The 243,793-nt window shown below is 38.1% G+C and overlaps 1 long non-coding RNA gene across 1 annotated transcript; it reads right to left on the bottom strand.

Moving 5' to 3' along the window:
* Positions 1-2,319: 2,319 nt before the first annotated feature.
* Positions 2,320-146,342, bottom strand: LOC138842611 (uncharacterized). Its single transcript, XR_011377308.1, has 4 exons — positions 146,000-146,342; positions 138,771-138,874; positions 29,250-29,331; positions 2,320-2,505 (listed from the first exon to the last, which is right to left on the bottom strand). It is a non-coding gene; the product is annotated as an uncharacterized lncRNA (long non-coding RNA).
* Between the last annotated feature and the right edge of the window lie 97,451 nt (positions 146,343-243,793).

Raw genomic sequence — 243,793 nt, 5'->3', positions numbered from 1 at the left:
TGTGCTTGCTGGACTTGACTGACTATTTCCTTTCCCATATTAGGGAAGTTTTCAACTATAATCTTTTCAAATATTTTCTCAATTCCTTTCTTTTTCTCTTCTTCTCCTGGGACCCCTATAATTTGAATGTTGGTGCATTTAATGATTTTCCAGAGGTCTCTAAGACTGTCCTCAATAGTGTTCATTTTTTTTTCTTTATTCTGCTCTGCAGTAGTTATTTCCACTATTTTATCTTCCAGGTCACTTTGTTCTTCTGCCTCAGTTATTCTGCTATTGATCCCTTCTAGAGAATTTTAATTTCATTTATTGTGTTGTTCATCATTGTTTGTTTGCTCTTTAGTTCTTCTAGGTCTTTGTTAAAAGTTTCTTGTATTTTCTCCATTCTATTTCCAAGATTTTGGATCATCTTTACTATTATTACTCTGAATTCTTTTTCAGGTAGACTGCCTATTTCCTCTTGATTTGTTTGGTGTGGTGGATTTTTATCTTGCTCCTTCATCTGCTGCATATTTCTCTGTCGTCTCATATTGCTTAACTTAATGTGTTTGGTGTCTCCTTTTTGTAGGCTGCAGGTTCATAGTTCCCATTGTTTTTGGTGTCTGCCCCCAGTGGGTAAGGTTGGTTCAGTGGGTTGTGTAGGCTTCTTGGTGGAAGGGGCTGGTGCCTGTGTTCTGGTGCATGAGGCTGAATCTTGTCTCTCTCGTGGGCAGGACTGTGTCCTGTGGTGTGTTTTGGGGTGTCTGTGAACTTATTATGATTTCAGGAAGCCTCTCTGCTAATGGGTTTGGTTGTGTTCCTGTCTTGCTAAGTTGTTGGGCATGGGGTGTCCAATACTGGAGCTTGCTTGTTATAGAATGAATTGGGTCTTAGCATTGAGGCAGAGATCTCTGGGAGACCTCTCACTAATTGATATTTCATGGGGCCAGGAGGTCTCTGGTGGTCCAATGTCCTAAACTCGGCTCGGCTCTCTCACTTCAGAGGCTCAGGTCTGACACTAGGCCAGAGCACCAAGACCCTGTCAGCCACATAGCTCAGAAGGAAAGGGAGGAAAAATAAATAAAATAAAATAAAGTTATTAAAGTAAAAATTTTTTAAATATATTAAAAAATATAAAAGAGTAAAAATAAGAAGAGAGCAATCAAACCAATAAAAAAAATCCACCAATGATAACAAGTGCTAAAAACTAAACTAAGATAAACCTATAAATCAGAAACTAGATAGTAGTATACAGCAAACTCAAGTTTACAGTTGCTCCCAACGTCCACCACCGCAATTTGGGGATGATTCTTTGTCTATTCAGGTATTCCACAGATGCAGGGTACATCAAGTTGATTGTGGAGATTTAACCCGCTGCTCCTGAGGCTTCAGGGAGAGATTTCCCTTTCTCTTCTTTGTTCACACAGCTCCTGGCTTTCAGCTTTGGATTTGTCCCTGCCTATGCATGTAGGTGGCCTGAGGGTGTCTGTTCCCGTCCAGATAGGATGGGGTTAAAGGAGCAGCTGATTCGGGGGCTCTGGCTCACTCAGGCCTGGGGGGAGGGAGGGGTACGGATGCGGGGCGAGGCTGCAGCAGCAGAGGCCAGAGTGACATTGCACCAGCCTGAGGCGCACCACGTGTTCTCCCAGGGACTTTGTCCCTGGATCACAGGACCCTGGCAGTGGCAGGCTGCACAGGCTCCCAGGAGGGGAGGTGTGGATAATGACCTGTGCTCGCACACAGGCTTCTTGGTGGCTGCAGCAGCAGCCCTAGCATCTCATGCCCATCTCTGGGGTCCGTGCTGATAGCCGCACCGCGCGCCCGTCTCTGGAGTTCGTTTAGGTGGTGCTCTGAATCTCCTCTCCTCGCGCACCCTGAAACAATGGTCTCTCGACTCTTAGGCAGTTGCAGAGTTTTGCCTGGACTCCCTCCTGGCTAGCCATGGTGCAGTAACCCCTCCAAGCTGTGTTCACGCCACCAACCCCAGTCCTCTCCCTGCGCTGCTCCGACCAAAGCCCGAGCCTCAGCTCCCAGCCCCCGCCCGCCCCGGCGGTTGAGCAGACAAGCCTCTTGGGCTGGTGAGTGCCAGTCGGCACCGATCCTCTGTGCGGGAATCACGCCGCCTTGCCCCCAGCACCCCTGTTGCTGTGCTCTCCTCCGCGGCCCCGAAGCTTTCCCCTCCGCCACCCGCAGTCTCCACCCGCGAAGGGGCTTCCTAGTGTGTGGAAACCTTTCCTCCACAGCTCCCTCCCAGTGGTGCAGGTTCCGTCCCTATCATTTTGTCTCTGTTTATTCTTTTCTCTTTTGCCCTACCCAGGTACGTGGGGAGTTTCTTGCCTTTTGGAAGGTCTGAGGTCTTCTGCCAGCGTTCAGTAGGCATTCTATAGGAGTTGTTCCACGTGTAGATGTATTTCTGACGTATTTGTGGGGAGGAAGGTGATCTCCACATCTTACTCCTCTGCCATCTTGAAGGTCCTCTCTGTAGATTTTTGTAGATTTTCTTTATCAAGTTGAGGTTTCCCTCTTTTCCTAGTTTAATGAGAAATTTATTATGAGTGCATGTTGTATTTTGTCAATGATTTATCTGAATCTATTGATACCATCTCAATGATTTTACTTAAAAAAATTTGGAGTGAAGCTCAGAAATTTATCTTTTACATTAGAACCTCAGATCATTCTGATTCCTCTGAGATACCCTGTCCTTGGGAGTTTATACATCATACTGGTTTTAGGGATACTTTGAGATCCACCAAACTAAGTTTTCCCGAAATGTTTATAACTGAGTCTAATCAGTTGGGCATCCTGTCACTGATTACAGAGTCATGTGCTAATAGTCAATTATTTCCTATATTAGCCCAAACCAAATACCATATCTAAGTGTAGTCTCCTTTCTGAGATCAAAACTGAGGAAATAAGTTCCTTTCTGTTTTTCATTTCTTTCTCACATTATTGAAATTTCAAACTATTTTCTTTTCTTGGTATAGTAATGGCAGGCTGAGGAGAGAAAGGGGAAGTTACTGGCTGAAAAAATGAGTCACTAAATCAAGAATGTTTGAAAATCATAGCCAGAGAGGAGAATCCCAGTTGAAGTAATAAATTCATCAGACCAAACTTAACATTATTTTCAAAATAACTGAGTTCTATTTTAGAACTAAAAAGAACCAAATGCTACATTTGCCCCTGAGCATAGTTTGGCTAGCAGGCCAGTGAATAAAAATGCTTCCAAGTCTAGATGGTAGAGCCCTAAAACTTTATTTCTTAGTCTAATTCTAGGTATTAAAAACTGCTGAAAAATTTTGGCTAAGACAAATGTTGCAGGGCAAATTTACATCCCTTTTCTAACTTAGAGGGGCAAGAAGAGCTTCTAAAATTGCTTACAGAGCTAGTTTTCAAACATGTGAAGGCCATGGGTAAATTTCAGTTTGTATTGAGAAAATAGTCCTTACTTGCCATCTTTCTCTTCTCAGAGGCAGGCAGTCCAGGAACTAATCGACTGCAGAAACACTGGTGGAAGTTTTGATGTGTAGAGAGAGTGGCTCAAGGAGGGAATGTAAAGGGAGGTCTGACTTGTAACATAGTTTTGTGGCTTGGGTTCTAATCTGATTTGTTGATTTAAACATAATGACTACACTTGACTATTTTTCAAAGCCTGGATACAGCACGATCCCTTCCCATCTTAGACTCTTAGTCCATAATCATGCTGAAAGTGTTTTGTGTTACAGAGCGTAAGGAATATGTTTCACAATGAAGAAAGAAAAGTAACCCTCCTTTGCTATTCTTTATCTAGCTACCAGTTTCTTTCTTCCAACTGAATATAAAGTACATTTTCCACTTTAAAAATCACCCTTTAGAAATTTCGTTCTTATTCCCTGTGGCAAAGAAGATAAAAAGTGATTATAGCTTCTATCCTGAGCCTCAGATCCTGGTTACAGCTGACAAGTCCATACTCTAGTAGGAATAAAACCTTAAGTGATTGCTATCTTGCTGGCTTCCTATACAATACAAACTGTGACCCCAGTTCTTTTGAAAAACTGAAACATTTCATTAAGTCTATCCAAGTTATACTGTCGGCAAAGCAAAGTTGTTCTGTCCCCGAACCAGAACATTTCTTAAGCCCTGGGTTATATGGTGGCAATAAGTAAACCCTTCCTCTGATCTTGATTCCAAATGAAAAATATGAGCAATAATGTCTGGTATTATTCATTTGGAACTGATGATACCATCTGTTTCTTGTTACCAAAACCACGTGGCTGTAGCCTAAAGGTTAATTGTTGATGACTTTACTGGATTACTCCTTTTGATTAACTTTGAGGTTGCTTTTAATTTTTCCTGATAAAGTTTTTTGTGTGTTTGTTTTTAAGGTGTTAGAGGACTGAAAGGCACTCAAGTGGAGCTTCCTCTTGTCCAAATGACAACTGCTGATTTTGGTGCCATTAGTCCATTTTCATTATTACTTCTTTGAAAGCAAGCATCTGACCCATATGGGGAGCTATGGACCCCCAAAGGAACAGAGCAGTGAGCACAGGAAGAACCTGCCCAAGTTGTGGTGAATCCTCCATCTCTTCTTCAAGCACTGTTGCTACTAGTATTGGCCCTTACCTCTGACAACTTCCTCCTCCTTTTAGTCAAGTTCTAAAATCTGACAATCTCATTTGAGGCTCTGAAATGCCCATGCATTTTTTGACTCTCTGCCTAATAGCAAGAGTGTAATAATCTTTCTGGCTGGAACAGAACTTAGCTTCATCACCAGGTGTTCATTATTTCTACTTTTTAAAAATTATCTAAGGCAAGGATGCACAAACTACAGCCCACAGGCTAAATTCAGGCCACCATCTTTTTTTTGTAAACAGTTTTACTGGAACACAACCATGTTCATTCTTTACACATTTTCCTATGGCTGTTTTCTTGCTACAATGGCAAAGTTGAATAATTGCAACAGAAACCATACAGCAAACAAAACTTAAAATATTTACTATCCTTTTACAAGAAATGTTTGCACACCTCTGGTCTAGGGTCCTGATACAATTTATTTAGGATTTTCTCTTACTTCTGTGTGACCATTCTACAGCTCAGTTTTCTCATCTGTAAACTGAGGATAGAAGTCGACCTCTCTCATAGGGTTCTTGTGAGGATGAAACTAGATAATGCATGGGAAGCACTCAGCACAGGGTCTGCAGAAGCACTCAATAAATGTTAGTATTGTTTGACTTGATGTCTTGTTTGAAGCTATCAATTTGAACTATTTCTTGTGAAGCAGTTAGTACAGAGAACAAGACCTTCAAATCTGGGTTCAATCCCTATAGTACAGGTTATTACTTATACCACTTTAAGCAAGTTATTTTACCTTTATCATTTTATCTATCTCATGGAAATAATGAAAGCTACCATGGAGGGTAGTTGTACACATGACAGATTAAATGCATATCTCCTTCCAATGTTTCCCAATGTCTAATTAAAAAGACAGAAAAGAAGTAAAAAGCCCCAACTCTACAAAATCAAAGAGTACTGGTAAAAAGATGAAGCAGGTAAGAAATTCCAACAAATATTTACAAGCCAGAAAGCAGAACATTAAGAAGGAACTGGTGGGCTTCCCTGGTGGCACAGTGGTTGGGAGTCCGCCTGCTGATGCAGGGGACACAGGTTCATGCCCCGGTCTGGGAGGATCCCACATGCCACCGAGTGGCTGGGCCCATGAGTGATGGCCGGTGGGCCTGCGTCCGGAGCCTGTGCTCCGCAATGGGAGAGGCCACAGTGGTGAGAGGCCCGTGTACCGCAAAGGGGAGGGGAAAAAAAAAAAAAGAAGGAACTGGTTAGAGAAAGCTGCAAGCTAAATGTGGACAATGGGGGAAGACAAAAAGCAAGCCAAGCCACACAAGTCTAGACGAAAGGACTGAGAAAAGGGAGGAACAAAGAATCTCAGGAGGTGGATGGGTGTTTGTTTAAGAAGCAGTTAGGGCACTACTTCACCTCTCCTGTTCTGTCGTAAGACTGGAAGACTGAAACCAGAGGGACTCTGAATTCAGCATAAAGCAGTGATGTTCACAAGTAGATGTTGTCATGCTGAAAGCAGGGAGATTAAGTGGAAGTATACATGTATACGGTGAGATTCCCACCCTCCTTTCCTACTTGCCTCTGAGAAGCCTGGCAGTCTTAATTCCCTAGCGGGAGAGCAAAGGATTTCTCTGTAGAGAAATTTCCTGAGTCATGAAACAGCTCTTGAATATTGGGACCATAGGAGGGTGTTATTACACATCCACATGCCACTGTGTGGCTCAGCAATCGACAAACCTTCCAGTGACCTTCCTAGTACCTCATGCTTAAACAAGAACAAACATCAAAGGCCTAAAGACATTGAAATAAAGCACCTCATACCAATGACACCAAGACAGACAAACATTAAAAACATGGTAGAAACAAAATTTCAAAGCAACTTAAATGTCCATTGACAGAGGAATGGATAAAGAAGATGTGGTACATATATACAGTGGAATATTACTCAGCCATAAAAAAGAATGAAATAATGCCATTTGCAGCAACATGGATGGACCTAGAGATTATCATACTGAGGGAAGTCAGACAAAAAAGAGAAATATTGTATGATATCCCTTATAGGTAGAATCGAAAAAGAAATGATACAAATGAAATTATTTACAAAACAGAAACAGACTCACAGACTTAGAGAATGAATTTATGGTTACTGGGGGAAGCATGGGGGGAAGGGATAGTTAGGGAGTTTGGGATCAACATGTACACATGGCTATATTTAAAATGGATAACCAACAAGGACCTACTGTATAGCACCAGGAACTCTACTCAATGTTATGTTGCAGCCTGGATGAGAGGGGAGTTTGGGGGAGAACGGATACATGTATATGTATGGCTGAGTCCCTTTGCTGCGCACCTGAAACTATCACAACATTGTTAATCGGCTATACTCCAATATAAAATAAAAAGTTTTAAAAAAAAGAAAATAAAAACAACCCAAAGCTACCAGAGAAGACTTCAAAAATACTCAATTAATATCCTTGGCAAGAAAAGAAATATACTTACATTTATCAAAGATCCAGAGATAGCAAAATTCAAGCCACCAAAACAATGAATAGTATTTAAAGAGCTTATTGTGCATATAAGAACAGTTCATGAACTCGGAGCTTTCAGATTAAAAATTGAGGGCTTCCCTGGTGTCACAGTGGTTGAGAGTCCACCTGCCGATGCAGGGGACACGGGTTCGTGCCCCGGTCTGGGAAGGTCCCACATGCCGCGGAGTGGCTAGGCCTGTGAGCCATGGCCACTGAGCCTGCACATCCGGAGCCTGTGCTCCGCAACAGCAGCGAGAGGCCCGTGTACCGCAAAAATACACACAAAAAAATAACAAACAAAAGAAACCTGATATGAAGCTCAGGGGGATGCTGTCACGGGATGACTTATAAAGTGAAAAAGAGGACATTGTTTAATGTTTTTAATGATTGGTTATTACAATGGGTATCTCTAGACAGCAGAGAATTGGTTAAAAGTGATAATCCCACCCCAATTTTAGGAAGATGACTTAAGTTTCTTTTATGACTATCAGAGGCATTTACAAGAAGTAACCTAAGTTTCACTTAAGTTCGTGAAATTAGCTAGATTTAGTTTTGCTTACTTTGCCACTTTAGTGGCTTAAATGGTTTTATCCAGTCAGGGAATACTCAAGTCCCATCTCCATTTTGTATTTAATTTTAATATACCCATTAAGCTAAAATGGTATGCTATAAGAAAAAGGACATAGGAATGAAAAATAGTTCTTAGAAATTAAATATATGATGGGAGGACAACAAAAATATCAAAAGAATATCAACTATACTTTAATAAAAAATAATTTCTTTAAAAAATCAAAAGAAATATTAGAAGATAAGGTAATGTTTTATAGAACAGAAAAAACACAAGAGTTATGAAAAATAAGGGAAAAATCAGAATTAGAAGATGAATCTAGAAGAGACACCACCTGACTAGGTATCTGAGGAAGAAATAAGAGAGATTATTGAAAGGAGAAAAATTTGAAGGAAATAATATGAGGACATTTCCCAGAATGAAATGGAGGACCTATCAAGTCCCCAGTACGATGAAAGAAGAAAATATTATGCTGAGATAACACAGTGAAATTTCAGAACACCAGAGATAAATAGAAATCCTTAAAATTCTCAGAGAACAGCAAGACCCTCAGTAATAGCGAGACAGGTGACCTATGATGGATGGAAGACCTTAACGACAACGGACTTAACAACAATGTTGGGGGGCTAAGAGGAAATGAAGACATGCTTTCAACATCTTGAAGGAAATGGACTTTTAACCAGAATTCTCTCCTTAGGCAAACTGTCATCTAAATGCATGGATAAAATAAGGATATTTCAGGAATTCAAATTTAAAAACACAAAACCAAAACCAAACCAAACTTCCCCTAAGCTCCTTCTCGGCAATTTACTGGAGGATATGCCACAGAAGAAAAAAAAGAAGTTAAAAAAAGAGGGAGATGTGGTTTCTGGAGCACTCTGGGAAGAAGGTGAGGCTTGCAGTGCAGATTTTAAATCTCCCTGAATTACCCCCAAAGAAAAAGCCAGTAGAATAAATTAAACAAAAACTAATGGGATAGACAACACCTACAACAAACCCCTACAATGCCTCTTCCAACATCATGAAATATGAGTGAGTGGGGAAGGACCACTGAAGTAGTAAGACCTGAATTTTATCAACAGTAGTGTGGGATGAAACATATTGGAAAGTTGGGGTTGGGGGGTAGGTGGGAGAGATAAAGGAATTTCTAATGGCCTTGAGAGCTGGAGGAACCAAACACTCAAATTTTCTATTGGTTTCCTAGTCTAAAATTAGTTAATAACCTCTGCTTCCTCTGCATCTAATTTAAAGGAATACCCTTTTACTCTCAGCAACACTTCAAAGGCAATTATTAGGCTTATGCTACTTTTTGTAAACGTACCCACTTTTCCCCCTACCATTAATATGTTATATTATATCTGCATTGTTAGAGAATATAGCCTTTACACAATCAACTATGCTCCCATAACTTGAGGACATTCATATGATCTACGAAATCAGAAAAGTTTTGGGAGTGAAGGGGGTCACTACAGATTAGACCAAGACAAGAGGTAAAAATTGGACTGTATTGGCAAACTAGACATATGATCATCCTATTTGTAACAACCATTTAGTCTTACTACTACAGGTAAATATATACTTAATACTTATTACATGTTCCTACACTGATATCTCTCCAGTCATTTTGGTCTCCTGAAGGCCACTGTCTAGTAAATTCTGCAGGAAGAGCTCATGATAGCAATATGCCTTGAGTCTGCATGTTCATAGGAGTCCTATTCAGCCTTTACACTTAAAGTTCAGGTAGACTGAAGATGAAATGTGATTCATGTTTCCTTTCTGTTAGTAAATTTTTATGACAGATTTATTGAGATATAATTCACATATAATACAATTTATCCACTTAAAGTTTACAATTCATTGGTTTTTAGTATATTCTCAAGGTTGTTCAACCAGTACCACAATCAATTTTAGAACCTTTTTAATCACTACAAAAAGGAACCTTTCACCATTATCAGTCACCACTCATTTCCCTGCAACTCCAGCCCTAGGCAACCACTATCTTCTGTCTGTACAGATTTGCATGTTATGGGCATTTCATAGAAATGGAATAATGCACTATATAGTCTTCTGTAACTGGTTTCTTTCATTTAGCACAATGTTTTTGAGGTTAAGCAATGTTATAGCAGGTATCAGTACTTCATTTCCTTTTATGGCTGAATAATATTCCACTGTATATGTAGAATCAAGTAAGTAGAATTAACATTTGAATGGAAATAAGAGTTGACAAAAATTTTTAAGAAATGGTTTGACTGAGTTTTTTTCTCTTATCAGCATTATACTTGACGTGGTTATCACATTAAGTATGATGTTTAATATATACTTAACAAGTAGAGAATATATTTAACAAGAAAATATATTTAATACTGTAAGAGTAGGAAGTATTTCATACTTTAATATAATTAAATACCTTATTTTAATACTTATTTTAATAAAACTCCAATACTTAATTGAAGTAAAATGTTGAGTACTTCATGAAACCGACCACAAATATGGGTATCAGTAAGGAGAAGTAATGAGCCCTGTTAGAGGTCCAGGTAGATACACAAGGGGGAAGGAAAGAAAGAAGTTTCATGGATCTTTTTCTGTCTACAGAGGAAATAACATTCTGAGTAAAGTTATCTTTTAGTGGACCAATCACTATACCACCTTAAACATTACAGTTTTTTCAGAGCAAAGGACCCTAGCATTCAGTGAACAAAGCACTGAGTGGTTACTTTTCTTAGTGAGAACTGGTTAAAATTTCTGAGGTCAAGTATATACTTGAGAAATAGTGCACATATTAATTCTAGTAATCAAGGCACAAACTATTCACCTCCCTGTGCTTCTCACTATCACTAGTAACTACACTTTTGTTTGACGGGTATTTGGAACCTTCTATAGAGTTTAAATTTTAAAATTACTGTAGCATTATACTTATTTTTTTACTTTGGTTAAATGAAGAGTAAAATTCACTCAAGTCAGATATAGTAATAAGAGTATGGATGTGAAGAAAAACATTATACCATGATTATTACTGGATGGAGATGTGCTCTGCATAGTGTTGAATGGATCTGTTTCAGCACACAAAGATGCCTGCCCTTGCAGCGGTTTTAGGCTAAGGACCAATTTGTAAGCCTGGCTGTTCATGGGACTCACCCAGGGAACTTTTAAAAAGTACTGATACATAAGTTTCACTCTCAGAGACTCCGACTTCATTGGCCAGAGGTGGAGCCTGAGCATCAGTTTTATAAAAGGATGCCAGGTCATTCTCAAGTGCAGCTAGGGTTGAGATCTACTGTTCTAGAAAGATGGATGGGTTGATCAATACACTTCACAGCTATGTACTAGATCTGGCCTTGGACATCGTCCTCATGCATTTAAACAGGAGTGAAAGAAGTCAGCATAAGATGGATGAAAAAGGATGGAATTTAAGGGAATTATCACTTCATGGCTTTTATCCTCTCCAGGAAGTTAAAGATAAAATCTTCTACTGAGAGTGAGGCCAGAAGGAGATTTAAGAAAGGGACAAGAGTCTAGATTATTTACCCCAACAACTGGGAGACACAGTTGACACAGAGGTATTTTCTGGAAGATCTGAGGACCCAGATGAAGTAAGAAACCTTGAATTTGTAGCAGCACTGATTTGTATCTATGTTTGATTTTCTGTCATAGATGGAGAGAAGTGTGTATGTCTTATTATACCAACAAAATGTGAATTATTCTCATTTCTGTTTGAATCTCTGAGCCTATGATGTGATGTTGGTAATGCTAATCTGTACAGAGTCAGTAAGTGGCATAAAAAGGCCTAGAATCCAGTGCTAGTCCCAGCTCACTACCTAAATTCCCACTGTGGAATTTAGCTCTGACATGCATTGCCTCTTTTGGGCTTCATACATCTTTAAATCACTTGTGACTGAGATGGGGCTTTTAGTTAAACAACTGAATTTGCTATCACTTTGATTCCTTGTGATAAGACATCCCCATCCTAACACACCTTTCACCATGTAAATGTCAGGGCTGGGCAACTGGTGTGTCGAGTATCACTGGAGAGATGAAAATCATTTAGGAAAAGAGTCTAATGTTTTCTTTCCTAAACTGTCCTCAAGAGGTAAACATAAGCAGATTTAATGTTCCTGAAAGTCATCCTGAGACAGACACAGTGTGCTAGGATTGTTCCTATTTGCCTTTCTTTCAAGGACAAGGAAAAACTCCTACAGTGATTTTAAGAAGGGTTGGGGGGTGGGGAGGGCCGACAAGATCTAAATTAAAAGGCTTAAGATGCTGAAAATCAAGCAACAAACATCAACTGAGAATTTACAGATCTTTCTGCAAAGACAACACAATACAATAGGTATGGGTATAGAAAGTTGGCCAACAATTCATGGTCATAGAAAATACATGTGCAATGACCAGAATCATGGAATTACATCAATAATACACTATTTTCAATTCTTCCTTCCACACGTGAGGAGACTGAGTCCTAGGAAAGGAAGACCTTGTCCAAGGTAGTTTATTCATCAACAAAAAATACACTGGGTACCAATTTTATCTACTGACACCATGAGGTGGTGAGAAAGTGAATGACATGAGGGTCTATATAAGTTCAGAGAGCAGTTATTATGAGAGGCCTCTGCACAGTTCAGTGTTCTTTCTGCTACAGTGCAAAGCGGGGACTAGTCACAAGAAAGCGAGGCACAAAGACACTTACCTCAGCTCCCATCAAGAACAGCTATGGAGATAGGATCCATTGTAGATGTTCACTAAATACATGGTGAGTAAAGAAAAAAGTCTACAAAAGGAAAGGAGTGTGGTAAATACACACTAAGATGGATCTGGGTGGGCACGGGTGTGAAATTCTAAGCGAGGAATAAGGACAAAATGACTCAGAATCAGAAAGAGGAACGATGATTTTGCTGGCTAGACAACAGATTGGCTCAGCTGGAGTAGAGAGACTTTGGGTTAAGAAATGACACAAAGTGAGAGGGAAAAACAGAATGTGGCCAGACCTACGTAAATCCTTGAGGCTGTGATCTTTTCAGTCTACTCCACAAGCAAAAGAAATGCATGAGGGTGTTACACAGGTGAAAGCCACGATGAAAGAAGGACTTGAGGAGGGCTGCTATGGTCATGTGGAGGACAGATTGGGTTCAGGACAGGGAGGTGAGGGACCAGCAAGGGAGCCCCTGAGCCAGTGCTGGTGAGCTGAGGAGAGTCTGCAAGGGCTGAGGAGGGTGAGAGAAAGAAGGAGCTACTTGAGAGAAATTCACAAGGAAGAAGATGTGGTGCTTAAAAAAAGAGGGGGAGGGGGAGGGAGGAAGTAAAGGAAAGAAAGGTAGAAAGGTCTTTTGGAAACTCCAGGCCTGGGGCAGTGAAGAAAGATGGTGTTGCTGACAGAAATGATACTACGGGAGGAAAAAATCTGAAGTTGGTTTTAGACACATTGAATTTAGGTGTATCCTAAGATCCAAATGGAAGTACTCAGAGAGGGGATAGAGATTAGAACTAATCCTAGAAAATGGGGGAAAGTCTTAAGGGCTCTAGATGTGGGAGTTCATATATTTGGAGCTGATAGCTGAAGTCACAGAAACAAGTATCTTGATTAGGCCAGTTAGCAAATACATCAAGTGTTTTCTTGTTTTAGATTGAATTTAAGTAGTCTTTTAGAGTTGCCTACTTTGTAAAAATAAAAACAAGGCAAACAAACAAAAACTACAGTCAAAGAAGGAGGAAACAAACCCAACTAATCAGCAATTTTTATGAACTTCGGGCTTGAGGTCTTTCCTTGAATGAACTAAAGAACACTCACAGTGGGAAATTACTATTTAGCACTATCTAGCACATTAACAATCTTACTTTTGAAAAATAACAAAATAAATCTGTCTTTTTCATACCCTCTCCTATCTAATTATAGTAGGAAGCATATGCCTTTGGAATGGAATGACTTAGGTAATTTTTTTTAAAGCCTGTAAGTATCATCACTTATGTTTTCTAATATACTGCTGAGAGCAGTTAGGATCTGGACATTTTAAATTGAGTGAAATATTGAGAAAGAAATACTGTTTGTAAAATAGAGACTATCCTTAAGTGAGTTATATTTATTCTTCATTTCATTAAGATTTAAATAAGTCATGATTAGTGTGTTTTGGGGGGTTTCTTTCCCCAAAAAATCTTCTGAAAGATCTTTAGTCTAGTGCTATGTTCTGCTTAATATTCCATTTACATTTGTGATGGTTCTACTGTTTTGCTCTCCTATCCCACCTACAGTGACCAAGTCTCATTCCTTTTAATTCTCAGTTCTACTCATTTTTTATAGATTATTTAATACTGCGTAATAAGGCAATTAGGCCACAAACCAGCACACTCTAAACAGCACGGGAATGATCCAAAAAATACGAAATGAAGTTAATGCAACATAAAAATGACTGTGCAGCATACAAAGAAATCAGATTACTGGTAAATACTTTAGTGTCATGAGAAGTCACTGCAAAGTCATTCAGCAAACTTAATATCCTCAGTGTCTCCCACACTGCATGATTTTAACCAGACTATTCTCAAATATGTTTAAAAATATTTTTTTAAAAAGAAAGAACCTCAAGTTTAAGTGCATGTCCTATGAGCTCTTTGTGTTTCACAACAACTAAACCTTAGTCAATTTTACCTATACACCAGCATGGACAGTGTTTCACCAAAATATAGGAATTCTGAATTAGAAGAATTAGAAGAAAAACCTGAAGAATCCTCCCATGCTTTTGCCTTCATTTCGGCTTACTTCTTCCTGCTATGCCTCAGTTGGCCGTTCTGATGCTGTGTCCTTCCCAGTTCTCATTTTCAAAGACCTCAGCACACTGTTTTCAAACGGAGTCTTTTATGCAACAGTGGCATGAAGTGATCTCCTACTAATTTTTGGAACTTGTACTAATAAGGATATAGCAGGTTATGCTATGGTAACAAATTGACCCCCAAATCTCAGAGGATTAATACAACAAAATGTATATCTTTCTCATTCTTTATGTCTAGAATTGGTAAGCCCAGCGTCTGCTCCACGAAATCACTCAGGGTTTTGGAGGCTACCCTATAAGGTGACACTGCCATTTCAAAAAAACTTGGCTCCAGCATACGCTGTGGAAAGGAAGATAGAACATGAAGAACTCTCACCCTCATTTTCACTTCTACTCACCTGGGAAAGTTGTCTAGGAAACCCAGGAGGAGAAAAAGACATGCTGAACTCTAAGAACTGTCTTTACATCCTGAGAAGTTACCTCTCCTTGAGGCAGCACGGTGAGCTCAGAGGATCACTAGACTTGGCGGCAAGAAACTGTCTAATTTTGGACAAGACACTTGGCTTTCCTGGGCCTTAAGCTGCAAAATGAGGCATTTAGATGAGATTGTGGGAAGAGGAACATTAGGATGTTAGAAACTTGTCCTGTCACACAAGGCTCAAGGCTTTAGATGGTGAGTTTTGCCATGTTGTAAGAATTTTCTTACAATAATAAACAAAAGGGGTCTAAAACTAAAATAGAATTACACATTAACTCCAAAAGGGCCAAAAAACTTAAAACTCTCCTCCCTCCCTCCTTCACTGTCAGGAGCAACTTCCACTCAGCAAAATTGCCTTGAATGGTGGGACAAACATATAACAGCTTTCCTTTCCTGTTAAGTTGGAATTCCTCTGTTAAACAAGGATACTTCCAGAGTTTGGACCCAGTTGGAGTCCTCAGAAATTTTTTTTAAAAAGGTAAATAATGTCTTTTCCTCATTCTATATATTATATACTACCCGATATTTATGATTTTTAATCATAAATTTTAACATTAAACAAGATATCTAATAAAACCAGGATTCTTTAATGTTTTGGGATGGAAATAGAGTATCATAAAATACCAGGAACTCACAACAAGATGATTTTCTAGAACTCTCAGAATAACAAGAAAGGGACTCCATTATACTATTTCCCTTGGTAAGGTTTCTACTCTCCCCACTATGTCTGCTGCCATTATACAGATATGAGTAAAGTATTGTATTAGAAAATTATTGGAATTGATAGGAAAGACCTAGAAAATTATTTTAATTTGGGGTTTTATAAAATATTTGAGAATACATCTTTCTCTGAGGCATAATTAGCTAGGTCTGTGCTTGATTCTCATATGGGGAAAGCCTTGTATCCAATGAAATCAATTTTGTCATGCAAATGATTTCTGCCTTAATTTGAATTATACCAGGACCACAGGAGCCATGGCTACTAGGGGGAAATATAATTGGTAAGCTATTAAAATTATAAAGATGTACACTATGTCTGGATTGGGGGTAATACCGTAGCTCCAATCTTAAATCCACGTAAGAATCAGAGACCAATTTCAGGTTTGGCCTGAAATTTAATGCCATGTAACAAGACTTTGCACAAGCAAACTGAAGGATGTGATGATTTGCCTGGATAAAGTTCTAAGATTCGGTCCCCACAGTGCTCCATGAAGAAGCTCACTGACTGTAGTACATCTGTGTTTTATAGGAAACAGAACAGATTCAATGTTATATTATCTATGATTTCTATCAGACTCAAACTCGTAAATCTCAATAAAGCCATCTGTGTTCATGAATTAGCTAAGAAATGGCAGATACAGATCCCACAGAGAAGAAACTATTTATTGAATAAACCTTCTAAAATTTCATTTCATGTTATTAATACTGAAATAATCTCCTTACAAAATAATTAATAAAATAAACCAAAAGTGGGGGAGAAAATATAAGGAAGGAAAAAATCATTATATTTCAGAATCTTCAAAAAGAGGGGAGTGAACTTTGGGAATGAAGGAGTAAGGACCAGGGCAGACTCTTTCCCAAGAAAAACAACAATTTAACAGGATCAAATTATTTTTTTAAAAATCATTAATCATTCATATTCTCTGAAAATTTCCCTAAATGCATATAACAAATGGAGAAACATTCATTCAAGAAAATACACTAAATCTCAGTAAGAAGACTGAGAGTTTGGCATTTGATCCGTAACCCAGTCCATTACATCCGTTCCCCAGCTCCCAGAAAACTATCCCAGGCTTGTGCAGCCAAGAAGACAAGAGCTCCCTCTCCCTACAGCTCCCAGTTTGAAATCACAACTTCACAACAGGAAAAGTAGGCTTCTGCATTGCTCATCTCGCTCTCCTGCAAGCCCCACATTGCAGGTGAGACCAAAAGGACTAGGTCTGTATTTCCCCACCCAGCTACAACTTGTAGTGTAGAAGCCTTATCCCCAGTGCTATAGGCTGAGTATACTGGGCCCTGATCACCTCCGTCCCCACTCACTCTCATAGGATGGAAGTTCCGCACTGAGAGAGGCAATGTGAAAAGAGGCAAAATTGACAGAATTGTAGGGAAAAATAGGCAATTCGACAATAATAGTTGAAGACTTTAATAGCTCAATAATGGGTAGAACAACCTGGTAGAAGATCAACAGGAAGTAAAAGACTTAGATAATTCTATAAACCAACCAGAACTAACAAATCTCTCTAGAAAACTCCACTAAACAATAGAATACACATTTTTCTTAAGCACATACAACATTCTTCAGAGTAGACAAAGTACTAAGCCATAAAACAAACCTTTAGATTGATTAATCTAAAATAATTGAAATAATAGAATATACGTTTTCAGACCACATGGGAATTAAATCAGAAATCAATAACTGAAAGAAATTTGAGAAGTTGACAAATATCTAGAAGTTAAACATACTAACAGCCAATTGGCAAAAAAAGAAATCATAAGGGATATTAGAAAATATGAATGAATAAATGAAAATGAAACAAAACAAAACTTATGGGACGCAACTAAATCAATGCTCAGAGTTAAACTTATACCGGTAAATGCCTACATTAACAAAGAAGAAAGATCTCAATGAATCCTAAGAAACTAGAAAAATAAGAATAAACCAAATACAAACCAAGCAGAAGGAAAGAAATAATGACTAGAGCAGAAATAAATGAAATAGAGAATAAAAATACATTGTACTAGAGGTGCTAGTCATAGTAGTTAGCCAGCAGAAAGAAATAAAAGACATCTAGATCGAAAAGGAAGAGATGAAACTATCTCTATTCATATATGACATGATCTTGTACATAGAAAATACTCAGGACACAACTGAAATATTATTAGAATAAACAAGTTCAGCAAAGTTCTGAGGTAAATGATAAATTACAAAAATCTGGTGAATTTTTATACACCAGCAATAAAAAATCCAAAAATAAGATTAAGAAACCAATTTCTTTTATAATGGCATCAAAGAGAAAAAATAATCTTAGATATGCATTCTACAAATGAAGGGCAAAACATACCTCAAAACTATAAAACATCATTAAAAGAAATTGAAGAAATTCTAAATAAATGAAAAGACAGCTCATGTTCATGGATCAGAAAACAAAATACGGCTGTCGATACTTCTCAAATTGATTTAAAGTTTCAATGCAATCATGTTAAAATTCCAGCTGGCTTTTTTTTTTTTTTTTTTGCAGAAATTGATAGACTGATCTTAAAATTCATATGTAAATACAAGAGACCCAAAAGAGCTAAAACAATCTTGGAAAAATAAGAACACAGTTGAAGCACTCACACTTTTTTATTTCAAAACTTAACTAGAGTTCCAGTATTAACACAAACGTGTCACTCCCAGAAAGATAGACATATAGATCAATGAAGCAGAACTGAGAGTACAAAAATAAACCCTTACATTATGCTCAAATGATTTTGCACAAGGATACCAAGATAACTGAATGGAGAAAGAATAGTCTTCTCAATAAGTGGTGCTGGAAGAACAGGATAACCACATGCAAAAGAATGTAATTGGGCTCCTTCCTCACATTATATACCAAAGTTAACTAAAAATGGATCACAGATCTAAATGTAAGACCTAAAATTATAAATTCTTAGAAGAAAACAAGGAATTACTACTTTGGGCTAGGTAATGTATTCTTAGATATGACATTGAAAACACAAGTGACAAAAAGAAAAAAAAAAGACAGATTATATCAAAATTTAAAACTTTTAAGCTGCAAATAATAACAAGAAAGTGCAATGAGAATCTAATGAATAGGAGAAAACATTCACAAAGACTATATCTGATAAAAAATGTATATTCAGAATATATAAAATGCAATTTAATACTAAAAAGACAATTCAATTTAAAAATGGGGGGCTTCCCTGGTGGCACGGTGGTTGAGAGTCCGCCTGCCGATGCAGGGGACACGGGTTCGTGCCCCGGTCCGGGAAGGTCCCACATGCCGTGGAGCGGCTGGGCCTGTGAGCCATGGCCACTGAGCCTGCGCGTCTGGAGCCTGTGCTCCGCAACGGGAGAGGCCACAACAGTGAGAGGCCCGCGTACCGCAAAAAAAAAAAAAAAATGGGGAAAGGATCTGAATGGACATTTCGCTAAAAAAGCTATACAAATAGCCAATAAACTTACGAAAAAATGTTCAACATCAGTCACCATCAGAGAAATGTAAATCAAAACCACAATGAGATACCACTTCACTTTACTAGGATGGCTATAATAAAAAAGAAAGACAATGTTAAGCATTGGTAAATATGTAGAGAAATTGGCAACCTCATATGTTGGTAGGAATGTAAAATGATGCAGTCACATTGGTAAACAATTCAGCAGTTCTTTAAATGGTTAAACACAGAATTACCATTCCACTCCCAGGTATCAACACAAGACAAATGAAAACATATGGCATATGTTCCTACAAAAACTTGTACGTGAATGTTCATAGCAGTATCACTCACAACAAACCAAAAAGTGTCCATCAACAAAGGAATGGATAAAAATGAGTTACATTCATACAATGGAGTATTATTCAGCCATAAAAGAAGATAAAATAACTGACACATGCTACAACATAAATGAAACTTGAAAACACGTTAAGGGAAAGAAGCCAGTTACAGAAGGCCTCATATTGTATGATTCCATTTATATGAAATATCCAGAATAGACAAATCTATAGAGACTGAAACTAAATTAGTGGTTGCCTAGAGTAGGGGAAGTGGGAAAAGGGGAGAAATGGGGAGTGATTGGTAATGGATAAGGGTTCCTTTTGGGGGGATGAAAGTGTTCTAAAATCTAAAATCATATTGTGTGATGGATGCATAACCCTGTGGATATACTAAAAAACACTGAATTTTACACTTTAAATGGATGAATGGTATAGCATGTGAATTATATCTCAATAAAGCTGTTTAAAATTTTTTAAGTATAAAATCACACACATTTACAGGCTGCACTCATTCTGAAAACAAATATCTTTTCTCATTTCTGTGTTTCCAGAGCTTGAATCCTGGGACAGGGACAGTCCTGAAGCAGAGAGACTGGTTGCAAAAGAGGATATTATTCAACATTTAGGAACTGATTCACAACATTTAGGAACTGATTCACAAAACTTCAAAGGAATAAGTTATTTTTACCATCACTGTGGACAAAAGAAACAACCCCCCCCCACACACACACACAAACCAACAGAGCAAAACACATATTTTTGAATAAATTTCCCTGGTTATAGTTTTATCGTGGAAGAATCTCAGTCTATTTTATATAGCTTTTTTTCATCAGCCAAGGAGATATCAAGAGTGGGATCTGAACAGCACTAACTCAAAGGATTGCCCTGTTGTGCTGGAACACAATTACCTGATGAAGGCTTGGATTCTCCCTACGGCGAGTGGGATGAGTTGAAGAATTTGGGGCAAGAGAAAACGGATAAGGAGTGTCAGTACTAAGTAAGTGTCTCAGTACTCGTGATGTATTCTTAGCATAACCTGTTTCAATTTGCCCAGAGACAATTCTCTCGCAATGTGAGAGTAGAATACGAGGACATAGTTGAGCAAAACAAATCCAGCTTCTTCTGAGGACTCAAAGGCCCAGAGACTGAGCTGAGCTCAGTGTAGAATCTCAGAAAATGTAGTTGGTCATGGAGTTGAGGCATTTGAGGAGCTGGATGACAGGGGAAGGATCTGAAGTAGGGTTGCCAGATTAAAAAAAAAAACAAAAACAGGACACCCAGTTAAATCTGAATTTCAGATAAACAACAAACATTCTTTTTTAGTTTAAGGATGCCCCAGATTTTGCATAGACATATTTTTATTTGCTAATTTGGTATCTTTATTTGTATTTATGTTTGCTAAATATGGCAACTCTAATCCAAGGGACCAAGTTGATTAGTGAAATATCTGGACAATCAGTTGGCAATTGCAAAGGCTGGGAAGAGAGGGAGAAGCTCCAAGAGATGAAGATTGGGATAGTAGGCGAGGAAGGCTTGGGGCAAATGTTGGAAGAGCCTACAACAGCAGGTTTTTTTTTTTTTTTGTGGTATGCGGGCCTCTCACTGTTGTGGCCTCTCCCGTTGCGGAGCACAGGCTCCGGATGTGCAGGCTCAGCGGCCATGGCTCACGGGTCCAGCCAATCCATGGCATGTGGGATCTTCCCAGACCGGGACACGAACCCGTGTCCCCTGCATTGGCAGGCGGACTCTCAACCACTGCGCCACCAGGGAAGCCCAACAGCAGCAGGTTTTTTTAGAGGACTCAATTTTGTAGCCTCGAGTAAAGAAATCATTACAAATACATAGTCACTGTGGGCATAATATAGGGTGATTTGAGTTCTTTATATTTCATTTCTCACGATGTAAACATTTAAGAACTTCCCTGAGCCATGTGATTATTCCCAGGCTAACATATGACCCTGAGTAATGGCTTCAAGAACCTGTTCCCTTCAGGGACTCCCAAATGATGACACTTTCTGACTGGACCTCTCAAAAACATAAGGTCGTAGATTCTCACCCCTGATGACCCTGAGACATCTCTAATAGAGCCACCCTGTGAAATCTTCCTCAAAGAAATAGAAGAGAAATGGTACTTCCATGACAACTGAAGTTCTCAGAAACACAGGGGAATGAGAAAAGGCAAAGCTAATGTCCACACATACATGGAAAGCAAGTAGTCCCCGAAAACTCAGAAATAAGGGTGGGTGTCCTCAGAGTTAAACTAGCAAAACCTACCCTAAAGAGCGTGATTTGTCACTTGGGGGGTAAACCAAGTGATGACTTATAATGTGTAACTAAAGCATTAGACAGCAACCAAAAAATTCAATCAACATGATGTGCGGGTGACCTCAAGGAGGTAGACATGGAATGTGAGGGTGATTTAGTTGTGTGACTATAACAGAATTCATCAAATGTGGAAGCCTGGGTAAATAAATTCAGAAGGAAAAGCTGATAGTGTCTGTCAAAGCAATGTCCTAAAAGTGCAGATCTTGGCTAAGCAGGACAGAAGCATTACCATTTATTTGGCTAGTAAACTCTCCATGAACCTTTCCAATAAGGTGAAAATGTGCTGGTCAGGCCAACCTGAGCACTCAGGTCACTGTAAATCAATAGCCCTACATTCTGGCTTGTGTACCTTAGTCTCTGTGAGTTTAGTTAAAGGTGAGTCCACCCCTGAGAGGCAGATCCACTCTCATCACATTAATAAGCCAATCAGGTTTCACAGTCTAAAACACTGAAGACCAGCTTCTGAGCTGCGGTGAATGGCCCAAGGAAAGCCTTTGGTGACCTGTCCAGACAGCCAGGCTTCCCGGGCAATGCCTCAGAGTTCATTGCTTACCTCCTTCAAACAGAAATGCACAGTGTTCCTAGGTTAAAAGAAATCCTTTAAACTCACATAATATGGTCTTCCCATCACATTGCTTAATTCTCCTCCATTCCTGGCCAGCAACCAGGTAATGTACATGGTAGATTACCTTGTAGTTCTGAATCTATTAATAGAGTTAACATTCCTGTGCTCTGACTACTGTATTAGCCCAGCTGAAACAGACATTATCAATTATCCATAGCCTCATCTCTGTTTCATTTGTAAATGCTCAGGACCCAAACTGTAATTTTTTGGATTCAGTGAACCACTTCTTCCCACATACCTTACACTACATAAAAGTTTCTGTTAGGTTGAGGCAGATCTCTTAACTATGAATGGCTCTTGTCAGAAACTATAGAATTGCAACAGCAGGGCAATGGGGAGCAGTTAGAGAAGTATCTTTGATTTTAGAGGCTTAAGTTCCTTAGTTATTGCAGGCAGACACTGAGCCATAAAAAAGGTATGGGGATGCTTTAGGTGAAAGAACAAATTCCTATTAAGTAATAGATTGTTGCTGGCAGCGAGGTAACACATCTCTAACAGTCATTTCTAAACTCTTCTAACTCTTGATCTTCACACTTGGCCCAACCTCCTAAGACTTATAGAGGCTTTATACCTTACGTACACACTGAAAAATAAAGTTCAAGTTTACCAATAACTCAAGTCACATAGTAGTAGTAATAATAATAATTAGTAACATTTACTAAACATTTATAATGTGGCAGATACTCTGCTAAGTTCTTTACATCTATGTCCTGACATGTTCATACCTAAAATAATCAAGGATTGCCACCATGGATCTGTTTGGAACTCTTCAGCTCCAATCTGTAATCTCTGTCAGAACTGTTTTTTTAGCTTTATAATTTCATCCTAAAATAGTCTGATCATCTACTCTGAGAGCCAATAACCTTAGGCTCCATGGATGTAGAAGGGGAGTATGAAGGATGACAGCTTTCTCCTTCTTTTAACCTATCATCCTTCTAGTCAATATCTAATCAAAATCACTGCAAGCATATAAAAATAGCATGACTACTCCACTCCGTCTCTTTGGTAAAATGTTTTATCTCTTATTTGATTTCAATTAGTATTACATATTTCAAAACTATAAATAAGTAAAGATGGTAATATTTTTAAAATCTATATACTCATCACCCAGAATTAATAAACGTTAACATTTGATATTCTCATTTTTTTAAAAAATATTAAAGATACAGTAGAAGCTCACTATATATTGTTTAAATTTTCTTTACGTATTTCTATACTTTAAAAAATTTACATATTACCAAATAATATGCAAAATAGTGTTTGTTTATAAAAGTAGATAATGATATTATACCTATGTACGGCTCCACAACTTTTCTTTCCACTCAACATTATTTTGTGGGCTGTATCTATGCTGAGTTATATAAAGTTCATTAATCTGAAAATGTTCAATTATATGAATATGCCACTATCATATATCTATTTGTCAGTTTGATTGCTGATGGTATATTGAGGTTGCTTTCAATTTTGGGTGATTACAAGCAGAACAGCGGTGAAGATATGCAAGAATTTCTCTAATGTATCTTCCTACAAGCAGAATTGCTAGGTCATTGGTATGTATGTCTTCAGCTAGTTTTGTGAAGCTTAACTGAGTTAATATATTAAAGTGATTAGCAATGCTTGGCAGGGGAGAAGCAACTGTTAAACATTTAGGGTATAGTGGCTATAGATGTTTTATATTTTGATGCAAACTAACAATTTTTTTTTAGCATCTTGTTTCAGAGAATTCCTTCCCTACTATGTTGTAAAGATATTTTTCCACATTTTTTGTTAAGTCTTTGAACTTTTCTTTTCACTTTGAGATTTTTTAATTCATATGGAATTTGTTGTATGTGTGCTGTGACCCCAAATAGTAAATTTTCATTAAGGATAAGCAATCGTCTCAACACCATCTTATCCCCAACTGATTGGCAGTGCTACCTTCAACTTACTCCAAGATTCCACATACCTGTGAGTGTCTTTCTGAGCTGTCTATCCTATACCACTAGAATAAATGTTTAGGTTTTTAATCACAGTGAGCCTCAGTTTCATTAATAAAATGGAGATAAAATTGTACCTATTTCATAGATGGCTGTGAGAATTAAATTAAATTAACATACCCAGAGTGCTTAGAATAGTGTCTGGTATATAGTAAGTAAAATATACAGCTAGCTATTGTAATGGTTAATTTTATGTATCAATTTGACTAAGCCATGCAGGGCATGCAGACAACTGGTCAAACATTGTTGTAGACGTATATATGAGAGTGTTTTCACACAAGATTAACATATAAACTGGTAAATTGGGTTAAGCGTATTGCCCTTCCTAACGTGGGTGGCCCTCACCCAATCAACTGAAGACCTGAATAGGCTGAAAAGGCTGCATAAAAAGGAACTTCTTCTGCCTGACTGCATGAGCTGGGTATCCATCTTTTCCTGTGCCGAGACTGGAACTTACACCATCAGCTCTCTTGTCTCTCAGGCCTTTGGATGCTGAATGGAACTACACCACTGACTCTCCTAGGTTTCCAGCTTGCTAACTGCAAATCTTGGGACTTCTCAGCCTCCATAATTGCGTGAGCCAATTCACTGTCATGATTCACTGTAATGAATTCACTGTAATGCAATTCACTGTAATGAATTCACTGTAATGCAATTCACTGTAATGATCCTCTTCTCTTTCTTCTTTTTCTTCTTCCTGCTCCCAACCCTAAGTTTAGTTTATTTACTTTTTGATTTTTGATAGAAGAAATTTTCTATCTTGTTCAAAATTTTCCTCACTTCCTTAGACCTTCACTTTTTCATATGACTTTTGGAATCAGCTTTTCAAATTCCTCAGAAGGTCCCTGAGGATTTGAATTAGAAATGCAGTGAGTTCACAGAATTGGGAGAATTGAGATCTCACAAGACTGAGTCTGACCTTCATGAGCCTTTTATATCTGTCCCCCCTCTTTTTTTGTCTTCTTTTTTCCAATTAAATATTTTAATTTTCCACACGATGAACTTAGATAGTTTTCATAAGGTTAATTCCTAGTTACTATTTTTTTTTTAGTATAACAATTTTATTGTACAAATTCAGTTTCAATCTGTTACAGCATTGGGATTCTGTCAAGTTTTATACATGGATCTTGCATTCAAACGTGCTCTATTTTTTATTAGTATTAATAATTTCTTTGTATGGTACCTTGAATGTTCTGTGTACACACTGTTCAGACTGCAATCTATAACCAGGATTGTCTTTTTTTAATCCTTGTATATTTTTATTATTCTTATCTTTTGTATTGTTTAAGACTTACAGTAAAACTTTTATACTGGCTTATTATTAATGTCCTAGTGTTCTGAGACACAGGAATATATAATGGTATCAGGATAACGTTTGCCTTCACTGTCTGTAGGAACATGCTATAAGAAATACGTCTGTGGCCATTTACCTAGTTAATTGCTCTGATCTAAAAGAATCAAGAGGGCCAAATGCTTATAGGCTGGTCTAGGTCCCTAAGGTGCCAGGAAGACTGAAGCCCTACTTCCCTAAGTATTTACATTTCAAATAATATAAATGCCAGACCTTGAACACATCTCCAGGTCTTAAAAGCCAGAGACACCAGCCATTTAACAGGCCCTTAGAAAAATACATTTACATTTCAAAAGGTTAGACTGAGAACCCAGGATCATTTTTATCCCCTCTCAAATAAGTAAAAACACATGTGTTTCTTCTCTTTCACGAGGCAAGGAGGTGGCTGTCTCTTTCCTCTATATAAAAAAGATTAAATTCTTTGTTCTCCAACCCTCGCCTATGGAGCGTCAGGCTACTCATGTAGGTTTGTCCACCTGGCTTTCATTGTGTTAAAACGAGGGTAAGGCCTGGAATGAAGGGGGTAGGAGAAGTGATGTGCCTATTATTTACTAAAGACAACTAATAATAAATCTATCTCTCATTCAGAATGCCTCATAGGCCATTCAGTATAAAATTAATGAACATGAATATTAAAAACTCACCACATTAGATTTTTCTAATGTTAAACATTTCTGCCTTCCTGAGACAAATCCTAATTAATGATAATATATCTAATTTTAAACATTTTTAATGATGGATGTACCAACATTATATTTTGAACTTCTGCATCAATGTTCATATGGAGACTCTTGTGATTTTATTACCTTTTTCTATCAAGTTTGGTATTATATGAGCTTAATAACTGGGTCAGTAGTTCTAGCTTCTTTCTCTGTGACAGCTTGCACAAAATAAAAGTCATCTGTCCCCATCTTCAATAAATGGTGCTGGGAAAACTGGACAGCTACATGTAAAAGTATGAGATTAGATCACTCCCTAACACCATACACAAAAAAAAACTCAAAGTGGATTAAAGACCTAAATGTAAGGCCAGAAACTATCAAACTCTTAGAGGAAAACATAGGCAGAACACTCTATGACATAAATCACAGCAAGATCCTTTTTGACCCACCTCTAGAGAAATGGAAATAAAAACAAAAATAAACAAATGGGACCTAATGAAACTTCAAAGCTTTTGCACAGCAAAGGAAACCGTAAACAAGACGAAAAGACAACCCTCAGAATGGGAGAAAATATTTGCAAATGAAGCAACTGACAAAGGATTCATCTCCAAAATTTACAAGCAGCTCGTGCAGCTCAATAACAAAAAAACAAACAACCCAATCCAAAAATGGGCAGAAGACCTAAATAGACACTTCTCTAAAGAAGATATACAGACTGTCAACAAACACATGAAAGAATGCTCAACATCATTAATCATTAGAGAAATGCAAATCAAAACTACAATGAGATATCATCTCACACCAGTCAGAATGGCCATCATCAAAAAATCTAGAAACAATAAATGATGGAGAGGGTGTGGAGAAAAGGGAACACTCTTGCACTGCCGGTGGGAATGTGAATTGGTACAGCCACTATGGAGAACAGTATGGAGGTTCCTTAAAAAACTACAAATAGAACTACCATATGACCCAGCAATCCCACTACTGGGCATATACCTTGAGAAAACCATAATTCAAAAAGAGTCATGTACCAAAATGTTCATTGCAGTTCTATTTACCGTAGCCCGGAGATGGAAACAACCTAAGTGCCCATCTTCAGATGAATGGATAAAGAAGATATGGCACATATATACAATGGAATATTACTCAGCCATAAAAAGAAACGAAATTGAGCTACTTGTAATGAGGTGGATAGACCTAGAGTCTGTCATACAGAGTGAAGTAAGTCAGAAAGAGAAAGACAAATACCGTATGCTAACACATATATATGGAATTTAAGAAAAAAAATGTCATGAAGAACCTGGGGTAAGACAGGAATAAAGACACAGACCTACTAGAGAATGGACTTGAGGATATGGGGAAGGGGAAGGGTGAGCTGTGACAAAGCGAGAGAGAGGCATGGACATATATACACTACCAAACGTAAGGTAGATAGCTAGTGGGAAGCAGCCGCATAGCACAGGGAGATCAGCTTGGTGCTGTGTGACCGCCTGGAGGGGTGGGATACAGAGCGTGGGAGGGAGGGAGACGCAAGAGGGAAGAGACATGGGAACATATGTATATGTATAACTGATTCACTTTATTATAAAGCAGAAACTAGCACACCATTGTAAAGCAATTATACCCCAATAAAGACGTTAAAAAAAAAAGTCATCTGTCCCTTGAAGGATTATTTAATATATTCTGTGTCTTGATGCGGGAGGGGAAAGGGCAACTGGTTCAAAATCTTTAGTGCTTTATAGTTTATTTCTTCTCAAGTCAATTTTTATCATTTATAATTTCCAAATGAATTGTATCCTTCATTTATGCTTTGAAAATTAAGTTATATAGTAGGTCCTAACACTGATATTAATTATCCTTTGTAGACTTTCAACTTTGGTACACAAGCATCTTCCTGGCTTTGCATTAAGTTTTGTATCTGGGGCCTTCCCCTTTTTGCTTTTAAGCTCAGACTTACTGATTGATTGATTATATTTTATCCAGTATGAATGATATTTCTTATATTAGCTTACTCTTTCATATTGGCCAGAAAACTGCACTTCATTTTTCTCTCTCAGTGACTGTTTTTACCCTTTTCTAAGCTCTTTATTCCAATTTTTGATGCATTAATGTGAGGATATACTTTTGTAAGTACTATCAAATACAATCCAGCACTTTTTCATCTGTATTTTACAGGTTGTCATATTGTAGCCAAATTATCAGGACTATCTGATGACATCAAATTGTGAGGCAGAAAACGTTTATAAACATGTATTTATTTAGTGTATTTTGTCATAAAACTAGACTGTAATTTTCCACTAACAGATGGCGTCTAAGATTGCAGACATTCCACAATTCCTTAGTCAAAGGAAAGAGGAAGGAAACTGACATTTACATTTGCTAGAAATTAAATAATTAATCAGCCACATGAAAAATACAGAGAAATGAACAATATGCATCAGGCTGCTCTCATTCTGCTCTAAAAACTTAGGTCTCAGCTACAGAGTTCATCTGAACTTTTAGTATACAAAGCAGAATTCAAAATTTCCAATTGTCTCCTTAAGGCAGTCACCATTATATTTCAGCCTGCTCCCAACACGACAGTCTTCAACCAAGTCAAACAAAATGTTTTACCCAGACCAGCTGATGAGCACATTTTAACATGGTCCTTCTGCTTTGGCCCCTCCTTGCCAGTAGTCAAATTCCTTGAATTTTGAGCAATCATCCAAATTTTGTTGATAGATAAAATGCGAGTCTCATTTCGCTACTGAATTAATTACTATCTTATTTTTCAAGACTACCATATGGTCTATAATAATATTCACATATAAGGATGAATAGAATCTTACATCTAATAATTACTCAACATTTTTTCGGAAGAGGATATTTAGGCCAAGAAAGGCTAAATAACTTGCCCTAGGAAACATACATGTAGATAATGTTAGACCAGGCCTTGAGCTTAATTCTACTTACTCCTAGTCCTGTGTTTTTTCCACTGTTTCATGTTTTCTCTTCTTTCCTTTTTCCCTTTTTTAACTTCAGCATCCTGAATCACCTAGAAAATAGTACAAGATGCTCATGAGAATTAAGAGCCATACTTATTTGTCATAAGCCACCAATCTTTCTAAAAAACTGAAATAGGGCTTCCCTGGTGGCACAGTGGTTGAGAGTCCGCCCGCTGATGCAGGGGACACGGGTTCGTGCCCCGGTCCGCGAGGATCCCACATGCCGCGGAGCGGCTGGGCCCGTGAGCCGTGGCCGCTGAGTCTGCGCGTCCGGAGCCTGTGCTCAACAACGGGAGAGGCCACAACAGTGAGAGGCCCGCGTAATGCAAAAAAAAAAAAAAAAAAAAAAAACTGAAATAAAGGCTTATATTGCAGCTTTCAACTAAAGTAGTGCAAACGGCCTGGCTAGACTAGTAGATTTATGGTTCCTTATAATTTTCTGTTATAAACGAGTTAAAATGATTGCTGCTAAATAATGCACAGACATGTTACAAAAACAAAAACCCCTTAAATTCAATACAATTACACCTATTACAAAATCAATTCCAAAAGGAGTCATTTTAAGGATAATCTGAAATCTCAGAAATTATGGTTAGTATGGTAAGGAGAAGGGGGTCAGATACCTAACATTATTTTAGTGCCTATGTTGAATGGTAATAGAGATGGAGATAGGAGAATGGTAAGCATTGTCCATCATTTATCTTAATGAACCTTTAAACAAAAGGGAATTGCTAGAACTTCACTAGCTAGTTACTTTGACTTAATTTTTAAAACATCAGCACATATTCTTAAATATAAGCAAGCATTCTTAACCTTGTAGCCAAGGCAAATTTGATAAAAATGTCACAGCATAGGGCCATACTATAAGATTCTAAAGAATAACTCATACTGGGCATTACAAACTTTTCTCAATAATTCTGAAAAAAATGGCATATAGTTTGTTCGTGATTGTAGAATTTGAAATTTAAAAAATCTTTCAGTTCCACTTTTGTTTCTATAGATATTTTTATGATATTTTGATCTGGCGCAGTTGCTTTATTTGCACTTGAAGAATTTATCAACATTGTTACCGATCTGGTAACATTTGGGGGTTTTGCCAGTTATGTCATCACTTCTGAATTCCTCACCAATCAAAGCATTTCCAAAGGCTCTGGGGCAGTGCTGATCATTTACAGCATTTATTTATCAGCTAGGCATTGTTTTTAGAAAACTAGGCTACTCTGAGTCTTTTGTAGTAAACATGAGCTCTGCACCTTTCACAATCCACCGGAACAAACTGAAACATCGAAGTAACTTAGAATGCTATAGATATGAGAACAGAGAAGAGGAACTGAGCAATGTGATCTGGTGGAAGAACACTGGGCTGAAATCTATTAGACCATGTCTAAGACCTAACTATCATTGAAAACCAAATGAAATAGAGATTAAAAAAAAATAGAAAAGATCAATGAAACTAAAAGCCAGTTTTGAAAAGATAAATAAAATTGATAAACCTTTAGCCAGACTCAACAAGAAAAAAAGAGAGAGGGCCCAAATCAGTAAAATCAGAAATGAAAACAGAGAAGTTACAACCAACACAACAGAAATACAAAGGATTGTAAGAGACTACTATGAGCAACTATATGCCAACAAAATGGACAACCTAGAGGAAATGGACAAATTCTTATAAAAGACTGTGGCTTCTGTCTTGGATACGGTCTTTTTTCCTCCTCCCTCTCGCTCATATCACTTTGGAAAAAGTAAGTTCCCGGGTTGTGATCAACCCTGTGGAGACGCACACATGAAACCAAAGCCTCCAGCCAACAGCCAGCAAGGAAGTGAGGCATGCCAATATCCACTGCAGTGATCATGCACACAGACTCACCAGCTCCAGTTGAGTGATGAGAACCACAGCCCCAGTCAACAGCTTCCCTAAAACTTTGTGAGAGAATCTGAGCCAGAACCATCTGGTTCAGCCATGGCCAGATTTCTGCCCCTCAAAAACTGTGAGATAATAAATGTTTATTGTTTTAAATTGCTAAATTTGGGGGTCAATTTGTTGCACAGCAATGGATAACTAAAACAGTTCCTTAAGTCTTTGTTCTTTCAGATGAATTGTCTCGGAGGAATCTCAACAAACCTATAGATGCTACTTTTTTTTTTTTTCTTTCAGTTTTTGCTTTCAGTCTCCAAGGGCCAAACCACTTCCATACTCCCTCTTAAACTACTACCAGAATTAGAGAAGATGGAAGGTCATAGAAAAAAAGAAAGCAGGAAAGATAATTCGTTTGCCAAGTAATTCTGGTCCTAACTCAGAAAATACATCAACCCAGAACATCAAAGTACAACCAAAGTTTAATACAACCACATGATGTGACCTTCTTAACAAAATGACAAATGAAACCCTAACTCCATGACTAACCTAAATTTTAGAGTGAGATAAAATGCAATGGCAAATTAACTGCTGTACTCTTGGAACTGTTAAAAGCCCTTAAATTTTTCAAAAGAATAGTGTTCCATAAAACCAACAGGACCCTCCTAAAACACTAAATGAATTGAAGTGAAAAGGTTAGACATTTAAGAGGTTCTTATTGCATGGAAATAAACCGAGATCAGGCTTTGGAGAGGGAAAAGGTGATTGTATCTGGAATTTTTCATGTATAGTTTCTGATAATCTTCTAAAAGCTTTGAAAGTTATTGTGCTTCCATAGAAACTATCTTCAACGTGTTTGACTACATATATTTCAGGAGAAACTGTAACATGATTATATAGCGGTGCTATATGTTAATTCATCTGTCTTCAGTTGGACACATTCTACCATCAAATGAAGCAAATCAGACCAAAGTGGAAGGCAATTGTTAGCACATAGTTTATGGAACTATCATTTGACCACCTTCCACCTATATTACAATTTTTAAGTTATGGAAAAATATGAGCCTCTGTAGAAGTCATAAGACACACACATCAAAAAGTCTGTGTATTTCTTATTTAAAGGCTGACAAAAATGTAAAGAACATTTTACTGATTTATTTTAGCATGATTATTATCTTCATTTTCTTTCTTGGTGGTGGGGGATGGGTAGTGAATAGGAAGGATGCAAAAGGAGTGACATTTAAGGTAAGGTTTATTGTATTTCAGGGCTGAATGAGAAACAATGTCACACATTAAAAGTGCAAAGGCGGGCTTCCCTGGTGGCGCAGTGGTTGAGAGTCTGCCTGCCGATGCAGGGGACACGGATTCATGCCCCGGTCTGGGAAGATCCCACATGCCGCGGAGCAGCCGGGCCCGTGAGCCATGGCCGCTGAGCCTGCGCGTCTAGAGCCTGTGCAACTGCAAAGGCATCTAAGTTTAAGACAGGCTTATATAAAATGGGGAGGATTCTGAAGATGGGTCATAACATATGCTGCTTTACAAAGACCTCAGGTCTATTTTTCAAAGGCCTTTATTTTGGAGGAAGAAGAAAGAAAATGGAGAAGATTGCCCATGGGGGAGAGAGAGATTCTGGACCTGGAGGGATTTACCTTGAAAAAGGGTAAATATCTCTGTGTATGAATAGGAGCTGTTTAAACAGTATTAAGAATATTGATTAAAGGTCCACACCTTAGTGAAGTTCTGTGTTAACTTGTAGACTTTTATCTTGTAAAGATACATATCATTTCTGTTTGATGGAAAAGAAATCCCCAAAAGTTATTCTTTACTACCCTCAGACAACATTAACCAGTTCTGTGTCTAAGATGCATTTATTAAATTGCCTATGAATACCTGCGTCTCAAATGCTCTTTGGACCAGTTTAACATCTTACTGATTCCCTTATTAATTAATGTGTTAAATGAAAGAAATGTTTAACATGTGTTAATTTTGTATTTAAATGAAAGTCATGACTAATGGCTAATAGCTTCTAGTAATAATAATAATACCACTGCCTTATTATAAATGTATCATCACAAGCAATTCCTTTCTTCTCAGTCATTCACATGATGCTTTCTTCATATTTAGAATGTAAAGTATTTGAGGAGCTCTGCCCATGAGTAAAATGTTTTGTAAACTAAACTTACATGTTCAACCTTACAAAGCTTTTCAAGCCCTGGGAAAAGTAGGCTCACTGTTCATAATTTATTTTGACATGAATAAATGACAAATTGTTTCCAAGTGAACCAGTAGTTAAGGGACCAAAAAATTAGACATGGTCTATTGCTTGGTCTGCAGCAAGGGGCAATCTGACTCTCCAGGGGATATTTGGCATCACCTGATGACATGTTTGGTTCCCAAAACTAGGGGGAAGGTGCTACTGGCATCTTGTGATCAGAGGCCAGGGATGCTGCTGAAGAGCCTACATTGCACGAGACAGGTCCAACAACAAAGAACTAGCCAGCTCAAAATATTAGTAGTACTAAGCTTAAGAAACACGGTCTACAGTAGAAAAATTAGTTGAGGAATTATCAGGCGAAAACAAAGGGGAAGACAATGACAGAAGAAATGTAATTTTCTCCAATAAAAAATATGTATAAGAATATATTAGCTTAAGAAATAACAGTATAGAAATTACCTTTGAAACTCACTTTGTTTCAGGTAATATAACTTGTGATTCATTTCAGAATAAGTGTAGAACATTAAGAATAGCAAATTCTTTTCACTTCTCACAATAACTTTGGCCAAATGGTGAATTATACAGCAATTCAACTAAAGTAAAATTGCTCTTAGGTTTATGGGCTACGTTAACTCTCAAAAGAAATGAAATATTTCATAGATTTAATTTCATCTTTGGTCATTAACCACAAGAATTTTGGGACAAAGTGTCTATTTTTCCCCTGGAAAGTATGTGTCCATGAGTATACCTGTACACTGTACATTATATTTCCTTTCAACATTCACTACTGGAATTGAGTAATTATTTCATTTACAGAATTATTTTTTTTTAACCAGGGTTTTCACTGTAAAAAGAATCCTACTAGGCTCTTCTCTTTGGACAAACCAACAAAATCCTCACCCTTTCAAAAGCTATGCAGATCCCACCATATCCAACTGTAAATCTTACTCACCTTTGATACATACACCTGACTTTATAGGAATATGTTCAGAGATTCATGAGCATGTCATTTTTAAGAAAGGAAACAAAAATCTCTACGCCTAGTACAACTTAATGGGACAGAGACTCAAAATCTGTAGAAGTACAATTATAGGCAGAAACAGACCTTCAATCCTTAGGGGGAAACTTTGTGATACATATAAGTGGCAGGATATATTTTCCTTATGTGTCAGAAGAATATTAAAAAAGAATTCCCCATAATTCCCCATAATTCTAGCCTAAAGGGAGAAGAGTTGTTAACATGATAAAATTAATCATTCTAGCCTTTTGAGAAACATACTACTAAAACCACAGCTTATAAGCTATCTCTCGAGAGAGCTTCAAGATGGCGGAGGGGTAAGATGTGGAGATCACCTTCCTCCCCACAAATACATCAAAAATACATCTACATGTGGAACAACTCCTACAGAACACCAACTGAACACTGGCAGAAGACCTCAGACTTCTCAAAAGGCAAGAACTCCCCCCAAGTACCTGGGTAGGGCAAAAGAAAAAACAGACAAAAGATTAGGGACAGGGCCTGCACCTCTGGGAGGGAGCTGTGAAGGATGAAATGTTTCCACACACTAGGAAGCACCTTCACTGCTGGGGACAGTGGTGGGGGAAGCTTCTGAGTCATGGAGGAGAATGCAGCAACAGGGGTGCAGAGGGCAAAGAGGAGAGATTCCCACACGGAGGATTGGTGCCGACCAGCACTCACCAGCCCGAGAGGCTTGTCTGCTCACCTGCCGAAACAGGCGGGGGCTGGGAGCTGAGGCTCAGGCTTCGGAGGTCAGATCCCACGGAGAGGACTGGGGTTGGCTGCGTGAACACAGCCTGAAGGGGGCTAGTGCGCCACAGCTAGCTGGCAGGGAGTCCAGGAAAAAGTCTGAGCCTGCCTAAGAGGCAAGAGACCATTGTTTAGGGGTGCGTGAGGAGAGGAGATTCAGAGCACCGCCTATACGAGATGGGCGCAGGCTGGCTATCAGCGCGGACACCAGAGATGGGCATGAAATGCTAACGCTGCTGCTGCTGCAGCCACAAAGAAGCCTGTGTGCAAGCACAGGTCACTATCCACACCTCCCCTCCCGGGGGGCCTGTGCACCCCACCACTGCCAAAGTCCCGTGATCCAAGGACAACTTCCCCAGGAGAACACACTGCGCACACCAGGCTGTGGCAATGTCACACTGGCCTCTGCTGCCGTAGGCTCCCCCCGCCTGAGTGAGCCAGAGCCCCTAATCAGCTGTTCCTTTAACCCCTTCCTGTCTGGGTGAAGAACATATGCCAGAGGGTGACCTACAGGCAGAGGCGGGGCTAAATCCAAAGCTGAGCCCCAGGAGCTGTGCGAACAAAGAAGAGAAAGGGAAATTTCTCTGTGCAGCCTCAGGAGCTGTGGATTAAATCTCCACTATCAACTTGATGTATCTTGCATCTGTGGAATACCTGAAGAGACAACAAATCATGCCCGAATTGAGACGGTGGACTTTGGGAGCAATTCTAGACTTGGGGTTTGCTGTATGTAACTGACAAGTTTCTGATTTTTATATTTATCTTATTATAGTTTTCAGTGCTTTTGTTTGGTGGATTTGTTTATTCATTTGGTTGCTCCATTTTTTTAAATTACTTTTAAATTTTTTTTAATTTTAATAACATTTTTTAATTTTAATAACTTTTATTTTATTTCTTTACTGTTTTCTTTCTTTCTTTTTCTTTTCTCCCTTTTCTTCTGAGCTGTGTGGTTGAAAGGGTCTTGGTGCTCTGGCCAGGTGTCAGGTCTGAGCCTCTGCATTGCGAGAGCCAAGTTCAGGACACTTGATCACCAGAGACTGCCCAGCACCATGTAATATCAATCAGTGAGAACTCTCCCAAAGATTTCCATCTCAACACTAAGACCCAGTTCCACTCAATGACCAGCAATCTCCAGTGCTGTACACCCCGTGAAAAACTACTAGCAAATAGGAACACAACACCCCCATTAGCAGAGAGGCTGCATAAAATCATAATAAGTTCACAGACACCCTAACACACATCACCAGACGCAGTCATGACCACCAGAAAGACAAGATCCAGCCTCATCCACCAGAATACATGCACCAAGTCCCCTCCACCAGGAAGCCTACACAACCCACTGAACCAAACAACGCACTAGGGGTAAACACCAAAAACAATGGGAACTACGAACCTGCAGCCTATGAAAAGGAGACCCCAAACACAGTAAGTTAAACAAAATGAGAAGATAAAGAAATACACAGGAGAAGAAGGAGCAAAGTAAAAACACACCAGACCAAACAAATGAAGAGATAGGCAATCTACGTGGAAAAGAATTCAGAGTAATGATAGTAAAGATGATAGAAAATCTTGGAAATAGAATGGAGAAAAAACAAGGAATCTTTAACAAGGACCTAGAAGAACTAAGAGCAAAAAACAATGATGAACAACACAATAAATGAATTTAAAAATTCCCTAGAAGGAATCAATAGCACAGTAATGCAGGCAGAAGAACAGAGAAGTGACCTGGAAGATAAAATAGTGGAAATAACTACTGCAGAGCAGAATAAGAAAAAAGAATGAAAAGAATTAAGGACAGTCTCAGACACTTCTGGGACAATATTAAATGCACCAACATCCGAATTATAGGGGTCCCAGAAGAAGAAGAGAAAAAGAAAAGGACTAAGAAAATATTTGAAGAGATTATAGTTGAAAAGTTCCCTAATATGGGAAAGGAAACAGTTAATCAAGTCCAGGAAGCACAGAGAGTCCCATACAGGATAAATCCAAGGAGAAACATGCCAAGACACATATGAAACAAACTATCAAAAATTAAATACAAAGAAAAAATATTAAAAGCAGCAAAGGAAAAACAACAAATAACACACAAGGGAATCCCCATAAGGTTAACAGCTGATCTTTCAGCAGAAACTCTGCAAACCAGAAGGGAGTGGCAGGACATATTTAAAGTTATGAAGGAGAAACACAACCAGGATTACTTTACCCAGCAAGGATCTCATTCAGATTTGACAGAGAAATGAAAACCTTTACAGAAAAAGCAAAAGCTAAGAGAATTCAGCACCACCAAACCAGCTTTACAACAAATGCTAAAGGAACTTCTCTAGGCACAAAACACAAGAGAAGGAAAAGACCTACAATAACAAACCCAAAACAATTAAGAAAATGGGAATAGGAACATACATATTGATACTTACCTTAAATGTAAATGGATTAAATGCTCCAACCAAAAGACATACACTGGCTGAATGGACACAAAAATAAGACTCATATATATGCAGTATACAAGACACCCACTCAGACCTAGGAACACATACAGCCTAAAAGTGAGGGGATGGAAAAAGATATTCCATGCAAATGGAAATCAAAAGAAACCTGGAGTGGCAATTCTCATATCAGATAAAATGGACTTTAAAATAAAGACTATTACAAGAGCTAAAGGAGGACACAACATAATGATCAAGGGATCAATCCAAGAAGAAGATATTACAACTGTAAATATTTATGCATCCAACATAGGAGCACGTCAAAACATAAGGCAAATGCTAACAGCCATAAAAGGGGAAATCGACAGTAACACAATCATAGTAGGGGACTTTAACACCCAACTTTCACCAATGGACAGATCATCCAAAGTGATTATAAATAAGGCAAGACAAGCTTTAAATGACACATAAACAAGATGGACTTAATTGATATTTAAAGGATATTCCATCCAAACACAACAGAATACACATTCTTCTCAAGTGTTCATGGAATATTCTCCAGGATAGATCATATCTTGGGTCACAAACCAAGGCTTGGTAAATTAAAGAACATTGAAATCGTATCAAGTATCATTTCCGACCACAATGCTATGAGTCTAGATATCAATTACAGGAAAAAAACAGTAAAAAAACCAAATACACGGAGGCTAAACAATACACTACTAAATAACCAAGAGATCACTGAAGAAATTAAAGAGGAAATCAAAAAATACCTAGAAACAAATGACAATGAAAACACGATGACCCAAAGCCTATGGGATGCAGCAAAAGCAGTTCTAAGAGGGAATTTTATAGGAATACGATCCTACCTCAAGAAACAAGAAAAATCTCAAGTAAACAACCTAACCCTACACCTAAAGCAAATAGAGAAAGAACAAAAACCCCAACGTTAGCAAAGGAAAGGAATCATAAAAATCAGATCAGAAATAAATGAAAAAGAAATGAAGGAAACAAGAGCAAAGATCAACAAAACTAAAACCTGGTTCTCTAAGAAGATCAACAAAATTGATAAACCATTAGCCAGACTCATCAAGATAAAAAGGGAGACGACTCAAATCAACAGAATTAGAAATGAAAAAGAAGTAACAGCTGACACTGCAGAATTACAAAGGATCATAAGAGATTACTACATGTAACTATATGCCAATAAAATGGACAACCTGGAAGAAATGGGCAAATACTTAGAAAAGCACAACCTTATGAGACTGAAACAGGAAGAAATAGAAAATATGAACAGACCAATCACAAGCACTGAAATTGAAACTGTGATTAAAAATCTTCCAACAAACAAAAGCCCAGGACCAGATGGCTTCACAGGTGAATTCAATCAAACATTTAGAGAAGAGCTAACACCTATCCTTCTCAAATTCTTCCATAGTATAGCAGAGGAAGGAATACTCCAACACTCATTCTACGAGGCCACCATCACCCTGATACCAAAACCAGAAAAAGATGTCACAAAAAAAGAAAACTACAGGCCAATATCACTGATGAACATAGATGCAAAAATCCTCAACAAAATACTAGCAAACAGAATCCAACAGCACATTAAAAGGATCATACAACATGATCAAGTGGAGTTTATCCCAGGAATGCAAGGATTCTTCAATAAATGCAAATCAATCAATGTGATACACTATATTAACAAACTGAAAGATAAAAACCTATGATCATCTCAATAGATGCAGAAAAAGCTTTTGAAAAAATTCAATGCCCATTTATGATAAAAACCCTGCATAAATTAGGCATAGAAGGAACTTACCTCAACATAATAAAGGCCATATATGACAAACCCACAGCCAACATCGTTCTCAATGGTGAAAAACTGAAAGCATTTCCACTAAGATCAGGAACAAGACAAGGTTGACCACTCTCATCACTATTGCTTAACGTAGTTTCGGAAGTTTTAGCCACAGCAATCAGAGATGAAAAAGAAATAAAAGAAATCCAGATCGGAAAAGAAGAAGTAAAGCTGTCACTGTTTGCAGATGACATGATACTATACCTAGAGAATCCTAAAGATACTACCAGAAAACTACTAGAGCTAATCAATGAATTTGGTAAAGTAGTAGGATACAAAATTAATATACAGAAATCTCTTGCATTCCTATACACTAATGATGAAACAAATGAAAGAAAAATTAAGGAAACACTACCATTTACCATTGCAGCAAAAGAATAAATACCTAGGAATAAACCTACCTAAGGAGACAAAAGACCTGTATGCAGAAAACTATAAGACACTGATGAAAGAAATTAAAGATGATGCAAACAGATGGAGAGATATACCATGTTCTTGATTTGGAATAATCAACATTGTGAAAATGACTATACTATGCAAAGCAATCTACAGATTCAGTGCCGTTCCTATCAAACTACCAATGGCATTTTTCACAGAACTAGAGCAAAAAACTTCACAATTTGTATGGAAAAACAAAAGACCCCAAATAGCCAAAGCAATCTTGAGAAAGAAAAACGGAGCTGGGGGAATCAGGTTTCCTGACTTCAGACTATACTACAAAGCTACAGTAATAAAGACAGTATGGTACTGGCACAAAAACAGAAAGATAGATCAATGGAACAGGATTACAAAGCCCACAGAAAAACCCACACATATATGGTCACCTTAACTTTGATAAAGGAAGCAAGAATAAACAATAGAGAAAGGACAGCCTCTTCAATAAGTGGTGCTGGGAAAACTGGACAGCTACATATAAAAGAATGAAGTTAGAACACTCCCTAAAACCATACACAAAAATCAACTCAAAATGGATTAAAGCCCTAAATGTAAGGCCAGATACTATAAAACTCTTAGAGGAAAACAGAGGCAGGACACTCTATGACATAAATCACAGCAAGATCCTTTTTGACCTACCTCCTAGAGAAAGGGAAATAAAAACAAAAATAAACAAATGGGACCTAATGAAACTTACAAGCTTTTGCACAGCAAAGGAAACCATAAACAAGACCAAAAGACAACCCTCAGAATGGGAGAAAATATTTGCAAATGAAGCAACTGACAAAGGATTCATCTCCAAAATTTACAAGCAGCTCATGCACCTCCATATCAGAAAAACAAACAACCCAATCCAAATATGGGCAGAAGACCTAAATAGACATTTCTCCAAAGAAGATATGCAGATTGCCAACAAACACATGAAAGGATGCTCAACGTCACTAATCATTGGAGAAATACAAATCAAAACTACAATGAGGTATCACCTCACACCAGTCGGAATGGCCATCATCAAAAAATCTACAAATAAATGCTGGAGAGGGTGTGAAGAAAAGGAAACCCTCTTGGCACTGTTGGTGGGAATGTAAATTGATACAGCCACTACAGAAAACAGAATGGAGGTTCCTTAAAAAACTAAAAATAGAACTATTATATGACCCAGCAATCCCAGTACTGGGCATATACCCTGAGAAAACCATAATTCAAAACCATTCATGTACCACATATTCATTGCAGCACTATTTACAACAGCCAGGACATGGAAGCAACCTAAGTGTCCATCAACAGGTGAATGGATAAAGAAGATGTGCACAATATACAATATTTCTCAGACATATAAGGAAACGAAATTGAGTTATTTGTAGTGAGGTGGATGTACCTAGACTGTCATACAGAGTGAAGTTAAGAAGAGAAATACAAATACCATATTCTAACACATATATATGGAACCTAAAAAATAAATAAACGTTCTGACAAACTTCGGGGCAGGACAGGAATAAAGACGCAGACATACAGAATGGACTTGAGGACACGGGGAGGGGGAAGGGTAAGCTGGGACGAAGTGAAAGAGTGGCATGGACATATATACACTACCAAATGTAAAATAGATAGCTAGTGGGAAGCAGCTGCATTGTACAGGGAGATCAGCTCTGTGCTTTGTGACCACCTAGAGGGGTGGGATAGGGAGCGTGGGAAGGAGACGCAAGAGGGAGTGGATATGGGGATATATGTATACGTATAGGTGATTCAGTTTGTTGTACAGCAGAAACTAACACAACATTGTAAAGCAATTATACTCCAATAAAGGTGCTAAAAAAAATAAAACTACCTCTCTCCAAACGTGCTGAAGTTGATATTACATGCTGAGAAAAAAAGGAAAAGTCCCCAGCAATAAATAGTATTAGATGTTACAAGTTCAACAGTATTAGAGGAACCTGAGGAGTTTCACTATCTCCTGAAGGGAGGATACAGCAAGACTCACACAACCCATTGAGGAGGCTTTGATTTCATATACTGAAGACTCAAAAGACAACTTCCTGTCCCCTGCTTTGTCCTAGACACAGAACCCAGTTCATTTAATTGATGTTTGGCACTTTTTAGGGTTTCCAAAATTATCCTAGGCATGGAATATTTTAAATTATTCTGTGACCGGTGGAAGTATGCCTTTTGGAACTAATCAGGAATTAAATTCCATGAAATGCTGTTTCATTGAGAAGGGAAATAGACAAATTCATCTGCAAGGGCATGCCAGACACAGAGGCTTTCCACTGCATCTGGGCAAACGCAGCATGTCTGACTGTAGCAGAAATCTTTGAAATATACATCAAAGCACATGCAATACAGAATAAATTCTTCCAGCCTTATGGGATAGATCTTCCATTTTAGGTGAGACGTATGCAATACTAGAAAACTTATGCTTTACAAAGTTAAAATGAGATTTTGCACAGGTCAATTCCTGCAATCTACTCTAAGTGCTCCTGCCTAGACAATTCTAAACTCTACAGGGAAGCCTTTACACATCTTTCTTTTTTTTTTTTTTTTTTTTTTTTGCGGTACGCGGGCCTCTCACTGTTGTGGCCTCTCTCGTTGCGGAGCACAGGCTCCGGACGCGCAGGCTCAGCGGCCACGGCTCACGGGCCCAGCCGCTCCGCCGCATGTGGGACCTTCCGGGACCGGGGCACGAACCCGTGTTCCCTGCATCGGCAGGCGGACTCTCAACCACTGCGCCACCAGGGAAGCCCTACACATCTTTGATGGGTCTCTTTGTGTCACTGCTTGGCTAGAAAGCAAACTTATCACAGGAAACAATTCTTTGGAAACATTTTCTGTGTTGTGTTTTAAGACAGCACATAGTCTCCCACAGGGTTCCTATACCCTGTGAAGCCGAGACAACCACCAATAGGTTATACTGGGGCATAAAATTTGCCAGCTGACCTTGGATTTTCTAAATTCATTTTCTCTTCAACACTTCTATTTCAACTGTCCTTAATTTAAGCCACTTGAAGAGACTAAGAATCATACTGGCATTGTAAGAAACATTTGACTAAAAAGGCAATTTTGGGAAAATGTACCCGTTTAGAACTTGTTTGTGAAACCTAGATATAAATGCTCCTTCCTTACTCCATTAATGGATGTATCATAGTTTGTTTCTTCGTTCACCTATTGATGAACATCTTGGTTGCCTCTACTTATTGGAAATTATGAATAAAGCTTCTATAAAAAAATGCTCCTTCCTCATGATACTCTGTCATGGAGACATTTCAGAAGATTTTTTAAAAAGACCTTATTTCATAACTACATTCTTACTAAATTCGCCATTTTATTGCCAGTAACATTGATGATTTTCTTAGACATTTTTTGATTTGGTACTTTAGGCATGATGGAAAATGAAGAATAATTCAATAAAAATATTCTATACATTTTGAGCACTCATCAATCCATATGAGGTGAACTGTTAATATCTGAAGATAATGCAAAGAAAATAAATTAAAAATCTCTCTTCTCGAAAGGAGACAGTGTTTCCATTGGAATTCTTCAAAGTCCTTCTTTTGAATTTGTGGCATGTTAAATACCAATCTCTAAAAATCAGTGTGCTACAGTTTCAGAGAAAAGTCAGTGCAAAATTTGAAGAACTTCATACAAAATAGAGTATGTAGAGGTAGGACTTGAATCTTCTGATTCTACCTATAGGTCCTAGAGTTGTTCTTGCATATGTTCACCAAGAGCATGTATAACTTGTTAACTGCAGTAGTGTTGACAATAGGAAAAGCTGGCAATGATTTAAATGATAATTAATAAGAGAATATTTAAATAGGCGATATCATAAACAGGAACAGTCATTGAAACAGCCATGTAAAGCAAAGTTGCACGTGCTAACAGAGAAAAATTTTAATATATACTGAAGTGAAATAACTAAATGGAATTTTTCTTTTTTGTAACTCACACACACACCATATGTAACGTGTAATGTATATTGGAACTGTATATCAGTCACCTCTATTTTTCCCAGTTGAAAGTTTTCATGATGAAGTGTAACTTTCCCACTCACTATATTTCTTCTAATCCCCAGAAGGCCAGGGTCATTCTCTAGTTGTTAAAAACCTGTGACTATCCCAGTGATAGATAAAAAAGAGGTGAAGGAGTTCAAGCCTATTCTTTCTGTTCTATAAAAATTTGTTCAACTTATGGATTTTGACGCATAAATATTGGTTACCGGGAGAATTCAGAGTTAAAATATGTTGGTGGTTGATAAGAAGGCTGGAATGATTGAAGACTTTGGCTTAATAGGTAAAATTATAAACCTTAGAATTTTTTAAAAACGATAAGCCACTTGGAAATGGAAACATCTTTTCTACCTCATGTGTTAATATTTATTAAGTGCTTTGTATGATGCCTTGCCCTTAAGAGGCATTAAATAAATATTTGTGGAATTAATGAACAGTGCTGGTACTTCACTTTAAGGTGTGAATTGTTACGTTAGGATGAAAGGGAGTGTTTTACAGAGTTGAGAACTGACTGCAGAAGCCATTATGATCATCTCCAAGGGCTTATCCATGAGTCTTTATAAAGAGTTCCCTTTCCTTGGTCAAGTCTGGAATGGGATGGCATCATAAGATTAATAAAATTTCCTAAGTTCCCAAAACCCAGACCCGATTCCATGTGTTTTATTTTTACTGCTTTACCACAACTACAGGTCCCAATGCTATAAACCCTAAAAATTGGGGTGATTATACTGATAAGTTTTTTTCCCTTATGATCTTCTATAGGCTAAAGATCGCATTTATAATCACCATGCAAAATCATTAGTGAACAGTCCCAACAACAATCAAGGTGTTGATTCATAATTAGAGTCAGGCATCAGGGGGAAAATACGAAGAGAAAGAGGGTATGAGTCCCAAAAGAAGCGTTACAGAAGAGCCAGGCTCTGGAATTCCAGAATCTTGAGAGGGAATCCTAAAGAAGTAATAATGTATCTCTATACATTCAATGAGGAAATTAGTAAAGACCTGAATGTGGGGGGTTTGTGCTGTGCCTCCAAGGAACAGGAGAGGTGAAAGGGAAACTGTGTGGTGCTTTTGAAAATATTAATTTAATAATTTGTAAACGTAACTAAACTTCTCCATTGAATTTCCAAAATCTCTTAGTCAAAGGAACAAAAACTGATAGTTTGCAAGGTCATGAGAAACAAATTGAAGTGTCAAGTATTTGAGTATTTCCGCCCCTACTCAGAGGGCATTTCTCAGTGGGGTATATGTCCCAGATAAAGGAACTGTGAAGAGGTTTTTTGTTGTTGCTGATGTTTTAACATCTGATGTGATGTGCCCTCCTAGCTGAAGGCAAAGCTACTGGAGTGCCTACTTCCTTCCCCAAAATGGTTTTTGCTTTGCTACATAAATGTGGTCATTGATGAATAAAACAGAAGAATAGAAAAGGAAAAAATGAAAAATTAGGGACCAGTGGAGTATCAGAATGAAAAAGTAAATTTAGGATTAATACTTGAAAGCCAGACCACAAAGTCTCCAATTGTTAAAGCTGGGTGAAAATATGACTTTGAGCATCCTAGTTGGCCAAAGCAAAAAGTGAAATACACTCACAGTACCCCTATGATAAAAACAAATTAATTCTCAGCAAAAGCATGGCTTGAGGTCATGGAGAAATTTGCATGTGTGTGTATTTTCATAAAGGAGACACTTGATATAGTCCAAGTAAGCTGGTTTCTAAAGGTCTGATGGAATTTAAGAATATGATTTAGGATGTCAAAAGAAATGTATATAATTAGGGTTTTGGAAAAAAATTGGAGACAAATTTTGAGTTTGTATTCTCTGATATGACTCTAGATACAGATATTTTATGTTATTGACAGAAGAGTCATAAGTTTCAACTTTCAGCACAAGGAGAGTTGGGTATGACTGGCATCTTCTTTTGAAAATGTGTCCAGACACGGGTGTAAAAATGTAGCCACCCCAACTTCTTAAGGAGATGTGACACATAGGCATCTATAGATAGGCTAAATATGTGCTTGAAAAAGTTCTGGTCTTTCCAGTATACATATGAAGGAGGCTCAGTACTCCACCCCAGAGAGCACGGCCAAAATGATTTGACCATGGAAAAATTTCAATATGGTTTTTAACATTATCCCACTATTGACTTAATATATTTTCAATAAAACCCATATAAGATCTCATTTTACACAAAGTAGTTTCTTAGGGAATCCTTCAAGATCGATTACTTATAAAATGTACTGCCAGGTAACTGAATGACTTGACTTGCTCTGTTAGTGTTGCATGGAAATTAATTAAGTGATAAAGAGTAACTGCCAAGGGCTTCCCTGGTGGCGCAGTGGTTGAGAATCTGCCTGCTAATGCAGGGGACACGGGTTCGAGCCCTGGTCTGGGAGGATCCCACATGCCGCGGAGCAACTAGGCCCGTGAGCCACGACTACTGAGCCTGCGCGTCTGGAGCCTGTGCTCCGCAACAAGAGAGGCCACGATAGTGAGAGGCCCATGCAATGCAATGAAGACTGGCTCCCCTTGCCACAACTAGAGAAAGTCCTCACACAGAAACAAGGACCCAACACAGCAAAAATAAATAAATAAATTACTAAACTCCTACCCCCAACATCTTCTTTAAAAAAAAAAAGAATAACTGCCAAAAAATAATGCTTTTGGATTAGGATAGTTGATCTCAAGCCAGAGTTTTTTTGACAATTATTAAATGACATAGTCAAGTTTCTATTTAGGTTCTTCCTAGTAAGTGACAACGTAACATATTAAGTGGGGAAGAAGAAGAATCATCTTTCTATTTACAACAGCAGAACATGTGCATGTAACTAGTCTAGAAATAGTTCAGGTTATTAAGGTGGGCCTAATATGAAGGGGGCCTAAACTATATTCCTGTTTCACATTGAACAAAACTATTCTCTTATCTGAAACGATTTCATCAGTCCTATCCTCTTTGACATATTAAGTAGTGGGTTCTATTAGAACATTAGTAACTTGGGATCCATATTAACCTCTTATAACTTAGCCCAAGTGTCCCCAGAAGAGAGGAAAGGAGAACATCTACGTCCTTGTTCAACATCTCTTTCCATCTCACTTCTCACCAGGAGGGGTAAACATGAAACTGGTTGGTCAGATTCCAAGACCCTTACTGGGCCATATGGCAAGCAGGAGAGGTCAAAGTGCACTAGGAGATGAAGCATGGGATAACAGCTCTCTGGCATTCTTCCTATCTTGTTCTCAAGCTGCAGAGGAGATAAGAGATCCAGGATCTAATCTCCAGAGCGAGTCCACTCATTCCTCCCATTTGTCTCTGCTTTCATCCTTTGTAGTCAGAAGTCTTTTCCCATGAGGAATTCAGCATTCTTTTTCATATACCTTGTACTATTATACTTTCATACTCTGACTCTTACCTTTCCTTGTGAGCTTGGCATTTTGTTTGAGAGAGGTCAAGAGTCCCCACACAAAGCCTTTGAATTATTTTGTCAAGCGACGTGGGTCCCCAATGAGAAAGTTCCCATTTGACTTTGTATGTACGTATGTATATACATATAATTTACATATCCCTTGGGAATCTTATGGGGAGTGAGGAGAGGGGGCAGGTGTATAAGACCAGAATTCTTGGGTCTACTGGCCATTATCAATGCTATTAAAACCTTACTCTAATTATTAACATTTGATATAATTTTAGCAAGTCTGAGAACAGTGACTAGTTTGGTGGTTTTTTTTTTTTTTTCGGTTTTTTTGATTTTTTGCTTTTAGGTTAGAATTTATATAAGATAAGAATTAAAATATGCATTGACTCTGGAGTTAAATTGCTTGGCTTTGAATCACAGCTCTACAACACATTAGAAATATAACATTGTTGATTTACTTAACCTTTCATGCTTCCATTTTCCTTTCTGTGAAATCAGAATATTAGCACTTCTTTTACCCAGTTGTGGTGAATACTAAAATATCTATTCTGTGTGAAGCACATAGAACAATACCTGGTATATAACTATTATTATAAAAGCAAAGACTTAAAAATAAGCCGGATGATGAACAATTTCTGCTGTTCTCATCTTTTTTATTTTTTTAATATCTTTTTTGGAGTAAAATTGCTTTACAATGGTGTGTTAGTTTCTGCTTTATAACAAAGTGAATCAGCTATACATATACATATAATCCCATATCCACTCCCTCTTGCGTCTCCCTCCCACCCTCCCCATCCCACCCCTGTCGGTGGTCACAAAGCACCGAGCTGATCTCCCTGTGCCATGTGGTTGCTTCCCACTAGCTATCTATTTTACATTTGGTAGTGTATATATGTCCATGCCACTCTCTCACTTCGTCCCAGCTTATCTTTGCCCCTCCCCGTGTCCTCAAGTCCATTCTCTACATCTGTGTCTTTATCCCTGTCCTGCCCCTAGGTTCTTCAGAACCTTTTTTTTTTTTTTTTAGATTCCATATATATGTGTTAGCATATGGTATCTGTTTTTCTCTTTCTGACTTACTTCACTCTATGACAGACTCTAGGTCCAGCTACCTCCCTACAAATAACTCAATTTCATTTCTTTTTATGGCTGAGTAATATTCCATTGTATACATGTGCCACATCTTCTTTATCCATTCATCTGTCAATACAGTGACTGTTTTTAGTTACACACTGCGATAGAATGACATCACATCATTGTGCCATCCACTGAAGCTCAGAACAGAGAGCTTAGCCAATAAAATGTTCCTATCCACAGAATAAAACACAAAGAAAATATAAATTAAAAAATATACATATATACACTACCAAACGTAAGGTAGATAGCTAGTGGGAAGCAGCCGCATAGCACAGGGAGATCAGCTTGGTGCTTTGTGACCACCTAGAGGGGTGGGATAGGGAGAGTGGGAGGGAGGGAGATGCAAATGGGAAGAGATATGGGGATATATGGATATGTATAGCTGATTCACTTTGTTATAAAGCAGAAACTAACACACCATTATAAAGCAATTATACTCCAATAAAGATGTTAAAATAAATAAATAAATAAACATTTTGGGTTGCTCTTAACAAAGTTTACAGTAGCAAGCTGGCATAACCAATACCAATTCCTCATGAAGAATATTGCCTGAGAAACAGACTTGACTTGTCCAGGATGGTGCTGACTTAGTGACTAGAAGAAATGCTCAAATCAACTAGAAGTTTACATTTTGAGAGACTAAAGAAATGTATTTTAGATAAAAATAGTCTACACCTTTTTGAAGTAGATGATTAAGGACAGAGGACTTGTCCTCTTGTAAGGCTCTATTAAAGTAAAATTTGGTGTTGGCACAAAGGAAGAGAAATAGGCCATTGAAACTGAATGGAGAAATTATAATCAGACATATATATTTGGAAACTGTGTGTGTACAGCATTTACTATACTACTGAGGTTAGATAGCGATACAGATGCCAAAACTAGAAACCTGAAACTCCATCAACACGGGAAAAGAAGCCAGGAAATAGCTATACAATGGCATAATATTCAGCCATAAAAAATTATGAATAACTGATATTTGCAACAACAGAAATGAATCTCAAAAATCACTGTGCTAAACAAAAAGAAACAGGAGAAAGAGTACTTAAATACATGTATTCATTTGTACCAATTCCATTTATATAAAATTCTGTAACATGCCAACTAATCCAGTGATATAAGGAAGGTCACTGGTTGCTTGGGAATTGGGGTGGAGCATGGATGGACTGCAATGAGCATGAGGAAATGTTTGGGGTTAAATGTCCATTGTCTTGCTTGTGGTGGTGGTTTCTCGGGTAAACACGTAAGTTAAAACTAGTCAACTTGTACAGTTTCAGTATGTGAAGTTTATCACACTCCAATTATACCTCAATATATTTTTAAAAAATGAGTTGGGTCCAGTTCAAAGACAAGGGATTCAAAATGTAACAGAAGAGGAGGAGCTTCAAGATGGCTGAAGAGTAAGATGCAGAGATCACCTTCCTCCCCACAAATACATTAGAAATATGTCTACATGTGGAACAACTCCTACAGAACACCTACTGAACGCTGGCAGAAGACCTCAGACCTTCCAAAAGGCAAGAAACTCCCCACGTACCTAGGTAGGGCAAAAGAAAAAAGAATAAACAGAGACAAAAGGATAGGGACGGGACCTGCACCAGTGGGAGGGAGCTGTGAAGGAGGAAAGGTTTCCACACACTAGGAAGCCCCTTTGCGGATGGAGACTGCGGGTGGCGGAGGGAGAAAGCTTTGGAGCCGCGGAGGAGAGCACAGCAACAGGGGTGCGGGGGGCAAAGCGGAGAGATTCCCGCGCAGAGGATCAGTGCTGACAAGCACTCACCAGCCAGGGCAGGCGGGGCTGGGAGCTGAGGCTCGGGCTTCGGTCAGAGCGCAGGGAGAGGACTGGGGTTGGCTGCGTGAACACAGCCTGAAGGGGGCTAGTGCACCACAGCTAGCGAGGAGGGAGTCCGGGAAAATGTCTGGATGTGCCGAAGAGGCAAAAGACATTTCCTTGGCTCTTTCCTGGTGCGCGAGGAGAGGGGATTCAGAGTACCGCTTAAAGGAGCTCCACAGATGGGCGTGAGCGGCGGCTATCAGCGCGGACCACAGAGACGGGCATGAGACGCTAAGGCTGCTTCTGCCGCCACCAAGAAGCCTGTGTGCAAGCACAGGTCAATATCCACACCTCCCCTCCCAGGAGCCTGTGCAGCCCACCACTGACAGGGTTCCACGATCAAGGGACAACTTCCCTGGGAGAAACGCATGGCGCGCCTCAGGCTGGTGCAATGTCATGCTGGCCCCTGCCACCGCAGGCTCGCCCCGCATCCGTACCCCTCCCTCCCCCCGGGCCTGAGTGAGCCAGAGCCCCCTAATCAGCTGCTCCTTTAACCCCGTCCTGTCTGAGAAAAGAACAGATGCCCTCAGGCGACCTACTCGCAGAGGCAGGGCCAAATCCAAAGCTGAACCCCAGGAGCTGTGCGAACAAAGAAGATAAAGGGAAATCTCTCCCAGCAGCCTCAGGAGCAGCAGATTAAATCTCCACAGTCAACTTCATGTACCCTGCATCTGTGGAATACCTGAAAAGACAACGAATCATCCCAAATTGAGGAGGTGGACTTTGGCAGCAATGATATAAATATATTTTCCCCCCCTTTTTCTCCTTTTGTGAGTGTGTATGTGTATGCTTCTGTGTGTGATTTTGTCTGTATAGCTTTGCTTTTACCATTTGTCCTAGGGGTCTGTCTGTCCGATTTTTTTTCTTTTTTTCTTTTTTAGTATACTTTTTAGCATTTGTTATCATTGGTGGATTTGTTTTTTGGTTTGGATGCTCTCTTCTTTCTTTCTTTTTTTTATTACTTAAAATTTTTTTTTAATAATTATTTTTTATCTTAATAACTTTATTTTATTTTATTTTACTTTATTTTATTTTATCTTCTTCTTTCTTTCTTTTTCTTCTCCCTTATATTCTGAGCCGTGTGGATGACAGGCTCTTGGTGCTCCAGCCAGGTGTCAGGGCTGTGCCTCTGAGGTGGGAGAGCCAAGTTCAGGACACTGGTCCACAAGAGACCTCCCAGCTCCACGTAATATCAAATGGCAAAATATGCCAGAGATCTCCATCTCAATACCAAGACCCAGCTCCACTCAATGACCAGCAATCTCCAGTGCTGGACACCCTATGCCAAAAAACCAGCAAGACAGGAACACAACCACATCCATTAGCACAGAGGCTGCCTAAAATCATAATAAGTTCACAGACACCCCAAAACACACCACCAGATGCAGTCCTGCCCACCAGAAAGACAAGATCCAGCCTCATCCAACAGAACACAGTCACTAGTCCCCTCCACCAGGAAGCCTACACAACCCACTGAACCAACCTTTGCCACTGGACCAAGTACCAAAAATAACAGAACTGCGCACCTGCAGCCTGTGAAAAGTAGACCCCAAAACCGGTAAGTTAAGCGAAATGAAAAGACAGAGAAATATGCAGCAGATGAAGTAGCAAGGCAAAAACCCACCATACCAAACTAATGAAGAGGAAAAAGGCAGTCTACCTGAAAAAGAATTCAGATAATGATGGTAAAGATGATCCAAAATCTTGGAAGTAGGATGGAGAAAATACAAGAAAAGTTTAACACGGACCACATAGAACTAAAGAGCAAACAAACAGTGATGAACAACACAATAAATGAAATTAAAAATTCTCTAGAAGGGATCAATAGCAGAATAACAGAGGCAGAAGACCAGAGAAGTGACCTGGAAGATAAAATAGTGGAAATAACTACTGCAGAGCAGAATAAAGAAAAAAGAATAAAAAGAATTGAGGACAGTCTCAGAGACCTCTGGGACAACATTAAACACACCAACATTCAAATTTTAGGGGTCCCAGAAGAAGAAGAGAAAAAGAAAGGGACTGAGAAAATATTTGAAGAGATTATAGTGGAAAACTTCCATAATATGGGAAAGGAAAGAGTTAATTGAGTCCAGGAAGCACAGAGAGTCCCATACAGGATAAATCTAAGGAGAAACATGCCAAGATACATATGAATCAAACTATCTAAAATTAAATACAAGGAAAAAATATTAAAAGCAGCAAGGGAAAAACAACAAATAACACACAAGGGAATACCCATAAGGTTAACAGCTGATCTTTCAGCAGAAACTCTGCAAGCCAGAAGGGAGTGGCAGGACATATTTAAAGTGATGAAGAAGAAAAAGCTACAACCAAGATTACTCTACCCAGCAAGGATATCATTCAGATTCCACAGAGAAATAAAAACCTTTACAGACAAGCAAAAGCTAAGAGAATTCAGCACCACAAATCCAGCTTTACAACAAATGGTAAAGGAACTTCTCTAGGAAGGAAACCCAAGAGAAGGAAAAGACCTACAATAAAAAACCCAAAACAATTAAGAAAATGATAATAGAAACATACATATCGATAATTACCTTAAATGTAAATGGATTAAATGCTCCAACCAAAAGACATACACTGGCTGAATGGATACAAAAACAAGACCTGTGTATATGTTGCCTACAAGAGACCACTTCTGACCTAGGGAAACATACAGACTGAAAGTGAGGTGATGGAAAAAGATATTCCATGCAAATGGAAATCAAAAGAAAGCTGGAGCAGCAATTCTCATAGCAGACAAAAGAGACTTTAAAACAAAGACTATTACAAGAGACAAAGAAGGACATTACATAATGACCAAGGGATCAATCCACAAAGAAGATACAACAATTGAAAATATTTATGCACCCAACATAGGAGCACCTCAATACATAAGGCAAATACTAACAGCCATAAAAAGGGAAATTGACAGTACCACAATCATAGTAGGGGACATTAACACCCCACTTTCACCAATGGACAGATCATCCAAAATGAAAATAAATAAGGACACACAAGCTTTAAATGTTACATTAAACAAGATGGACTTCATTGATATTTATAGGACATTCCATCCAAAAATAACAGAATACACATTCTTCTCAAGTGCTCATGGAACATTCTCCAGGATACATCATATCTTGGGTCACTAATCAAGTCTTGGTAAATTTAAGAACATGAAATCGTATCAAGTATCTTTTCCGACCACAAGGCTATGAGACTAGATATCAATTGCAGAAAAAAACCTGTAAAAAAATACAAACACATGGAGGCTGAGCTATACACTACTTAATAACCAAGAGAACACTGAATAAATCAAAGAGGAAATCAAAAAATACCTAGAAACAAATGACAATGAAGACACGGTGACCCAAACCTATGGGATGCATCAGAAGCATTTCTAAGAGGGAAGTTTATAGCAATACAATCCTACCTTAAGAAACAAGAAACATCTCAAATAAACAACATAACCCTACAACTAAAGCAATTACAGAAAGAACAAAAAAAAAACCCAGTTAGCAAAAGGAAAGAAATCATAAAGATCATACCAGAAATAAAGGAAAATGAAATGAAGAAAATGACAGCAAAGATCAATAAAACTAAAAGCTGGTTCTTTGAGAAGATAAACAAAATTGATAAAACATTAGCCAGACTCATCAAGAAAATAAGGGAGAAGACTCAAATCAACAGAATTAGAAATGAAAAAGGAGAAGTAACAACTGACACTGCAGAAATACAAAGGATCATGAGAGATTACTGAAAGCAACTATATGCCAATAAAATGGACAACCTGGAAGAAATGGACAAATTCTTAGAAATGCACAATCTTCCGAGACTGAACCAGGAAGAAGTAGAAAATATGAACAAACTAATCACAAGCACTGAAATTGAAACTGTGATTAAAAATCTTCTAACAAACAAAAACCCAGGACCAGATGGCTTCACAGGCGAATTCTATCAAATATTTAGAGAAGAGCTAACACCTATCCTTCTCAAACTCTTCCAAAATATAGCAGAGGGAGGAACACTCCCAAACTCATTCTATGAGGTCACCATCACCCTGATACCAAAACCAGACAAAGATGTCACAAAGAAAGGAAACTACAGGCCAATATCACTGATGAACATAGATGCAAAAATCCTCCACAAAATACTAGCAAACAGAATCCAACAGCACATTAAAAGGATCATACACCATTATTAAGTGGGGTTTATCCCAGGAATGCAAGTATTCTTCAATATATGCAAGTAAATCAATGTGATACACCATATTAACAAATTGAAGGAGAAAAATCATATAATCATCTCAATAGATGTAGAGAAAGCTTTCGACAAAATTCAACACCCATTTATGATGAAACCCTCCAGAAAGTAGTCATAAATGGATTTTCCTCAACATAATAAAGGCCACATATGACAAGCCCACAGCCAACATTGTCTTCAATGGTGAAAAACTGAAACCATTTCCACTAAGATCAGGAACAAGATAAGGTTGCCCACTCTCACCACTCTTATTCAACATAGTTTTGCAAGTTTTAGCCACAGCAATCAGAGAAGAAAAAGAAATAAAAGGAATCCAAATAGGAAAAGAAGAAGTAAAGCTGTCACTGTTTGCAGATGCCATAATACTATACATAGAGAATCCTAAAGATGCTACCAGAAAACTACTAGAGTTAATCAATGAATTTGGCAAACTAGCAGGATACAAAATTAATGCACAGAAATCTCTTGCATTCCTATACACTAATGATGAAATATCTGAACATGAAATTAACAGTGTCATTTACCATTGCAACAAAAAGAATAAAGTATCTAGGAATAAACCTACCTAAGGAGACAAAAGACCTATATGCAGAAAATTATAGGACACTGATGAAAGAACTTAAAGATGATACAAATAGATGGAGAGATACACCATCTTCTTGGATGGAAGAATCAACATTGTGAAAATGACTCTACTACCCAAAGCAATCTACAGATTCAATGCAATCCCTATCAAACTACCACTGGCATTTTTCACAGAACTAGAACAAAAAAATTCACAATTTGTATGGAAACACAAAAAACGCCAAATAGCCAAAGCAATCTTGAGAAAAAAAAAGGAGCTAGAGGAATCAGGCTCCCTGACTTCAGACTATACTACAAAGCTATGGTAATCAAGACAGTATGGTACTGGCACAAAAACAGAAAGATAGCTCAATGGAACTGGATAGAGAGCCCAGAGATAAACCCATGCACATATGGTCACCTTATCTTTGATAAAGGAGGCAAGAAGATACAGTGGAGAAAAGACAGCCTCTTCAATAAGTGGTGCTGTGAAAACTGGACAGCTACATGTAAAAGAATGAAATTAGAACACTCCCTAACACAACACACAAAAATAAACTCAAAATGGATTAAAGACCTAAATGTAAGAGCAGACACTATCAAACTCTCAGAGGAAAACATAGGCAGAACACTCTATGACATAAATCACAGCAAGATCCTTTTGACCCACCTCCTAGAGAAATGGAAATAAAAACAAAAATAAATGGGACCTAATGAAACTTAAAATCTTTTTCACAGCAAAGGAAACCATAAACAAGATGAAAAGACAACCCTCAGAATGGGAGAAAATATTTTCAGATGAAGCAACTGACAAAGGATTAATCTCCAAATTTACAAGTAGCTCATGCACCTCCATATCAGAAAAATAAACAACCCAATCCAAAAATGGGCAGAAGACCTAAATAGACATTTCTCCAAAGAAGATATACAGATTGCCAACAAACACATGAAAGAATGGTCAACATCATTAATCATTATAGAAATGCATATCAGAACTACAATGATGTATCACCTCACTCATCTCACTCATTCTCACAGAATGGCCATCATCAAAAAATCTACAAACAATAAATCCTGGAGAGGGTGTTGGCAAAAGGGAACCCTCTTGCACTGTTGGTGGGAATGTAAACTGTAAAAGCCACTTTGGAGAATAGTATGGAGGTTTCTTAAAAAACTAAAACTAGAACTACCATATGACCCAGAAAGCCCAGTACTGGGCATATACCCTGAGAAAACCATAATTCAAAAAGAGTCATGTACCAAAATGTTCATTGCAGCTCTATTTACAGTAGTCAGGACTTGGACACAAGCTATGTGTCCATCTACAGATGGATGGATAAAGAAGATGTGCCACATATATACAGTGAAATATTACTCAGCCATAAAAAGAAATGAAATTGAGTTATTTGTAGTCAGGTGGATGGACTTAGAGTCTGTCCAACAGAGTGAAGTAAGTCAGAAACAGAAAAACAAATACTATATGCTAACACACATATATGGAATAATAATAAAAAAAAGTTCTGAGGAACCTAGGGGCAAGATTGGAATAAAGAAACAGACCTACTAGAGAATGGACTTCAGGATACGGGGAGGGGGAAGGGTAAGCTGTGACAAAGTGAGAGAGTAGCATGGACATATATACACTACCAAACGTAAAATAGTTCGCTAGTGGGAAGCAGCCGCGTAGCATAGGGAGATCAGCTCTGTGCTTTCTGACCACCTAGAAGGGATGGGATAGGGAGGGTGGGAGGGAGGGAGACGTAAGAGGGAAGAGATATGGGGACATATGTATATGTATAGCTGATTCACTTTGTTATAAAGCAGAAACTAACACCCCATCGTAAAGCAATTATACTCCAATAAAGATGTTTAATATATATATATAAGTGATAATACTTATCATTAATTTACTGGCAAGTGGGAATGGTGTACAGAGGTTTAAAAAAGCCATGGAGAGAGTTAATTGCTCAGAGAAATACTGCCGTGCAGCAATGTAAGACCCACCCAAAGTTGGTGATGTGTAGTATATAGTAGAACTACCTGTTCTATTCTCTCCAGTAGTTTCCACGGCTGTCTCATTTTGTTAATTCTCCCAATATTTCAAACCTGTTATGGTGGTTTGTGATCAGTGATCTTTGATGTTACTACTATGATTCACTGAAGGTTCTCAGATGATGGGTAGTACTTTTTAGCAATAAAGTATTTTTAATTAAGTTATATATGTTGTTTTTTATATTTAATGTTATTGCACACTTAATAGACTACAGTCTATTTTACATGCCCTGGGAAGCCAAAACATTCATGTGACTGCCTTTATTGCATTGTTTGCTTTACTGGGGTGGCCTGGAGCCTAACCCATAATATCTTCAAGGTTTGCCTGTAGTTGGGCTCATCAGAGGTGAAGGTTTGTCAGGTGCAAAAACACAGGGAAAAGAGAATTTGGGGCATTGGCAAGAGTGTGTGAATCATAGAATTAAGTTGGGTAAGAAGGAATTTTTTAAAATTAAGTTGAATATTAAGGAATTTTTTAAATTGAGCAATAATAGATAGTGAGACAACACACAGACTGATACTTATCAAGTGGAAAAATAATAAGGAAAAAAAATACATTGGCAAGAACCAGAGCAAGTATAGAACACTGAGTAAAAGCACAAAGCCAGACAATGTCGGTTTGACTTTTACCACTTACTTGCTTTGTAACTCTAAGCATGGTAAACTTTCTATGCCTCAGTTTTCTCATCTATATAATGAGATAATAGGCCATTCCTCATGGGATCATTTAGAACATTAAGTTGATTAGTATATATAAAGCACTTAACACAGTTCCTGGCATATAATAAGCACTAAGTAAGTGCTAACTATTATCCATGTTAGAAAAGGCCAAAATAATTCTTGGTATATAATGGCTTCATCAGATGTCTTACTTAATTACAGTTTTAAACTTGGCTATATAAATTTGTGCTTCATAAAAGACTTAGAGGCTACATTATTCTACCGTTTATAGGATCCTTGTATTATTAAATTTAAATATGTATATCTCTAACATGTACCCACAATTTCAGGAACTCAATTCCAGTCACAGAATTTCAGTTTTAATGGACACATTCTGGCCCTTCCCAATGATTTGTTGTGCCTGATTTTACTTAGAAGCAATAATATTATCTTTGGATAACTTGAATTCGACAAATATCCAAGGTTGCTACTTCCTAATTCCATTCCATTCACATGTCATCTCAACAGACTACCCAAAATAAGTTTAGTTTCCAATGGTCCTGACCATACATACCAGCATCCATGTGGAAAGGATGTAGTCAGTTTAGTTTATCAATAATTTCTTGATGGGAATGACTGTAGCACATAGTTTTAATGTTAAAATGGAAAGATAAATCTAAACTGTTTATGACTAAGGTAAAAATAAATTCTTATTCAAGTTAAAGGATGCATTAGTTCTTAATGCCTCATGGTACAAGGACTCTTTACCTTAATTTTTGGTTTATCCTGGTCCTAATGACACTCATTAAAAAAACAGACTTCCTGACCTAGTGCTGATTCTTGGGCCACTAATTTGTTCTAAATATGTTTTATTTACAAATTGGATTGATTATGCTATATTTCTCAGGAGAGTAATGCCCAGGTATTTTTCTGAATACTTTTGTAATCTTTCCTATAAGACATAGTACAATTCACTGGAAATTAGTAATTCACTCACTGTGAAAATGGGGAAATTACCAAATAAATACTTTCAAGAATAGTGTGAAATGTAGATAAAATAAATAACTTTTAAATATTTTACTGAATTGAAAATTTGTTATCCAAATATTTTTCCTGACCTTATTAACACTTTTTGAATCCAAAAATATCACTTTAAAAAATAGGTGACATTTCCCCCATAGCAATTTGAATCTAAATTAATGTAGCAGAAGCAAAATGGTGGTTAGAACTATAACTGAAACATTTAAATTCCTATTCCAAAGCATTTATTCTCATACATAACTTCTGAGCTTTGACTTTCTGGTTTTAATGCCTTTTTTTAATATGTAAAAGGAAATGCATAAACTGAAAAATAAGGATTACCTCCACATGAGTAAAAACAATATACTTTATCTGTCACTATCTTATCGCTCTGACAACAAGAACAGTTTAATTTCCTCATTTTTACCTATGAAGGTACAGCATTAACACCGTATGAACACAAACATTAGGACTTTCATTTCCTATTTTAATTAAGAAATGTGATAAAGAGAAAGTATATTCCCTGTAGTACCAGACAGAGATTTTATTTTTCTAGACAGTCCCACCAATTCTAAAGCTAAACACCTGGATAAGGCATTGGAAATACATCTTTCCTTCTTATTTCAAACTCTGTGATCTGTGTCAGCAGCTGACACAGCGACTCTAGGACAACTCTGCTACCAGTTGAGAAATTTTAAAATGCCATTAAGCATTTTATCTCAATGTTCATATATCATTATATGTTCAGTTTGATTGGGCTGTTCATTGAACTGACTTTTTTTGTCCTTGGCATCTCTCTCTTTTACATATTCTTTGTTGCAGCTGAAACTGCTATGGGTAACAAGAGCAGATAAGCAAGTCCAAACCTACAACTGATTTTCCTAACACTTCTCATTACATGGCGGAAGAGGAACTAAAGTGACACAATGGTATAATGAAAACACATTAGATTAAGGTAGGGTTGTGGATGGTACCTGAGTTTTGTCCCTTACTCGTTGCCATTTCATCTTCCTTTAACTCAGTTTCCAAACTTTAAAAAATGACTGGCAGGATTAATTCTAAGGTCCCTTAAGCTTTGTGATTTCTATTGCCAAAAAGAGACAAAAAAGTAATCATTTTTTTCTCAGCTCAAGCAGAACTTATATTTTACACCTGAAAGTTTCTCATTATTTGGTTTTAAAAAATAATGAGGATGACAATAACTTTTTGCAACAGATGAATATGTAGAAATCAATAAAAACATTTTTGGTTTTATTTCTTAATAGCCATTGATAAGTACACATACAAAAAATTAAACAAATTCTAAATCTAAAATGCTCATAAGCCAATATCAATTTATGGAATTCGAGTTAACTGTGTAATTTTGCTCTTACTTGAGTCACTTTGCTTGTTATCAAATTACAAAGTTACATTGTTATCAAAGTAGAAATTTCTATCTAAAATTTAGATGATAAAATGCTAACTAAATGTATATAGATGGTGCCAAATATTTGAATCTCATAGCACCTTTTAGGAGTTAATCATTCCATCTCTAGACACTACTTTTATACTGAAGCCTCTCTGAGGCAAACAGCTCAGAAAGCACACGTGGATATGGGGTGAGAAAGCAATGCACCAAAGCCCCTCACTCAGTAAGATCCACATGGGTGTAAGGCAAGCACATACATCACTTAGCTAGCCACTAGGAGGTGGTCGTGTAGGCACAGGAATTCCAGGTCTAGCTCCAACCAAAGGGTTTAGTTGAGTGGCTGCAGTTTGGCTTCTTGAAAATAAATCTCTCCTATATGCCAACAAATCTACAAATTTTAGTCTCAGAATCTCTTTGCAATTTAAAAATTTTTTGAGGGTCTCTAGAAAGCCTTTGTCTATATGGGTTATATCTACCATTAATACTGTGTAGGAAATTAATACCAAGAAATCTTTTAAATATGCATTTATTAATTTTAAAATAATAATGAGAAAACTATTTTATGTGAAGACAAATAACATTTATATGAAAAATAATTGCTTTGTAAACACAAAAAAAGTTAGCAAGGAGACTGGCATTGTTTTACATGTTTTGCAAATCTCAATGTCTGACTTGAGAAAAAACAACTGGTTTTCCTGTATGTTTCTGCATTCAGTCTATTGAAATACATTGTTTTGATTGAAGCATGTGAAAAAAAAAATCTGGTCTCATCTAAATATATAGTTGTAAGGCAGGATTATTTTCATTTAATTGTGGATATTCTACATGAACAGCTAAATGAACTGATCTAAAACAAAGTAAATAACATTACTAGATTCAAAAAGCAACTAGTTGATCAAAACGTAGAAAGACTTATGATTTAAAAAAAATAAATGTACAAATATATATATATATATATATAATGTGTAGATATGGCTGTATAAGCATAGGGAAAGTTCATGAAAAGTAAATACCATATTATTTAACTTCTATAATATGTATCATATATTATTATATAGTATATATAAAAAGGATTTACGTTATTGCTATAATATCTATTTAACCTCTACAATAAGCTCTGGAGGTGTGTGGTCCCCCCAAAATGACACATGAAATGTGGGTGTGTTTCACTTTCTCGTGGTGTGTGCATGTGTGTGCGTTCCTTTGTGTTTCAAATTTTAAAAGAGTTGGGGTTGGAGAGGAAGCCAGGCACATTTCAGACTTCCTTACAACATACAATGCCATAAGACATTGGAAAATTTACAGAGTCCTCAGTAAAAATAGTTTTACCAGAAATTTCCTATCAAATCATTTATTAATACATGAAAACAACATAAAATTCTCACATAAGCAAAGGATGAAGAAACATTGCAAACATGTCCTCTTGAAAAGTAAGATATATTCCAGCCAAGTAAGAGAGAAAATTCCAGGTTAGGAGGTGAAGAATAAGGAGACTGGCACGTAAAAGGTTTATTTATTAAATACACTGTGTCTGCCCTAGGATAGTGTACGTTTCAAGTAATAATATAGCAGCCCAACTACTTGAGTTAAGCATATAAAATAGATACAAGGGCAGGCAGAACTTATGATGTAGAATCTACAGTATTTATTTCCTTTGCTTTGGGAACTCTCCTTTACCAGTGGTAAAACTGTAATAAAGTGTGTCCAGAAATCAAATAAAAACCCTTCAATAAATTAAAGTTCATAGAGGAAAATGTAGAAACAAAACTGAAAATTGGTAGTTTCTGATCTGTGTTTCTCCTCCTGCTTCTGCTTTGGCTTCATCAATGGTACTCCGCTCCTCCCTCTCTTCCTTCCCCTCCCTTACAGATGCTTGGCTCCCATGCCCAGAGAATTTGTTCACCAGTTATAGAGAGGAACCCAGACATTGTATTTCTTAAAGTTTCTCATTCAGGGTTGAGAGAACCACTGCTCTACATGGAGGTAGAATGGAGGAATAGATCAAGTTAATAACAGCATTACTGGCTATTCATCTAAAAAATATAGATCCCAACTTTTAATTCCAAGGGGAAACAAAAATTTGGATTCCACATTTGGTTACTAAACCTATGACCTCCACCCAATTAGAAGAGAAGCATATACAACCTTAAGAAAACTTTATTTTCTGACTCGATAAAAATGAACAGATGGAATGTCCATTACAGACATATATATATTCATTTACTCAAAATATTTATTGAATACTTTGAGGTACCAAGAACTGTGCTAGATACTGGAGATATAATGGTAAATAAAATAGATACATGTCCTGCCCTCCTACTACTCAGATTCTTTGTCATAATTTGTCATAGATAAGACAAGTGACTAAAGACAACAAATATACTTAATAAAATATTCTCTTGAGATACAGAGTAGATTAACGACTTTATTTTAGAGAAAAAAACCAACAGAATGTCTGCTGGATTCAAAGTCAATCTGTTTTCTAATAATAAGCTGCAAAGTTTAAATAACTGGTCTGAAATTTTTTCCATGTGTCTGAAAAACATTAAATATTTTGAAATAAATTTAGCCAAACATTAACATGGTAAAAAAAATTAACTAAAGTAAACTGGAGGGGTTATTGCCAATTTTGACCATCTATAGTAAAAAACCAAGATGGAAGCAATAAGTTGGTTTATTTTCCTAGAATTCTGTTCTCTGGAAGATTATATTTAATATAGTTCCATTTAAAATATTATTTAATATTTCCACATACACTTTATAGCAATTGATTTAAAAACAGCAAACTTAAATGTATTGTCATTATAATTACTCATCCTGTTTCTCCCCAATTATTTTCTAGTATTCTCATTTTCCAGATATGCAATATTATTACATTTCTTCATCACTATTCATCCAAGTTTTTCTTGTTTAATTATCTTAATCTTTTCTCATAAGTCATTTGGTCAACTCCTTATCATTCTTGTCCTTTTTTCTAGATTTCTAGAGTTAATGAGATGAGAACTTAATAGTACTTAGCATGCTGCATTTCTCCAAGAATTAGTGAAGAATTATTACCACCCTGTCTTATGTCATATTATTTCTATACATAAAACTATCATATTTTATTTAGGCTTCATGATGCTATGCAAAGGATTATTTAATCTACTCTTAGGTCCTTCTTGACAACTTTCTCATCCAGGATAATATCTATGCAATTGGTTTATTTCAAGTCAACACACAGTATCTACTCTATGTTCCCCTCTGTGGTGTGTGTATGAAGGACTCTCGTGTGCCCAGGAAAGAAACTGGGGAATAAGGGCACGAACACTATGGAACCCTTCCTGAAGAAGAATTGCCAAAGAATTAAAAAAAAAAAATTTCTGACATATATTAACAAGCTTGGGATGGGTTGACTATTATTTATTTTTTAAAATAAAGTGTATTGTAGTATACTTTGAAGACATTTTTATCTCTATTATGTAAATTAGAATGGGTTATCATCACGGTCTAATAACATTAATTCAAATATTAAGTGTCTATTATGAATCTGGCACTGTTTGGAATAAAGATAACAGAAGTAGTTTCTACCTACAAGGAAAAGTAGGAAAGAGAAGGCAGTGTGGTAGCAAAATGCGGGCTCAGAGCTCAGACTCTCTCAGGCAAATGTGGCTGTTATGTTTTTTAGCTGTGCGACTGGAAAAGTTATTGAATCTTGGTAACCCTAAGTTTCCTCCACAGAGGCTTAGAGGCTTATATAAATAGAAGTTTAATGCCTGCCATTTACTAAAGCTTACTTATGACTAGCACTTACTATAATTAACGCTTTACATAAATTATCTCATTTAGTCATGACTTTCCTTGTTGAAGAAAGGGGGGGCTCAGAGAGATTAAGTCACACAGTAAAAAAAAGAGACTTGTGATTGGAAAATAATTTTAGTTCTAATCCCATGCTGTTTCTTTCTGTTTCTAATCAAGTTTGTTTTAATCAATGATAGATACAGTTTTAAGTATTGATATTACATTGTTCTAAAGGGCTTATTATGAAAATCATTAGTCTACTCTCCACCGTTTCCAGCTGCCCATAGTTAACTGCTTATAAGTCTTTGAGCTGTTTCTTTTGGTATTTACCTCCACAACACTAAATACTCCTGTTTACAGTGTACCACTTGATTGCGGAAGGCAGGAGGGGCAGGCGAGGGGATAGATTGACGGCTGGCTTTCCACAATGAAAGATGAGAATCAACCACTCTTTTACTATTTCTGTATGTCCACCACTTCCATACTGCCCTCCTCTTCCATCCTTTTCAAATAGTAATATACTGTATTCAGGGTTGACATTATTATGTCTATTTAATATTTGTAGCTAAGTAGGAATTTGATTTCTTGCACAACTTTTCTTCAGATTTAATAACTTGTAGTGCCCCATGTGCTTAACGTTAACGTGTTTATAAACTCTTCTCCTATTCTCTAAATCTTTCAATGTATTTAAATACGTCAGGCATTTTTTTTTTAATATTTCCTTTATTGGAGACATTTCTCCCAAAGCTCTCCAACCTGTTTCACTCTGAGATGCTCGCCCTCTATGCTGGACACAGTCCTCATCCTATGCATTCTTTTCAAAATCAACTTGAATATTCTCTTCCTTGAGTTGAATTCCTTATTCCCTGAATCCCATTAATTCCTCTTTCTTCATGTATTCCCTTATTTTAGTGAAGAAACTCCTCTTGCAACTTCCCAAGGAAGAGTTTTTAGGAGTTAAGTTTTTGAGGCTTTGCTTGTCCAAAGATATTTTAGACTTCCTTCATACATAACTGATGGTTCTGCTGAGTATACAACTTTAGGTTGAACTTTGTTTATCCTCAAAATTTGGAAGTCTTCACTCTACTGTCTTCCTACTTTCAGTGCTGCTATGAGGAACTCCAAGGATGCTCTGATTTCTGGTCTTTTATATGTTACAATCACCACCCCACCACTCTTGATACTTCTAGGATCTCCTGTTTCTCTCCAGAGCTCTGTTTCATGATGCTATGCCTTAGTCTGGGTCTATTATTATCTATTGTTTTGGGAACTCTATCAGCCCTTTCAATCTGGAAACTCATTTCTTCAACTTCAGGGATTTTTCTGGAATTAATTCGCTAATATTTTCCTTCCTTCCACTTTCTTTGTTCTCTCTTTCTGGAAGTTTTATTATTCAGATACTGAATCTTCACTATTGAATTTCTAAACTTTTTTTTTCAATTTTCCATATGTATATATTAATTTCCAAGAGTTTTTCTCTGAATATTCCTTTAAAAATGGATCTTGTTCTTGTTTCACAGATACAATAGTTTTTCTGAGAAGATTAATGATTAATTTTTTGAAGCTTTCATTTTCATGATAAGTCTCTGTTTTGTTTGCTTTAATCTCTTCCATGTTAGACACTTCATCGAATATGTGTTCATTGCTACCTATCCACTTATATCTAAAACACTGACTGAAAATTCTGTGGGGCACTCGACCATGGCCTTTTCATACAGGAATCTGGCTAGCCTTTTTCATTTAAGAAACCCTGTTCTCAGTATCTTTTTTTTTAATTTGTTTTTTATTGAAGAATAGTTGAATTACAATGTTGTGTTAATTACTGCTGTACAACAAAGTGACTCAGTTGTACATATACATTCTTTTTCATATTGTTTTCCATTATGGTGTATCACAGGATATTGAATATAGTTCTCTGTGCTATACAGTAGGACCTTGTTGTTTACAATTCTATATGTAATAGTTTGCATTTGCTAATCCCAGACTCCCACTCCATCCCTCCCACTTGGCAAACACAAGTCTATTCTCTATGTCCCTGATTTTGTTTCTGTTTCATAGATAGGTTCATTTGTGTCATATTTTAGATTCCACATATAAGTGATATCATATGGTATTTGTCTTTCTCTTTCTGACTTACTTCACTTAGTATTATAATCTCTAGTTGCATTCATGCTGCTGCAAGTAGCATTATTTCATTCTTTTTTATGGCTGAGTGGCTGTATCTTTAAATATTTTCTCTTAGGCTTGTTGGAAGTCCCAGAAAATAGTCTTCTAATTACTCGAGTTTTGGAAGCACAGTGGGAAAAGAGGACAGGGGTGGGGAGGTCTTAATATTCAGGTGTAACCTTTCATTTAATACCCCTGTTTCAGTTTGGTTCTCTTTTCTTATATGTACCCAGTTCAGCAACACCTGGCTTATTATCTACTGAGAAAAATATGCTTTATTACCTACAGAGAAAAATCTCCAGTTTTCTGTTGGGGTGGAGTAGGGGCAGTGTTGGATGAAAGGAGGAAACTGCTTCTTTAAGGATCTTTCAGCCAACCTTCTTGATTTAGCCCCACCTTCATCCTCACTTGCTGAGGTATCTGGGGCTACCAGTTCTTTAGCATATTCGGGCTTTGCTGTGCAAATCAAGGTACATTAAGTGTTTCTCTATGATGGCTTAAGAGTCAGCTCTCTCAGATCTGCAAAATCTTTTTATTACTTCTAGTGGGATCTTCCCAGACCGGGGCACGAACCCGTGTCCCCTGCATCTGCAGGTGGACTCTCAACCACTGCGCCACCAGGGAAGCCCCATGGCCTATCTTTAACCAGAAATCTTTAAATTCCATGCTTTTCCCACTATTCCAGGGTAGGGAAACATTGAATAGTGTACTTTACTTTTTCACATTTTCTTGCTTTTGGCTTTCCCTCTATTCAGCAAGAGACACTCACTGCTTTCAGGAAGATTAGGATTACCGTGGCTGGAGTGCAAAGGAAAACTATTGCAAAATAGGGTCTTGGAGCCCATTTCAGAAAAAACAGCTGAAAAGTCAAGCTTTCAATGACAAGAACCATATACTTAAGAGAGAAAAAAAGTTCTCTAGACTAAAAAATTTCCTCATAAATATTAAGAAACAAAGCTAAGAGGACTGAGAATATGGTTTTACTGTAAACCCATAGGATATAAAATTTCTGCTGTATAAGATGGTAAGAAAAATTCCATCCCAGGGTAGGGTAACTAGCCTGGAGGAGCAAAGAGGAGGGCTCAGCCCTGAGCCTCTTCCAGCACTGGGTGGGAAGAGAGGCTGGTAAAAGAGTATCTCAAGAGGAATTTAGCAATCTGTGAGCAGCATACATATGGCTCCCTTGCCATATGGAAATATGAGCAAAGACCTCCTTATGGATTACATCCAGCCAGTATGGGACAGGGGCAATAAAGTTGTATAATTAGGCAGTTATAATCCTCAAATGGAGTCAAAATGAGCAGATTAGAGAAACTGCTTCTGTGTAATGACAAACTGGAAATATATTGGCTACCTCCTTGTGCAATGATAAAAACAAAATAGAATCAACATGCATTTTTAACCATCAATAAGATACCAATAGACTCCGCACAGGGTAAAGATGCATATAATGAGGGTAGGTGTTGATAACCTGAAGAAATAACCTGAAGAAATAAACATTGGTTTTTTCCTATAACTGGTAAGATCTTCACTTATTTACAATCTAATTCCCCATATAAAGATCTGAGTTTCATTTAGCTAATCCTGTGGCAGATTTCAGAGATCACAAAGGGACACCAGAGAGGTCACCAAGAGGATGAAAACTCTAACAGCCCCTGTGGAAGCTGTGGGACTCGTGTCTCAATAACCAAGGTTCACAGAGAAGTGAGCAGTGTAGCACTTGCTTTCCTGGATTTCTCTGTGGTACAGGGGTTGTTAACAGTCCAGACAACATGTGGAGTTGAGTGCCCCCAACCTTTATTCTACAAACAAGTAATTACAGGGAACGTCAATAATTACAACCAAAATAGCAAATCAAATCTAGTCAGTGCCTGCGCAAAGTAAAATGCCTATTCCTATTACAATCATAATATTCAAGAAGGTATTTGAAAAGTAAAATGGCAGATAAATCACATGGTACAAAAAGAATCATAAAAATAAAATACCTTGGGCTGTATTAATCTACTGTCAAGGTTACATTATACCTCTAGTGGCTCTAAAATAATGATAGAGGAATCTATCCCAGAAATTTAAAAAAGTCTAATTGGAATCAATTATAAATAAAAGACTGAGATAATTATCAGACTCCAAATAATGCACAAATGAGATAGAGGTTCATCAAATATTATTCTTAAATTTAGGTAAACGTAGTCAAACCACGAAGTGTTTTTTTTTTTTTAGTTTTTCTGGCTTTGAAATATCCTAATCAGTACCAGGCATCAAGGGAATATGAATAAAAGAATCTTACTTTCCCACTTAGATCAGGGTGTGTAAAACGTCCCTTTTTCAATAGATCATCAGTGTTTATGCATCTTTTAGAACTGTCTGATCATAATGAGCTAAGTATGACCTTCTACAATTATGGTCAATTCTTAGACTTTTTGTGATGCAAAATATGCCAGCTTGTGTGAATTTCTTTAGCAAGCCATTTCTCCTGTGTAATAAACTATAAATGAAGATATTAAACAAGAACTTATTGAAGACTAATTTTTATGGCACTGAATGTGATGCTTTGCTGTTTATCATTATGCTTTATTGATGGTCTTTTAGCCATTTCAATCTATGTTGCCAGGATCCATCAAGACAATTCCAAATAATAATGAAACATTAGAGTCTATGCTTCTCTAAAAATTAATATACTAGACATTAAGAATTCTGCATGTATTAGCCATACCTAGTTCACTAATTTTGTAAAGAGAAAAGTAAAGTACATTGGACAGGATTTAAATATGTCATGGTAAGAATCCTGCTTGGGAAACCATGTGGGTTTTTCCATTTATTTCCAGATGTTCACAGTTTTATTTTTGACCCAGAAAATTAAAGTCACTCACTTGCCATAGTCTGAAGCTTATCCCAGCCTGAGGCCAAACTCACTGACCTATTCAAGGCAACTAGAGTAGTCAGATCAAAGCACTGAGATTTTTGTTGTTGTTGTTGCTTTCTAAAATAAATTTAAAAAATTTTTTTAAACATCTTTATTGGAGTATAATTGCTTTACAATGGTGTGTTAGTTGCTGCTTTATAACAAAGTGAATCAGCTATACATATACCTATATCCCCATATCTCCTCCCTCTTGTGTCTCCCTCCCACCCTCCCTATCCCACCCCTCTAGGTGGTCACAAAGCACCGAGCTGATCTCCCTGAAAGCACTGAGCTTTTTTGAATGACTGTTCTACATAGACTTATATGAAAACCTGTGTGTGTGTGTGTGTGTGTGTGTGTAGGTATATATATATACCTACACACACACACACACACACACACACGGCATTTGTCTCTCACATGCGGAGAATTGAGGTTCTCTGCATTTATACTTGGTTATAAACGTATAACCAAGTATACATTGGTTAATATACCTGCATGGACTGTGTTAGTTCTGGACTGTGAAAGGCAAATGCTGCAAAGTATATAGCTTTCTTATGTAGTGGGTAGAGATGAAGAGAAGCAAAGCTAGATAAGGGGATCCAGGTGGACCGTAGGCCCAGAAACAGACTAAATCTACATCCACCTCTGCAAGTCAGAAGTGACAGTAAATCTACAAAGCTGAGATGGCAAGACGGTGTGGTATACAGTCAAAGAAACAGAATTACAGGATGCTAATCCACTGGAACTGATCAGGAGACTCAAATTTTGGTAAACAAAAAAGAGAAAGCTGGGTCCTATTTGAGTAGCTCCAACAGGCAGATATAAAGCCTCTATTTCCTCCCATGGTCCTCAATTTCCCGAATGAATTAAATAATTGCATGAGCCCACATTTTCTCATCCTGCTTAAGTTCCACTAGCACCTAAGTAACCAGGAAAGAAAGCTAAGGAAAATACACCACTCTATTCTTAAAGAGACTATAGATCTGAGTAAATCTACACCAATCAAGGAAGAATAAACAGAAAAAAATTAGAGCTATTTACATAAATGTAAAAGAAAAGAAAAACATATGTATAGCATGTAAAACAAATTTAAAGAACATATTTATTAAATTTGATATCAGAATAATAACAAAATTGTAAGCAGCAACAACCTTGCATTCTTAAATGATGGCAGGAGCTGGTATACTCAACAGCAAGGTCAGGGGGATGTCCCACATGATTTACGATGTATATGCCGTAAATCAACAGCTGATATTTAGTGCTGTCTCCCCTCCAACTCCTGCCAGAATGAATGGGGGCTAGGAACAAGAGTGGAGGTGAGGGCTTCCCTGGTGGCGCAGTGGTTGAGAGTCTGCCTGCCGATACAGGGGACACGGGTTCGTGCCCCGGTCCGGGAAGATCCCACATGCCGCGGAGCGGCTGGGCCTGTGAGCCATGGCTGCTGAGCCTGCACGTCCGGAGCCTGTGCTCCACAACAGGAGAGGCCACAGCAGTGAGAGGCCCGCGTACTGCCAAAAAAAAGAGAAAAGAGTGGAGGTGAGAATGACTACTCTCACAATCATATCTATTAACCTTCTTGAAAAACTTTGGGCTTGATACATTTGGAGGTCCTAGGGTCCACAGAAGCAATGATTCTACCTGGGAACCAAGTTATGGAAAACAAAGTGGAAACAGAATGCCCCCCAAATCATTTTGGGTCCCTCATGCCACCAAGCCAACAGTCTGAGAAGCAGGTCTCCACACTGGTCATGATGATTGGGTTACTACCATACAGTGGAGGACTACGTGTAAAACCCAGGGAATTCACTGGGTTATCTCTGAGTTTCTCCTTGTCCAATAGTAGTGGTTAGTGAGAAACCACTGTGATCTAACATAAATAAGACCACTGAAAACTCAGATCCTACAGGAATAAAGAACTGGGTCACCAACTAGATAAAGAACATCATCCAGCTGAGTTTGCAGCAGAGGTAAGAGGAACATGAAATGGATGGTAGAAAAAGACAGCTATGATTAGTAAGGAAGAACTCTGTGTAACCAGCTACCAAATCAGGGAGTTTAGCAGCTATGTTTTACATCACTAAATTGTATCCCTAGCCCTCTTTCCCTTTTTCTTCTTGCTATCTTATATGAAGAGCATCAGTGGCATCTAATGTTTAGGTAAGAGAATGACCATTGCCATCATCCCTAATTAAGGTAGTTGAGGGAATTTCTTGCAACACCTTTGTTAGGTTTCAACCAGAGGAAGGAGAAAGAGTGGATACTTGAGAGGCAGAAGGGTTTAGCTGTGCTAGACATCTTCTAATGCACTCATATCTGCTCTCCATCTTTCTCCAACCTCTGTGCTGACCTGACATGTATGGACTAGATCATAGGGCTCTCTTTTACTCTGGACTCCAGTTGGGTTTGGCTAATGGAGAGCCACAGCAGAGGTTAGGAAAGAACCTAAGAGATACCTGTTTTCCTTGCTCCCTCCCAGGTCTCACAATCAAAGGTTATTGCTACTCTTTCCATTCACTGCTCATCTCCTTCCCTTGGATCTAGTGGTGGTAACTGATCTGCTATTGTTAGCCCAGGACACCAAACCCACGGCATTGTAGATTATCCTCTATTAAATCCTCCTTGAATTATCTCACTTTGAATGTGCCAGCTGTTTTCAGCTAGGAGCCTGCCTAATACGTGTAGCATAGCACAATCAAAGACACTTTTTAACTAGAAAACTTTATTGAGGGAGGGAAATTAAGTATTACTCTGTATCTGGAATAGACTTGGGGGAAATCAATGAACTTAAGAAAGTTCCAATAAAATTTAGATTTACTAGAATTGTCTTTGAGATTTTTTTCATTTAATTTTCTATTTTTAAGTATTAGACAGAAAATAACCTTAGTAAGGAATCCAGATAGATATAATGTTGAGCATCCCTTTGAGGGAAAGCAGGCACACTCTAAACAAAGCACCAAGGCCTAAACTTAACATGAGTCCCAAATGGAACATGAATCAATAGAATCACTGTTATGGGTTAAATTGTGTCTCTTAGAAAGAAATGTTGAAATTGTAACCCCCAGTGCCACAGGATGTGACCTTATTTGGAAATAGGATCTTTACACAAGTTAAAATAAGTAATTAGAATAGACCCTAATCCAATATGACTGCTATCCTTTTAAGATTTGGGGAAATTTGTATACAGAGACAGACACACACAGGGGAGAACGATGTGATGAGATCCAGAGGGAAAGGCCAGAGGAAGATAGAGGACAGAAGTGATGCAGGTATAAGACAAGGAATTCTTGGGGCCACTAGAAGCTTGGAGAGACAAGGAAGGATTCTGCTACAGGTTTCAGAGAAAGTATGGCCCTGCCAGTACCTTGATCTTAGACCCCAAAACAGTGAGACAATAAACTGTTGTTTTAAGCCACTCAGTTTGTGATATCAATACTTTGTTATGGCAGCGTTAGGAAACTGATACAATCAATTTTCATTTGCTATAGTGGGAACTCTATATTTTAAAAGTCCTGAATTTTAATTAGTAAGTCACCAAAAACTATATCTGGATTACTCAGTCCACATATCAAACAAACATTTCTAACTAGGTTTAAACACACTTGAATTGTTACTTTTAGCCCACCTCTCAAATCTCTCACTAACAGATGTGGCCCTGATGTTCTGGGAAGTTATAAATATCTCCTCACGTCCACAAGCATAGATAGATGCAGAAGTAGGATTTGAACCAGATACTGTGGCTCATAATATGGCACCTTTTCCATTGCAGTTTGGAATCTGCCCTGGCTCTGCTTAATGGATCTGTGACTTGAACAAGTGATTTAAACTCTCTGAACCTCAGAATCCTGTTTGATAGTATTTCGTAACTCACAGGATTCACGTATGACTTACTAGTCATTATGCATAAAGGGCTTAAAACCAGAGCCAGCACAAGGTAATTGTTCACCAAAGGCAACTGCTATTAAGATGAGCCAAGCAGACTCTGGGTTGACTTCAAGACTCTTCAGCTGATTATGAGTTAAATTCAGAGAAACAGAGAAACCAAGAAACATGTGAGGCCTTCCCTTTCCAGGAAGCTATAGTAGAAGGCATAGGGAACAGAAACAAACATCTTTCCTATTTATTTCAAAATATATTTGGAAAGCAATAGTGTCTACAATTTTATTTTCACTGCTTCATTCAGTTTACAGCTAGTAATGTTCATTAGAATGAATTTTAAAATACATTAATCCTAATGTAACAGGATGTAAAAATGGAAATATCTACCTCGATTGCAGCTGAGGTCCTGAGACAACATAATGGAAAGGGGTCCCATTCTCCCGAGAAAGGTGCCAGATCACTTAGCATGACTTTTAAAGAAGTAGCTAACAGCTGTTTGTTGTTCGTTTGCCTAATATCTATGATGAGGGTATAAAACGTTGATTTGGGGTTTTTTTAAAATAACAAATCCCTGAGGTTAACATATTCTATTAAGACACTAGTTCTCCAGTATAAATAGGTTACAGCAAAATTCTAGGTAACCAATTGCCCCTTTTAGTTGAAATCTCATTTATTCATTCAACAAATATCTATTGAGGGCCCATTACGTCCCACGGACTATTCTAGTGCTGGGGATACAGCAGTAATCAAAACAGAAAAAGAAAATCTTCATCGTCCAAAGCTTACAGCTCATGAAGCGGAAAGGTAAATAACTAGATAGATGAAATATTTATGATAATAGATGTGATAATGCTGAGGAGAAAAATGAAGCAGAGAAAACAAATAGATATTGTGTGTGTGTTGGAGGTGTGTGCCATTTTTGGGAAGAAATGCCACCAGGGAAGAAAAGCCACATTGCACTGGAGAGACTGAAAGGAAGTAAGGAGTCCAGCTATGCAGGCTTCTGGGAGAAGGATATCCAGAATATGGGAAACAGTGATTGCAGCTTCCCTAAGCAAGAGTGTTTGCTAAGGATCAGGGAGGAGGCCACTGTGACTGGGGCAGAGAGAGCAAGGTGGAGGATAATAGGAGATGAGGTCCCACAGGTAACTGTGGGTGGGACAGGGGAGTTATTTGAGGTTATAGTTTCTCCTTGTAATAATCTATTGGGTTGGCCAAAAAGTTCGTTTGGGTTTTTCCATAACATCTTATGAAAAACCCAAATGAACTTTTTGGCTAATCCAAGATATTCTCCAATGGCAACCACAATGTCCCTTACTTCACTGTCCACAGTAAATTTCAGGGGGTAGAGGATCATGTGTGTTTTTTTTTTTTAATTGACTTATAGTTGATTTACAATGTTATATTAGTTTTAGATATACAACACAGTGATTCAACATTTTTATAGGTTATACTCAATTTAAAGTTATTACAAAATATTGGCTGTGTTCCTGTGCTGTACATTACATCCTTGTGTCTTTTTATTTTATACCAGTAGTTTGTACCTCTTAATCCCCTTCCCCTAACTTGCCCCTCCCCCAACCCCTCTCTCCACTGGTAACCACTAGTTTGCTTTCTATATCTGAATCTGTGTCTGTTATATTCACTCATTTCATTTTTTAGATTCCACATACAAGTGAAAATATACATTATTTGTCATTCTCTGACTTATGTCACTAAGGATAATACCCATCAGTTCCATCCATGTTGTCACAAATGGCAAAATTTCATTCTTTTCTTTATGGCTGAGTACTATTCCTGTGCGTGTGTGTGTGTGTGTGTGTGTGTGTGTGTGTGTTTCTTCTTTATCCATTCATCGGCTGATGGGCACTTACATTGCTTCCATATTTTGGTTATTGTAAATAATGCTGTGGTGAACATTGGATTGTGTGTATCTTTTTGAATTAATGTTTTCATTTTCTTCAGACATAAACCCAGAATTGGAATTGCTGGATCACATGGTAGTTTTATTTTTAGTTTTTTAAGGAACCTCCATACTGTTCTCCATAGTGGCTACACCAATTTACATTCCCACCAACAGTGCAAGAGTGTTCCCTTTTCTCCACACCCTCTCCAGCATTTATTGTTTATCTCTTTGATGACAGCCATTCTGACAGGTGTGAGGTGATGTATCATTGTGGTTTTGATTTGCATTTCCCTGATGATTAGTGCTATTCAGCATCATTTCATGTGCCTGGTTTTTGATCTGTATATCTTCTTTGGAAAAATGTCAATTTTTCAGTTGAGTTGGTTTTTGTGATATTGAGTTGTATGCACGCTTTATATATTTTGGATATTAAGTCCTTGTCAGACATATCATTTGCAAATGTGTTCCTCATTCAGTAGGTTGTCTTTTCATTTTGTTGATGGTTTCCTTTGCTGTGCAAAAGCTTTTAAGTTTAATTAGGTCTCATTTGTTTATTTTTGTTTTTGTTATCCTTGCCTGAGGATACAGATCCAAAAAACATTGATAAGACTTATGTCAAACACTATACTGCCTACATTTACTTCTACGGGTTTTATGGTTTCTGGTCTTACATTAAGGTCTTGAATCCACTTTGAGTTTATTTTTGTATATGGTGTGAGAAAATGTTCTAATTTCATCCTTTTACATGTAGCTGGCCAGTTTTCCCAACACCACTTATTAAGGTGACTGTCTTTTCCTCCTCATATATTTTGCCACCTTTGTCATAGATTAAATGACTATATGTCTGTGGGTTTATTTCTGGGTTCTCTATCCTGTTTCATTAATCTACGTGTCCATTTTCATGCCAGTACCATGATGTTTTGATGACTGTAGCTTTGTAGTATAGTCTGAAGTGAGGTATCATGATACCTCCAGCTTTGCTCTTTTTTCTCAGGATTAGTTTGGCAATTTGGGGTCTTTGTGGTTTCACACAAATTTTAGGTATATTTATTCTAGTTCTGTTAAAAAAACCCAAAAAATCCATGGGCATTTTAATAGGTTGCACTAAATCTGTAGATTGCTTTGGGTAGTATGGACATTTTAACAATAATTCTTCCAATCCAGGAACATAGGGTATCTTTCCATTTCTTTGAATCACCTTCAATTTCCTGCATCAGTGTATTACAGTTTTCAGAGTATAGGTCTTTCATCTCCTTGATTAAGATTATTCCTAGGTATTTTATTCTTTTTGATGCAATTTTAAACAGGATTATTTTCTTGCTTTCTCTTTCTGATAGTTCATGATTAGTGTATAGAAAAACAACAGATTTCTATATATTAATCTTATAGCCTGCAACTTTACTGAATTCTTTTATTACTTCTAGTTTATTGGTAGAGACTTTAGGATTTTATATATATAGTCTCATGATACCTGCAAATAGTGAGCTTTACTTCTTTCCTTCCAATTTGGATGCCTTTTCTTTCTTTTTATTGTCTGATTGCTGTGGCTAGGACGTCCAATACTATGTAAAATAGAAGTGGCGAGAGTGGGCATCCTTGTCTTGTTCCTGATCTTAGAGGAAAAGTTTTCAGTTTTCACCATTCAGTTTGATGTTAGCTGTGAGTCTTTCATATGGCCTTTATTATGTTGCAATATGTACCCTCTATATCCACTTTGTTCAGAGTTTTTTATCATGAATGGATTTTGAATTTTGTCAAATGCTTTTTTCTGCATATATTGAGATGATTGTGTGTTTTTACTTCCTTTTGTTAATTTAGTGTATCACATTGATTGATTTGCAGATATTGAACCATCCTTGCATTCCTGGAATAAATCCCACTTGATCCTGGTGTATGATCCTTTTTATATATTGTTAAGTTCAGTTTGCTAATATTTTATTGAGGATTTTTGCATCCATATTCATCAGAGATATTGGCCTTTTGTAGTGTCTTTACCTGGTTTTGTGATCAGGGTAATGGTGGCCTTATAGAATGAATTTGGGAGTGTTCCCTCCTCTTCAACTTTTAGGAATAGTTTGAGAAAAATAGGTATTAGCTCTTCTTTACATGTTTGGTAGTATTCCCCAGTGAAGCCTTCCAGTACTCAACTTTTATTTGTTGAGAGTTTTCTGATTACTGATTCAATACTACTAATTGGTCTATTCAGATTATTTGCTTCCTCCTGGTTCAGTCTTGGAAGCTTGGGTATTTCTAGGAATTTATCCATTTCTTCTAGGTTGTCCAGTTTGTTGGCATATAACTGTTCGTTGTATTCTTTTATTAGTGTATTTCTGTGATATCAGTTTTAATTTCTCCTTTCATTTCTTATTTATTAGGGTCCTCTCTCTTTTTTTCTTAATTAGTCTGGCTATAGTCTTATCAATTTTATCTTTTCAAAAAAACAGCTCTTGGTTTCACTGATATTTTCTACAATTTTTAGATCTCTATTTTATTTATCTCTGTTCTGATCTGAATTATTTCCTTCCTTCTGCTGACTTTGGGCTTTGTTGTTCTTTTTATAATTCTGTCAGATGGTAGGTTAGGTTGTTTATTTGATTTTTATTGTTGTTTCTTGAGGTAGGCCTGTATCACTTAAAATTTCCCTCTTAGAACTGCTTTTCCTGTGTCTCATAAACTTCGGAGAGTTATGTTTTTATTTTCACTTATCTCAAGGTATGTTGCAATTTCATCTTTGGTATCTTCATTGACCCATTGATTTTTTTCAGTACTATGTTGTTCAGTCTCCATGTTTTCGATTTTCCCATTTTTCTTCCTATAATTAACTTCTAGTTTCATACCATTATGGTTGGAAAAAATGCTTGACAGGATTTCAATTTTCTTAAATTTATTGAGACATGTTTTGCAGCCTAACCTGTGATCTATCCTGGAATGTATACTCTGCTGCTTTTGGAAGGAATGTCCTGTAAATTAATATAAAGCCCAACTGGTTTAATGTGTCATTTAAGGGCACTGTTTCCTTATTGATTTTCCATCTGGATGATCTGTCCATTGATGTAAATGAGGGGTTAAAGACCTCCACTATTAATGTATTATTGTCAATTTCTCCCTATATGTCTATTAATATTTGTTTTATATATTTAGCACTCCCATATTAGGTACATATGTTTATAAATGTTGTATCCTCTTCTTGTATTGGTGCCTTTACCATTATATAATGCCCTTCTTTATCTTTTATTATAGGCTTTGTTTTAAAGTCTACTTGGTCTCATATGAGTACTGCTACCCCAGCTTTCTTTTCATTTCTGTTTGCATGAAATATCTTTTTCCATCCTCTCACTTTCATTTTGTGTGTTTCTTTAGCCCCTAAGTGAGTCTCTTGTAGGTAGCATATAGATGGGTCTTGCTTTTGTTATACAATCAGCCAGGCTATGTCTTTTTTGTTTGTTTTGTTTTGTTTTTTGTTTTTGTTTCTTGCAGTACGCGGGCCTCAACCATCGTGGCCTACTCCCGTTGCAGAGCACAGGCTCCGGATGCGCAGGCTCAGCGGTCATGGCTCACAGGCCCAGCCACTCCGTGGCACGTGGGATCCTCCCGGACCGGGGCACGAACCCGTGTCCCCCGCATCGGCAGGCAGACTCCCAACCGCTGCGCCACCAGGGAAGCCCTAGGCTATGTCTTCTAATTGGAGCATTTAATCTATTGACATTTAAAGTGATTATTGATAGTTATGTGCTTGCTGTCATTTTGTTATTTATTTTCTGGTTGCTTGTATAGTTCTTCTTTTAGTCTCTTCTCTTGTGATTTGATAACTTTCCTTAGTGTTATGTTTGTGTTCCTTTCTCTCTAGTTTTTGTGTATCTATTGTAGGTTTTGAATTGTGATTATGATGGAGTTTATATATGTTGACCTATAACTGTACCTACTTGTTTTAAACTGATAGTCATTTAAGTTTGTTCTGTGATTTTTCTTTTCTGGGTTTCTGTAAAAAAGTTACCAGTATTCAAGAATTATTTGTGATCTTGGGGGAAAACTCCTTTTATGAAGAGTCATTTGAAGGTCATTATCTTTTATTTTTATTTGAATGTCCAAAAACTTTATGAAGTTATCCCTTTGGTAATTTCAATCTACTTGTCTTTTTTTATGGCAAGCATCTTAGCTGATCAAACTAATAGGAAATGAGGGAATTCAATGAAATATATACCTACAGTATGTATTTTACAAACTACAATATGCATGTGGTGTTTGTGACACCTTGATTACAAACATACAGACTTTTCAACACATCTACTGCAAAAACTTGGGAAGGAAAGAATGCAGTTAAGGATCAGACAATTTGAACAAGCAGCTTTGTTACTGACAAGACCTGGTAGCCAAAATTCTAATTAGTAAGAACACGTAAAAAATATCAAGAAACCAGTGTGGCTTCACAGGGAATCCCTGAGGGGGCAAAATTTTACAGGTATTTATTAAAGGAAGTAGGAGCACATAGACTAGGAGAAACATAGCAGAGTGGTGTGAATCTATAAGTGTCTAGAAACCAAAGACAAAAAAGAAAAAGGCCTAAAACAACATGAGGGAACCTTTAATTTGAATTGACAAAAAGCAATAAGACAGTGTAACTCTAAGTATTGGAACTCATCTTATTATAGATGAGGCTATGCTAAGAATGCCATCTGCTTTCTTTGAATATATGCAGACCTCCAAGCGTAGAGGAACAATGAACAAAATAACAAGAGCTTGAAAATGTGATTAAAGAATCTGTCAACAATTATTTGGAAAATTACAGTGAATTAGAGATATAACAGATCTCTGGACAAAGAAAACATGGCCTCAATTAATAAGAGTGCTGCCTAGTTCACTTATAATCTGAATTTATCTTTGTGTTGCATTGTCCATTTTAAGCAATCCTTAACCACATCTCTCAGTTGTTCTCTGTCACATAAGCCTGCCCTGCAATGAATGGACATGTCCTCAAAAGTTCTTAATTACTTGTTGCAGAAAATGGAGAAAATGCTCTCTCCAAATACATATGTATTTTAAAATACAGGAACTTCATCTTCCATTTAAAAGAGTTTACTTTCCTCCAACATTCTTAATATCTGTTGCCAGCAACTTCTCACCCCAGGGGCAATTTCTCTTTCTATGTCTGCAGCCCAATAGTCTATTCTTCCATGTCCCCCACTTTTCTCACTTTTTACTTCCTCTCCCTGTCAAGAGGTACGGTGCTTCTTCTTTCTCTCCTTTTTATTGGGGAGGGTGAATTCCAGCTTTGAGTGTAAGCTCAACACATATCCTCCAATGGGCAGTGCAGAGGGCTTGTTTCCTGTGTACCACCAATAAATACCCTTCCCAAGGGGCCATCCCTAGAGTGTGAGGGGCCCTTGGGAAAAAAATTTTTGGTACCCTTCTCTAACAATAGAAATTTTATTTTTAAGATGTAAAACAGAATTATGGGCTCAGCTAAGGTATAATGATTTTTTGATGAAGAGATAGAATAATGAGTAGAGATACATATTGGTTTATTTTCCTATCAATTCATGTGAAGTTTCTTAGTGTCCAGGTACCAGCGTTTCTTGTTTGGGTCCAGGAATCATCAATTCATGTTCTTTATTGCCATATGCATCATTCTTGGCTAATATCATATCACCCACAGTGATAAAAAAGGTAGCAATGCTATTATTACTCACTGTGTCATGACTCTTCAGAACCTGTTTATATTGAAAAAATGTAGGTCTTCTTGCCTCTGCAGTTCCCTACTTTCACTTATTTAATGCTGGATACATCATTACTCCTGACACTACATCATCCACCGTGCTGCCCATGAATACTGGCTTTTGAGGACTCTTACAATAATTTTTATTGTGCTTCACTCACAATATCCACAAATGCAAGTCTTACATAAAAGACACAGGGAAATGAAATGACAATTTGTTTTCTGGTCATGTTAAATTTACTGTACAGAATTGTAAGACATAAATAAAGAACAAAACATCCTCCAATCCTGTTTCTTCTCTGAACTCTTTAAGACATAATCACAGCATTCCTAGAATGTGATTCTTCTCAGTGTTGACCTCACCCTGTCTTTCATACACTGCCACAAGTGGCAAAGATAAAAGGAGCATCCACACTAGGGAAAGGAAGGCCTCTCCCTTGTCCAGCAACCTGGGAGAGCATGACACCACCATACTGATCAAAGGCAAGAGAGGACATCATATGGAAGGCTTCATTGGCACTACAGAGCAACAATCTCAAAATACCTGAGAGGATATAGGTACAGTTGCCCACCAGTGGCAACCCAATATGTGGTATAGAGCCTACGAAGGGGATGGGGCAACTTCACGGGTGCCAGCAGGAGGGGATAAGGGGTAAAGAATACCTGCCTCCAAACCTGCTGTACTCATGTGTAGGAGAATGGAGGTGACCCTTCAGCCATCACACGGACAAGCAAGAGCCAATCCATGGGTCCCTATACATAGCTCAAACCGAAGAGATACTGGTGGACTACAGGTATCCCAGGGCCCTAAACTTGTCCTATGTTCAACATGTGTGAAAGTTACTCAAAATGATGATGTGAGCTTCATTCTGACAGTCTAATCTTGCGTGAGCTCACAAAAAAATTCTGCACTGGCTAGGAGGAATGATCAGCTCACCAGGCTATGCTTCTGGAACTAGGGCCCACCTATATGAGCCCAGCCAGGGAGCCCTGGTATGATACCATAAGTGCAAGTTCCACAGTGCCTCAGGATAGCTGGTCAACCCATCATATGAGGTGGAGGGCTACAGATACTCCACATGGGAGAAAATGAGACTGGGGCTCACTCATGTCCCAATCCAGGCTCCGGGTATTCTGGCTAGATAGCACTAAAAGCTCCCAGGACAGTACCAGGTATCTGACGGGAATTTAGAACATTTCAAGGAAAGTACAGTCAAGGCACAGGGCACCTAAGGCATGGATCCTGAGGCGGGGCTTCACTTGCCCAAGTCTAAGGGTAGCACTGCTCCTAGACACAGCAACTCATACTTTTAAATATGCCATGTCCTGAATCATGTAATGTACACACACATATAACTTATATCTCCTAGTTTATGTTAAACTAAATTTAATTAATATGTCTGTATTTCTTGACACTCCACAAAATGGCAAGATGTCTCACAATCTGAATATGGAAAATAATTATCATTTAGTCTAATTTACTATTTACTTCATTTTTGATGAGACCAAAGCCAAGTGAGGTATCATTCACTTGCTATTGCACCTCCACCTCTGCACCCTAGCACTCACTTTCTACCACTAACTGGGTTCCCAAAGTATAAAGTGTCCTCCCTCAACTGCATCCAGTGCAGTGGCCTGATTTCCTTGGCACCATGTAAGATATCGCTCACCACCAGTGCTCAGTGAATACTTTCCAAATAAATGACCCAAATTCACATAACATGAATGACTCAGAGTTCACTTAGCTCGGTTCAACATTCCATGGGGGTGATGATACAGCAAGAGGTGTATCATCTTGTGATACAAACTAGGTCTTGTGACAAACTAGGTCTCAAAACCAAGAGAATCCTGAAATAAGAGACTTGGCACTGACCTCAGTGATGGGATAAACAAATAGGCAGCTGTGATCACTCCAATGTAATCCTATTAATCACAACGGCCCCAGAATAAAAGAGGAAGAAACCAAGATGACTGCAGCAGCAATAAATTAACTTCCTCCACCATTGTCACACAGGAGGAAACAATTCTTCATATTGAAGCCTGAAGCTTATTTTCCACATGAAAAATGAACTTAAGTTAATGAAACCTCAGAAAACAGGTCCATTTCTATAATGTTTGGGGATTTCTTTTAAAAATCTAGAATTCCCTGGCTAATGAATGGTGAAAGACTGCAGTACTACCCTAAATGAAGTCCATTTTAGAAGAGGTACTTTTGACCTTCCCTGCCATGGATTCCTTATACACTCTTTACTGAGTAAATAAACAATTTTGCCTGTGTGTGTGTGTGCACGTGCGCTCTTGGTGACTTTCCATCTCCTGATGGCATATGGTGATTATCTCCAGCAGCTCAACTGTCCTCAAACCCTATACCAGACATGAGGAGACAGTAAACCTGCCCCCCTCTCTCCCTTAGCGTGACCATCTAAATAGGGCATTTGGGCTACAATCTCTTTGCTTCAGGTTGAAGCCTTTTGGGAGTTCTACAGACTTCAAAGACAATTTCTGCTCTTCTCAAAAACTGGAAAAAAAAAGTATTGTATGTCATTCAAAAGGACTGGAGAGGGCAAGGGAGATATCAGTGTGGACTAGAGGTCCACACTGAGAGCTTTTGAGAACATGCAGATCTTCAGTTGAGCCTGGAAAAAAGGGAGATGTGACCAGGCATAGAGGAGGAGGAAGGGTGTTCCAAGAGGGGAGATTAGAATGCTCAAGGCATAGAGGCAGAAAACAGAAGGGCCCTGAGAGATGCACAGCCAGATGTTCCCAAGTGTGGGAAAGTGAGAAGGATGCCATCATCCAGAGCCTGGAAAACGTGGTTTGGATTTTGCTTTACAGACCAAGGTTATACAGTAGATATATATGGACAACTTTGCTTCACATATCAATGTTTCCAGCATAAGAAGTGTGTATGTGTACATTTGAGTGCTACTCTTGGTGTGCTGATGTGCTGTGATTGTTTGGGGAAGGTGGTGGGGAATGAATTCCAACTAATTCACCAGAGCACTAGGGCTCCTGGAAATCATGAGTCAATGACTTTCCTTTTCACCTGAGTGGGGAAACTCTACAGAGTAAGCCCTTCTTTTTTAGCAGCTCTCTAGTTCCACAGCTGTACAGTTGTGCCAGCTAAAGCCTATGAGTGCAGGCCAGCTATATATGATACAATGCAGGACCGGCCTCTCATCCTCTTTGCACCACTTACTACCTTTGTGACTTCAGGCAGGCCAGTTCGCCTCCCTGAGCTTCTTTCCTCTCTGAGCTTCCTTCCTTCTTTCCTTATAACAGTACCTATCTGTGGAGATGAAATGATGGAACACATGACAAACATGTGGCACAGTGCCTTGTACGATATGAGGGCTCAGGGAATATTAATAATGTTGCTATTCCCAGTTATGGTTCATGTGGTTCTTCCCACCCAGAAAGCTTCCCCTCCTCTTCACAGTAACTTCTCTCAATGTTCCCACTCCTTTCAGGACAGGTGAAGTCTAATTTCATCTAGGCCCCCAAGTTTGTCTCTTTTCTGGATGCCTGGGTCCACACATACTCACAAACAGCCTCACGGGCTTAAGTGCGTCCCTGCTGTCCAGTCATCTCACAGGCAGGTTGTTGTCCCCCAAGAGCATTTTGCTGTTATAGAAGAAATAGTATCCGAGGCACTGGTGCTTGTTACTCCCAAGTGTTAGGGACTAAGCTGTCAACCCTCACCATGTTTACTATAAGAAGAAAGGCTGAGGTATTCAGAGGATTGCCAGAGCAGTCAGAGTGGGTTAGGTAGGAGAATGGATAAGATGCAGGATGCCCTGCTCAGGCCTTGTTCAAATGACTCCTGAGGTTGTCAGAGTAGTCACAGCCAGTGTAGGTATAAAAGTGACCAGGTTAGAAAGCCTCCAGTTGAGTCCTAGGTGTGCAGCTCTGAGGCTACTTTTAAGCAAGCCTCCCCAATATGCTTAGTCATGTCCTGATCTCTCCTATACAAATCAAGAGAAATTAAATTCCTCTCTTGGCTCTATGTGCTCATTTTTTCTATTCCCCTTGTTCTCAGGCTGAATGTCTACCATTGTAAAGGTCACAGAACCCTCCTAGCCTTCTTACAAGCAGAGAAGGCAACAAGAGACAATTATCAAACGAGTTGTCTGCCCCTCTCCTTATAGGACCTCTCATACTCATGGAAGCAGACAGCAATTTTATGATGAATCAAACCAACCATTTCCTGGTGAGTAATTGTCCAGGAAAGCAAAAGATGAGGACATGTCCTTATCTCTAAAATCCAAGAATAATTCTTGAAGCAGTACAGATAAACTGACAGTTGTTCAAACCAAAGTTGCCTGCTAAATCTGGGCAGGACACTTTTTCTTGTTTCCAGAATAAAAAAACAAACAAACAACAACAAAAAAAATGGCTTCAGTCTCCTAGGCCTTCCCCAAGTTCCAAAGAACAGACTCAAGCAGTTAATGATCAGGACAACAGAGTCACAGGACTCCTAGTTCCTCCTGAAGGGATATACATAACAATCTGATACATACCTTTGAGTTGTTCTGCAGAAATTAAGACCCCCACCGGGGTGGGGGATGGTGACTACATACTGACTACAATCACGTAGACCCCAGACTGGTTGGAACCAAAAAGTCGAGAGTCCAGAAACATCACACACCTTACGACCCTCCCTCCTAACACAATCTTTAAAAACCCTTACCTGAAAGCCATGAGGGACTTAGGGTCTTTCAAGCACAAGCTGCCCATTCTCCTTGCTTGGCCCTTACAATAAACCTTTCTCTGATCCAAACTCCAATGTTTCGGTTTGTTTGGCCTCACTGTGCATCAGGCACATGAACTCAGGAAAGACCTAAGAGACTAAAGCCTTTTTTTTTTTTCTACAAACAAGAAATGGGGGACATGGGGGGTGGGCTTTTGTACCCAGGAGGGCCCTGTAAGGTTTCAAACCCCCCTTTTCCTTGATTCTCCTCAATCTTGAGGGGAACAGGTGCCAGACAAAACAAAGGAAGAATGTTTGGACAGAGAGGTTAATCATAACTTGGCAGAGGAACTTTGTTTTACGAGGACTCAGTTTCACTAAAACTTTCCAGAGAATAAAAAGATGGATGAAGCCCAAGTAGAAATTTACCAAATTCAATTAACTGAGGTGATGCCACCTGTAAGTCTGAATTACTAAATGGTGTTTTAAGTTTCAGAGTGGGCCATAAAAGTACATTTATAATCATTAGCTATATTTTCATAAAGTAATAGATATCATTAAACTGTCTCCTAAAGTATTTGTGCAAGTAGGTAAATAGCAACATTCTTCTGATACTATTTCTCAGTGGACCGTTTCTTCATAAATGAGCCAAATTTCAACCTAACCCTGGTCAAATGATCATGAAATCAACACTAATGGAGTTAAAGAAAATAATGATTTACCTATCCTTAACATTTAAAAAATGCTTTTAAAATCCAAATTTTACAATGACTCCTCTTGTAATTGTGGGTCACTTTCATCAGATCATGAGAAAACTTCCATTGTTGAAAAACTTTCCCTTTGCCTCTCTGACTACAGAGAAAATCCTTCATTTTCTTTCCCTAATATTGATTCTCCCTTCCTCTGGCAATGACCCCACTGGTTTCCTGACTTGGGGAAAGATTGACTTTCTATCTTGGCTCTTAGTGATCATTTCACAGCCACTTCCCCTGGAAGGAAATGGAACGAATAAGACTGTCCCTTATCTCTTATATGCTCGGTTCTCTGCCTTCTGCTTCATTCCTCTCAATCTCCACAGATCTGCATTCTCCATTCCTTCATTCACATGGCAGAATATGGTACCCCATAGCTCCTAAGTTTTGTTGTTACAGTCCTATTCTCATGCAAACACTTACCCAGTTCCTAAAGACCAAGAAAAAGATTCCAACAAGTACATATTTTTCTACCACTGGATCAAGCAGCTATTGCCATGAGTGTAGGGGCTTAGATTAATATAAATTTGGGTGGCCCAGTCCTCAAAAAAATAGGATCAAAGACCAAAAAAGAGGGTGGGCTCATCAGTTGGGTGACACCCCACCAAAAAGGTTGTCTACTATAATCTTCTTCACTTTTAGTTACACCTTTTTTTTTTTTCTCCTCAATGTACCAACATTTCCCAAATCACCCAGAATGGCCGTTTCTCAAGTGATAGCTTACCATGATTCAAACAAGGCAGCAAAACTTTGGAAGTCTGGTTACCAACACCAGTTAAAAGAGAATCTAACATTTCCATAGTAACATCAGCATCAGTGTCATCTTCCATAAGGGATGATGAAAGTTATCCAGGTGATTAGGTATGTTTTTCACAAGGGCTTTATCATCAGCCTTATATATTCAGATGCCTTCATGCAAAGTTCCCAGTAACTAACCCACAGCAAGAAAATGTTAATTTGTTGTCTTTATAATTTGCCCGATGCCAGCCATGGCCTGAGGAATAGTAAAAGCATTTTACTATTGACAAATGGTTAGTTTGTTTAAAAGGAAAGTTAACAAAGAAAAGGATTATTTGCATAAATTAGAAAAGTTTGAGGTGTTCTGGAACATCTAGATTATTGTCCACATTTTGCTGCTTGGAAGCATACATTTAATAAGCTTAACCATATGGAATAATCATTAGGTTCAGTGAATTTAATGAAAGCCTGACATGTTACTAAATTGATTCAGAGCAAAGAGATTCCCACAACGAAGGAGAATTAGAACTTCACATCATGTTACCACAGAGATTCTATTAGTTGACAGGAATGCAGGCAGACATCAAATTATTTTTACATTATACATTGTGAAGGGAAAAAATACTTTATGACATAATTTAGCAAATACCTCCTCAGAATCCTAGTCACCCATTCCGCTGTTAATCCTGTGTTGTCTTGCAAAATCTCTTGGTTGCCTTAGGTTGTCATGTAACGATCTGTGTTTTGGCTTCTTCATCTCAGCTAAATTACAAGCTCCATGAGAGCCCAACGCCTAGCATGGGTGGACACTCAATGAATGTTGTTTGAGTGATTGATTATAAAACCAACAATAGTGATGGCTAACTGAAGATGAGATTAGCAAGGAATAATCCAGTTTACAATTTCTAGAATCACCCCTACAATCATTCCATTTTATTCATGGTCCATGACGGAAAGCACATTTCAATTGTGTTTTACTTTCTCAGCTGTATCTTTAGAACCTTTAACAGTGCCTGGCATAGACTAGGGGCTGGATAAGCATCTGTTAAACAAGCAAATGAATTCCACCAATGTAGTCCAGGACAACAGGAAGGGTCTGCATCATTTTAACTTTTCATACACAGAACTGTTCTTCTGCATATCTATTTCTAATCCAAAAAATTAATAGAAAACCAGAAGACAAAACATATATACTAAAGGCTTGGAAAAGGGACTTCTTTTAAGGAAAGGGTTGCATGGCTGGAGTTGTTTCACCCTGTGAGTTTCAGTATTGCTTGTCTAGGTATCTATTATTTTTTCTCCCCCACATGAAGTATGTAATTGCATACTGTTCCTTTGAGTGGTGATTTTAACTCAGATGATGAGGCTAAGAGCTGACTTCATTAATCTCCTTACTTATATGAAGAATTATTAACTGAAAGATTCTAGGCAACTGCTGGTCATTCTGTGTAAGAAGAAATGCCTTTAAGGGAAGCAAGAAAGATTTGGGCTAGACATGAAAAGGAACTTCAGACTGATTAGATATTGAGAATCTCCCAAATAAGCATAATAAAATGGTCCTATTTAGAGACCTTTAAAGCAGAGAAACCAAAACTCCTTTCAACTTTTACGAAATTCCCCAAGGAGACTGTCTTCAATGGTTTCATAAGGTTCCTGTCTGCTTGCTGAGTCCTTGCTGAGTTCTGATTCTCTCTCCCTCCTTAGTAAGTGCATTCCTGTCTCAGAATTTGAGGTCAAAACATCAAGTAATTCAGACATTGGCTAACTGATTAAGTTCTGCCTTCCAAGTTTCCAGGTATTAAAAAATTATCCAATAAGAGGCATTATTTTCTCTGAACTAAGGATCGAGAGGGATGGAGAGAGATGCCATTACCATGTACAGACATACACAGTGGGAAGTAATATGCCCTCGCTTCCAGGCACAAACCTGGTATTACTCATTTTTTCAGAAATTATTTTGATTCGTCTGGAAAAAACCCAATTTAGGGCTTCCCTGGTGGCGCAGTGGTTGAGAGTCCACCTGCCGATGCAGGGGACACGGGTTCGTGCCCCGGTCTGGGAAGATCCCACATGCCGCGGAGCGGCTGGGCCTGTGAGCCATGGCCGCTGAGCCTGCGCGTCCAGAGCCTGTGCTCCGCAATAGGCCACAACAGTGAGAGGCCCGCGTACTGCAAATTTAAAACAAAACAAAACAAAACAAAAACAATTTAATGTAGATACTTCCTCTTTCTCCATCCACATACTCATTTGCATTTTCAGCTTTTAATTATGTTTGTAATATTAAAAATACTCTTTAAATATACAGTCCTTTGAGATTAACTGCTTTATTCAGTTTGTACATTTACAGAGAAATGTTCCAGGCCCAAAGTCACTGTAAATAATTGGTGGAAAAAAATCAAATTAGATCAATATGTTTTTGCCAAAACCCATGTGGTCCAGAAGCTTTTTTAAAGTGTGTATGTCATTCTGGTCCATTTATTTCCTTTGTTTCTTTATATTTCTCATTCTACACCCTTCTCTGGGTAAAATCATCCATGCCCAGAAATTGACAAATATTATCAGAATTACCTATAGCCTTTACTCTGAGTTCTAGACCATCTAGCAACTGCCACTTGACATTCCCTTTTGGACATTTCAAATGCCTCTCAAAATCCTCATAACTAAACCCTAACTCATGAACTGCTCCTAAATTTTCCTTCCCTAAAATACATGGGCTTCTTCCAGTGATGTCTGTCTCAGGGACTGGAACTACCATTCGTCCAGTTGCACAAACCAGAAGGCACTATTCCAGTAAGTCCTGCTGATTTATACCTCCTAAAGTATCTTTCGCATTGTTTTTCTGTTTCCAGTAGCTCCACTCTAGCCCAGGCTACATTATCTTTTACTGCAATATCCATCCTACTGATCTCCCTGAACTCACTCTTGCCCCCTCTTCAGTCTATTCTTTTTTTAATTATTATTTTATTGAAGTATAGTTGATTTACAACATTGTGTTAATTTTTCAATCCATTCTAGACTGTACACAAAGTGATCTTTTGAAACTAAAATATGCCTCTTCCATCCTGATGTTTTAGGAAAAACAATAAAATCCTTAACCTGGCATAAAAGAATCTTCATGACCAAGCCCATTCTTCTACTATGACCCATGACTAGGATATCATGTGTCTCCTTTTCTGTGCCCTAACTAGTGTCCTAACTTTACTATGTGTGGGTGAATCACTGATAAGTCTGACACCTCACTAGACTAAATAATCTTGAAGGCAGGAATAATGTGCATTTTTCTCACATTTTATTCCAGCACTAACACAGTTCGTAGCACCAACAGGTGCTCTACAAATAACTGTTCAGTGCATGAATGGACAGATGACTTTTCATTGAAGGGTCAGTAGCCCTCTGTAGGTATGATTTCAGAAAGATATACATTCAGGATATCACTTTCCTGTGGAACTCTTCTATCATTCCCAGAATAGTTGAAATTCTAACATTAAGGTACAAGGCCTTTTATTCCACTATTTGAAAGAATGCTTAAAATAGAAATGTCCTTAGGAAATGGAGGGAAATATATTTAGGCCCTGGAGATGGTAAATCAAAGAGAGAAATAGGAAGCTGTAAAGGGAGGCTGCTTATGTTGCAAGCTCCCTGAGGCCTCAGAGGAGTCACCTGACAACTGATCCCACAAGGCTTTCTGTTTCTAGAGCTTCTTCTCCTTATAACTGCAGGTTTACTTCCATTCCAATTTCCAGACTCAATCTTGCCCAAGGGCAGGAGAAATCGAAGGACTTAGGAATCTTAAGCACTCCAGAATTCAGCGGAGTTTGTCTTGACCTTGTAACTTAGGCATGAGATCTATGTTTCTTATCCCAAGCCCTCTACTGAAATTTCTGCCCCAGTTCTAACAATTTGTACACAATTGTTATTTCTTAGACCCTTGTCTTTATTTTGATATCTCATCCAGTACTGGTTCCTTCCTCATGTTCCTACAAGTCCAGGAGCTGGGGTACTGCTAGAAATCCCACACCTTAACAGGACATGCTAGCTGCTGACAAGTCCCCAGATGGTGAGCATCTGCCTAGATTCTCTACCCCTGTGCTCTGTCGGGGTATTAAGGAGGCCCAGTTTTGGACCCCTTCTTGGACTGTAATTGGACTGTTATCAGCTGGTTGTCTATTATTCAAATTCTTCTTCCTGAGAGTCTCTGCTCCACATGAATGGATAAGTCTAATTACAAACCCTGATCCCTCCCTATTTTTCCTGTCCCATTGCATTTATTTGGTCATATTCAGTTGTATCATTACTCTCTGGGGTGTTACGGCTAAGAAGATAAAAAAGATGTGCTTCACTGGAGAAGAGATGTGATTATCTCTGAAACTAGTTGTGATGGACAGACGCTAAGATGGTCCCAGTTATCCCCACGTCCTGATATCCTGATGGTCCCAGTTATCCCCACCTCCTGATATCCCATGTCCTTGTGTAATCTCTTTGCCCAGAGTGTTGGCAGGACCTGTGAATTTTTTCTAAGCAGAAGAAAAAGCCAAAGTGGATGAGAAGTCATTTCCTTGATTATGTTTTATAAGACTGTAACTTCCTTCTTGGCAGATGACTTTCTCCCTTGATTCTATCCATTGCTGGCTTTGAGTGAGTAAACTGCCCTATGGGGTAGCCTACATGGCAAAGAACTCAGGGAAGCCTTCAGCTAATAGGCAGCAAGGAGCTGATATTCTTCAATAGGGGAATGGATAAACAAGCTCTGATACATCCATCAATAGAATACTATTCAGTGATTTTAAAAAAAGAATGAAATATCAACTCATTCAAAGACATGGGAGATTCTTAACTGCATATTGATAACTGAAGAAGTCAGTCTTAAAAGGCTACACTGTATAATTCCATCTGTAGAACATTATCACAAACATAAAACTGAGACGGTGAACAGATCAGTGATTGGTGGAGATTTGGAGTGAGGGGTGTATAAGTGAAGCATAAAGGATTTTTTAGTACAATTCAACTATACCGTATTATACTGTAGTGGTGTGTATACGATAGTATACGTTTGTCAAGACCCATAGAATTTTAGAGGAGAAAGTGAATTTTAATGTATGTAAATTTCAAAACATCATTTAGGAGTTCAGAGAATCCCAGAATGGAATGCAGATTGTGACAAAAGAATATGCTTTACAAATACATAAAACTGTGGGAGTTAGGGCCAGGAGGTACAGACCTAAGTAACTTTGGAAATGAGTAGACTCTGTAAGACTGAAGATAAAAGGAACTACACATAAGCACTGTCCTCTAGTTAAGGGTATAGGTGAACAATTCTGAAACCACTATTCATGTATATTGGAATCAAACACATAAGTAAATGGATAGCTGATGATGGGGTCCAAGTTTCTCACTGGTTACGTGGGAGATCGCAGAAAAGCAAAAAGAAAAGCCTATAATGTTCCATGTTAAAATTACAGTTAGATGCATCAGAATGAACTCATATTTAGCATAATACAGATACAGCTGGTTATCTAGATATGTATATATTTATGGGTTCATATACATACACATATTATATTGCTTTGTCAGCTAACAAGATCTAAAAGCAATGACAATCTGATAGCAATAAATAACTAACACCAGCTATAGGTTTCTAATTACATTCTCCAATAAAAAGAACCAGGGCTCCCTGGAGACACGGAGATTCTAGGAGTGGAGCTGGAAACATACAAGATGAGCCTAGAGCATCTTATGATGCCAGGAAGTAAGGAATTGCTAAACAACAAACCAATAACAATGAATACCTCATAATGGGAGTATATTAAAGAGACACAGGAAGCAACTGAAGGAGTGCCCGATGTCCAAAGTTGGAAAAATTTGAGCAAAACATAAATAAAGTAGTATTGGATTAGAACCCAAAGGATACAATAAACACACAGGAGGCTATACTGATATAACTCAATCAATGAATAAATGACAATCGACAAACCAACCACCTGTGCAGAGAATTCCAAATAATTTATGTAGATAACTCTGCCCTTAAGGAGATGGAGCATAACTTTACATTCCTTGAAGTGTGATCTGACACAGTAACTTTCTTCCAATGAGTATTGGTATGAAAAAGAGGAAAAAGAATAACTTTACAGTGGAGAAACCTGACAAACAGCACCTTAAGTCAGGTGATTAAGACTAACATCAACAATAAGTCATGTTAATAGAATGTACCTTAGATATGAGGTGTTAAAATGGGCACTTAACCTCAGTGGTCCTCCTCCCAAAAGCTCATAACCACAGTCTGAATCATAAAAAAGAAATTCCAACAGAGGAACAGCCTACTTGTGTATTGGACCAGTACTCCTCCAAACTATCAAAGGCATCAAAACATGAAAAATTCTGAGAAACTGTCACAGCCAAGAGAAGCCTAAGGATACACAGCAACTAAATGTCATATGATATCTTGGATGAGATCTGGAACAGAAAAAAAGATATTACGTAAAAACTAAGAAAATATGAGTAACATATGGACTTTAGTTAATGATACCATATCAGTATTGGTTCATTAACCATGACAAATGTACCATACTAATGTAAGATATTAATAACGGGAAATTGAAGGTGGGGTATATGGAAACTGTACTATCTTTGCAATGTCTCTGTAAATCTAAATTTATTTTCAAGTAAAAATGTTTATTTCAAAATAAGGCAAGCCAGACACTGGGAGAAAATATTTACAGTGTATATGTGTAACAAAGAACTTATCCAGAATATATTAAGAACTCTACAAGTCAACAATGAAATGATAAACTCAGTTTTTAAAATGCTCAAAAACCTTGAACAGACACTACAAAAAAGAAAATAAGTAGCCAGAAAGCACAGGAAATGGAGCTCAATATCACCAGCATGAGGGAAATACAAATTAAAACTATAAGGGGATAGCACTTTACAACCCTGGAATAGTTCAAAGTGAAAAAACCAAATATTGATGAGGATGTGAAGCAACTGCAACTCCCATCTACTGCTGATGACAGTGTAAGATAAATAACCACTTTGGAAAACTCTTTGACAATTTCTTATAACTTTAAATGTACACCTATCTTGTGATCCAGCAGTTCTACTCCCACTGACCCAAGAGAATGAACACAAATGCCCACAAAATATTTTGTAAGATTTCTAAGACATTTAGAAGATTGCTGATTGCAGATTTAACTACAAACTCCCCAAAGTGAAAATAACCCAACTGTCAATTGATAGAATTGATAAATAAATTTTGGCCTCTTCATTCAATGGCATATTGCTCAACAGTAAAAAATAATAAATTACTGATACATGCAACAACATGGACGAATCTCACAAACATTATGTTGAGACACAGAAACCAGAATGCCCCTCCAAAAAATATAATTATTCCTTTCATGTCAAGTTCAAGAAAAGGAAAAACTAACCTTTTAAAGAAGTAAAAAAATGTGCTGGAAATTGATTGCAAGAGGGCACAAGGGAATTTTTTGGTGTAATGAAAATATTCTAAATCTTGATAATGTTTTTGAATACATGGGCAAAACTTGCCAAATTATAAACTTAAGTTCCTTACAGTTCACTGTGCCCACATTTTGCCTTAATTAAAAAGACAAGAGACACTGTGAACAATTTTATGGAGATAAATTCAACAATATAGATGAAATTAACAATCTCTTCCATCTGGAAAAGAGCTCTTAGCAAACTAGGAATAGAGGCAAACCACAAATCTAACAAAGTGTTGCTAACAAACAAATAGAAAATATCTTACTGATGGAATATAAAAATCTTTCCCTTTGAGTTTTCCCTTACTACCATATTCACAACAAGAAGGTCTGCTAAAACCAGGTCTATTCAATACTGCCCTGGAGAGCCTACCTAGAAAAAGAAATAAAACGTATAAAGATTGGAAACCAAGATATAAAATTATCAATATTTGTAAATGATGTGATAAGATACAGATTAACCTTGAGTAAGGCTACTGGATAGTCTATATACCAAATGAGAAAATAAAATTTCAAAACAATACCATGTCTAATAGCTTTAAATATCATTAAATACTTTGTAATGAATCTAATGAAAGAAATGGAACCAATAATACTACAAAACATCACCAAGAGAAGTGAAAGACCTAGATAAATGGAGTTTTATATTCTATTATATTCAAGAATGGGAAGACTCAATATTGTTGTTTTTAACTGACCCCAACTTGATATATACATTGAATGCAATCCCAATCAAAATTCTGGCAGTTTTATTTTGGGTGGAAATTGGCAAGCTCATTCTAAAATGCAAATAACACAAAATATGAACACTAGGAAAGGAGATCTTAAAGGAGAACAAACTTGAAACACTGTGTCATTGGCATAAGAATAGACAAATACACCATTAGAACAAAACAGAGTTCTGAAGCCTCCACATGTATGGCTACCTACTTTATAACAAAGATGCCATTGCAGTGCAGTGGGAAATAATGGTTTTCCCAATAAATGGTGCTAGATTATTTCGATACATACGAGAGGAAAAAGTATCTTGGTCCTTAGACTTTATACATAAAAATCAGTTCTGGATGGACTGAAGATTTAAATGTGAAAAGTAAAACTTCAAAGCTTGTAAAAAATTACACAGAAGGGTATCACCATGACCTTGCAATTGCCAAAGATTTATTAAACAAGACAGAAATAACATCAAGCATAAATAAAAAGGTTGATAAATTGGACTTCATTAAAATATAAAACTTCTGTTCATGAAAAGTTACTATTAAGAGAATAGGAAGATAAACCATGGAGTGGAAGGTGCTTTCAATACATATATCTGAATGAAGACTCACAGAACATATAAGGATATATTGTAAGTCAGTAAGAGAAAGCAGGCAAGCTATTTTTTTTTAACGAGTAAAAGTATGGAACAGGAATTTCACCCCCCAAAAGATATTCAAATGACCAATAAACAAATATAAAGATACTTAATTTCATTAGTCATCAGGGTAATTTAAAATAACAATATGATGTGTTATGTATCTGCCAAAATGGTTTAAAATAAACACAACAATACCAAGTGTTTGTAAGGATGTGGAGCACCAACAACTTTCATATATTGCTGTTATGATTTTAAATTAATATAACAATTTTGAAATTCATATAACCACTTTGGAAAACTTTTTGGAAAATTCAGTATAGACTAAAGCTGTATATATGTAAATCCTCTGACCCAGCAATTCTACTCCCAGATATATACTCTATATCAATGAATGTATATGTACAAAAATACACTTGTAGGAAAATGCTTATTACAGCACTCTTTCTAATAAAGAAAAACTAAAAACAACCTAAATGTTCATGAACTGTAGAATGGGTAAATTGTAAAATTCAAACAATGGAATATGACATGGTGATAAAAGAGAACAAAGTATTGCAACATGAAACAACAGGTATAAATCTCACAGAATTAACCTTGAGCTAAAAGGGCAAATATAATAGAGTCCACTTTTTATCATTCCATTTATATTAAGTTCTAAAACAGATAAACTAATCCATGCTGATAGAAGTTCTCAGAATAGTGATTCCTTTTACAGGGGTTGCTGACTGGAGGGAACAAGGAGAAGCCCCCTGCAGCTGTTAATATTCCCTTTCTTCATATGAGTGGTGGTTACACTGATTCTACATATATAAAAACCTAATTTTTGTGCAGTATTATATTATACTTCAATTAAAACACACACCAAAACAGAAGTATAAATCATCCCAGAGGCCAGATACATATTACTGATGTGTTGTCAAATACCTAGAATGTTAGCAGAATCAATCTTCCATTTTCAAACCAACATATGAATCTCAATATTTCCCAGGAGAATGAATGATCAAACAACTACTCTGGAGAAAAGAATTGTCATTAAAGCAATTTCTACCATCCCTACCTTGTCTCAGGGAGTTTGTGGCACGTTACTCCATGAATGGAATAACTAAATACCAAATGGCACAAACAGAAGGCTACTCCTGTATTTCACAACTGTGCTATTAAGCTTAGAAATGATTAAATTAATTTTCACAAAATTATGGCTGAGTCAACTTATTTTATTTTTCTTACTATTGGTTATTTTGTGTTGACGTAGCTCCAATTTTGAATTTTGACCGTCAGACCACTGATGTTTTAAAGGAAAGGCCTAAAACACCACGGTTTTAAGGATTCATTGTACTGAAAGGAACTAAGTTAAATATTTATTTTCAACTCAAACTTTTGAAATATTTGCTTGATAAAATAAAAGGAAGTCTCAACATTGGCTTTGCAGTCCTCAGAGATGGATTCTATTTCTTATTTTTATATTGATTCTCTACATCTATGTCCACATATATACACAGAAATGGTGATTTATTTTTCTTCTATTTTGTTTCTTCTACCTGCCCATACCTTCTAAGTTGTATTTTCTCTACAAATTTGATCTTGCAAGGCAAGCCATATAAATTTGATGCTTTCTAGGACACTGTGGTTTTAATTCTGGTAAGTCTACCAGCTGTACAGTGATGTTTTGGGATAGGAATATAGAAAATAATTAGCTAGGCTTTACCAAGTGAGGATAGCAGAGAGTAACATTCACTTCAAATCTTCCTTTTCTTAATAAAATTGCTATTCTTTATTCATATGTCATCATCATCAGTCTTTAAGTGCTACTGACATTAGGGGTTAATAATGTTTAGAGCAAGATGTTAAGAAATAGCAACCTCTAAATATGTCAGCAATGTAGTTTTTAATTAAACCATGGTCCCTGGACCACTGCATCAAAACATCTATGATGCTAGCTATGAGTTCAAAAGCTTGGGCTCCTCCCAGTGCCATGGAGATAGGCCCTGGGAACCTAAAACTCAACAATTCCTCAGGTGATTTTTATTCCTATTGGCACTAATGTTTGAGAATCAGTGGTTTGGGTCTTATTAAAGGTTTAAAATAATATACCAGAGAAAGAAGGGCCATACCATAATCTATTTATCAAGGTCCCCAGCTGGTGGTTTAGGGTCTTTATGGAGGCTTAATTCTTCAAGTGTGGTCTCCAGACCCCCAACATCAACATCACTGAAGAACCTGTAAGGCCTCACCCAGAGCTACTCAATCAGAACCTCTGGGGATGAGGCCCAGAAATCTGTGTTTTAACAAGCTTTCTAGGTATTTTGATACATACTAAGGTTTATGGACCACTGCCCTAAAAAAATGGTCACAACTCCTTTATCTTCCACCTACTACTGAGCTGTATTGCCACTATATTTATGTTTCCCTTGCCAGAGGACATACTTTAAAAAGGAAGAGCATAGGCTTAAACAGCAAACTAATCCAGAAATGATTCTTAAGATCAAGAGTTACATGGTACTGCTCCCAGACATTTGTACATTTTGTCCCTAACACTGTAGAAATTGAGAGAGAAACTGTGCCTTGACCTTTGATCGCCTGCTTATAATTTATTACAAAGTAGACACAATTGCTTTCCCAAGACTCTTATTTTTCTCTATTCTATGGGAAACCTTCATTCGATTCAAGAAAAAAAAATTACTTTTTTTCATTCTGAAGATTGTCTATATTTGACCTTCAGAGTTCTAAACTGCCAGTCCCTAAGAATTCATTCCTGCATTTCTAGGAGGTAGAACAACAAAAGGAATGAAATGATTCCTTGAGACCGCAAACCTCTGTAACAGTTTCTTTTCATTCTGGAGAATTCACTGGCAACCATACTTCAAATTCCACTCTTCTCTTTGACCCACAAGGATTGGTATTATCACAAAATGGATACAGAGGTATATACTCATGAATCTAGATGTTTCTGTTAGCCACTATCCTAATTTATTATGTTTTTTTCCTTCTGGATTTAAAAATAGTTCATTGCAGCATCATTTACAATAGCCAGGACATGGAAGCAACCTAAATGTCCATTGACAAATGAACGGATAAAGAAGATGTGGCACATATATACAATGGAATATTACTCAGCCATAAAAAGGAACAAAATTGAGTTATTTGTAATGAGGTAGATGGACCTAGAGTCTGTCATACAGAGTGAAGTAAGTTAGAAAGAGAAAAACAAATACTGTATACTAACACACATATATGGAATCTAAAAAAAAAACAGTACTCATGAACCTAGTGACAGGGCAGGAATAAAGACGCAGATGTAGAAAACAGACTTGAAAACACAGTGGGGGAAGGGGAAGCTGGGACGAAGTGAGAGAGTAGCATTGACATATATACACTACCAAATGTAAAATGGATGGCTAGTGGGAAGCTGCTGCATAGCACAGGAAGATCAGCTAGACGCTTGTGACAACCTAGAGTGGTGGGATAGGGAGGGTAAGAGGGAGACGCAAGAGGGAGGGGATATGGGGATATATGTGTACATATAGCTGATTCACTTTGTTGTACAGCAGAAACTAACACAACATTGTAAAGCAATTGTAGTCTAATAAAGATATTACATTTTAAAAAATAGTTAAAATTTAAAATAAAATTTGCTAACATCATTAAACTACAGAAAAGTATAAAGAAAGTACTATGGCCTATGATCATGAAAAAGCATTATCCTGTTATTCAGTGAACTCATTTACTTTTTATAAAATAGAAACGAATGCATATAGTGAAAAAGCTAAAGCAGTACTGAAAAGTATAAAATTAAAAGGAAAGACATTTCCTAGCCCCTACTCTTTTTCTACAGACTTTGACACTGTCAACAGATAAAGGGAATCGTATTATGTATACTCTTAGGAGGTTATTTAAAATGTATCACCATTCCCCTTATAAGGATATAGCATTTATCTCATGTAAAAGGAGACAGAACTTCAATTTTACAAATATTACAAATTAAAAATGAAAAAGGAGATAGAATCACTAATGGAGACTTCATAATAAATATTTTAAGAAAATATCCTATGCAACTCAATGTGAAATGGAAAAGTTCTTAGAAACATATAAGAAACCAAGACTGAATCAAAAAGAAATAGAAAATTTGAATAGACTATTACTAGTAGAGATTGAACCAGTAATCAAAAACCTCCAACAAAGAAAAGCCCAGAACCAGACGGTTTCACTGGTGAATTTTACCAAACATTTAAAGAAGAATTAACACCAGTCCTTCTCAAACTTTTCCAAAAAAATCGAAGAGGAGGGAACACTCCCAAACACATTTTACAAGGCCAGCATTATCCTGATACCAAACCCAGCAAAGGACACTACTAGAAAAGAAAACTACAGACCAATATCCCTGACTAATATAGATGCAAAAATCCTCAATAAAATACTAGAAGACTGAATTCAGCAGCACACTAAGAGGATCATTTGCCATGATCAAGCGGGATTTAACCCTAAAATGCAAGTATACTTCAACATATACAAAATAATCAATGTGATAAATCACATTAATAGAATGAAAGAAAAGAATCATATGGTCATCTCAATAGACAAAGAAAAAGCATTTGACAAAATTCAACATCCAATCTTGATAGAAACTCTTAAATTAGGCATAGAAGGAACATATCTCAACATAGTAAAGGCTATCTATAACAAACCCACAGCTAACGTTATGCTCAGTGGTGAAAGTTGAAAGCTTTTCCTCTAAGATGAGGAACAAGACAAGAGTGCTCATCACTCCTGTTCAATATAGTACTGGAAGTCCTAGCTAGAGTAATCAGGCAAGAAAAAGTAATAAAAGGTATCAGAACTGGAAAGAAAGTAGTAAAATTGTCTCCATTTGCACATGACATTATTTTATATATAAAAAATCTTAAAGACTCAACAATAACAACAAAAATCTGTTAGATCTAATCAATGAATTCAGGAGACTTGCAGAATACAAAAATAACATAAAAAAATCAGAGTTTTTATACACTAAAAACAAATTTTCTGAAAAATAAAAAAAGAACACATTTACAATAGCATCATAAACAATAAAATATTTAAGAATAAATTTAACTAAGGAGGTAAAAGATCTCTACTTGGAAAACTTCAAGACAATGATGAAAGAAATCAAAGAAACAAATAAATGGAAAAGCATCTCATGTTCATGGACTGGAAGAATATTGTTAAAATGGTAATATTACCAAAGCCACTTATAGATTCAATGAAATCCCTATCAAGATTCTAACGGATTTCTTTTTTACAGGGGTAAAAAAAGCACTTTTAAAATTTGTATGGAAACACAAAAGACCCTGAATAGCCAACGGAGAAATCTAAAGTGAAATTCGTGAATTTGTGGGAAAACAAATTAAATTGAATTAAAAAGAATTAACCTAGAAGTTTGCCTGGACAGATTTTTTTCAAATCATTAAGGAAAAGATAATTCTCATGCTATGTAATGCAAATTTCCAGGTCATAGAAAAAGACAGACAAATTATAAAGCAAGCATAACCTGTGTGTGAAAATTCGGCAAACTCAGCTTAAAAACAAATCGAAACAAAAGTTACTAATAAATCTATTTGTAAATTAAAAATGCAAGATCCTCAATGAAGTATTAGAAAATCTAACTCATCCATATATTCAAAGAGTAAAACACTAAGACCAAGTAGCTTTTACTCAATTAATTACAGGATGTTTTAATAGTAGGACATCTATTATCACAACTTAACATACATACTGTATTAGACTGTAATCCCCAAGAAGGTAGGATTCAGGACCTTTGGAGATTTTATCCCTACAAGTATATTTAGTGCCAAGCACAGTGCCTGAGACAAAATAGGATTTTAATAAATATTTCATAAAGTAGTGAATAAAATCAATTAATAAGTCAACCAGAAAAATCAAAGGAGAAAAGGAATGATTATCAATAAATGTCCAAAGTTATTTCAAGAAATTCAACCTCTAGCCCTGATGAAGAAATCATGTTATTCTATGAATAACAACACTTCCTTAATATGAAAAAGAACATCTAAGCCAAATCATCATCAATATTACACTGAACAATAAATTATTGGGCATATTCTTTTTATTCACAGGAACAAGTCAACAGTAGCTATTAATTATAAAGCATTTCTTGAATTAAGCCAGAAAAGAAGAGGTAAAATATTGATAAATAGGAGAAAATTACTTGTATAACACTTGTTTATCTAGATAATCCAGGAAAATTAAGTTTTAAAATATCAAATGAAAAGGATTAGCAGGCATGGTAAACTATTAATAGTAGAAACTAGAGGTTGGGTACATGGATATCCACTGAAAAATGCTTTCAACTTTTCCATATGTTTGAAGTTTTTCATGGTGAAATGTTCAGAAAAAAAGATTAGAACTAATAATATATTTCAGCACCATGGTGAGTTCAAAAGAAAAACACAGGTTAAATAACTACACTATAAACACAATAACAGCTTTGGAAAAATAAAAGATGAATGATCATATTTGACAGACAGAAATAATATCAAATCTCTTAGAAAAACCAAAACAAAAAACGATAACATAGCTAAAGGAAGATTTTGAAATGTTAACTAACTCAGACAAAGGGACTAAATATACATTGCCAAGCAAAACCAGCTGAGGACTGAAGACTCATTTAGATATTCATTAACTTCCTTCAGGACTAACTTTAATTCCTGAAAATTTCACTAACCTAATAAAAAAAAGCAACCAAGACAGCCTATTGGCAACAAATTACCCTGATATATATGTATTTTTAAACATCTTTATTGGAGTATAATTGTTTTACAATGGTGTTCTAGTTTCTGTTTTATAACAAAGTGAATCAGTTATAAATATACATATGTCCCCATATCTCTTCCCTCTTGCCTCTCCCTCCCTCCCACCCTATCTATCCCACCCCACCTATCCCACCCCTCTAGGTGGTCACAAAGCAACGAGCTGATCTCCCTGTGCTACCAGGCTGCTTCCCATTAGTTACCTATTTTACGTTTGGTAGTGTATATATGTCCATGCCACTCTCTCACTTTTTCCCAACTTACCCTTCCCCCTCCCTGTATCCTCAAGTCCATTCTCTAGTAGGTCAGCATCTTTATTCCCATCTTGCCCCTAGGTTCTTCATGACTTTTTCTTTTTTCTTTTTTTTTAGATTCCATATATGTGGGTTAGCATACAGTATTTGTTTTCCTCTTTCTGACTTACTTCACTCTGTATGACAGACTCTAGGTCCATCCACCTCAATATAAATAACTCAATTTCATTTCTTTTTAAGGATGAGTAATATTTCATTGTATATATGTGCCACATCTTCTTTATCCATACACCTGTCGATGGACACTTAGGTTGCTTGCATGTCCTGGCTATTGTAAATAGAGCTGCAATGAACATTTTGGTACATGACTCTTTTTGAATTACGGTTTTCTCATGTTATATACCCAGTAGTGGAATTGCTAGGTCATAGGGTAGTTCTATTTTTAGTTTTTTTAAGGAACCATCATACTATTCTCCATAGTGGCTGTATCAATTTAAATTCCCACCAACAGTGCAAGAGGGTTCCTTTTTCTCCACATCCTCTCTAGCATTTATTGTTTGTAGATTCTTTGATGATGGCCATTCTGACCGGTGTGAGATAATATCTCATTGCAGTTTTGATTTGCATTTCTCTAATGATTAATGATGTTGAGCATTCTTTCATGTGTTTGTTGGCAATCTGTATATCTTTGGAGAAATGTCTATTTAGGTGTTCTGCCCATTTTTGGATTGGGTTGTTTGTTTTTTTGATATTGAGCTGCATGAGCTGCTTGTAAATTTTGGAGATTAATCCTTTGTCAGTTGCTTCATTTGAAAATATTTTCTCCCATTCTGAGGGCTGTCTTTTGGTCTTGTTTATGGTTTCCATTGCTGTGCAAAAGCTTGTAAGTTTCATTAGGTCCCATTTGTTTATTTTTGTTTTTATTTCCCTTTCTCTAGGAGGTGGGTCAAAATGGATCTTGCTGTGATTTATGGCATAGAGTGTTCTGCTATGTTTTCCTCTAAGAGTTTTATGGTGTCTGGCCTGACATTTAGGTCCTTAATCCATTTTGAGTTTATTTTTGTGTATGGTGTTACGGAATGTTCTAATCTAATTTTTTACATGTAGCTGTCCAGTTTTCACAGCACCACTTATTGAAGAGGCTGTCTTTTCTCCACTGTATCTTCTTGCCTCCTTTATCAAAGATAAGGTGACCATATGTGCATGGGTTTATCTCTGGGCTTTCTATCCTGTTCCATTGATCTATATTTCTGTTTCTGTGCTAGTATCATACTGTTTTGATTACTGTAGCTTTGTAGTGTATTCTGAAGTCAGGGAGCCTGATTACTCCAGCTCCGTTTTTCTTTCTCAACATTGCTTTCGCTATTTGGAGTTTCCATATAAATTGTGCAATTTTTTGTTCTAGTTCTGTGAAAAATGCCAGTGGTAGTTTGATAGGGATTGCATTGAATCTGTAGATTGCTTTGGGTAGTAGAGTCATTTTCACAATGTTGATTCTTCCAATCCAAGAACATGGTATATCTCTCCATCTATTTGTATCAGCTTTAATTTCTTTCATCATTGTCTTATAATTTTCTGCATATAGGTCTTTTGTCTCCTTAGGTAGGTTTATTCCTAGATATTTTATTCTTTTTGTTGCAGTGGTAAATGGGAGTGTTTTCTTGATTTTACTTTCAGATATTTCATCATTAGTGTATAGGAATGCCAGAGATTTCTGTGCATTAATTTTGTATCCTGCTACTTTACCAAATTCATTGATTAGCTCTAGTAGTTTTCTGGTAGCATCCTTAGGATTCTCCATGTATAGTATCATGTCATCTGCAAACAGTGACAGCTTTACTTCTTTTCTGAATTGGATTCCTTTATTTCTTTTTCTTCTCTTATTGCTGTGGCTAAAACTTGCAAAACTATGTTGAATAATAGTGGTGAGAGTGGGCAACTTTGTCTTGTTCCTGATCTTAGTGGAAATGATTTCAGTTTCTCACCATTGAGGACGATATTGGCTGTGGGTTTGTCATATAGGGCCTTTATTATATTGAGGTAAGTTCCCTCTATGCCTACTTTCTGGAGAGTTTTTATTATAAATTGGTGTTGAATTTTGTCAAAAGCTTTCTCTGCATCTATGGAGATGATCAGATGGTTTTTATCCTTCAATTTGTTAATATGGTGTATTACATTGATTGATTTGCATATATTGAAGAATTCTTGCATTCCTGGGATAAACCCCACTTGATCATGGTGCATGATCCTTTTTTTTTTTTTTTTTTTTTTTTTTTGTGGTACGTGGGCCTCTCACTGTTGTGGCATCTCCCGTTGCGGATCACAGGCTCCGGATGCGCAGGCTCAGTGGCCATGGCTCATGGCCCAGCCGCTCCATGGCACGCAGGATCTTCCCGGACCGGGGCACGAACCCGCATCCCCTGCATCGGCAGGCAGACTCTCAACCACTGCGCCACCAGGAAAGCCCCATGATCCTTTTAGTGTGCTGTTGGATTCTGTTTGCGAGTATTTTGTTAAGGATTTTTGCATCAATGCTAATCAGTGATACTGGCCTGTAGTTTTCTTTCTCTATGTCATCGTCGTCTGGTTTTGGTATCAGGGTGATGGTGGCCTCATAGAATGAGTTTGGGTGTGTTCCTCCCTCTGCTATATTTTGGAAGAGTTTGAGAAGGATAGGTGTTAGCTCTTCTCTAAATGTTTGATAGAATTCGCCTGTGAAGCCATCTGCTCTTGGGCTTTTGTTGGAAGATTTTTAATCACAGTTTCAATTTCAGTGCTTGTGATTGGTCTTTTCATATTTTCTATTTCTTCCTGGTTCAGTCTCGGAAGGTTGTGCTTTTCTAAGAATTTGTCCATTTTCCAGGTTGTCCATTTTATTGGCATATAGTTGCTTGTAATAATCTCTCATGATCTGTTGTATTTCTGCAGTGTCAGTTGTTAGTTCTCCTTTTTCATTTCTAATTCTATTGATTTGAGTCTTCTCCCTTTTTCCCCTGATGTCTCTGGCTAATGGTTTATCAATTTTGTTTATCTTCTCAAAGAACCAGCTTTTACTTTTTTTGATCTTTATTATAGTTTCCTTCATTTCTTTTTATTTCTGATTTGATCTTTATGATTTCTTTCCTTCTGCTAATTTTAGGGGTTTTTTGTGCTTCTTTTTCTAATTGCTTTAGGTGTAAGGTTAGGTTGTTTATTTGAGATGTTTCTTGTTCCTTCATGTAGGATTGTATTGCTATAAACTTCCCTCTTAGAACTGCTCTTGCTGCATCCCATAGGTTTTGGGTCATCATGTTTTCATTGTCATTTGTTTCTAGGTATTTTTTGGTTTCCTCTTTGATTTCTTCAGTGATCTCTTGGTTATTAGTGTGTTGTTTAGCTTCCATGTGTTTGTATTTTTTACAGATTTTCCCCTGTAATTGATATCTAGTCTCATAGCATTGTGGTTGGAAAAGGTACTTGATACGATTTCAATTTTCTTAAATTTACCAAAGCTTGATTTGTGACCCAAGATATAATCTATCCTGGAGAATGTTCCATGAGCACTTGAGAAGAACGTGTATTCTGTTGTTTTGGGATGGAATGCCCTGTAAATATCAATTAAGTCCATCTTGTTTAAATGTATCATTTAAAGCTTGTGTTTCCTTATTTTCATTTTGGATGATCGGTCCATGGTGAAGTGGGGTGCTAAAGTCCCCTACTATGATGGTGTTACTGTCAATTTCCCCTTTTATGGCTGTTAGTATTTGCCTTATGTATTGAGGTGCTCCTATGTTGGGTGCATAAATATTTACAATTGTTATATCTTTTTCTTGGATCGATCCCTTGATCATTATGTACTGTCCTTCTCTGTCTCTTGAAGTGGTCTTTATTTTAAAGTCTATTTTGTCTGATATGAGAATTGCTACTCCAGCTTTCTTTTGATTTCCATTTGCATGGAATATCTTTTTCCATCCCCTCACTTTCATTCTGTATGTGTCCCTAAGTCGGAAGTTGGTCTCTTGTAGGCAGCAAATATATGGGTGTTGTTTTTGTATCCATTCAGCCAGTCTATGTCTTTTCGTTGGAGCATTAAATCTATTTACATTTAAGGTAATTATCGATATGTATGTTCCTATTACCATTTGCTTACTTGTTTTGGGTTTGTTATTGTAGGTCTTTCCCTTCTCGTTTCCTGCCTAGAGATTTTCCTTTAGCATTTGTTGTAAAGCTGGTTTGGTTTTGCTGAACTCTCTTAGCTTTTGCTTGTCTGTAAAGATTTTAATTTCTCCATCAAATCTGAATCACCTCCTAGGTTAGAGTCATCTTGGTGGTAGGTTTTTCCTCCTTCATCATTTTAAATATGTCCTGCCACTCCCTTGTGGCTTGCAGAGTTTCTGCTGGAAGACCAGCTGTTCACCTTATAGGGATCCCCTTGTGTGTTATTTGTTGTTTTCCCCTTGCTGCTTTTAATATTTTTTCTTTGTATTTAATTTTTGATAGTTTGAGCCATTTGTGTCTTGGCATGTTTCTCCTTGGATTTATCCTCTACGGGACTCTCTGTGCTTCCTGGACTTGATTAACTATTTCCTTTCCCATACTGGGGAAGTTTTCAACTATAATCTCTTCAAATATTTTCTCAGCCCCTTTCTTTTTCTCTTCTTCTTCTGGGACCCCTTTAATTCCAATGTTGGTGCATTTAATATTGTCCCAGAAGTCTGAGACTGTCCTCAATTCTTTTCATTCTTTTTTCTTTATTCTGCTCTGCAGTAGTTATTTCCACTACTTTATCTTTCAGGTCACTTATGCATTCTTCTGCCTCAGTTATTCTGCTACTAACCCCTTCTAGAGAATTTTTAATTTCATTTATTGTGTTGTTCATCACTGTTTGTTTGCTCTTTAGTTCTTCTATTCTTGTTAAACTTTTCTTGTATTTTCTCCATTCTAAGATTTTGGATCATCTTTACTATTATTCTGAATTCTTTTTCAGGTATACTGAGTATTTCCTCTTCATTTATTAGGTCTGGTGGGTTTTTGCCTCGCTCTTTCATCTGCTGTGTTTCTCTGTCTTCTCATTTTCTTAACTTACTGTGTTTGGGGTCTCTTTTTTGCAGGCTACAGGTAGTAGTTCCCATTGTTTTCGGTGTCTGTCCCCAGTGGCTCAGTTTGGTTTACTGGGTTGTGTAGGCTTCCTGGTGGAGGGGACTAGTGCCTGTGTTTTGGTGGAGGACGCTGGATCTTGTCTTTCTGGTGGACAGGTCCATGTCTGGTGGTGTGTTTTGGGGTGTCTGTGGCCTTATTATGATTTTAGGCAGCCTCTCTAATGGAAGGGGTTTTGTTCCTGTCTTGCTAGTTGTTTGGCATAGGGTGTCCAGCACTGTAGCTTGCTGGTCATTGAGTGGACCTGGGTGTTGGCATTGAGATGGAGATCTCTGGGAGACTTTTGCCGTTTGATATTACATGGAGCTGGGTGGTCTCTTGTGGACCAGTGTCCTGAACTTGGCTCTCCCACCTCAGAGGCACAGCCCTGATGCCTAGCTGGAGCACCAAGAGCCTGTCATCCACACGGCTCAGACTTTTGGGAGGTATAAGTTTTTCTGCCAGCGTTCAGTAGGTGTTCTGTAGGAGTTGTTCCACATGTAGATGTATTTCTGATATATTTGTGGGAGGAAGGTAATCTCTTCATCTTAGTCTTCCACCATCTTGAAGCTCCTCCTCTACCCTGATATTTCAACAGCCAAATTAATGTGAAATATATTTGATGTTTTAAAATAAAATTATAAGATAATCTGATTCGATGAAAGGAGTATTACATAAACATTTTTATAAATGGGAATACAATTCATCTTGATTTTTTTAAGATTCTCTAGATGGACTCATGTCATTTTATCAATACAATTTTGTTTGCCTTACAGACAATTTGTTTTGACTGCTAACAGGAAGCATACCAGAACAGAAGCAAACAGGACTCGCAAACAGGACCCTGTCAGAGAAAATGGTATGCTTTTGCTCTTAGCTTCTCTGTTTTGCTTTTAGTTTTTGCATATGCAGGTATGTCATATCTAGATCAAACCTGTTTCCGTAATAATTGTTTAAATTTCAGTTATGTATATTGATGGAGACTTCAACAACCAAAACATCTCTGAAGATGAACTGTGGGCAACCAATCAATGGATGCTGTGTGTGTGTGAAGATGAGAAGGACATAGCTACTGCCCTCTGCAACTGACAAGCCCTGGTCTAGGGTGGTGATTTACCTGAGGTCACACTGTAGCATAGTTGCTGGCAGAACATTTCCCAGGGTATATTTTGTACTTGTGATGAATAAATCTGCTGTAAGTTAATGTGTTCATTAATGAATCAGAAGAGAAGATAGGGTAGGTGACACTACGCAACTCACTTAATCTCTTGCAGCCTCTAGTTTTTCAGACCATTTCTGTGTTTCTTCGGCAGGACTATTTCTACTCCCTGAGCACTAGCCTCTCTCTTCACCTTCAAGAACTTGCCATTAGGTTGGCCAGAACAATCTTCCTCCATCTCTTTCCCCTTCCTTTGCTTTCTTTAGCCTGTCTTTTTCATTCAGACCTCAGCGTAAATGAAACATTTTCTTAGGAAACCTGCCCTCATCCTCCAGATATGAGGTAGTTGCCCCTTCTATGATCTCCCACAGAAACCTGTCATGTTGCCTTTATCAGTTGTATATTTGCCTATTTTTATGTGTATTTTCTTCTCTAGACTGAGAAGTTTCAGAGGTCTGGGGCTGTTTTGTCTTTTTCACTATTTTATCTCAAGGAACCAAGGTGTTGCAAACAAATGTGGTTTGCAAAGCACAAAGTGAAACACAAGTGGTGCCATTCCATAAACCATCATGTGAATGGTGACACCTAGAGATGTATAGGATACAACCTACACCAGCTCTACTATAATGCTGTCATGTCAAAGTCTTAATACATTTTTGTGGGATTAATGAATATTAAACCAAATATTCCCTAAAATCCTTCCAATTCTAAAATTCTTCAACTATTCATAACACTTACAAAATAGATCCCAGTATAAATTACAAAAACTGCCAAATTATACACATAAAACTTACACACACAAATAGTTTAGAATACATAGGCAATTCAATTTTACTGTACAATCAAATGAAATACAAGTTATAGTAATAATAGTGAAAGATATTTATTAAAGTACTTAGTAGAAGTAGATACATATGCCTGTATATATAATAAAATTGTACATTTTGAAAAATATCTAAAAGGTTGATATATTTATAATTATGTATATATGTAAAAGTTTGCATCACTATGGACTTATAGATTCTTTTCATTAAGTGTTTAATAATTTATTATTATAACTATTCTTTTAATATTCAAATTGTCCAAATTTGGTCAGTAGAAGTCCTTTCCTGAATCATTTGACATCTCTATATCAGTTTTGGGGCACTTCTTACTTTAAGCTTAATTTATACTTCTTCCATAGCAGAATCCATAATTTCTGCAAGGAGTCCTAGTTCCTTTCATTTAGGAACCAAGGACTGGGCTCTAGATATCTCAGTGCCATCAAGGGGTCATTGCTACTAGGCCCTTTAGGTGCACAGAACACATACACACACACACACATGCAATATACATATTTATTATATATATTCATACTGATACATCCAAAGAGAAAATTCCTCTTCTTTTCTCATTTCATATTTTATTTTTCCTCCTCCACAGTGAGAATATTGGTTTCCAAGAACAATATATTAACTTTTTTGATTAATCCTTTAATACACAAAATTCAGCAATACTACACCCACACCACTTGCAACAAATTTTGCTCTTAGAATATATCCCACTAAATGAATAAAGTTAGAGAACTACATATAAAAGTTACTTGGACTATTTTTTTCCTCTTTGTGGTTATAAAGTTGATAAATATTTAAAGTCAATTAACTTTAGGAGTTTTTCCCATCCTTTTAAATTCATTTTTCCTTTTGGAATATGTAAAACATTAACATGGTTCAAAGTCAAAGCTACATTAAAATTATACTCATCAATGTCTCATTCCTTTCTAGTCTATTTTCATCCACTGCCTATAAATAACTAATTTCATTTACTTGTGGCCTATAAGATTTATAGGGATGTTTCAATTTGGAATAGAGATAAAATAGATTGTAATTTGTGAAGTAATACATGGAGCATCTCATATTCCTATGGAGTTAATATCAAAGGAGCACATTTTAATTATGGTATTTTACATTTTAAAGCATACAAATATTTAATGACTTACTTGAATATTGTTTTAATGTTTTAAAATCAATATTTTAAACATGTGTTAAGATAAATCTTTTTGTGTAAGGATGTCTTTAACATCAAGAATAGAAACCAATTAAAAATGATTAGTCATTCTAGAGACAGTCTTTTTGACTAAGTATCTTTTTACTTTTGAAAAGGAGGGATTACTGCATTCAAAGAAAATTAACCTGGTCAACATATTTTTTTTCAGAAGAAAAATTTAAATAGCTCAACTGTCAATGAGCTCTGAACGTGATGCCTGAAGACTTCATTTGTAGTCTTGACTCTGCATCAAAGTAGTTGTTGGGACCTGGGCAAGAAATTTCACTCCTCTAAATCTCAGGTTTCTTATATGCAAAATGAATATGAAGGTGGGAAAAGGGAGTGGGATAACCTTTTTCAGTCTAACAAGTTGTGATTTTTGTAACGTTACAAGCTGTAACCAGTAATTATGTTTACGTTATAGTAACTCTCAAACTTTATTGTCCAAATTATTCACTTTAAGCCATTCATTATATGTCACTTATCAGCCCTTATAATATAGGTCTGGGCTGGGGCCCTGAACTAACCGTTTTTAACAAGTGTCCCAGGTGGTATGATTGCAGATGACCCATGGACCACACTGAAAAACCTTGGTCTACATATTCATGTATATGACTGGTCCCAAGTTGAACAGGCCTTAATATTGAAGGAAGAACTTGGTGGACTATGTGGTGTGGTTCCAGTAGTAAATATGTTTCTTTGCCTAAAGAAAGTTATTCTCACATCAAATTTGATGAATTATTATTTTTAGAGTAAAGTCAATCCTTTGGAGAAAAACCTAATCCACAGTAAAATTGCTTCAAGTCATTTATATTTTAATATAAATAAATTTGTCAAGTATGGAATTTTATAGCTAAGAGAGACATCAGTGAATTAATCGAAGACCTCAATCACACAATTTTATCTGAGAAGTGAAGTGCTTTGTTCATGGTCTGACAATGGGCATAATGTCAGATTCAAGACTGGAGTCTAATCCCTGCTCCAAGTTTCACATCATGTTCATGACACCACAGAATACTTCTTTTCTTTGAGAAGCCCTTCCTAAGAAGGAGGTATGGTAGACAGAACAATGGCCTCCTAAGCTATGTGGACACTTCATAATCCCTGGAACCTATGAATATTATCTTACACGTAAAAAGGGGCTTGAAGTTGTGATTAAATTAAGGACCTTGAGATGGGAAAATTATCCAAGTGGGTCCAATGTAATCGCAAGGGTCCTTAAAAGAGGGAGGCAGGAAAGTCAGACAGAGAAGGCCCAGTAATGAAGCAGAGGGAGAAAAGGTGACAAGTCAAGGCATGAAGACAGCTTCTAGAAGATGGGAAAAGCAAGAAAATGGATTCTGCCCTAGATCATCCAGAAGAAATCAGCCCTGCCATTAGCTTGTTTTTATCTCTGCAAAACTCTTTTTGGACTTCTGAACTCCAGAACTGTAACATAATAAACTTGTGTCATTTTAAGCCCCTAAATGTATGGTACTTTGTTACAGTAGCAAAAAGAAACTAATACAGGAAGTTAAAGGAAGCCTAGGGCACTGGAGACCAATTAGCATAAAATTGAGAGGAGGAACCAGCGAGGAGGAAGACAAGGCACTTGACAAAGGTGACTCACTTGACAAATCTGGGTGGAGCTGGTGGCCAGACCCAGAGCTTAAGGCAGAAGAGAGGTTCTAATTAAAGAGTTTGTATTCCAATACTTGAAATGGATGGGGAACTTCATCTACTTTATCCATAAAGCATGGATGAATGTTAAACAAACACAAGTGACACTTATGACTCACCAACAACAGGACACAATTTTCCAACAGTGCTAATGAAGTTTCACAGATATTGCAACACTCTTTGTTTTTATTCTCCTCTGAAATGCTGGAACTCATTTACAGGTCAGAGAGTTTGTAATCCAAACAGACTGAAATTGACTGAACTCTGTGGGAACCACCTGCCCAACCATAGTTACTTCCCACCATATGAAAACTAAGGTAGCACCAATATTTAACCTGTAATGTCGCCTAGGGAAAAAAGCTTCCTTAAAAGTTTACTGTCAAAAGAATTTTTTATCAAGTCTAACCGTTAGACTCGGTCTACCCTTTAGAATTAATACATTCAGGATCCCTTTATAGCAAGAGATATAAATGTCAGAGCACAGAGTCAGAGAGACATGTGTTCAAATCTCTGCTCATCTACTTACTAGCTGGGTAATTCTGGGCCAGTTACTTGGTCTGAGTCTGTTTCCTCATCTATAAAATGGAATTAACAGCAGAACCTGCTTCATGAGGGTCATGGACTGACTAAATGGGATATGGTACAGAAAGTATTCTTGCTTCAGTAGCCATTATTTTGGGCTACCCTCTGAAGGATTAAACATAAAGTTCTGTCTGAGCTTTTTTTCTTTCATATCTATGGTTTTCATTCGGCTTGGTGGATCCCTAGAGTTTCTGTGGCAGAGTCTTAGGGACTTCCTGCTGAGGAAAAATGAAGCCTGCAGGGCTCTGGATCCTCCACATCACCTTTCACTAGGGCTGACACCCGTCAGTCCAACAGAGAGGTTCAATAACACTTCTATGCATATACTAAGTTAGGGGGAATTTCTCTACCTGCCATTTCCATTTTCCCTTCCCCATCAAGCACACTGCACATCATCTTCTCCCCAGTCCTGGTATAGGTTTGTACAGAGTCCCAAACAGAAATAGCCTGCAAGGGCTTCCTGGCATTTGTGATAGAAGTCTTGGCTCTCAGGAGAACTGGGAGTCAGGTGGGGATGTAGGAGGGAAAGGAGAAGGTCTGTGGGAAGAGGCAGAGCTTGGCAGAACCAGGAGGGAGAGAGAGACTGTCCTGAGGTTACAGTGATACCACCCACCTCTGGGGGAAATGAGAAAGGTATGAAGGTCCAGGTCTTCTGAATTCTGAACAACAGCCCCTGACAAAGAGGTGAGAAGGGAATGATACTCCATAGAATGACCCTGTGAAGTATGGGTTATCATTATATAACTTGGTTACAAGTCTCTGTACCAACTAGACAGTGCAAGTCCTTCTTTTGATTTCATTATGTAACACAACTTGTAATTCCAGATTGTGTTACCAAATCAGCCAGGATCCAGTGTGCCATGATCAAAGTTGGTTTATCATTCTTTATGTCTTTTAACTTCCAAACCATGGACTCCCATACAGGAATAGGATGCTGCCTAAGTACTTTAAATGCCTGATCTCATCTAAATGGGACAATGAGGCCTCAGAAAAAGGTAGTCTTTTTGGGGGGTGGTTGAGACTCATGACCAAGATCATGGAACCTCTGGGGTTGCAGAGTCATGGTTTGAACCCAAGTCTGTTTGGCCCCTGAGCCTGGCTCTCTGCCATTACATTATGCTGCTCCAAAGCAGTGATCTCAACCTTTGGACTCCAGACCCAGGAGACCGTCAAGTTAAGGCAAGGGGTCTGAAAATCCATATGTGCATTTTCCATAGACCAGATATATACTAATATAGCTCATTTTCAGAGACATGTAGTGTTGATGTGCTTAATAAAAGACAGACTCACTCATATAAATGTAGATTTAAATTATCTATTTTAAGCACTCTGTGGAAAGGATACAGCAAGTGCATGTACAGGGCCCAATTCGAAAGCCATATAGGAATTATTGGTGACATAAGTGTACAGATAAGTAGAATATACGGTGAGAAGAATTTCACCCCAGGGAGGAAGAGATAGGAGTTAGGCAAACCAAGCCCTAAAGGAAGCCTGATGCACTAAGCAGAGAAACAAAGTAGGAGATGCAGATAAGGAATTAAGGCCAAGTGGATCGTGGTTAAGAGCATGACCTCTGGGGGGGGAAAAAAAATATATATATATATATATATATATATCAGAATTGTATCTCAGTTCTGCCATTTGCTTTGTGACCCTGGGAAATGAAACGTGTTAAATAGAAGCTTTTAGGATAGAATTTGTAATTCTATCATGGTGCCAAGTCGCCCCAGGATCCAGTGTGCCTAGGTCAAAGTTTGTGCTCTGTTTTACCTCCAAGTTACCTTCCTGTGAGATACATAGAGATGTTTTGATCACTAAGGGAAATAATATATGTAAAGCACTTAGTACAATGCCTGGAAAATTTTGCACTAAGCCTTGTTGTGAGGTTTAAATGACATAAGGCATAGTGCTGACAATCTCACAAGTGGTCAGTGAAATGCCAGTTATTAAGTAGGTCTTTGGCCAAGTTCTGCTTCCTCTCTCTCCCTTGGACCCAGTGATGCTTTGTGTCCAAGCCTGCCTGGAAACAACAGATATAAATGGAAGAGTTATCTGCGTGTTACGAGAGAAAAAACTGCCACAAATTCTTCACCCTCTACTCTGTAAGAGAGGGTGGGAGGCCATGTGTCATGCAGACTATGTATAAAATAAGACAGAAGATTTAAAGCAACGGCAAAGAATATATTAACAGCCATCAAAAGGAGCAGTTAGTAGAAAAAATTAGCATTTAAAAATATGTAGGAAAATACATTAAAAAACAGGATGGAATTATACAAAAGCACAGAGTACTCCACTGGGTGGTCATCCAGAAACAACAAAACCCCTAGGTCTCTAAGGAAATAGTTTATATTAGGAGTGGTGTGATTCAAAAAGCAAAGCAGGGGTGTGTGCAATAGATCTTAGAAAGATTTCAACCTTATAATGTTCAAAATAGGTTTTTATAAAGTTTTTGATGCTTAAAGTGTTTCTTTAAAATTCACTTATGGAGCAGCTCTTCCTCTGGCAAAGCTGAATTGGGAGGTTTTACTGTATTTAACCTTTAAAAAATCATATTACTTGTTCCTTTTCTTGTTCACAAAATGTGGAAGTATTTTTTCTCAAGTCTAAGCCCATTTTTCTGCCATTTGGGCTCACAGGGGTGTTAGGGGACTGTCTAAGGGCAGGTAAGCCAGCCAATACAGATTGAAACAAATAGGAAGAATCCTTTCTTTTACCTTCACCTATCCACTACAGGGTGTCTTTGGAAAGACTACAATTGTGAAGACCCATTCTAAGGTAAAATGGTCAGCTTGGCTGGATCAGATCAGAATCAGATTTCAAATGACTCAGGCCTGGTGGATGTGGTTCATTAGATAATCTATTCTGAGAGGAAGTCCTGGAGCATGGGAATCTGGTCTTGAGGGGGCAGGACAGGCAAAGAGTATCACAGCACAGCCAGGGAGCCACACAGACATCATCCCTCTACTAGGGTGTGAGCAGAAGAGCTTATACAGTCAGATCAGCAAACTTTATTTAGGGAACAAAAATGGTCAGCCCCCCCCACACACACACACACACAACAACAACAACAAAAACCACCACAAGATTTTTATTCTTAAGCGGCATGGTAATTGGCAGACAGAATGGTTAGTTGAAATGAGAATACACTTTATTCAAGTCTCCCCACTATACATATAGATCAGTTACTTAACCTCACAGAACCTCAGCTTTTCATCTGTGAAAGGTTGCAAAAGTATCTGTAATAGGGAAAATTCTTCAGGTTGCAAATAGAAAAATCTACTGTCATGAATTGAATGTTTGTATCATCCCCCCAAATTCACACGTTAAAACCCTACTCCCCACTGTAATGGCATTCAGAGGTGGACCCTTTGGACTAGATGAGGACATAAGGGTGAAGCCCTCATGTATGACATCAGTGCCCTTATAAGAGTTACCAGAGCTTGCTTTTTCTCTCTGCTATGTGAGGGTACAGAAGAAGTCAACAGTCTACAGCCTAAAGGAGGGCTGTCATCAGAACTCAACCATGCTGACACCCTGATTTCAGTTTTCTAGCCTCCAGAACTCTGAGAAATAGATTTCTGCTGTTTAGAAGTCACCCAGTTTATGGTCCTTTGTTATAGCAGCCTGAATGAACTAAGTAAGACAAACCATCTTAAACTACCTTAAGAAAAAAAGGAATTTATTAGCTCACGAAACATGGTCAAATATGGCTAGATCCAGGGGTTCAATGCATTAAGTAATTCTTATCTTTTTATTTCATCCATTCTCATCTCACCATGTTAACTCCATTCTCCCTTATTCTAGACAGCTTGGATTTTCAAAGCATCTGCGAATTTGTATCCATCTAGTAACACTAGCCCAAAAGCAAGAAGATATTTTCTCTATTTCCATTTCAGCAGCAAAGTACCAGGGAGAGCTCGTGTAAGGCCCTTTAGAATCACATACAATTTCTTAACCAGTCACTGTGAATAGGAATGTGAAGGCGGCAATTTTGACTGACCAGACACTGTAGCCTAGGGACAGTTACAGAGGAGACTATGATTAACAGCCTTTCTTGGAACCATGTTAGCAGAGCAGGGATTTCCCTAAGGAAGCTGGAAGATGGTTATTGGTATCAGAAGAAAAGAAACCGGAAAAAGTGCTGAGCAGAGAAAACCATAAGTATCATAGATCTCTACACTATCTTTTTCAGGGTGGTAATAGGAGGATTAAAATAATGGGGAAAATATTTTACAAACCATAAAGCTCTATTCAAATGTCCTTATTCAATTTATATTTGGATCTCCCCGAAATTCATAACTATAAAGACATACTAAGTATAGTATAAAGAGAAAAAATATTATGAGACCATTTTTTTAGATTTTGTCACAGTGCCTGACTATGGTGATTGGCTGCTGGTTCTCAATTTATCTTAAGATTTGAGGTCTAAAGTATCACAATACTTGTTCCAGTCTGAGGGAAGACTTCCTTCTGATAGAAGGTTGAACAAGAATATGATTAAAATTATAACCTTTCTTCACTGAAGAAATTTAATAAGAGAAGGCAACACGTACAGTAATGGTTACAGATGCAGTCTTTCCTGTAGGATACATAAAGCTGTGAAGATTTTATCCAACCTTCCAATTTTAGATAATTATCCATGGCTGTTCTCTGCAGAGCAATAAAACCAGTTCTCCTCCTTAGGTTATACATGTACTGATGTATTTTTTCCTGGAAACTTTAGCTCATCGTTGTGTTATTTGGGTGTGCCATAGAGAAACTTAAGAGAATCAAAGTATCCTGAAATTTTTCTTCTCACTCTTAAGGCAGGCTTACTGACCACTGTTAAACTGTAAAGATTTTCCTGAACCTTTACCCATCAACTTATATAACACTATAAGACATACCACCTCTCCGATTTTAGATCATTAAAAAATCTATGAAATTGCCTTTGCTCTAAATACATGAAAAGATACCTGAAGCGATAGCACAGCATAGTTCACACTCCAAAATTCAGTTTTTCCCACTTAATTAAGGGAATCTACTGATTCAAGCCCTCGAGTTTTTCCTTAGACCCAACCATGAGAATATCCATTCAACCTCCAACCTCACAAGGAAAATATTATAAAACAATAAAGGTATTAAGAAACATTTAAAGATACATATTTATATCCCTGATTTGTACTTAAAATACATAAGAGGAGGACTGAAAAATTCTAGAAGCTTTCTTAAATTCTTCAATTACTCTGTTATCAAAGACAGTGATTTAACACACATTACATCTCAGTAAGCACAAGCTAATTATCAATAATTATTGTGATAGGTTTCAATAATACTTTTTCAGCAAATGGTGAAAGATAAAATTGAGTAAGATAAAGAAGACTTAAAAAACCACACTATCAACCAACAGAGTTAATAACATTTATAGAACAATCTACTCAAGAACTGCAAAATAAAGTTATTTTCAAGTGCACCTGGAACATTTGCCAAGTTTTATCATATGCTGGGTTATAAAACATGTCTCAGTAAATTTAAAAGGATTGAAATTTTAGAGTGTGTTCTCTTACATAACAGAATTTAACTGGAAATCAATTTTCAAAATCTGTGATTACAATAAAATTTAGGATACAAGGTTAATATATAAAAGTCAATTGCTTTTCTATATATACCAGAAATAAGCAATTGGGATTTGAAATTAAAACATAATACCATTTATAATAGCATCACCCAAAAATGAAATACATAAGCATAAGTGTAGTAAAACATATACAGGATCTCTATGGAGAAAACTATAGAACTCCAATGAAAAGCAATGAAAGACAATCTAAATAAATGGAGAGAGATTTCACGTGCATGGATTTGTAGATTCATTATTATTAAGATGTCAGCTCTTCCCAACTTGAAGCTCCTCCTACAATCCCAATCAAAATCTCAGCAATCTATTTGGTGGAAATCAGTAAACTGATTCTAAAGTTTATGTGAAAAGGAAAAAGACCCAGAATAGCCAATACTGAAGAAAAAGAACAAAGTTGAAGAATGGACACAAGTGACTTTAAGACTTACTATTAACCTACAGTAATCAAGACAGCATGGTATTGGATAAAGAATAGGCACACGTATCAGTGAAACAGAATAAAGAGCCCAGAAATATATCCACACAAAGTCAACTGATTGTTGACAAAGGCAATTCAATAGAGAAAGCATAGTGTTTTCAACAAATGGTGTCAGAACAGTTGGCAATCCACATTGAAAAAAAAATTAATCTAGACACAGACATTATACCTTTCACAGAAATTAACTCAAAATGGACCACAGACCTAAATGTAAAACACAAAATTAGAAAATTTCTAAAACATAAGAGAAAACCTAGGTGACCTTGGGTTTCATAATTTTTAGAGAAATACCTAAAGCAGGACGCATGACAGAAAAATATTGGTAAGTAGGGCCTAATTAAAGTTAAAAATGTCTGCCCTGTGAATGACACTGTTAAGAGAATATAAAGATAAGCCACAGACTCAGAGAAAATATGTGCATAACACATATCTCATAGAGGATATCTATCTACAATATACAAAGACTCTTAAAACTCAATAAGGAAAAGAAATATGACAACAAGCAAAAGTCTAAATAAACACCTCACCAGAGAAGATATACAGATGGAAAATAAGCATACAAAAAGAAGCTCCACATCACATGTCATTAGGGAACTGCAAATTAAAGCAACAGTGAGATACCGCTACATACCTCTAAGACTGGCTAAAATAAAAAACTGACAATATCATATGCTAACAAGGCTGTGGAGCAAGAACAATTCTCATTCATTGCTGGTGAGAATGCAAAATGACACAGCCACTTTGGAAGACTGTCCGGTGTTTTCTGTTCGTTTGTTTTCAAAACTAAGCATAGTCGTCTTATATGATCCAGCAGTCACGAACCTAGATATTTACCCAACTGATTTGAAAACATATCTACACAAAAACCTGCATATGAAATGTTCTATGAGCAGTTTTATTCATAACTGCCCCAAATCGGAAGCAACCAAGATATCCTTCAAAAGGTGAGAGGATAAACAGGCTGATAGATCCACACGATGGAATATTATTCAGCAATAAAAGGAAACAAGCTATCAAGCCATGAAAAGACATGGAGGAACCTTAAATGCATATTATTAAGTGAAAGAAGCCAATCTGAAAAAGCTACATACTGTATGATTCCAACATTCTGGAAAAAGCAAAACTATGGAAACAAGAAAAATATAAGTGGTTGCCAGGGACTGGAGTGGAGAGAGAGGGATGAATCAGGGAAGCACAAGGGATTTTTAGGGCAGTGAAACTATTCTGTACGATACTGTAATGGTAGATATAGGACATTATGCATTTGTCAAAACCCACAGAACTGTAAAAATAAAAGAGGGAATCCTAATGTAAAATATGTACTTCAGTTAATAATAATGTATCACTATTGGTTCATCAATTGTAACAAATGTACCACACTAAAATAAGACGTTAATAACAGGGGAAACTATGAACAAGGGAGAGAGTGGGTGTATGGGAACTATTTTCTGCTCAATTTTCTGTAAACCTAAAATTATTCTAAAAACAGTCTATTAATTTTCAAAAACCTACTTCCAAAAATAGGTCAACAAGGAAATAAGGGAAATTAGAAAATATTCTGAACTAAATGAAAATAAAAACACAAATTTCAAAACTTACAAGCAGGGCTTAGAGGGAAATGTACAGCTTCAAACCCTTATTCAAGAAAGAAAAAAAAGTGTCTAAAATTAATTATGTAAACTTCTCTCTCAAAAAGTCAAAAAGCCTAATTGAACACAAAGTAAGTAGAAAGGAGATACAATAAAGATACAAGCAACATATCAAAGGAATAAAAAATAATGAAAAAAGTCAGTGAAATGCAAAATTGTTTTTCAAAAAATAAACTTCTAGATAGACTAATCAAAAATAAAAGAAGCTATCACTTTGGCTCCTACAGAATCATACAGACTATAAGGGACTATATTACAAATAATTTTATATCAATAAATTTATCAAAATAGATAAAATGGACAAATTCCATGGAAGACTCAAAACTTACACAAAAGAAACATGATCTAAATAGTCCCGTGTAAAGAAATTGATTGTGTAAATAAAAACCTTCTCACACAGATATCCACAGGCCCAGAAGCCTTCACTAGAATATCCTGTCATACATATACAGATCTTATATCAATTCTTTCAGAAAACAGATGAAAAAACTCCCAACTCTTTTTATGTGGCTAGGATTCCCTTGATAGCAAAATCAGAACATAAATGTGCAACTAGTCCTGCCGTGCTATTTCCACTCTGCCATGCTGCCTAATTTAGAAAGAGCTTAACTTGATTCCGATTATATTTTACAACTTACTAGTGGAGTAACTGATTTGTATTTTATCATGGCTAATAGTGCTGTATTATAGTCACTGCACATCTGTTATATTTTTGAATGACTGATTTTGGATTTGAAATTTTTATGAGACTACGTTTAAAATTCTGCTAGGTGGAAATGCAAAAATTCTTAAAATACTTTCCCCCTTAATCGTGAAGTAGAAATAAACAACTTAATAGAGTCCTTGACCTCACCCAGAAACTTAGTGAATGGATGCCTCTGCAAAGGTTTTTACACAGCCTGTTAGGAGTTTGGTTATATTTGAAGCTGGGGGTAGTACGAAAGTATGATTGTACTCGGACTATAAAAATCAAGTCCTAATCCAAATCTCCACAATGCAAAGGGAACTTTCATGTAAATTTCTGATGTCAGATCATAAGATTGATAGACATATACCAAAAAATGTCATATTCTTTCTTGCTAATAATTTTGATAAATACCTCACCTGCATTTGATGTGAGCAAGTTATCTGTTGGCAGTGGGAATAGGGAATGAGGTATCAAGTCCTAATTCCTGATTTGGAGTCCCAAACCTCCGGCAACAGAGCTCGACCCTACATTTTCTTACCCATGCCACAGAAGCCACAACAAATAGCAAGCCACTTTCTAAAGATTCCTCTAGGCCTCTAAAAGAGAAGCCATCCATCTTCACCTTCTAGCAGCCTGTAAGGCTCAACTACCTTCTCTTTCATAAAACCTCATCCCCGGGGCTTCCCTGGTGGCACAGTGGTTGAGAGTCCACCTGCCGATGCAGGGGACACGGGTTCGTGCCCCGGTCAGCGAAGATCCCACATGCCGCAGAGCGGCTAGGCCCGTGAGCCATGGCCGCTGAGCCTGCACGTCCGGAGCCGATGCTCCGCAACGGGAGAGGCCACGACAGTGAGAGGCCCGCATACCGCAAAAAAAAAAAAAAAAAAAAAAACACAAAAAACAACCTCATCCCCATGGTAATTCACCTCTTTCCACTTGGTTGTCAGAGAAAGTTGCACTATTGTCTGATGACCTGCTCATCATTTGTCCTTATCAGGGTGCGGGGCATGGGGAAAGGAGACTGGGTTGTGTCCTTTCTTCTTAGAGACTCATACTTTCTTACTACCCCCAGCCTCAAATATACCCAAACTCCTAACAACCTGTGTTAGCTAGTTGCTAGCAACTAGCTCAGTGATAACCCCAATTAGGCACTGAATAAAGAGCAAAAACATGGGGACTACCTTGGTGGTCCAATGATTAAGACTTTGCCTTCCAGTGCAGGAGGTGCAGGTTCGATACCTGGTTGGGGAGCTAAGATCCCACATGCCTCGCAGCCAAAAAACCATAACATAAAATAGAAGCAATATTGTAACAAATTCAATCAAGACTTTAAAAATGGTCCACATCAAAAAAACTTTAAAAAAAAAGAGCAAATATATGAATTAACATGTATGGAAAGGAAATCAAGCCAAGAAACAAAGCTCCACTAGTTCACATGGCAACAGGACAGGGATGAGTCAGCGCCCATTCTCAATTCACCACCAAGGTCATTGCTTTGTAGGGCCCATGTGTTCCATATTCTAATTTACCTTAAATCATTGACGTGATTCTCAATTTGGATTTCCAATTTAAAGCGAGACCCTTAAGGTACTCTTTTTAAATCTCTTTTAATCACTTTTTAATACCCATCAGAAGCTTGAAATTGAAATGTGATAACTAGACTGCCCTAATTTTCCTGTGCTACATTCACACAACGAATGGTCTCCTCAGATCTGTACTGTAAATATACAGATCACTTTCCTCAAGTCATATTTATTTTCCTTATTGGAAGCAGCATTATTAAACCAATATCAGAGATAAAAGAGTATGCCCAGAAAGAAAGGCTTGGGAATATTTTTAAAATATATCAAAGACAAATACATTTGTCTAAGTAAATAATGTCTCTCCTGATCTCCCTTTTTTTTTTTTTTTTTTTTTTTGCGGTACGCGGGCCTCTCACTGCTGTGCTGTGGCCTCTCCCGTCGTGGAGCACAGGCTCCGGACGCGCAGGCTCATCGGCCATGGCTCACGGGCCCAGCCGCTCCGCGGCATGTGGGATCTTCCCAGACCGGGGCACGAACCCGTGTCCCCTGCATCGGCAGGCGGACTCTCAACCACTGCGCCACCAGGGAAGCCCCTGATCTCCATTTCTGACGGCACAGAGTGGCCGGTGAGGGGAGCAGCGTGCCCCTGCCAGGCCCTCCTCTGATCCTGGCCACAGGGAAGCCTCCCGCTGGTTGCAGCAGAGTTGTGTTCTCCTGTGTTCACACACCTGCTTTGTGTCTGGCAGCACTTTTTTTGGCGATACCTCAAAGTGATTGCCTGACTGCTCCAGCACTGGGTGGGCTTGAAGCCTTCCCGAGAACATAGATGTGTACCCTCCCCCTCAGTGGCTCCAACCCCCAACTTCTCCAAGGCTTTTCAAGCTTTGCAAGCAAAAACCAGTCACAATGCTCTCAGTGAAGGTGAAAGGGAATGCCTCCAAAGGGCCATCTGTCACCTGAACAGAGAGAAGAGCTGCAGGCCCTCAGGATCCAGGGGCTCGGCGGGGAACTTTACGGTTTGATACTGGGATGTGAACACCCTATAGCACTTTTAGTGTCCTGCATCCTGTAAGTCTTGCTGCCCCTGCAGTACAGTAGAATCCCCACAACATAGGATCCAGTCTGGCAACCATGGCTGTCGGCACTCCAGACCTCTCTCTGCTGTACTGAGCCTTACTCCCACCCAAGGTCTCAGTAATGTGGAGGTGGTTCTGAGGCCCCCCATATGGACCAAGTGTGCTCCAGTGTGGAATCAGTGTCTGAGCTAAGGCAGACACCACGAGTAGCCGTGTGAGTTTCCCTTGAGCGCACCACTCCAACTGCATGCGACCCTGATTGGCTGGGGGAAGCTGCTTAGGTCTCCAAATATCACCAGGCCTGCTTAAACTAGAGCTCCATCTCCAAAGCACTTCTCAAATGAAACAGCCATTTAAACAGGCTGACACAAATCTGAAAGGGAAAATGGGTATCTGTCTCCCATTACAATCACACCTCAGACTTTTTACTTATCACTCTTGGTAAGTTCTCCCAAAACCTACATTCTTTTGGAAAATTAAGAAAAGCAAAACTGATATAAATGAATGGAAATAATCCCTAGATTTGGAGTGAAAAGATTTCTGTTCTGGTCCCAGATCTGGCATTCATATATCATGGGACCTTGGGCCAGTGATAAAGTTCTCTGTGCAAGGATCCTCTTTTATAAAATGAGAAGTTGGAATAGATAATCTCTAAGGTCCCTCCAGCTCTCAAATCACACATCTTTTATGATTTTGTCCTAATTATCCCTCTCCCTTTGTCCTAATTATGAAACAGCAGAGGTCCCAAAATGAGTTGGATTGCACATTACAGTGTGGGCATCTCTGGTAGATGCCAGGAGGGCTGTCATCTCCAGTGTCACCAGCAGAACTGCCCCTTTGGGCACTGACCACCACCAAAGACACCAGCACCACAGGGACCCTGAGTCAAAGAGGAGGAACGTAGGTGAGTCATAGCAGCCAAGAGTATCATACCTCAAAGAACATCAGCGAAATCCACTGGGGACCCCTAGAACTATTGAGGAGGAATTTAAGAAAGGGTGGAATTCCTGCACAGCACTACCAGGGTGTATTAGTTATCTACTGCTGAATAACAAGCCATTCCAAACTGAGTGGCTTAAAACAACTATTTATCTAGCTCACAATTTAGGCTGGGCACAGTGGGATGCTTCTTCTGCTTGCCCCACGTGGGCTAAATCATGCACCCATGGTGAGCTAAGTGGCTCTGCTTCTACCTGCCGGCGCAACTGTGTGTCCTGTCATCACCCACTAGGGTAGCCTAGGCTTCTTCACATGGGTCCCCAGGGCTGTGAAACACAAGTCCAACATGCAAGCATTTTTCAAAACTCTACTTGAGGCATATCTGCTAATGCCCTACTGGCTAAAGTAAGTCACATGGCCAACCCTGATCCAAGGGGTAAGGACATGAGCTCTACCTCTTGATAAAAGGATTTCTAATGTCACTTTCTATGTGTATGAGTGGAAGGAGGGAAAGGATTTGTGGCCATTCACACAACCTACCACAAAGAGAAATACAGATTTGTGCCTGTCAATGTGACCTTACTTTTATTCCCAAATTCATATTGCCAAGTAAATAAGTGAAATGATTCTTGCATTTTACTCAGCAGCATATTTTACAGAAAATTTCAATAATAAATGAAATTTGTGAGCCTGCAGATCAAAGAGGAATCGGAGAATTTTATTTATTTTTTTTTACAAATTATAAGCCTCACTTATCCTTTAGGACTCCATCCAAAGTTATACATGGAAATGCAAATGTAAGGAATTCCACATGGATGGTTTGCTCTGTATCTCATATTATTCTTGCACTTCTAAAATCCAACTCTCTGAGCTCATGCCTTCAGGCAAGTCCCTCAATGACACCTTTAAGAAATTCATGAGAAATCACAGCCAGTTAGAATTTTTAAATCTCTCAAGTGCATGGCTATATAATGTATACCACTTTTTCCAGTCTCCAATCTGTGTCTGGCAATTAAACTGAGCATTGTACCAGTTTCATTTGACAGTAACTCATTTAATTTCTATTTCTTACCAATTAACTAGGCACTGTGCTAAGGGTTCAGATATAATAGAGACAGGAAGGAAGGAGGATGGGAGAGAAGAAATGAACCAGCCTTCTTGTGTCTTGGGGTTCAGTGGGATGCAAACCAGTAACTTTTACAAGGAATACAGTTCAAGAACTTCAATTCATTTTCAAAATTAAAGTGAATTTTGCATTTTAAACAACCTCCAATGGATCCCTTTAAATTTTCATAGTCTGGCTCCTCTGAAGGTTTAAAAGTGACTCTTCATTGTTAAATTGTCACCAAGTTCTTTTTAATTCTGACAGTGTCCTCAAGCTCCTTCTGAGGACATTAATTTCTTTGGGCAGTTGGAAAAAATTCTGAGTCAATTTCCTCTTACAGGGAACCAGCCTCTCACTTAGATAATACTTCAAAGGAAGCTTGCTTGACTACACAGGACTGGAACAGCATGTAGAGGGGCTGAAGACATGGGCCAGTGTCATTGCTCCTAACAACTTTCTTTCTTTCTTTCTTTCTTTTTTTGCGGTGCCTCCCTCTCACTGCTGTGGCCTCTCCCGTTGCGGAGCACAGGCTCCGGACGCGCAGGCTCAGCGGCCATGGCTCACGAGCCCAGCCGCTCAGCGGCATGTGGGATCTTCCCGGACCGGGGCACGAATCTGTGTCCCCTGCATCGGCAGGCAGACTCTCAACCACTGCGCCACCAGGGAAGCCCCCTAACAACTTTCTTTAAAAATCCACAAAGGCTGGTTCTCAACAGGTTTGAAACAAGCAAAGTCCACTTTTGGCTCCTGATCTATCCTTTCAAATGTTCTTCTTGATGTCTTCCTCTCTATTTTAACTGCACAAATTATAGAGATTTTTTTGATGCTATTTTTAGTAACAACTTATAGTACTTGTCTCCTTGTGGAAGTTTTCATTTTTAATAGGCTACCTTAAAGATCCTCCCTTTCCTTCTCTCTCTCTCATATACCACAACCTTTATAACTCATGAGAGATTAGCTCTGTTGATGAAATTTTAGACAGTACAGTAAGAGATATTTTGGTAGAGCATGCCTGCTCTCAAGACAGGTTCCATCAACTCAGAAGCCCAGAGAACATGAATTGTACCTAGCTTTGCTAATCAGTTTAAAGTTCCTCCATTTTCCAAGGAAGACGTACAGATGGCCAACAGGTACATGAAAAGATGCTCAACATCACTAATCATCAGGAAAATGTAAATCAAAACCACAGTGACATATCACCTCACACCTCCCAGAATGGCTAGCATCAAAAAGACAACAAATAGCAAGTGTTGCTGAGGTGTGGAGAAAAGGGAACTCTGTGCCCTGTTGGTGGGAGTCTAAGTTGATGCAGCCTCCATGGAAAACAGTATGGATATTGCCCCCAAAAGTTAAAAACAGAACGGCAATATGGTACAGCAATTCCACTTCTGGGTATTTATCTGAAGCAAATGAAAACATTAACTTGAAAAGACATAGGCACCACCCTGTTCACTGCAGCATTATGTACAATAGCCAAGATATGGAAGCAACATAAGTGTCCATCAACGGATGAATGGATAAAGAAGACATACACTAGAATATTATTCAGCCATAAAAAAGAGGGAAATCTTGCCATTTGTGACAACACGAATGGACCTTTGGGGCATTATGCTAAGTGAAGTAGGTCAGAGAAAGTCAAATACCATATGATCTCACTTATGTGGAATTAAAACAAAATTAAAAACAAACAAAAAACCAAATTCATAGAATCAAGAACAGGTTCTCGAGAGGCAGGGGATATGGTGGGTGAAATGGATGAAGGTGGTCAAAGGTATAAACTTGCAGCTAAAAAATAAATAAGTCATGGGATATAACATATAGGACGGTGACTGAAGTTAATAATGCTGTATTGTATATTTGGAAGTTGCTAAGAGAGCAAAAGTTCTCATCACAAGAAAAACGTCATTGTGAGGTGACAGATGTTAACTGGACAGTGTGGCTATCATTTCACAATATGTACAAATATTAAATTATTATGTTGTACACCTGAAACCAACATAATGTTATATGTCAATCAGAGCTCAATAAAAATTCCTTTCTAGATCCCCACAGAAAAAAATCATTGAGGAAATTTTTTTAAATAGACAATTTTTCCTCAAAGAATAAAATACGGACTGTGAGTAGAAGTTCTAATAAAATCCAGGCAAAATTCTGAAAGTTGTTGATATTATCCTTAGAATCCCATCCTGAGAAACTTGAGAGAAAAACAATTCCTCTTACCACCAGAATATATTCAGATGAAACCCTATATTACATTGTACAAAGTGAAGGAACTATATTTTGTCTGATTTTGTAACTGCTTTCTTAAGCAAGTATTAATTGTAGCTTATTTTCCATCACTGACGTTAATACTCAATGTTTTCTTTTTATGCTGAAATAGCTTCATCTGTATGTACTAGTCAAGTTACTCGTTTTTAAAAGTTTTTGAACATCTACTGTGAGTCAGGCACTGTGCCAGAAAATAGGAACACAACGCTGAATAGACCTTCGGGCCTGCTCTCAAGGGAACTCAAAGGCAAATATAAGGAGTGAAGAGTCTTAAATGTGATGTTCAGCTAACACATATGCCTATTTTCTACGGAGGAGACGGTGGCAATGGGGAGAGGGGGAGATGAGGGTAGACAGAAACTTTAGACCTGGGGTGTTATCAGGCTCGTGGGACTGTAAATGGTAAGGCTCTTTTGAATCCACACTGAACCAGGTTCTAAAAAGGTTATTATAACAGCAGTAATACTAACAAGGAGCCAGCAGTGTCGTCTGTGCTAATTGAACAATCAGGATAAAGTCTGGAATGCAGATTTACAGGGAGAGAGTGAATGTGTCAAGAGAATAAGCAGATGAGAAGTTACTCAAAGGTAAAGACATTTTGAAAATGAATGATGGCCAATGTGATCAAGCCAGTTAAAGACATCCCATGTGCTTACCCTTGGGTCTGCCGCAGAGAGACTGCTGTACTCCTCAGACCAAACCTCTGGGGTACAACTGGTGAGAATATGCCAGTAAGATCAGTGCTACCCAGGGTGCAAAAGAATAGAAAGAAGACACTGACTAAGGGAGCAGAGAAGTTATTACAACAGTCTTGGATTTCATATGTAAAAAAAGGTATATTGGAGAGCCAATGCCTCTAAAATTATAACAGAAGTTGCCTCCTGCTTATGAGTGACCAGAGAAACATCACTGTGACTGAACAATGGTCACTGTGCATCTACATATCAGACTGCAGGCAGGGGATCAAAACTGTCCTAATTATCTGAAAATAGACATTATTAGCAGCATGTAATTTATCTAACATTTATATAGCTCTTATTTTTAAGTACTGTTTTAAATACTTTGAAAATATTAACTTATTCATCCTTGCTGCTACCATACGAGATATGAATAGTCACCTCCATGATACCGATGAGTGAACCAGAGGCACAGAGAAGTTAATTAAACTGTCCAAGTTCTAAGAGCCAGCCAATGGGAGATCCAGGATTGGAACCCAAGCACTTGGGCTCCAAAGTCCATGTGCTTCACCACTACATCATTCTACCTCACATGCTATCACTTATGAGTATGAATATAAGAAGGAGCATCTGACAGTGTCCTTCTGGTGCTGCCCTGAGAAGATGCTGGAGCTCAAAGAGAAGAACAGCAATAACATCACCTGTACCATCACTTATTGAGAGCTTTGTGTACCCAGCACCATGGAAACATTGCTTCATTTTTCTTTCCAAATTCAACACATACACTTTCTACCTATGAAGATTGCAGGTGATATACCAATGAACTTTATTTTAATGTGTGTGGCAGACTCTGTATTTTGACTTAACCCCTATTTCAGTCTCCCGGTAGTCGCCTTTCTCTACTATAGAGGTCAGAGGACTCAACAGCATTCCCTGGAATCCCCTGCAGCCCTAGTGCAAGCATGTGACCTAAGTTTTTTCAGACACATCTTCACAAAATGTCAGTGTGGGAATGAACAATGTGATTTTTTCAGCCCAGAGTGGAAGTTCAGATTTCCTGACAAGGTTGAGAGTGGTGAAGGTCCTTCTGGGGTAGCTGTCATGGAGCAACGTTGTTTCTGTTAAATGGTGTTTCTCAGTGGTTTGGCATATGTCTCCTGGCTGTGTGCTTCTTCGCGCCAGTATTCCTAGATGATTATTCCCAAGGCTGATTCTCTGGGCCTTCCAGAAATTCTGGGAGCTATCTAACATCCTTTAATAAAAGTTCTTCCTGTTTAAACTAGCTAGAGTCGATACTATTGTTTGCGACCAATTACCTTTACATATGTAATATGTATAATACACACACATTATAATACATGTATACAGCTAGTGCATCAAACCTTATGATTTTAAAAATAAATCATTACCTTGTGTGAAGTTAATGTTAAAAAAAGTAGTTAATTTAAGAAAACTATTTAGGACAGGTGGTGATGCACATGGACTTTGGAGCCAAATTGCTTGAGTTCCAAACCTGGATCTACCCTTGACTGACTCTTTGAACTTGGAAAATCTCAATAACTTCCGTATGAATGACTGGAATTTAGAAAAAGGCATTAATTCTTCACACTCCTCAGAAATAAAAAGTATCATTCCCACAATCCTACACGTAAACACACTGACGTTTAGAGAGGTCTGGTACCCTGCCCTACGTCACACGCTAGTGACGACGAACCCTGGTCCGTCTCACTCAGGGACACATATTATAGCATCACAACCCTCTGTAGTTATAATCGACAAACAAACCTGACGAATTATCACTAGGGCTGAAAGCTTCATCTCCATGAGTTTCATTAGTCTGCACCAGTTCTGAGGATACTGTTAATTGCTGAGGACACTGGCAAAATACAAGTTTCGGGACCTGCAGAAACAAGTGTTAGTTCCTGGTTTGTGGGAACTTCATCAAGTTAGCTCTCAGTTAACTTGCTAACTGGCCCCTTTAAGAAGCAGCCTAGCAACTCCTCTGAGGAAATAAGACTAGCTCTTGAAGGAAGAGTGGGCATTACCAAATAGAGGAAGACAAGAAAGATAAAGCATAGGTAAAGACAGAGCTCATTGGGTAAATAATAAGTAATGAAGTGCAGCTGAAACATGAAAATCATGCTAGTTGAGCAGTGAAAGAGAAGGCTAGAGAGTAGCAGAAGTGAACCCATGAGAGGCCTTGTATCCCATGCTGGTGAGTTACGACAGAAGCCAAGGGAACATTTGAAAGGTTGAAACAGAAGGCTGCACAACCAGATTTCATTCCAAAGGAGGTCATGGTGGCATTACGCCCCAGAGACGGGAAGCTGGCGAGACTGGTAGGAAGACCAGTCAGGAGATAATTGCTAGAGTCCGAGGTTGAGATAATTAATGACAGCTTAAACTATCAGAGGAAGGCAGGGATAGAGAAAAGAGTAGATATGCACACCATTAAGGAAGGGGAGCCCAGTCCAATCACTGTTCTACTAAATTTAGCAGTGACACAGTGAAAATAAAAGGCGTCTGGGTATAATTAAAATGTTTGAGTTGCCTCCTCAGAATTCACTCAGAAATGAATAAATGGTAAAGTAGGATGTACTCATATTCTCAATAAATCAAACTCAATAAATCTAGTTATTTAGGGGAAAATTATAACAAAACTTTCTCTTACTGGTATCTTGTGGCACACCCATGATCACTCGCACTCCCGTTGCTACACCTCTGACCTTTAGCTGAGATGAACCGATGAGGGAATGACAACTGTGATAGGATTGGCATCCACAATGGTGGATACTGGAGAAGGTCACTCAGGGTTGAGGCAGGAGGCAATTTAAGACCTCTGGAGGCAGGGCTGGGAAATCAGGTTCTGGCATTCCAGAACAATCTGCAATGATTTTGAGATTTTCATTCTGTAACTGGAAAATTATACTGCTGGTGATATATGTGGCTAGTGTGGAGACCCATAAGATTTAGAGAAAAGGAAAATAAGGCTGGCCTCAGAATCTTACAAACAAAAATAATATTGCCATGAACCCTACTAAATGGTTTAAAAGTCTTGGAAATCTATAGTTGAAGATTTTTCATTTTCAACGGTATTTAATTTAAAAACTGGAGAGAAGGTGTTGGCACAAGTGCTTTCAAGGAGGAAATTACTAATTTATGCATTACCATAAAAAGCTGAGAGACAATAGACTGCATGCAAATTTTCCTGGTGAGGATGGTGGCAGTGAGATGTAATCTTGGGGAAGCAGAGTTAGGCAGGAAAATAAGGAAAGCAAACAGGAGGGAGCATGTAACGGGGCTCCATCATGGACAAAGTTGGCTGTGCAAGCCTCCATGTCATCTCCACATGGGGGGTATTGACTCCTGCATCTTAGAATAGTCTGCAGGTAGGAGAAGAAAGGCAAACGGTTTATCCACAGGCTTTTTCTCTCCTCTCTCTCTCTTTGGTCAAAGCCCATTTCGTTATGCATTAAATCCCACCCCTCCACCACTCTGGATTGTCACCAGCCCCTCCAGCAGCATGTGGGAAGGCAGAGCCTCTGAAGTCTCTCCTTGTCAGTTTGTGCTATATGTGGGGACCCTGGAATGTGTGACAGAAGAAGTGACAGCAGCCTGAGCTTTCATCCATGGAAACAGTGTGAATAAACACTGGCTGCAAATCTGAGGCCCAGGGTGCAGGCAGGGTTAAGCTGACCTGGAACAGTGAATCAGTAGAGTCTGCTATGACTGCAGACCACATATAACCATAAAATTTTTATGTGGTCATAAATTTTCTGTTAAATCCATATTTCTTCTCTATCTTAAAAGCTAAAGTTGAGTTTCTGCACAAATCTGTCTTCTAGAAGAGGCAAAATCTTGCATGTAATGTTCAGAGATGTATTTAATAGTTATCTTCCAAGGACAACTGGCTCTGAGGCTAAGTATATTTGTTAGAGAAAATACATTCATTAGAATAGTTCATGTAAAAGTTAGTTTTTTTCGATTAAACATATAAACGATTTCAATAACAGGAGGTTAAATGTACTTAACTATCTTGTGACAATTAACCATCAACCATGACCTCTGTGACTTTGTTATAATATTCCCTTATTAAAAGCATATCTAAAAATCTCCCTCCTACAAAAAGTTACCTTTTGTTTGTAAAATAAATGTGATTCTATCCGTTTAAATTTTAAAGTAAAACACAACACCTCATTCTTCCACATTTGGAAAAACTACACATAATATATATGATTAAGGATCTGTAGGAATAAAATTCCATCTATAAAATAGACAAATGAAAATTTTGAGAATAGCCATTAATATCATGTAAGCAAAGAGTAACAATATGAAGATGCTCTCAAATTAAATTGCAGTAAATAAAGCAGGAATCAAATGCTATATACAATATACTCAGACCTCTGTTTGGGAGGAATAGGATATGGATACCCACACACAAAAAAAAGAAAGACAAGAAATGGTAATCAAAGTACAGATGATTTTACTAAATGCATTATATATTTCCACTCTTTCCCAACATTCTACATTATTACTTTCTAATCAGAATTTTATAATTAAAGTGAACCTAAAAATACCTTAAATTGAGCACTATGATGGGTAGTCAAAATGAAAATGTTTAATAATTTATTAAGCAGAAAGCTGATCATTTATATCCTGTTAGAATAAAGACTGTGTGAAGAGGGTTTGATTAGCTAAGAGGAGAAACTCTCATGCTACAGAGACAAAACCAGAAGGTTGTTGAAATGTAGATTCATTTCATCAATTCCAATTAAGCAGGTCTGGGTGAGACCAGAAACCTGCATGTTATCAAGCTCCCTGGTAGTTCTAATGAGTTGGTTGGGGATACACTTTGATAAATACAGGCCAAAAGCAAAGTCCAAAGTATCAAAATTTCATAGAGACTCTCCATATACCAGCCAGGAACAATGCTGCTCTGTCCCTGGGAACCCCTGTTCTCTGGTTCCCAGGGCAGATCCTACTGCGGGCAATTACACTATCTCCTCTTGCTCTGATCCATCCTTATTTAGCAGATTGCTTATGATTGGCTTTCCTTGTGGTTTTCCTACAGGGAAGAAAATGGACTGCTCTGTCAGCATTGGCATTTAAGGTTGTTTCCATGTCCTGGCTGTGAACTAATAAATTGGCATTCAGTTTATATATCAGTCTCTCTGGACTCAGTCAATGTGAGTCTACTCCTGAAACTTGAGTCCATTTTCAGATAACTGACAAAACAAGGCATATGAGCTCTCAAAGCTAGTCTCTTAGCTAGGAGGTAGTGGCCCCCTTTCCCAAAGAAATGGGTATTTGTTGTTTTTGCCAGACTGGCATCCTTTTCCATTTTTCTGGTACAGCATCTTGAATTTCCCCTGGGGAAGCACCTCTCTTCTGTTCTCAGATTCCTCCCAAATCTGAACATAGCTTGTCCTTTTAAACTCAATCCTAGAATGTTTTTAAACAAAGCTAAGCTTTAGAGGTAAAGCTTAGATCTGTTGGTGCCTGGCATGGAGCCACTAGAGAAAAGAGTGCCTGAGAACAACGCCATTGTAGACCAAAAAAAAAAAAAAGAATCAAGAGTTAGAGATAAAATGAGAGAGAGAGAAAGAAAGAGTTCTTTATGATATCATTGTTTGAATCATGGATACAGTTGGTCCCACCTGTACCCTCTGTCTTACATGAGCCAATGAATTTCCTTTGTTTTTTTGAGCCAGTTTGAATTGGACTTCTTTCATTTACTCAAGAGTCTTAAATAAAACAACACGTCTGTATCTCCGCATACAGAGTATACCTTCCATTCAAGAGCAACAATTAGGTCCAAAGATCTACCAGCTGTTCAGGGGAACATTTACAAAATCCATCCTCGCAGGAAGCAGGGACCTGCTGGACATTAACTGCATGTCAAATCTCCTTCATTTGAGAATAAGGTGAACTTAAGAATTGTCACTGGAAAACAATGATACCACAGGCTTAGGACTTTGCAACATGGGGAGGGAACAAAGGCATGAGGTGTTTTACAACTTTTATATCTTGATCTATGGCATATGAGTCTTCCCATGTTTATTTCTCAGGAATATTTCTATAAAAATGAAAGGAAGTCTACCTCTCTGTGCCCCAAGTAGGGAAGAAAAATTGATGACCAGATATCATCACAGTCAATCACCTCAGTCATGGGAAATAGGAGGGGAGGTTGTTACCTGTCCACAGGAAAAGCAATGGCCAGATTAACTCCACAGACTTTTAATTACAGACGAGATTCTTTCTGCCTACCTTTTTGAAGTTAGATGACCTTCACTGCTTATATACGTGAGACAATTAAAAAGAAAATCTCATCAGCAAATTGATGAGAAACTAGTGGAAACAATTTTCTCCCCCCAAATCATACACTGAACACTAAACCCTTCAATGTGTTAAATAGACTTTTGATTCCCTACATAATGGTTCCTACAACTAGAGTGGGACTGGGTTACAAAATATAATGCCATCAGTCATATAAAGCCCCTGATGTTTAGGAACTCCCTAGCCTCATGAAATAACTAAATATGGCATGTTTTTGCTCTTTATCTCTTTCCCCATTTTGAAAAGGACCTGACTAGGAAAAGACTTAACAGCTTGTCAAGAAGGATGGATGTTCAGAAGTGATAGCTCATTGGTGTCCTGCTTCTCTCAAGGCTAGAAGGCACACACACTCCATTCTATCAAGAAAAGACTGGGCTGTGCAAAACAGTAAAATAAAAACCAAATCCTTGGATTTGACTTTTGCAAATGTCCAGGGAGATGGTTGCGTTTCGTAAGATTATTGGAAGGGAAAAGACCAGTCAGGACTAATATTGCATTTATGTTGGAATTGATACTGAGCATATGGGTAAAAGCAGGATGGCAATCTAGGCTAACGGATCATCTCAGCCTCAGAATGTAATTTGCAAAAACAGTATCAAAGTCAGATACCTCATACTATGTTTTAGTTAAAACCAATGAACAAGCGAACAAACAGAACCCCCACAAAAACATTATGCACCTTCTCAGATTCCCTCAACCTCTCCTCATGTCTGTCTCTCTTGGTGAGCACCTGATCCACACACAGGTGCAGCGCCTCTACTTTCGGACTTGGGGAAAATAACGTACTGTGTAGCACGGTGCCCAGATTCCTGAGCAGCCGGAGACACAGGAGTAGTGAGAGTTAGCTTCCCATGAAGTAAAACTGCATCAGTGAGAAATGAAGTGAGAGGAAACTGGGAAGCCAAGTTCCTCTTTCTTTTCCTCTTCCATTCACTACACCAAGGTATCGTTCTTTCCTGCAACACCTCCAGGGAAGCCCCAAATGTCAAGTAAGACAGTATAGAGTGACACAGTGTGTCTCAGCGCAGCTCCTTGTTAAGCAGTAGCTAGTGTGGCAATACACGGCATTACACTGAATCACATCACTCTCTCTCTTGCCTTGTCACCCTTGCTCTCCGAGTTGCACAGCCCAAATCAGCTGATAGCACTCTGAGCATTGCCTTGGGCTCGGCTTTCTAGAGGATGCAACAGAAGGCATAGTTGAGGCTACTATGTTAACAAGGTGAAATCTCTTTGTCACCATCACTAATAATTTTATGAATATAATAATAATTTCCCCTTCAAATATTCAGCAATACGGTTTGCGTTTGCATTGCACTTTGATCTGGATGGCAAATAAATCATTCCTCATTCATACGGGGTCTTTCAAAATGCCCCCTTTGCATTATTATTACTAATAAGCGCAAGGAATACACTTGTGTTTCAGCTGTATATTGTTCCAAAACCAACCACCCAAAATGAAATTACTTAAGGCAAAGATGGGGGGGCTTGCCTGCACGGTTCTGAACCTGGTGACGCCAACCGGGGTCACTCACTTGGTCAAATTCAGTTGTTACTGGGTCGGGCTACAAGGTCTAAGAAAGTTTCACTCACATATACGTGCCCAGCCCCTCCTTCACACAGCGGCTTGCTCTCCCCAAGGCGAGCCGGGGTTTCCTCACAGCACTGTGGATTCAGAATAGTCAGACCTCTCTCAAGGAGGCTGGCTTCCAAGAGGGAAGAAACAAAAGCTACCAGGCCACAAGCCCCAGAATTCAAAGTCATTAAATTTCATTGTTCAAAGCAAGTCACAAAGGTAGGATGACTCAACAGGCAGAAAACAGACCTACCTCATGGCAAACGGCATATGTGTAGAAAGAAGGAGACATTGCTGGCGGCCATCTTTGGAGACTCTCTACCAGGCTGATTCCCAGACTGATCTGCAGATTGGAATCATCTGGGGGCCTTTTAAAACTAGCAGAGCACAGTGCACACCTTAAACCAATTAATTCACGATGCCGGAGAGGGTAGAACACGGGCACCCCTTTCTTTTTTTTTTAAGCTCCCTGGATGATTCCAGTGTGCACACAAGTTTGGGAACCTCCAATCCAGCACAACTTGTGAGAAAAGAGATTTAGAAAAGCTGAAGATTCTAACTGGCGGTCCTCAGTTACACGTGATTACGTGTCATTTCACAGCATGCTCAGTGTTCTTTCTTGGGTTTAAAATTTAAGCCAAACGCCCATCTCTTCAAAGCACAATAAAGCTGCCATGATAAGCCAGTCTGCCCTGTAGAATGACCAGTCTTCTAGTTTGCCTGGGACTGAATAGTTTCCTGGGACACAAGACTTTCAGTGCTAAAACCAGGACACTCTGAGTCTAACTGGACAGTTGGTCACCCTAGCATTGCCTTCCCTCCCTCTGCAGGACAGGTCATGTTCTAGTGAGCTGCGTTTATAAAATGCATTCCCACTGTTAATACCTAAGTTTCCTCAAAATTACTCACCTAGGCCAGAGCTGCCTGAGTGTGGTCCATGGACCTGCAGTATCAGCATCACCTGAGAGAGTTTGTTAGCAATGGAAATCTGGGGAAATTCTAACAGAGTCAGAATATCTGGAATTAGGGCCTAGAAATCTGTGTTTTGAAAAACATGAATTTGAGAAGCACTGGTCTGGCCTGCCGTGCTCTCATCTCCATCTATCTCTACCCTTCCACATGAGGCAAGATCAGGTTTCTGTTTTGCTGTAAAAGTATAAAAAGCACAGCAGGAAGATTCAATGCTAATTGGCCAGAGATGCCTTGACCAAGGGCAGCCAGCATCTTCGGACATAACCATGATAATCATCCTTTTTGGCATAGTTTTTGCCAGCCATTTATCTGAGAGGCTGTATAAAAAATTGTGACATTAACAATAGAGGCTGGAGCCTGGAACGAGGGGCGTGCTGAGCACAGCTGCCTGAAGTTGGCAGGGCCCATCTCTTCCAGAACACATCACAGCTGTCAGTACAATTCAGGTGGTAATTTTTGCTCCAACCTGAAAGGAAAAAAAAAATCTTTCCCTTAAAGTTAAGCAGAAAATCAAGCTTTATCTGGGACTGGATGCTTGGTTTTCAATTTGAATTTATAGTAAAAATCATTCAGGTTTCAGTAATTTAGAAAGTAGGTTTTTTTGAACCAGCTTGAGCTGAAGTTACCTAGGAACAATGACGAGTTCTGCCAAGCAAATTAATACCCTAAAATGTTAACCACTTTAAAACAAAACCAGATTTGTTGAAGGACTTACCTGTTTATATTCAACTGATTTTAATAACTGCATATGAATTTTATCCATATATGAAAGAAGAGGCTCTCATCCAAAACACTCTGTTGGTACTATTACTGCATGAGCTGAAAGTAAAACAAAGATATTTCTTAAAGCACTCAGACACACTGTAATTCAGACCTTCTACGAATTCAGACCAGTCTCCCTGAATACAGAACAAAAATTCTGGTAGTATTTCTTTACCAATCAATTAACATATAACTTGATCCCCAATCCACTGAAGCATATGGAATTTTAAAAGCCCTTTTGAAAACTCACCTTTGATAAATTATGACTTTTATTTCTCATGTGTTTCACAAACTTCATATTTAAATTCAAAGAAAATGACCACTTAACCAATTTTCCCCCTGCATAAAATAATCTAATCAAAGTTATTGTGGTGAGGTTAAAAATCTGGGGAAGGAGATTGCTCCTTCAGTATTTCTGAACCACTACAGTCAACATCATCCTCTTGCTGCACTGCAGGCCTGGCAGGAGGTGTTTGAGCTGCCCCACCCAGACATTCTGTGGGCGGCAAAAATACCTAATAACATCTTTCACAAAGGTGAAAAATACAGTAGATTTGAAAAACGCATTTTCTCAACCAAAAACTCACTTCCCCATGTTATAATCACAGGACAAGTCTGTGAGATTTACTTTCTCTCATTAAATTTAAATATATAAACATTATTTTTGTAAATAACCATAAGCAGATTGTAATCAACGATGTATTCTGTAGACTTATAAGTACTTCATAAATGACCAACTTCAGTTAAAACATCTCTGAGAAAGTGTAAATAAGTCATTCCATTCTTAAGGAGGTTCGAGTGATCCCTATATACTTTCCCTTTTTAGGAGAAACATCCAGGAATACAACTGACTAAACCAGCATCGTGAAACTGGGGAATGAAAAGATTCTTCTGCCACTTCCTTCACTTCCCAGTTGCACAAGCATAGTTAATCAACCTAGCATCTATCCCCTTTCTCAGGGAAGCCGTCATGACCCTCACCTGGGCTTTGCCTAATGGCCAGTGGCCAGTACCAAGACGGACTCCTGAAGATCAGAAGGGTTGCACCAAGTTGACCAAATGGGATCAGGTGTCAGTTTAAGTCTACAGAGAGCAAAGGTCCCAACATGGAACCTAAACTTGGCCATCAAATCCAACGGGATAAACTCAGAATCAAAACTAAACCCCATTCCACAAGGGTGGTGAGCTGGACAGACTCCTGCACGGGGAGAATAGGAGAGGCTGGAAGGATAGATCATGGCCTAAGACAGCTTGTCTCATGTAAATGCATCTGCTCAATGGAGTCTTAGATTTCATTCATAAAATGAGTAGTAATCTCTACCTACCTCATAAAGTTGTCATGAAAATCAAATGAAAAATTTCAAAGTGAACCTGACTTGTACCCTGTAAATACATGTGCAAATACAAGGGACCAACACTATTACTGAGATAGGCTGGGACCTGGAATCCTTTGTCAGGGCGCTTGCTCCCGGACAAAGGTCTCCTCCTGCAACAGAATACAAAGAAACTATAAGGGATTAAAAATAACTGCAGGCATGTGCAGTCCTAGCAAATTATGAACAATAAGGCCACAAACCAACTGCTATTTCTGAGGTGCCAGGAGCAAAACTGAGTACTGTGCATGATCCCTGCACACAGCACCACCAAGGGAGTGGGCCGACCACCTAAGCCACGCCTCCAGCCCCACCCACGGACCCGCCCCTAACCCTCACCCCACTTAAGGAACCTGCCCACCCTCCTGCCCTCCTCGCTGCCCTCCTCGGGGAGCGAGCAAGGGCACCTCTTACTTGTTTTTGCTCACCCCTGCTGCAGCAGGAGCCTCAGTAAAGCCTTGCGTGAATTTCTCATCCGGCCTCTTATCAATTTCTGTTGATTAAAGAGTCCAAGGACCCAGGTCGGTAACATTACTACGTTTACATCATTCCTCCCAGCACTGGGCAGGGGATCTTGTGGTCAGGGGTCTGGATCAGAGTGATCCGCTGAATGTGTACACTGTAATTGTCAGTATGTATTTGTCTGCCCCCCTAACTAGACTGTGATTTCCTTGAAAGCAGGGACTGTGTCTTAGTCATCACTGTACCTCCATTTACATAGTAAGACATTCAGTCACATGTTGAATGAATAAATTCTGAGTCCTCACTGTTATTCAGACTCCTGGCTGGCCATGAATTATGTGCAATGGAATACTATGTGGCGTAATGTGAGAGATGAGACATCAAATGCCCATGTGCCCAAGAATCGTTCCCCATCTGCCAGAAATGGCTACTACCTCACTGCCAGAGCACAGGCGCCTCTGGATAAGGAGCCTAAATCCTCAGAATTAGAAGCATTCCTTGAAGCTGGTCAATAAAGGAGGCATTGACAATCAAATGCCTTAGGAAATAAGAATACCTAAACTTTACTGTGTCCCTATTTTATGCCAGGCACTGTGCTTAGAAGCTTCACATCACTGTCTTATTTAAAATTCACAATGACAGCATAAGGGAGGTTTTGTTATTATCTATATTTGACATATGAAAAAATTGAGTCTGTGAGAGGAGTGAAGTGACCTCACCAAGCTGTATGAGGTAGAGCCCAAACTGAATTCCAGGTCGATTTTATCCCAAAGCTTACATTCTTAAGCAATACTGTACCCAGCTGTCCAAGGAAAGAGAGGCCCTCGTGCGCCTCTCGTTAGTGAGAATGGGATGGTCTCATCCTGATCAACTGAAAGCCAAGAAAAAAGGGGAATTCCTCCTCCTACCTCCCTCTCTTCCTTTCACAATTCCTGCAGACAGCCCCTAAGCCAGTCACTGTGCTCGCACCAGAGATACACCAGTGAACAGAAGCAAGGGGTACCATTTGAGGGAAGGAGACAGACAAGTGAACAGATGTGAACTGCCATGCGAGGGTGGTGGCTGGAGAACTAGATGTCAGCAGAGTGATGGAATATGATGACATGGGGGAACCTTGTCAGGCCCAAATGTAGTCGTGCCGGGCCAGCCCCTCAAGCCTGGCACTGGAGGGTACTGTGGGGGAAGTACTGCCTAGGAGGCCCAGCAGGGGGATGGGATGCGATATCTGGGATGGGAAGGCCTCAGCAACCATTTTCTTTTTTTTTTTTTCCTTCTTTTCCATGTTTTACTTTTATTACTTATATTTTATATTTCTCATTTGTATTTATTACAAAGAGTTATAAATGGAAAATCAAAAAAGAAAGGGAACTAAAACTTATAAAGTTAGGAAAATAAAGCCAATGACTGTAGTCCGTTACATTTCCTGAAAGAAACCAAGGGAAGAATTATAACCCATTCTCCCTTTATGCCCACAGTGGAATCATTGACCATTAAAAATACTCTCTGCCAACTAGTCCATCAGTTGTCCTGCATGGAGGCATTTCTTTCAAAATAAGGTTTGATTCTAACAATGGTAATAGAAGCAAAATAATTTTTTTATATAATGGAAATAAAAACATTCAGCAACCATCTTCTAAATGAGATGCCCCAAAGGACTGCACAGCCTGAGGTCCTGTGGGCCTGGGGGTGGTGAGAAGGTTGTGGCCAGTTACCTGGTGATTATCAAATATGTCTGCAATATACACTGGCTTTTAAACCGAACCTGTGGCTCCACGTGTACCCACTGCCTTGCACCGTTTAATTCAGCCCCCCGGGGCCTGTCTCCTCTTGCTGATTTCACCTGGCCCTGCCTCCACAAGGTCTGCTGCGTTCTCAGCTGAGTGCCTGTGCTAGCTCAGTGCTTCCTCATCTGGCTTCTCCGACCCGCAGGGCTCTTCTGGCTTTCACCCTCTAGTCCGTGCCATTTTTGGTTTCTCTGAATAGCTCTGGATACCACACATGACAATGGCCCCAAGGCCCCTAGGTCACATCCTCCTAATGGGGTGCCACCACCATTAGACTTGCTTCAGCCTCAGGAGGAAAAGGACACAGTGTCAACTCTGAGACACTGGCAGGGTCCAGTCACCTGGGACACTTCCTCCACGTCCCCTCTATTTCTCCACGTCTGTACTGTTGATGCAGCCTTCTGTCATCTATTCAACCAATATGTACTGATAACCTACTCTACTTTACCCTCCTCTGGGGATTAAAAAAGACAAAGTAAAAACTTTCTCCGCCCCCAAGGAATTCACAATCTGACAATGACAACTGAAGTGGAGGAATTTGGACTATACCATCTACAGGCTTATACTTTCCACATTTAAGTCTCTTGCCCCAAATTCTCCTTCAAGCTTCAGACTCAAATCAGCTCCCTACCTGACGTCTACACTTGGCTGTCTAACGGCATTTCAAAATTAATACATTTAAAATATGATTTTCTTCCCTTCTCTGCTCTTCCTCGTCTCTGTAAACAGCATCAATATCCTCACCGCCAAATAAAAAATCTAGGTGTCACTTTTGACTCCTCTCTTTCCCTTACTAACCCCCATATTTAAATCCATCAACAAGCCCTGTTCATTCTACCTTCAAAGTATGTCCCGAATCCATCTACTTCTCTTCAAGTCCATTCTCACAGCCCTGATCACCCCTGAGCTGCTGCTGGCACACAGAGCCCTTCATGTAGATTTGAAAAAGATGCCCCTCCTCCAGGCCTTCAAAGCCCTGTGACAGGACATTTGCTGGCAAGAGAGCACAGGCTAGATTTTGACCTCCACTTGACCTCCAGGCTGGTGCCCGATGCAGTAAATAACCTGCAGAAACACAGTCACACCCCCGCCACCATCTTCTCTCCTCTCCTGTTGCAGTGGCCTCCCACGTGCCCCTCCCGTATTGTCTATTCTCTACATAGCCCCAGAGTAGCCTTTTAAAACCTCAGATTCAATTTTATTTCGCTTCCCTGATTAAAACCCTTCAATCTTTACGTTGACCTACGAGGCTCTGCATGTTCTGGTCCCAGATTACCTCTCTGATCTGCTGGCCCATGTTTACTCTGGCGGCCTTCCTCTTCCTGAAGAACACCAAGCTCCCCTTCCCAGACTGAGGTGTCTACCTTCTGCTCTTTCCTACCTTCCACCCTGGACCACAGTACATAAAACAGGATTAGTCTTAATATTTAGTTCATCATTTACTCCCGTTAGTCCATGCATGGCCTGTCCTATTTCATTATTTACGAGTTATTTTTAACAATGTAATAAGCACACCTGGCCCTACCAGCCAAAACTCAGCTGAGACCCTGCCACTGACTCACCTCTAACAAACCATATGGTCGCCCTGCTTCTCCCCATCTAAGGTAACCACAAGTACAAACCTCAGGTTCTCATTCTCTTGCTTTCCTATTTATATAATGTTATTGTATCTACATATATTCCTAAGTAGTAGGGGTTTTTATTATAGTAATTTTCAATATTATAAAAGATTGTCATGTTATATGTAATGCTATATGTAATCTTTCGGCCAATTTCCATTTAATATTATATAGCTTATATCCAGTCATATTGTTACGTGTCACTTATTTTATTCATTTTTGATTGCTGTATGATATTCCTCTATATAACAATATTACACTATTCATCTATTCCTTCGTGATGGGCATTGAAGTTCTTTCCAGGGTTTCATTACTGGGAACCAGACTGTTACAAAGGTTCACACACAGGTCTCCTGTTGAACATATACAAGAGATTCTAATTGATATAAATGTACAAGTGAGTTAAACGGTTGGATCACAGGTGTACAAATTAGGATACAATGCCAACCGTTTCCCGAACTCACTGTGCCAGTTTATACTCCTGCCAGCAATGTTGGAAGGTCCTGTGGATCCAGATCCACATCCTCTTCAATCACTTGATATTGTCAAACCTTTTAATATGGGGCCAACTAAATGGGTGTAAAGGGATCCCCAATGTGACTTCGATTTGCATTCCCGTAAGTACTAAAGGTAATAACTATCATATGTTCACAAGCTATTTGTATTTCCTCTCCTCAGAGCTTTAAAGTCTCAGCCTGAATGTTCCTACCACACTCCATGTGAAGGTCGCCACTCCCTATTACACTACTCTGTTCTCTTTTCTTTGTGGCATCTACCACTACCTGAATTATCCAATCTGTTTGCTGAATATATTGTCTATTTCCCTCAACTTAAATACAAGCTCCAAGGATCCTGGTTGCCTTGTTCACTCCTCCATCTCAGAATAGATGGATGAATATGTGATGACAGAGCTATGTAATAGATTAAGAGTTATGGTCCAGAGTCAGATGTTCTGAGTTTCAATGGCAGCTCCCCCACTTAATAGCTGTGTGATCATGAACAAATTATTTAAATCTTCTGTTCCTGAGTTGTCCCCTGTGTAAGAAAGAGATAACAATTGTCCTTACTTCATGGGGTTGTTATGAGGTTTAAATGAGTGAATACTTGTAAAGTTCTTAGAACAATACCACAAACAAAGCAAGTGCTCGATAAATGGTTATCATGGTTAATGTGTGATTATAGTTAGTACTACTCCATAGCGTGAGAGCACAGAGGCACCCAACTAGCTTGGACCTAAGGAGCTTCCTCCTCTTCTGCATGTCCTACAGATGCCCATTCCCGCAGCCTAGAGGAAAGCAGAGAGGTGCCCAGGGAAAAGCTGGGGAGCAGTTTATTCTCGAGAAAATGAGAATCCGGTCATCGTACACATGAATAGTAATGTGGTCAGACAGAGTCAGTGCTCAACAATGCTTGCTGAATAGATCCTTCATAGACCATCAGTCCATACCCCCTATAACCCCAGGCCTACATTACACACAGAGTCACAACACTCCCCCCTCCCTCCCTGCATCTTGGTTCATATTTGCAAAGAGGGAAAAGGGAACTTAGAAAGGGGAAGGGCAAAGAAATAAAAGCAGGCTGCATCAGGAGAGAGGATAGCAGGGAACTCAGGCAAGAGAGAAAGGAGGGAAGGTGGAAGAGGAGCAGACATGGGAAATTTCAGGTCGCACTGTGTCACCTGTGTCTAGTGTTGAACATGAAAATGCTGAAAATAAGAACATAAGGGAGTCTCCACCAGCCACCCACTCAGGGGAATTTTCCTTTATAAGGCGTGAGTGGGGGTAGGGAAAAGGTGAAGCAGAAAGGCCTGGGGAGGGGCAGGAAGAGGGGAAGCCCAAGGCAAACTTCATCTCGCCGTCTTGCCTAGGGGAGGATGGTCCCGGTTAAATATGTCCCCCTCCCCCCCTCCCCCCCATGTCAATGTCACCTTAGTCTCCAGCATACCTTGTTCTGCAACCGAGAGCCCCGCTCCATTTGGAACCTTCCTTGTCTCAAAGTGATAAATGCGGCTTATGTTAAATGCGCCAGGAGGCAAGGCCGAGGTGAGATGCCACTGAGAATTCCGGCAGGTTCATCGGGAGAAAGTGTTTCCATTTGAGAAGGATCAGGAGTGCTGGCCAGGGACCAGCTGCCTTTCCGGGTGTCGAATTCCGTGACAGTTCGCCGCCGGGGAGAGCACCGCGTCCCCTGCCTGCGCCTCCTCTCCGGGGCTCCGAGCACCCGCCGGGGGAGCCCGGGCGCGCGGGGGCCGGGCCGGGTCCCTGCCGCCCACTGGTGGCTCTTCCGAGTGCACCTTCCTGGAGCCCAGCTGCCCCTTGCCCGTCCCTGCTTCAGCACCGACCCTGCGGAAATCTGAACCTGTTAGCAGGATGCCCTGCCGGGACTGGGGACTCCCTCCTTTTCCAGTCCTTGGCTGGCAGCGACCAGCCCGGAAGGCGGGGGCCGAGAAGGCTCAGGGTATTGCCGACCTTGAGGCTACCGAGGAGTGTGCATCAGCCGAAAATAACACACACGGCCACAGACACAGACACACAGACACACACACACACACACACCGTTTGACAGTCGAGGAAAGTAACTGTCCAGAAGCAGCACGGGCGAGGGAACCCTACGGTGAAATATGACAACCAACATTATTCCGCAAACCAAATTGGGAATGGTTTTAATTTAAAGATTTGGATTTCAGCCGCTCAATTTTTTTTTTTTTTTTAAGTCATGGAACAAATTCCCTCTGTGTATTTCAAGGCCGAATTTCAAGGGTTAACCAGAGCTTGGGGGGAAAGAGAGGGAGGGAGAGAAATCCCAGACTGTGGTTTGCCAGTACTAGGTGAGAAGCGTGTCTTCATTTCCCTTCCCAGCCCGTTCGCCATCACGTCCTCCCCGCTGCCTCCCGGAGTTGCCCGGAGTCGGGAGGGTTAACGCCGTCAGCCCGCAGAGCAGGCTTCCCCGGCAGAGAGCGCGCGCCGCGGGCTGATGGGGAGGGAAGAGCCGGGGATCTCCCGCCCACTCCCCCTGCGGAGGGCGCTTCCAGCCTAGCTCTATTTATAGCTCCGCTTCCAGCTGCTGCAGGGAACTCGCCAGCCACGCTGAGCCTTTCGAGCTGGGAGAGCCTTCCACAGACAGGGGGTTTTTCATAAATTCTGTGAATGGCAGAAACGTCTCTAGCCTTCGGGATTTTTATTGATACTGTTCAGTCTGTCTTTCACACATGCCATGTCCAAGGTTAAAAAAAGAGAGACAGAGAAAGAGAGCCAAGGGAACTTTGAGATAGGTGAATTGCAGGCAGGCGGTTTGTCATGCTGGCGACCTTTTGTTATCAGATGCCTAGGGAAAAAAAAAATTATCCTCCATGGATTTACCGGCTTCAGGCCCATTTCACATTTTCTGCAATACTCAACCTGTTTGGGTTTTTGTCTGTCAGTCACACGGTCAAAACAGGTTGGAAGTGACTTCAAGGGCAATGAAGAATCACATCCTCTGCCAGTGGATTGCATGCTTACCGGGGGTCTCAGGGCTGCTGTCAGCAGGATACACACCTCTGGGTGGTCTCTGTATCAAATCCCACACTGACCCGCCCCCCCCCCAAAAAAAAACAACAGGTTAGTTATGGTGTCACATACGGGTTTCTGGCTCCAGTGGATACTGGTGACACAGGAGAAAACAACATCTGCTGCTGAGTCTTACCTTCAGCATATAATGGAGCAGATTGCATCAGCCTAGAAGATCCTAACCTAACACGTGGCTCCCAAGCCCCTTCCTTCAGGTACTCCTTCCCAAAACAGTTCTTGAGCCCCTGGGTTGTGCAAAGCCCCTGAAGAACCCCTGGATGCTGCAGAGGAGCATGAAACAGCATCTGCCCTCACAGAACTGAGCCAGGAGGGCTCTGTGCACTAGGTGTAGAGGGAAGCCTGGACCCCATCAAAGGGCACTCCTGCAGGTCTGATGTCGGGGTGCTAAGCCCCCCCAGCCCTGCCTCTTTTTCCCTGTCTTCCACCTTCCAGTCTCAGGGTCTTTCCTTTAGAGGTGATCCCAATAGAGTCAGAGGTTATTATTTATTTAACTGTATTTAATCAGAATGATCCTAAAATAGGGTAATTAATTTAACTTTGCAGTTATCTGTGGGCTAAGTGGAAACTCCTGCTTTAAGTCGTCATTGTTAAAACACGTTTTCCTGCGTTCACTTTCCTGCCTTAGAGCAGAAAGGGTACTGGATGTATTATTTCTGTAATGAGTCAGGATCTAGGAGTGAATCAGGGAAATGCAAGAGAAGGGCTCCGGAGTCCCATGTCCTGAGTTCATCCCGGCTGTTTATATGATCTTGTTGAATTTACTTTACCTGTTTGTGCTTCAGTTCCTAATCTGTAAAATATGAATCATAGCGATAGTAAGTATTTCATGGGCTTCTTGTGAAATTTTAATGTGATAATCTACTTAAGTTGCTTAGACCAGTGCCTGGCCCGTGGTAAAGCTCAATATACATTGTATGGTATTATTACTGCACAAATATGAACTGGAATTGGATTGGCTGAATTTGTACAGACAAAGAGGCATTTAAATAAAGTCTATTTGAGCTATGTAAATCTACATAGAGGTGAGTTTCCTCTGCATTACACTAAAGCAGATCCCTGAAGGCGTTCCATATATACGGGAGGCCCCTGGTCACTGACCCTGCATTTTCTTCTTCCAGGGAAAGACAAAATCCCCTCAAAAGGCTTTTAAAAAGTCCTGCTGCTAATCTATATAAGATACACCCTGACACCTAGGGTAAAGAATCACCCGCTTATAGTGGTTCACTGCTGTCCTGGGGATAATACTTTGATATATGAAAAGTTTGTTAAACATGAAAACACTCCATGAAGTTTTCCAAGGGACTATGAAGGAAAAGCATTTCTATTTACAAAGCTCAACAAAGGTTCGTACAATATCTTATTTCCCCTCCTAAAAATTAGGCTCTAGAAGGTAGGAACTGGGTCCTGTAAAGAGTAGTCCTCTGGTGGAAAGGTTTTGTTACCAATGTCATCCTCCCTTTCAAAAGAAGAGCACCTCTGATTTTTTTTTTTTTTTTTTGCGGTACGCAGGCCTCTCACTGTTGTGGCCTCTCCCATTGCAGAGCACAGGCTCCGGACGCACAGGCTCAGCGGCCATGGCTCACGGGCCCAGCCGCTCCGCGGCATGTGGGATCTTCCCGGACCGGGGCACGAACCCGTGTCCCCTGCATCGGCAGGCGGACTCTCAACCACTGCGCCACCAGGGAAGCCCAGAAAACCTCTGATTTTTAGAAATACAGCCCGATATGTTCTGCATGTCCTAGACAGTAAGCTATAAAATAAAGTGACATATGGAAGCTTCCAAGAAACCTCCCCCAAGATACCTGGCAGTGGTGGTTTTGTGCTGTGTCAACCTAACTAAACTGGAACAGTGTTTCCCAGACTCCTCTCCTCTGTATCGTCCTGGGCTAGGATGGGGCACGGGAGAAATTCACGCAAGGTTAGGAAGGCAGAAGTGAAGCGGCAGCCATGCTTACACTAGGAAGGTCACAGTAAAGTCAGGTGCCCTTGCAGCTCACGCACCTTGTCTCGGATCTGCTGGCTCATCCTGTCAGCATGACATAGCAGCTGGGTCTGCCGCAGTTCCTGCTGGATCCTGCTGCTTCTCCAGCTTCTGGACAAGGTGCGTTAGCTCCATGACAAAGGGGGCCAGCTTTTCACCAGCCTCATCAGAGCTGGAGGTTTGGAGGCAGTTAGAGATGAATGTAGGTTCTACTTCGTCCTCGTGGGTTCCAGGGCATCCTCGTTTCTCTCACACCAGATCTGTGTCCATCAGCGTTCTGCCAGAGAGACAGAACCAGTAGGAGATACAAATGAAGAGAATCACTGCAAGGAATTGGCTTACACTGAAAGCTAGCTAGGCAAGACCAACGTCTGTTAGGCAGGCCATCAGGAAGGGCAGGCTGGACCTCTCAGGCACGAGGAGAAGCTGCTATCCAAAGGTGGAATTTCTTCTTCTGGGAAGCCTCGGTTCTGCCTTTCGACTGAATGAATCAGGCCTCCTCAGGTTATCAAGGATAATCTTCCGTACTTAAGGTAAACTGATTACAGACTTCAGTCACATCTACAAAATACCCTCACAGCAACTGACTGAATGACTGGGGATGACAGACGAGCCAAGATGACACATAAAACTGACCATGAACACGTCCATTTTTCCTTTTAAATGGCCTGCCGTGCTATCTTCAGGCCCAGCACCATATACAGAACCGACATAGCAGAACATAAACAGTTTAACCCATGCCCTTTAGGGAAGGTCAAGTCCCTAAAATAAATCCCTTCTTCTACTTCACTCTTAGTAGACCTGCTTTTCTGATCACACCTGGCTGATACGGACACAGTAACACTCATACTTCACCTCTTTCTTCCCTTTACACTACGCTGCTCTCTAGAATACGGATATGATGGCCAGACGAGCCAACTTGGACGTGAGGACAAGGGCCACGCCCCAGGGATGGTGGAGAGGTGAGCTAGAAAGACCTGAATCATGAAGATTACAGAGCAACCTCACCACCCCTGAGCTGCCTATCTCTGCATTTCTTTTACATGAGACAGAAATCAATTTCTCTTTTATTTAAGCCACTGCTGTTTTGGTATTTACGGCTGCCTTCACCAAAACCATTTCTGAGTGATGTAAGCTCTATGTCTTCTATACAGAAATACACTCTAAGTAAACAGCAATTGGAAGACTCAAGAGTTGGAGCATCATGCATTGGGGTGGGTGTGGGGAGTCACTGAACTATTTTCTTTTATTTTCATCTAATTCTCAGGGGAAACTTGTTACAAGTAATCTTACAGCTGACAAAGGCAGTCACTCGCTCTGAAGACATAAGCCAAGTTCCTTTTATTTTCTGGGCCTCAACTGTCACATCTATAAAATGAGACTTTTGGACCAGATGGTCTCCAGTATACTTAAAGATCTGAAGTGTGTGATATCAACTGAGAACACAGGACGTCCCAGAGAGAAGGGAGGCTTACCAGGACAAAAATACAGTTTGTCAGAAAGGCAGGTTGAACTAATGGAAAACTGTATCAATCAGGTGGGAAATTTTGTTTCCAGAAAACCTGTGCAAATTGTTTTACATGAATTGTACACACCTTCCCTGTGCCTGCCTTATAACATAGGATACAGGTTGTACAAGGATGAGAATCTTTGCCTGTTTTGATCACTAACGTACCTTAGAATGGCACCCCAGCACAATGTAGGCTCTCAATAAATATTTGTTGAATGAATGAATGAATGATACAGGTATTACACCCAAGTTTGGTATGAAGGACAGCTTCAGAGTTACTAAATAAACCGAGTACAGGTTAGTGCTTCAAGTCCTGCCAATATCCAGCCCAGTAAATTTGGTCTCATTAAACATGATTTTACTTTCGCCTCAGAAAAACTGATTCATGAACGGTGATTGCCCAATTTAAATGGTAACCAGTAAAGATGTTAAAGAAAATGTCACTTTTGTCATTGACTCCTGACATTACCATAGGCGTGCACAGTGCCTGGCACTGGAGGCACTGAACCACTTAGCAGATGGCTGTGTAACAATCCAGGAGAATGGGCATCTTTAGTACTGTACCCACTAACTTCTGTTTATTTCCCACTGTGCTCATAGAGGAGAGCTGCCGAGCTCCATCCTCCTTTAGTTATCTACCTACCATTTTTCCCTTGATCCCTACCTCTGTGCCCACACTGAACCTAAAGATAAGTAATAATTATAGCTTATGCTTATTTCAAGTTACTACATGCCAAGTGCAGGTCTAAGTGCTTTACATGCATTGAATAACTTAATCCTCACAATATCCCCATTGGATAATTACTATAATTATACCCATTTTCCATGGAAGTAAACTGAGTCACGGAGAAGCTGCTCAAGGTGCCATGACTATTAAATGGTAGAGCCAATGCACCTGACTATGGCATTACCCGTGTGTAATTCAGAGAAACCAGTCATAGCTGCCCAGCATCTTGGACTGGTTCCAGTGCCTGCCACGGGAAGCAGTTCAGGCAACCTGTCTATTTTGAAGACTAGACTAGAAGAAAGCTGGTTGCCTCCTGTTCTTCCTGGCACTCCACCACTGAGCAGCCAACATGGATAAACACCCTTGAAGTCTTAGCCATGCATCTCTTTGGCGCCCAATCTGCCACTTGACCTGCTCCATCATGATCATCACCACAGCCATTGTTTCCACAGAGGTTAAGCTAAACTGACCAAGAGCACAGAAAGCCAGGGAAGCTTCTCTGGGGTACAAAAATCAATTGGGATAGGGAGGGTGGGAGGGAGGGAGACGCAAGAGGGAAGAGATATGGGAACATATGTATATGTATAACTGATTCACTTTGTTATAAAGCAGAAACTAACACAGCATTGGAAAGCAATTATACCCCAATAAAGATGTTAAAAAAAAATAAATTGGGAAACAAGAGTCATACAAGCTCAATTTTGTTTTCTTCTCTGCACTCTCTTCCTAAATTCTTACATTCACTCCCTGGTTTTAACAGCCATCTTTGTGTCGTCAACTCCCAAATTTATCCTCAGCCCATACTTGATTTCTGAAATCCAGGCTCATATATCTGACTAGCAACTGGGCAATATCTCCACTGTTTCAGGTATAACAGATCTAAAATTAACCTTATATTCTTGATTCTTCATGCTTCCTGTTCTGACCCCCGACATGCAAACACACAGCCCTAGGTGTTACTTGTTTTACCTCCTTGATAGCTCTTGAATCCATTTGCTCTTTTCCCCACTGTAATTACCTGGGTTCAAGCCACGATCAAATTTTTTCTTCGACAACTGCAATAACCTTCTCGCTGGTCTCCCTGATCCCACTCTCGCCCCTGTCATAAACCATTCTCCATTTAACAACCAAATTTTTTCTTGTCACTGTCTTCCATTTCTACTAAGGAAGAAAATCCTGGTCTGGCCCTGTCGTACATCTCTCATTTCATCTCACACCAACTGCTCTCTCACCTCCAAAAATACTGAACTTTCTTTAGCTCCTTGCAAAAGTCCCAGATTTTTGTTTGTTTTTGCCCTTTTGTCTCTGAATATTTCTCCCCAAATTTTCCCTCTGTTTGAAATGCTTTTCTCTTAACCTTTACAACAACATGGCCTTGAAAAATCCTGCAGGTGTTAGCTTCAATCACTTCCTCCAGAAAGCCTTCCCTCATGACTTCAGATTAGAATAAGGCTGACAACTATATATTCTCTGGCACCCTTCCACTTTTCTAATTAATACAGCCTTTCTGCTACAATGCATATTTCCTGCAATATAAATAAGCTCATATGTCACTGGTGAGTAGGGAATAACAATGTACTCTTGAAGTCGCATTGGTTCATATATGATTTTTTTCTCTCCAGCATACTAACGTGTTACACAAGTAACACAGTTCAAAACAAACTCCACTAATATAGCAAAATACAGCAAGCCACAGAGAAATAGGAATGTGTACATGAAACCTATTCAATCATATTTTTCTTGGGTTGAGTTTAGCCAACTGTTCTCTCTTAGAAGGGCTTATTGCATGATTCCCCAAAACTATGTATGTTTTTCTCCTGGCTCCATAACTCAAGAACCTCAACTCTTCTGTATAACAACTCCGTCAAGCCAAGCTTACCTTTCTGTTTTTTTAAGCAAAGATCTATATGTATCATAGAGTTTATGCTTTTTAACTGTGCAAGAATTTGTGATTGCTTTTTTTGGTGCCCTAGTTACAGAGTTGCATAGGTTCTCAGTGATGGAAAGGAGGTGGTGAGTTTCAATGTCTAAACTTATGCTCTTAAGGTAGAAAATACTTAAGTACACTAACACTAACATCCTCTAATCCTGAGTACAAAAAGGATAATACTTCTCTACCACTTTGACACTGTGAAGCTTTCCACCTCTCTCTCACCCTGAAGCCATGTATGGGGTCTCCCTCAGCCTGAGTCCCTGCGCAACAATGATGAGCAGAGCACCCCTGCAGAAGACTCATTTTGGACAAGTAATGGGCATGAAGCATAAATATCTGCTGCTTTAAGCCCCTGAGATTGATCGTAGACTAACCTGATTAATTCATAGTTTGGTGTGAGGAGTAGGATGATGTCACAACAAAAATCTTAAAATATGTGGGGTTGGCTTAAGTAGTTCTTCTGTAGGTAACGGATAATGATAATGGAAGTTTAAAAATAGTGTCCATGTTACACAATGGAAAAATATTTGATAACACTGTTGCCTGCAGAAACTTGGGGTTAGATTATGCACCAAGGAACGAGCAGCAATGGAAGATTGGTACAAGAAAATCTGGGGACGATTTATGTGAATAAACCTCTCTGAATGGGAAAAAAAATGTGAATATATTTGTATCCAATGTGAATGTTCACCAATGGGTGACCTCAGCAGAGGAGGATTTGAATAATTAAACGGAAGAATGACCTGTTCTGTGGATACTAGTTAGCCTCTTTTCACAGTCACCCCTGTCATCACCCAATGGGCTCAGGGACAAAGTGGCCATGGTGGCAAGGATAAAGGTTGTGCATGGACTCAGCAACATGGACGTCCACTCGCCAAGGCTGACTGCACTATTGCTGCTACTGAGTGCCCAGTCTGCCAGCCGTAAAGAATGATACTGAGTCCCCAGTGTGGCACCATTGCCCAAGATAATCAGCCAGTTATCTGGTGGCAGTTTGATCACACTGAATCCCTTCCACCATGGATAGGACAACATTTTGTTCTTACTGGAAGAGACACTTACTCTGGATATGGATTTGTCTTCCGTGCATGCAATGCTTCTGCCAAAAGTAGCATCCTTGGACGTAAAGAATGCCTTACCCACTGTCGCGGTATTCCACACAGCACTGCTTCTGATCAAGGAACTCACTGTACAGCAAATGAAGTGAGACAATGGACCCGTGCTCATAGAATTCACCGGTATTACCATCTTCCCCACCATCTTGAGCTTGATAGAATGGTAGAATGGCCCTGTGAAGACTTACAGTGCCAGCTAGGTGGCAAAGAACTTGGCCAAACTGTGTTCTATATTTTGTGGAAAGTAGAAGTTAAAAGTGATGAACTTGGATACTTAGCTGAGGAGATTTCTAAGCAAAGTGTTGAAAGTGCAGCCTGATTCCTCCTGACAGCTTATAGTAAGATGTGAGAGGAAAGAGAGAAATTGAAGTAATTTTTAAGCAAAAAGTAACCAGAACTTGAAGATTTGGAAAATTCTCAGCCTATCCATATTGTAAAAAATGAGAAAATGAGTTCAGAAAAGAATAGCAAGGGAGTGGTTGGAAAATCATTTGATAAAGAGATCCTGGGTGTGACTCATGGGTTTAATCAGCCATTGCAGCAGAAACCAGGAATAGAGATGGGATTATATCAGCAGGGACACTACCAGTATGAAGTAAAGGGGACAGAGGCAGGATGAAATGAAGGACAGCTGTCAGAATTCTGGGATTCTACAGGATGGGACAATAGAGCTATCTGACTGCCAACATGCATTGTGGTTCAAGAAAAGGTAAGAGTGACCAAGGATGATTCAGAAATCAGTAGGGCTGCCACTGCCACCACAGGCAGGGTCAGGGCTACCTTCTCCTTGGCTTCAAAGGCAAGACTATGACTCAGAGCCTTGGAGGACTGTGTTGCCCCCGCCAAAGAGTTATGCCCCAGTGGGCCTGGAGAGCAGAGAGAGTGGAACCAAAGAGGATTATTCCTGAGCTTTAAGATCTAATGGAAAAAAAAAAAAATCTAATGAAATTTGCCTTGCTAGGTTGTGGACTTGCTTGGAACCCATCACGCCTTTTGTCTTTCTAATTTCTCCCTTTTGACCTGGGAATATCTGAACTATGCCTGTCCCACCACTGTATTCTGGAATCACATAACTTGTCTGGCTTCATACGTTCACAGCTGGAGAGGAATTTTGCCTCAGAATGAATTGTACCTCGAGTCTCACCCATACCTGATTTAGATATTTAGATGAGACTTTGGGCTTGAGCTTATGCTAGAATGAATTAAGAATCTGGGGTCTATTGAGATGACATGAATGTTTTTGCATGTGAAAAGGACATGAATCTGGGGGCAGGGGAAAGAGCAGAAAGTTACAGGCTGGAACATGTCCCCCCAGTTCCTGTGTTGAAGCCTTAATGCCCAATGTGACAATATTTTGATATAGGACCTTTAAAGAGGTAAAGTTAAAAGAGGTCAAAAGGGCAAGGCATAATCCAATATGACTGTTGTCCTTGTAAGAAGAGAGAGAGAGAGAGACACTAGGGACCGAAGCACAGAGAAAAAAGCCTTGTGAAGACACAGCCAAAAGACAGCTGTCTGCAAGCCAAGGAGAGAGGCCTCAGGAGAAATCAACCCTGCCAGCACCTTATCTTGGACTTCCAGCCTCCAGAATTGTGAGAAAATAAATTTCTGTTATTTAAGCCACCCAGTCTGTGGTATTTTGTTATGACAGCCTTAGAAGACTAACACAGGCTGTATTTGACAAGGTAAAATAAAAAAGACTTGGGCTCATAAAAGAATTGTTTGGTTTTCAAGGGAAAGTGGAACAGACAGAACACAAAATATTCAGGGTCTTGTAGAGGTAAAGTTCAAAATGAAAAGTTTTTCTTGACTTTGAAGAATAAAGGGTAAGCTTGAGTATGCCTTTAAGAGACAAAGAACCATAATGTAATAAATCAACTGTATTTACGAACAATAAAATTCATATATTTTAAATTATAAGTTTGGTGACTTTTGGCAACAATACACAATCAAAATACAGAACATTTTCATCTTCATAAAGGGTTTCCTTCACGTCCTTTCCCAATCTCTCTCTACTCCTGGCCCCCAATCAGCAGTTGATCTGCTTTCTGCCACTATAGATTACATATGTCTTCCTTAGAATTTTATAAAACAAAATTATACAGTATGTACTCCTTTGCATCTGGCTTCTTCCACCCAGCATGTTTAAAAAATTTGTCTGTGCTGGTATGTGTATCAGAAAGTCATTTTGTTTTTTTGCTATGTGGTATACTATTGCACGGACTACTGCAATTTGTTTATCCATTCATACACTGATGAAAATTTGGATGGTATGCAGTTTTTGTCTATGATAAATAAGGCTTCTCTGAGCAATCATATACAAGTCTTTGTGTAGGCAAATGTTTCTATTTCCCTTGAGTAACTATCTAGATGTAGAATTGCTGGGTCATATGATATGTACCTGTTTATCTTGATAAGAAAATGCCAAAGAGTTTTCCAGTGTGGTTGTACCATTTTACCTTCCCACCAGCAATATATGACAGTTTCAATTGCTTCACATCCTCACCAACATTTAGGGTTGTCAGTTTTAATTTCAGCCATTCAAGTTAATGTGTAGTGCTATTCATTGTGAACTTAATTTGCATTTCTTTGATGACTAATGATGTTGAGCATTGTTTCATGTGCTTACTGACCACCGTACACACTCTTGTGAAATGCCTGTTCAGATCTCTGGTTCTTAGTATATTGGACAAGTTGTCTTATTATGAGTTGCAAGAGTTCTTTATGTATTTAGAATATATAAATAACTCTTACGTGTATTTTATGTACCTGTTGGATATTTTTATTTAATCTGTAGTTTCTACTTTCAGTTTCTTAATGATGTCTTCCAAAGAGTGGCTGTTTCAATAATGATAAACTCTAATGTATCAATGATTTTTATGCTTTTGGTGTTTATCAAAAAACTTTGCTTATCCCAAGGTCATAAAGATTTTTACCTATTTATTCTTATAGAAGCTTTAGCATATATATTTAGTTATCCATTTCAAGTTTATTCTTGTGTATGGCATGTGGTAAAAGTCAAAATTCATTTGTCTTCCTTATAGATATAATAAAGCCAGCACAGTTTGTTTAAAAGACTGCATTTTCTCTACTAATATTTATTGGCTACTGGGTCTGTTTCTGTTGACTGACTTGTCCTCTAATTATGGGTTTCATTTTCCTGATTTTTTTATATTTAGAAATTTTTTTCACACCCAGGACATCATGAAGTTTATATTGATGAGAATCTTGATTTTGTTGTCTTCCTTTAAGGAGTTTGGGCTTTGTTCTGCTGGACAATTAAGTTATTATACTTGCTGTTTAGTTGGATCCTTCCAAGTTTTGTTTAAGATTTGTTAGGATGTAGAGTAGCCTTTACTTTTAGGTCTCGTTTAACCCCATGACTAAGGTGTGGCCCTCCTTGGTCTCTGCTGAGTGATTATCGAGAACTCTTTACTGTGGCTCTGGGTGAGTTCTGGGAACTGTTCAGCTCACAGCTCCCCAGAGGCTCCCTTGCTTGATCTTACAGAATTTCATCCGAGGCACAAACAGATTGTTTTTCAGCTAAAGAGTCTAGGGAACTCATAGTCAGATTTCTTAAGCTCTTTTCTGTGACATCTTTTTTCCCCTCTAGAACTCTTTCGCAATTTCTGACTACCTCAGACACTCTGAACTCTCACCTCTGCCTTCTTAACTTATTGAGGCAACTGAAGTTCTGTTTGGCATCCTCTTCCTGCTTCACTGGTCCAAATGTGGCTCCAGGTAGAAAATTAGGCCATCCTAGAACTCAATTCATTTGTTTCCTATTTCTCAGCAATCACAGTCCTGTGCTGCCTTATATCCAATATGTGAAAACAGTTGTTTCATATATTTTCCCAGCTCTTTAGTTGTATAAAGTGGGAGATTAAATCAGGTGCATGTTTTGCCATCATGGCCAGAAATGGGAGTCCTGACACAGTAACTTTTCAACCGGAAAAAAATGACTCAGTATAACTGATTCACTTTGTTATAAAGCAGAAATTAACACACCATTGTAAAGCAATTATACCCCAATAAAGATGTTAAAAAAAAAATGACTCAGTGTAAAGAGTATAAGATATGGCTCTTGCACCAAAGCCAACAGACTCAAGGTGCCTTCCATTAGTCAAAAAGTGGAGAAAAATATTGTTGATTCAACTTTGCCCATGTAGCAGTTTTGGGATCCTTGCGAAGAATGAGGGGTGTGGCTACTGGCAGACTGAGATTTCTAGAATCGAATAGATAAAAATGCTATTAAATTTTTGAGAGAGCTGTACTGATAAAAGAATCAAGAGCTCATGACTATTTGAGACGTAACATGACTCTTGGTCACCCAGATGCCCACACATAGAAAGTGATCAATTAACTTACAAAGTTCCCAGTATCAGCATATTCCCCAATACCTATTTCAGATTTGGCCAAGCAGTATAATAGAAAAGGCAGGCTCTCTAGGAGGACGGAGCTAAGGGCCACGGACAACAGTGAGCAAGGGATCTCCTCCTAAGAGTATTTTCAAGGGCTTATTAATGAGCGGTCCTCACTCCCAAAGTGTGTGGCCCTCACCGTTATCTGCCAGTGGAATTTAGAAAATGTATGAACCAGTGACTCTTGTGTGTCTTCTATTTTTTCTCATCATAAATGGGGTTGTTTATTACTGTTATCCTATCTTTATCTCACCATTATATATTGGGTATGTGGCATTGGGTCAGGGGAGATAACTTGTATTTTTACTTCAGAATTCTTAGGATCAACAGTAACCATAGCTGAACCTGATAACCACTACACATTATCCTTTGATATGAAGAATACTTTGGATCATTCAGAAATCCTGGATTTTGATCTTAATGCCACGATTAAATGAGAATTTGAGATTATCTCCCTTGTTGAGGGTGGAGTGTGTAACGTGGGTGGGAGAAAGACTGTATTGAAAATTTGGTAATCAGATTTACGATCTGTGGGAAATATTACCATTGTTCATCAATGTTCTGTTCTCTTTTACTTCTCGGTACCTAGAGGATTGCACTCTTCCATCCTATTGAAATTAGATGGCCATGCGAAATGTGAGTGAAAATAACATATGTCCCTTTGGGGCAGAAGCATTTAATTGCCAGTACAAGAATTTCTACCTCTCTGCCTCTACTAAATTGGACCCTAAATGACCCCAGTTGAAATGGCAGCATTATAAGATAATTTTGCCTCCATCAGACTAAGATGAACAGATGCCCTTTGCCAACCAACTCTGGATATCTAGCTTAAGTGAGAAATACAAATTTGTTGTTTCTTATCACTAAGGAACATTTGTTGTTCTTGTTAACTCATCAAAACTTAGCTTATTCCAATAAAGCCCTGTTTTATTAAATAATTTTATAGAATATGAATTATTTGGAAACTTTAATACTAGCTCTAGAAGATATACCTGTATTAAGTGCAACAGTTAATATTTGTTCATTACAGAGACTTTCCTTGATAAACTACAAATTTCACGAGGGTAGGGGTTCTCTTATTTACCGCCATATCTCCCAAATACCTAGTGCAGGTAAGGTAGGTTCACAACACTTAGTTTAAAAATGAATAAGCATGAATAAGCATGTACTTGAGCATAACAAATTAATGCTATTACACTCTACACTCCATTTCATAACTTTAGAACAATAACTTGACTCAGTCATATAAATAGTAGTTAAATATTATTGCTACTTTTGTATCTCAAAATCATCCATATCTTAAGAAGAGAAAACATTTATCAGACCAATATTTTTCATTTTAGATACTAGGCTAATCCTGCAAATAAATACTAAACTTGCCACACATATAATATTTAATTATCCTCCTCAAATATGAATAGACAGTGAAACAAAACTAAATTTTTCACCCTTCCCAAAAGAGACAAATACTCTTTCCTAGCAAGTGTGAAAAATATAGTAGAGAGTAAATGACGTTTCGCAGAATATCAAATACTAACACATATAACAAGTACTTTCTACAAAGCAGTGATTTACTTTGAAAGGCACTAGGGTTGCAGTAAGACTAGCATATGCTGTATCAACACAGGAAATGTTATTAATGTATAATTCAATGAACGCCTCATCTAAAATGTAGTCTCTGCTAATTGGTTAAAGTAGTGAGATAGTAGGTATTTAATTTATACTTAGAGAAATTGCTTTGACAAGGTTAAGTTTTATTAGCTTGTTGGTCAACTTGTATTTTGATAATTGAATTCAATTGTTGGAGCCATTCCTAGATCTATTATGCCACAGTGTCATATTAAACCAAGCAGACTTTGAATCCACATTTTCAACAATAATTTACATGAAAATGTAAGAACATTTGCTATGTATTTTCTTTGACTTTGATAGAAAATTTATTCTAGTTCTTTTCTTATGCACTCTGGCTAAAGAAATAAAGAACATAGGAATTTAAAATAAATATGAATAGGGCTTCCCTGGTGGCACAGTGGTTGAGAATCTGCCTGCCAATGCAGGGGACACGGGTTCGAGCCCTGGTCTGGGAAGATCTCACATGCCGCAGAGCAACTGGGCCCGTGAGCCACAACTACTGAGCCTGCGCGTCTGGAGCTTGTGCTCTGCAACAAGAGAGGCCGCGACAGTGAGAGGCCCGCACACCGCGATGAAGAGTGGCCCCCACTCGCCACAACTAGAGAAAGCCCTCGCACAGAAACGAAGACCTAACACAGCCAAAAATAATTAATTAATTAATTTTTAAAAATATGAATAAAAATCCTCTCTAACATATGTAATGAGTACCTATATTATAGCAAAACAGTAATATAATTTCTTATAAACATCTGAAGCTAACTAACATTTGCTAGTTCTATTTCTTTAAAAAACAACCACCTCTGAATTTTGTATATAATAGTGAGTTCAAACTTCTGGGCCCATACAATTGGCCCCTTTCAATGAGGTAAAAGTCAAAGACACATGGGATCATTTTCATTTTCCTGGGACCCGACCCAAGGTCAACAGTAATCCTTTTAATCAGCAACAGCTGTTTTGCAACCCCCACTCTGTCTAAGGCAAGGTAGGTTACTCTCTACTCAGAGAAGTCAACACTACCAGGAGTTGATTTCCCAACAACAGCAAGACAAGAACTAAGTAATAATAGCCTTAAAGTGATTAGAGAAAGTAGCCATCAAACAAGAATTGAATGCTCATTAATATTATCTGTCAAGAATGAGTTTGAATAAAGACATTTTCATTATCAGCAGCCTCTCACTAGAGAAAAGATGCCCCAAGACAAAGGAATAATGATGCCAGGAGGAAGGTCAGAGTTGTAGAAGAGACGGAACGCACAGACCAGTAAACACAAAGGCAGTGTGTCCACATGGGAGTTCCTCTGCAGCATTTCCAGGCAGATGTGCAAGTTTTTCCAAATCTTAAATTCCAGAAAAATCAGTTGAGAAACAGAAAATTTGGAGAAGTATACTTCTGCTATGAGTCTTAGGGTTTAATCAACACAGAGATGTTAGTGGCTCAAAGGAATGCACCCACGTCAAGTAGAAAGCAAGATCAGGAAACACTAGCAGGTGTCCGGGGTATGGAAGAAAGAAGTCACCACTATCTAATCCACCTTGCTTGTAACGCTACCATATTGTAAGTGCTCTTTTGTGGCCCTGCGTGTTGGCAACAATGAGGCATTCTTACAAATAAAATTAAGATCAAGAAATTTATATGCATAATATACCCTATACATATCCCTTAAGTGGTATTCTAAAAAATAAGTTTTAGTAGCAAAATAAGTCCTTAAATTGGCAACATTGACACGTGATTCTGTGAAGTAGTGTTAATTTTGCCAGGAGATCAGAACATTACATTTTTTTTTAAAACTACACAATCAAGGTTGCTGCCTTTTCCACTGTTTGAATATTCACTATAGGCTACCATTAGAGGGACTGCAAAGCAAAGAAAATGTGAATGTTGAATGTTGTGGAATATTCTTTCATAAAATCAGAAACCAATCTAAAATCCAAATTAGTAAAATAGTATATCAACTTCAACAGTGAAACTAAAACCAGGGCAAGCAGACAAAACATTTTATCACTCTGCAATCATTATAGAAGGACATGAGCTTAGATGAAGGACATATACACAAACACCCAATTAAACAGGCTTTTGGATACACTCTTAGAAATCTGACTAATATCAATACAAAATTAAGTAATTTTTCTATGACTGATGATACATTTTTACATTTTATGGTTGAACCATAAGGAATTGCTGTTTTTTTGTGTGCAGATTTATGTATGTGTACGAGTGTGTGTCTGTATGGTTGGGGAGAGAGAGGAAGAGAGTGCAAATATAGCACAATGTTAAAAAATACTATGGGCTCTAGCTGCAGTTACAGCTAGAGTGATGCTCAGAAGAAAATTACACCTGTAATTGCTTATAGTAGGAGAAAGATAAATGGCAGAAGAAGTTAAAGAAAGAAAAAAAGAAAAAAATTACAAATGATGTAGAAAAAATGAAATATTAAGATCAGAAATAAATAAAATGAAAGGATCAACAAAATCAGAGTTGGTGCTTTGAAAAGCCTAGTTTAAAAAAAAATCTTTACCAAGATTAATCAAGAAAAAAGAGATATAAATAAACAATATTAACAATGAAAAGGGAGAGAGAACTCTAGATGGAACACAGATTTAAAAGATAAGAGCATATTATGAACAACTTTACATCAACATATTTAAAGACTTTGATGAAATGCACACATTCCTAGGAAAATATAAATTACCAAAATGATTTAAGAAGAAATTAAAAATCATTAATTGCTTGAGAAATTTAATCAGTAGTAAATATTCTTTCCCACAAAGACAGCATCAAGCCCACATACTTTTTGGTCAAGTGCTACTAAACATTGCACTTAAAAGAAATAGTTATAGTGACAATAATAATAACAAGCTTAAACAAATTCTAACATGGGGAAAAAAAAAGAATACCACCCAACTCATTTTATAAGACAAGTATAAACCTGATATCAAAATGTGACAGATACTATAAAAATAAAATTGACTATTTTTAATAATAAAATATATACAAATATTCTAAACAAAATATTAGTTAGCCAAAGAAACAATATAAAAATATACATTATGATGAAGTTGTTCTATTCCAGAAATGGAAAAATGTTTAAACATTAGATAATCTATTAGTTTATTTTCAGTCTCTCCTTTCCAGTTAATATGTTTTAAGACCATAAAATTTCCTCTGTGTGTAGCTTTAGTTATGTTCTTCTGTCTTGGTTGAATTTTTTTTTCTCATTTTTGCAAATTTATAGATAATATTTGAGTCCAACTTTGATTTCCTCTTTGATACACACATTTTTAACAGTGAATTTTTACTTTTCACATAGTTAAAATTCTGGTAGTTGGTTTTACTAGATTATGGTAAGATAATATAGCCTGTAAAATTTCTGAATTTTAAAATGTATTAAGCTTTATTTGTCTAAGCACACAACTGGTGTAAAAATAACCCAGCATGCTACAGAAAAGGAAACCATAAACAACATGAAAAGACAACCCTCAGAATGGGAGAAAATATTTGCAAATGAAGCAACTGACAAGAGGATTAATCTCCAAAATATACAAGCAGCTCAAGCAGCTCAATATCAAGAAAACAAACAACCCAATGCAACAATGGGCAGAAGACATAAATAGACATTTCTCCCAAGAAGATATACAGATTGCCAACAAACACATGAAAGGATGCTCAACATCACTAATCATTAGAGAAATGCAAATCAAAACCACAATGAGGTATCACCTCACACCAGTCAGAATGGCCATCATCAAAAATCTACAAACAATAAATGCTGGAGAGGGTGTGGAGAAAAGGGAACCCTCTTGCACTGTTGGAGGGAATGTAAATTGATACAGCCAGTATAGGGAACAGTATGGAGGTTCCTTAAAAAACTAAAAATAGAACTACCATATGACCCAGCAATCCCACTACTGGGCATATACCCTGAGAAAACCATAATTCAAAAAGGGTCATGTACTACAATGTACATTGCAGCTCTATTTACAATAGCCAGGACATGGAAGCAACCTAAGTGTCCATCGACAGTTGAATGGATAAAGAAGATGTGGCACATATATACAATGGAATATTACTCAGCCATAAAAAGAAACGAAATTGAGTTATTTGTAGTGAGGTGGATGGTCCTAGAGTCTGTCATACAGGGTGAAGTAAGTCAGAAAGAGAAAAGCAAATACCATATCCTAACACATATATATGGAATCTAAAGAAAAAAAAAAAGGTTCTAATGAACCTATGGGCAGGACAGGAATAAGGATGCAGATGTAGAGAATGGACTTGAGGACATGGGGAGGGCGAAGGGTAAGCTGGGATGAAGTGAGACAGTGGCATGGACATATATACACTACCAAATGTAAAACAGATAGCTAGTGGGAAGCAGTGGCATAGCATAGGGAGATCAGCTCAGTGCTTTGTGACCACCTATAGGGGTGGGATAGGGAGGGTGGGAGGGAGACGAAGAGGGAGGGGATACGGGGATATATGCATACGTATAGATGATTCACTTTGTTATACAACAGAAACTAACACAACATTGTAAAGCAATTATACTCCAATAAAGATGTTAAAAAAAAAAAACCCAGCCTGCTTTTTCATGCTCATGTTCCATGAGCATGAGAAAGCAAAGCATATTTTATTGTACTGTACAAAGTTCTGCAACTGTCCTATGTTCTTATCTCTCCAAATAGTTATAAAATATAGACATACAATTTTGTTGGTTGTATTATTTAAATCCTCTACCTCCTTGATTCATTAAATTCTAAGAGACATATATTAAGAGGTATCATTTCATTTTTATCTTCATCTCTTTGTATTTTAAGGAATTTTTGCTTTATACACTTCGCAGTTCTTATTTGATGACTCAAGTTTGTGGTCGTTTTATCTTCTTGGTGGATTGTGACTTTTATCACCATATAACATCCCTTTTTGTCTCATTAAATGCTTTTGGCTTTGAAGGTCCTTTTATTACACCAGGTATGTTCCTGTTTCCTTTGAGTTTGTGTTTGCTTTATACATCTCTGCTTAATCGTTCACTTTTTACATTTTTCTATCGCTTTGTTTTAAATGTATTGCAAATAACACAAGTACTGATTTTTAACCCAATCCGACTGCCTCTGTCTTTCGATGGGGGATTCAGCACTTCCCATTTATTACAGCAGCCAATATACCTGGATTTCTTTCCTCCATCTTATTTTATTTTTATTATTTAATAAATTTAGTTGTTTCTTCTTTTCTCCTTCCCTCACTTTTACTGGCTGAGTGAACCATCTCTTCATTCTACCTCCTTAACTAAAGTCTTGTGTGACTTTTCCCTCTGCTCTCCCATCCCTATTCTCACTGACCAAGTAAAACATTTAGGAAGAGATGCTGATACTTTACCACCAATCCCTTTCACGTTCTGGATTTTGCTGAGATAATTTAGAATTTTAAGTACCAGGTTAACTCAATAATATTTACATGAATTTTCATCTTACAAATTTCAATCATTTTCATGTACATTTAATCACCTATAATGAAAGGCTCAGTGCTCATCCCTGTTGGCTCTACATTTGCTTTCCTCTATCTTGAAATTTCTATTTTGATTCAATGAGAGTACTTTCTTCAGTGTTTCCTTCAAGATATGGTATGGGGCAGAGCTCTCTCTGAAAACATATATGATTCAAAATACCTTTGTATTAATTTTCTATTGCTGAATTACAGATGAACACAAACCTTACAATTTACAAAACCACAATGAAATATCACCTTACATCTGTTAGAATAGCCATCATCAAAAAGACAAGAGATAAGGGGGACATGTGTATGCATATAGCTGATTTGCTTTGTTGTGCAACAGAAGCTAATGCAGTATTTTGAAGCAATTATACTCCAATAAACATCTATTAAAAAAAGACAAGAGATAACAAAGGCTAATGAGGGTGTGGAGAAAAGGGAACCCTTGTGCACTGTTGGTGGGAATGTAAATTGGTGCAGCCACTATGGAAAACAGTATGGATATTCCTCAAAACATTAAAAGTAGAACTACCATATGATCCAGTAAATAATTCCACTTCTGGGAATATATCTAGAGAAAATGAACACAATAACTCAAAAAGATATCTGCAACCCCATGTACACAGCAGCATTATTTATAATATCCAATAAGTGAACATAATCCTAAGTGTCCATGGATGGATGAATGGGTAAAGAAGTTGTGATAAATATATATATGTGTGTGTGTGTGTGTCTGTGTATACACACACACACACGCACATATATATAATGAAATATTACTCAGCCATGAAAAATGAGGAAATCGTACCATTTGCAGCAGCATGGATGGAACTTAGAGGCATTACATTAAGTAAAATAAGTCTGACAGAGACAGACAAATACTGTATGACCTCACTTATATGTGGAATCTGAAAAAAAACCAAAAAAACTCATAGAAGAAAGGATCAGACTTGTTGTTACCAGAGACAGAGGGTAGGGGGAGAGGGAATTAGAGGAAGGTGGTCAAAATGTACAAACTTCTAGTTATAAGATAAATAACTACTGGGGAGGTAATGTACAACATGGTGACTGCAGGTAACACTGTTGTATGGTATGTAGGAAAGATGTTAAGAGCGTTAATCCTAAGAGTACTTATCACAAGGAGAAAAATATTTTTTTTCTTCTTTCCTTTTTTTTAAAATGTATCTATATGAGATGATGTATGTTAGCTGAACCTACTGTGGTAATCATTTCACAATCAAACCACCATGCTGTAGGCCTTAAATTTAGATAGTGATGTATGTCAATTACTTCTCAATAAAACGGGGGGAAAAAACCCCCACAATTTAAAACATTTATTATATCAAAACTCTATAGGTCAGAAATTCAGGGAAACTTGGCTGGAATCTCTGCTTAAGGATTCATAGGCCAAAGTCAAGGTGTTGTCCAAGATATTTCCTTATCTGGCAATTCTGGATAAGAATCCACTTCTTCACTCATACAGAGTGATGGCCAAATTCAGTTCCCTGTGAGTGTACAGCAGGGCTGTCTTCATTTTCTTGTTGGCTATCAGCTAGGGACCACTCTCAGCTCCCAAAGGCTGCCCGCACTCTTTAGCATGTGGTCCCCTCCATCTTCAAAGCCAGCAATGGGGTAAATCTCTAACTTTATCTTCTGCTACCAGTCAGAGAAAACTCTCCTGTTTATAAAGGGCCCACCTGATTGGGTCAGACCTATGTGGATAACCTCCATATCTTAAGGCCAACTAACTCGGGTCTTGAATCACATCTGCAAAATCCCTTCACATCAGTATCTAGATTAGTGTTTGACTAATAAGGGAGGAATGCTGGGATCACATCTTTACAATTCTGCCTACCATACTGTTCTCATAGATGAGTGATAAATGATTTATCAACTGGAAATTGAGTTCTTGGACCACAGTTTTTCGCTCTCAATGACCCACTAATTTATTCCATTGTCTTCTACTTTCTAGTGATGCTGACATGATATCCGAAGCTATTTGGATATTTTTTCGTATATAAAGAGCATCTTTTCTTTCCCTGCTGGAATCTAAAAATATTTTTTCTTGTATTTTAGAATTCAGGATACCCAGCATAATTCTCCTAGGGCTATCCTCCAAACATCTTACCGTCTTCTACATCAGCAAACTTTTTGGCACTAGGCACCGGTTCCGTGCAAGACAATTTTTCCACGGAAGTGGGGTGCGGGGGGTTGGTTCAGGCAGTAACGCGAGCGATAGGGAGCAATGCGGAGTGGCAGATAAAGCTTCACTCACTCACCGGCCGCTCACCTCCTGCTGTGCGGCCCAGTTCTTAACAGGCCGCGGACCCCTGTTCTACATGATATCTACCTCTGTGTTTTGGCTTTCTGTTGTGAGATATTTCTTTCAAGGTACTAATTCTGTGCTCAGAAGAAATCATCTATTTTGAGGTTCATCCATTCAATTTTGAAATGCAGAAAGATTGGTATCTTGTTCCCTGAGTACTTTCAATGCTCTTGTTTTATCTCCTTGAGAGTTCCCATAGGTTTTTATTTAAATTCTCTTCCATCAGTTCTAGTTCACTGGGAGCCGTCTGTTCTGATCAGCTAGGTCCTGCTCTTACAATGAACAAGTTGTAAATTTTCTTCACCCGCTCACAGTCCTGCCTTCCTTCCATGCTGTGCAGTCAGGCTGTTGGGATCTCTCTACTGTGGCAAACCTGCAGGCACAGCATGTTCCACACTTACAGGCCAGGCATGTAAAACTGGAACCTCTTACCTTTCTTCTGAGGTACTGGGAGGCTGTCTCCTCTCTCCACATCTCACAGACAGCAGTTGTCTCCAAACCACAGAAAAGGGGAGCAGCTTTGCCCATTAAGGCATGCTGCCTCAGTCGCACTGGGGTCACAAAAATCAGGAGATCCCTTCTAGTGCAATAGGGAAGAGGAAACCTGACTCCGTATTAGATTTGTCTCTTTTACTTTCATCTTTTGTATTCTATTGCTTTTGCTTCAAGTTAAGAGCGTTGCCTATAGCCTGAAATACACAGGATAGCCCATTCTCAAGGCTCTGACATTTAAAGGTATAGCACTTTTCCATTCATATAGAGATTAAAAGTTGCAGAACAGAGAATAACATCTGTCTTGTTGGAGGTTTACAGGAACAACGTGACCTGACCTATGTGGACAGCTGTAAGAACAAAGGATTCAGACACCAAGAGCTTTGGAACAACCAACCACACCCCCACCCCCCCCCACCCCCCGCTTTTAGTATAAGAGAAGCCTGAATTCTGACTTGGGGAAGACGGTTCTCTAGGACATTAGTCTGCCATCTCCTCAGACTCCCGGCTTTCTAAATAAAGTCGGTATTCCTTGCCCCAACACCTCTTCTCCCAAGTTACTGGCCTGTCACGTGGCAAGCAGAACGAGTGTGGACTCACTAACACAAGGTACCTCATCTCAGTGCAAAGCAACAGGATTTCTCTGCCTACAACCCCTTGGGGCACTGTCAACTCTGCCATCTTTGCCTCAAGTTGAGTCAAGTCTGGAAGGAGAGTTTCAGGAAGAAACCATATCAGGATCTAGAGTAGGTTTGGTGTCTTAGCTTAACTTAGAGCAGTCAGGTGAAAACATTTTAATAAACACATTACTGATATTTTTAGCCTACCTGATAATAAACAGAGAAAACATTCTAACAAGATCCTGAGCAAGGTTTCTGGGAAGATGGCAGCCTGGGTGCCTGAGCCTGAAACCTTCCCACTGCTGCCTTTCTGTTGCCCATTTAGGAAAGAGATTTTGGATGGGGCTGTATTCTTCTTTTGTTGTTTTTTAATTTATTTATTTATTTTTGGCTGCTTTGGGTCTTTGTTGCCGCGCATGGGCTTTCTCTAGTTGCGGCAAGTGAGGGCTACTCTTCATTGGGGTGCATGGGCTTCTCATTGCGGTGGCTTCTCATTGCGGAGCAAGGGCTGTAGGCACATGGCCTTCAGTAGTTGTGGCATGTGGTCTCAGTAGTTATGGTGCACAGGCTTGGTTGCTCTGCGGCATGTGAGATCTTCCTGGATTAGGACTCGAACCCATGTCCCCTGCATTGGCAGGCGGATTCTTAACCCCTGTGCCACCAGGGAAGTCCTGGAGCTGTATTCTTCCTGGCTCCGGGAAGAAACAAAGATCAGCAGTAGAGGTAAAAGTTTGCCTCACCAATAATTTTGAGGTGCAAATCACAAGTTTTAAGACTCCCTGAAGGAAAAACAGCAGGCAAGTGATGATAGGTGACTATGGAAAGAGCAGCATCTAAAAACAATCTTTGCTACAGGACTCAAGGAGAGGCAAGCTTTCTCTCTCCCTAGTCTCTGATTCCTTGTTCTGGTTCAGGGTGATAGATGGTTGAGCCCTCACACCCAACCTATACTTCAAAATAGCATGCATGCATGTGTATGTGTACACCCAGACACCAACACAGAGAGAGAGCAAGTTTTTTTCAGTTATGGGGCAATATATTCTCAGCAATTATCTTTTAGTGTTGAAATTCTAGGTCATGACTTTCTTTAAAGTTTTTATATTATGTAAAACATTTGATGAGCATACATTCCTTTTATAACAAAAAGCAATATTTTATAAAATATTATGATTGCCACTAATCTGATTTTTCCTAAAGTGTGTGGGATCATTTGAGGCTCCTAACAGCACTTGTTTTTTGTGGGATCACTATTTTATGCCATGAGAGTTTCACTGAGCTGATTGTTTTGACTGCAAAAACAAAACATAAAGGTATCTGGAGATACTAAACATCAAAGTATTTGGAAATATATAGATAGCTGCCTTGTCATTGTTGTTGTTAAAATACTTAATGTTCAGTGAATATAGCCTTTCTTGATTTACAGCTGTTACTTGGATTCAAAATACTTAATTCACTGGGAAATCAGCTAGTTTACAATTACACATAAAAGCAAAAACAAACAAAAAGAATATAGCCAGATATATCCATTTTTTTCTCCTCCTTTACTCACCCATTCACCAAACCAGGTGACTGGTGCACAGCCATCTGCAGATTCACTCAACCATCCATCCATCCATTTATCCATCACCCATCTTTCTACCCATGTATCTCTTAAACAAAAACACTGAATGCAAGGCATTGTGATATGCATAGTGAGGGAAATATCCAGACAATGCCCTGACTTTCGAAAATTGTACAATGTAATTGGGGAAACAAATGGTATAAAATTGAAACCTAGAAATAAAACAAGTGTATAACAGATTGATTCTGAGTCATAACAGATTAATAATAGGAGTGATAAAGCATGAGATATTAATTGGGAAGAAGGAAATAGTGTGGAATCTATTTAAGCAGTCCTTATAGAAAATGAACTTCAGCTGCACTGCTAAACACACACAATTTTTTTAGAGGAAGAGAGCAAAATAATTCAAGAAAATAGAAAATAATCAAAACATTGCAGCCAGGGTGCCCACCCTCTAGAGGTGACGCCTGATAAGAACACCATTTGCACCTACCCTGTAGGTTGCCAGGGCACGAAGTCTTCCCAAAGAGTGAGAGTCTTTATATGTTGCCTCAGACTCACAACTGGCACCTCACTGAGCAGAAAATTAACCTGGGGATAGTTTACAGTTGATTTACTCTTTGAGGTGCAACCAGACCCATCTCTTTTAGTCACTGTTCATTATGTATTCATGAGCCAGGCTGGCTATCTTTCATTCTTTATTGTATTCAAGGAAGAAAAAAACCCACGTGAAACCATTTTCCTGGCTGAATGGGTGAAATAATTTAAAAGCCAATATTTTAGCCTTGCAGCTTGTCTAACAACCATGAGACTCTCTTCAGAACAATAATTAAAGTAGCTCTTTATTATATAAATTATTCATTCACTTTTTAACATCAGGTGAAATTATGTTTATATGGAATGAGTACTGAAGACAGTTTTGCCATTCCAAGAGTCACCTCCCATTAGTTTGTCACACTTTCATCATGAAGTGAAGTTACTGCGCAGCTGCTTTCCTGTGAAATGAATATCTTTACTTACGTAAATATAAGATTGCACAATAAGATTAATGTTGAGTTTACACTGACTGACATTGTAAAGGCATGCATCTACTCAATGGGAACAGAAGTATCCTCAAGGGAAAGAAAACATTTTGTGGATATCTCCTCCTATACATCCTGGAAACACTGGACTAAATATACTATCTCCCTGAGGTGCAATTCATGGAGACAAGATGAGGAGATGGTGATTCCTTAGTACTAAGTACGAGCAGTGTGTTAAGACTCCCAAAATTCTTCAGGCACAGGAAGTCCCACCACTGATCTTTTCACCATCCATCACCCTTCTCATGTACTCACCACTTCACTTGCTTAGATTCTATGCTGTTCCTACAATCACTTCTTGGTCCATATCCTGAATTCCCTTACCTCCATCCTTCTGTACTACTCAACTGACTAAACTCTACCAGGTTAATTTCAACTCTCCATTGACACTCGTTGTTATCACTCTTTTAAATTTTGGCCATCATTATTTGAGTGTAGTGGTATTTCACTGTGATTTTAATTTTTTTTTTAAATTTAAAAAAAAATAACTATTTATTTACTTACTTATTTACTTTTAGGCTGCATTGGATCTTTGTTGCTGCACACGGGCTTTCTCTAGTTGCGCCAAGCGGGGGCTACTCTTCGCTGCGGCGTGCGGGCTTCTCATTGGAGTGGCTTCTCTTGTTGCAGAACACGGGCTCTAGCCATGTGGGCTTCAGTAGTTGCAGCACGCGGGCTCAGTAGTTGTGGCTTGCGGGCTCCAGAGCACAGGCTCAGTAGTTGTGGCACACGGGCTTAGTTGCTCCGCAGCATGTGGAATCTTCCCGGACCAGGGATCAAACCCGTGTCCCCTGCATTCACAGGTGGATTCTTAACCACTGCACCACCAGGGAAGTCCCCACTGTGATTTTAATTCACACTTCTCTGAAGAATAACAATATTGAGCACTTTCCCATGTGTGTTTACCCATTGAGATATCATTTTATGTCAAGTACCAGTTCAAGTATCCTACCCATTTTTTCAATGGGTCATTTGTCTTTTTCTTATTTACTTGTAGTTCTTCATATATTCTGGATACATATCCTTTAATGTTTATATATATTTTATATATTTTCTTCCCATCTAATTTTAATGATGTTCAAGTTATCACTTTTTCCTTTATGGTTAGTTTTTTTTTTAATGTCCTGTTTAAGAAGTCTTTGCTAATGAACTTAAGATTTATTAATTCACTGAGAAATTAGAAACAACCAAAAAACAGTTTCTATGCCCCTGCCTGACAACAAATCCATCAACCTACCTGCACTTCTACTCATAAATTCTGCCCTCCCTCCTGCTACAATGGACGGGTTTTCCTTGCTCCTTACTAAGGTCAAACTTGCTACTGCTTCCCATCCCCTCTCATCTCTAAGACCTTCTCTCTTGCCAGTATCTTTTTTTCTCTTCTTCATCATCAAGTTTTCCTTCTCTACCAGATCATGCCCATCAGTATACAAACATGCTGTGATATCACCCATTGCAGGAAACCAGCAAGAAGGTGATGGCACCAAATTAGGGTAATGTGAGGAGGATTCATAAAATGGCCATTTACAAAGGCAAGGGCAGGGGGTAGAGAAAACATGAAAGATACAGAGTACCACAAGGTTTATACAATGACGATGTAGCCAAGCCTAAATCCCTAGTGAAGACTCAAAAAGAGTCAGCCAGGCAGAATGACTATTGAGAGATGTAGTAAAGGGAACCAGGTGATGGTTACATAAGAATTTTCATTATGAGTAGTCATTAAATTACAACTATATTTTTATGCATTTACAAATAAAGGTGTGCTATAACATATAAATAATATATATTAAAATTACTTTTGGAAAGTAAACTGATATACAATTGTTCAGCATTCTTATATTAAATAAAAAGAAAATAGAGCTTTCACAGTGATCTTTTAATTTACAGTGACCAAATCTTAATATAGGTGGCCTTTGCAACATGAATTGTTGAAGTTCATCCTATCAAAAGACATTACTGAGGATCTATTTTTGAGGATAACATAATAATAATAATATCTTATTTTTATAAAAGGCTGTTGGCTTGTGTCATATCTTATGACCATCAATTCTACATCTTACTCTGTCTGGTATTCTAAATAATTCCCATGCATTGTAACATTATTTCCACAGTTTGTTTTGACAAATGTTCTAACAAATGCTATTTGAAAATTTTACAAGAGGACTTAGGAAGGAAGTTTTACGGTTATAAAATTTTATGCTTAAAAACTAAAAATGTACTTTTATTGTTGCAGACCAATGCATGCAATTAATCTCTTGGTGAAGAGAACATCCATTAGGCTTTATCAGGGAGTACAGTTAAGAGTGGCTTAGCAGGTTGCAAATAATAGATCATTCCAACATTCCCACTTCCCCGAGTCATCAGACTCACACCTCTCTGGTATTCCAGAGAAATTTCAGTTTTTCAACTTTTTAAAATCTAGGCCATCATTGAGTTTATGCTTAGATTTGCCAACCCTGCAGAGGATAAATTTCTCAGGGTCCCATTTCTTGAAAGAGCACATCAAATCTTCACTCTTTTGTGGTAAACCCATAGCAATGCATTTGGCCACTTGAGGTTTATATCTCATCCCCCTGTTCAAACACCCTTAGAATTCACCGCCACATGCGCCCCAGGCTCCTGTTGATGTGAATTGCAGAAGTCTTATATGCTTTTGGTCTATAGGTTATCTCAGGTCTGAGCAGCCCTTCTATTTAATCCTCCTAGCTATGCTGGTTTCTAAATCTTGTAACTGCCCTGGAGGCAGTAAAAGTTGGTAGGGTTCACAGCTGAAGAGAACTGGCATCAGTTTGGGAGGCTAGTGTCTCAAGTGTAGCCACTGAAAGGCTTTTATGGAAGTCCCTCAACAGGCAAAGGGAATTAGGTGAAGTTCAAGCTTTTTGATCTTGCCTAGGTCAGTCCAAATGTCTCTATCCTATTTCTCAGGATATTTTTCTTCTTCCCCACCAATGCCCTTACCTTAGTGTAAGAGACTGAGTGATGTCTTCAACTCTGCAGCCTTATAATCTGTCCTGGGATTGATCCATAGTCCTATCTGCCCTGAAACATTAGGAGACAAAGCATTCTTTCAAAGGTTTCATAGAGATCTTTCAGTTTTCCATGTGTGTTCTTTACTGGATGTCCATGGCCATTAATTTTCCCTATGTATGCTCTCCAGAACCATATTAAAGAAGGCTGATGATTCCACCATCTTTATAATCACTTCATTGCTATAGTGACAAAATTTCACTTTCCACTTTATTCCATCCCACAGTGTTACCTGAGTAACTGATTCCACTGCTTGCTATGGGTTACCCTGATCCTTGCTCCCCCATTCCCCTATTCCAGTAGATTTTAATACTTGGACATATGAGAAATGTCATCCAGGAAAACCACGTTGAGGATCTGTTTCTTGAAGCCACTTAATTTAAATCTTCTTTGAGTTACTATAAAAATTGTGTTGTTTTAAGCCACTAAGTTTGCAGTACTTTATTACAGCAGCAAAAAGAAACTAGTACATCAATTAACAATTGTTATTTCAGGACAGCCACCTTCCTTCATTTTACTGAATGGCTAGAGTTTAGTTACCTCACAGGGCAGTTTAAATTTTTTCATTTTCTTTTTCATTTGTGGGAGTATGGCTTAGCAAATTCTAAAGGAGAACAAAAGAGTATTTATCATCATTAAGTTGTTTACACTCTTTATTGAATGCTTCTCTTGCACTCCAACTTTCTCTCAAAAACACACACACACTTTTCAATTATAACCCTGGAAGTTATTACCCTGGAAAGTTAGTGCTATTATTTTTCATTTTAAAACTAGACAAAGTTTTAGAGTGGTTTAGCTACTTGCTTAAGGTCAAGTAGTTAATATGTGCCAGAACCGCAAGTCAACTCCCAGAACTGTAGGAATTCAAAATCCATGTTCATTTCATGATGCAATGTGGCTTCCATAAGAGCCAGCAACATTACACTATAAGCATCTTACATCATGCTCATCCTTCCTTTCACAAAGCAAGGAAGAGATGTGCATGTAATAATAAAATTTAATGCCTATTGAGTAGGATTTTGGAGGAGAGGGTGTCAATGAGCATATTTTCCCATTTTTATCCCAGCCTTTAGTTTCAACTTACCTCAGTTTGCCCCAATAAAATCTGTGATTTTTCTTAAAGAAACATTCTTATCTGATGGAAATACTAAACACAAACAATTGGAATATTCAGAAATTCTTCAATCAACAAATCTGCCAGTGTCTAATAGGAGCACTGTCCTAAAAGGTGTGAAACTATTGAAGTGTAAAAACTCCCACTGCTAAGGCTCCCATGGAGTTTATTTTAAGTCCTACTGTGAAGAAGGAGGAGGAGAAAGAGGAGGAGAAGAAACCAACATAAGTAACCTATTCAAGTGCAAGTGCTGTAACCACTAACTCATCAGTCTGACACTAGAAGTTATGATCATGTGGACCCAACCGTCACCCTCCTGCTGCCTTCTGCTATTGCTGATAAAGTTAAATGTCAAGACAGTGCAGGACTGACATCAACTCTTCTGATGAACATACAAGAGCCACAGACGGTATGGGTGGAACTTAACCTGCATTCCTGAATGGCTCCAGGAAAGCTAACCCTCCCTGCCAACGTCACTGGACTATGCTAGGATAGAACAACTATCTAAACCACTGAGTTTTGAAGATTTATCTGCTAAACAATTAGAAATGTTACCCTACAGAATAAAAGCAATTTTCAAAATCAGAAAAAAAAAAGAGAAACTTTTAAGGAATCACAGAGGTACAGTAAGCAAGCACAGAATCTAATCTCTCAATCACAGCCCTGGACCATATTAAATCAGGGTGGATCCAATACTGCGTCTTCTAGCCCTGCTTTATGGACTTCAGAAGATCAGACCATAGATGTGAAAAATTGAAATGGGATTAACTCATTTTCAGGGGGTTCAAAATATCACTTTATATCTATTGACCATGGAATTTGGAATGTACACTCTAGAAATTCTAAACTGGTATACATATTTATCAAAAACATATTCCCACCTATGGGCCCAGACGACATCAAAGTGGTATCAACATTGACATCAACTGTGAAAATCTGTTTCACTAACATCCAATTTTATTGTCTCCTCCCTCCCTCCACATCTGTAGGGTAAAACTTAAAAGAAAGAACTATAATGCCACATACTACAGGATCTTGTCATTGAGATTCTGGGAGAGTATGTTTCCTTACCACAATACATTCATTTCTCAATAGTGTGTTTTGTACTTTGCTTCTGTAACTGGCCTTACACAAGTAAGAAAATTGAGTTCACAATCATGTTTTACCCCCTTGAAATTATATGGTTCTGCTGCTGTAAATAACTCTGAGTTATTTATTTATTTCACTGAGTTACTTATTTATTTCATTATTTTATTTATTTATTTCACTGAATTATTTCAGTGAGATGCTGAGTTATTTAACTCTATAAATAACTCAGCATTTCATCTCTATCAACAGGAATCTACAAGTGACTGAATGGTCACCTGCACAGAGGGTTGTCAGAGTGATTTCTCCAAGATGAGAAATGAGCTGGGCAACCCAGCTTGCCCAGGTGAGTGGGGCACAAAGTCTCACATCCATCATATCAGCCCACTGTTGCTATTTTCTCTTCATGCCATTAACCCGAACAGCAGGACCCAGACTACCAACCTTAAGTTGCTCAAGTGATATCAAACAAGGAAGCTGGTTAAGATGCAACCACTCACAATTTGAACTAGAATCTATGAATCAGGATTAGAACGAAGAATAAATGTCCCTTTGTCAGTAAAAACATTTTTTTTTTCAATAGCAAAAAGAGCAAGAGTGACACTTGGTGGTCAATACAAGGTATCACAAAGGACCACACCATAGGAAATATTCTCCTCAGCAACGTCGCTCTGGAGTTTTGAAGGTAGGGGAGAACTGTGCTGTTCACAGTGAAACAAGACCCATGTGTACAAGAATAGTATTACTCTTGCTCTGGTTAGCAGCTAACTATTAGAAGTGACAACATACTGCTGCTATTGCAAATAAACAGAAGTCAGCGTGTCCAAAGAAGGACATTCCAGGAAAGAAGAAATATAGGCATTAGGACACTAATTCATAAAACCATTAAGAGTCTTGAGAAAAACCTTACGTGATAAATAACAACTTTAAATAAAGCAATTATCTGCCACTGCACAGAACTTGGTCTCTCATTCCCGCACTCTGAACTTACCACTCTTCCCGGGCAAATGCCTCTAACCCTTGTTTAAATCAAAACCCATCCTATTAATATTTCTTAGCATAACCGAGTTAATTTCCAATCACTCATAACTACCTTCTTATCTTTTATCAGTTCAAGCCCAGACCAAAGAAAGAGCCCATTTAAAAGTATTTATTAAGTAAATACATGTATAAGTGAATGAAAAAGGTCAAGCAAATGGAAACCAGAATGGTTTATGAAAATATCACTCCAAGTACGGGAGATCAAAGATAAACAACTTAAAAAAAAATTTTTTTTGTTTGTTTTTTCTGCATTGGGTCTCCATTGCTGCGCGTGGGCTTTCTCTAGTTGCAGTGAGCGGGGGCTAATCTTCGTTGCGGTGCATGGGCTTCTCATTGCAGTGGCTTTTCTTGTTGAAGAGCAAGGGTTCTAGGCACTCAGGCTTCACTAGTAGTGGCTCATGGGCTCAGTAGTTGTGGTTCGTGGGCTCTAGAGCGCAGGCTCAGTAGTTGGGGCACACGGGCTTAGTTGCTCCGCAGCATGGGGGATCTTCCCGGACCAGGGATCAAACCCGTGTCCCCTGCATTGGCAGGCGGATTCTTAACCACTGCACCACCAGGGAAGTCCGAGCTACACAACTTGTAAAACATAGCTTTCCAGGAGCAACGGGGAACGAGAGTTACCAAGGGATACAAAAAAGGGCTACAAGTCCATCCTTATACTCTGGAAACAGAGATGCTGGGAAATGTGTTCTTGTGACTTTGTGGGTATTTATGCCTAAAGTGACCATTCAGGATGTAGCCCATGGCAGTGGTTCTCAATCTTGGCTACACATTAGATTCAAGGTTTTAAAATCTTTTCATCTAGGCCACAACCCAGACCAGCTAATCAGAATTTCTGAGGTTGGGATCCAAGTGTGAGAATTGTTTAAAGGTCCTCAGCTGACTTAGTTGTGCAGCTATGATTGAGAATCACTGCGTTGAGAGAGAATAAGAATGGTGTACTCAAACATTTTGGTCTCAAGAGTTTTCCACATTCCTTTTTTTTTTCTTTTTTAATTTTTGGCTGTGCCACGTGGCTTGCAGGATCTTAGTCCCCTGACCAGGGATTGAACCTGGGCCCACGGAAGTGAAAGCTCCAAGTCCTAACCACTGGACTGCCAAGGAACTCCCAAGATCTTTCCACATTCTTAAAGATTATTGAGAACTCCAAAGAGCTTCTGTTTAGATGAGTTCTATATATTGATATTTTCTAAATTAGACATTAAAACTGAAATAAAAAAATTATCTATGAACTCATTTAAAATAATAATAAATTCATAATATGTTAGCATAAACAACAAATATTTATGAAAATAACTATATTTTCCCAAACCAAAATATTTAGTGACAAGAATGGCATTGTTTTACAATTTTGCAAATCTATGTAATGTCTGACTTAGGAGACATATAGATACCCACGCCTGCTTCTGCCTTCACTCTATTTTAATATGCCACTTTGATAGAAATAGATGAAGAAAACCTGGTCTCCTTCAGATACATAGTTGGAAAAGGAAGCAGTATTTTAATTACTTTGCCAGACAACTGTGGATCTTCTTTGATACTTCATTAAAATTCAACAAGTGAAAGGATAGTTGCAGTGTGGAATCTGAACCCACATCAGTGAGCTTTTTGTACTTTGTTACATTAAAATCCTTTGGTAAATCTTACCATTTAAATTGATCTTTGACCCAGGCATGAGTTAGCAAAATTATGCTTCGTTCATTTGGAAAATATTGTCTCATTAATTACCCAGACCTTTTAAATGTTGACACAGTTCATTATCAAAAAGTCAATTTATTTAAATAATATCATTCTGATCTGTATTATTTTAGGGCAGGCAGGCATTAGGATTGTGTTTCTTAGACTTCCAATATCTATATACTACTCAGGACACTGTCAGTGGACACGCAGATAATCAATTTTCGGAAATGCTTAAAACAAAATGGTAAATATTAAAATAATATTTTAAAAATAAAAACACGTGAATGTTTTTAAAAATTCTTTTAGGGGATTTTTGAGCATTAAAGTTTGAAGGCCACTGAGTTGGAGTATTTCTAAACCTTGCCTTTCCCCTTTCCTATCTGGCAGTTTAAGGCTTTATAAAATAGTGCAAGTGTTGTGTGGGGTTTGGGGGGGGGATTTGATTTTGTTTTGAGAACACATGACCTCTATTAGGATCTAGAAAGAGCAGAACTCTGCCCACTGGAAAGTTTCCTATTGCTCAGGCAGAGAACTCTGAGTCCATCATTCCAACTAGGTCTTTACTCATATATACCACTAAGGACAGAATAGAAAATCACAAGTTCACACACAAAAAGAAATAAGAATAATTTTTAAAAGCCTATTCTGGGCTCCAAGCACAGGACTCCCAGTCCTTTAAATTTCAATTCTAGAGCCAGCACGACAAGTCTCTCTTCTTTGGTCTTTACTAAGGAGAGATAAGTAGCTATAGCTAGAAATAACCAGATTAATCAAATTTTAAAGTACTTTTACTAAAAGGTCAGTCTTTATTATAATAGTTTCAGAAAATGATGATTAATAATTGGCTTTCGACACAAAGAGGCCCTAAATACTTTGTCCATTTTATTCAGCCTTCTCTTGACCTTCATTAGTACCTAGGGACAGGCAGTCTTTGTGGTACCAGATCTATGGGGCCTGTATAGGGGAATGGGACTTCTTAGTGTCAGTGTCAGATAATGGCTGTTTGCCTGGTCACCCAAGAGGTTAGAAATTCACCATTGGAAATTAAATCAAGTATTTTAGACCCATAGACATCTGTCAGCCAGTTTCGTGGAAGTGTTCTATCCCTGACTTCAAGCTCTCTGGTATGCAAAAAAGGGATGGGAGGGGCTGGGGTAAGATAGTGGAGTAAAAGGAAAAGTCCAGTTTCTCCAAGGCCTTGGGTAGCTTGGACTGCCAGCTTGCCCAACAGCAGTCAAGAACCATGCCTAGTTTACTTCTGTATCCACATTACTGAGTACACAAACTGGTTCAGAGTCAGGATTTCATCAACTATGTTTATTTCTAACATATCTCAGTTCTAAATGTCACAGGCAATGTGTGTTATTCCAGATCCTCAGAACTTTGTAGCTCAAACTCTTAAATAATTGTTTGTGGGCATTTAAAAACTGCTTGAGAAATTTTTACAGGGTAAAATTTAACATTTTAACTATAATAAGTAATTAGCTCTTGAGATTTCCCCACAGAGTGATGATAATTTGTCTTAAATCTTTAACGTGGCACAAGAAAACAAATGTAAACATGAGTTAAAGATGGAAATGAGCTACCTAGAGATGAATGGAATCTCCTTCTCCAATGATATTTAATAATGGAACAATATTGAAACTCCCCAGGTTAGAGTAAAGAGGAATTCTGCCTATGGACAGTAATAATAGCTACCAATTATTGTGCCTTTGCTACTTGTCCAGTACTGTGCTATATCTGTATAATAATTCTATAAATACTCATATCCCTTTCACTGGGGAAGAAACAAGGTTAGAGAGGCTAAATGACCTGCCCATGGCCAGAGAACTGGTAACTGGTAGAGTAAAGATTCAAACCTAGATGTTAACACAGGTGGGTTCCAGAAGAACCTCCAGCTGTGAGATTCAGTGGTTGTGTGCCAATCTCCCAGGAGCCACGAGAATGGCTTGCCCATAAATGGACTGTGTGGCAAAGAAGAGAGCTGGAATGAGCTGTGTGGGTGGCAACCATGTGCAGCTGAGCCCTGCACAGTTCTGTGTGAGATTTTACTGCACTTTTAAACTCCAGCATCTTTTCCTGTGGGGATCACTATCTGATTCAGCACATTGATAGGCTTCTCACTGTTCAGCAATTCACTAAAAGCAAGTATAATATAAATGAGCCAAGCTTGGTTAAGTCCATCTATCATTTAAGATCAGTCCAATTTGACCCAAAAGTTTTTCAACTATTCAGTTGCCAGTTTAAAGAATAACTTTTGGAACAAGATTGAGAGTAGTGCAAAGCATTTTCCACATGAAGAAGTGCATGTCACAGCTGGGATTTCAATTCTATCTGTAAATTGCTTTTCAAAGAAATCCACAGTTAACATGTTCAATACACATTTGATTTCTCAAAGTCTTAGAATGTAACTGTCATAGTTTTCTATGCCTCAGTCTATTCTTTTGACACAAAAGAAACTAATGAGATTCAGCTCCCCAAAGGCAGCTGTTATTGCCACAATGGTCGTAGTTATACCCTGTGACCCAAAATTCATCATTTAAAAATGTATAAACACTTCCTATAATCATAAGATATCAGGATCTACAGAAAGTATCAGGTCAGCAAGTGTTATTTAAATGTAGATGGAAAAACCGGGCCTGATTCTAAGGTAGGAAAAGACCAATTAGCAGATGATTGAATCAGAAGGATCTATATTTGGTTTTCCAATACCTTGGCCATCGCAGTCTTGTTTTTTGCCCCATGGCAAGCCAGATCTAGTCAGTCACTCAATAAACTGAAATTTTGAATTGTTTTGAAACAATTAAAACAGAAGGAACACATTTTTTAAAAAACACACACAATGTATAAATCTGCAGTTGTCATTTGTTTCTTAGTCCTGATGGCAGCAGTCAGGGTCATATATGAATATGTCCAGTTCTGTGTATGAAATTTATCTCAGAAAACTGGCAGCTGTGGCACATGACTCCATAGCACTGCTCTAAAGCATTGCCATTTCCTACCCATATGACCACAGAAAAGTCACTTAACCTCTTAAATGAAGTATTTATATTACTGCAGGCAGTTGCCATGAGAATTATGTAGCATAATATACATGAAATACTTAACACCATTACTGGCACACAGTAAATGCTCAATAATGTATATTAATATATGTTATTAGACTTCAGAGAAAACTAATATAAATCTGTAAATTCACAAGAGTGGTCATTAGAGTCAAATAGATCTTCTTTCAGATCTAAACTCTACTACTTCCTGGTGGTTTGACTTTGAGAATGTTACTTAATCTCTCTGAGTCTCACTTTTTAAATTCCAATTCTTCTTTGTGAAGAATTGAGTTCTTTTTTTAAAAAGCAACATGTTAGGAAGCATCCTATAGAAGAAAGGCATGCTTAAATTATGCTACTTCTCAAATTTATATCTCTTCCATGACCAAGGAAGGGGAGTACATGAAGTGGAGGTAAGGTGAGGGGAAGTGAGAATATCATTCAAGTGCAGACTCTAAGGGTTGTATTGTTTTTAGATAATATTTAAAAACAATAACACAACTAACTTGAAGTGAAGTAGAAGATAGATGGGCCCCAGGCTGAGCAGCTGTAACCCATCTCCTGCTGACACTTGGAGATAAGATAGCAGCAGCAACAGAGTCTTGATTGGGTAAAAGACAAAGCAACAACATTTTTCTCATTCTTGTGGTCAAGAGAATTTCCCAGCCCATACCTGCGCAGAGCAAGTCCTCAGGGGTCAAAGGAGGGAGGGGGGACCAGCCCATAATATGTCCTGCTAACCTCCTAGAAACCCTCACGCTGGAATCCATTTTGGCTGAAAGATGCACATACATATCAAGGAGCGCCCTGAGTCAAGACCAAATATGGGCAAAAGCAAGATGATTGGCCACAGACAATCCAGAAGACTGCCCCCATATAAGCAACCTAAGCCACCCCCATTCCATGCAATTCACTCTGAGTTAAACCATGTGTTCTTCCACATATACTTTGCCTCTAATACATGTTTTATCTGCTTCACAGTCTCTGTCTCTTTGCTGAATTCTTTCTTCAAAGAAGACAAGGAACACGGTCCTGCTTCAAGCCACCATACCCCTTGCTCCCTGGCCCCAAGATCAAACATTTGTCTTCTTTTTATCATCACTATGGTTAGATGTGGGGTATAAATGGGCCACCAGATTTTGGCCTCTTAAGGATTTTATCATTCCAAGTTTTAAGCTTGCCCTTATTGGAAAGGGGCTATTTTATTTGATTAATACATTTCCTTCTCTCTTGTATTTAAAATCATATCATGTATAATATGTGAAGGTAGTTTTTTAAGTTGACTGCTGAAATACTACCATTTCCTCATATAAAGACTTTTCCTTTGTACAGACTTTATATGAGCATTTTGTACTAGAATGAAGACATTAGAGACATGATGAGTCACAGCTTAACAGAACTGTCATCAAGAATAAGTTCAAAGCAGTTAGCACTCTCAGACAACCAGTCAAGCAGTTAATGACTAAGAAAATCCCCTAGTTAATTTGTCAGTTGAAATCTCAGTAGTTAGGAGCTTCATAAAGTACATGGCCTGTATCCTACTCAACAAACTATCATCTAAAAATCCTGGAAATGGCTAATGGGTAGAAATCCTCTCCCTCCCCTCTGGAATTGCTGCTTTCTGTGAAAGAGTATTCCTATCAGTGCTCCAGTGACAAGGCTGATGAACAGCAGGTACAGAAAGACCAACAGCTTGCAGCCTGCTTATGGCCCCAGAGAGCCCCATGTGGTGAGGAAGGACATTACTGCCATCTTGGCCAGGGACCCATGCCAGAACATGTAAATGAATACATGTCCCATGCAGAATTGACTTCTGTGACTATTCTTACTGAACTCAAACTGCCAGAGAGTCAGAAACACAATTTGGGCATAAAATAACTTCTAGGAAGTTCACATGTATGATCTAAAATGTTTCCAAGTGGTCATATTAATCCAGAGAACAATAAGAAATCTTCCCAAGACCTTCTGAGGGTAACATGCACCTGATGCAAGGGAAGCAGAAGTTGTCCACCACCACTAGAAATAGGAACGGCCCTCATTGTTCAGAGGCCCTCAAGCCCTGGAGTCTGGACTCCTGCCTACAAATATTGAAACTGCTTCAACTTCAATGTATGAAGAGAAGAGGAAGGTATGGACAAACAATGGAGGGACAGATAGCAAATGGTCAGATATAAAATAATCTTTATATTCACAACTGAAGAAAGAGGAAAATGGGCATGGGAATGACAAAATGCTAAAATTCATCAATTACAGAATCTGAATTCTGTATACTTCATCTAAAACTATTTTCTTAATGTGCCACTGTTCTGGAGAAGCTCTCTGAGAAATTTGATCAGATAGTTACACCTCTCTCCTAGACTCCCAGAAAAGTAGGTCTGAAAGGGACTTATAAAGTTTCTAATCCAGTAGCTTCATCTTAGAAAACTAAAATCAGAGCACTAAGCTGCTTTCCCCAAGGTTATAAGCAGCGAGCACGACGTCGAGCAGCGTCCATATTCCCAGGCCCCCAAAGCTGAAGAGCTTGCCGAGGCCTTCCTGCCACTGGCCCAGGTAGATAGAAACAGTCTGCTCCAAACTCACCGAGGGTGACGGTCAGAGCCAGAGCAGTAGACCACTTATAACCGCCCGTCCAGTTGTAGTACAGCATTTTTGGAAAAGTACGGTTACCCAGACAATGGATGTGGTCCTGCACGGTGCAGTTGGCTGTGTAGCACTGCCAATCAATTGCATTTTATTCTTCTCTGTAGAGATTTGTTATAAAGACCTTCCCTGCAGCCCCTGATTCTTCAGGGATTCTCACGCTAACTTCCTATGCTGAATTTCCCTCTTAGGCAACTCCCTAAACCTGCTCACAATCAATCACTCTTATGCTAAAATTTACCTGTCCTGTGCCTTATTCTCTCAAAGTCTCAGCAAACATTTGGCTGAAAGTCTGTTAAACCTATCTATATACACCAGAAGATTTCTTAACCTATCTCCACTTAGCTGACTCTCCAGTTTAAGTGGCACCGTCCATTCCCTCTTGTGCCCTCCGCATGTTGAGGACCTCCAGCTAGCCTACTAACGTGTGTGAGTGTGCGTGGTATGTGTTTTGCAGTATGGTGTGTGTGCACACAGCATTTTTTTTTTGACAGCAAATAGATAGGGGACAGTTGAGAATTTCTGTAATATCTTTCTGGTTTCACAGTAGTGATCTTACCAAAAGCATGAACACAAAGTAAAAGAGCTAATTTTTGTATACTCCTACTTCCTCTTCACACTTTGCAGAAGCTACTAAAAGCTAAAGTGTTAGAGACATAAAATTTGATTACTTTGTGATGGAATCTGTAAGCTCAGAAGGAAAGAAATTATAAGGGAGGGGAAACGAGTAGAAGAAATAGAGTCTTGCTGACCACTCATTGTCTTAACTAAGCATATCCTCTGTTTGGAGCTATTTTTCAGTGATGCACCATGGTTTTTATATCTCCCTGGTTTTTTGACATTCTTTCTGTTTTTACCTTTGCTTTCATTAATTTTGTTACAAACATTTTTAATGTGTTGAATCCCAAACATTTTAATGTGTTGAATTGCTCCCAACACTTAATTTTTATTAGAATGATGAAAATGTTTTACCTTTCATTTCAATTCTCTGGATTTTATAAAGTACAAAACCTTTCTTATTTCTTGGGGGAATATTTCCTTCCAAGTCAAGAGAATGTAGGCTATTATTTTGAGGGAAAGTCAAGTTTTATTTCGGTAACCACCACATTGATCATGTTTCTAATTCTGTCTACCTGAGCACAAAGCAAATTAATCCTGTTCTTGGGATTACTGACAGATTGAAAGAAAATACAAAAACTGTCTCCTGAGAAGATATAACTTATTAAAGTGCTGTCTTAAGATCATTTAATAAATTCAGAACCAACTACTTGTCACTGGCAAACCAACAGAACCAAACAGAAATATGAACACCATATCACCTAGATTTTAAGAAATGCTCTCTTTGACCATACACATGCATTTCCAGGACCCTATCCAGAATACAGTTGAAATCATTGATCTAGTCAGTATCAAAACTGGAACAACAATCTACATACACCATATCCCAACCTAGTCCCCTTTCAACTGCATAATGCAACTTCCTCCTTTTTCAAAGTTTGTCCTCAAGGCACAAGACATCCACCAGATTTATCCAAGTTTAGTGAAACATCGAGTCAATTCAGTGAATCAAAGTTATCTACACTGGTTGTTTGCCCAAACAGACTACCTGACTGACCAAAATGGTTGCTCCAATAACAGCTTATAGAAGTAGCTAGTGAATAAGAACTGGCAAGGTGGGTCTTTCATTGGCTGAACAGAAAGTATAGTACCTCAGGGACAGGAGATGCTCCTAGGCTGTCCTTTGGGACTTTTCACTCCTCTCTGAGCATCCAATGTCTTCTTTTTCAACTCCAGGTCAGTCTAGGCCCAATATATATACAAGGTAGGTAAATTAACCCTTTTTTTCCTATTTATTTTATATTAGACACTGCTGATTGAAAATAAAATCTCCTTTGAGCAGGATTATGCATTCCTTTAGTTTTTCCTATTACATCAGCTGAGACACCTCACAGTCTGTGTGGAAACAGGGATATGAATATGTGTGTGGTATCTTTTCCTCTGTATGCTCCCCCAGCAAGAAAGTCACAGGGATCATCCAGATTCCTGCTAAAGCTGGTAAATTATTCTGGGCTATCTGTCCATCTGAACTTGGGTGAACCAAGACGTGAACAGCAAAAAAGAGGAAACTTTACAAGTAGCCATTCAAAGGACTTGCCTTGTTTTACCAAAATTTATTACAGAACTGCCTTAACATCTTCAAATTGGAAACTAAAATCCATGGGGGACAATCTGTAGAACATAAATAAGGTCCCTTGAGCAGTTTCAAACTTTAAAACTCTTTCATTTTTATAGTCACCAGCTTATTGCTAGTGTAGCTTTTAGCTAAGTTTTGCAAACTATGCAAACCTCTCATCCTAGTCTAAGTAATTCCGGAACCTTTATTGATCCTGTTGAATGTGTGACTGATCACCGTAAGACCTTGTGCTTGGGAGCCAAACTCCCAAAGCAAGTTTCCCCAGGTTTTTGTTTGGCTAACCTTGAAGTAGTATGCAAATACCCAGGCATACAACTGGATATTTGGATTTCCTAGACCAGTATTTCTCAACATGTGGTTCACAGACCAACAATGTCAGAATCTCCAGATGTTATTTAAAATGAAGATTCCTGGGCTTCAGGCAAACTATGGCATCAAGATCTCTCCTGAGGGTAGAGGAGGGCAGAAACCCGCACCTTTAACAAGGACTATAAGCCACTGTGATAACTGACAGTTATATATGAGAACATGTGTGTGTGTGTATATATATATATATATATATATATATATATATATAATCAAGGAGAGGGTATTTTGATTGTGGGATGGGACCTTTGGAAATGTATTTTCAGGAAGGATTTCAGGCTTAGACCATGTGACCTGAAGCTCTGACCTTCAAGGTCCAATGTATCAGGTACTTAAACTCCTCTATTTCCCATTAAATCTAATGCCTTCTTTAGAAGAACACATGGCAGCCCTTGTTCAGAGGAAATTTGAATAAAATCTGAAAATCTTAGAAAGTACATTATGACAAGTCTTTAGACATTCATCGATTTAACATGTAATTATCAAACACCCATCATGAGTAGCCATTGTTCTTGGCAAGAGAAATGTAGCAACAAACAAGAAAGATGATGTGTCAGCCCTCATGTAGCTTATATTGATACTTTAGTGAAGAAACAAATACACCCATATATATGTTCAGATTTTCACCACTGCTGTGGAATAAAGGAAAAGGATGATGACCTACAGAGTGAATCAGATGTAGGTGAGGGAAAGGGATTTAAATAGAACACTGAGATAAGGACCATCTGAGAGGTGTGACCTGAAGAATGAGGTAGCCAAACATTTCAGGCACAGGGAATGGTAAGCACAAAAGCCTAAAGAAATGGAAAGTAGGTCAGTGTAGCAAGAACCCTGGTGACCAAAGGGGAGAGTACGGGTAGACAAGTTTTGAAAATTAAGAATGTAAGGCAAAAAGATGACTAATGTGATGTTTGTAGTCATACTAGTGTATTATTTAACAAGTTGCCTAAGAATCATCTGACTCTTGGGGGTTGTAACTCACTATTTACCATTGATTAAAACCAGGGACTTTTTATCTCTGTAAAGGTATATATTAATTTACCAGAAACTGATAAACTGATTTCTTCCTGGTACCGCAAATAATCCCAAAGGCTATGATTTTATTTTTCTGTAGTATTTAACCCATGCTATACCTAACTTAGCATTATTATTCCAACTTTCTTTGCTTTTATTTTTCCACTGATCATTTTTCCACTGATACATTTGTGTCTTACATCCTTCTCTGAACCAACTTTTTATCTCACTGGTTTCCTCATTAATGAGTTAAATAATTGTTTGAAAATTATACTTTTGCAGTTGAGAGACAGGCAAGAGCTGCTCACATGGGGCCTTGTAGGCCCTGAAATGATTGCTGGGTGCCTTTTGGAGAATGGGTATGGAGGAGGAATGGCAGCAACAGAGAGACCACTAGAAGCCTACTGCAGTAGTCCGAGCAAGAGATAAAGTCAGGCAGAAGAGGGAAATTCTGTGGAGACAGAAACAGATAAAGTTGAGAATAAACTTTCAACCAGCTATTTAGTGAGGTTTTGATTTAATGGGACTCATGGTAATAGATAAATTTTGATATGTGAATAGTGGGGTAAAGGAGGGGAAATGTCAAGAAGCAATTCTATTAGATCATGAAAATCTTAGGAGGGAAACCCAGAGTGTAAGGCCATTTTGTAGGACATGAAACAACACAGCTTGATAAGGATGAGAAATAAGGTTCTTGTTCTTTTCTTTTCAGTCTGTCCTACATGAGATACATGCCCAGATAAATTGATATAATAAAAATAAAACATAAGCTATATTTATAAAAATTTAAATTTGCAAAGAGTAGAAACAGAATGCTTACTAAAGTTCAGTGTTAAAGCTACAAAGTAGACTTAAGTAGACATTATTAAATGCATGAGCAGGAAAAAAAATTAGGACTCCAGAGAATATGTAATAAAAAGCTCTTCATAGACTGGGAAGAAGTTTAGATAAGCAAGAAATCTATTTTACTAAATATGTTTAGGAAATGTATGAATATGTGACTCAGCATTTTCTCCTGGCCATGATTTTTGGGAATAAATTTAGTGAAGGAATTGTGGAATTTTCCATTTATTTACCAAACTACTGGGAAATTCTATTTTATATGATTTATAAAATCTCCACATCACTATCACAAAATTCATTTACTTTTCACTTGGGTCTCAATACAATCAAGCGATTTTCTTTTGTGTTCATTTCTTTTATCTAAGCAACCAATCGATCAGGTGTTTTTCATTCTACTACTTCAGTTTTACACTAGTACATTTTCTGACAGCAAAGCCATAGAGAGGCTTTGAGAGTTAAGAGAGATTACTAAACTAACCTACCATATTAGAGGTACAACAAAAGAGAATTTATTCTCGTTGATAAGTTAAATTTTGTCTTTAAAAGCATGCACGCCCCCGAATACCTGGAATATGACTTACAAATGAGAAGTCCTTGTTCAGATTAAGCTCCCATGCATTATACGTCAAAGTTAAAATATGCAATTGCAAATTACAAAGACATATTCTGTCTTTGTATATTGTGTCATTTTGGTACATGCAGTGGGGAAAGCATGAAAGAAAAAGAGCTCATATATCAACAGTATCACTGTTGTATAGTTATTGAACCTTCGTAAGCAGGAATCCCCAAGTGATTACTCAGTGCTGAAGGTCTGGATTTATCATATAAAGTATCCATCAAAACCAAGATGATGAAGGATAAGCAGCTTTGGAGTGATTAGTAGGTACAGGAGCACAAAACATAGGCGATTAAAAAAGCCAATGGGTTTTATTGATAGAGTCAACCTCAACTCTCAGCAAGGCAAAATACTCATTCAGTCAGCAACCCATTAAGCTGCTTGGAAAACTACTTCTCTGCTCCAGGTGAAAAATTAGCATGAGCTTTTAGATGATAGGACATTTAGCAAATTCATTCGTGAAGTTCAATAAGAAATATTTTCTTGAATTAAAAATCATTATTTCTTGAAAGAGATTAAATCAAGACAGTCCTATAATGAAGGGATAGGATTTTATTTCATCTAGAAAACCCCCTGAGTTCAGCTGAAAAATTATACTGAAGCTGCTATAGATTCACTTAAAAAGGAGTTGCATAAACAATACTAATCCAAGAACCTGCCTGTAATTCTTCCTGTTCCTTGATTCTGTGTGTGTGTGTGTCTGTCTGTCTTAGGGCAGCCAGATTTAGCAAGGAAAAATAGAGAATACCCAGTTAAACTTGAATTTCAGATAAACAACAAATAATTTTAGACATAGTAAAAATTATTTGTTGTTTATCTGAAATTCAAATTTAACTGGGTTTCCTGTATTTTGTCTGGCAACCTAGCATGCCTATGTATGTATGTCTGTGTTATTCAGTTTTCTTGTTATAACTACTGTTCTCAACACTGGAACAACTAATATTCACACAGATGACAGCCTTAGAATTATAGAATTTAGAGCAGGAAGAGACATAGACATAATATATTTTAATAATTTTATTCTATAGTTAAGTAAACTGAGACCCAAACAGATTAAAAGACTTGTTAAGATCCCCCAGCTAGTTTATATACAGAGAAGGAACTAGAATATAGTTGTCCTAGATTCCATTTCTTTCTCTTTCTAGTACCATGTATTTTCTCTCTTAAATCTGAACTACCAGTTGGTTTTTCAGTGACGAATTTTGGCCAAACTAATTACTTCATTAGACATACCTATTTATGCATCATTTTGTTTTCCATATATGGGATGAAATACACACACACCCATATATATAAGCAAGAAGGAGAGTTTCAAGGCAACACATTATATAGAAAGAACATTTGTTGTTTGGGGCTGCCCAGAATCCATCCCTCCTTTAAGTATTAGCACCCAAAACTCGTTTTAGGGAAGGACCTTTTCCTCCACTGAATATAGTCTGACAGGGCTATTGATCAGGACACCCTTCCTAGCCAATGGGTGAGCACGTGACCGACTTAACAAGCTAAGCCAGTTGACAGTTTTCATTTCCCAGCCCCTGCTAGACATCAGTTTTAATTGTGAGGCAAGTAGCCAAAGGACTATTCCTCCACCCCTACCCTACTCAAGACAAAGAGATGGTTTCAGGTCATCTATTACAGTAGAAATGACTAAGCAAGACAATGGAACAGTTCATACTTCCAAGACCCTTTAGAGCTAATTAGTTCCTTCTATTTAAAGCCTGGCTCTTCAGCTCTTTCATATTCTTCCAATAAACTACCTGTTTAGCTAATAGAAGCAGAGTTGGCTTCTGGCTTCTACTGCTTGCAACCAAGGAACTCTGACTGACACACAATATTTACATATTTCAAATAGAAACTGAATTGTAATGCTGACATGGAAAGAACTCTTAGTGTCATAGGCAATCCAAGAACTGTGAGATGTAAAAGAAAGAATACTGAGTCATTGAAAATTTAAAATACAGTCAGTCCCCTACATACGAAACTTCAAGTTACAAACTTGCAAAGATGCAAACGTGCATCTGGTTCCAGCAAGGAACCAGAACCTGTGCCATCAATGTCAGGCATGAATGAAACTGCTGCTTGCCCTCTGTCTCCTAGTGCTGACGATCCTTCAGCTCTACTATCCCCATCCTCCCCTCCCTCCTCCAGTCAGTAACTATACTTGCTTGTTCACTCGATGCCAGCCCCTGTATGCCAGCTGTGGTACTGTACTACTGCACTTTTCAAGGTACTCTACTGTAAGATTAAAAATGTTTTATTTTTTGTGTTTGTTTTTTATGTATTATTTGTGCGAAAACTGTTATAAACATATTACAGTACGTACTATATAGCTGATTGTGTTAGTTGGGTAGCTAGGCTAACTTTGTTGGACTTACAAACAAATTGGACTTATGAATGTGCTGTCAAAACGGAATTCATTCACATGTAGGGGACTTACTGTATATACATTTTACTTGTGTGAGTGTAAAATTGGTCTGAAAAACATGTTCAATTTCATAAAATCAAAATTCAAATTGTTATGTAGATTGTTATTAATAAACTTCCAAAGATCTAAATATAAAAACTGAAGTTATAAAGCTTGTAGAAGAAACATAGGAGAAAAGTGTTTTTACCTTGGGTTAGGCAAAGATTTTTTAAAAAGTCACAACAAGCATGAACCATATAAAGAAAACATTGATAAATTGTACTTCATCAAAACTGAAAACTTTTGCTCCTCAAAAGATACTGTTCAGGAAGTGGAAAGACAAGCCACAAACCACAGACTGGGAGTAAAACTTTGTTAAAAAAAATCTGATTTAAAACTTGTAGCCAGAATTTTTAACAAAAAAACCTCTCACAACTCAATAATTTAAAAAAAACAATAAAAATGAGCAAAAGATTTGAACAGACACTTCACCAAAGGAGATACACAGATGGCAAATAAGCATATGTAAAAATGTTCATTCCTAGCTATTAGAGAAATGAAAATTAGAAACAAAATGGAAAAAAACTCACAACCAAAAGGAACCTAAGGATTCATGACAACTTAATTTGGTTTTCTAGATAGCATCCTAGAATCTGGGAAACACTAAGGAAATCTAAATAAAGTATGGACTTTAATAAATGATAATGAATCAATATTGGTTCATTATTATAACAAATATGCTATCTTAAAGTAAGATGTCATTAATAGGGAAAACTGGGTGCAGGGTATATGGAAACTTTCTGCGTTTCAATAAATCAAAATCTTTTAGTAAATCAAAAACTGTTCTGAAAAATAAAGCCTATTACACACACACACACACACATGCACACACACCTATTAATGGCTAAAATTAAAAAGGATGACTATAGCAAGTGTTGACGAGGAGTGGAGTTATTAGCACTCTCATATACTGCTGGCAGGGATGTAAAATAGTACACTTTTTAAAACAGTTTGACAAAGCAAATATCTAATTTAAAAATACAAACTTTTATCCAGAATATATTTTTTAAAACTCTTACAATTCAATAGTAAGAAAACAATGCCTGAAAAGTGGACAGAAGATTTGAACAAATACTTTACCAAAGAAGGTATACAAATGTCAATAAACACATGAAAAGATAATGAACATCATTACACATTAGGAAAACACAAATTAATAACCACAATAAAATATTACTACACTGCTAAAATGGCTAAATTTTTTTTTTTTTAATATTCATTTTTGGCTGTGTTGGGTCTTCGTTTCTGTGCGAGGGCTTTCACCAGTTGGCGGCGAGTGGGGGCCACTCTTCATCGCGGTGCGCGGGCCTCTCACTGTCGCGGCCTCTCCCGTTGCAGAGCACAGGCTCCAGACGCGCAGGCTCAGTGGTTGAGGCTCACGGGCCTAGCTGCTCCGCAGCATGTGGGATCCTCCCGGACCGGGACACTAACCCGCGTCCCCCGCACCGGGAGGCGGACTCTCAACCACTGCGCCACCAGGGAAGCCCCTAAAACGGCTAAATTTGAAAAGACTTATGATACCAATCACTGGTGAGGGTACAGAGCAACTAGAACACTCACATAGTGTTGGTGGAAGTGCAAAATAGAATAATAGTATAGCCCATTTGGAAAACATACGGATGACTAATAGCCAGAACCTGGAAACAACCCAAATGTGTATTAACAAATGAATGGATTGAATGGATAAACAAATTGTAGTATACCACATAACGAGATTTTACTCATAAATAAAGGAATGAACTATTGATACATGCAAAAATGTAAATGAATCTCAAAACCATTATGCTAAGTAAAAGAAGCTGGACAATAAAGTGATACACTATATATTTTGTCTACATGACATTCTGAATAAAGCAAAACCATAGGATGGAAATCAGAGGCTGAAGGATAGGAGAGGAGATTGACTGCAAAGGGGCATGAGTCACTTTTTGTTCTGATGAAAATGTTATATATCTTGACTGTAGTGGTAGTTACACATTTAACAAAACTCACCAAACTATCCACATGAGAAGAATAAATTTTATTTTATGTGAAGAATACCACTAAATACCTTTTAAAAAATTGAGGCAAACATTACAAAGAAAAAAAAAAAAAACACAGTTCCAGGAGAGATATTAAAAGGAATCTGACAGACTACCCTGGAGGCGCAGTGGTTGAGAGTCCGCCTGCCGATGCAGGGGACACGGGTTCGTGCCCCGGTCCAGGAGGATCCCACATGCCGCGGAGCAGCTGCGCCCGTGAGCCATGGCCGCTGAGCCTGCACATCCGGAGCCTGTGCTCTGCAGCAGGAGAGGCCACAACAGTGAGAGGTCCGCATACCGCCAAAAAAAAAAAAAAAAAAGGAATCTGACATGTGTTAGTGAAAACGTAAAGGCTTTCCCAAGGTACTAAAGCTGAAGGACTTTGAAAGATTAATAGAAATTTACGTAGTAAAGGAGAGACATGACAGGTGTACACAGAGAGTGTTCCAAATAGGGAGTGCAATATGTACAGAGGATTGATGGTAGCAAGAAACATTGCACACCCTGATCTGGGGAAATGACAGTAAGCTATAGTAGCTGGGCATAGAAAGCAGTCCTAGACAAAGACACGGACAAAATTTCACAGCATCAGGTATAAAAGATGGGGCATAGGTTTCCAGCTTACTGAACTGAATGGACAATGGTACATCTCCTAATGCAGGGACAGCAGCTTTGCAAAAGAAGATCATGAGTTTGTTCTTGTATATGTTGAATAAAAGGTTCCTCCAGGTGCTACAAATACGACAAGTAAGGCAATTGGAGAGTTGAGGTTAAACCATATAAAATTTCTAATATTCAACCACCTTGACCTATAAAAGGCAACTTGTATGTTTGGATCTAGTAAGTTCCTAGAGTTCCTATCCAACCAAGAGTGATATTATTGCTTTCATTCTTTCTAAATAGCAGACACTAACTATTCTTCAAGCAAAATTATTATAACAACCACACTTCATAATATAGAGCCATTTATGAAGAATATATAAGTTTCAAAGTTCCATATGATGTAAAATACACTTTATGCATCATATATTTTTGGCAGTAGTTATTAATCATTTTCTTTCAAAACAAATTAAAGTAATTATGATCCACCACAGAAGATGATATAAATAACTAAAGTCATTTAGAAAAGAAGCAATTCACCTTCGGACATTTGCCGAAAAATGATTCAAGTATGACTCACAGTTGCTCCTCTGAGATCAGTTAACTGCTTCTACAAGTCAAACTCCAGCATCTGTAAACTCAAATAATCTATCAAATTCTTTCTGTTGTAATATTTCACCAATTACCGATTGTAAAATTTTACCAATTACTATTCAATTGTAGGTAGGCAAATGCAATCTAATCACCAACTCCATAACAGGAATAGGTTTCAAGAGATAACAAATAGGCTCCTGATCAAGATGAAAAAGTATAAAAAAGAATGTGTGTATATGTGTGTGTGTGCATGTGTGTATGTATAACTGAATGACTTTGCTGCACAGCAGAAATTAACACAACATTGTAAGTCAACTATACTTCAATTAAAAAAAAAAATGGAAGAGTAGGAAGAGCCTGAGCTTACCTTCTGCCATGGACATACCAAACTACAACTACATATGGAACAACTATCTCTGTGAATGACCTGAAGACTACCAAAACAGTTCTACATCTAAGGATATAAAGAAAAGGCTACACTGAGATGGGTAGGAGCAGGCAGAGATGCGGTCTAGTTTGAACCTACACCCCCAGTGTGGTGACCCACAAGCAGGAGGGATATCACAACCTTGGAGGTTCCCACTGAGGAGCGAGGGTTCTGATCCCCACCTCAGGCTCCCAGCTCAGGGGACCTGCACCAGGAAGATGAGCCCCCATAATGTTTAGCTTTGAAAACCAGCAGAGCTTACCTCCGGGAGAGCTGGAGAGCTAGGGAAAAGGAAGATTCTGCTCTTAAAGGGCTCCCATACAAACTCACTTCCTCTCAGTCTGAGCACAGAGGCAGCCTGGGTCATATGAGGAGGAGAGATTCATTGCTTAATTTTAGGCCATGTGTTAGAGGCTCAGGGATCCGGTGGAACTTTCTCCAGGGACAGAAGCACCAACAAGAACATTTTATTTTTCCTTTTTTACTCTCCTTCCACCTAGATGGCCTGGGTCTGGCAGACATTTTTTTTTAAACTTTCCACCAACCTAGCTAATACCTTGCAACCCACCCTGGTGTTCTTCTGAATACCAACCATGCTTAACCCATCCACCTGGGCTAACCCCTCCAAAGAAACTCCCACCCAGCAGGCCATCTCAGCCAGCACCAGTGAGACTCCAAACCCTGCTCTGCCCCATCCAGCAGGTGGCCCTGGCCAGCACCAGCACCCCCTCCAAAATGGCTTCCATTCCTAGGGTCCAGCCTTGCACACCAGCTCACCTACAACAGTTGCAGACAGACCTCACAGCCAGTCACACTGAGCGACAGCCTTGTGCATCAGTGGACCTATAGTAGTCTTGGCCAGACCTCATAGATAGTCAGGCTGAGGACGAGTGCCCACCAGGACATCCACAGCAGTTGCATGCAAGCTTCAAAGCCAGCCAACCTGGGTGCCAATCCTGTCTAGCAGCAGCAATTGTGGCCCAACCATAACAGGTGTGTGCATGCAGCCTACACAGAGTATACACCTGAAGACCTGGCTTTAATAATGAGGGGGGATTGCACCATTGGGCCCCACTAGACACCATCTACATAAGGCCATTCTTTCAAAACCTGGAGATGTAGCTGATGTACCTAATACATAGAAACAAAAACAGAGAGTTAGACAAAATGAGGAAACAAAGGAATACCATTTAACAAAAGAATACGATGAAACCTCAGAAAAAGAACTAAATGAACTAGAGATTACCAGAAAAAGAGTTCTAAGTAATAGTCATAATGATGCTTACCAAATTTAGGAAAAGAATGGATGAACTCAGTGAGAACTTCAACAAAGAGATAGAAAATATAAAAAAGAACCAATCAGAACTGAGGAATATAATTACTGAAATGAAAAATATACTAGAGGCCATGAATAGCAGATTAGAGATGCAGAAGAAAGGATCAGTGATCTAGAAGAAAGGGTTGTAGAAATCACCTAACTGGAAGAAAATAAAAGAAAAAAGAATTTTTAAAAAATGAGGGTAGTTTAAGGGACCTCTGGGCCAACATAACATTCACATTATAGGGGTCCTAGAAGGAGAAGGATGAGAAAAAGGGACAGAAAACCTACTTGAAGAAATGAAAGCTGAAAATTTCCTGGTGAAGGAAACAGACATCCAGGTCCAGGAACCAAAGAGAGCTCCAAACAAGGGGAAACCACAAGGACCCATACCAAGACACATTTAAATTAATATTTCAAAAGTTGAAGATAAAGAAAGAATCTTAAAAGCAGCAAGAGAAAAATAGCTAGTTACATAAAAGGGAACCCCCATAAGACTATCAGCTGATTTTTCAGCAGAAACTTTATAGGCCAAGAAGGACTGTCACAATATTCAAAGTGCTAAATGAAATAAACCCTTACAACTAAGAATACTACACCCAACAAAATTATCATTCACAATTGAAGAAGAGAATTTCCCAGACAAGCAAAAGTTAAAGGAGTTCATCACTAATAAACTGGTCTTACAAGATATGTTAATGGCACTTCTTTAAATGGAAAAGAAAATGCCATAACTAGAAGCAAGAGAATTGTGAAAGAAAAAAATCTCACTGGTAAAGGCAAACATATAGTGAAGATAGTAGTAAAATCATCTATATCTAAAATAATTAGTCAAGCAATACACAAAGTAAAAATATGACATCAAAAACATAAAACATAGCAGGGGGTAGTAAAACTACAGTGCTTTTACAATGAGCTCAAACTTAAGTGATCATCAACTTAAACAGACTGGTATACACATACGTTATTCTATATAAACCTTATGGTAAGAGAGAAGAAAAAAGGAGCAGAAAAGAACTATAAAAACAACAAGAAAACAATTAACAAAATGGCAATAAGTGCATGCCCAGCAATAATTACTTTAAATATAAATGGACTAAATGCTCTAATCAAAAGACATAAGGTATCTGAATGGATTAAAAAAAAAAAGACCCATATATATGCTGCCTACAAAAGACTCACTTCTGATCTAAAGCTACACACAGACTGAGAGTGAAAGGATGAAAAAAATATTCCACGCAAATGAAAATGAAAAAGCTGGATAGGAATACTTATATCAGACAAAATAGACTTTAAAACAAAGACTGTAACAACAGACAAAGGCATCATATAATGATAAAGGGATCAATACAATAAGAGGATATAAAACTTGTACCATAAGCCCCCTACATATGAATGAGTTCTGTTCCAAGAGCACATTTGTAAGTCCAATTTGTTTGTAAGTCCAACAAAGTTAGCCTAGGTACCCAACTAATACAATTGGCTATATAGTATTGTACTGTAATAGGTTTATAATACTTTTCACACAAATAATACATAAAAAACAAACACAAAAAATAAAGAAAACATTTTTAATCTTACAGTACAGTACCTTGAAAAGTACAGTAGTACAGTACAACAGCTGGCACTTCTTAGCAGTACCAGCTACATCACTGCTGCTTTTATGCTTGCCTCTGGACATCCTGGGCTTGAAATAAAAATACTGTACTACTGTACTCTATACAGTACTGTAAAGTACACAAAAGCACAACCACTTGTAGAGGATGCATGCACGTGACAATGTACGCCAGACTCGTGAACTAACTTAAGTGATTGGACATGCAAATGCACGTTCACATCTTTGAAAGTTCACAACTTGAAGGTTCATATGTAGGGGACTTACTGTAAATATCTATGCACCCAACATAAGAGCTCCCAAATACACAAAGTAAATATTAGCAGACATAAAGGGAGAAATTGACAGTAATACAATAATATTGAATAGTAAGGGACTTTAATATCCTACTATATCAATGGATAGATCATCCAGACAGAAAATCAGTAAAGAAATATTGGCCTTAAATGACACATTAAGCCTGATGGACTTAACAGATATACCATTGACCCTTGAAGAACATGTGTTTGAACTGTATGGGTCCACTTCTCTTTGGATTTATTTCACTACATAAATACTACAGTACTACACAATCTGTGGTTGGTTGAATCTGTGGATGTGGAAATGAAGATATGGCAAGGGGATTGCAAAGTTATACAAGAGGGTCGGTGCCTCTAACACCTGTTGTTCAAGGGTGAACCATATACAGAACATTCCACCCCAAAACAGAAGAATACACATTTTTTCAAGTACACATGGAACATTCCCCAGGATAGATGGCATGTTAGATCACAAAATAAGTTGCAGTAAATTTAAGAAGATTAAAATAATATCAATCATATTTTCTGATAAAACAGTATGAAACTAGAAATCAATTACATGAAGAAAACTGGAAAAACACAAATACATGAAGGTTAAACAATATACTTTTAAACAACCAATGGGTCACTGAAGAAATCAAAGAGGAAATAAGAAAACACCTGAAATGAAAGAAAATGGAAACACAATGTTTCAAAATCTACGGGATGCAGCAAAAATAAATCTAAGAGGAAGTTTATAGCAATACAGGCCTAACTCAGAAAACAAGAAAAATCTCAGTTAAACAACTAAACTTACACCTAAAGGAACAATTTAAAGAAAAACAAATAAAGCCCAAAAAGAGTAGAAGGAAGAAAATAATAAAGATGAAAGCAGAAATAAATATAATAGAGACTAAAAAAATTAATAAAACTGAGAGCTGGTCCTTTAAAAAGATAAACAAAATTGATATACCTTTGGCCAGACTCATCAAGAAAAAAAGAAAAAGGTCCAAATAAATAAAATCAGAAATGAAAGAGGAGAAATTACAACTGACCCCACAGAAATACAAAGGATCATAAGAGATTATGACAAACAACTATATATCAACAAATTGGACAACCTAGAAGGACTGTATAAATTCCTAGAAACAGACAACCTTCAACAACTAAATCAGGAAGAGACAGAAAATCTGAACACATGAATCAGTAGTAATGAAGTTGAATCAGTAATAAAAACCAACTCCCAACAAACAACAGCTCACATGTAAATTCTACCAAACATTTAAAGAAGAGCTAATACCTATCCTTCTCAAACTTGTCCAAAAAGTTGAAGAAAAAGGAATGCTTCCAAACTCATTCTAGGAGGCCAGCATTATCCTGATACTAAAAGCAGACAAAAACACTAAAAAAAAGAAATTTTCAGTCTAATATCCCTGATGAACATATATGTAAAAATCCTCAACAAATTATTAACAATCAAATTCAACAATACATTAAAAGGATCATACACCATGAGCAAGTGGGATTCATCTCAGGAATGCAAGGATGGTTCACCATCTGCAAATCAATCAATGTGATACTCCACATTAAGAAAACGAGAAGGATAACAATCATATGATCATACCAATGATAAAGAAAAAGCATTTGAAAAAATTCAATATCCATTTATGATCAAAACTCTCAACAAAGTGGATATAGCGGAAACACACCTCAACATAATAAAGGCCATATATTACAAACCCATAACTAACATAATATTCAATGGTGAAAAGCTGAAAGCTTTTCATCTAAGATCAGGAACAAGACAAGGACGCCCACTCTCGTCACTCTTATTCAACATAGTATTGGAAGTCCTAGCCACAGCAATCAGACGAGAAAAAGAGACAACAAGCATCCAAATTGGCAAGGAAGAAGTAAAACTCACTACTTGCAGATGACATGATACTATATATAGAAAACCCTAAAAACTCAACCAAAAAAAACCTATTAGAACTAGTAAATGAATTCAGTAAAGTTGCAGGGTACAAAATCAGTATACAAAAATGTGTTGCATTTCTATACACTAATAATAAACTACCAGAAAGAGAAATTAAGAAAATGATCCCACTTACAACTGCATCAAAAAGAATAAAATATCTAGGAATAAATCTAACTAAGAAGATAAAAGATCTATACTCAAAAAATGATAAGACAGATGAAAGACACTGAAGACAACACAAAGAGATGGACAGATACAGCATGTGTATGGATTAGAAGAATTAATATTGTTAAAAATGACTGTACTCTCAAAGGCAATCTACAGAGTCAATACAATCCCTATTAAAATACCAATGGCATTTTTCACAAAACTGGAACAAATAATCCTAAAATTTGATTGGAAACACAGAAGATCCCAGATAGGCAAAGCAATCTTAAGAAAGAAGAAGAAAGCTGGAAGTATCATATGCCCTGATTTCAAATTATACTATAAAGCTATAGTAATCAAAACTCCATGCTACTGGCATAAAAACAGACTCATAGATCAAAGGAACAGAATAGAGAGCCTAGAAATGAATGCATACTTATTTGGTCAATTAATTTACAACATAGGAGCCAAGGATACACAGTAGAAAAAAGACAGTCTCTTCAATGAATGGTGTTGGGAAAACTGGGCAGCAAAATGCAAAAGAATGAAATTGGACCATATACAAAAATTAGCTCAAGGGCTTCCCTGGTGGTGCAGTGGTTGAGAGTCCACTTGCCAATGCAGGGGACATGGGTTCGTGCCCCGGTCCGGGAGGATCCCACATGCCATGGAGCGGCTGGGCCCATGAGCCGTGGCCGCTGAGCCTGCGCGTCCGGAGCCTGTGCTCTGCAACGGGAGAAGCCACAACAGTTAGAGGCCTGCATACCACAAAGAAAAAAGAAAAAAAAAATTAGCTCAAAATGGATTAAATATTTAAATATAAGAGCTGAAACCATAACACTCCTATAAGGAAACATAGGTAGTGTGCTTGTTGACATCAGTCTTAGCAATATTTTTTTGGCTCTCTCCACAGGCCAGGGAAACAAAAGCAAAAATAATAAATGGAACTACACCAAACTAAAAAAGCTTTGCACAATGAAAGAAACCATCAACAAGATAAAAAAGCAACCAGCTGAATGGGAGAATATATTTGCAAATGATATATCATATGAGGGGTTAATATCCAAAATATATAAAGAACTCATGCAACTCAATACAAAAAAATAAACAGTCCAATTTAAAAATGGCAGGGACTGTGTAGGTATTTTTCCAATGAAGACATACAGATGGCCAACACATGAAAAGATGCTCAACATCACTAATCATCAGGGAAATGCAAATCAAAACCACAATGAGATGTCTCCTCACGTCTGTCAGAACCGATATTATCAAAAAGATAAGAAAATAACAAGTGTTAGCAAGGACGTGGAGAAAAGGGAACCCACATATACACTGTTGGTGGGAATGTAAATTGGTGCAGCCACTATGGAAAACACTATGGAGGATCCTCAATGAGTTAAAAATGGAACTACCATAGATCCAGCAGTTCTGTTTCTGGGTATCCAAAGAAAACAAAAAACACTAATTAGAAAAGATATATGCACCCCCAAGTTCACTGCAGTATTATTTACAATAGCCAAGATACAGAAGCAACCCAAGTGTCCATGAATGGATGAATGGATAAAGAATATGTGGTTATATATACAATGGAATATTTACTCAGTCATAAAAAACAACGAAATCTATCTTGCCAATAGCAACAGCATGGATGGACCTAGAGGGTATTATGCTAAGTGAAATAAGTCAGACAAAGAAAGACAAATACCATGTGATCTCACTTATATGTGAAATCTAAAAAACAAGCAAACAAACAGAACAGAAACAGACTCATAGAACAAACTGGTGGTTGCTGGAGGGAGGCAGCCTGGGGGCTTGGGTGAAATAGGTCAAAGAGAATAAGAAGTATAAACCTACAGTTATTAAATAAATAAGTCATGGGATGTAATGTGTACTAAAGCAATATAGTCAATAATATTCCAATAACTTTGCATGGTGACAGATGACTACTATACTTATTGTGGTGGTCATTTGCAATGTATATAAATGTCGAATCACTGTTGTACACCTGAAACTAATATAGTATTATATGTAAGCTATACTTAAAAAAAAAAGCAAAAAAAGAGAGACTATTAAAAAGGGAAAAACAAATACGTTATATCAGAAGCATGACATTTGATCTGTAAATATGCCATTTTCATTATATTGTCAAAGATGAGGAAAATATTACAAGTCACATTTGAAAAATCAGATTCATTTGTGTTGTAATATTTTTTCTTTCTCTATCTCCCACAACTATTGTGCTTCAAATCATTGCAAATTTAGAGTTAAAACTGTCTATAGGTGCCAATCTATAAAACCTAGTGTAACCAGCAACTTTCATTTGAGTCTTACTTGAGATCATTTACCTTAAACATCATTAGAAACTATTTTCATACTACATCAGGGAAGACTTTCAAATTTCTCTGAGAAATAAGTTTTCTATCTGCTATTCTATAAGCAACAAGTAGAATTATCAAACCAAAGAAATAGTAATACTACATAATTTAGCTATAACTTGCTATTATGTTCAGCAATTATATATTTCACATAGAACAAGAACTGGAAATCTGGTTATCTGGGTTCTGTCTCTGCCCAGAGTGGCTTTATATACTGATACATTTCACACCCCCAATAAACTAGTTAATTAAAGGTTAGCTAACATCTAAATTTCCTTCCATTTCAAAAACTCCATGACATTCTGAAAGTCTGCAAAAACAGGAAAATATAAACTTGAAATGATTATATTAGTACTGCTTTTCTATAACTTTTCTGCCAAAGTGACTCCAATGGCAAAGATGAAGGTACACATTTCTCCTTAACCACCTCATGGGCTGGTCTGGGGCATAGCTTGAGGCAGCTGTCTGAAGCAGGACTTTTTAAATTTCTAGATCTATCTTTAAATCCATTCCCCATTGCATTCCATAATATATCTATATTGCATTTAATATAAAAATAATGTGTTTTCTAAAACTTAAAACACAAATTCACACTCTAGCAAGGTCTATTATGTTTATTGAATGACATTGAATATACCCCATAGACCACCTTATAATCCATAGCCTGTTTTGAGAAATATATACAAGCAGCAGAGAAAAGGTGTCTATGCCAGGGGTGACACCTCAAGTGTTATGAGGCCGGGCAGGAAACACGATGAGTGGTATAGGGCAGTAGTGCAGTAGGCTGTGGTGGGGCCCACGGCAATCTTTGGATAATCTAAAGGAACAGTTGCTACCCAGCTTCAACCAGTCTGTTGCCCAGTGTGACCAAATATTCTGATTCATCAAGGCAGGTGAAAAGACGAATTTTATATGAAATTTCTCCTCTTTGTAAAACATAATGCATACAAAATAAAACAGGTTAGATGGCCAGATTCAGTTCAAATTCTGTCTGGTTTTGAGTCCTCAATTCTAAAGCCTGCTTCAGGAAATGAGTTCAGTTACACAGGCGAGAGAGCGTCTCTGTGGAGGATGAAGTAGAAAACCATTTTCAAAGGGTCAGAGTGAAGGCTATGGACTTCTGAGGGCAACAGTGGAATTTTCTTCCTTTCAGTTAGATCATTAAAAGCAGAAAAGACATCAGTTTTTCATAATCATCATGGGTAGCTTAGCCTGGAGGCAGAAGGCTGCATCAGACAGACCCTAGAAACTGACTTCCAGGTTGATGAGAAAGCTGTGCATTTTTGCATTTAACCTTGGAATAATGACAACGTATCTGATAACCAGGTCAAAAAGCTATGGCATATAAATGAAATACATTTAAAACCACATGAGTATAACATACACCAAGCTATGGTCCGTATAGCAAACTATGGTATGGGTGCTTCAATGTTTTCAATCATGTGAGAAAGAAAGCAAAGGAGCAACCAGAGACATTCAGAAGCTGGTCTGGTACCCACAGCAAGTCCATATTATTCTTTTATTGAACATTACCAATCTCAGAGTATACTAACCTCAGACAAGATTACTCTGAGACTATGGATTAAATGAGATAAAACTAGGTCACTATATAATTTTTTCTAAGCAAAGACAAAAATCAAGGTCACTGTGCCACCCACAAAATGCCAAACACCCCTGTTTCTTGGTTAAGATGAGTGATGGCTATCTTACCAGATAGATCTCTATGCTCATTCCATTCCCCACTTTCTATAGATAAGATTTAGACACCCAATCATAGAATTGCCCCTGCTTTCTGACAGCCAGCTTACAGAAAAGCCCAGCTTTCTCAGACCCTCTCCCAAACCCTAGAACATCCTCTTACTAAGACACCAATAGTTCTCCATGGTGTGTGCTCTCCATTGTCACTATGGGTAATGAACTCAACTCATTTCATCACAGTTGTGTTCCTGCTGGCCTTTGGCTGAAGGGCATTGACGCATGTGAACAATCAGAATGGTTTAACACACAATGAATCATTCAGGTCAGAAGGAGATGACCTTGAAGGTAGCTGAAATGATTCTGCCCAGCATAACTCACTTTCCCTGCCAGGTCATGTCCTACTTCATTCTATTCTGTTCCCTTCATGTACTTGATTAGGCAATTTTTTCTGTCTCTGATGAATGCAGAGGGTTTGCAGGCCTTCCTGAGATTCATTATTCAGACAGCAAATAAGCAGTGTCTACACATTGTGACCTTCCTCAAAAAGCCAATGAAGTATAAACATTCCTCTTAAAATGATCAAGTTGAAAGTAAATATAGTGTTGTGAGGGAAACGGACTTTGAGGAAGGCAATGTGTGATTTTATGTTTTTTACATTCTCTTTTAGTTGCACAAAAGAGAAGCAATTAAATTCCAAAATGCTATTAAGCATGGAATTTAACAAGAAAATATATTCTGCTTTGTGTGACTTCATAAGACAAATGGAGTCATGTCTAGCACAGGATGTAGTCTGGCAAATTGTAGACACAAGGAAATGATTATATTCAGTTTGGGTAAATGAGTGTTAAGGCAGTGAAATGTAAAACCAGGACAGCCAATATTATTAGATGCCTGCAGCGTTTCCTTGACATTAATTCTGATGACAATACAGAGACAGGTATGTAGACATTTACTTCCAATTTGAAATAATATCAGAATTGTTAAACATTTATTATGAATTTGAAAACAAATATAAAGATAAAAAGAAAACAATGACCCATAATCCTGGTGATCTATTAAATGTAACATATCAATATATGCACCTAAGAAATACAAACAAAACAGAAAGTTACAAGTAAAATGTCTACTCTTCCTTTTGTTTCCAAACTGTTTCCCTCAATATAACCATTGTTGTTAATTTCTATATATCCTTTGAAAATGAGATATTTCAATGAGACATCACCACACTTCTTAGAAGAGTTTTCTAATAAACTTATTAGAAGAGCTTTAAAAAATGTAGTATAACTGAATGCTGGTGACTACAGAGAAACCGAAACTCTCACACATTGCTGGTCAGAATATAAAATAGTACAGCCACTCTGGAAAATTGTTTGGCGGTTTCTTATAAATTTAAATATGTACTAACTATACGACCCAGAAATCACACTATTGGGCATTTAACCCAAACAAATGGAAACTTGTATTAACACACACACACACCAAAACCTGTGTGTAAATGTTCATGGAAGCTTTATTTATAAAACCAAAAATTGCAAACAACCCAAATGTCCTTGGGTGAATGGTTAAGCAAATTCTGGTGCATCCATATAATGGAACGTACTCATCAATAAAAAAGAACAAACTATTTATATATACAACAAACAGAATTGTTCTCAAGGGAGGGCCTTATGCTTAGTAAAAATTAGCCTCAAAAGTAATTCCATTTAAATAACACCTTCAAAATTATAAAACTCTAGGCTAACAACTTATTAGTGGTTGTCAGAATAGGTGGGGAATAGGATAGCAGAAAGGAGTTCCTTTGAGCTGATGGAACAATTCTTAATTGTGGTGGTAGCTACACAACTCTATATATGGGATAAAATTGCATAGAATCACACACACACACAGAGGAATGTATGTAAAAACAGTGCAAACTGAATAAGATCTGTAGTATTACAACAATGTCAATTTTGTGGTTGTGATATTGTACTATGGTTAGACAAGATATTACTTTTTGGCGATGCTAGATGAAAAGTAGGCAGGTCTTTCTATAGTATTTTTGCAACCTCCTGTGAGTCTACAATGATTTCAATATAAAAAAATTTTTTTTAAGTTACATATATTCTTTTGGCTACAAGTAGCAGAAAATTCTAATTCAATTGGCTTAAAAAATAGGAATATCTTACTATCTCATCCAACAAGAAGTATGGAGATGGGTTAGCTCCGGGACTAATTAATTAAGTGCCCATAAGCATCATCCAGGACCCAGGATTTTTCCTTACTTCTGCCCTGTCATCATTAGCACATAAGCTTGGTCCTTAGGCTAGCCTGTATCATGGCCCCGAGAAGGCTATCAAAGTTAAAAGTTTTCACATCCAGTAGTAGAGGGATAATTTCCTATTAGTGTCTCTTTTAATCACAGAGGCAAACATTTTCCAGAAGCCCTCCTGCTAACTCTCTCTCATGTCTGATTGGCAGGGTCTCATGCCAACTTCGGAAGCAAATGCTGGGGCTAGGGGAGCTAGAGGGAGTGTCAGGGTTGGGGAAGTGTAAGCAGGGATGGAACCACCATGATTGATGTAGACCAACCATGATCCACTCCAGGGGTTTCAAAAGAAGATGAATGTCTACAACTAAGAGTTAAATATATTAATGCATGTGCACACAATAATATACCACACAGCCATAAAAATGAACTAGATATTTATGGGATGATATAAAAAATTCTCAAAAATATAATATAAAATGAAAGAAATAAGGTACAGAAGCATATATATATATATAACATAATGCTTATTGGGCAAATTTTTCAAAAGGATAGCAAACAACATTCATGTTATGAACTGAATGCTTGAGTCCCCTCCAAACTCACATTGAAATTCTAAGTCCCAAGGTGATGGTATTAGAGGGTAGGGACTTTGGGAGATAACTATGTCATGAAGGTGGAGCCCAGTCATCTATATGCCAGAAAGCAGGCCCTCATTACACAATGGATCTGCTGGTGCCTTCATCTTGGACTTCCCAGCCTCGAGAAATGTTAGAAATAAATATTTGTTGTTTAAGCTTCCAGTCTACGGTATTTTTATTAAAGTAGCTCAAACTGACCAAAACAGTTAGTATATTCTAATTCAATGCTTTTCATCCTTTCCTTTAGGACCTCTATTTTATTCAGGAAAATATGTAATTTATTTGATTAATAGGGCAAGCTGCCATACCTTCACTAGTATCAAACCTATTCATTTTTGCCAATTCAATAGATTTCAAAAGGGATGTCACTATTGTTTAGACATATATATATATATATATATATATATTTTTTTTTTTTTGCGGTACATGGGCCTCTCACTGTTGTGGCCTCTCCCGTTGCGGAGCACAGGCTCCGGACGCGCAGGCTCAGTGGCCATGGCTCACGGGCCCAGCCGCTCCGCAGCATGTGGGATCTTCCCGGACCGGGGCACGAACCCGTGTCTGCTGCATCGGCAGGCAGACTCGCAACCACTGCACCACCAGGGAAGCCCCTAGACATATATTTTTAATGAGTGAGGTTAAACATCTTTCCACATGCTTTTGACATTTGACTTTATTTTCTTTAACATTTTCAATCAAGTTGTTTTTCTTTTAGTTATTGAATTATGCAAATTTTTTATAAACCTAAGGAAATTACCTTTTTGTCTGTCATTAAAGTTGCAAATATTTTCCATTTTTGTTATTTTGTTTTACTTTGTTTATACCATTGGCTATGTGGAACTTCCTAATTTTCATATAATTAAACTTATCAAAGTTCTCCCTTTCTAGGTTTTATAACCTGCTTTGAAAGGCTTTTTCTATAAGATTATAAGTAAATCCACCCAGCTGCCTTATAGAACTTTGTCAGTGGTATAAATGTTCTACATCTACACTATCCAATATGGTAGCCACTAGCTCCAAAGGGTGGGGTACTTGAAATGCAGTTAGTAAAACATAGGACTTGAATTTTCAATTTATTTAATTTTAATTAACTTTAATTTTAATGTAATAGCTACAAGTGACTGGTGGCTACCATGTTGGACAGTGCAATTTTAAAGTCTTTATGGTTTTATTTTTTAAAATATCTAAATGTTTGAGTCATTAGGAATTTATTTGGATAAAAGGAGTGAATTATCAGGATTTATATCAGTGATTTCTGTGTTATGTTAGAAATACCTACTACCTTAAAATTCAAATGAAAGTTATGGAAGCTATCCCCAGAAAAATAAATATGTGGAGATATAGAGTTCTGAAGCTTATATCCCAGTGGCATGAAATAAATAATACACAAGTACATCATAAATCAAGATAATTTCTGATGATGATAAGAATCAAGAAGGAAATAAGTTATGAGACAAAGATTGTGTGGGATGGAGGGTGGGAGACACTACTTTAGAGACAATAGACAAGAAAAGCTCTTCTTGGGAGAGGACGTTTGCACTGGACGCTCAATGATGAGTAGGAGCCAGCACCCCAAAAAGCTGGATAGAGAGCATAGAGGCTGAGGAACGACAAGAGCAAAGACTTGGATACAGGAGTAAGTTTCATTCTTTGGAGGTCATTAAAGAGATCTGGTATAGTTAGAGCCTAGTGAATGAGGAAGAGTTAGATGACATGAGATTAGAGGGCTCATGGGGCCACACCATATCTCTGCTGGATTGTGAAATTAAAGCTTAAGCAAGCTAAGTAAGTAGACCGAGTTCACACATGGTTGAAGTGGCAGAGTCAGGACCCCAGTTACTCCAAAGTCCCTACTCTCATCCATCGCAGTGCCTGTCCTACGGTGTCCTTCTGATTCCAGTCTGCTTCTCCATGGCTTCAATAATGTCACTTGATATACCCTCTAGTCTCATGTTTTGCTCCCAATATTCCATCATCCCAAACTACTGACATGTCCTCAGAGAAGTCATCCTGGATTTGTTCTAATGGCTCCTTATGCCTGTAAAGCCCTCTCTCGCCATTTATGCCTGATAAACAGTTATTCATCTCAGCTGTCATATTACATCCTGACCCTCTGACCTTCCTAAAGCCCCTCCAGGTACATTGACCCCTTCCTTAATAACCCACTGTAGCCTGTGCACACTGCTATGGAGCTACTTATGACAATTGATGGCACATTTTGTTAATATTTTGTCACTTCCAACTAAATCTCAAGTTCTTTAATGCCACAGATCATGTCTTACTCATCTTAGCACACTAACACATACACTTTTTTGAATGAATGACTAATGAGTCAATTTCCACAGAAGGACACACTTTCCATTATGTTCCCTGTTATGAACCATGGACAAGCACACTACAGTGCTCAGCTGATAATGCCAATAAAGGGTCTATTTGTCCTGAACTGTGGAGCTGAGGTTTGATTGGTGTTTCAGCCACACTGTTGACTTCCTAATATATTACGATAAAGCTTTCAAGCTCTCCATATTGTCGAATTAAGTCCTATCTAATAAGGAGCCTATCATTTTTATCTTTCCCTTGAGGTCTTGGTTAATAATTATTTAATTTTCTACTCACCACATTCTGGAAAGTCTAGTCTATTATTCTCAAAACCCACACAGACTTGATGCTTTGTATTCATGCTATGTTAAACATGCAGGAAGCTTAGAAGATTTTATACTGACCAACATGATTTTCAAGCCATTACTTGAGTATCTAACGTTAAAAATTACTCTCCCATTTAAAGAGGGACTTAAATAGCTTTGCCTTGAATGAATTAGTGGCTTGGCATGATCCAGGTTTCATTTTCTATGTCATGACTTAGTTTGATTTAACACTGATTGAACAAGCTGAGTAAATATAAACTAATTTTTTCAGGAATGATGCTTTGATCATTTAGCTGTCTATGTGGCTTATATCTATATTCATTATGGAGAGAAACCAAGAAACAGAATTGAAGCAATGTTATATGCATTGGAGAATCACTGGTCATCTAATGTGTGTGCACAAAGTGACCTTGTCAAATTAGCAAAGGAAACATCAAGTGCTGTGGAATTTTAAAGTCATGTAATCAAGTATCAGAGCCAAGGTCTACCTTAGACCAGATGACTTAGAACAAAATTTATTGCCATTACCTGAGTCCTTCCTTTCAATGTCCAATCTACTCGTAAGAGTGCAGTGAAATTAATAATGTCATCTGATTGGGAAGTGTAATACCACCATGATAATATGTTCTAATTAAAGCACTCCAACTTGGGAGAGCCATCAACATCTGGAGGAAGCCCACAAAAGATGCCAAAAGATCTAATTGTGCTTTCGATGGAATCATTCATACAACTGGAATATTTTGCCAAGGACATATAAGACTCAACTTTTGCTTCCAGTATAGCCATGTAGTGCATCCTGAACCTTATCTTTGCAGATTAACAACTATAAACTCAGGACAAAATACAAAAACAAAGCAAAGCAAATGAGAAATGTTCTACCTATAGTAGAATGAATAAAACAAGGCTGAATCTGGAGAAGAGTCACTTGGAAGAAGAGATTAGCAGTATGAGTTGCTCATTTCTAAAGTTTCTAGCCTGAGAGCAGTTCATTGTTCAAACCATGTCTTTCTCCAATCATATGTTTCTCCTGCTCAAAATATACAGTGGTTCCCTATGTCCTATATGATAAACTCAAAACTTAAAAAAAAATATATCATTCAAAGCCCTTTGTGATAAGGTCTGACTTTACAACTTCATATCATTTCAATCACCATGTCTTCCAGGTTTCTGGACTCCTATTCAAGTCAGCTCCTCCTCTTGGGCACTGGATCCCATTTTCATGTGCCAGCTCAAGAACATGTTTCCTCCAGTTGTCCCCTTTCTTGCCTGCCTCATTCCTTTTCTCTTCCAATCTCTGTATCCCTTCAGCTACTGCTCCAGCTCTTAAATACTTTTTATAACTAAGTCCTTGAGAGAGTTGTTTATAGTCTTTCCATTCAGTCTCTCTAGAACCTACTCCAATTATGCTTTATCCCTCCAATCCTCCACTGAAACTGCTCTTGTTAAGTCACTAATGACTTTCCAGTTGCTAAATCTAGTAGTCGATTCACACTTCTCAAACTACGTGAACTACCAATAGCAGTTGTCACATCTGATCACTGCCTTTTCCTTAAAACACCTTATTCTCTTGCCCTTTGGTATGCCACACTCTCCTAGGTCTCCTTTTCCTCAATAGCTGTTCCTTCTCTGTCTCCTTTTCCTCAATAGCTGTTCCTTCTCTGTCTCCTTTACTGGATTCTCCTGACCTACTGGATCTCTAAAGACTGAAGTCCCTGAGAATAATTCCTCAGAACGATTCTCTTTCTACATTCCCTTCCTAGGTGATCCCATCTATTCCTAAAGTTTTGAATATCAACAATACAATTAATAATCATGAACTTATATATCAAGCCCTGATCTCTTCATTGAACCTCAATCTGTGATATCTAATTGCCTTCTCAACATCTCCAACTTGGATGGCCAATAGATGTCTCAGACTTTACATATCATAAACTGAATTCTTGATTCCAACCCCATCCCCACCTTGCTGCCCAACTTGTTTTTCCTTTGATCTTCTCCATCTCAGTCAATAACAACTCTGTCCTTCTTGTTGGAGTCAGGTCCAACATTAGTATCACCTTTCATTCCATTCTTTCTCTCATACTTTAATATGCAACTAATTAGCAAAACCTATTGGCTTTACCTTCAAAATACTGATCACTTATCACTACCACCCTAGTCTGAACTTTATTATCCACAACCACCAGAGACAAATAAATTCCCATTCAATAAACAACTTCCATCATCACCAAAATAAAAGGGAAATGTCCTCTACACTGTAGCTGGTGTGCAGGAAGTGACGACACTGCCACAGTGGACAGTGCACTGCTTTAGGAATCTGGAGACGGAGGCCTCTGCTCTGACAGATGCATGTGACCCTGAGACAATCCACCTCATTTCATTTTGTTCATATCTTTAGTATTGTATTTATTCACTCAACCACATTGCATTCTGTTTATACAAGGGCCTCTTGTAAACACATGGTCATCTAAGGGCAGGGACCATTATTTCTTTCTGATGGGACTGAAGTAGGTGCTTAATAAGTGTTTATTGGAATAGTAGTTGTTTTTGAAGATTTTAGTTGGGTTGAAATAGGAGCAGATAATAAGAAACTGAAACCAAGATCAATTAAAGGAATACTTCAATAATCCAGATAGAAATGATAGGGAACCAATGCATATGAAAGTTGGAATGGAGATAAAGGAACTAACTGTGTAGATGAGTTTCTGTTAGAGGTGACAAGAATTGGATGAATAATTTAGGTATAAGGGAGGAGTCACTAATGACCCTGATGTTTCTTGCTTGGGAAAATATGTGGATGGGATTGTCATTAGCTAAGGTAATGAAAGCAGAAGGATGAAGTTTAGGAAATGTAGATATTGGAAAACTAATGAGATCCATTTTAGGTGTGTCTTCCTGAAGTGGTATTGAGTTGAAAATACTCAATAGTAATTTGGCAAAACAAATGTGAAGCTCGGAGTGGGGGATGTGGTGATTGGTGATATCATAGTAATTACCACCAGGGTGGATGAAACTGGCTAGAGAGTATGTAAAGAAAGAAGAAGGAGTAGTCCTAAATTCTGGAGGACACAACTCAAGGGGAAGATGGAGAAGCTGATACAGCAGAGCTAGAAAAAATGTGCTTGGTGGACAAGAAGAAAACCAAAACAATATTAGAAACCAATGGGGACAAACCTTCAAGATGGGGGGATTAGATACCACCACCAAAGCCCACAAAGAGATGAAATAAGATGAGGACTAAAAGAAGACAATTGATGGTTTACATTAGCCATTTCAGTTCTGTAGCCAAGAGAGAAGTCAGAGGGTAAAGCAGTGAATGGAGGAGTGACGTTAAAACACATTAAAAATAGATACACCCTTTCCAGAAGTCTTGTGATGTCAGGAAGGAGAAAGAGGACATTAAAGATCGAGGCAGGCTTGGTATGCAAATTTTTTTTGAATGAGGGAGACTTAATCATGCTTTTAGGGTCCAAAGAAGAGGGAATCACAATAGGTAAACATTACAGGGGGAAAAATAATAAGCAAAATTCCACAGGAGACAAGGCTCTAAAGTACAGACTGAGAAAAGGACATAGAAAAGAGAAGGGAAATATCATTCACTTACTCATCCATTCATACCTTCAAAAAACATTTACTGAGCATCTACTATATGCTAGGCACTGTTCTAGATCATTGGGATATATCCATGAAGAAAACACAGGAGCCTGCCTTTATGAGGCTAATGTCCTAGCAAGATTGATAGAAAGGGGGGATATAACATAACAAAGAACACAATAAATATATAAATTAAGGTTTGTTAGAAGGTGACAAATACCATAAATTAAAGGATAGAGCATTTGGTGGGGAGAGGTAACGGGGATTGAGAGAGTCAAGACTGGAGATTGGGTTATACTTTTTTCATAGCATTGTCAAAGTACAGATAATCAAAAAAGTATGATTTGAAGGAAATGAGGGGATTAGCCACGTGTTACATGGGCAAAAGGAAAGGATGGGCACAGACATACATAAATATGGAGGAAGAGAGAGAAAATTTGCATTTTTAGTATCAGAGAAATACAGATAAATTAACTGTCAAAGGAAAAAATATTGGTGCAATTTAGCTGTATGTTTATAGGTATGAAGAGCCAGAAAAAAAGAATTACAGTTGGCCCTTTGTACCCGTGGGTTCAACATCTATGAATTCAACCAGGAGCAGATCAAAAACTTTTTTTTAATTCCATAAAGTTCTAAAAGGTGAAACTTGAATTTGTCCAACGTTGGCAACTATTTACATAGCATTTACATTGTATTAGGTATTAGAAGTAATCTAGAGATGATTTAAACTGCATGGGAAGATGTATGTAGCTTAATGCAAATACCACATCATTTTCTATAAGGGACTTGAGCATCTGTGGATTTTGGCATCTGTGGTGATTCTGCAATCAATCCCCCATGGATCCTGAGGGATGACTGCAATCACTTTATGGTTCTCTGGGGAGCCACTCTGGTATCTCTGGTCTTAGTATATTAAACCTCTGTTAGCAGTGGGGTCAATGAAAGGTTACAGAGGCCCCACAGTTAATTAATAGACTGCTTCTGTCAGTCACACCACAGAGAATCTAAGCATGTAGTTCAATCTCATTATTACAAAACAGCCAAGCAAGGAACTTCACAGTTATTTCTCATACCTCTCTTTACTGATTCATTTGGTTAGCAATAATTTATTATTAAACTAAATTTACTCAGAATGCTCACATAGGTAAATAATGCCTCTAGCCTCACATATGAAGCAAATTTAAATAAAATTACACACTACCGGGTGGAATTCCTCTTTCAACCAAAGACAGTGACACCATCAAGGAAAAGTTGGTCTAGACGGTAGGAAGTGTTTGACATTTCATCAAACCAAGAAAGGATGATTGCATACTTTATGTCCAATTTTCTTGCATGTTCCCTTTTTTCAGGGTCCAGGAGAGTATGGCTCCTGGTTGAAAATGGCATCATTCTAGCCACAGTGACATACACTCAAAACTTCCCACAGTGAAGAGCTTTGAAAGATGAAACTTCAGATTGCCACAAAAACCACTGGAGAAGCTGAGGAATTTCCATTAACTATGAAAAGTAAAGGAGTAAGAATGAGAAAAGCTATTCTGATTTGTCACCTGTCTGAAAGAAGGTAGAAAGATTGTGTGTTCCTCTTCCACCACCTGACTCCCCACCCAGAGACTCTAACTCAGAAAACAATTTTTAAATATGGTCTGTCAGTTCTTAATTTATGTTTCTCAAGTGAGCAGATGATGCCTCCCTTTGTTGTTTCTCTATATCCATTGAGAGGCAATAAATCATCACACCAAAAATGGGGGGCTAGGACCAGGCATTGTGACACAGTATAATCAAGGGTGTACAGACCCTACAGAGAGGTACTCTAGTTGAGCATAGACATTCCCTGGCAGAAAAAGCCCTGGCAGCGGTTTGCCCTGTAATTATAGCTTCGCATGGATTGCATCTGTTCAAAATGTCAGACAGCCAAGAGTGGGGAGCAAGGGAAGCTCCCACCTCAGTACAGCCAAGAAGTATTAGACAAATGCCTGCTCAACATTAGGAATTTGGCTGGATGCTGTCCACATCAATCTCTCCTCTAAACAGTAGATTTGACAAGGGGATTTGACCGGTAGCCAAGTTGACACTGAGAAAAGCCAAGGGAATTCCACACATCCAGTCTTTTGACAGAGTATAGATATTTCCTGCTTTGTTTGAATCAAAGTGAGAAAAAAGCTTTGGACCTATGGGAATAAGGGGAAAGGATCATTATCCTATACATTCAGAGAAATAGTGGATGAGTAAAATTACTTCTTACAAGAAATAGGTATTTTGGAAAACGTGTCACTCAAAGACCCAAGAAGCTATTGTCTATATAAAGAAAATCACAAGAAGTGAAAGGCAAGGCAAAAATACAACAGGACGAGTTGCAAAGATATTAAGTTAAGATAAAAAGGAGCTTAATGCATTGCAAAAGAGTATAATGAAATGAAAATTTCACTAGATATAGTAAAATCCTCACTAAAGGAAGGAAAAGCAGAAGTATTATATCAGAATTTGAAATCATACATGTGGAAAAGAATCTTGGGGAAATGAGTTAGAGCCCAGGAATGTAAATATTCCTTTGTTGGTAGAGAGAGCACTGAAATAAGAAATTTAATGGAAATCAGAGAAGAGAGCAAAATCCAGATCATGTATCTAAACTCTACCCATCCCCATATGCCTGCATGTATATCCATAGCCTCCAGCACAAGAAAAGTAAAAGGGAAGCAACACCTCATAAAGTATGATTTGGAAGGAAAGAGAAAACAGATTCAGATTAGGCATGATGAATGCTAAGAAGAATTAACCCACATTATGTTAGAGTATAAGAAGATCTGGACAGAACCATTCAGATATAAGCAAGAGGAAAAGCAGCAGCATGGCATTTCTGCAAGTATTCTCTGCTGGTTATCTCCCATTTGTCCTTCTCTCCAGCCCCTTTCCACCCATCTCCTGAATGCTCTATGTCTTGGAAGGTTGACCTTTATCACGTTTACCTTTTGGCTCCCTGTTGGAAGACACTTGCAAAAGTTTAGAGGAAAGGAGAGGAGTAAGGCTGGGGAATTTAGTCCCTCTCTCTCATCTGACCTCATATGACCATGGAGAAGCTCAGCCCTCTATAAAAGGTCACAGTTTCTATCAGGTGGCCTTTTCTGCAGCTGTCTTCTATGCGCTCCAGGACCTATGCAATCTCTTCACCCCTTAAAGCTTGGGGGTGGAAATGGATCCCTGCTGTTGATGGCTGAGGGATGCTGCACTAGTTTTTCTTGGTTTGGGCATGCCAGATGCCTGCCTATACCTTTGTAAACAGTTTCTTTATTAAACTTTCCTCAATAATCCCAGTTTTCAGGTACCATCAATTTCCTGCCAGGACCTTGAATGAAACATATACTACAGAAAAGAAAAGAAAAGAAACAGCGTGCAAAAGGGAGAGAAATAGCTCAGAATCGAAGAAAACTTAACCTATGTAACAAGATTCCTTGCATATTTTTGCAATGGATTGTGGGAGCCTTTAGTTCAATGAATAAGAGCTCAAAAACAAAGAATAAAATTTAAAAGGAGACTACAGAAAGAATGCAACAAATCGATAATCAATACAACGAACTACTGTCACTCATTACTGATATATAATTACATATAGCAAAAAATAGAATGAATAGAGCTGAGAAACAAATTAATGACATTGAGAAAACTACAATAAATTCAAAAGAAAAAATATATACTAAAGCAACTAGATTTAGAAACAAGGTATGTGGAAAGACAAATACAGTATAATATAAAGACAATCAAGGTCTTTGAAGTAAAGAACCCCAAAAGTGATGCCAAAAATATTCTTAAATATTTAGGCAGAATTAAACCTGCAAATAAAACTGGCATATTTTTTGAATTAAATAGATCGATATCAAGATATCTGGGAAATAAACTTTAACAATAAAAAAGAATTCTTTAGGCGTCCAGACACAGAGAGCAAAGTATCAAAAAGGCTGAGAAATCACACCAGCCTCAGTTTTCCCCACAGCAATAACCACTGTAGAAGATTAGGAGACATGTCTACGTGACTAAGGGGAAGCAAGTAGAAATAAACAGTGTCATACTCAGACACATTAAAATTCAATTATAAAGGTAAGAGGAAAACACAATCAAATGAGAAAACACCCAAGGACAACTATAACTCCCACAAGAATTTTTGAAAAATTGTCCCATAATGAAAATCAGCCAAACAACAATAACATAGAAATAACATTTAGAGCAAGCAAGAAATTGTGACAGAAAGCCTGGTGGAAAGCAGTGAATCCATTTAGACATACAACAAACAATGAAAGAATTAGGGTTGGGAAAAAAAACTTTAAATGTTACAAATGCTAAAAAATAAAATTAAGCAACAGAAAACACAAAGGGGACAAGAGAGGAGAAGGAATTGATTCATTGTTCAGAGCTGGGAGTCAATAAATATTTATTAAAATAGAAACATGTCTATTACGGATATTTTTTCTTAACATTAAAGAAATGTTTTAGAAATAAATCTCTTGAAGTAACAAATATTAATCTGAAGTTTAATAATTCATTTGATTTTCCTTCAGTTTTCTTTTGTTCTGTTAAGTTCAAATACAATCAAATTTAGTACTTGTATTGAATAAGAATATGCTGCTATTCTTTTTTTTAATTCTTGAATTTTATTTTACTTATTTTTTTATACAGCAGGTTCTTATTAGTCATCAATTTTATACACATCAGTGTATACATGTCATTCCCAATCGCCCAATTCATCACACCACCACCACCAACCCCCGCCGCTTTCCCCCCTTGGTGTCCATACGTTTGTTCTCTACATCTGTGTCTCAATTTCTGCCTTGCAAACCAGTTCACCTGTACCATTTTTCTAGGTTCCACATACATGCATTAGTATACGATATTTGTTTTTCTCTTTCTGACTTACTTCACTCTGTATGACAGTCTCTAGATCCATCCACGTCTCAACAAATGACACAATTTCGTTCCTTTTCATGGCTGAGTAATATTCCATTGTATATATGGACCACAACTTCTTTATCCATTTGGCTGTCGATGGGCATTTAGGTTGCTTCCATGACCTGGCTATTGTAAATAGTGCTGCAATGAACGTTGGGGTGAATGTTTCTTTTTGAATTATGGTTTTCTCTGGGTATATGCCCAGTAGTGGGATTGCTGGATCATATGGTAATTCTATGTTTACTTTTTTAAGTAACCTCCATACTGTTCTCCATGGTGGCTGTATCCATTTACATTCCCATCAACAGTGCAAGAGGGTTACTTTTCTCCATACACTCTCCAGCATTTGTTGTTTGTAGATTTTCTGATGATGCCCATACTAACTGGTGTGAGGTGATACCTCATTGTAATTTTGATTTGCATTTCTCTAATAAATAGGGATGTTGAGCAGCTTTTCACATGCTTCTTGCCCATCTGTATGTCTGTATGTCTTCTTGGAGAAATGTCCATTTAGGTCTTCTGCCCATTCTTGGATTGGGTTGTTTGTTTTTTTAATATTGAGATGCATGAGCTGTTTATATATTTTGGAGATTAATCTTTTGCCCACTGATTCGTTTGCAAATATTTTCTCCCATTCTGAGGGTTGTGTTTTGTTCTTGTTTATGGTTTCCTTTGCTGTGAAAAAGCTTTGAAGTTTCATTAGCTCCCATTTGTTTATTTTTGTTTTTATTTCCATTACTCTAGGAGGTGGATCAAAAGAGATCTTGCTGTGATTTATGTCAAAGAGTGCTCTTCCTATGTTTTCCTCTAAGAGTTTTATAGTGTCCGGTCTTAAATTTAGGTCTTGAATCCATTTTGAGTTTATTTTTGTGTATGGTGTTAGGGAATGTTCTAAGTTCATTCTTTTACATGTAGCTGGCCAGTTTTTCCAGCACCACTTATTGAAGAGGCTGTCTTTTCTCCACTGTATATCCTTGCCTCCTTTGTAATAGATTAGTTGACCACAGGTGCATGGGTTAATCTCTGGGCTTTCTATTTTGATCCATTGATCTATGTTTCTGTTTTTGTGCCAGTACCATATTGTCTTGATTACTGTAGCTTTGTAGTATAGTCTGAAGTTAGGGAGACTGATTCCTCCAGCTCCGTTTTTTTCCCTCAAGACTGCTTTGGCTATTCGGGGTCTTTTGTGTCTCCATACAAATTTTATGATTTTTTGTTCTAGTTCCATAAAAAATGCCATTGGTAATTTGATAGGGATTGCATTGAATCCGTAGATTGCTTTGGGTAGTAGAGTCATTTTCACAATATTGATTCTTCCAGTCCAAGAACATGGTATATCTCTCCATCTGTTGGTATCATTTTTAATTTCTTTCATCAGTGTCTTATAGTTTTCTGCATAAAGGTCTTTTGTCTCCCTAGGTAGGTTTATTCCCAGGTATTTTATTCTTTTTGTTGCAGTGGTAAATGTGAGTGTTTCCTTAATTTCTCTTTCAGATTTTTCATCATTAGTGTATAGGGATGAAAGAGATTTCTGTGCATTAATTTTGTGTCCTGCAACTTTACCAAATTCATTGATTAGTTCTAGTAGTTTTCTGGTGGCATCTTTAGGATTCTCTATGTATAGTATCATGTCATCTGCAAACAGTGACAGTTTTGCCTCTTCTTTTCCAATTTGTATTTCTTTTATTTCTTTTTCTTCTCTGATTGCTGTGGCTAGGACTTCCTAAACTAGGTTGAATAATAGTGCTGAGCATGGACATCCTTGTCTTGTTCCCGATCTTAGAGGAAATGCTTTCAGTTTGTCACCATTGAGAATGATGTTTGCTGTGGGTTGGTTGTATATGGCCTTTATTATGTTGAGGTAGGTTCCCGCTATGCCCACTTTCTGGAGAGTTTTTATCATAAATGGATGTTGAATTTTGTCAAAAGCTTTTTCTGCATCTATTGAGATGATCATATGGTTTTTATTCTTCAATTTGTTAATATGGTGTACCACATTGATTGATTTGTGTATATTGAAGAATCCTTGCATTCCTGGGATAATCTCCACTTGATCATGGTGTATGATCCTTTTAATATGTTGTTGGATTCTGTTTGCTAATATATTGTTGAGGATTTTTGCATCTATATTCATCAGTGATACTGGTCTAAAATTTTCTTTTTTTGTAGTATCTTTGTCTGGTTTTGGTATCAGGGTGATGGTGGCCTCATAGAATGAGTATGGGAGTGTTCCTTCCTCTGCAATATTTTGGAAGAGTTTGAGAAGGATGGGTGTTAGCTTTTCTCTAAATGTTTGATAGAATTCACCTGTGAAGCCATCTGGTCCTGGACTTTTGTTTGTTTGAAGATTTTAAATCACAGTTTCAATTTCATTACTTGTGATTGGTCTGTTCATATTTTCTGTTTCTTCCTGGTTCAGTCTTGGAAGGTTATGCCTTTCTAAGAATTTGTCCATCTCTTCCAGATTGTCCATTTTATTGGCACAGAGTTGCCTGTAGTAGTCTCTTAGGATGCTTTATATTTCTGCAGCATCTGTTGTAACTTCTCCTTTTTCATCTCTAGTTTTACTGATTTGAGTCCTCTCCTTCTTTTTCTTGATGAGTCTGGCTAATAGTTTATCAATTTTGTTTATCTTCTCAAAGAACCAGCTTTTAGTTTTATTGATCTTTACTATCGTTTTCTTTGTTTCTATTTCATTTATTTCTGCTCTGATCTTAATGATTTCTTTCTTTCTGCTAACTTTGGGCGTTTTTTTTGGTTCTTCTTTCTCTAATTGCTTTAGGTGTGAGGTTACGTTGTTTTTTTTTTTTTTTTTTTTTGTGGTACGTGGGCCTCTCACTGCTGTGGCCTCTCCCGTCGCGGAGCACAGGCTCCGGACGCACAGGCTCAGCGGCCATGGCTCACGGGCCCAGCCACTCCGCAGCATGCGGGATCCTCCCAGACCGGGGCACGAACCCGTGTCCCCTGCATCGGCAGGCAGACTCTCAACCACTGTGCCACCAGGGAAGCCCAAGGTGTGAGGTTACGTTGTTTATTTGAGATTTTTCTTGTTTCCTGAGGTCGGATTGTATTGCTATAAACTTCCCTCTTAGAACTCCTTTTGCTGCATCCCATAGGTTTTGGGTCATCGTGTTTTCATTGTTATTTGTCTCTAGGTATTTTTTGATTTCCCCTTTGATTTCTTCAGTGATCTCTTGATTATTTAGTAACGTACTGTTTAGCCTCCATGTGTTTGTATTTTTTACGGTTTTCTTCCCTGTAATTCATTTCTAATCTCATAGCGTTGTGGTCAGAATAGATGCTTGATATGCTTCAATTTTCTTAAATTTACTGAGGCTTGGTTTGTGACCCAAGATGTGATCTATCCTGGAGAATGTTCTATGAGTACTTGAGAAGAAAGTGTAATCTGCTGTTTTGGATGGAATGGCCTATAAATATCAATTAAATCTATCTGGTCTATTGTGTCATTTAAAGCTTCTGTTTCCTTATTTATTTTCATTTTGAATGATCTGTCCATTGGTGTAAGTGAGGTGTGAAAGTTCCCCACTATTGTTGTGTTACTGTCCATTTCCTCTTTTATAGCTGTTAGCCGTTGCCTTATGTATTGAGGTGCTCCTATGTTGGGTGCATATACATTTACAATTGTTATATCTTCTTCTTGGATTGATCCCTTGATCATTATGTAGCGTCCTTCCTTGTCTCTTGTAACATTCTTTATTTTAAGTCTATTTTATCTGATATGAGTATTGCTACTCCAGCTTTCTTTTGATTTACATTTGCATGTAATATCTGTTTCCATCGCCTCACTTTCAGTCTGTATGTGTCCCTAGGTCTGAAGTGGGTCTCTTTTAGACAGCAAATAGATGGGTCTTGCTTTTGTATCCATTCAGCAAGCCTGTGTCTTTTGGCTGGAGCATTTAATCCATTCACATTTAAGGTAATTATCAATACGTATGTTCCTGTGACCATTTTCTTAATTGCTTTGGGTTAGTTTTTGTAGGTCTTTTTCTTTTCTTGTGTTTCCCACTTAGAGAAGTTCCTTTAGCATTTGTTGTAGAGCTGGTTTCGTGGTGCTGAATTCTCTTAGCTTTTGCTTGTCCATAAAGCTTTTGATTTCTCCATCGAATCTGAATGAGATCCTTGCCGGTAGAGTAATCTTGGTTGTAGGTTCTTCCCTTTCATCACGTTAAGTATATCATGTCACTCCCTTCTGGCTTGTAGAGTTTCTGCTGAGAAATCAGCTGTTAACCTTATGGGAGTTCCCTTGTATGTTATTTGTTGTTTTTCCCTTGCTGCTTTCAATAATTTTTCTTTGTCTTTAATTTTTGCCAATTTGATTACTATGTGTCTCGGCGTGCTTCTTCTTGGGTTTATCCTGTATGGGACTCTCTGTGATTCCTGGACTTGGGTGGCTATTTCCTTTCCCATGTTAGGGAAGTTTTAGACTATAATCTCTGCAAATATTTTTTTGGGTCCTTTCTATCTCTCTTCTCCTTCTGGGACCCATATAATGCGAACGTTGCTGCGTTTAGTGTTGTCCAAGAGGTCTCTTAGGCTGTCTTCATTTCTTTTCATTCTTTTTTCTTTATTTTTTTATGCAGCAGTGAATTCCATCATTCTGTCTTCCAGGTCACTTATCCTTTCTTCTGCCTCAGTTATTCTGCTATTGCTTCCTTCTAGTGTAGTTTTCATATCAGTTATTGTATTGTTCATGTCTGTTTGTTCTTTAATTCTTCTAGGTCTTTGTTAAACATTTCTTGCATCTTCTCGATCTTTGCCTCCATTCTTTTTCTGAGGTCCTGGATCATCTTCACTATCATTATTCTGAATTCTTTTTCTGGACGGTTGCCTATCTCCACTTCATTTGGTTGTTTTTCTGGGGTTTTATCTTGTTCCTTCATCTGGTACATAGCCCTCTGCCTTTTCATCTTGTCTATCTTTCTGTGAATGTGGTTTTTGTTCCATAGGCTGCAGGACTGTAGTTCTTCTTGCTTCTGCTGTCTCTGCTGTTTTTCTTATGAAAGTATTTACACCTACTTATCTGCCTTTCTCCATCTGTACATTTGCATATATGCATTGAGTCTGGCTGGAATGATGATCAAAGATGTTAACATTTTTTACTTCAGGGTGGTGGAATTTAGGGTGGCTTTCATGTTTTTTAATTCTCTTTAAATTGTGCTGGAAAACTTTTGTAGTAAACATGTGTCCTATTTAATTTTAAAAGTACGATATTACACCATGCCTCATTTTATTGTGCTTTGCAGATATTGTATTTTTTTTTTTTTTACAAATTGAAGGTTTGTGGCAACCCTGCATTGAGCGAGTCTATTTATGCCACTTTTCCAACAGCATTTCCTCACTTGTGTCTCTGTCACATTTTGGTAATTCATGCAATATTTCAAACTTTTTCATTACTATTATATGTGTTATGGTGATCTGTGATCAGTGATCTTTGATATTACTACCACAACCAGCTGAAGGCTGAGATGATGTTTAGTGTTTTTCACAATAAAATATTTTTAATTAAGGTATGTAATTTTTTTAGACCTAATGCTATTGCACATTTAATAGACTACAGTATAGTGTAAACACAACTTTTCTATGAAGTGGGAAACCAAAAAATTTGTGTAACTTGCTTTATTGTGATATTCACTTTATTGCCGTGGTCTGGAACTGAGTGCAAAACATCTCTGAGGTATGCCAGCACTCTAAAGCCAAATAGACAAACTTAAAGAAATTTTCTGGACCCGAAAGATATAAACAGTTGAAGTGTACAGAAAATGTCTATAAGTCTCAATATCTAGAAAGAAAAGACAGGCTTCCTACCAAGGAAGAAACATTTACCTCAGTGTCCTGGGGTAAGGATAAAGCATTTATTATTCAAGAGTTTGATATCAAACCATGTGATCATTCATGTACGAAAGCAACGGAAAAAAAAATTCAAATGCACCAGGCTTAGAAAACACACCATCCAAATGCTCTTAAAGCTGAAGATATACCTTAGATAATCAGTAAATGAATTTGCACTGAGAGTTTACAAATTAGAAAGTGACTGTATAAAAAGACCTGTAGTTCCTCTACTGTTGAAAGTAAACTCTAATGGGCCAAGTCTCAACTGTGGAAATACTCATATTCAGGGACATTGGCCACTTTACAACCCAAGTTTATTGACATATGTCTGGTTTCTCCATCAGACTTAAGATTCTGAGAGACACTGGCCATATGGGGGATGGTGATGGCAAGTGAAGAAAACACTGTGCTGAAATCAGGGCCAACATAAAAATAAATGGCTGACATTTCTACTACTGGGTAAGATACAGTAAGTAGTTTAACATTTATACTAAAAATAATTTGAAAATCCAGAGCTTTGGAAGCAATAGGAACTACAGGGACTAAAATTCTAGAGAGAAGAGACTCTTTCAGAGATAAACTAAAGATCAAACATGGGCAGTGGCTGATTCTGAATATGGACCAATTTGAAGAATCAGGACTTGTCCCTGGCAGAGGATCCACTGATAGGAAACAGAGAAACCAATAGAGCTTACAGGGAAGTAGTGACAAAACTGCAAACTTGAGGAGCTTCAGATACCATGGATGATTTCCCCCTCAACACCTGTTGAATTCTAAAGTTGTGCTGGGTTGTAAAATTAAATCTCTGAAATCAAAGTGGAATTTTATGCATTCTCTTGATGCTTTAGAGAAAAACACCTGCCAGGAAGAGGAGCCCTAGATGGCTAAAAATCTCTAGATGGAGTGAATAATTCACATTGATGACCTGCAACTGTTTTTTTGTTGTTGTTGTTTGGTTGTTTCTGTTTTTGTTTTTTTGGTAAGGAGAATACACCAACTTGGGCTGCCATAGAGGCTTAGACTCCAGAATCCAGATCTGGTCCCTAGTATAGGAACAGAAAAACCAGAAGAGTTTTGGGCAGTTATATGGGGCTGAAAGCAGGTAGACTGGGTCTTACCTAAAGTGCAGCTCAGGCTTGACTCAGATTTAGTTCCAGGCTAAATCAACGGAATCATCTCCATACTCTATTTTCCTGGTAGAGGAAAGGGTGAAACCTCTCTGGTGGAAACAGCATCAACTGGTACCTCTAACTCTTTCTTTTTTTTTTTTTTATAAACAAGTCCTGTATTTAGTAACAAACTACCAGGCATGCCAAGGCACAGGACCCATATGACAAATGCCAAGAAAAAAGTAGCTAGTAGAAGCAAACTCATTGATGATCTAGATACTGGAGTTAACAGAATCAAAAAGACATTCTGAAACTGAAAAATATAATGTTGAAATTAAGGATTCAATAGATAGGTTTAATAGAATATTGAATCTAGCAGAAGAAAGATTAGTGAACTAGAAAAGTTTAACAAAAATATGCAAATTGAACTGCAACAAGAGAATGGGAAAAAATAATGAACTTCGTATATAACAGCAATAATTGATTAGAAAAAAAATTTTTTGTTTTAAAGATCCCATTCAGGTTGCAACATAATAAAGCACCTAGGGATAAATCATGGAAGAAATGTGCAAGAACTGTGGAGAAAAATGTAAGAATTTACTAAAGAATATAAAAGAAGGCATGAATAAATGGTGAGATAGATCATGTCCATAGCTAGAGAGACTAGAATCTAGAACTAATATAATATTAAAATAAATTCTACCTAAATTAATAATCTATGTGTACAAAAAAAAATCTATCAAAAATCTAATAAGACTTGAAAATTCACTGTATGAAGAAACAACTTTTCAAAAAACAAAGCAGTGGGAAAAGATGCAAGATTTAATAAATGGTAATGGAACAACTGACTACCCATTTGGGAAAAAATAGCTTCAATGTTTGCTATAGTCTGACTCTTCTATATTTCTATTTATATCCATATATATAACTGTGCTCACAAATGAGAAGTAGAACTCTCGATAGACAAGAAATCGGCAGGGGTGGTGGGAATATGAAAGAAAATTGATGAGATCAGTTTGAACATTTTAATCACTGTTTAACACATGCTTAGAAGATTAATGTTGAAAAAGTTACAAGAGTTATCAAGAATATTCCACCTCCAGAGATGATAAATACAAAAGAAGGAGCTGAGGGCAACTGACAGAATTCTTAGTTGGCATGCTGAAGGAGGATCATCTGAGTGAGAAGAGGCCCACACATTTTCCCCTTATCCCCAACTGGACTAGGCCAACAGGCAGGACAAGAGACTATGAGAGCTCATTTTAGAGAGGGTCTACGTCTCCATAGGGTTATAAACATCCAGGAAGATTGGAAAATGCCTAGATCTCAAAGAAGAAGCAAACTCACAGAACCACACATTGCATTATATCTTAAGAGACTTTAGCAATGTTGCTGGTTAGAAAGCCAATCTATTAAAATCAGTATATATTAGAAAAACCAATTAGAAAATGCAGTAAGAAAGAAAAACTATTCCTTTTAAAATAGCAACAACTATAACATAATTGGAATTAAATATCATAAGTAATAGGCAAGATCTTTACAGAGAAAAGGATAAAGTTTTAATTAGGGACATAAAAGACAACTTGAAAAAAATGACAATTTTCTCCAAATTAATTTAAAATCAATGCCATCTCAAAAGAATGTTACATGGTATGTGACAAGTTGATTCTAAAATTCATAAGGAGTAGTAAATGAGCTAAAGAAATTCTGAAAATATAAGAACAGATTGTGTGAAGAGGGTAGGAAGTTTATTTTTTACCAGATTTAAAATGTATTAAAAGGTAAAGAAGATACAAATATTATAATATCAATGACTGATTAATAATTTTGACAATCCAGAAATAGACATAATTGAAATTGAAAATATAATTTATGAAAAAGTTACCATTTCATACCATTGGAGAAAGGATATACTTTAATAATTGTTATTGAGAAATTTAGTTATCCTTTAGAGAAAAAAGAATCAGATACTAACATACTTAAATCAATTCGTTTCTTTAAATAAATATTTGATCTCTAGATTTGTCTTTGGCTCATATTATTCTCCAATGCATATAAACACATACAAGGGTGCTCACTGCAGTATGGTTTGTGGTATTGAAAAACTTGAAAAAAGCCACAAATGTCCATCAAGTGGATATGATTATATTAAATTTGCACTTAAGAAAGCAACCATAGGGGTGCATGTGTCTTTTTGAATTATGGTTTTCTTTGTGTATATGCCCAGTGGTGGGATTGCTAGGTTATATGGTAGTTCTATTTTTAGTTTTTTTTTTAATATCTTTATTGGAGTATAATTGCTTTACGATGTTGTGTTAGTTTCTGCTGTATAACAATGAATCAGCTATATGTATACATATATACCCATATCTCCTCCCTCTTGAGTCTCCCCCGCACCCTGCCTATCCCATCCTTCTAGGTGGTCACAAAGCACCTAGCTGATCTCCCTGTGCAATGCAGCTGCTTCCCACTAGCTATCTATTTTACATTTGGTAATGTATATATGTCAGTGCTACTCTCTCACTTCGTGCCAGCTAACCCTTCCCCCTCCCTGTGCCCTCAAGTCCATTCTCGATGTTTGCATCTTTATTCCTGTCCTGCCCCTAGGTTCATCAGAACCACTTTTTTTTTTTTTTTTTTTAGATTCCATATATATGTGTTAGCATATGATATTTGTATTTTTCTTTCTGACTTACTTCACTCTATGACAGACACCAGGTCCGTCCACCTCACTACAAATAACTCAATTTTGTTTCTTTTTATGGCTGAGTAATGTTCCATCGTATATATGTGCCACATCTTCTTTATCCATTCATCTGTCGATGAACACTTGGGTTGCTTCCATGTCCTGGCTATTGTAAAGTGCTGCAGGGAACATTGGGGTACATGTCTCTTTTTGAATTATGGTTTTCTCAGGGTATATGCCCATTAGTGAGATTGCTGGGTCATATGGTAGTTCTATTTTTAGTTTTTACAGGAACCTCCATACTGTTCCCCATAGTGGCTGTATCAATTTTCATTCCCACCAACAGTGCAAGAGGGTTCCCTTTCCTCCACACCCTCTCCAGCATTTATTGTTTGTAGATTTTGTGGTGATGGCCATTCTGACCAGTGTGAGGTGATATCTCACTGTAGTTTTGATTTGCATTTCTCTAATAGTAATGTTGAGCATTTTTTCACATGTTTCTTGGCCATCTGTATGTCTTCTTTGGAGAAATGTCTGTTTAAACCTTCTGCCCATTTTTGGATTGGGTCGTTTGTTTTTCTGATATTGAGCTGCATGAGCTTTGTATATTTTGGAGATTAATCCTTTGTCAGTTGCTTTATTTGCAAATATTTTCTCCTATTCTGAGAGCTGTCTTTTCATCTTGTTTATGGTTTCCTTTGCTGTGCAAAAGCTTTTTAAGTTTCATTAGGTCCCATTTGTTTATTTTTATTCTCATTAATCTAGGAGGTGGGTGAAAAAAGGTCTTGCTGTTATTTAAATCCAAGAGTGTCCTGCCTATGTTTTTCTCTAAGAGTTTTATAGTGTCTGGCCTTAAATTTCATTACAGCACTATTTACAATAGCCAGAACATGGAAATAATCTAAATGTCCATCAACAGAGGAGTAGATAAAGAAGATGTGGTACATATATACAATGGAATATTACTCAGCCATAAGAAAGAATGAAATGGGTCATCTGTGGAGATGTGGATGGACCTAGAGACTGTCATACAGAGTGAAGTAAGTCAGAAAAACAAATATCGTATATTAACACATATATGTGGAATCTGAAAATAATTGGTATAGCTGATCTTATTTACAAAGCAGAAGTAGAGACATAGACATAGAGAACAAACATATGGATCCCAAGGGGGGAAGGGGGTGGTGGGATGAACTGGGAGATTGGGATTGACATATATACACTTTTTTTAAAAAAGCAAACACATATATAGTCTTCGGTTGAACCATTCTAAGTGCTCTACATTACATATACTATCCCACATAATTTCCCAACAATACTACTACTATCCCATTTTACATATGAGACAAGAAGTTAAGTAACATGCCCAAGATGACACATATATACACTACAGATACTATGTATAAAATAGATAACTAATGAGAACTTACTGTATAGCACAGGGAACTCTACTCAGTGCTCTGTGGTGACCTAAATGGGAAGGAAATCCAAAAAAGAGGGGATATATGTATACATATAGCTGATTCACTTTGCTGTACAGTAGAAACTAACGCAACATTGTAAAGCAACTATACTCCAATAAAATTTTTTTTAAAAAAAGTAAAGAAAGAAAGCAACCATACCATGGAATACATGTGGTAGGTTTTTTAAAAGAATGATATGGGTACTAATATTGACAGATATTCAAGAATATTGCTAAGTGAAAAATGTAAATTGTGTTTGCTAAACAGCAAAACTAATTATATCAATGAATATAATTTTAACGAAAGCTAAAGAAGCTCACCTTTTCCCTCTGTCCAATCCTGCTGCTTTCCTTTCCCAATAGATGTTCATTCCAAGAATATTCTCCTATAAATTTCTTTCACGTATATCTGTCTCACAGCTTACTTTCCAGGGAAGTAAACTGCTACACCAACCTGATCTCCCACCTCCACCTGCAACACAAACTTAACTTCCCATCACCCACAACAAACATCCTTAACTTATGCCAAGGCTGTCCTACCCCTTGTCCTGCTCATCCATGAATCCAGTTCTGCTGCATTGTTTCCCTTGTCTCTAAATGTCTCTTCTCTCTCCTTGGCCATCTTCAAGACAACACAAGATCTACTTCCACAAATGCCTATATTCCTACCTGATTCATACTATGCTTAAATACGTAATTTAAGAATCTTCTTCCTGTTCTTTTTGAACATGCTTGGTCATAGTTATAGCAGGACTTGAGCTAGTTTAACATTAAACTACCACTGCTGCTCCCAGAGCCAGCAGCCTTCCTATTGAAGTGCTGACTTTTCCTACTCCACTGTATTTGCGGCTGGCACCGCTACACCCACCCATTCACAGAGTGGATTGCCTGCTCTGAGTAGCCTGTTCCACCCGCCTGGAAGGTTCAAAATGCATTTCTTACTTAACCCTTGTGCCAAGGGCATTCTGAAGTGCTCTCTTTCCAAGTCTTGATGACTCAATAAGGATTTCCTGTCACTTAAAGGTATTTTTTAAACTAATAGTATAATGCTTGAAAAAACAGTATTAGTTCCATGTGTGGATTTTACAAAGAGTAGAGGAGCCTGCAATGAAGGAGACAAGGGAATTTTTTCCTTAATGTCCTGAAAAACCAATGAACGTTTATGATATGAATTTGGTTACAGCCAGCCCTAAGATCACATGAAATAGACGCAACCTGGCATGAATTTAGCACGTTCCAGAGTTCCCACAGAAAACGTCAAAACCAATGACTAACAAATTCTCTCAACAAATAAAATCTATTTCCTGTAAGAAGAGACTTTTTTTCTTATTATTTTATCAATAACATCTTTTATGATATTGGCATTGCTTATTTTTATTGTATTTGATTCTCAAAATGGCCCTGTGAATTAGGTTAACCTGCATGTTACATAAGAAAAAAACTGATGCTTGGGAGGTAATATATCCAATATCACACAACTAATAAATGGCCAGGTGTAATCTTGAATCTTACTCTTCTGGCAGTCTAATACCTTTTCCACTATTTGTACTGCCCTCAATAGTGGAAAAGTCTAATACCTTTTCCACTATTTGTACTGGGTACAGGGCTTTAACACTAAGCTATCTGCTTGCAAAGTGGGACCATTATTTCAGGCACTAGGTACCCAGGGGGAACTCAGTTAATTTTGGATAGCCATCAGTGTTCTACTCCTACTGTAAGCAGCTCTGGCTACAGGGACTCTTCCTGGTCAAAAGAGGAACTCTGAGGCTGACGGTTCTCTTGGGAGTCTGGATGGTGTGCTTTTTTCATGTGAACCAGAGATATTGGCAACTGAATAGACACTTTAAAATGGGAAGACAAGTAAGAGTCTTCTGAAAAGCTGATTATTCAGCCTCAACACAGCGACAAGATTAATTTCTTTAAAGCTTGTGGTGTTCAATTATGAGGTGTTTCCACAAAGAAAAGCCACTACACTCTACTTTTAACACAACCTGTTGTAGCTTAAAGACAGCCCAAACTCATGTCCAGAGAGTTCTGAGTAACAGGAGTATACCACCGTTGCTTAAATATAGCTTTGGTTTTTCTAACCAGCTTCTTTAAAATCTCAAGATTTTACCAAGCTCCCTAGAGTCTATGTGCAAAAAGCAAAATGATGGCAGTAATGTTAACACAGTAGTTGTTTAGGTGCCCAGCATTCCAATATGAGCCAAGAAACAGCATTTTATAGCAAACACCAGTGACTCTCAGACTAAGGGTTTTCTCTAACAGGGGGAGTGTGCTCAGACTACAGAAGGAGCTAACTAGAAGTGTGAGAGGAGAGGACAGGGAGCCTCCCTCATCCAGTGATGAACTGGGTTGGTAGCTAAATACCCCAGCTTCCTTGTCTCTAGAGCAGAGCAGTTCTGAGATGTGCTCTGTCCTATCTCTCACAGATCCTTAGATACTTAAGAAACCAGGTTCGCGAGCCTGCTGCTCCCAGGTTAACAAGTGTGGCAGATGTCTTCTAGAGCCCACTGGGGGAAAGCAAAGCCCCGCTTTAGATATCACTGAACAAGAACTCATAGGCAGAGAAAGCTGGCAACAGACACAGAGAATTTGCTGAACTCTATCCCAGGAAATCACAAGAGAATAGCAGGGACATGCAGCAAACACTAGCAGCTCCTGGAGGAAGAACCAGATCAGAGCACACTCAGGTCAGAGGATCTCAGCCTTGGGAACTGAGTTCTGAATCTGAGTTCTCTATTCTCTTCTCTTGGTCTACTTGTCTCTTCTTGTATCAACACCAAAGTATTTTATTGCTATAGCTTTGTAGCAATAATATTTGGTAGGCCTAGTTCCTCCTTACAGTTTTCTTGTTTTTAATAACTTAGTAACATGCATATGAATTTTAGAGTAAGCTTATCAAATTCCTCAATAGCACCAACTGAAATTTTGATTGACAGCTTTGAATTTACAGAGTAATTGGGAGAAAATGACATTTACATTAATTTGTCTTATCAAAGAATTCAAAGTACACCTTCATACTTTAGTTTATTAGAGTTTTAAAATTTTCTGCATATATGTCTTAGGGTTTTTTTAAGTTAATTTCAATAACCTTACCATTTTGATACTATTATGAATGGAATAACTTTAATATATTTTCTAGATGGTTATTTTGGCATAATTTCGTTTATTTTTATAGGAAGATCTTATATTCAGCAACTCTGCCAAACTCTCTTATTTCATGTTGTTCTCAGCACATAATAATATCATTTGAAAATAATAAAAGTTTATCCTTTTCCTTCAAATTTTCTTCAAATTCCTTCATATTTCACTTATAAATGCACATGAATATAAATAAAATACTAGCTATCTGAATAGAAATTAAAAATAGTAATATATTATATCAAGTTGGATTTATCTCAGGAATGCAAAAAAGAGTTGAACTCAGGCAAATCTTTTAATGTAATTCACCACTTTGGAAAATAAGAGAAAAATCCTATGATTACTTTGATTTATAATGCATATTAGATAAAATTCAATCTCTAACAATGATAAGAAGTCTCAGCAAAGCAAGGTTAGAAGAGAACACTTAAGATGGTAAAAGATGTATCCAAAAAACATACAATCAAAATTATACTTAATGAAGAAATTTTGGATGCATTCACTTAAGATCCAGAACACTACAAGGCAGATCACAGATCACAATAACTTCAGTCTATTTTAATAGTAGAGGTCCTGGAGAATTAGGTAAGGAAAGAAAGAAAGGAGATATGTTTAATTTTTATTAGAAACTGCCAAACTGTACTCCAAAGTGGTTGCACTACTTTTTACTCCAGCCAACTGAGTGAGAATGCCCGTTGCTACATAGCCTCACCTACACTTAGTGTTATCAATCTTTTCGATTTTAGTCGTTCTAGTGGGTGTGAAGTGGTACCTCACTGTGGTTTTAATTTGCATTTCCAATATGATTAATTACGTTGGGCACCTTTCCACGAGCTTATTTTCTTTTGTGAAATGTCTGAAATCTCTTGCCCATTTTTAAATTAGATTGTTCATGTTTGTAATTATTGATTTACAGGGGTTCCTTATATATTCTGTATATGAGTCCTTTGACAGATATGTAGAGTGAATATTTACTCCCAATCTGACTCACTTTTTCATTTTCTTAACAGTTTTCTTTTGATAAGCACAAGACTCTAATTTTTATTAAGCCCGCTTAACCATTTATTTTATGGTTAAGTGTTTTTTTGCCCTATGTAAGAAAACCTTTCCTACACCAAAGGCATGAAGATGTTATCAATGTTTTCTTTTAAAAGTGTTGTAGTCTTGGCTTAAATGTTTAGGTCTATGATAAATCTCAAATCATTTTTGAAAAGTGTATAAGGTCTTTTCCAACACTCAGTTTTTAATATCTAGTTGTTCTGTCACCATTTCTTCTCCATTGAAATACCTTGCTGCCTCTTTCAAAAAATAAATGTCCATGCATATTGTTATGTTCACTTTGTCATACAGTATTCTATTTTCCTTTCAAGCACTGATGGACATTTAGTTAGTTTTCAGTTTACAGCTATACTAAATAGTGCTGCTATGCACTTTCTAGAACGTATCTTTCGGTGAACATATGTACATATTTCTGTTGATAGCCAACATAACAGATACATTATAGGGAATGCGTATGTTCCACTTTAGTGCATACTGACAGTTTTTAAAAGTATGTGTATCATATCTTTTCATACTGTTTATCTAGGCAACAATACTTTAGCAATACAGGTGGGTATATGTTTAAACATATTATTCAGGATTTATTTCTATTTAGGTGTGTTACATATATATCATATAGAACACTTGTAAAGCTTAAAAGACAAATGTCCATAACATGGTGGATTTTTACTACAATGATTAATGAATGATTGTGAATTGGTTAATGAATGGATGGTGAATGTAATTTGTAAAATCACAAAACTCATATCTTTTGATCTATTAGTCAAGTCTGGACGTATTTATTGAGCATCTGTGGATGCCCATACAGAACAATCCTAGTAATATGCTCGACCGTATCCCCATCTGGTCTCATCCTTTCCCAAACCTCCCAGACATGTGTGTACTCAACAAAATAAACCTAAAAGAATGCAGTAAACACATTGTTTCTTGGTATACAAAATTTCACATTGTGAATGAGAAGACATTTTCCAGAATAGAGGCAGGCTTCTACTGTAAGAGAAAGTGAAACAAACAAGTAAGAGAAACAAAAAATCTTTCCTTTGTGATATGGGGTATTAATCTCTGATGATGTCTTTATCATCCAGGGCTATTCCAGAGTAGAGTGCACAATTAATCCTTATTCTGGGATGACAAGAAACATCGAAGATAAGACTAGCTTCTCAGGCATTCAGTGCATAACCACAGCAAGCACCAATGGTCTTATTTGCTTTTTAAGGTGCCATGAATCCAAAATTTAAATGAATACTCTAATTACAAACCTAGTTCTCACAAACTGCAAACACTATTTCAGAATTCAGAAAATATATTGCAGCACAATAAGGCAACTCTGTGGATTCATCAAAGGTATAAATAGGTTTATTTCTGTTTTAATAATTGAGTCATTGGCCTTCTTCTTTTCTTTTCTCTGTCTATACTCTCTTTAAGCAATTTCGTCTCTTACCATGGCTTTAGTTAGTATCTGTACTATCTATATGAAGATGCACCCCCAGTTCCTATATCCAGCCCAGACTTTACCCATCTGCTTTATGCCCACCCATTAAAATGCCTATTCCATATTTCTACTTCCAAACTCAGCACACGAAAAACTGAACTTACCATCTTTCCCTTCAAATATGTACCCTATTCATTAAATGACACCACCATCCACCTACTTGTTTTTGCCAGTATTATGGGTCTCATTCTTGACACTTTCAATCCTGTTAAGCATAAGTGCTAAGCATCCCTTATCCTCTGTCACTGCCATACTTCAAGGCACCATCATTTTTCATTTAGAATATTACAATATATCCCTGACTGGTCTACCTGCTCTTACCAGATACCTTCTCCACATTTTGGCTAGAACAATCTCTTAAAAAGAGAATTGATGGTGTCTTTCCTCTCTTTAAATTCCTTTACTACATCCTACTGTTCTTGGGAGGAAGTAGAGTTTTAGATCAGAAACCTGGCTCTACCGCTCAGCAGACATGTAACTGTGAACAAGTTATATAACTTTTCTGACCTAAGTTACATTCTCTGTAAAATTGGAAAAATAGTAGCATCTATCTCATTAGATTGTCATGGGAAATAGTTAAGTTAATATTTATCAAGTGCCCAGAACAGTGACTGGCTCCAAAAAGTAAAAGAAAGGGAAAGAGAGAGAGAGAGAAAAAGAGAACTTTGTGGGGAAAAAAGACTCAAAAACGGATCATCTAAATTTTAATACCATTAAATCCTGAAGTCTAATGAATGGGATAGAAATAGACTTCTCATTTAATATCTCTAACTTTACCCCAAGACAAGCAGTACAAAGCTTTGCTGTTCACATGGTCACAGGGCCTGTAGGTATGAGTGTAGCAACACCATTGTCCATTTCATGCACATTTGGTCATAATCTGGGTTTCAAATAAGCCTCCCAAGGACTTAGCTGACTGGTTCTGCTGCAAGAGTAACAACCAGGAAGCCAGTCTGACTTGCTATGTCTCTGTTCTTTATCACAGAACCCATTTTCAGGAGTCAAGATAAAAGTTGGCCTGCTCAGTTGCCATGGAAACTGCAAGAGCTTATCAGCAAGGTACAACTGTTCCTTATAGGAGTGGGTCATCATCGGCCAACTCCCCCCCAGGCAGCCTGCACCATAGGAAAGTTCATCCTTTTCTAAAAGTTGTTGTTTTCCATATATTATATAGAAACAAACAAGTCTTAGTCTGGTTCACAACACCCTGTACGATACACCTTCTGCTTTCCTCTCTAGCTTCACACCTCGCCTTCACCTTGCACTATTCTCTTCATTCACAGCTATGCTGTTCTTTATTTAGTTCTTCAAAAATGTCAAGGTTTCTGTAGCTGGAGAGCCTTCCACAAAGTCTTCCCTCCACTTGAAATGCTATCAACACTGCCCTAACTCATATTTAAAGTATCTGTTCTTCAGACTTGTGGTTGACAAGGGGGAAGGAGCTGGGAGAGGGATGGAGTGGGAGGTTGGGGTTAGCAGATGTAAGCTATTTTGTATAGGATGGATAAACAACAAAGTCCTACTGTATAGCAGAGGGAACTATATTCAATATCCTGTGATAAACCACAACGGAAAAGAGTATTCAAAAAAAAGAATGTATATAAATATATATGTATAACTGAATCACTTTGCTGTACAGCAGAAATTAACATAACATTGTAAATCAACTATACTTCAATAAAAAAAGTATCTGTTCTTCAGTGAAAGCTTCCAAACCCACTCATGCCATCGACACTAGATTAGGTCCCTCTATTATATGCTCTGGCTAATAGAATTCATAAATCTGTCAGGATCTTCTGTGTTTTATTATATTAACATAATAGAAGGTTATGCTGCTGAAGACCTAAAAATAACCTGAAATCTGTTATCCTCATAAATGAATACATTAAAATAATACAAATCATGTCGAACTACAAGGAGAGGTCTGGAGGACAGAGATAAATTCCTCTGTCTCAGCAGTTTGGAATGGGGACTGAAATTTCCTCATAGGTTCGAGATTCAAAGGGGTTCAGCCTTGTTTTGAATACTAAACTGCGATTCAGTAGTATTGCCTCCAACCTGCATGAAGAATGGGGCAAATCAATATTTGCATTATTGACTGGGGTGTTGGAGAGGAGTTGGAGAGGAGTGGGAGATGAATGGCCTGACTAGGTGGAGGTCTTTCCACTTGAATATCCCAGATCCTAAGTTATTCCTGATTCTGCCATAGATCAGCATCTTAGAGCACCTGACTCTCCACAGAGCCTAGACTATCTCCAGCCCTCCAGTATTGTTAAATTCTGTCTGCCATGAATGGCATGTAACTAGATTTTGGTAGAAAATTTCACTGCTAGAGGTCTTATCATCCACTGACATCTCTTTCCAGGGAGGTTAGTGGCTGAGTGACAGAAGTCTTAAGACTTAGGGAGAGGAACACATTCCTTAGGCTTGATTAGTTATTACCACTAGAAACTAGTCCCCAAGTTATCCTATTCCTCAAAACTGATTTTCATCATAATGATTTTACATGTTTACTTCCTGAAAATAGCTTCCCATTCTTAAATAATTTTGTCCTCTCAAATAGTCAATTCCTTTTGTGCCTTACTTTACAGTAAGTGAGTTGGACTATTAATAACCATATGAAATAACAAAGCCCTTTTTCATGCTTTCATGTACATTTTTATAAGTTTTTATCACCTAAAATTTATAGTTATATTGCTTTTTTTAACAAATAGAAACAATTTTATTAAACAACAGACTTTGTGTGTGTGATTGGGTCAGGAATATAAGAAATGATTAAATGTTCACCTTTTGGAATGGAATTAGAAGCATTGGCAGCTTGAGATTATAAAACAATACATACCAGAGAATGTAAGGAGCCAAGGCACAGGTTGAGCTCTTAACATATTGGCATTTGGCCCTTGTTATGAAATCACATCATAGCCTATGGAATAGGACCTAGGCTTTGCTCTAAGACCAAAAGTATAGATTCCCACAGGGGGCCAAGCTTACATTAGTAAATGACAGAATGCCATTCTTCACTATCCAGGAAGGGAGGCCTCCAGTTGCTCGTGGGCTTGAATATGTTTTCAGAGGCAACTCTTCAGCTCTGGGGTTGGAAGCAGTGAAATGAGGGAGAAAGAAGTAATGTGTATTTGCCATCAACAGTCCTTGTTAGTCTGCCTATAGACCTCCTCTGCTGGGTCATCAAGTCGTTAGAAAGCTCAACTTAGTATGTGTAATTTGCTAGGTTGTAATATCTAAAGTTAACAACTTCATGGTTCAGCTCAATGTATCCCCACAGGAATGTGAGCACCATGAGAAGAGGTATAATGTCTATTCAGTACAGTATTCCCAGGGCCTAGAAGATTGTTGAGCATTTTGTAGGCACTCAATACATCTTTACCGGATAAGTGTTACTTGATTTAATCAACAAAGAGCATATGTTATGTCACAACTAAAACTAAATCTATACTTTAAGTTATGATAATTATTAATTATTCACTAAGAAAAACTACAATTACTTATATAGAATATAACTGGGAGTCATAGAGGTGTGCTGTTTTGATCTTCCTTAGAAAAAGAACTTCCTGTTTATCTTCAAAGCCTACAATTCTCAGAATCTTTAGGATCTGCCTTAAGTATTCCACCAATGCCATGCTCTTTCCAAGCAGCCTCCACACAATGAAAGAGCAGATCTGGCCATTTCTTCCAAGTGTAAGACTCCTCTATCAGTCTGCTCTAGAGCTCCCTGATGAACTGGCTAAGACTTATTAGATCTACATGTGGTACAGGAGCAACTGAACGTCTTTATGCAAAGAAAGAAAGAAAGAAGGAACTTCAATCAACCATATACAAACCTTAGACAAAAATTAAGTCAATATGATCCAGAGAACTAAGTAAACAACCCTAAAGCTATTAAACCCATTTTTAAAAATATAGAAAATCTTTGTGATTTTCGGTTAGACAAAAGATCCCTTTTAAAAATGGATAAATTGAACTTCATCAAAATTAGTAACATTTATTTTTTGGAAGACATTGTTAAGAGAAGAATAAAACAAGTCATAGACTTGAGAAAATATCTGCAACTCACATATCTGATAAAGGAATTGTAACCAAAATCTATAAAGAACTCAATAATAAGAAAGAAGCAGGGAACCTTCAAGATGGTGAAAGAGTAAGACGCAGAGATCACCTTCCTCCCCACAAATACATCAAAAATACATCTACATGTGGAACAACTCCTACAGAACACCTACTGAATGCTGGCAGAAGAACTCAGACTTCCCAAAAGGCAAGAAAATCCCCATGTACCTGGGTAGGGCAAAAGAAAAAAAGAAAGAACAGAGACAAAGAATAGGGATGAGACCTGCACCTCTGGGAGGGAGCTGTGATGGAGGAAAAGTTTCCACACACTAGGAAGCCCCTTCACTGGTGGAGATGGAGGATGGGTGCGGGGGGAAGCTTCAGAGCCACAGGGGAGAGCGCAGCAACAGGGGTGCAGAGGGCAAAGTGGAGAGTTTCCAACAAAGAGGATCAGTGCTGACCAGCACTCACCAGACTGAGAGGCTTGTCTGCTCATCTGCCATGACAGGTGGGAGCTGGGAGCTGAGGCTCTAGCTTCGGAGGTCAGATCCCAAGGAGAGGACCATGGTTGGCTGGGTGAACACAGCCTGAAGGGGGCTTGTGTACCACAGCTATCCAGGAGGGAGTCCAGGAAAAAGTCTAGAACTGCCTGACAGGCAAGAGACCATTGTCTCTGGGTGCTTGAGGAGAGGGGGTTCAGAGCACCGCCTAAATGAGCTCCAGAGATGGGTGCGAGCCGCGGCTAACAGCGCGGACACCAGAGATGGACATGAAACGCTAAGGCTACTGCTGCAGTCAACAAGAAGCCTGTGTGCAAGCACAGGTCACTAACCACACCTCCCCTCCCGGGAGCCTGTGCAGCCCACCATTGCCAGGGTCCTGTGATCCAGGGACAAATTCCCCAGGAGAACACATGGTGCACCTCATGCTGTTGCAACATCACGCCAGACTCTGCCGCCACAGGATCTCTCTGCAATCCGTACCCCTCCCTTCCCCTGGCCTGAGTGAGTCAGAGCCCCCGAATCAGCCACTCCTTTAACCCCCTCCTCTTTGGGCAAAGAACAGACGCCAGAGGGCAACATACACGCAGAGGTGGGACCAATTCCAAAGCTGAACACCAGGAGCTGTGCGAAAAAAGAAGAGAAAGGGCAATCTCTCAATGCAGCCACAGGAGGAGCAGATTAAATCCCCACAATCAACTTGATGTACCCTGCATCTGTGGAATGCCTGAATAGACAAAGAACCATCCCAAAGATGAGGCAGTGGACTTTGGGAGCAACTGTAGACTTGGGATTTGCTTTCTGCATCTAATTTGTTTCCAGTTTTATGTTTATCTTAGTTTAGTATTTAGAGCGTATTATCATTGGTAGATTTGTTTACTGATTTTGTTGCTTTCTGCCTTTATATATATATATATATATATATATATATATATATATTTCTTTTTTTTTCCTTTTTCTCTTTTTGTGAGTGTGTATCTGTATGTGTCTCTGTGTGATTTTTATAGCTCTGCATTTACCATTTGTCCTAGGGTATGTGTGTCCATTTTTTTTTTTTTAAGTATAGTTTCTACTGCTTGTTATCATTGGTAGATTTATTGGTTTGATTGCTTTTTTTATTTCAATAATTAAAATTTTTTTTTAATTTTACTAAATTTATTTAAATATTTTTTTTCCTCTCTTTTTTTTTCTCCCTTTTCTTCTGAGCTGTGTGGCTGACACGGTCTTGGTACTCCAGCTGGGTGTCAGGCCTGAGCCTCTGAGGTAGGAGAGCCAACTTCAGGACACTGGACCACCAGAAACCTCCCAGCCCCATGTACTATCAAATGGCAAAAACTCTCCCAGAGATCTCTGTCTCAACGCTAAAACCCAGCTCCACTCAACGACCAGCAAGCTCCAGTGCTGGACACCCCATGCCAAACACTAGAAAGACAGGAACACAACCCCACACATTAGCAGAGAGGCTGCCTAAAATCATAATAAGTTCACAGACACCCCAAAACACACCACTGGAAGTGGTCCTCCCCACCAGAAAGACAAGATCCAGCCTTATCTACCAAAAACAGAAAAACAGTCCCCTCCACCAGGAAGCCTACATAATCCACTGAACCAAACTTACCCACTGGGGCCAGACACCAAAAACAACAGGAACTACAAACCAGCAGCCTACAAAAAG

The sequence above is a fragment of the Globicephala melas genome, chromosome 3 (genome assembly GCF_963455315.2).
Source record: "Globicephala melas chromosome 3, mGloMel1.2, whole genome shotgun sequence".
Lineage (NCBI taxonomy): Eukaryota > Metazoa > Chordata > Mammalia > Artiodactyla > Delphinidae > Globicephala > Globicephala melas.
Note: the sequence above shows the minus strand (reverse complement) of the source record. Positions and strands in the feature narration are given on the sequence as shown.